Source organism: Podarcis bocagei (assembly GCF_964188305.1).
Source record: "Podarcis bocagei genome assembly, chromosome: 11".
NCBI classification, from domain to species: domain Eukaryota; kingdom Metazoa; phylum Chordata; class Lepidosauria; order Squamata; family Lacertidae; genus Podarcis; species Podarcis bocagei.
The window spans coordinates 59,057,202-59,345,559 of NC_138136.1; the positions used below are offsets into that span (position 1 = coordinate 59,057,202).

The window sequence follows — 288,358 nt, forward strand, 5'->3', positions numbered from 1 at the left end:
TCCTTAGTAGGAGTCTCACATGAGAAAAACTGAGACGAGTTACGGTTCCTAACTTTTAATTCAGCTCCTGCGGTTGTTTCTTTCCATAGCAGCCAGTTGCTCAGACATCTGTAATCATATTCATCACCATGCCAGGAATAGCCATTTTCTTGTGCTGATCTCTGAAGATCAAGCTGCTGGTAAAGGCAGAAGAGCAAGGTGGGCGTTGATTCATTCCTGATCAGTTGGCAACTCTATGTCTGGTAAGCAGGGGCAAATTATATTCCCCTTTAGGAAATCTGGTCGAAAACTTCCAATGAAATCTCAATAACATCCAATGCAAATCACAAGATTGAGGCCCTCCTTGAGATTGTCTAAAGGCGACACATTTTTCATATACTTCTGAATTATTACTCACCCCATTTTTAAATGAAAAATTAGATCAGCTAAGTGCATCACTTTGATAAAAGCTATGCAAATCTTTATATACAGACCCCATCTATAATGGTGACAGCTCCGATAAAGTATTTGATTCCAGCTTCAAAGAGGAGACCCAACTATTTTCTGTAAACGAAAGCTATTCTTTCTTTGTTTCGTTTTTAAATAAAGGCTTCTGCCTTCCCCCCTGCTATTTCTGACAGTTACAAATTACATATATTATTTACTGTGCTTTCCTTCAACTCCCTGAAATAATTAATACTATAAATAAGACAATGGCTAGAAATAAATACTTTTTCCCCTCCAGTGTGGGCTTGGCAGAATTTGAGAAAGTGCACAGTCAGTTATACTGAGCATTTGGCTTTCAAGCAGAGAATAACTTTTAGACTCCTCCAATGGGTTGTGTAGAAAGACTGTCAAGGTGCTCTTAAGCACCATTTCCAGGCAAGATGCCCCACGCAGGGGAGACTGTGAAAATGTGTTGTTCTTCTCCTGCCTATAGGGAGAAATCTGTGACTCAAATGGTAGGCGGTGTATACTTGCAAGATAAAAGAAGATAAAAGAAAGAACTTTGCTGCCAAAAATGTGGTCCAATATTACAGTGAGCACCTTATTTAATGATGTAGGTTCCCCCATTGCCTTACAACAGCTAGAATTTGCAAAGCTCTCTTTGACATCACAGCAGTTGAGCCAATAACCTCAGCCAGAAGCATGATTCTTGGGCAAGCTGAGTCACTCACAGGAGCAACGAGGAGCCAATGGATCTCTGAAAGACACAGAATAACTGTAACTGCTGGTGGTGTTTCAGCACTAAAAGCAAGAAATCACCCGCACCACTGTCCGGTCTTAAAAAACAAAACAAAACAAAATTTGACTGTTCAGTTATCTACCTGCCCTTCCACCTTCCTCACGAAAGCATCATATTGCATTAGTTCCTCTAGCTAATTTGGTCCATAGCTGCCAAGAGTCCCTTATTTGGTGGGACAGTCCCTTATCCCAGCATCATGTCCCGCTGCTGTCCCTTATTGATGATGTCCCTTAAATTTCCCGGGTTTCAAAGGAAGCAGCTCCTCTCCCTCCCTCCCTGCCGGCCAGGGAGGAGGGAGTCTCCAACTGTGTTGCTTGGCTGCGTTGCTCACCCAATAAGGAGTCTAAGAACGACTGTGGGGGTGGAGCTTGCATGCCTTGTGCCAATCAAATCGGCCGCGTTGCCTGGGGACTCGCCTTTGCTCAGTGCTTCCCAGCAGAGAGGTGACGGTGGTTTTCCTTGCTGCATCCCCTTTGCCAGGTTGCTGCGCTATGGGAACCACTGCTTGAGGCTTCGTTTGGCTGCTGGCTGGGCTTTCTGCCTTTGGCTTGGAGGGGTTCAGAAGTCGAGTATACCTGTGCTGGGAAAATCCCTTATTTTGGCTGCTGATCCCTTATTTTTCAAGGCTGCTGGTCCCTTATTTTCAAATCTGTAAGTTGACAGCTATGATTTGGTCACATTGAACACCTGGTTACCCCCCCCCCCACCTTGAAAAACAAAATTCCTTCTGCAGCGACCTGACCTTTTGCTCTGTTGCCTTCATCAGCTTGCTTTGTACACCTGGGTACTGCCTTGAAATGACTCCCAGACATGCTGCTCAGATAGCGAGGTTTCAAAGAGATGGAGAGCCGGCGAGCATAGCTAGGTTTCTTTAGCAGCATCACCATTTTATTGTGGGGAAAGAGATACTATATATTAATGAAGGAAGGTATCAAAAATGGTGGGGTCTGAAACATAATGTTTCAGGGTCCAAAGTCCACTGAAAATCTGGGGATGCCTCGACTGTTTCACTCCCCGAGCTACAACCTTTCTCTTGCACGAGGTGACATGAAAAAAGAAATGTATCTATTTATGCACGGAACAGAGAAAGTGGAGAGAGAAGAGCTTTTCTCCTTATCTCCTAACACAAGTGTCCTGGTCCCGTGGGTGGGGGTTACTGTGCAGGGGTTACTGAGTCCGGTCCTAGGTCGAGGGTATGGAGGCTGTCCGTCAAGGGTGAAGCGGGGTCCAAGGCAAGGAGCCGGGCGTGATCAGGAACTCTGGAAGAGCAGGACAGGGTGCCGGCAGGAACAGGTTACCAACGATGTTGCTCCCACAACCTGAAACTGGGCGGGCTGACCTTTATCTCCTCTGAGGCATAGGGCAGCCCCAGTCCACAGGTGACTCGCCTCTCCTGGCCTGGAGGCGAGCACTCCTCCTGTGAGAACTTAGTTCCCTCCACCTCTCTGCCCTGAGCCTGTGCAGCTCAGGAGAGGCTGGAGTGTTACTGAACCCAGAGGCAACCTCACCTTCCCCTGACAGGGCTGGGAGAGGAGCACCTGCAGGCAACGGGTCCTCAATCACCTCCAGAGCCAGAGCGGATTCAGCTGGTGTCTCCTCCTGAGGATCCGGCACAGGTGAGAGCCCTTCAGGTTCAAGCCCCTGCCCCGGCTCAGCCGGCCCTGGAGGCGGGGACTCCTGTGCAGGCTGGGATTCCTCAGGTTCAGCCTCTGAATCAGATTCCCAGGCCATCACAAGAACCCATGGAGCTGAATGCTGGACTATTCCGGAGAGATAAAAGAAAGTATTTCTTCATGAAGTGCACAGTTAAACTGTGGCGCTTGCTCCCACAGGAGGCAGTGACGGCGAACAACCTGGGTGGTTTTGGAGAAATTCATGGAGAACAAAGACTATCAATGGCTCCTAGCCATGATGGTAATGCTCTGCTTCCATGGTTGGAGGCAATAATACTTATGAATAATGAGCAGTAGTGAACAGCCCAGCAGTAGAAGCTACCATGTGTTCCAGCCCACACATAAGGGACCACTGCACTGGAGAACAGGTCAATCATAACAAACCAAGAAGCTTAGCACAGGAAGGTGCCATTTCCTACAGCAGTGCTGGCTGACGCTGATGGGGGTTGTAGTCAAAAATATCTGGAAGAGACCAGGTTGAGGAAGGCTGCCTTAAAGGTTTGTGGGCAAGCAAGAACATGCTATAAATACAATGCACAGATCCACGCAGGACAGGCTTCCTAGTTGTCTTGGCAGCAAAGTTATCCACCGTCAAGTAGGAGTAGGTGGTTTAACTCATTGAAATGTTTCTGATAAATCTGGAATAAAACAGTGGCCAATAATTTATCCCAACGATTGCATCTCAGGAGAGCCCGTGTGGTGTAGTGGTTAAGAGCAATAGACTTGTAATCTGGGGAACCGGGTTCGCGTTTCCGCTCCTCCACATGCAGCTGCTGGTGACCTTGGGCTAGTCACACTTCTCTGAAGTCTCTCAGCCCCACTCACCTCACAGAGTGTTTGTTGTGGGGGAGGAAGGGAAAGGAGATTGTTAGCCGCTTTGAGACTCCTGAAGGGGAGTGATAAAGCGGGATATCAAATCCAAACTCCTCTTCTTCTTCTCATGTCTTTTGTCCATAGGTGTTGAAGAAATGGCTGCTGTCCAATGTCCTGAAACAGGACTTTGGTTTCTAGCCATGCTGCTATCAGAGGTGCTGAAATTCAATTGGATTCCTCCCTGGCATTCCTCAAACCTCTTGAACCAACTGAAACAAATAACCATTGGTGTCTCTAAGTGTGATAAGCTGGCTATTTTGGTTAGAAAGGTTGCCTTGTTCTCAGAAAACCCTTCAGTATTTCTGTCTGGGTTTTTATAGTTGGGGGAGAAAGCCTCTCTTGCAATTAAAATCTCTTCAGAGTCAGAAGCCTCTGCAGTGGTGGCGGCTGCTGAAAGCAGCAATATTGCTATATATAGCCCAGGAGAACAATCTAATTTTACAGTTTCCACTTCCACCCAAAGGCAACATGTTTCCAGTACTGGAGAAAATAAAGACGGCACAAAGGTGACACTTGGATAAGAGGGGTGGGGGGAGTTGATAATAGAGCTATTACATTCTAAAACCCACCCCAAAATATTTTGGCTTGGTATGGAACGTTTAAAATATATATATACAGTGGTGCCTCGCAAGACGAAATTAATCCGTTCCGCGAGTCTCTTCGTCTTGCGGTTTTTTTCGTCTTGCGAAGCACGGCTATTAACGGCTTAGCGGCTTTAAGAAAAAGGAAACAAACTTGCAAGAACTCGCAAGACGTTTTGTCTTGCGAAGCAAGCCCATAGGGAAATTCGTCTTGCGAAGCAACTCAAAAAACGGAAAACCCTTTCGTCTAGCGAGTTTTTCATCTTGCGAGGCATTCGTCTTGCGGGGCACCACTGTATATACGGTGCCCTGCAAATTGAAGCCTCACAGTAGGTTTCCTACCCCATATTGTCCAGTTCATTTAATCCCATGGTTTAGGTAAGATTATGATGCTGGGTTTCTATGCCTCAGCTAACGTAGGAGGCTGCATTGTATCAAGTCTGTCTGTGGGTCCATCTAGTTCAGTACTGTCAGCACTGACTGGTAGCGTCTCTCCAGAATTTCAGGCAGAGTTCTCTCTCCCAGTCCTAACTGGCGATGCCAAGGGTTGAACCTGGCAGTTTCTTCATGTAAATCAAATGCCCTGCCACTGAGATATAGCTCATCTCTAACATAGTAGAGAAGTAAAATGTACACTGCAAGACTGGCTTACAGTAAGACTGGCTCAGCTGTATTCAGAGTAGGCCCATTGGAATAAATGGACAATAACGTAATTGCAGTGGGCCTAGTCTGGACAGAACTTCATTGAATACAACATATTGACCGCATAATATACTCTGCTGGAAATATGAAATAAATCAACATTTACTGTGTTTTGCAACTGAGGGCACATGCATACTGACAAATGAGCATGGAAAAGTTACAGGGATTTTTTACAACGTGGCAATGTTCAGCTGTAAGATATGGTGGTGTAAATATTTTTCCATCTGGAATAGAGATCATCAGAAAATTTAAGAATTTCTACCCAAGAGCTGAGAAAGACAAAGGAGGAGTCTTAAAATAAGAGAGGTTGCATCAAAAGAAATTTATTAGTCTTGGAATATTTAGTCAATGTACATTATTTTTTATTGAGAGAATGAAAGCATTGAATCTCTCTATCTTTAAGGGCTTTTTAAGACCTTCAGTGATATTTAGCTTTTTTTTCCATTGTGGGTGGGCTCTTGCTGACACTTTGGAAGACAGCTGTCGCCAAAAGAAAGAATCACACAGCTGCTTATTCCCAATGACAATTTGGACAAGTCCTATCAGTGAACCCCAAACTTCAGTTCCCATGTCCACAATCAGCTTTGACAATACTTTTCTTTCCATTAATTAAAATGGACATTTTGTAACACGTGCTCCTATAGACACCAGCCAAGTTAAGCGCAGTGGTAAGCTTCAGTTTCTGACTCCAACATCAGGTGTAGAGAAACACTTAGAAGGCATTCTTCTTTTCATAGTATTTGCATTTGGAGGGATGCTGCTCTCTTTTCCAGACTTCATGGTGGAAATGTCTAGGCACCAAAACACATTCTTGAACTTGTCTTAATGGAAACCCAGACGAGGCAAACTATCTGAGCTGCTAAAATGTTCAGTACACTCTGCTGGGTGCCATCTTGCACAGCTTAACACACAGCCATGTGGTTTCCTCCAGAAGCTGATGGGGCTCATTTTCTCCAGTACTAAATAAGAGAGGGAAAGACAGAAAGAAAACAAACATAAAGTAAGGCATCAATTTGGCTTGGATGTTGTAGGTCGCTTTACTTGTTGCCTTCCCCAAGACTAACTGCACTGGGGGGAAACGTTTATTGGGCTGGTTCTGAAAGACTTCAGAAAGGTGGATGGCAACCTTCGAGTGGGTGTTCACGCACAGGTGTCTAATTTCCAAGGGAAGTCATCATTAAAAATCTAATGGGCTTAAAAAAATAATTTAACAAGGTTTATATATTGGTTAGTACTAACACCCACACCCCTAAAAGCAATTTATTTTAAATAATATAATATATTGATAAGAAAATACCAACAATATCAACAGACTTTAAAAGCAAGCAGACATAATCTAAGTACCAAAATACAGTTAAAACCTACAGCTTTAATCAAGTAATGCACAATGAAATTACATGTCAAACAAACAAGCAAAATGGTTTTAGCAGCTGGTGAAAGTAATACATAGAATCATAGAATCATAGAGTTGGAAGAGACCACAAGGGCCATTGAGTCCAACCCCCTGCCAAGCAGGAAACACCATCAGATCACTCCTGACATATGGTTGTCAAGCCTCTGCTTAAAGACCTCCAAAGAAGGAGACTCCACCACACTCCTTGGCAGCAAATTCCACTGTCAAACAGCTCTTACTGTCAGGAAGTTCTTCCTAATGTTTAGGTGGAATCTTCTTTCTTGTAGTTTGGATCCATTGCTCCGTGTCCGCTTCTCTGGAGCAGCAGAAAACAACCTTTCTCCCTCCTCTATGTGACATCCTTTTATATATTTGAACATGGCTATCATATCACCCCTTAACCTCCTCTTCTCCAGGCTAAGCATGCCCAGCTCCCTTAGCCGTTCCTAATACAGCAAAGACTCCTGCCTAGTGTCAATGAGCAGGGAGTTCCAGAGGTGCTGCTGCACCAAAAGATTCACTGGAAGTGAAAAATAAACATTGTATGGCAAATGAGAAGGCAAATGCCCAACACTTTCAATAATAGGCTAGTTTTTGTGTCATCATGGTTTGGAGGACTTAGCCCTTTCTGCTTGGTTAACCTGTCCTTTGAGTCCTCAGTTATTTTGTAGATCTCTCATATTCTGGTCTTGGGGTTCAAGTCATAGCACACCAAATCATGTCACTTAGCACTGATGTAGCAGATTGAAGAGTCCAAAATGCTTCGTATGATTTATCTCAAAGTGGTTGTTGCAATAAACCTATGGAAGTAGAGCTGTGTTATTAACTCCGCATCACCAACCAGTAAGGCAAAAAAAGAGAGGTAAAGGACCCCTAGATGGTTAAGTTCAGTCAAAGGTGACTATGGGGTTGTGGCGCTCATCTCACTTTCAGGCCGAGGGAGCCGGCGTTTGTCCACAGACAGCTTTCTGGGTCATGTGGCCAGCATGACTAAGCCACTTCTGGTGCAACGGACACTGTGACGGAAGCCAAAGCACATGGAAATGCCATTTACCTTCCCACCACAGTGGTACCTTTTTATCTACTTGCACTTGTGTGCTTTTGAACTGCTGGGTTGGCAGGAGCTGGGACAGAGCAACGGGAGCTCACTCTGTCACAGGGATTTGAACCTCTGACCTTCTGATCGGCAAACCCAAGAGGCTCAGTGGTTTAGACCACAGCGCCATCTGCCTCCCTGCACCAACAAGAATGTCTCTGAGGAACAGTTGCTGGGAACTGGAGAATGGAGAGTGTTCTTGTGGCTTGATGGTTTGTCACTGGAGCATCTGCTTGGCCACTGTGAGAATAGGATGCTGGAATAGCCTTTGGCCTGATCCATCAGGGCTTTTATTATGAGGAGATGAGGCTGAGGGACAGCGACTCAGGCAAACTGGCGAACTCCCAGCAAAGCACACAAATCACTTGGCAGGGCTTTTAATTTGGGTTGTCTTACAATCCTAATGGGTAAAACTGGGTCGAATGAACCATTCAGACACATCCCTCATTTGCAATGCTGCTTAACCCAATAATTCTGGGAAGTAACCGAATCCGAGCATGTAATTTATCAATATCTATCAAAGACGGCAAATCAGTTTTGGGCTCCATTCATTTGGGAATGGCAAAATCAGATTTAGACACCTCTTCTCTGTGAAAAGAACCAGCAGCGATACTAAAATGAAGAGAGTGGTAGACGGAGACTAGAATTTAACATTATTAACAACAGGTTTCCCACTTTTTTTATTGGGAGCGACAGCACAGGACTTGCCCAATAACACTAGCACACAGACCTCTTTATGCAAAGATTCCCAAATGGTATTCAGAGGCACGCACTCGTGCTGTGAGCCAGGTTGAAGTTTGCTATGAAAAAAGAAAAGAAAAACTAGGGCTGAGCTGAATATTTCCCCCCACTCTCAAGGGATCACTCACAAAAGCAATTCAGTTTTACATTGAAAGCTGGGAAGTGGCTTGCCTCTTCGGCACACGTGTTCCAAGCACGAAAAAGAAACCTCTGATCCTTCAATAGTTTCTTCCATTGCATTTGTTGAAAACTTTTGGCTCTCCCTGATGGTGTTGCTATCGTTGAAATGATTTCTATGCCGCCTTTCATTTCAAGAAGAAACACCAAACAAAATAACCGAAACAAACCAGTTATAAAATACAGCTACCTACAATTAAAATACACAATAAAGCAACCGCATTAAGACATCCATAAAGGTAAAGGTAAAGGACCCCTGACAGTTAAGTCCAGTCGTGAACGACTCTGGGGTTGCAGCGCTCATCTCGCTTTACTGGCCGAGATGCATTTGTACATTGCAGATACCATCCCTTTGCCGTGTCCCTTTGTTGTTAGGAGGAGGTTTTCAAAGTACAAAATCGTACTCCAAAATCCCACAAACTCCCTAGTCCAGCCTTTCTCAACCTGTGGGTCCCCAGATGTTGTTGAACTACAACTCCCACCACCCCTAGCTAGCAAGGCCAGAGCTTAGGGATGATGGGAGTTGTAGTCCAACAACATCTGGGGACCCACAGGTTGAGAAATGCTAAATTTGAGACCAACTACCTGCAGTGCAGGAATACTTTGCCCAAAGTGGGGCTTGAACCCACGACCTCGAGATTAAGAGTTTCCCGCTGTACTGATTGAGCTACTCCTCATCAATCAGGACTTGTGTAGATGCTGATTTACACCCCTGTCTGTTTTGCCCTCTTTTCTACAAATCTGTAATAAAGGGATTTCACATTCTAAGTTGGGCACATGGCAGTTCCCCCAACTCTCCACTCTCAGTTTTAACCATTCGAAGCACATGCCTCCCCAGCACAACTTTCGTCTGATACCTGCATACAACAACTATATTTTGCAAAGGCATATGTTAAGATCTTTCGTATCTTTCGTCTGATACATGTATACAACAGCTATACTTTGCAAAGGCATATGTGGAACATTACAAAGAAAAAGTTCATTTCCTGCAAGCACTGCTTCTCAAAGTTGTCGCGTCTGACACTTGTGTCCGTAAAGACCTACGTGGAACACGAAAAAGCTTCTATTTGGACATTATGTATATAAGAACTGAGCTATTTGTATTTCCTGTTCAAAATGTTGGTCTTTAATTGCGTCTACTTAATTTGATAATGTGAAAAGAGGTATGTTTAATAATAATAATTTATTATTTATACCCCGCCCATCTGGCTGGGCCTCCCCAGCCACTCTGGGCGGCTTCCATAGAAACCAAAAATACAGTAAAATATCACACGTTAAAAACTTCCCTGAGCAGAGCTGCCTTAAGATGTCTTCTGAATGTCAAGTAGTTGTTTATCGCTTTGACATCTGCTGGAAGGGCGTTCCACAGGGCGGGCGCCACTACCGAGAAGGCCCTCTGCCTGGTTCCCTGTAGCTTTGCTTCTCGCAATGAGGGAACCGCCAGAAGGCCCTCGGCGCTGGACCTCAGCGTCCGGGCAGAATGATGGGGGTGGAGACGCTCCTTCAGGTATACTGGACCGAGGCCGTTTAGGGCTTTAAAGGTCAGCACCAACACTTTGAATTGTGCACGGAAATGTACTGGGAACCAATGTAGGTCTTTCAAGACCGGTGTTATATGGTCTCGGCAGCCGCCCCCAGTCACCAGTCTAGCTGCCGCATTCTGGAGTAGTTGTATGTTTATATGATGTATAAAGAATTCATATGGTTAAACATAGCCTGTTATGTTGTGGGTGTTATTATTATCCCCAGCACAACATGCAGGCCAGAGTGCCAATCACAAACTTTCAAACTTTGTTGCAGCTGGAGTGCATCTCTCTGCTTTTTAAAAAGGCTGCATTATCTTGCAGACGGGCTTCCAATGAGAAACCGTCAATGGTTGGTCATACTGTGGCACTGAGGCCACGTGGAACTTGATGCTTTCCAGTTAATTAAACTTGATACCCATCAGTAATAATATATATTTACTTCTGGAAAATAAAATAAAAAATAAAAAATAAAGAGCCTCGTAAAATGTGGTGATCTGGAATAATAGCTGGGGCTGCTGGTTTCGCCGGTTGAGATAAGAGGCTTTAATAATGTCAGCGGCTACAGAAGCCCATTGTATTTCAACAGCGTCACACGCCAATTTGCACAGGATTTAAAGCAGCAATTATTTTTGCCCCTAATTAATATAAGTCCTGGAGAAAGCCATGGGAAGCATATCCAGTCCCAAGAATAAACAACTGAAGCCTGGGAACTGGTACAGCAAACTTCTGCTACATCCTCTTTCCTCAAAAGGTGAACACAGTTGACTAGTTGTCATTGCCTTCATCAACCTGCTGCCCTTTGTATGTCTTGGACTACAAACTCTCCCAACATCAAGTCATCTTCAAGCTCAGCCTCACCTACAGCACATTACAATAAACCAATCTGGAAGTTACCAGAGCATGGAGTACAGTGGACAAGTCATTTCTGCCCCAAAGGGTCTCTAAGTGGTGAACTACCCAGGGGTGGAAGAAAGCTCTCCTAGCCACTGAGGCCATCTGAGCCTCCACTGACAAGTGATGATTCCAGGAGCTTAGATGTAAGTGATGCTGAAGATCTGATGCTTTAAAAGCACCACCAACAAAACAGCAGCAGCAACCACCACCACCACCACCACAACAGAAGGAAGTTGAAGATCTCATGTACTAGCAAAGCACAGCCTGAGGAAACTTTCAATTGCACCATAACAGAATGGTTTTGCGGTTGTAAAACTCCTGGCAAAAGGAGGGAGTGAAATGTTATGAATGAATGAGACCGACTGGAAAAATAAAACACGAAGAAGCAAAAATGGATGACCAAGATCAAATCTGTAAAACTCTTGATTTATTAGCCCAACCTGGAAAGAACATTAATGCGCTGCTGGCACAAGAACGCTTGAGAAATGAGTACCCATCACAAAAGAATCTGCTACCTTCCACCCACCAACCCTTGCGGAGGGCAAATGGAGAGGACTGTGGGTAGCCTTTTTCTTTTGACCATTAGGATCTAATCCATGGTCTTTGGTGTGCCAATATCATTTTTAAAAGGGGGAAAACAGGGCAGCACTTCATATCAATAATGTGCATATCCAGTTACTGCAGTTGTGTGTTTACATCACAGTGTCCGGGATACAAGTTGTTTGAGGACAAACAACAGGAAAAAGCTCTCATGCTGTACTTAAGGTCTGCCTGGAAGTCTCTGGTTGGGCATTGCTGGAAATGAGATGCTGGTATAGAGAAGCTTTTGGTCTGATGCAGCAGGGATCTTTAGGTGTTGTTGCTCTGGTCCAAGATTCCTGCCATGGACTGAGATATAGAAGGCTAAGTGACCATGACTGCACATTCAGATGAAAGCTAACTATGCTGTAGTGTGCCACTAGAGAGCATCTTATGGGACCCTGAAGGAAAGGCAGGTTTTTTCCTCCTCTTTGGGGGGTCTCCATCTGGAACTTGAGGAGCAGGAAGCACTCAAATTTGTAAGGCGAGCCAGGTTGGGTGACCCAGCACGAGCTCTGGAGGCACCAAATTCCAGCTCAGAAAGTGAGCCTGAACATGACAGCCCTGGGCTAGGAATCCTAGATGCAGCACTTCTGCGCTAGAATCCCCAGTGGAACCAGGGACTTCAGGGTTTCCAGTTCCTTGCTCATCACATGGGGGTGCCTCTTTAAGGCTCCCCATTACGCAGCTGAGGGACACATGTCGTATGGAACCTGGGGAATGGTAGGCAGGATCAAAAGGTAGAAGAAATGCATTTGGGGACAAGGTGCCTTCAGGACATGCAATCAGCTCCTAGTGACCTGTCCAGGGTCCTGAAAGCTGGGCACCACATGCCCTCCCCTGCAGTTGTGCTCCAGATCAGAGATTCCTTCCAGCCCTGCTGATTCCTCCTCATCTTCTTTGCTATGCCCTCTGCCTCCCCTGGGTGGCTCTGCTTTCTTGTGATTTGACATTCTCATCTGTATAGCCTAGTTGACAGAGACAGAGTGTTCTATTCTGGCTATGCCACATGCTTCTCCTGGACAGGAAGAAATCAGATGCAATGAAAACAGCACGCTTGGATCCTCTGCCACAGACCTGCTGGGATGTGCAGTGAGTTACAATGCAAAATCTGACTCGGGTGCCAAAGAATCAATTGTCCCAAGGTCTTGCTAAGCCAGGAGACCTTCACAAAGAGTTCTGTTGCCACTGTGAATGCTGGCAGACTGGAATTCTGTAGCTTGGCAAGGGGGCTGTGGAGACCACAGGGCCTCTGAAATATAGAATCATAGAGTTGGAAGGGAACCCCAAGGATCATGTACCGTATTTTTCGCTCTATAAGACACACCAGACCATAGTTTTTGGAGGAGGAAAACAAGAAAAAAAATATTCTGAATCCCAGAAGCCAGAACAGCAAGAGGGATCTGGCTTTAGGGATAGCCTCTTGCTGTTCTGGCTTCTGGGATAGCCACTGAAGCCTCTCCCGGGCAGCGGGATGAAGGTTCCCCCAACAGCACACTCCCTTTAAAGAGTGTGCGGAGTGTGTGTGTGACTCTTGGGGGCTTTCTCCCTCCTCAGGGAAAAGCCCCCAAGAGCCGCACACACGCTCCACGGGGCTCTTTAAAGGGAGCACTGAGCAGAGCCTCCCGCCTGCATTCACTCCATAAGACGCACACATATTTCCCCTTACTTTTTAGGAGGGGAAAAGTGCGTCTTATAAAGCGAAAAATACGGTAGTCCAATCCCCTGCAATTTAGGAATATGCAACTGCTCCATACGGGGACTGAACCTGCAACGTTGGCGTTAACAGCACCATGCTCTAACCAACTGAGCTATCCTCTGAAGTGATCTGCTTCCCAAGCTACTGTTTTGCTTTTTAGATGGTTGTGTTTAGATGAGTGAGAGTGTGCATGTTTGTGAGTGTGTGTGAGTGTGTGTCTCAACCAAATCAGCTTGAGTGTCTCAGGTGCTAAAGAACTAAGATTATTCAGGGCAGACAGGGAACTGCATTCTCAAGTTTATACACTGTATGATTGACTTATTGAATTCACTGTTAGAATGGGTGAATAGGTATGGTATCCGGACAGCTTTTTTTTTTAAAAAAAGGAATAAAATAAATTCAGCGAGGAGTGACCTACTGGCAGCTACTACCTACAAAAAGAAAGACTTTTGGGCTCTTCTAATGTTCTTACCTGAGCAAACTTATGGATCTGCTCCACCATCGCAGCAAAGAGAGCATGGACACTTTCATCTATGAGGCTCTGCATGTAGTGAACAGCCTCCTCGTCAGAGAGATCCAGGCGGAACTTATCTTGCACCTGGGAAGGAAAGAAGAGAGCAGGAGAATGAATGTGATTTTGTACATTGTAATTACCATCCCTTTGCCGTGTCCCGTTGTTGTTAGGAGGAGGTTTTCAAAGTACAAAATCCTACTCCCAAATCCCACAACCCCCCTAGGCGTAATCAAAAAAACAATGGGAGGACAACATAGGCTATGAGATAAACCCCACTCAGTGGACCAGAATGTGGTCTAAATCTGTGGTGGCCCGTGTATGCTCTTCGCAATAAGCACCCTCTGCTCACTCAGAAATATATTTACAGTTTTTTATTTTACATATGTACAAGCAGCACATTACAATCATGCATCCGAATTATCCGGTTCAGATTCGGGGAGTGGTCTTCTCCTGCTTCTCCTCCAACAGAAAAGGCAGGGACGTTTCATGGGACGTCTCTGATCCTTTCATTTTAACTCTCTCCTTTCCTGAGCAGACAGCACGAGGACAGGCTCTCCGTCTGTTCCTGAACTTCCTGTGCGGTGCCGGGGCTCTGCCTTCAGCATCGGAGAGCCTTCCCACCTCCTGGCTCTCTCCCTCTTACCCATCCGTCACTCCCTCTGATTGTTCCAGCTCCTCAAAGGCGTTCCCTGGCAGCCCTGTGACAAAACCTCCCTTTAAATCCATATCAGCAAAAAGGGAAGAAGTTGCTCTGAAACTCATTTATAGATGGTACCCAATACCAAGGAAATGAGCGCTAACACACCCAGGAACCTCACCAAAATGCTGGGGAGGATGCACCTCCACAGGCACATGCTTCCACATATGGTGGGAATGCCCTCAAATCCAACTATTTTGGACAACAATCATACAAGAAATATGCAAAATAACTACGCAAGTATCAGAAGTCAGCCCAGAACTGGCCCCACTAAACAACGTCCAAGATAATAATGCCCACTCACATCATAAAGAGCTACTCTCAGCAGCCAGAAACATCATAGCCAGATATTGGAGAGACCTGTCAGGAGTAAGCATGGACCAACAGTATCAAATGGTATTGGAAACAGCCTTACAAGAAAAGCTAACCAATAGGCTGAACCTGACATGGGGACAAATAGAAGAAGACGCCTTCACCCCGGTATCACTCCCCTTTATCACATACACAGCCCAACAAGACAACAAGAAGAATCCGCCAAAAGCATACGAACCAATCTGGCTAACCCAATTCAAAAACACCCACTCACACGTCAAAACAAAGTTCACCACAGCCAATCACAAACAAACAACCACACCCTAGGCCAACCCCAACCACTCTCACAACCAAAGGAACAGAAGCGAATAGTAAAGAGAACCCACACAAGCGACGCTGACACAAAACCCCATACATACACTAAGTAGAACAGAAGCATCGTTACCCGACCCCACCCCCACTCAACATGGCCCCCTCCACCTCTTTCCCCCTTTTCTTCCTAATGTAACACTAATGTGAATTTAAGTTCCTTCTGCAGGGCCTGTAAGACAGAGCTATTCCGCCTGGCTTTCAATTTGAACTTAGACTGATCTTTATTCCCCTTCCTTCCCTCCCCTTTTTATGAAGATTACCTGCTCTGGGATCCCACAGCTAATTCTCCCCTGGTCTCCTCGCTGGCCCAAGTAGGACTAATTTAGCCAGCTAGTCCTGGTGATCAACTAAAGTTTATTGGATGGATTCCCCACCCCCGTCCCCAAATTGATTTTTGAATTCTGAATTTATTGTTATTCACATTTTATACTGTATTTTATGTTGTTTCAAATTTGTTGTTAGCCACCCTGAGCCCGGTTTCTGAACCAGGAAGGGCAGGGTATAAATAAATTTTTTATTATTATTATTATTATTATTATTATTATTATTATTATTATTATGTCTCAACAAATGAAACTGATCTGTAGAAAATGTAACTTGAAAAAAGAGACATTGCACATAGCTCTGTAAACCAAGAAATCTTTAAAAATAAGTGTGTTCTTTTTTAAAAATAAGGATGTGAAATATGCACAGGGATGCACCCCCCCCAAAGTTGCCTCGGAAGCTGCAAGCAATGCAAATACAGCGGCTCAACTGAAGAAGAAGAAGAGTTTGGATTTGATATCCCGCCTTTCACTCCCCTTCAGGAGTCTCAAAGCGGCTAACATTCTCCTTTCCCTTCCTCCCCCACAACAAACACTCTGAGAGGTGAGTGGGGCTGAGAGACTTCAGAGAAGTGTGACTGGCCCAAGGTCACCCAGCAGCTGTGTGTGGAGGAGCGGGGAAGCGAACCCGGTTACCCAGATTACGTGACTACCGCTCTTAACCACTACACCACACTGGCTCTCATGTGTTTGCTGTTTGCTGGAGCAGACTATTGCCTTGTTATATCACAGCTGAAAGAATCACAGAAGCATAGAACCTTAGAGTTGGAAGGGACTCTAAGGATCATTTAGTTCAACCCTCCTGCAATACAAAAATCACAGTTAAAGAATCCCTGAGAGAAGGCCATTCACCCTCTGTTTGAAAACCTTCAAGGAAGGAATGTTCACCACCTTCCAAGGTAGTCCATTCCATCATCTAATGGCTCTTACTGCCAGGACGTTCTTCCTAACATTTAGCTGGAATCAACTTTCTCATAATTTGAATCCATGAAAGGACTGGCTGCCAGTTAGCTACCTAGCTAAATCCAGGGTCCTGGTATTAGTGTAAAGGGAGCCCTGACCATTAGGTCCAGTCGTGGCTGACTCTGGGGTTGCGGCGCTCATCTCGCTTTATTGGCCGAGGTAGCTGGCGTACAGCTTCCGGGTCATGTGGCCAGCATGACTAAGCCGCTTCTGGCAAACCAGAGCAGTGCATGGAAACGCCGTTTAGCTTCCCGCCAGAGCGGTACCTATTTATCTACTTGCACTTTGTGCTTTCGAACAACTAGGTTGGCAGGAGCAGGGACCGAGCAGTGGGAACTCACCCTGTAGTGGGGATTTGAGCTGCCGACCTTCTGATCAGCAAGCCCTAGGCTCTGTGGTTTAACCCACAGCGCCACCCTAAATGGCTTGAGACCACACTATGGTTTCATTCCTTACATACCCAGCCTGTAATAGGTATGAGTTACTCGTGCGTAAACTGGTGCCTATCTCGGTTAATTTGCCTTGTTAAACCTTTCTGACTGCACAGCCCCTTCTCATCGCGGCTGCCTCAGTCACTGGCAGAATCCGTCAGTGGGTGTTTCTTGAACCTCTTCCAGCATAAAAGTTGTTTGACACCCAGTCTCCTCCTCCTCTCACTGCGCGGGAGTCTTCTGCGCAGGGAAGGCGTGGGTAGCGGAGGACCTGGGCTCTCCTCACTGATGTCCAGTGAAGAGTCCGGGAGCCCTCTCTCCAATTCCCCCGTCTGCCCCCCTTTATCCCCGGTGTTGCGCTGATTGGCTTCCCCCTCTACTGAGCTGTTTCTCCCCCTGCTGCTGGGTCCTTCGCCAGCATCATCTGGGAGCCTCCCCTTCGCCTCTCCCTCCGATGTCAGTTCCCTGACACAACCAATTGCTGCGGTCTGCTGAATATTCCATCTTATCAGAAGGTCCGTTCCACACAATGCTACTGAAACTTAGTGTTACTTAACTTTTGCAACTTCCTCCCGACAACCTTATCTGCCATGTCTACTGTCTTTTCAGCACCAACTGAAGACCTTCCTTCAACAAGCCTTTTGAGTGGAGATCTTCATCTGCATTAGAGTTGAAACTGATTTTACATTTGAAAGTGGTTGGTTTTTTTAAATGGTTTTAATTGTTTTTAAATACGAAATTGTGCAAGTGTTTTTATTGAGGATGCTTTCATTGTCAAAACACAACAAGGTATTTTACTGAAAGCAATTCAAAAAATGGAATTAGTGGCAGAAATACAATCTTGACAGACAACAGGCCAGGTGTATGGGCACGTGGTTTTGCACAGGCATAGGCAAACTCGGCCCTCCAGATGTTTTGGGACTACAACTCCCATGATCCCTAGCTAACAGGCCCAGTGGTCAGGGATGATGGGAATTGTAGTCTCAAAACATCTGGAGGGCCGAGTTTGCCTATGCCTGGTTTTGCATCTACACTTAATAGCTGTACAGTTTTGGGTCTTGCTGGGGAGGTTGTGGTGGAGGCTTTACTCCTTGCCCCTAGATATCCTCCCCTCATGTAACGTGGGGACAAGGGACAGGACTTACTCTACAGGGGCTGGGGTCCAGTGGTCGAACATCTGCCTTCATGCAGAAGGTTCCACATCTGGGCATCTCCAGGCAGGGCTGGAAAAGACCCCTGGTCTGATATCTTGGGAGAGCTGCTGCCAGTCAGTGTTGACAATACTGAGTGAGATGGACCAAGATACCGAGGTTCCCAAGGTAAGCAAATGCCATTTTCAGCTGGGATGGGGAAGCAGAGGATGTTTGTTGAGGTTGGGCAGGGTGAAAATGCATACGTTGGAGCTTTTTTAAAAAATAAGAAAGTGCCTTTTAGAACAACCCTACGGCTGTTCAGGGAAGCAGCATGGAAGCAGCACATAAGAGATGACAACAGCAGTTCCACCAAAGCCATCTCTGTATGGTGGGCAAGAATTAGATTAGCGGGGATTACATTTTTCATCTGTGAATTAGTTACTACACTCATTCAGTTTCTTGCCGCTGACAGCTGGGAGGCTTAAAAAGACTGCACTGAAATGTGTCAATGCTGGGCTTACATGGTGCGCAAGCCAAACGCCTGGAGTCCTAAAACTAAAAAAAAAAAGGGGGGGAGATGCAGGAACTTCCAAGTGTTCCTGATTCGCCCTTGCAGGCAATGCCGTGACCACTCCCTGTATGGAGGTGGTGGAGGAAAAAATATATCCATCAAGCGCTTTTCAAGGTTTTTGCATCCGAGGGCCAGAAAAGTGATCAGTAAAGTAACACCGGTCCTGAAAGACCTTCATTGGCTCCCAGTACGTTTCTGAGCACAATTCAAAGTGTTGGTGCTGACCTTTAAAGCCCTAAACGGCCTCGACCCAGTATACCTGGAGGAGCGTCTCCACCCCCATCGTTCTGCCCAGACACTGAGGTCCAGCTCTGAGGGCCTTCTGGTGGTTCCTTCATTGTGAGAAGTGAGGTTACAGGGAACCAGGCAGAGGGCCTTCTCGGTAGTGGCACCCGCCCTGTGGAACGCCCTCCCAGCAGATGTCAAGGCAATAAAAAACTGTTTTACTTTTAAAAGACAACTGAAGGAGGCCCTGTTTAGGGAGGTTTTTAATGTCTGATGCTGTATTGTTTTTAATATTTAGTTGGAAGCTGCCCAGAGTGGCTGAGGAAACCCAGCCAGATGGGCGGGGTATAAATAATAAATTATTATTATTATTATCACCACCAGCCGGCCACCCAGAATCTCATAAAGAACATGGCAGGTGTCTGCAGCAGGATTCCATTTTTTCAAGGAATCTCAGAGCTGGTGGGAAAGTGTGAAAGGGCATCTAATGCAACCTTCTGCCCCCAACGGGTTTGACCTACACAATCCAGGTCAGGAGTCTGTTGAAGGAAGGAGACAGGGCAAAGCTCAGCCATATGGCTGCACCAGGCTCTCTCTATATGCCTGTATTTTGAGTAGGCTTATTCACACATTGCGCCAAACACAGTGAAGAAGCTGTCTTGACAATGTACAAGTGCTTGTGTGGACGAGTGCACAGTTGTTGATTTCCACAGCTAAAATACTGGGGGTACGCTCTAAATAGACTGTCCGGGTGCTCAACGTTACATGTGAACATTGGTGCGAGTGCACAAGTGTTTGCGTGAAAGATCGCACCCCTACTATACAGATGAACGTGTGTAATGAGAGCCCCTTCTCCTCCCTCCACACACACCCATACCCTCCCCAGATCTGCTCCATAGAGTTGTGGGTGTCAGGAGTTCAGACTACACTTGAGTAGGTCCCTGGCAGAGACACATGCCTGACTGGCATGTTTTCTCCCTCCTGGTCGATCGTTCGGGAGCTTCATAAGCTTTCTTCAGCCTGAACATCACAGCGACCAATGCCAACTGACACCGGCACACTTAGGGATCAGCAGAGTTTGTGCACCTTGCGTGACAGACCTCAGCAAATCTGCATTTTGGCTAATCTACTTTATTTACATATAAACACACACGGAGCACTGCAACATGGTTCCCTCTCTCTCTAGCATCAGACAGCAAAGAGAAAAGAACAAAAGACAAGAGTCCCACTTCAAAGAACACAGTAACACAAACATTCTGTCTTCGTCACTTCTCTCTCTGTGGAGTCAAAATATACACCATCATGTGATAGACAAAAATCCCATGACTGCAATCATAGATCAGGAATTCTAACAGTGGGAACCCCTATAGCAGATATGGGGGTGCATCAGGCAGGAATCCTTGAGCTGATGGAACATTCACATAGGATGCAACAAATTATTATTATTATGGCTTTTCACAAAATACGCCCGAGTGACTTACAGGATGTGATAAAAATTCCAAGCACTTGTCAACCATTTAAAATCAGATACACAAGAAACAAATAAATAATAACCAAGGATTCTGGGATTCCCTCTGAAAGCCACAGGGAAATCATAAGGCTTCCACTCTGTATAAAAATGGCACTCTTATTGATTATCCAGTTCTGAAGGAGATGTCTGACCAATATCAATGTTGCACACCCGCCGTATAAGAGTTTCCCTCGTTGCGTCCCTTAAGGCAAGAACCCCAAGCACACATTTGCGTAATCCTCCATTTGTACAGAGGTAAATGGAAGAGCATCTCTGCAACTTAGTATCTGCTGAGGAAAACCTAGCTTCGCTCATCCTGTTCCATGCATAAGCCACGCCACACATGTGTAAATGTTGACTTATTGCTCCACTTATCGTACGTGACATCAGTGGCCGTTTCAATTCAACGCTCTCAGACCGTATTTTACTAGCCAAGTTTCACCACTGCGGGACAAAGAGAAGGTATCCTCACCACTTGCTTTAATTTAAGATTCTGAACGTAAATTATAAAATTGCCAGCTGTTCCCCGGAGAGCCTTAGTTGAGCAGAAAATGGTCTCGATTTATAAAGGTCTTGTCTGTTCCCCTGTCCAAATATAAGACTTCTCTCCAGAGTGCTTTATTTTACTCCGGCTAATAGCGAACAGAGTTGAGCGAGTGCCAACAAGGACTGTAACCCAAAGAGGGCCACTGATCAAGAATTAAGCATCAATATGCCCAGCTGGATGAAGACCAAGGTTAGAAGAAGTATAAAGAAGCTCAGCATCCTTCTGAAGTCTGAGCAGGTTGTGGTAAGCCCTAGAGCACATTCAGGGGTGCACCAGGAGAGAATATTCCACTGTGCAAACAGCAAAATTAAGTGTGTTGGTGCTGACCTTTAAAGCCTTAAATGGCCTTGGCCCTGTATAACGGAAGGAGCATCTCCACCCCCATTGTTCAGGCCTTCTGCTGGTTTCCTCATTGTGAGAAGTCAAGTTACAGGGAGCCAGGCAGAGGGCCTTTTTGGTAGTGGCACCTGCCTTGTGGAACGTCCTCCCATCAGATGTCAAGGAGATGAAGAACTACACAACTTTTAGAAGACATTTGAAGGCAGGCCTGTATAGGGAAGCTTTTAATGTTTGATGTCTTACTGTGTTTTAGTTTCTGGAAGCCGTGCAGAGTGGCCGGGGCAACCCAGCCAGAAGGGCATAATAATAATAATAATAATAATAATAATAATAATAATAATAATAATAATACTGACACAACATTCACTACTTAGCGCTATGTAGGATGCAACCCACTAAAATTATTATTGCATTGGTTCATGGCTTTCTACAAAAATCCCCAAGGGGGTTACATAATTTTATAAACAAATTCCAATCCCTTCTCAGGTATTTAAAATCAGGTACCTAGAAATAAATAAATGATGATAATTAGATATAGATATAGATACAGTGGTACCTCGAGTTACATACGCTTCAGGTTACAGACTCCGCTAACCCAGAAATATTACCTCGGGTTAAGAACTTTGCTTCAGGATGAGAATAGAAATCGTGCTCTGGCGGCGCAGCAGCAGCAGGAGGAGGCCCCATTAGCTAAAGTGGTGCTTCAGGTTAAGAACAGTTTCAGGTTAAGTATGGACCTCTGGAACAAATTAAGTACTTAACCTGAGGTACCACTGTATAGCTATAGATATAGATAGGTGTTCAATACAAGAAGAACAAAAAAGGGGGGAGAATATCCCACCTCTACCCACTAAATGACAGCAAAAGCAGGTCATATATCACACCAGAGTACAATTTAGGGCCAAGAGGAATGCATTATCCTGGTGAAGGGAAGGTGACAGGGCTGGGGCCAGGTGTGCTTCTCTGGGGAGAGCATTCCACAGTCAGAGGACCACTTTGCTGCAAATGCTTTGAACACCTTTGATTCACTGCTTTGCTTTGAAACTGCCCTTGTCCTATCAGAACTTTTTATCTCTCTCTAGTGCCTTGCTCACTTTCAAGAAACACTGTAGAAAAGTTATTTTATTATTATTTTTAAAATAAGACTATTCTTCCCTCTTGTGCTGCTAACATGTCTGCATTCTCTCTTCCTTTTGGCGAATGTGCAATTAAAAAGAGGAAGGGAGGAGGAAGTCTGTGAAGCCCAGAGAGGAAGAAGTCTTGCCAAGGCGACAAATTATTTCTCGGGGTCATTGTACGACCAAGATTAATGAACACATGAGTCCCACTTGTGAAGTGATCCACATGACAGGCAAGATCTCAGAAAAACTCTGCTCAGTGGTACAGGAAGTGAAACTAATTTTGTTTCGAATCTTTGAGCATTTGCAAAATCAGTTTAGCCGAATAATTAAAAAACAACACACACCTCCCGGTTATGTTGCAAGTGGTCAATCCCCCTACCCCAGCTCTATGCTTTGCACGTGGGAAGTTGCCTGCAACTTTTTGAATTCCTATTAAAACCAGCCTTTGTTTGTGCAGCCGTTAAAATTATTAATGCCTCGCAAGCAAACTGTATCTTAGATGCAGAAGATGGGTAAGAAATTGAGATATAATTTTCACATTGCTTCTACAGAGGCCCTTGCAATTATCTTTCCTCCAGCATCTAATTAAATATGGATTTTAGACCATTTGTAAGTCCTGAGACTAAAGTGGGGAGGCGGGAAGGATAAAAACAATCAAACAAACCAGCACAAGAACGTAAGTTATTGTTCCAATATTGGTCCAAGAATAAATGTTAACACATCTTCCATTGGGCCAAATACCATTGTAGAAAATACACAGAAGCATTTTCATTATGCTATCCTTCAGCTGGCGCAGTCTGGTGTTAATTCACAAGCCTTCCTGCACCTAATACAAACTTTGCCCAGATGTTTTATTTTCGGACACCAATTTCCTCTGCATTCAAAGCAGAGGCACACTTCATGCTTAATCCCAAATACGATTAGCTCTCAAAACAAAATGGAGGCAGCCTCCTTGCAGCTCCCGGGAAATCCAAAAGAATCCCAGAGTTCGCTGGATATAGTTCCATTCTGGACATGGGAGGAATAAGTTAACATTGGCGATTTCACCTTTTGCCAAAATAGTCCGGCATCCCTACCCACCACTGAACATATCTCCTGGGAAATTGCTCCTTTTCACATGTTATTATTGGTGCAATATGCGGATGGAGAGGTGTGTGCCCTATTGTGGTGGTGGCCCAAAGGGCCATAATGAATCTGATAGTGTAAACCCCTATAAATCCTTGAATATGCTTCTAATAGACAAGTTATGGTAAAAAGGTAAAGGTAAAGGGACCCCTGACCATTAGGTCCAGTTGTGGCCGACTCTGGGGTTGCAGCGCTCATCTTGCTTTAATGGCCGAGGGAGCTGGCGTACAGCTTCCGGGTCATGTGGCCAGCATGACTAAGCCACTTCTGGCGAACCAGAGCAGCGCACAGAAACGCCGTTTACCTTCCCGCTAGAGCGGTACCTATTTATCTACTTGCACTTTGATGTGCTTTTGAACTGCTAGGTTGGCAGGAGCAGGGACCGAGCAACGGGCGCTCACCCCGTCGTGGGGATTCAAACTGCTGAGCTTCTGATCAGCAAGTCCTAGGCTCTGTGGTTTAACCCACAGCGCCACCCACATCCCTTTTATAAATCACTGAATATGCTTCTAATAGAGAAGTTATGGTAACCTGTTGCATTATGAAACGGATGATTTGGCAAGCCGCCGTCGCCCACTGGGACAGAAGGAAGAGCTAATATGTAAATCACGAAGATACAGCTCATAAGCTAGAACATAAGTAGATACATGGTGCAAATGGCCACATGTAACACAGGTTCCCAACTTGAATACAATGTGAGATCACGGCGAGAATCAAAGTTTAGTTAGCAATGCTTATTGCACATGTGTATTAAACATGAAATGAGGTAATGGTGTACATGATTGGTGAAAATTGAAATCCTTTGTTTGAAAAGTTATAAATAACCCTGCCCAGACCCTTGGGTGGGGTTGCAGTTTTGCGAAAAGATTCGACTGTAACCTACTGCTTTGCAATAAACAACAATGGACTCCTAACTCCTCTGTCTCTGAGTTTTATTGGAGTAAACTCAGAAGATAAGCCATTTTTTGCTTACGACACTATGATATTGTTTGGCATGTGGACTGGACCAGCATTGGGGAATCTGGCCTTGCAGATGGACTCCAGCTCCCATCAGCCCCTGCAGCCAGCACATCCAGTGGTCAGAGTGGTAGCCCCAGGACATCTGAAGGGCTGCAGGGTCCCTGGCCTCATTCGCCTCCAGCTTAAAACTACAAAAGCCATACTTGGTACTTGTAACACATTGACAGGAGGAGATGTACTGTGTTTTCTAAAGCGTTATCCCCCCGCCCCCCAGGGCTTTATGTGGACTTAGAAAGTACAGCAACCATGAAGGTAGTTCTTTAACTGATACGCATCAAAGCTCCCCAGGATGCTTTCCATCAGTGTCAGAATAAACTGCAGATTCTCTTCAGTAACTCGGGAGATCACAGATAACGCAGCTTCCTCTTTTCCGCTACTCCTAGCACAAAGCAAACCTTTTGACCAAAAACTTTGCCGCCTTCTTCTTCTTCTTCTTCTTCTTCTTCTTCTTCTTCTTCTTCCCCACCTCTTGGAAGAATTACAATGGAATTATTGAGATCAAAACTCCTTCTGCCTACCGTTAAAATTCCGGAAATGTAAACAGAACGGGTTTAGGCGAGGAAAAGTGGCCTGAGGTTTGCTCCACAATGAGAAGGCAAGGGGCACTTTAACTACTCCACCTGTTTCCTGGATATTTAAAGTGTTCATTCATGAGCAATAACGATTCTTTAGACTCCAAGCCTGTGTGCAAGGTTTGATCTTCTTCAGCGCTGCACAGCCGCAGCCGCCCAAGGCATGTTATAAATATAAGAACCATAGTACAGTGGTACCTCGGTTTTCAAGCATTTTGGAACCTGAACGCTTCTGTTTTCGAAGGATGAAAACCCGGAAGTAAATGCTTCCATTTTCAAATGTGTCTCGGAAGTCGAACGGCTTCCTCTGTGTCCCCCCCCCCAATTTTCTCCATTGACTTTGCAGACCACCCTTTGCGCCTTGGTTGTCAAATGTTTCAGACGTCAAACGGTCTTCTGGAATGGATTACTTTAGACAACCGAGGTACCACTGTATTATTGTAGATGTCATCTTCTTAAATGTTAGGAAGAACTTTCTGATGGTAAGAGCTGTTCGGCAGTGGAACAGACCACCTTGGCAGGTGATGGGCTCTCCTTCGTAGGAGCTTTTTTAAGCAGAGGTTAGATGGCCATCTGTTGGGGATTCGTTAAATGTGATTCCTGCGCTGAAGGCGGTTGGACAGACTCTACAATTCTGTGATTCCATGATCTTCAGTTGCTCAAGCCCCATATGCTTTCGGGCAATGGAGCTCCAGCCAGTCATCTCAAGGCTAGATACGTATCTTGATGCAAACCTCTCCCCTTTTGCATGATATCTGGCTCCGATGTGAGAAAGCTGGCTTCACCTATGGATATAAGCTCTTGTGCAGAGCCTAGCCATTGGTCCACCTGGAATGCCTGCTCTGAGAATTGTCTACTCCAGGAATGGGGAGGTGGATCTGGCTGGTGGGCTGATCTCTATCTCACCCAGGAGCTGAAGCTGACTTGTGGGTGGGCCACTTGCCTGTCAATCACCTGGCACCATAATGAAATCGGGGGACATTTGGGTACCAGTGGTCTATGTTCACTCCTGACAGGTCCTTCCGGTGTCTAGTTATGTACAAGCAAGCCACACTGCAACCAACTGAAATCAACCAGCCAAGCACTGGACCCCCTAACCCAGTGGTGGCCAAACTCGGCCCTCCAGATGTTTTGAGACTACAACTCCCATCATCCCTAGCTAACAGAACCAATGGTCAGGGATGATGGCAATTGTAGTCCCAAAACATCTGGAGGGCCGAGTTTGGCCACCACTGCCTTAACCTCTCGCAGTGATGCTGGCACAAACCCCTACACTAACATTATGCGACAGAACGAAAGAACAACCTCCATCTCTCCCTCCCTTCTCTTTCCCCCACATCGCAAGATGACCATGGTGAAAGCATCTCTCACTACATGTAAACGAACTGTGAAAAAAGACTCAATAAACTGAAAGTGGAGATGAAAGATTTACTCCCCCCTGTTTATAGCACAAGAAAATCCTTTAAAAACCCACTAATTATTTTTAAAAAATGACACCAGGAGACTTGTTTTTGCCTGTTTGGGTGATCAGCTGACTGTGGCAAACCTTTGGCCCAGTCACATCCTTATTTGCCCTACCTCTGTAAGGACTCCAGGTGACTCCAGGCTTGGCCCAAATGGCCTCGTAGCCCAATCAGGCCCCCAGGTTTCCCACCCCTGGTCTATTTTGCTCTCCAGGTTCCAGACAGGGACTTTTGCCACCACTCTTGTATGGCATCTAGATCAAGGGAAGTAATAGTGCCACTGTATTCTGCTCTAGTCAGACCTCACCTGGAGTACTGTGTCCAGTTCTGGGCACCACAGTTCAAGAAGGACACTGACAAACTGGAACGTGTCTAGAGGAGGGCAACCAAAATGGTCAAAGGCCTGGAAACGATGCCTTATGAGAAACGGCTAAGGGAGCTGGGCATGTTTAGCCTGGAGAAGAGGAGGTTAAGGGGTGATATGATAGCCATGTTCAAATATATAAAAGGATGTCACATAGAGGAGGGAGAAAGGTTGTTTTCTGCTGCTCCAGAGAAGCAGACATGGAGCAATGGATCCAAACTACAAGAAAGAAGATTCCACCTAAACATTAGGAAGAGCTTCCTGACAGTAAGAGCTGTTCAACAGTGGAATTTGCTGCCAAGGAGTGTGGTGGAGTCTCCTTCTTTGGAGGTCTTTAAGCAGAGGCTTGACAACCATATGTCAGGAGTGCTCTGATGGTGTTTCCTGCTTGGCAGGGGGTTGGGCTCGATGGCCCTTGTGGTCCCTACCTTGTTAATCCTTCATTCCTTTGGGGCAGGTTATTGCCTTATGGGCAGCCTAATGTCTGAAGCCAGAAAAGGGGAGATCCTTGCCCTACCTCATTCTTTTCAGCTGGAGATCCTGAGCTCTGTCGCTGGGACCTCTTTGCTTGCAAAACACATGTTCTACTACTGAGATATAACCCTCTACCTTTAACCACCTAACAACAGTAGGAGAAACAATAATAACAGATGCAAGAGATTAGACATGGCAGTATTTGCTCCCAAGTAGCAAAAGCAAAACATGAATTTCCAAGGGTCATTCAACCAAACCAGGGCAAGGATCTCCCCTTTTCTGGCTTCAGACATTAGGCTGCCCATAAGGCAATAACCTGCCCCAAAGGAATGAAGGATTAACAAGCTAGACTGTGTAAGCCCAGACCCTGCTTTTCTGAGGCAGAGGCTAACAATGCCTGAGTCAGCTACTCTGGGCAATTTGGTATCAATGTTTAATGACTACATGTTGCGAACTCAAGAGTTAGGAAGAATGAATGAAAATGAAAGAAAGAAAGAAAGAAAGAGAGAGAGAGAGAGAGAGAGAGAGAGAGAGAGAGAGAGAGAGAGAGAGTCCACACCAAGTCCCAAAGCTTGTCTGGCAAGCTTCTGTTTTCCCACACCCCTTGATATTTCATTCACAAGACTAATTACAAGTCAACCATTCTGAAAGTTATCTGTTGCTACAGTGCTCTGCCTCCAGCAATACTACCAGGCACTGCTGATTCACACTATGATGAATGAACAGCTTAATAGACATCTCATCACTTTGCTCATTGCAAAGGCAGCAGGCCCCAACACTCCATCATGTCGGAAGGAAGTCCAGGGTTGTTTGCACCAGAGCTCAAAGTCACTGGGGAAGGGCCTTAGCTCAGTGGAAGAACATCTGGCCTGCATGCAGAACATCTCCAGTTCAACCGCTGGCAGCTCAAGGTAGGGCTGGGAAGCTGTCCTGGCCTGAAAACCTGGAGAGCTGCTGGCAGTCAGTGTAGACAACACTGTGCTGGGTAGATCAATGTTGTGCCTTGGTAAAAGGCAGATTCCTATGTTACTATCACACAGTATCTTTCTTTTGTAGCGAAGGGTGGCAGCCTTTGATGGTTCAGGGGTCATGTTTCATTCTGAGCTGGGGGGATGCACAATTCAGTGGTGAGTGAGGCCAGAGGAAAAATGGGATGAGTGAGGATCTACATTGGGAGCAAGGGTGGGAGGAGACAAGCAACACCTCCTCTCTCCTCTGAGAGCCAGTGTGGTGTAGGGGGGCCACTAGGGGGTGCATTAGAAGATGGCCGACAATACCATCTCTCCGACCCACACGGGGTAATTAAGAGGCTGTTATGGGAGTAGGCAGCCTCCCTTGTTGCCCCAAGGAAATGGGGAACACTGCCTTGCCTGCTGTGCCCATAAATCACCGCCTAATTCGAAAGAAGGGGATGAGGGCCCTAGGCAGAATGCCCCCATGTGGACCTCGGCTCTCCTGGACGCTGCCTCTGATCGCGCACTAGCTGCAGCAATTTGGAATAATTAATTACAAAACAAGCAAATGCACATATTTCAAGTGAAGAAGGGGAGTGAAGTCTGCTAATTTAAGTGACCTCTGCAAAAGAAGACGACGGGTTGGAGAAGCAGGAATATTTTACGATGAAGATACACCAAAGGCTGGGTATGTTGACAACGGGACTGAATGGGGGGGGACCTTTTTTACTTTCCTTCTATGTGATTTACAAGAACCCCTCCTCATTAGAATCGTCGGTTGAACTGACCCAAGCAGGATGATTAAGGTCTGTGTGGAGATAAACTTTAACCAAAAGTATGCTTTATGGAGATCGAGAAGCAATAAGAGCTTTTGGAATGGCGCAGCAATTAATTCGGAGTCGCCATCTTGCCAAAGGATTTATAGCCGGGAGGAAGAACGGACTTGTTTTCAGACTGCATTCCTGGTAAATCTCCTCAGAGGTTTTGAGAAAGGAGGCAGATTGGTGAAGATTAATGACACTAAGACTGTTTTGATGTATGGAAGTGATGTTATATGGAAAACGTCTGGATATGGCTACTGGATAAAAAAAATAATATCCACGCAGGATTACAAAATGTTCTAACCAGCTTGTGGAGACTATCAGAGGTCACAAAGAGAAAGGAAAAATATATGAAAATAACAACAAGAGATGTGGAAAAACAATAAGAAAGGGCTGGATAGTACTGTGAACATCATAAGGTTAGATTTGTGGACATTAAAACAGCAGAAAGAAGCAAGAAGTTGATTGGATCCCCTTTGGAACTTGAAATACGGGTACCCCCAACAAAAATTTAAAATTCGGCTGTGTAATTTGGAATTTATGTAATTTGGTTTGATTTGATGTGATTGGTCGGTTAATAAAAAATTATTCTTAAAAAAATAAATAAATAGAGCCAGTGTGGTGTAGTGGTTAAGAGCGGTAGACTCGTAATCTGGTGAACTGGGTTCGCTTCCCCGCTCCTCTACATGCAGGGTGACCTTGGGCTAGTCACAGTTCTCTGAAGTCTCTCAGCCTCACTCACCTCACAGAGTGTTTGTTGTGGGGGAGGAAGGGAAAGGAGATTGTGAGCTGCTTTGAGACTCCTTCGGGTAGTGATAAAGCGGGGTATCAAATCCAAACTCTTCTTCTTCTTCTTTGTGGGATGTAACATAAGCAGTCAAATACAACACTTCCTGTTTGCCCAGAGTGGACACGCACTCTAGCCAGGAGGAGACTTCCTGTCAAACGTGGTCTTGAGCTTCCTTCCCCTCTGTGTAACCAGGTAGGTGGGTGTGACTCTGGGAGAACCTATAAAAGGGGCTGGTCACACAGCCATCATTCTTCTTCTTCCATTTACGTCTCTTGGACTGCATGTGGAATGAGTTCCCATATGGGATGAACTGAAACCTTCTTCTGTAAATCTAAGCAAAAGCCTGCCTTCAGGGATCCAACTGTGAACTGAATGTGAGTAAACTTCTTATTATACTTTTAAAAGAAGACTATTGTGTCTTTCTGGGATGCGGGTGGCGCTGTGGGTTAAACCACAGAGCCCAGGACTTGCCGATCAGAAGGACGGCGGTTCGAATCCCCGTGACAGGGTGAGCTCCCGTTGCTCGGTCCCTGCTCCTGCCAACCTTGCAGTTCAAAAGCACATCAAAGTGCAAGTAGATAAATAGGTACGACTCTGGCGGGAAGATAAACGGTGTTTCCGTGTGCTGCTCTGGTTCGCCAGAAGCAGCTTAGTCATGCTGGCCACATGACCCGGAAGCTGTCTGCGAACAAACGCCGGCTCCCTCGGCCTATAGAGCGAGATGAGCCTGCAACCCCAGAGTCAGTCACGACTGGACCTAATGGTCAGGGGTCCCTTTACCTTTACCTTTTTTGTGTCTTTATTCTTTTTAGGAGGGATAAAAGGGGACTTCCCAGGAACCAAACCCAATCTGAACAAAGCCAGCTTGGATTGCTTAAGTAAAGAGATTCAAACGAATCTACCAACTAGCTTCATGCTATATATTGGAGAATGCACTCTGCTGCTGACTCACAAGTGTTGAGTTAGGAAGGATACTATTAAATCAATATATCCTCTCCTAGTATCTGCAACATTCCCACACCCTTTGCCAAGAGGCCACTGTAGTTGGCAGATCCGGCTCCCAATGAGCTTGCAACAGCTGTCAATGCCATGGCAACTGCAGCAGATGGTGCACTCCTTGGAGGCTGGATCTGATGCCCCTATGGATCCTGCCACCTGAGGCAGCCAAATCACCTTGCCTTATGTGTGGGCCGGCCCTGGATATAGGCTGAAACGCAGAGAGACACAACCTCTCCTTATCAGGAGCCAATGGAAGGTAGAGCCAAATTAGTTCTAGTTTTGTCCCCATCCTCCTCCTTGCTTTGTTCTACAAGTGCAACACTGGGATGAAGTGCAGAGGAAGCTGTAGGGTAAAGGGTCCGTTTTCCTGTGCCTCCACAGAGATGGAAGTAAATGTCAGGCAGAGAAACTTCAACTACCTCTTTGCCTTATTCTGGTAATTTCCCACCACCTCTCCTGCTCAGGTCTTCCTAAAAAACGAAAAGGAAAGCAGTTGAGAGATATGAGTCATTTTTTAATTTTATTTTTGCACGGGGGATTTGTCTGTGCAAAATGTTTAGCAAACGCTGAGCACCGCCATATCCTACGAGCAGAAACTTGCGGATCCTTTGGGATAGATTGAACCTTCCTGCTGTCACTTTCCGTCAAGGAAACGGATGCTATCAACAGTTAAAACAGGGCTACTTTTTCTATTCTTTTTTTTTTTTTACAGGCATTGCTGGGCTAGAAGAAAATAGATGGCCTTTATCATCCATCCCCGCTCCTGAACTCTTGATTTTTATTTTTATTTTTTTAAAAAAAACACACAATGCAGGAGCGGCCCCTGCTGTAAGTCCAGGGATATTTCACCAGAGAGAGCCCAGGCAGTCAGAAGCATTGTGTTTCTGAAACCCGCCTGCGATTCTTTTGTCTGGCGAAGAAATCATTGGTCCCAGATGCTCTCTCATTTAAAGGTCATGTTTGCTAAGAAAGACACATGCTGAACTCTGAGGTCGCTTGGCTCAAAGGCTTGGGGAGGGGGGGAGGAGACAAGTTTTGTTTTGTCTCGTTTAGATTGAACAATAGGAAACTTGCATCCATGTGTTACCTAGAGAACAATACTGCCAAGTGCCCCCAAGCACTTTGGTCTCCAACGAACAAAAATATTCTGTAGTTATTATCATCCAAACCATTATCCATCTTGGAAGCTGGGGAGGGAGACACTCAAAGCAGAAACAAAGAGGATATTTGCAAATCGCTGCATCAACTTCCTCACCCAAGGCAGCATTGGCTGAATTTCTTTTAATTTTCTGGTGAAAAAGGAGAAGTGCTGGAAAACTTCTTTTGCAAAAAAAGGAGAAACAACACATTCTTTTCCAGGAGGATGTTTAGGGGAAAAGCTGCCTTCTCCTGAGTCTAACCAGTAGCCCATCTAAGCTTAGATTGTCTGGACTGACTGCCTCCCCAAGGTTTCAGGTAGGGGAAGATGCTGGGGTACCTGAAGATGCTGGGGGCTGAATCCAGGAACTTCTACATGCAATGTTAAATGGGGAACGTTAAAAACCATCCGCTGCACATCTGTTTTTTGCATGTACCAATTTTGAGGAACTAGCTGGTGGTCGCAGGTGGCACTGTGAGTTAAATCACAGAGCCTAGGGCTTGCCAATCAGAAGGTCGGCGGTTCGAATCCCCGTGATGCGGTGAGCTCCCGTTGCTTGGTCCTTGCTCCTACCAACCTAGCAGTTTGAAAGCATGTCAAAGTGCAGGTAGATAAATAGGTACCGTTCCAGCGAACGGCGTTACCGTATACTGCTCTGGTTCACCAGAAGTGGCTTAGTCATGCTGGTCACATGACCCGGAAGCTGTATGCCGGCTCCCTCGGCCAATAAAGTGAGATGAGCGCCGCAACCCCAGAGTCGGCCATGACTGGACCTAATGGTTAGGGGTCCCTTTACCTTTACTAAATGGAAGAGCATCTCTGCAGCTTAGCATCTGCTGAGGAAAGCCCAGCTTCGCTGATCCTATTCTGCTCATAAGCCATGCCACACATGGCATGGATCCTCTCCGAGCATCATTTCTTTGGCTGCCCATAAAAGATCTCAAAGCGATTTCACAGTACGTGGAAATGGATCCGAGGGCAGGTATTTTCTCGATCCAGCCCATGGGTTTCTAAGCACACACCAGTAAAATGCGAGCAAACGTGCCCTGCCAGCCTCACAAGGTTGTTGTTAAGGGCAACACGACAAAATCTTTTAAAATCATGGTGCAATTTAAACACAACTACTTTATAGTAATAATCAAATGGAGGCCTTGCCCTTTTTACACACCTCTCCATTCATAAAGGCTTCCCCTGTGCTGTAACAATCGCAGGAAACAGAGAGCTCTAATTTATTCACAATCTTTACTCTGTTGGTGTTTAAAGCTTAAGGGTAAGATGATTTCGAACGGCTTCGGTACAAAAGCAGTCCTCTCCGACACACTTCTGTCATTCTCCTGCCTTTGTCTCCATAAATAGGCTAATTTATACCCACTGATACTTAAGAGTGATGTAGGGTTTTGTCTACCAAAATATTTCTCTGCGTTGGATCACTATAGCAACTGTATCTTCATTAAAAATAATCAAAGCACATACAGTAAGCTGTTCTTACACACAACATACTCAGGTCCCCCCCTCCCCAAATTGCCATCTTCTAATCATCTTGATATTATCCCTTTCCAAACAATTGCAATAGAAATCTACTGTTTTCTTTTTTAAAAATGTTGATGTTTATGACCCTGTCCTTATATTTTAAAGGGATCTGCTCAGCTCTGGCAGTGCGATAGCAAGAGGGGACCTCCACGTCTGGAGGCTTTGCACCTCTGAATGACAGGGGTTGGAGTCAAAACGATGAAAGGGGCTGCTGTTTATGGGGCAGCAGTCTGCCCACCTGCGAACCCCAGCAGCTGGTATTCAGAGACATATTGCCTCTGACATCCCGGTCAGTAGCCACTGATAGCCCTCTCCTACATGAATCCGCTTTTAAAGCTATCCAAGTTGGTGGACATCACAGTCTCCTGTGGCAAGGAGTTCCGTAGTTTAACAATGTATTGCATGACTAAGCACTTTCTCTTATCTGCCCTCCAACTTCCAGCTTCACTGTATGTCCACAAATTGTAGAGAGGGAGAAAAAACTTTTCTCTCAATCCACTTTCTCCATGACATGAATAATTTTATTTCAGTTATATTTTATTAAATTTTCAAAAAAAAATAATCACATATACATTCCAATACATAACAATATATTTTTGCTTTGCTTTGTCGAATTCCCACCCTATTTTTCGTGGTGTTTTTATTTATTTATTATTCCCTCTTGCTGCATCCTATCTTCTCTCTCTTATAGCATAACAATAAGACAATAATCTCTAATTCCTTATGTTGCTCATAGTTCAAATCCTGCTCGCAAATTCACTGTACTATAATATTTCTTTAAATACAGTGGTACCTCGGGTTATGAACTTAATTCGTTCTGGAGGTCTGTTCTTAACCTGAAACTGTTCTTAACCTGAGGTATCACTTTAGCTAATGGGGTCTCCTGCTGCCGTGCCGCCGCTGCGTGATTTTTGTTCTCATCCTGAAGCAAAGTTCTTAACACAAGGTACTATTTCTGGGTTAGTGGAGTCTGTAACCTGAAGCGTCTGTAACCTGAAGCGTCTGTAACCTGAAGCGTATGTAACCTGAGGTACCACTGTAGTTCGAAACAGGGCCATGCATATTTTATAAACTATAAAATTATAAACCATGCCTTACTCGTCTTTTCTCTAAACGGAAAAGTCCCGAACAATGCAATCTTTCCTCAGAGGCGGGTCGCTACAATCCCTTAATCATTTTGGCATCCCTTTTCTGAACCTTCTCTAATTCTACAATATTTGGAGTGGGTGGGGGTGGAGTTACTGCTTTTGCATGTTACTATGTTATGTATACATAGTATGCATATGAAACATGGACCACTTATAAACACCATCTCCAACTCCTCGAAAGATTCTATCAACGGTGTCTCTGAAAATTTCTACACATCACTTGGAAAGATAGGCAAACTAATGCCAGTGCACTGGAAGAAGCAAAGATCACAAGTGTCAAAGCGACGATTCTTCAACATCAACTTTGTTGGACTGGTCATGTTGTGCGAATGCCTGATTATCATCTTCCAAAGCAACTACTCTATTCCGAACTTAAAAATGGAAAGCGTAATGCTGGTGGTCAACGAAAGAGGTTTAAAGACTCTCTCAAGGCAAATCTAAAATAAATGTAGTATGAACACCAACAATTGGGAAACACTTGCCTGCGAGTGCTACAAATGGAGAACAACCTTTACCAAAGGTGTCATGGGCTTTGAAGACACTCAAACTCAGGACGCAGGGGAGAAACTTGCTAAGAGGAAGGCACACTTGGCAAACCCTCACCGTGATCAACTCCTGCCTGGAAACATATGTCCCCACTGTGGAAGGACATGTGGATCCAGAATTGGCCTCCACAGTCACTTACGGACTCACTGTTAAAACCCTGTTTATGGAAGACAATCTTACTCGGCTATGAGTGATCGCCAAAGAAGAAGAAGAAGAATAATGTTATGTTTGTTTGAGTTTTTATATTGTAAACCGCCTTGTGATTCTTGAATGAAGGGTGGTCTAGAAATTATGCAAACACCTTTTCGGACTATTAAAAGAAAGATTATAGGATGATGAACTTGTGAGCAGGATTTGAGTCATGAGCAACGGAAGTAATTAGATTATGATATTTGTGGCTATGATTTGATAGAACAGCAGCAGGAGGGGAGAAACAACAACTCTGTGGAAAATGGGGAGGAAAGTCGACAAAAATAAGAGAAAAGATGAAATTATGACTGTAGATGTTAAACATGCTGAAGCTTAATAAAATATAATTGGGGGAAAACAGATATCATTCTCATATATATATATATATATATATATATATATATATATATATATATATATATATATATATTTGCTTTCGTAGATTTTCACGGGTACAGGAATGCAGGTTTTGGTGTCTTCGGGTGTCTTCCCGTGTAAGAGTTGGGGTGTCTAGGTGACGTTTCGACGAGGTCTCACTCGTCATCTTCAGGCTGGGTCTCACTCGACGAGGTCTCACTCGTCATCTTCAGGCTGGTGCTTTCGGCTTCTTGTTACTGGAACAGAGCGTTCCAGTAACAAGAAGCCGAAAGCTGTTCCAGTAACAAGAAGCCGAAAGCACCAGCCTGAAGATGACGAGTGAGACCTTGTCGAAACGTCACCTAGACACCCCAACTCTTACACGGGAAGACACCCGAAGACACCAAAACCTGCATATATATATATATATATATATATATATATATATATATATATATATATATATATATATATATATGCATGCTTGAGGTGAGAACTATACGCAGTATTTCAAATGCAGCCACACCATATATTTGTATAAAAGCATTATGAATCTACATCAGTGAAAGTTGTGCGACATCAGAAATATATCACCTGAAATACGGGCCCTGGTCAAACCTGCAGCTGAAGATGGGTGACACCTGGCTTGAGAGCAGTACATGTGAAAAGGATCTAGGAGTCTTGGTTGACCACAAACTTGACATGAGCCAACAGTGTGACACGGCAGCTAAAAAAGCCAATGCAATTCTGGGCTGCATCAATAGGAGTATAGCATCTAGATCAAGGGAAGTAATAGTGCCACTGTATTCTGCTCTGGTCAGACCTCACCTGGAGTACTGTGTCCAGTTCTGGGCACCACAATTCAAGAAGGACACTGACAAACTGGAACGTGTCCAGAGGAGGGCAACCAAAATGGTCAAAGGCCTGGAAACGATGCCTTATGAGGAACGGCTAAGGGAGCTGGGCATGTTTAGCCTGGAGAAGAGGAGGTTAAGGGGTGATATGATAGCCATGTTCAAATATATAAAAGGATGTCACATAGAGGAGGGAGAAAGGTTGTTTTCTGCTGCTCCAGAGAAGCGGACACGGAGCAATGGATCCAAACTACAAGAAAGAAGAGTCCACCTAAACATTAGGAAGAACTTCCTGACAGTAAGAGCTGTTTGACAGTGGAATTTGCTGCCAAGGAGTGTGGTGGAGTCTCCTACTTTGGAGATCTTTAAGCAGAGGCTTGACAACCATATGTCAGGAGTGCTCTGATGGTGTTTCCTGCTTGGCAGGGGGTTGGACTCGATGGCCCTTGTGGTCTCTTCCAACTCTATGATTCTATGATTCTAAGTTTCTGAAGAGTCCTCCAAGCACCTGGAGTCGCAGGATTTTATTTTATCTTATTGTTTAAAATAATGAATTTCAGCCACTCTTTCTTTCCCTTTTCTGTCATCCTGGTGCTTTAGGGAGCACTTGCACCAGGAGATGAGAAAATTGACTTAGAACACCCATCTGCATAAAGCAAATAGCAGTGTTTGTCTTGTAGCCTGGCAAACATCGCGTACTTTACAAGTCTTCGCCCCCAAGCCTTCCATGAAAATGATATTATGGCTGAAAATGGGCTATTGACTTCATTCAGGCACCGACAGGTAATTTAATTTTACAGGTCAAGGCAAAATGGATCCTTATCTTGTTTGAGTTTCTCGACATATATATGGATTTCTTGTTTAAAGCTTTGAGGAGGGGGACGGGGGGACAGGGGGACAGGAAGAAAATCAATCAAGACACCGAAAACATCTGTTTAAATTCTCCTCAACACAATGTATGTGGTGTTATCTTGTTTAAATGAGTTTGAGCAAAGCTGCCCACTTCAGCCAGGAGAAGTTTAAGGCAACTGTCTCTGCTCTCGACTCCACTCACCAGAGCTGAAACGTGGCCTTGTTTACAACGCACCAGAATAGTCTCTTATAACAATGAGGAATTGATGCTTTTGAATTCTGGTGCTGGAGGAGACTCTTGAGAGTCCCATGGACTGCAAGAAGATCAAACCTATCCATTCTGAAGGAAATCAGCCCTGAGTGCTCACTGGAAGGACAGATCGTGAAGCTGAGGCTCCAATACTTTGGCCACCTCATGAGAAGAGAAGACTTCCTGGAAAAGATCCTGATGTTGGGAAAGATTGAGGGCACAAGGAGAAGGGGACGACAGAGGACGAGATGGTTGGACAGTGTTTTCGAGGCTACCAGCATGAGTTTGACCAAACTGTGGGAGGCGGTGGAGGACAGGGGTGCCTGGCATGCTCTGGTCCATGGGGTCACGAAGAGTCGGGCATGACTAAACGACTAAACAACAACAAACAATGAGTTTACTTGGATGGGGGACAAAGACGGGTGTGTGAAGAAACAAAGGCAAAATTCACATTTATTTGCTCCACCCACTTTTGCCACCGGCCCCACCCACAACTGGAATCTGGCCCCCGGAATACTGCCCTGAAGGGAATGTGGCCCTCAGACTGGAAAAAAAGTCCCCCGATCAGTTATATGGCAAGGGGTCAGAAAATACTATCAAACAGGTACTGGAAAAATCTGGCTCTTTATTAGCAAAGAGATCCCAATTTAGATCTAGCCCAAACACATTGCTTCATAGGAATGATGTGCCAAGAATGGAAAATTCTCTTCTGTAACAAAGAACAAAAGAAAAAGAAAAAGAGAGAGAGAGATGATATTGCTGAAAATCAATGCAACTGTAGCATTAGATAAATATAGATTTTTCCTGATAGGGTTGCAGAAAGAAAAGCTTTGCCACAGGGAGCGGAAAAATAATATAAATTCGGTTTCAAATTTCTCCCAGAATACCTGATGATTTTACAAGGCATCATTCTCACTTCAGACTGAGCAGCCCATACCAAGTAAAAGCTATTGAACTGGGGAGAAGTGGAAGTCCTCCTTGCGATCACCGTGTACTGAGATACCAGCCGTCACCTTCAAGACTTGGAAGTTTAAGGAGATTCAGCGTCACTTGGGGACTCCAGCTATTTCACTGATGATTTCAGCACAAGGCTTTTTGCTATTGGTGGGCAAGTGCAACACTTTCACTGGCCATGTTTGGGTCTAAACCACTGAGCCTCTTGGGCTTGCTGATGAGAAGGTCACCGGTTCGAATCTCCGCAATGGGGTGAGGTCCCATTGCTCAGTCCCAGCTGCTGCCAACCTACCAGTTCAAAAGCACGCCAAAAAGTGCAAGTAGATAAATAGGTACCACTCCAGCGGGAAGGTAAATTGCATTTCCGTGCACTGCTCTGGTTTTGCCAGAAGCGGCTTAGTCATGCTGGCCACATGACCCGGAGCTGTACGTTGGCTCCCTCGGGCTGTAAAGCGAGATGAGCGCCACAACCCAGAGTCGTCTGCGACTGGACTTAACTGTTACCTTTACAGTGGTAGCTCAGGTTAAGAACTTAATTCGTTCTGGAGGTCCGTTCTTAACCTGAAACTGTTCTTAACCTGAGGTACCACTTTAGCTAATGGGGCCTCCCCCCGCTGTCGCATGATTTCTGTTCTCATCCTGAAGCAAAGTTCTTAACCCGAGGTACTATTTCTGGGTTAGCGGAGTCTGTAACCTGAAGCGTCTGTAAGCTGAAGGATCTATAACCTGAGGTACCACTGTATCTGACTTTTAGAAGACATCTGAAGGCAGCCATATATCAGGAAATTTTTAATGTCTGAAGTTTTACTATTTTAATGTGCTATAAATCACCCAGGGTGGCTGGGGAAGCCCAGCCAGATGGATGGAGTATAAATAATAAAATAAAATAATTAAAGCACATATGATCAAACTTTGTAAAAGACAGTGCAGCCTGGAGAGCTATGGAAATTAAATAAGAACATCATAACATCAGTAACCTTTCCAGATCTTCAGTCTTATGACATTAAGACAACATATTGTCACAGAAGATCAAGAGCGACTCACTGTTCCAGAGAGAAATTGATTACTAAACTTCAAAGGCACATCAAGGTATCACACAAACTGATTCCACTCTCCCCACCCCCACCCCAGAAGAAAGTGCTTTGGGATTTATTCTATTAGACTTTCCATTAAAGTAGACTTTGAAAAATGGAAAGGAGACACCTCCATTAAAACAAAGGGAACAAAAAAGGCTGTGATGTGAAGGACTGACAAAATAAATAAGATTCCAAATGCAGAAGCATAGATATAATATAATAAGATGGGTCTTTTACAAGATCGGCAAAACTCAGAAGAAGAAGCAGCATTCGAAAGACCTCAGAAATGCTTCTCAGCAAGTGGCACATTGAAATGTAGTCTGAATGGAGAAAGAGAAATTGGGATGGATGGCTCTCTACAGCCAACACGAAAACGTGTACGCCGTTGCCCAAATCAAACATGAAAGCTGTTGCCCACATATTAATAACAAGCCGGTTATGTTCTGCCTTAATTGGCACGAAAACACAAAGGAAGAGACTCTCCATTTGATACAGGAAGAGTGTCAGATTGCTCGCAAGACAGAGTCCAGGCCAAACACAAACACCATCACGTCAAGCAACACTGAACTCCTGACAGAGATGAATGGGATTAAACTAAGTGGTAAGTCAGAACTTGAAGTCTGCAGATGAGGAAAAAACAAAAGAAAAGAAAATAAGCAAGACCCCTGAAATCCAGAACAACTGCCAATTTCGTTCTTTGATGGCCAGCTTTCTACCAATTATATATCCTTGACGACTGCATCTCGGTGCAGTGACGAGGGTTAGGAAACGTAAAACCCCCCACCAGAGAAATCAGAACGGTTTCAGAAGTGGCTATTCCCCCTCCTCCGTCAAATTAAAAAGAGACCAGGCTGGAATAAGATGGGTTTCTGAATCATCAGAAGACAGAGATGAGATTGCTCTTGTTTGGCAAGCTGCCCTCCTGCTTCTTTTATAGACTTCCTTCGGATAATGTCTAGGATCACTTCCAACATTACATTTCTCACTTCACAACGGTCCCTGGGCCAGTTCATACTGCTAGAGTGTTCTGTGTGCCTGAGTTCAAGCACACGGCCGCACAAGGGATTATCACAATCATCATCAACAACAATGAAATTTCTACCCAGCTCTTCCTCTCAAAGGAGCCCAGGGGAACAAACAACAATACAATTAAAAAAATGCAATGCAATTAAAATAATCTGAAACATCTTTAAAAGACATAAAAACAAATTAAAAGAACATCTAAACTAGGGTTTACTGTTTGAAATATGGCAACCCTAATCTAAACACTTTCAAAAACACTATGAGCATCACAAAACATTTGAACACAGCCAGATACTCTCACAACCAACTAATCCAAGGTTGTCAGGAATAGCGTCATTCAACCTGAGAGCTGCATTTTCTCCTGGGTGATTTTCCTGGGGTGGAACAGCAATGATTGGCAGAGCCAGAGGCAAAAAAAGAAGGTGGGACAATGGATGTGTCTCTTACCTTTGTACTGCGGGTGACACTGCAGTCACATAAAAGCCAGAGGTTTCGACAGAACCCCTTCACATCTCTCCAAGCAGGCAAGCAAGAGGCAACTCCATGGCTTGAGGTGATATTCCAACATGAGGAGGCATGTGGAGCAGGGTTGGCAGGGGCCTCAACTTGGGAAGTTTCAAAGCTCAGACAGAGAAGCCTGGCCTTAAAGACCAGAGCGTTCTCCACTTCTGAACCAGCAGAAGCAAAGAAAACTTGATTGGCACCCTAAGCCCTTTTAAAATGTGTTGTTGTGTTGCTGTTGTCTTTATTTTGATTATGCGTTTTGTGGTTTTATATTCTGATTTTATGGAATGATGTATGGAAGTGAGAGATGTATGGAAGTGAGAGCTGGACCATAAAGAAGGCTGATCACCGAAGAATTGATGCTTTTGAATTCTGGTGCTGGAGGAGACTCTTGAGAGTCCCATGGACTGCAAGAAGATCAAACCGATCCATTCTGAAGGAAATCAGCCCTGAGTGCTCACTGGAAGGACAGATCCTGAAGCTGAGGCTCCAGTACTTTGGCCATCTCATGAGAAGAGAAGACTCCCTGGAAAAGACCCTGATGTTGGGAAAGATGGAGAGCACAAGGAGAAGGGGACGACAGAGGAGATGGTTGGACAGTGTTCTCGAAGCTACAAACATGAGTTTGACCAAACTGCAGGAGGCAGTGAAAGACAGGAGTGCCTGGCGTGCTCTGGTCCATGGGGTCATGAAGAGTCGGACACGAATAAACAACAACAACAACAACATAGTACAGGTGGGCTCTTGCTATGCGTGTAATATCAATTCACGTACATAGAAAGTGGAAAAGCTGGTCATAACCATTGTCAAATGCTCTGGTCCATGGGGTCTCGAAGAGTCGGACACGACTAAACGACTAAACAACAACAACATTCTGATTTTATCTCGAAAACCGCCCTGAGACCTGCGGCTATAGGGCGGAATATAAATTCAATCAACAAATACAACAACCACAATTTCATGGGAACAGTGCATGTGTGCTTTGACACACAATGGCAGGGGGCTGAGAAATGGAGGGAAGAATAAATGAAATGAGTTTGGGAGCCAAGCCCCTCTCTATGGGCAGAGCACATCTCGTAGCACACACACACACACTTTGTATTCAATTCTTACCTTCTTTACAGTCTTGTCTGGCTCAAGAGCTATGTCCGGGATGTTGGCATCGACCATGAGGGAGAACAGGTTCAAAATGAGGTTGGAATACCTGTGGAGTAGAAGAAGGCAGACATGGTAAGAAAATAATAACCCAGAGGGGAAGCCAATTTAGCCACAACCGGAGAGTATTGTGGAATAGGCTTATAGGGACTCGATGCATGAAGTGGATTCTTAATTGGCAGCCTGCCAGCCAAAATTTTAGATACAGTTGGATGCGCAATGTGGACAAAATGAGACATCCGAAGGTCAAATTAATCGCACTCAAAAAAGAACCTACAGCAAGTAGAAAACGAGCAACCTTAGCTTTTTGTTGGCATTAGCTGAAGCATTGGCTAATTAAAGTAAATTTCCTAGGGAGGATGAGAGACTATGTTACCTTCGCAAGATGGGTGGGAAACTTCTTTTTTCTTCGTCTTGTCAGATGCAGTTCCCAACACTTGCATTGCACCACTGGTTGGCAGTGCGAAATCCACGCTGCCTTGTCCAAGGAGCAGACTCGGACATGGGTGGCGCTGTGGTCTAAACCACTGAGCCTCTTGGGCTTGCCGATCAGAAGGATGGCAGTTTGGATCTGCGCAACGGGGTGAGCTCCCATTGCTCTGTCCCAGCTCCTGCCAACCTAGAAGTTTGAAAGTACGCCAGTGCAAGTAGATAAATAGGTACCACTGTGGTGGGAAGGTAAATGGCGTTTCCGTGTGCTCTGGTTTCCATCAAGGTGTTCTGTTGCACCAGAAGTGGTTTAGTTCTGCTGCCCACATGACCCAGAAAGCTGTCTGTGGACAAACACTGGCTCCCTCAGCCTGAAAGCGAGATGAGTGCCACAAGCCCATAGTCACCTTTGACTGGACGTAACCATCCAGGGGTCCTTTACCTTTATATTTCTGACTATGCCTTTGGGGATGGTTTTTGGGGATGGTTTAAAGAACTTTTCTTTAAAAGGGCGTTTCAGGGGCTGGACCGAAATATTTCTGGCACTTCCACTGTGCGGACCTCAGAGCGTGTCTCCTGTCCAAAGTTAGCACCCGACCAAAGTTCTGTGAATTATGTGAACCAACCGTTTTACACCTATAACTTTGGAGATCCAAAAGCCATTTGTAACCATTAAAAAGGAAGAGCCTGACAGCTGCCTTGAGCTTTACAACTGAAGTCTGTATGCTTGAAACAGCTGCTGGCGTTTCAAGGGAATGCGCTTAACATTTTACTTTCCTAAAAGTAAAATAGAGTGTGGGGGCTTTTTTTATATATTAAATTTAATTTAAAAATTAAATTAATAATAGTTAGTACCAAGATTTGAAAGAGCTTCCACTGTGAGTGATTATTTGAACTGACCTATTTAACAGGAGAGGAGAAATCCAAATAAGGGGAAATGTTTTGTTTTGCTGTTTTTAATAATAATAATAATAATAATAATAATAATAATAATAATAATAATAATAATATTTTATACCCCACCCATCTGGCTGGGTTTCCCCAGCCACTCTGGGCGGCTTCCAACACAAAATTAAAATACAATAATCTGCCAAACATTAAAAGCTTCCCTAAACAGGGCTGCCTTCAGATGTCGTCTAAAAGTCTGGTAGTTGTTCTCTGTGACATCTGGTGGGAGGGCGTTCCACAGGGCGGGTGCCATTACCGAGAAGGCCCTCTGCCTGGTTCCCTGTAACTTGGCTTCTCGCAGTGAGGGAACCGCCAGAAGGCCCTCGGCACTGGGCCTCAGTGTCCGGGCAGAACGATGGGGGTGGAGACGCTCCTTCAGGTATACTGGACCGAGGCCGTTTAGGGCTTTAAAGGTCAGCACCAACACTTTGAATTGTGCTCGGAAACGTACTGGGAGCCAATGTAGGTCTTTCAATCTGAGCACAGGCTCACCTGTGCAGAACTACAGCTTCCATCATCATTGTCCGTAGCTGGGGTTGATAAGCTGTCTGGGATTGATGGAGAGGGATGATGGGAATTGTAGTCCAAAACTACTTGAAGGGCACCAGGAAGAGGAAGCTGGTTTAGATGAACTCAGGGTCTGATCTTCCAAGGTTGCTGTCATGTTCTTGAGCTTTTCAAGTGTCTCCTTGCCCAACGGGTCATTAAGGTAAGGCAATGAAGTCCTCAACAGATCAACTGCAGTTAAGCTGCATTTATCTTCCTTCTTCCTGCGCCACAGAAGACACAAAGCCTTAGAAAATTGAGACTTTTCGCCAGCCTTTGCTAAACACTACCAATGCTGAACTGAAACGCAATTAATTAGCTAGTGAAGAACAGAAAGCATCACCGTTGAACAATGACATTTCCCTGTGACAGGAGCAAGGGGGTGGGTGGGAATCTCCCTTGAAGACAGAAGATGAAGACAGGGAAAAAAAGCAGGAAAATAATTCTTTTAACAAATTATTCCCTTTCTTTTCTATTTCAGGGTGTTTTCATTTGAATTGTGTTCTCTCTCCCCACACCAGCTTTCAGCATCTTTTTAATACATTTATACAGCCATTCAGAGTTACTTGAGAGACTCCCCAGACTGCAGTTTGGTTTTCAGAACAGATATCTCCCTGATTCTTCCTAGGTGCTTTATATATATTTAACGGAAAAAGATTGTGGGTTTATTCCCCCCCGTCTCCCGCTACCTTCTTGAGCAAGCTTCTTCGTATCTCACCCCACCCTGGAACGAATTCCTTGGGCACAAATTCCAAGTGTCTTTCTCTCCAACTATTATCTTTAATATTCCTCACTTTTGTGCGTTTTGTTCCACATACATCATAAAAAAAGATCCAATCAAGGTGTCGAGCCATTTAAATTCATTCCCGTTCAGGCTTTCTGAAGACAAAAGGCTGCGCCAGCAAGGTTTTATTATTGCACATTATTAGGAGCGTTTAGAAAGGCAATCAAGTTGTAACCACTAGATCCTCAACGCTCTTCACCTTTTAATCTTATTGTCTATTAGTGCTTCTTTGCACAACTCCGGACATCCAGCTATCCATAAATTAAGAGAGAAGGCAATTCCTCAGCACCTGGGGCCAATTCGTAAGTAATGCCCCTTTAACCTTGCTCTGATCATCTCGTGTCTATAATGTCCTCTCCGTGGGCCCAACCTTGTGGCACATCACTCCTCTTTAGTTGGCGCACAACAATTCTGCTCAAGTCATCTTTCTCTCCGGATGCTATCGCCGCCATCATCTCTTCCCTGAAGACTGAACGGTAGCTCTCAGTCACTGTCGGCATCTATTTCCAGTTTGTCGTCTTCACCTTTAAAACTCTTCACACCTGTTCCCTCTTCGTTTACGTCGTTCCTTAGACCTGTTGCTCTTCCCTATGAGTTCACCTCCCAGTGGAGCCCATCTGGCTCCCTTCCTGACACTTCTGGGTATATAGGAACACACCCACAAAGCTCCTTTATACAGTTAAGATTCATAGAACCGTAAAAGTTGGAAGGCACCCTGAGGGTTATCCAATGCAACGCCTTACAATGAAGGTGTCAAATTGCATTTCTTAGTAGAAGTAGCAGTAATAATACTAATACTAATACTAATACTAATACTAATACTAATACTAATACTAATAATAATAATAATAGAAGGCCGATCGCCGAAGAATTGATACTTTTGAATTATGCTGCTGGAGGAGACTCTTGAGAGTCCCATGGACTGCAAGAAGATCAAACCTATCCATCCTTAAGGAAATCAGCCCTGAGTGCTCACTGGGAGGACAGATCCTGAAGCTGAGGCTCCAATACTTTGGCCATCTCATGAGAAGAGAAGTCTCCCTGGAAAAGACTCTGATGTTGGGAAAGATGGAGGGCACAAGGAGAAGGGGACGACAGAGGACGAGATGCCTGGACAGTGTTCTCGAAGCTACCAGCATGAGCTTGACCAAACTGCGGGAGGCAGTGGAAGACAGGAGTGCCTGGCATGCTCTGGTCCATGGGGTCACGAAGAGTTGGACACGACTAAATGACTCAACAACAACAACAACTATTTATTGTTTCTACCCCACTCATCTGTTAAACATTAAAAGCTTCCCTTAAAATGCTTGGGATGGGGGTGTATGTTTTTAAAAACATTGGAAATGAAATCTGGCAGGTGTTGCCAGAGATAAAAGAAAATTCCAGACCTGTGCAAGTTTTACTTAGTCTCTCTTTCTCAGACACACAGAAGCATTTTGTCTACCAAGTTTCCTATTAGGATATGTGTAACTGATGCTCTGAATCACACCTGCACAGGTTAATCCTGTTGCAATGATTCTTGGGAGAGATGGGAGTAACCGAGCTCTCCGATTAATAACTTTGTTTTCTCATTCTGCTGAATTGCTTCTAATGCATTATCAATGACAGCTTATGAAAGGCATTTCTTTCTCCCTCCCATCTCTACTTTTCAAGAAGATGGAACACTACTTCCCCAGACATCCTTTCACATTATTCCCTCACGTCCGTCTCCCAAGGATCGCCACTAAAAGGCTGCGTTCAGGTATCACTTTCGTCTATCTTCCCGACACTGCCTTACCTGCTTAATTCCTAGTTTTACGTGACCTTTAATATGACAGAAAAGCCACTTGTGGAAGTTTAGTGTAAAGCTTAGAGGACTGCTTGCAGTGATTTCCATGGATCATTCTTTCCAAAAAAAGAGAAAGAAAATAAAACCTGCAACCCTGTTAATTTAAAAATAAAAATAAAAATCATGGGAGTTTTGCACCGTAGTAATTTCGTGGGATGAAATTTGGGTCCATCTCCATATCCCCCTGCAATTCAAAATTTAGCATGACCCAATATCGATCCAAAGGCCACATTTGCATAACACAACAGGTAATGAAGTGTAAAAGGAAAATTCAAAATTAGGATGTTAGAATTATAACCAGGATTTTTGCTTTTCACATTTTTTTGCTGTATATTTGTGGTCTGCCGCTTTGTTTTTTTTATGGAATAGAGCAGACATGTCCAACCAGTCGACCGCAATCTACAGGTCTATCCCTAGGGTGCTTCAGGTCGATCACTGGATTAAGAAAACTGATCACCTGTGTGCTCCTGATTAATCACTCTGCGTCCCTGGCGCTATGTTCCATTTATGCTGCCGTTGCCATAAATGTTCCCCCCAAAAAAGCTCAGCAACTTTTGGCAATAACAATGGGTAGATCACTGCCAGTTTTATTATACTAGGAGTATACCGTAGTCTCTAGAGAGTTGGATGTGCCTGGAATAGAGGAACGTTTTTTATTTGTTTTTGTTTTTTTAAATAAAAACGATAAAGAAATAAAGAAAGAGCAGGGGCAGAAGAAGAGTGTCATGGTGAAAATGAAAAGATTGTGTTTGTGATTGTGCCAGCCAGACAGCCTCTCTGCTCAAAAGTGAAGGAAGAGCCAGCTGGCCAGCCCAGCAGCAGAAAAGCTTAAAAGCTTACCTGCGCAGGTGAAGGAAAGCTGTGTAGCACTGCTTGCGGAACTCCTGGTACTGCTCGCTTTGTGTCCCCCCCATGCCTTCCACCATCTCTTTGTTCAGTTTCATGGGTGGGGGAAGAGGTTTTGGGTCGCGGCCCAGGATGTAGCCAAAATCAATGTGGAAAAGTTTGCCTGCATTTGGAGAGAAGTCGGATCATCATTAATTATTAGGGCATATTTATTTATTATCAGAGCCCTGCGCCAATCATTTGGGGGTTCCTTTTTTCAGTCAGCAGGAGGGACGCGGGTGGCGCTGTGGGTTAAACCACCAGAGCCTAGGACTTGCCAATCAGAAGGTCGGCGGTTCGAATCCCTGCGACAGGGTGAGCTCCTGTTGCTCGGTCCCTGCTCCTGCCAACCTAGCAGTTTGAAAGCATGTCAAAGTGAAGGATAAATAGGTACCACTCCGGTGGGAAGGTAAATGACATTTCTGTGCGCTGCTCTGGTTCACCATTAAAGCGAGATGAGCGTCGCAACCCCAGAGTCAGCTATGACTGGACCTAATGGTCAGGGGTCCCTTTACCTTTACCTTCCCACGTGGGAATAAACACCTTACCCATTCCAGTTATGCTTGAATAAATATGGAATAAATAAATGTTACAACGTATACAGCTACTGGTCTAAGGAAAATAAAGTAAAACAATGAAAGGGGAATGATTTCTCCTCTCTGCCTTTCAGCTGTCTGGACAGAATAACCAGCCTTGAACTCGCTCTCCTCCAGAGCATGCCTTATAAAGAAGTCTGTTGCCAAGGCAACCCTGTTGCCGGGCAAAACTTGTTGCCAGGGGCAAAACTTTTCAAGGATCATTTCAGCCCTTTAATTAAAAGAAGTCAGCTCCCCAAAGCCTTTTGGAACAAGGAAGTTTTCCACCTGCTGGCAGGAAAGCAAAAAGGAGGGAGCTAGTTTTGTTTATCCAGGGACAGAGTACCAAAGTCTAGGAGCCACCACCAAGGAGGCCCTCTCCCGCATCCCCACCAAGTGTGCCTGTGAGGAGGGGGGGGGAGACCGAGGGAAGCACACCCCCAGATCTCAAAACCTGGGCAGGTTTGCACAAGGGAATATGCTCTCTGTGTATATGCGTGTGTGTGTGTGTGTGTGTGTGTGTGTGTGTGTGTGTGTGTTATACAAAACTTAATTTTGGGGTTGTGGATTCGAGAGCCATGTTGGACAAAATATTATTTCATGCCACACTTCTAAGGAATACGTCAGACAGAAAAATACAAGAGAAGATGAAGAAATCAGAAAAGAATATTCTACAGCACTGACAAAATGGGATTTATATTTTGTACATACAGTGGTACCTCGGGTTAAGAACTTAATTCGTTGCGGAGGTCCGTTCTTAACCTGAAACTGTTCTTAACCTGAGGTACCACTTTAGCTAATGGGGCCTCCCGCTGTGCGGTTTCTGTTCTCATCCTGAAGCAAAGTTCTTAACCCAAGGTACTATTTCTGGGTTAGCGGCGTCTGTAACCTGAAGCCTCTGTAACCTGAGGTACCACGGTACTGGTACACCACGGTACAGCGGCGTCTGTAACCTGAAGCCTCTGTAACCTGAGGTACCGCTAGTAAATAACTTTGCGATTGTTACTATACGGCCTATTACGTTTACGTGTTTTGTCAATTGGATTTCGGTAATATAGGCATTCTGGTGGTTTTGGACAAAATATTCCTGATTACAGGGGGAAAGACTAGATGACCCTGTCACTCCCTTGCAATTCTATGATTCTACGATATGTGTGTGTTTCTCTGTGTTTTGCGTAAGTGTGTGCACATGTGTATATGTATGTGTATGTATATTTATGTATGTATTTATTTGTGCATTGATAGATAGATAGAGTGGCCAGCCCTACAACAGACAGAACACACAAAACACAGACAAAAGCAACAAAAAAATAATGAAATAAGATGCTGCTGCTGGGGTGGGGGCTACAGAATGAAAACTGAGGATTTCTTCATTTATATTGTCAGTTGGTTGACTATGAATCATTTATGAGAGCATTCCACCTTGGCTCAAAGCAATGAGAGCTCATTATTCTACCTGAAGTTGTGATTATTTTGCATTTTTCATGGGGGGTGGAGAGCACACTATGCCCTTCAATCTCCCTGCTCCCCCTTATGAGGCATACTGCTTTTCAAATAATGATAATAAACCAGCTGACTTTCAAAAGAGGAAAGGCCACGCCAGTTAAATGCAACACCCCAAAACAAATGAAAACGGAGGAGCGGTAAACATTTCCAGCAGCATGAAGAACAAACGCGCGCGCGCACACACACACACACACACACATTGGGCACCACTGGCGCCAACTCCAGGGAGCCATGGATGCTTTGGCACCCACAATAATATATTTGTGGGGGCTGAGCCCCTCAGCCAAGTTGCAGCCCTTTGTTGTGGGCACCCACAATCTTTCACGCGAGATGGCACCTATGGTGGGCACTGGGGACGAGTTTATGGAACCAAAGGGGTGGCAGCCCAAGGTTTTTTTTAATTATTATTATACTGGATTAGGCAAAACAGATGGAATAAAGTTCTGCCAACAGCTACTGGGGCAAGATTGCCAAGATGAACCAAGTTACGCAACGGGCAGGATATTCCTGGTTGGGTGGCCAACTCCCAAGAGACTGTGATCTACAGTTAAAAACTGGCAGTGATCTACCCCCCCCTTGAGCTTTTTTTAGGGAGAAGGAAGGCCTGTTTTTTAGGGGTTCAGGTCAAAGTTGTTGAGCTTCTTTGAGGGGGAGCCAATGATCTGCCAGTGATCTACCACAGACGTCCAATGATCTACCTTTAGATCACGATCTACCTGTTGGACGTGCCTGCCCTAGACTACAAAGTGCTTTGAGAGAACTAATGGAGGCAGGTCCACCTTCTCCATGCCCTGCTTGAGGGTTCCAGAGAGCATATGATTTGTTGCTTGAGGGGAGAAAGCTCTTAGACTGGTGAAGCAAAGGAGGAACATATTCAGGACCTTGGATAGCTCTAAAGGAACTTGCTAAGGCAATTACTACGGAGATGCTATCTCTGCAGGGAGCTAGAGCGAACTGTAACCTTAAGTAAGCTGTCAAGGCCTGTATTGTGTGGGGTCCACCTCCCTGGAGGAGCTGGCTGAAGGGCTGTTGACTTATTTTGTGCTTACAGGTTTCAGCAAAGGCTGTGGAGACTGCAGGGAACTCCTCTGGGCATCACAATTAAAGAAGGACACTGACAAACTGGAACGTGTCCAGAGGAGGGCAACCAAAATGGTCAAAGGCCTGGAAACGATGCCTTATGAGGAACGGCTAAGGGAGCTGGGCATGTTTAGCCTGGAGAAGATGAGGTTAAGGGGTGATATGATAGCCATGTTCAAATATATAAAAGGATGTCACATAGAGGAGGGAGAAAGGTTGTTTTCTGCTGCTCCAGAGAAGCGGACACGGAGCAATGGAGCCAAACTACAAGAAAGAAGATTCCACCTAAACATTAGGAAGAACTTGCTGACAGTAGGAGCTGTTCGACAGTGGAATTTGCTGCCAAGGAGTGTGGTGGGGTCTCCTTCTTTGGAGGTCTTTAAGCAGAGGCTTCACAACCATATGTCAGGAGTGCTCTGATGGTGTTTCCTGCTTGGCAGGGGGTTGGACTCGATGGCCCTTGTGGTCTCTTCCAACTCTATGATTCTATGATTCTATGATCTACTGCGTCCAAGGACAGCAGCAGGCATGTGACCTTGTGGTTGGCCACAAAGGACTGAAATGAGGTACTGAAGGTTCTCCCCCAAACCGAGGAAGTAGCTTGGGCCTGATGGGTCTTTAGATCAGGCACCCCCAACCTTCAGCCTTCCAGATGTTTTGGGCTACAATTCCCATCATCCCTGACCACTGGTCCTGTTAGCTAGGGATCGTGGGAGTTGTAGGCCAAAACATCTGGAGGGCCACAGGTTGGGGGTGCCTGCTTTAGATTGTGGGCTATGGCAAGAATAGCCTGCTGGATCAGGTTGATTGTCCATCTAGTCCAGCATCCAGTTCTCACAGTGGCCCACAAACAGAACACAAGAACATGAACACATTGTGGCTTGCAACAATCAGTGTTCAGAAGCACTGCTGCTTTCAACCATGGAGGCAGATCACAGCCATCATGGCTGGCAGCCATCAACATGCCTTGGTCCAGTATATCTGAAGAAGCGTCTCCACCCCCATCGTTCTACCCGGACACTGAGGTCCAGCGCCGAGGGCCTTCTGGCGGTTCCCTCACTGCGAGAAGCCAAGTTACAGGGAACCAGGCAGAGGGCCTTCTCAGTAGTGGCACCCGCCCTGTGGAACGCCCTCCCACCAGATGTCAAAGAGAACAACAACTACCAGACTTTTAAAAGACATCTGAAGGCACCCCTGTTTAGGGAAGCTTTTAATGTTTGATGTATTACTGTATTTTAATTTTGTGTTGGAAGCCGCCCAGAGTGGCTGGGGAAGCCCAGCCAGATGGGAGCAGTATAAATAATAAATTAATTACTATAACATTCCTCTTAATGAGCATATTTACCAGGAAGTAAATTATAGGGGACTCACTGAGCCTTAGTTCTAAGTAAAGATGCTTACACCAGGCTCCTACGTAAAGGGTAGGGTTGAGAAAGAAGACAGTATGCAGTGGACGGAAAAATCTTGCAAATATTAATTCTATGTATGGATTGCTCTCCCAGCGGCCGTACTGTACATGCCAGAGGTTTTCTTTTGCCTCTGCTCTTCCGGGCTGCTCTGCGATTTTCCTTCCTAGCTTTTTCCCTTCAGCACTGTGTCTGAAGGGAAAACACACACAGGCTGGGGGTGGGTGTGTGAAAGAAAAACTGTTGTGTCTGAATTCTCAACTGGAAGGTCCACGCCTGCTTGGCTGGGAGGCAATTGTTGCTTGCTGCAAGCAACCAGTCTGAGGTTGAGGACAGCGGCATTGGCCTTGATAACGAACTGCGATATCCAAGTTCATGGTTGGGGAGAAACAGCAGGAGAGGGCTGTTGCCATCGTACCACCTAGACAACCACAGCTGGAAGCAGCATGCTGGACCAGACAGACCTTGAGTGGATCTAGAAAGTCTCTTCAGATGAAGCAGACTTGGTACGATGCCCTGATTGGAAACAAAAGCCTTGGATGGATGGTGATGAATTTACAGATGAAGGAGAACTCATCATTCCTGGTGAGAGGTCAAGTTTCTATCCTTGACCAAAGTGATGCCCCTCTAGCTTGGCTGCTGTAGCCATGGTGTTTACATACTGTTAAGCTATTACACAAGAGCACTCTCCCCTCCAGCAGTTTCTGGCAACTGGTATTCAGAACCCTTATTGCTTTCAACTGTGGAGGCAGAGCAGTCATCCTGGCTAGTAGCTAGTCTTATCCATCATCAAGTTGTCTGATCCTCTTCTAAAGTCATCCAACTTGGTGACCACCAAGTTCCATAGTTTAACTATGCAATGCACAAGCACTTTTAAGAGTAAGGTTTATACAGTGGTGCCTCGCAAGACGAAAAGAATCCGTTCCGCGAGTCTCTTCGTCTTGCGGTTTTTTCGTCTTGCGAAGCAAGCCCATTAGCGGCTTAGCGGATCAGCTGATAAGCGGCTTAGCGGGCTTAGCGGATCAGCTGATAAGCGGTTTAGCGGATCAGCTGATAAGCGGCTTAGCGGATCAGCTGTTAAGCGGCTTAGCGGATCAGCTGATAAGCGGCTTAGCGGATCAGCTGATAAGCTGCTTAGCGGATCAGCTGTTAAGCGGCTTAGCGGCTTAGGATCAGCTGATAAGCGGCTTAGCGGCTTGGGAAAAAGGGGGGGGGGAAACCCTGCAGGAACTCGCAAGACATTTTCGTCTTGCGAAGCAAGCCCATAGGAAATTCGTTTTGCGAAGCACCTCCAAAACGGAAAACCCTTTCGTCTAGCAGGTTTTCCGTCTTGCGAGGCATTCGTCTTGCGGGGCACCACTGTATACTGCTTAATAATGCCATCTAAGCAGCTTAAATAAAATTAAACATTGAGAAGAAAATACCAATTAAATTAATGGATTTAAAGGAGAAGTTGACAAAAGAAAATTATCAAAATCTGATAAGGTTCCATAATCCGAGCAGAGTATTTTCTGTTGAAAGCTCTCAGCAGTGGGGGAAACCTCAGCTAGGAGGGCTAGAGTCCACGCTGCTCAAACATCAATGATGTAACAGGCATGGTTCAATAGGTGCTGATTACTTGCATTGCTGATTACTTGCATTGCTCTTGAAAGTCCCATGGACTGCAAGAAGATCAAACCTATCCATTCTTAAGGAAATCAGCCCTGAGTGCTCACTGGAAGGACAGATTGTGAAGCTGAGGCTCCAAGACTTTGGCCACCTCATGAGAAGAACTAAACAACAACAACTTGCATTGCTACATTCCACACTGCTGGCAAATGGCGTGGATCCCTATTACCTACTTTATAGGACCCATTTAAGGATGGGTGTGATTTTTAAAAAGGCACAATCCCACACACAGACAGATATGTTTAAGCCACACTAATCTCAAATTTTCCTGGGTTACCTCCACTCAAGAGCAGTAAAACATATTACCCACTTAAAATAACACATACATCTGAAAAAAATATTCGAAAATCAGCAGGCTTTGATCTATGTTGCAGAGTTACACTAGTTATTTAATTAAGAACATTTAGAGGGATTCTTCTCTCTACTCATTTATTTCAAGACTGTCATAATGATGAGTCTAGAGATACATGTATTAAAAAAAAAAAAAAGACAGCAGAATAAGTCTTGTGGCTGCAATTACATTTCTCATCCAGTTCTGTACACAGGGAATAAGAGGTGTTAATTAATCTTAGCTTCATTTGCATATGTAGCTAGTTCAGTAGATCTGTGTAGCACACTTCAAAAGCCGTCAGATCAACAAGAAGGATTGGTGGAGGAGTGCAAAAATTAAGGAACTGGAAAAAGAAATATTAAGATTTCTCTCTCTGTCTGTCTTTCTCTCTCACACACACACCATCTGTGTACCTTGCAATTGCATTAAATGCTTGTTAGGCCATCATCAAACAGAATAGAACACGTTATACCTTCTGTTCCATAAATAAAAATAAAGATTTGCACCATGCCCAATCCTGCACCTTAGGTTACAATATCTGCACTGTTCCTTATGTTGCACAAATGCTTTTGTCTTGTTTTTGTTTATTTAACAGAACTTATATACCACTTGACTGCAAGAAAATTTCTAAGCAGCGTAACCCCCCCAAAAAAAATAAATAAAAACCTGCTTGCCCCAAGCCTTTCTCCTCCCTGCTCAATCATAAAGCCATTTTAAAAGAAGGGGGAGATTATCACAACAGTTTCCAAACCACTCTGTGAAGCACCCCCCCACACTGTTAAACCTCACTGCAGGAATGTTTAACAGAGGGGAGGAGATGTTTCACAGTGCCTCCCCCTCCCCCAGTTAAACCAGCTTGTCTGGGCTGCCTGCCACCCACACAGTTTGCTTAACTGCCTGCTGTTCCTCAACTGCAGCGTGACGACAGCTTTCCCCTTTTATGTATATAGGAAGAAATGTTAAAAATCACTGACAATAAACAGATATTTGAAACTATTCAAATGGTGATTAGAACTAACGTTGGCTAAAAATAAATGAAACAAGTGTAACTTCTGGGTGTCTTGATAGAATCATAGAATTGGAAGATACACTAAGGATCATCTAGTCCAACACCCTGCAATGCAGGAATCTCAATTAAAGCAACCATGGCAGGATAAAAAGGTAAAGGGACCCATGACCATTAGGTCCAGTCGTGACTGACTCTGGGGTTGCGGCGCTCATCTCGCTTTATTGGCCGAGGGAGCCGGCGTACAGCTTCCGGGTCATGTGGCCAGCAGGACTAAGCCACTTTTGGCGAACCAGAGCAGCGCACGGAAACACCGTTTACCTTCCTACTGGAGCGGTACCTATTTATCTACTTGCGCTTTGATGTGCTTTCGAACTGCTAGGTTGGCAGGAGCAGGGACCGAGCAACGGGAGCACATCCTGTCGCGGGGATTCGAACCGCCGACCTGATTGGCAAGTCCTAGGCTCTGGTGGTTTAACCCACAGCGCCACCCGCGGGCATTCCTAAAATAATATATTTTAAGGAGCTCCAGAAAAGAAGGTGCCACCCTACAATAGGCTCCTATCTGCCATAAGGAAAGAGGGAAGAAGCTAAGTTGTAGACTGGAATTGTGCCCCCTAATCTGCAGGCCCCGGAATGGCTTTTTTCCCTTGTACTCCAACTTTTTCTTGGAAGTCAAACAGCTTAGTTCCCAAATGTTTTGGCTCCCAAACAACGCAAACCTGGAAGCGACTGTTCCGCTTTGCGAACTATTTTTGGAAGCTGAATGTCCAACAGGGCTTCTGTGGCTTCCGATTGGCTGCAGGAGCTTCCTGCAGCCAATCCGAAGCCGTGCTTTGGTTTTCGAATGTTTCGGAAGTCGAACGGACTTCCGGAACGGATTCCATTCGACTTCCAAGGTACGACCGTACTGTAGATCCAGACATTTGCATTTCATTGCTTTGTCGCAGTTGTGTCTGTTGCATGTGCGTATATTTGCATTTTATGTAAACTACTTCCAAGAACTAGCAAATGGTATAAACATGAGTCTAATCGCCGCAAGTCATCCTGCATGTCTGTCCACACACGCAGTCCAGGAGAATTGGTCTTCTGTTTGGAAATATTCATGAGCAGCACAACAGCACGACACATCCGTACTGAGTTAAGGACTGCAAATAATCAGCATTTCATATCGCGGGGCTCCCGCCGCCATTCATATACCCCAAGATGAGAGCCTTGCTGACCCCTCTCACTCTCAGCCGTCTCCCCGGATGAATATTTGCAGGGAAAGGGGTTAAGAAGGCCACCAGAAATGCCGCCAAGCTATTTGTCTCTGTCAGTTTAATCAACTGTTTCCTCCCAAAGAACGAGCATTTCTTATTTCAAATTTGTCAGAGTCAACAGTCATGACAACGCCTGAAAAACAGCTTAAAATAAAGAGGGAGAGGGGGCAAGCAATGGGAACTCAAGGCTTTGTCTTTTTTTTTTTTTTGCAATGAAAAATTTGGTTTAGAAGCAACAACAATATAGTGGTACCTCAGGTTACAGACACTTCAGGTTACAGACGCTTCAGGTTACAGACTCCGCTAACCCAGAAATAGTACCTCGGGTTAAGAACTTTGCTTCAGGATGAGAACAGAAATCGCGCGGCAGCGGAGGGATGTCCCATTAGCTAAAGTGATACCTCAGGTTAAGAACAGTTTCAGGTTAAGAACGGACCTCCAGAACGAATTAAGTTCTTAACCAGAGGTACCACTGTACTGTAATAAACTTGGCTGAGTGAATTTAATGGCAAGCAATGGGACCTAAAGGCTTCATCTTCTTTTTTGGCAATGGAAAATTTGGTTTAGAAGTAAAGCAACAACAATAAGGTTGGAGTCTTGTGAGCAGGAATTGAGATACAGTGGCGCCTCCTGCTGCCGCCACGCAATTTCTGTTCTCATCCTGAAGCAAAGTTCTTAACCCGAGGTACTATTTCTGGGTTAGCAGAGTCTGTAAGCTGAAGCGTCTGTAACCCGAGGTACCACTGTAGTAATCTTGGTTGAGTGAATTTAATCCAAAGACTTATGGCAGCATTTTTAGCTCATACAACAAAAGCTCAGGAACATCTACACTGACCGGTTGAGACTCTGCAGTCCGACCTGGAGATGCTAGGAGCTGAACCCAAGACCTTCTGCAACCAAGGCTGATGCTCTGCCATTGAGCTACAGCTGGCAAATTTCTTAACAAATACCATTGTAAGAATCTAAGGCGAGCCTGCTGGATCAGGCCAATGGTCCTCCAAGTCTAGCATCTTGTTCACCTGGTGGTCAACTAGGTGCCTGAGGGAAACGTGCAAGCAATATCTGAGCACAGAAGCCCTCTCCCATCCTGAAAAAGGTATTTAAATATACCTTCCTGAAGAAACCAGAGGCCTTTCTCCTGGGCATGGTCGGCCAATTGGTGCCAAAGAAGGATAGAACCTTTTTTATGTACGCTACAACAGCAGCAAGAATACTTATCGCAAAGTACTGGAAGACACAAGACCTACCCACTTTGGAAGAATGGCAGATGAAGCTGATTGACTGTATGGGACTGGCAGAAAAGAGTCGGCAGAAGAAGACTGGAAAAAAAAATTAAGGACTATCTACAAAAATATTGTAAAATTACGGAATGTTGAATGATGCTGGATTGAAATTAGGTGGTTTCAAGCTGTAACTATGATAAAATGACTTTCTTTTTGTAAGCAAGAATTTAAAGCTACAATAATTTAAGATGTTGAGATAAGGATTTGCTGTATAAACAATTTAAACTGGGTATACAAGAAGGGGAGGTATAAGGAGGTCGGGGAAATAAGTCACAAGAAAATAAGTTGTGAAATTTATGTGTTTTTAATATTTTTATGTTTGTTTTTTGTTTTTGTTGGTAAAAAATTGGAAACTTTAATAAATATCTTATTAAAACAAAACAAAACACAGAAGCACTCCCCCATCCTGTAGCTTCCTGCAACTGGCATTCAGAAACATTTCTGCCTCTGTCTGTGGAGCCAGAGCACAGCCATCACATCTATGAATTTCTCTGGTACGCAGGCTGAGACCCTCCCTGCCCGGGGACTGTCTTGCCAGAGTGGTGCAGGCTCTGGTTATCTCCCGCTTGGATTACTGCAACATGCTCTACGTGGGGCTACCTTTGAAGGTGGCCCGGAAACTACAATTAATCCAGAATGCAGCAGCTAGACTGGTGACTGGGAGTGGCCACCAAGACCACATAACACCAGTCTTGAAAGACCTGCATTGGCTCCCAGTACGTTTCCGAGCACAATTCAAAGTGTTGGTGCTGACCTTTAAAGCCCTTAACGGCCTCAGCCCAGTATACCTGAAGAAGCGTCTCCAGCCCCATCGTTCTGCCTGGACACTGAGGTCCAGCTCCAAGGACCTTCTGGAGGTTCCCTTAGTGCGAGATGTGAAGTTACAGGGAACCAGGCAGAGGGCTCTCTCGGTAGTGGCCTGTGGAACGCCCTCCCATCAGATGTCAAGAAAACAAACAACTATCTGACTTTTAGAAGACATCTGAAGGCAGCCCTGTTTAGATAATTTTTTAATGTTTGATGTTTTATCGTGTTTTTAATATTCTATCCTATTTCCATTGCAGGTGCTGGGGATTGAAATTTGGGCATTGTGCATGCACAGTATATTCTCTATCAACTCTTTTGCCGTAAACTCCTATGCCATGCTAACTCTCTGAACCACATTGTCAGGGGTTCAGGGACAGAGGCACAGGTGAGGGGAGAGACGGAGAGCGATGGGGAAGAAACCCAGGACAGTGAGGAAGAGGATGACAATGACTTGAGGTCTTCCATGAGTCTCTCAAGTGAATCGGAGGATTCCCAGAAGGGGGCGCCCCTGGTCAAGCCAAGGGCGGTCACAGGGGGGACTTGCCAGGAGCAGGGAAGCAGCAGGGAAACCCCGAGTGGGAGTGGGAGATTGGGGTCGGCTTCCCAGGAGGAACCGAGTGAGAAGGGTGGAGTTCCCAGTGTGACACACGGAGCAGAGCAGGAAGGAGACAGGGGAAGGAGATCGGGGCAGGACGTCCTGCCGGAAGGGGCGGAGAGTAGTACAGGGAGTAGTGTAGCTGTCAAAAGGAAGGTCAGGGGTAGCGAACGCGCGCCAAATTCAAATGTGGAGGCGCGTGGAAATGCAGAGAGCCCGGAGGAGGAGCCTGGCCCCAAAGCACGAAGGAGGGGGGAGCAGGCATCGGAGGGATCCGCGTCAGGGGAAAGCAGGAGGGAAGGAACCCAGGGGGGCAGGAAGACCCTGCGGAAAAGAAAGGACAGGAAGAGGTGGTCTAGCACAAGCCTCTTAAGCTGGTGTAGAGGCGGGACCGACTCAGAGGGGACTTCAAATGTCTAGGCTAAAAGACGCGGGGCTGCGCGCCTCGGTTGTGGAACCAATAATGAACTGCAATAAACATCCTTGTATATAAGAAGAGCTTGGCGTTGGTCTTTTGTGAGCTGAGACCTGAGGCAGCCCCTGACACACATATATACATACTTTGGTGGTACTGATCCCCACCTTGATGGTGTAATTAAATAAACAAACAAACAAACCTGACTTATAGATAGATAAATAAATAAATGCAGAGATCTAACATATAAGAGGTCCCTGCTTTGTAGCATTTTCAGGAGAACAGACACGTAACACACACAGAGGTTCATGTCTACGTCAGTTCAGTTGTGAAAGTGGCTCTGCAAATAGTAGTATCAGGCATCCTATTTCTACATAATAGCCATCATCTCCCTTTTAAGATGTGCAAAGCATTTCACGTGCATCGTCTCAGCACCCCTTTCAACAACCCTGCAAAGTAGGTGAACGTTCTCCCCTTGTTGCAGACAGAAGGACTGAGGCCCACAGACAAAACACTGGGTTGGCTGTGGGGTCTGAAGCTAGATCTCTTGGACTTCCACAGAAGGCTAATTTAAGCTAAGGACTCCCCAGCTCAAACTTTTAGAGAAATCACTGCACCAGGGAGAGAAGAAAATGCATCTCTAGATTGTTGCAGTGAAAAGAATGCTCGACTTGGACTGGGCAGACCCTAGAGTTCAATTAACTACTCAACTCTGAATCTCACTGGGTGACCTTGGGGCAGTCATGAACTCTCAGGCTAATCCACTCCTCAGAGTTGTTGTGATACAAACTACCCCGAATTCCTTGAATGAACATGAAGATACAAGACGGGAAATATCTAAAATAAAAATAAAAATCACCAATGATTTTTTGCTGTTGTTGAGAAGTCAAGGCTTGGAATAATATCTGAGCGGCTCTACAGCGGCTTGGGGAGCAGTTATAGGACTTTGAGTTGACTTTTAGTTACCATATTTTTTGCTCCATAAGACACACTTTTTCCCTCCTAAAAAGTAAGGGGAAGTGTGTGTGCATCATATGGAGCGAATGCAGGTGGGAAGCAGGCGGGGGAAAGTCCCCAAGAGCCGCACACACGCTACACATGCTCTTTAAAGGGCTCTTGCTGGCTTTTGCGGGAGGTGGGGGAAGGGACAGAGGACAGCCCCTCAGTCTCTTCCCCCACCTCGTAGAAGAATAAGAATAAGAATAAGAATATCTTTATTGTCATTGCCCCCTTTGGGGACAATGAAATTACTTGACTGCTCCATAAAAACACTAATTAAACAATACAATATAATACAGCAAGGGAGATTAGATGACTTTCAAAGTCCGGGCTTCCCATTCAGGGCCGAGATCGCTCTGGAGAAGAAGCTGTTCTTAAGACGACTCGTCCTTGTCTTCATCGACCTGTATCTCCGTCCCGATGGCAAGAGCTCGAAGAGACAGTGACCAGGATGCGATGGATCTTTTACTATGTCCAGTGCCTTCCTATGGCACCTTGTGGCATAAATCTGCTCTAGGGTGGAGAGTGGGCAGCCAACAATGCTCTCTGCTGCCTTAACAACCCTGCACAACCCCATCCTGTTCTGGGCAGTACAGCTTCCGTACCACACACATAAGCCATAAGTGAGCACGTTCTCAATGGCACAGTGATAGAAGGCAAGCAGCAGTTTCTGCGGAAGATGGTTTTTCCTTAGTATTCTCAAAAAGTACAGTCTCTGCTGCGCCTTCTTCACAAGCCCCCTTGTGTTGACACTCCAGAAAAGCCCGCAAGAGCGCTCTTGGGGGCTCTTCCCCCGAGGAGGGAGAAGGGCAGCCTGTCAGGGAAAAGCCTGCAAGGCTCTGCTCAGTGCTCCCTTCAAAGTATATATTTTTTCTTGCATCCCCCTCTAAAAACTAGGTGTGTCTTATGGTCAGGTACGTCTTATGGAGCAAAAAATACGGTAACCAACATCGCGGATCCAGTACACACATTTACTCAGAAGTAAGTCCCACAGTGTTCAGTGGGATTGCACTGGATCACAGCCTGATATCATGAAGGGTATGGCTGCAGCACAATGTTTTGTTCTATGCCACAAAAAAAGAGATGTAAGCTTTCTGCAAGCAGGAGCTTTCAAGATTTGCCTGACAGAATCTATATGCCAGTGCTGTAAAAAAAACCAGAGGCTTTACAGAGCCACTGCGCTCCCTGACTTTCTGTTTACTGCTACAGGCCAACACAACTGCTCCTCAGTAATCAGTAAAAAAAGAGAATTTTCTTCAGATTTATCATGTTCATGCACTGCCCCCTACTGTACTCTTTGGGGCTTCCCACTGCAAAAACCAAAACACAAAACAGGATGGGATGTATATGGATGTGTGTGTAGTAATTTGCTATGCATATATACAGTGATCATCGTAGGAACATGGAGAACTGCTTTGTATCAGTCCGGTACAGTGTTTCTCAAAGTTGGGTCTCCAACTGTTTTTGGACTACAACTCCCATCATCCCTGACCCATGCTCCTGCTAGCTAGGGATGATGGGAGTTGTAGTCCAACAACAGCTGGAGACCCCAGTCTAAGAAACACTGATCTAGTACCATGTACTGTGGCAGGGAGTAGCTCGCAGCTTTCACCTGTGGTTCCTAGAAGCTGTCGCCATCCTTCGACTGGACAGTTAAGCCAGGTGAGGGTAGCCAATGGGACTTGAATACTTCATGACTTGCGGACTTCCCCTGCATGCAAAGACACAGACTCTGGCAGATTGAGCAGACCAATAGTGGGTCCAATGGTCAAGAAGGTGGTTTCTGCACATGCTGTAGAGGGAAGTGAGGAGCAGATGGGGTTTGTCCACCTGGGAAAGCAGTCCATCTAGGAGAAGGAAAACTCTGATCCTAAACTTCCTCTGCCTTGTAGGACATCTTCAGGAGAAGAAAACACCAAGGAGTAAACCCTACACAAATCTAGAGTGGAGTCCTTAAGTAAAAAAGGTAAAGGTAAAGGACTCCTGGATGGTTAAGTCCAGTCAAAGGCAACTATGGGGATGTGGCGTTCATCTCACTTTCAGGTCGAGGGAGCAGGTGTTTGTCCACAGACAGCTTTCCGAGTCATGTGGCCAGCATGACTAAACCACTTCTGGCACAATGGAATGCCATGACGGAAGCCAGAGCGCATGGAAATTTTCCCACCACAATGGTACCTATTTATCTACTTGTGCTGGTATGCTTTTGAACTGCTAGGTTGCCAGGAGCTGGGACACAGCAACGGGAGCTCATCGTGGGGATTCAAACCACCAACCTTCTGATTGGCAAGCCCAAGCGGCTCAGTGGTTTAGACCACAGTACCACCTGCGTCCCAGTCCCTAAGACGGTTGGTTGGTACCTTGTATGTCTCCTTCCAGCAACTCCTGCAGCCAAGCTGGTGACAAACCAGCTCAGCTTTCCTTTGGGTCGTATCAGCCAGGATGGGGGTTTTGTCGTCTGGGCAGCCCAGGATCTCCATGCACACCGTCCAGGCTTGTGTCCCGGGGCGGTCACTAAATGGCCTCGGCCCAGTATACTTGAAGGAGTGCCACCACCCCCATCATTCTGCCCAGACGCTGAGGTCCAGTGCTGAGGGCCATCTGGCGGTTCCCTCACTGCGAGAAGTGAAGCTACAGGAAACCAGGCAGAGGGCCTTCTCGGTGGTGGCACCCACCCTGTGGAATGCCCTCCCATCAGATGTCAAAGAGATAAACAACTACCTGACATTTAGAAAACATCTGAAGGCAGCCCTGTTCAGGGAAGTTTTTAATGTGTGACAGTTTGATGTATTTTTAATCTTTGTTGGAAGCCACACAGAGTGGCTGGGGAAACCCAACCAGATGGGAGGGTACAAGTAATAAATTATTATTATTATTATTATTATTATTATTATTATTATTATTATTATTATTACAGTGAGGTCTGACTTCACCCCGGCAGGTGCATTCTATTGCCTTTCGAGACAGATGCCAACAACAGCAGACCAGCTTATCTGAAACACTGCTCTCCATCCTTCAGACAGACAAAGAAGAGTCCGGTATACTTCAGCCAGGAAAAAAGGGGGTGTGAGAAATAGGGATAGTAAGGGATAGACCTGGGGAGAAATAGACCAGGGGAGAGCTGGAGAGCTGCATCTGGCCTCTGGGACTGAGCTTCCCAATCTCTGGTCAACACTTACCAGCCAGAGGTCTCTTAAGCCCTACTTGGAGAAGCTGGGAGTTGAACCTGCCTTGCATGCAGAGCAGATTTTCTACCACTGAGCTACGACCCTTCTCCACCCGCCAGGGGTTGAACCAGAAATCAACTGTGCATGTCTTCTGCCCCTGAGCTAAGGCAGAGTCCCACACAAGTTATTTCTGGGCTTAGGGCCCTCGTATATACGGGACCACCTCTCCTGGTATGCCCCGCAAAGGACTTTAAGGTCCATGAATAACTATAGTTTAGAGGTCCCGGGTCCTAAGGAAGTCAGATTATCCTCCACCAGGGCCAGGGCCTTCTCAGTGATGGCTCTGACCTGGTGGATGCTCTGTCCCATGAGACCAGGGCCCTGCAGGATTTAACTTCCTTCCGCAGGGCCTGTAAGACAGAGCTATTCCGCCTGGCTTTCAATTTGAACTTAGCCTGATCTTTTATTCCCCTTCCTTCCCTCCCTCTCCCCTTTTTATGAACATTACCTGCTCTGGGATCCCACAGCTAATTCTCCCTGGCCTCCTCGCTGGCCCAAATAGGAATAACTTAGCCAGCTAGCCCTGGTGATCAACTAATCTTTATTGGATGGATTTCCCCCCCTAAAATGATTTTTGAATTCTGAATTTATTGTTATTCACATTCTATACTGTATTTTGGGCTGTTTTTTGTTGCATCAATTAAGTGTTTTAAATTTGTTGTTAGCCGTTTTGAGCCCGGTTTTCTGAATTGGGAAGGGCGGGGTACAATTATTATTATTATTATTATTATTATTATTATTATTATTATTATTATTATTATTATTATTATTATTATTATTATTATTACTACTACTACTACTACTACTACTACTACTACTACTACTATTTCTCCTGCAGGTTGGGAGGGGAGCTGCCCATCACTAATTTGAAAGTCAGGTGAAATGCCCAATGTTCTCCTGTCCCACAGGGATGTAAATTCAGTCACCCCCCCCCCCCAGCTACTGTCTTTAAATTTAAAAGCAGAAGAGCAGCACAACCCCAGGCTTCGGAACTTTTTTGGGAGAAAGTTGCTGCCATTGAGAATGCTTATCTGTGCACCCTTGGGATGGGATCTACTTTGGCACACAAATAGCGTACTGGCCAAAATGGTTACGCTCTGCCTCAATGCTTGGAGGCAGAAATGCTTCCGAAGGCCAGCTGCTGGAGGTCACAGGAGAGAGGACTGCTATTGTGCTAAGGTCCTACGCTTGATGGTTTTCCTTAAAAACTGGGTACATCAAGCTGCCCAACTGATGGGCAAATATGACCTCTCAGTGACCGAGATCAAAGAACTTCCCTTATATTCCCAGAAAAATATCTTTAAATGAACCATAAGGGCAGTGGCAACTAAAAATGATCTAAACTCTGTGTACATGGGCCCCATTATATTTTAAACTTAGAGAGGCTTACGAACACACAACTTATTTTAATGAACTGACTTTTGTACAACATCAGAAAGCTTTTACAGAGTTACGATTAAATACAATAATCTCTGCCTATAGAGATGGGAGACACAGAGGCAGACCAACAAGCAAACGTGTTTGCATTAGGGAATGTCCTGAAGTAGAGGACCTTATGCATTATATCTTGCGCTGCCCCTTATATAATGAAGCAAGAGAAAGATTTTTAGCACCCATAATGATAAGGTCCCCTGGCCAGAACCCCTCTGACATGATTTTATATCTCCTCGCAGACACAGATAAGTATGTGACCTGGCGTGTAGCACTCTTTGCAACTGCCGCTAGGAAAATTAGAGCAAATTACATAGCCAAGGTAGCCACCAAATGTAAAGGAGATGAATTTATCTGACCCTATCTACATCAAGCTATATTCTATCTTTATCACCAAACTCCAAATATAATTGCCCATTGTATTAATTAACATTATTTTTTAATATATTAGTGGCCATGTGATAATTTTAGCTTATAAATTTTATTGTTTAATGTCTTAACTTGTATATTAAGGTACTTTTATAGCTCTGTTTAGAGTAGGTAATGTCTTGATAATATAAATGTTTTAAGTTTTTTGTATCAATCCAGTATATTTTCTTTTAATTGTTGAGTGATTCTGTGTACATTGAGGCAGCCTTGGGCTATGTGCAATAAAACTGACTGACTGACTAGATGGGTTTGACCCAGAAGGTTCTTCTTATCTATCAGTTTGGGCCACAACTCTAGCAGCAGAATTTTAAATGTTAGGATTCTGAAGGAAGCGCTCCATTTCTAGGACAGAGAATTCAGCTGCATTAAGGTCTGATTAATACCATAATTGAAGATCCGGCGGAAAGGAAAGAATCTCTTTGTTGAGTACGAATGTGATTATGGCCAATATCAATCTAATTAACTAGTACTAATAAATGTTTTTAAATACACACTGTATTTGGAATGCAGTTGAGTGTATAATAGCTACTAAATCTGTCGAAGGCCTTTACAAAATAATAATAAAAAACCCACCACAAAGGCATATAATTAACAGATCTTGAAATTGCTTTTGTGATAGCTTGTATATATAAAAGGGTCTGCCAAATACCAATTAGCTACATTATTTTATAAGGAACAAATTAGGAGTTTTGGAAATGATACCAGCTTTACTTTATTTTGTGAGGTTTAGTTTTCTTACTTCTTTTTCATCTTAGCAGTTTAAGTGGGTTTGTCAGTGTTGTCCTTGTAAGCATTTGACAATGGTTATGACCAGCTTTTCCACTTTCTATGTACGTGAATTGATATTACACGCACAGCAAGATCCCACCTGTACTATGTTGTTGTTGTTTAGTCGTTTAGTCGTGTCCGACTCTTCATGACCCCATGGACCAGAGCACGCCAGGCACTCCTGTCTTCCACTGCCTCCCGCAGTTTGGTCAAACTCATGCTGGTAGCTTCGAGAACACTGTCCAACCATCTCGTCCTCTGTCGTCCCCTTCTCCTTGTGCCCTCCATCTTTCCCAACATCAGGGTCATTTCCAGGGAGTCTTCTCTTCTCATGAGGTGGCCAAAGTACTGGAGCCTCAGCTTCAGGATCTGTCCTTCCAGTGAGCACTCGGGGCTGATTTCCTTCAGAATGGATAGGTTTGATCTTCTTGCAGTCCATGGGCCTCTCAAGAGTCTCCTCCAGCAGCATAATTCAAAAGCATCAATTCTTTGGCGATCAGCCTTCTTTATGGTCCAGCACTCACTTCCATACATCACTACTTGGAAAACCATAGCTTTTACTATATGGACCTTTGTTGGCAAGGTGATGTCTCTACTTTTTAAGATGCTGTCTACACAGCATAGTATAGTACAGATACCTGTACTATACAGTATATTTAATGCAGTATTTTACCACTTTAAAAGTCCTGAGGTTTAACAATCAACCCCTCTTCCCAGGGGTTGCGGGAGGGCAACAGGGGCTTCCTAGCAACTCTCAGCACCCTTAAACTACAGTTCCCAGGATTCTTTGAGGGAAACCATATTTGTGTAAAGTGGTTTGATACTGCTCTTGATATGAGGTGCAGGTGGGGCCATATTGTAGCATATCTTCGGCTCTTAAGAGTTCTGTTTTTAAGGGAACAGGAGTCTTACAGACGAGATCTCAAGAGTGGGAAGGGAACTATACTTCCCCCCTTTTCTGAAATCTTCCTCCTTCTGTGCTGTAACAGTGTCAAAGGGCTTTGCTTTTTTCATGAAGCACCAGGAGATGTTGTCGAATGCTTTTTCTGCATCAATTAACATTAATGCTACCTGTTTGTCGCTTTTAAATTCTAAATATTCCAATATATTGACAGAATTTCTTTGCCTGGCCAGTTCTGAACCTGAGAGGTTTTATACAGTGAACTTAAGAATATATGAAGAGTCCGCTGGATCAGGCCCATTTGGTCCACTATCCTGGTTTTACCATGGCCAACAAGGAAACCTGCAAGCAGGAGCTGAGCACAAGGGAACTTGTGGTTTCCAGGAACTGGTATTCAGAAGCATTGTTGCGATTGTGGCTAGTAGCTACCCATAGCCATCGCCTCCTCCATGAATCAGGTCCAATCCTTTTTTAAAGCCATCACTGCCTTCTGAGGATGTGAGTTCCATACTTTAAACTACACACTGTGTGAAGAAGTACCTTCTGCCACCTGCCCTGAATCTCGCAACATTCAGCTTCACTGGACATTCATGTGTTCCGGAGTTAAGAGGTAAAGGTAAAGGGACCCCTGACCATTAGGTCCAGCCGTGGCCGACTCTGGGGTTGCGGCGCTCATCTCACTTTCAGGCCGAGGGAGCCAGCATACAGCTTCTGGGTCATGTGGCTAGCATGACTAAGCCACCTCTGGCGAACCAGAGCAGCACAAGCGTTTACCTTCCCGCTGGAGTGGTACCTATTTATCTACTTGCACTTTGATGTGCTTTCAAACTGCTAGGTTGGCAGGAACAGGGACCGAGCAACGGGAGATCACTCTGTTGCGGGGATCCAAACTGCTGACCTGATCAGCAAGTCCTAGGCTCTGTGGTTTAAAACAGAGCCCCTCGTGTCCCTGGAGTTAAGAGAATGGAATACAAAACCTTTCTCTACACGGTGCATAATTTTAGGGTGGTGGGTAACAGAGGTGACAAGAGCATGAGGAACAGAAGACTGCTTGTTTCTGCTTTCATGGTATGCTTCAACCCTTAAAACTCAGCTCCAGCATATGGCAAGGTGTGAGGGGATCAGCAAGGTAAATTCTGCATTTCCTTTCTCTGGTTACTTCCTCCCACCCTGCCTCTCTCTGCCTCTGCCTCTGCCTCTCTGGCTCTCGCATTTTTATTAAAATGATTTTCATAGTTCACAAAGACACATATACACCTCTGTTTTCAATTCACAGAGTCCTTTCTACAGGTCAGTCACATTCAGTGTGAGACACTGTGAGGTTGGGAGGGAGAGTGGAAGAGAAAGAAGGCGGGGTTGTGATTTCTCCATTCTTTTGCTTAGTGTACATGCAGAGTTTTTGTGTCAGCGTTGTGCAGATAGGTTCTTTATTGAGCTGTTCGTTTCCGCTGGCGGTGCGAGAGGTTGGAGAGGGGAGCCATGCCGGGAGTAAAGATACCCTCCTTTGTTTGTCTCCGTGTTAGTTTCAAATTTGTTGGTTAGGTTTTTTTAGTAGGGCTGCTTCTCATACAGTTTGGTACCAGTGGTCCGTGTTTATTCCTGACAGGTCTTTCCAGTGTCTACTTATGACACTCCTCGCTGCTGATAGCAGGTGGCTTATGAGTTCTTCATAGTGTGAATGTGCATTGTTGTGCATCCCACTTACCTTTTTTTAAAAAGTAGATCTGGGGGGATGAAATCCCTAAAAAGAATGTTACTTTTTTCTGTATGCCACAACAGCTGCGACAATATTACTAGCGAAGAATTGGAAGAAACAAGATTTACCAACTATTGAAGAATGGCAGATGAAGATGATGGACTATATGGAACTTGCCAAACTGACTGGGAGACTCTGAGACCAGAGAGAAGAGATGGTGGAAGAAGATTGGAAGAAGTTTAAAGAATATTTGAAAAAATATGTTTATATTTAAATCTTAGAATAGCTTTGGAAGTGGATATAGGCTGTAGGGTTAGAAGATAGTGTATTTTAAAATAGTATTATTTGTAAGTGATAAAATGTGAAGATTTTTATGGTAAAAGTAAGTGTGATAAAAAAAATGGTTACAAATTATTATATATGTAAACTGAGGTAAAATGAAAATCAGATGGGGGGGACTTGGGGAAGCTCACCTAACAATGTTTAGATAAAATAAGGATAAGACAAGAACTTGTTTGTATTGTTTAGTTGTGTTATAAAATTAATTTTTTTTTGGGGGGGGGACAAAAAAGTAGATCTGACTCCTTCAACATTTCACGAGTCAAGAATGTTTCAAAAGCATTCTAGTTACGGAAAAGCACTATGGAAATAGTTCTCAAATTTCCTTTTTCCCTGAGCCAAATATGCAACAGGTAAAATATAATTCAGTTTTATAGACGATTAGATTGTTAAGCCTGCAGGCCCGGTTAATTTGATCTGTACACCACTCTTAGCTGTTCTTCTCATGGCAGATGCAATGACACTGAAAATTATTACAATTATGCCGGGGAAGGAACTTACCGAGTCTCACACCCCCTTCCTTTAAGTGGAAAGCAGAAAATGATTTTGCAGCAAGATGCAAGCCTCACAAAGGCAATAATAATAATAACAGTAAAAACAGCAATAACAAATAACAACAAATGACAATAACAATAATAATAAGTAGTAGTAGAAGAAGAAGTAGTTACCTGTTTTCGTTAGCAACAGATTGTCCAAATGCCTGTCTCCAACACCAAGGATGTATGTAATTACACAATATCCAGCTGGAAATCAAAAAAAGCAAATAATTGTCAACTGGCACAATTTCTCTCTCTCTCTCAAAAATCCCAAAGAAAGACCTACACTGAGACAGGATCACTGGGAATATTATGGAGCGAGACTCTGAAAGCTGACCAAAATTTCTGTCACAGGAAGGACGAGAGGCTTCAGGAACAGCTGTGTACACATGAGGTTACCCCACAAATTAGGCACATATGGCCATGTAGGTTTAGGGATAGACCAAAGGAAGGGTCTTCTCTGCAGTTAAGTCACAGAATTCGCTTCCGGAAGATGCAGTGATGGTTACCACACTGGGTGGTTTTCAAAGGGTTTTTAAAACAAACTTCTGCAGAGGATAAGAATATCAAAGGTTTCTAGCCATGATGGATACTGACTGTCTCTAGCATCATAAGCAATATGCCTCTGGATAACATTTGCTGGGGAGAAAAATGTGGAGAGGGCTGTCACATCCAGTTCCTGCTTCTGGCCTTCCCATAGGTATCTGTTTGGCCACTGAGGGACTTATTCATTTATTTGTTTATCTATTTATAATATTTGTGTTCCGAAGATCACAGGGGACAACATAAAAAACCTGCAAAACGAGAACGCAGACCACACAATATTACACAAAACACATAATATAATCAATTTGTTTCATTCAATGAAATCTGTATACCACCTTTTGCCCATAGAGCTCAGGGAGGTTTACAGCATAAAAATACAAGCTAAAAAAAATACAAAATATGCTTTAAAAGCAAGAACAGAAACAAACCAATAACCTCCTCAACGCCACACATTTAAAAGAGCATTGGATGTTCATCTGCCAAAGGCCTGTTTGAAGAGGAACGTTTTCGTCCGGCCCTTAAAGGTGCATAGTGAAGGCGCTAGGCGAGCCTCTCTGGGGAGAGCATTCCACAGACGGGGAGCCACTGCAGAAAAGGCCCTGGTCTCGCGTTGCTACCCTCTGGACCTCTTGAGGAGGAGGCACATGAAGAAGGGCTTCAGATGTTGATATCAGGGTTCGGGTAGGTTCATATGGAGAGAGGCATTGATCTTTGCCCTTGCTAATACAGTGGTGCCCCACAAGACGAACGCCTCGCGAGACGAAAAACTCGCAAAATGAAAGGTTTTTTCGTTTTCGAGTTGCCTCGCAAGACGAATTTCCCTATGGGCTTGCTTCGCAAAACGAAGCTTGCCCCGCAAGCTCCGGGGACAGCGGGAAGCGCAGCGCGTCTTCCCCGCTAACCCCGGACCTCTTTTGAAGCAAGGGGTGGTGGGGAGAAGCGATCTTCTCCCCGTTGCCAGCCCCGCAAGCTCCGGGGACAGAGGGGAAGGCGCCCCTTGCTTCAAAAGAGGGGACAGAGTGGCGCTTCCCCTCTGTCCCCGGACGGTCTCCATAGGAACGCATTGATTGATTTTCAATGCATTCCTATGGGAAACTGTGCATCGCAAGACGAAAAACTCACAAGAAGAAAAAACTTGCGGAACGAATTAATTTCATCTTGCGAGGCACCAATGTAAATAACACCAATGATCTTTAGTTAGTTCTCTGACTTTGCTAGGAATACAGGAAACTGCCTTGCACCCAGTTTGTTTGTTTGTTTTTGCTTTTTAAAATGCTTTATTGAAATTAGAAAAAAGTAACATATAACAAAATTATCCATAGAAAAAAGTGTTTGTTACATTGTATCATGTTCTTAGGATTCCAATGACTTCCCGTCAATCCCTCATGCTTCTAAACATTGTTCTGCCTATTACACTATTTATTTCAGTTTTCTTTTGTTAGATTTCCTAAATATTATGTTTTCTAAAACTCATCCAATATATCACAGAAGTTATTCAAGAGCTGCCACAGACTTCATGCTATTACAATAATCCTTGAGATACTTTTTAAACATGCCCCAATTCCTAATAAAAGTTTGTTCAGCGCGATCTCTCAGATTTTCTGTTAATTTTGCCCACTCAGTATATTCCAACAATTAATTTTGCCAATCCAGCTTTGTCGGTAATTTCTCACCCTTCCAGTTCAAAGCTATCAATATTCTTGCAGCCACCGTGGCATACAAGAATATTTCCCTTGCATTTTTTGCATAGCTGTCAACGTTTTCCTTTTTTTAAGGGAAATTCCCTTATTCCAAATAGGATTCCTTGCAAGAAAAGGGAAAAGTTGACAGCTATGATTTTTTGGTATGTCATGGCCTAGAATGCCCCAGAGGAAAGCCTCTGGCGCGCATATATATATATATATATATATATATATATATATATATATATGCAGGTTTTGGTGTCTTCGGGGGTCTTCCCGTGTAAGAGTTGGGGTGTCTAGGCGACGTTTCGACGAGGTCTCACTCGTCATCTTCAGGCTGGTGCTTTCGGCTTCTTGTTACTGGAACAGAGCAGGATCTCAGTGTTTGAGTTCCTATAAATACTGTTGAGGGGGTGTGGTGTATAGCCTCCAACGTTCTGGGCAGAGAGGAAGTTCCCAGGTTAGTGTGCCTTTTCTTCTTTTGTTCATTAATTACTTGAGGGATATCTTGAGAGATTTCTTGAGTGATAATCTGAGTACCATTTAGGAGGGTCATTAGGTGTGGATTAGTTGCTAAAGCTTTCGTGTCTTGACCTCTTGAGCTTGTGAAGAGTTTTTCTGAGAAGATGGCTGTACTGCACTTAGTTGTGCTTAGTTGTGCAGTACAGCCATCTTCTCAGAAAAACTCTTCACAAGCTCAAGAGGTCAAGACACGAAAGCTTTAGCAACTAATCCACACCTAATGACCCTCCTAAATGGTACTCAGATTATCACTCAAGAAATCTCTCAAGATATCCCTCAAGTAATTAATGAACAAAAGAAGAAAAGGCACACTAACCTGGGAACTTCCTCTCTGCCCAGAACGTTGGAGGCTATACACCACACCCCCTCAACAGTATTTATAGGAACTCAAACACTGAGATCCTGCTCTGTTCCAGTAACAAGAAGCCGAAAGCACCAGCCTGAAGATGACGAGTGAGACCTCGTCGAAACGTCGCCTAGACACCCCAACTCTTACACGGGAAGACACCCGAAGACACCAAACCTGCATTCCTGTACCCGTGAAAATCTACGAAAGCATATATATATATATATATATATATATATATATATATATATTTCTTTTAAGTTCATTGTAGATTACATCCCAAAATACCTTAATTTTCTTGCATGTCCACCACATGTATAACATTGAGCCTTCCCCTTCTGCACATCTCCAACACTTACCTGGAATGTTCTTAGACATTTTAGATAATTTTAGTGGTGTCAAATACCAACGGTATTGCATCTTCGTAACATTTTCCCTCAGAGTGTAACCTGCGGTGAACTTCATGCTGACATCCTCCATTGGGATGTTACAACTGAAATCCTGAGCCCATTTGACCATAACAGATTTTACCTTGCACCAAGTTTGAATGTGCTCTGTCAAACTCAGTGTTGCCTACACTGACTGACAGCAGCTCTCCAGAGTTTCAGAGTTACAGGCAGGAGTCTCTCCCAGCCCAGGGACTGCTTGCAAGGCAGACACTCTGCCACTGATCCGCAGCCATTGCCCTGCTTTAATACAATCTGTGCCCTCCTAATCTCCTGCCATCACTTACCACAGCTTTTGACGTAAGTGTCCATAACCTCTGCACTTATTCCGTGGGGTCCCGTTTCGCTTGGTGCGTGTTTTCGGAAGAAGTTCTGAAAAAGAACATTGCTCTAATGTTTATTTCTTCTCCCACGTAAAGCTCTGAAAGGGTCTCTGGGGGCTGGCTGAGCTCGTAAGTAGTTGGTGGCCTTGGATAAAATCCATTACTGCATGTTACTGGTGAACACAGCCCCCCTCTCCTCACCCCGAAGTATCAATCTTGATATTTAAAAGGCGTCCAAGGCTCAGTGCAGAAATAGCCTATATTTCTTTTAAAAACGGCAGATAACATTAAGCAAAGAACAATCAAGCAAATTAAACCCCCCCCTTAGTGCTAACATCGCAGCGCTCAGTTGATATCTGATGGAATTTTCTTAACCTCCGCAACGGAAAGATTTAAAATCACTTTGCATTACACACACACACACACACACACACACACACAAACTCAAGGGCCTCTCGTTCTTTAAAATAATCCCATCCTGTTGAATTTCAAATGCAGAGTTATTGCATAATTACGGAGAGTGCTAAATGCTTCAAAAGTAGATATATTCCTTTTGTGCCTGGGTAGCAAAATTTAAATAGCATTAGCAATTCAAAGCAATTGTGAATGAAGATAGAGGAAACGAATTGCAAAGTGGGCATTAATGTACTTTGTTTAGGAAGGGGGCTACAACTAGAATCCCAAGAGCGAATTGGCCTAGAAATATGAACAAGGCCCCCTGGAGAAGAAAATTCAGCTTTAAAAAGTAGGAGGTCAGAGAAGCAAAATCCCCTTTGCCCCAACACTAACATGTTGCTGGTCTTCAGCATATTAGCCACCACAACAAACAGATTTTTAGAACATGCAACTTTCAGAAAGGTTTTGACGAAGTCCCACACTGAAAGCTCCTGAGTAAGCTTAGCATTCCTGTTCCAGGTGGATGTGGTTATCAATGGCTATTAGCCATTATAATTAAAGCGATGAAAAATCTAGACAGCATCTTAAAAAGCAGAGACATCACCTTGCAAACAAGGGTCCATATAGTTAAAGCTATGGTTTTCCCAGTAGTGATGTATGGAAGTGAGAGCTGGACCACAAAGAAGGCTGATCGCTGAAGAATTGATGCTTTTGTATTATGGTGCTGGAGGAGACAACTGAGAGTCCCATGGACTGCAAAAAGATCAAACCTATCCATTCTGAAGAAAATCAGCTCTGAGTGCTCACTGGAAGGACAGATCCTGAAGCTGAGGCTCCAAGACTTTGGCCACCTTATGAGAAGAGAAGACTCCCTGGAAAAGACCCTGATGTTGGGAAAGATGGAGGGCACAAGGAGAAGGGGACGACAGAGGAAGAGAGTGGAAACCAGCCTTAAGGAGTACACATGGAGAAACATTAGAACCAAGCAAAAGCATTTGTTTGGGTCATTCCATTTGTGGTCAGTTGTGGGTGGTGGGCAGCAGAAGAAATATTAATCAAGAAGGGTCACACACACACACACACACACACTCTACTCAGTTTTTATTTCCTTCCTTGGAATTCCAGTATCCTAACAGCCTTATATGATGCAGAATTCCTTTTACACACTGCTTTATCCTTGAATCTCCACAAGTGATCAGGGGCAAACGAAGGCATTGTGACACCCGGGGTGGGGCGTCGCTACGTAGTGTGCATGTGTGGCATCACTACGCATGACGCATTCGCCATACGTAGCGACGCTGCACATGCGCTGTACATAGTGGTTTGCCCGTGGGGCCGCTCCAGCACTGTACGGGCAGTGCTGGGATCCCTCCGTTGCTTCTACAGCCGCGAATGGAGGATCCTCTACATGCGGCTGTAGCGACAACGGAGGGATCCCACTGCCGTCCCTATGGTGCTTGAGCGCCGCCGGCAGCAAACCGCTATGTACAGCACATGTGCGGCGTCATTATGTACAGTGAATGCACGTGACACATGCGCTGTACATAGCGGTTTGTCGCCAGCACCAGGATCCTCTGCCCGTGGTTGCAGCCGCAAACAGAGTATCCTCCAGATGCGGCTGTGGCGGCGCGATGGCTGCTCGCGCCCCCGCGAGCTCCCGCAGGGTGCCTTCCTGTCACCCCCCCCCCGACATGGCACCTGGGGCGAACCGCCCCCCCCCCAATTGTGATACCACTGCATGTGATGCAATCTCAAGGGAAGAAGGCCACTGCCAACTTCAAGTGGGAAAAAAGGAAAGAACAAGCAGATGCTGAATCCAGTACAGGCAACCCAAGTCAAAACACAAACCTGTATACTTTCTTCGGTTGCAAGAACCTCAGCCACAGGGACTGACTGAATGAACTGCATGAAACCTGGAAAATAGCAGGGAGGGTGATAGAGAGAATGAGACTCAGGGTCAGAAAATCTTAGGCATAGGTGCTAAGAAGCCAACCTCAAATTCCTGTGGGCTTTTAAAAGCAGTGGGGTGGAATTAACTAAGTCTTAATCAGGCCGGAGAACTGTTCTTTAGAGTTTGCATTTTATCAAATTTGTATCTTTGCTGTACCCCACTTTTAAGGGTACCAAAGCGGTTGAAAGGTTCATTAAAAAACACACAAAATAAACATTTAGCACTGAGAGTTCTCTATATACTCACTGCTCCTGGTATGATGAGTATGTTTTGGGAGGTAGGCTTACCATGTTTTGTACTAGTGGCCAAGACCTTGTAAGGGGTCAGCTTCAAATCCAGATTCTCCTTGCGTAAGAGCTACAAGTAAAACAGAAGAGACAAGCATAAGGCAGGGGAGAGAGAGAGAGAGAGAGAGTGCTAAGAAATTATTGCTGCATTGGAAGACAGCATACAGGTATCTTCTATCATATGTGGTGGCAATGTAATAAAAGCTTTCCGGGAGATGATAGATAATGAACTAAAAAAAAAAGTTTAAAATAACTTTTGTAAAAAAACAAACCAGAAGCCTTTTTATTAGGAATTGTAGGTACCGACATCCCAAAGGAGCAAAAAAAGACTTTTTTATGTATGCAACAACAGCCGAACAGATCTTACTGGCCCAGAGATGGAAAGAAGACAAAGTCCCTACCAGAGAAGAATGTCAAACTAAGCTGTTGGACTACGCCAAAATGGCAAAACTGACCAGAAAGCTCAGGAACCAAGAAGACAAATACTTCAAGAAAGAATAAATTATATAATTATAATTTATATAATTTATTGATATAAATAAAGTATAATTTATTTAGGAGACCACTGTGAGCAGATGAAAACATTAGGAGGATTTTAACCTCACTTGTAATGTATCAAACTCTATGGAGAATATGGATAGATATAAAATATAGATTTGATATAAGATGCAGTTGAAAACACTGACATTAGGACCCATGGAGGGGATGGGGTGGAGGTCTCAAGATTCAGAGAAATCTCTGTATATGAAAATGTATTTGGTCTATAGTTGAAAAATCAAATCAAATGGCTTGTAGAATGGCTCAGGTGACACGTAATGAAAGAAACTGGCTTTGGTTCACGGAAATCTCCTGCCACTGTTGATGTCTTGAAAAGGGGTTTGGACAAATCTATGGAGGACCGCAAGGCTTTCAAAAGTTACAAGCCATGATGGAAGTTTGCCTCTGTATATCAGGTGCTGAGAATGGCAAGTGGGGTAAACGATATTGTGGTCCTATCCTGCTTGTGGTCTTCCCATGTCTCTGGCTGTTCTGAAAACAGGGTCGGGGACTATCTAGGCCTTTGCTCTGTGCCAGCAAGGCTTCTAGGTATAAAAACACCTCCAACGTCACAGCTTCACCATTCCTGATTTAAAGGCTCACCTGTTCTGACCTTCCTGTATGGATGGGCTCCCTTCAACCATCACATTTCTAACCTTTATCCATGCGTGTGAATCATATAAAACCACAGAGTTCCTGAATTGCTGGAATCTTTTCTGCGCAACATGGGGCTTGAACGCACAGCCCTGAGATTAAGAGTCCCATGCTTTGACCAACTCAGCTATCCAGTGTTTCCCATTACATCCCTCCAAATATCTCCGTAAGACGCTTAGATCACTTTTAAAAATAAATTTTATTACGGTTTATAGAGAAAAATACTAAAATTTCCCTTTTTTTAAAAAAAAAAAACCAAACCAAGACTTTTATCTAGATACAATAAAAGCACAAAAGTGGGGGGCAGGGGGCAGAAAGAAAGAAAGAAAGAAAGAAAGGAAGGAAGGAAGGAAGGAAGGAAGGAAGGAGAAAAGAGAAAAACAGAAAAATAAAAGCACCCAGATCATTTTTTAAAAGTTGTATAAAGAATGAAATTCTGGCTGCCGTGTTTACAAAGACCTATTCACAATCTCCATCCCACTCTGCTTAGCCATTGTCACCTTGTCCATGAGCGAAATGATCTGAAGTATCAGTTGATCCTGACGCAAATCATCCCCGTGTTTAAATATAACAGGATACTTGTCCCCGTCTTCCGTCTTGAAAAACAGCTGGGCTGGCATTAGGGCGCTCTGGTTAGAGAAACAGAAAACGCAGCAAATTAAACCGTGACTGTAAAAGGACGGCAGGGTTGGAGAGGGAAAGAGATACGGAGCTGAGGTTTCTTCAGCCTCTCTAGCTCAGAGGGAGAGCTTTTGCTCTGCAGGCAGAAGGTCCTAGGTTCAATCCCTGGTATCTCCAGGTAGCGCTGGGGATATTCCCTGTCCGAAACCCTGGAAAGTATCTTGCAGTCAATGCAGAAAATACTGAACTAAATGGATTCTGTATAAAACAGGTTCCTCTGTTCCTAAGGCAGATCATGGAAATGTCATTTGCATGAAATGTATTAAGGGAACGCTATACATTCTTCTCTCCCACCAGCCTCACAAATCTGACTGTGGAGAAAACCTATATGGACTGCCAATTTCCCCCCCAAATTATTATTTTTTATTAAGATTTTACAACAAGTTCTAGCATAATCAAATGTTCCATTTTAACATTTTCAATTGAACCCCCCCCCCCCCGGCGACTTCCCCCAACTTCCCTCTCTGGTTTATAACATATTCAATAGAAAAATATAAATATATGGTTAAAACGTGAAGAATAGATCAATAAGGTACCATTTTAATTTTAGTACAGTATATGGACTGCCAGTGTTTTAAGACCATGTAAAATGACATTTGTTTGGCACCTACTTCATACAATATACGCAGGTCGTTAAAATTTTGTTTTGTTTTCTCTTTGGAACACCCTTACATTTACAGAGCAAAACATCCTCTTGAATTATATGTCCAGCACATGGAACCTTACAAAAGGACAATAGGAGTGGATTCTCCGTGCGCCCTTACCACAGCAAAAAGACTGATACTGTTGAATTGGAAAAATAAAAATGAGGCTCCCTTCTACGATTGGATTGAAGACTTATATAAACTCGCAACATATGAACAACTTGCATATAAACGCAGACTTGCCATGGACAAATTCAATGATATTTGGAATCCATTCCTACAAATACTGTAATAGCTTAAGATCTGGTGAAGTACAATAACAACCTTGTAAAAAATACAGTTTTGGGTTCCCCTCTCTCTTCATTTCCCCTTCTACACGGGTTCTGTTTCTCCTTTTCATTTTCTCTTTCTATTTATGCCTCACCACGTTTAGTGCACATATAATTATGTGCTTTTTGAACTTTCAACTTTTTTTTATTTAAAAAACCCCTATTTTATTTTCTCAGGTTTTAATCAACACATTGTGGCTGGCTTTTTTTTCTGAGCTGCTTTGGAACTGCAGTTGTTACACTATGTATTGCTTTGTGCTGTGTTCTCTGTTATATTAATTAAATCTTAAAGAGAGAGAGGGAGAAGATACAGATAAGCAAATGATAAAAAAGGATGGAGAGGATGGAGGACTTCTGTATTGCACGATCAGGAGTGCAGGTCACAATCCATACTAGCTGTAACCACTCCTCAGTCTAGTGAGAAACATTCTACAGTGGTGCCCCGCAAGACGAATGCCTCGCAAGACGGAAAACTCGCTAGACGAAAGAGTTTTCCGTTTTGGAGGTGCTTCGCAAAACGAATTTCCTATGGGCTTGCTTCGCAAGACGAAAATGTCTTGCGAGTTCCTGCGGGGTTTTTTTCCTCCCCCCCCCTTTTTCTAAGCCGCTAAGCCACTTATCAGCTGATCCGATAAGCTGATAAGCCGCTAAAAGCCGCTAATAGCGCTAATAGCGCTAATCCATCAATGGGCTTGCTTCGCAAGACGAAAAAGCTGCTAGACGAAGAGAATCACAGAACGGATTATTTTCATCTTGCGAGGCACCACTGTAAACCCATTAAGCGGTGGAAGGCTGTGCTGACTCAGCCCCAATCCAGACATCCACTGGAGATGCCCTTAAGGTACTCCTGAACCACATCTCCCATCACTCCCAGGCAGCGTGGCCAATAGTCCAAGGTGCTGGGAGTTATAGTTCAGCAATATTAGAAGGGCACCAGGTTCCCTATCTCTGCCATAAAGCAAAGGATCCACTCCTGTTAAGATGATGACTGAGCATGCTATGGCCTGAAGGCATACAAGGCCACCTGTTTGATGAAGCTAAGCAGATCTAGATCTGGTCAGTGTCTGTTGCTGTTGCTGTTGGTTTTTTCCTATCTTTATTTTAGACATTGTGATTTACATGGAAATTGTTCAGTCTGGTTTTGCATTTCTTAATGTTTTAATGTACCATATAGAACTACAGTGGTACCTCAGGTTAAGTACCTAATTCGTTCCAGAGGTCCGTACTTAACCTGAAACTGTTCTTAACCTGAAGCACCACTTTAGCTAATGGGGCCTTCTGCTGCTGCTGCACCGCCAGAGCACGATTTCTGTTCTCATCCTGAAGTAAAGTTCTTAACCTGAAGCACTATTTCTAGGTTAGCGGAGTCTGTAATCTGAAGCATATGTAACCTGAAGCGTATGTAACCCGAGGTACCACTGTACTTTCGTTATGTTGCAGTTATGTGTTTTTGTCACGTTGTAAGATGCCTTGAGCACTGTGGAAAGGCAACATACAAATAAATAAAAAATTGTATATATGTATGCATGTATTTATGGGTTCCATCTTTGGTTCCAGGCAAGGTGGGATACAAACGCGAGGAAAATAATTAATATTTGCACAGGAGAAAACGAACGAACTCAGAAGTCCATCAGCTTCTGTGTGCATCCAATATACCCCCAATCATCTGAACAGTACTTGAAAGAGCGAGATAAAACAAGTGGCACTGAACTGAAACCTAAAAAAAATGCTAAGGGGAAGGATAGCTTTAAAGCAATTAGCTGCCCTCCCTAATTAACTTAGTGAAAATGGCAACTCTGTTTAAAATGCCCTTTCCGAAAAGACCTGATTTGTTTAGCTGGCAATTTGTCCCTCGTGAAAAGGATGGGAATGAAACCAATTAGCCTCTGCAAAATAAATATAGTTATCTTTTTTTTTTTTTTTACATTATCCAGCGTCCTTATTCTCTGTCGCTGAGTCTCAAACAAAAATATATATATGCCTGCTTGCCCACATCTTTGCACAACATATCCAGGGTGAGGTAAGGGTACCACACAGAGGGTACCATTTTGAACAGTCATGGCTTCCCACAATGAATTATGGGAGCTGCAGTTTGTTAACGGCACAAGGAGTTGATAGGCAATCCCTATTCCCTTGACAGAGCTACGGTGAAGAGAAACTGAATGTCAGACCACTCTGGGAACTGTAGCTTTGTGAGGGGAACTGGTATCTCCTAACAACTACAGATCCCATAATCCCTTTATCTCCTACTTCCTCATTCATCAACAGCGCCACCAACTTTACGGTTGCCGCTTAGGGCCATTTGTCTCCAAGCCCTTTGCTCTCCTACTTTTAAGGCTCACCAGGTTCTGGGAGATGGTAGGTCTGGAATGCTTTCTAGTGATAATGTGTCAGCCAGTTGCTCCAGCTCTGCCTCCTCCTCTCCCATTATTTCCCAACTTTTCTGCTCATCTTCCTCTGAGCTGTGACCTCTCTCAAACCCCTATTGGGATTCGGAACTGTCTTCTTCTCTGGAAGGGTCAGGATGAGGAGGTGGTCTCCACCATTCTTCCTTGGCCCAGTCCCTGAGGGTTCATTTCTGAAGCAGTTCCTTTAAGAAGAGGGCACATCCCGCACCCCAACAGGCCTCAAATATGCCGGCTCCCACCTCCGAGCCCCACTTCTTCAATCTTCCTAAATGTGCCTTCTTAAATCTTCTTAAATGAGCCTAACCCCAGCCCTTCTTGCAAAAAAGAAAGATTCTCTCCAAGTGTACAAACTCACAGAATCACAGAACTGTAGATCTGAGAGGTTCATTCAGCTGAACCCCTTACAACGCAGGAAGAACAGCTAAAGGATTCCTGGCAGATTGCTATCCCACCTCTGTTTAAAAAACCTCCTATGAAGGAGAATGCACCATCTTCCAAGGGAGTTTGTTCTAGTGTGCAAGCATAAGCTAGCAAGCTTTACCAGAGCATGCTAAAACAACACCAACAACCAAATCCTGGTTGACATGCTTGCATCCCGCTCACGGAACATGGACAACAGACAAGACGGTAGGTGATTTACCTTGAACAGCGTCGCTTTCTCCGGGATTATCCCTCGGATTTTCACCTGAGGTTCCAGGGGCAGGGGAATAGGCTCAAAATCTGATAGGGTCATCTTCTCGTTGTCTGCCAGGAGTGCCTGCAACCTCTCGTTCTAAAAGCAGAGCAGGGCAGGGGCAAGGAAGAGACAACATGACTTACTGAACCACGTGCTAATGCCAACCACTCCAAAACCGAAGACATTCACTAGGAGCTGTTAGAATTCCTGCCCCATGATTGCAGTCATGGGATTGTTGTCTATCACATGATGGTGTATGTTTTGACTCCACAAAGTGGGAAGTGACGGAGACAGGATGTTTGTGTTAGCGTGTTCTGTGAAGTGGGACTATTGTCCTTTGTTCTTTTTCTCTTTTCTGTCTGATGCTAGAGAGAGAGGGAGCCATGTTGTAGTGCTCCGTGTGTTTTTATATGTAAATAAAGTAGATTAGTCAAAATGCTGAGTTGCTGAGGTCTGTTACGCAAGCTGTGAAGACTCTGTGGATCCCTAAGTGTTCCGGTGTCTGTTGGCATCGGGGGCTGTGATGTTCGGGCTGAAGAAAGCTCCTGAAGCTCCTGAATGATTGACCAGGAGGGAGGGAACATGCCAGTCGGGCATGTGTCTCTGCCAGGGTCCTACTCGAGTGTAGGACGAGCTCCTGACAGGAGCTGCAGCATGTAGGCTAACTCGTGAATGGAGGAAGGGAGCCAACTGCAAAGTAGCTTGTTCATCAATGGGCAAACTCACAAAGACAGAAAGAGAGAGAAATTGATGAAAGTAGGTTCAAATGTGCCTGCTAACGGTTTGTCCATCACATGTTGTTGTTGTTGTTGTTTATTTGACAAAGTAATCATCATAAATAAATAAGAATAAAAATGTGCACCCCATTACCGAGACCATTCCATTGTAACTATCCAAATTTGAACAACTCTTGTTATGGTTTGACCCCTTTCCGTTTTAACAGTACAAATTCTACAAACACCCACAATATCTCCACAGAACCATTTCTCCTGCATATTCCCTGTCTTACCTTAATGGCACATGTTAATTTATCATTAATAGCTATATACCACACTTCTCTATCTATTATTTTATATTCTGCTTGCCCCTTCCACTTCCTAGCTGTCATAATTCGTGCAGCTGTCAATTGATTGATTGACTGACGTGGCCTTTCATTAAACGTTCTCCGCAAAGCAGCTGGAAATCGACACATACATGCACACAAACACACGCACCCAAAAATTCAGCACTGGTTGCAAAATCGTAGCTTCTTGGAGAAGAAAGATTAAGCAGGTTTCTAGTCCTTATCGCTACAAATACATGTGGGCAATGACTATTATTTCCCATAAAGATTTTTTGTTAGCATTTCTGTCGTTCTTACTGTTTACTGGTGGAGAAGGCAGGCTATGCTAAAAATCAGAATTCAGATAGGTTGCTCCAAGGCTGGGGAAGGTGCAAAGTTCAACACCCTGGGTATTTGGTGCAGTCATGTGTCCAGCACAAATGCAGAAATTAACAGCAGCGGAAACGGAATAAACAACCATATGAATGTAGCCTATGGGACTGAGTTCCAAACTGCACATTCTGTCACAAGAAACTCTCATTAAAAGAGGAATACATTAGCAATGAGAAACACAAGTATGGACAAAATGGCTTTTTTGGGGAGGGGGGAAGGAATATAGATATATGCATATAAGTAAAAAAAAGATAAAGCACCCCTGACAGTTAAGTCCAGTTACAGACGACTCTGGGGTTGCGGCGCTCATCTCGCTTTATAGGCTGAGGGAGCCGGTGTTTGTCTGCAGTTTTTTTGGGTCATGCGGCCAGCATGACTAAGCCGCTTCTGGCTAAACCAGAGCAGCACACAGAAATGCCATTTACCTTCCTGCTGGAGCGGTACCTATTTATCTACTTGAACATTTTTGGCATGCTTTCGAACTGCTAGGTTGGCAAGAGCTGGGACGAAGCAATATGACAAAGCAATATCTATCTATCTATCTATCTATCTATCTATCTATCTATCTATCTATCTAATCTATCTATCCACATGTATATCTGTATGTATCCCTATACAATTCTGCCATTTTACCTTTTTTTTACGATTGCCACTTTCACGCTGCACTGCTTTCATGAGATGAACAAGCCGATCTACAAACGTCTGCTGGGCTGCCAGCAAAGACCGCATCACCCTGACAGACTTATCACCCTGCGTTAAATTAGAAGGCGGAAGAAAAGAAGGAGAAGGAGAAAAGAATTAGTTCTCTCTGCTGTAATTATTTTGCCTTGAGTGGAGCTCTCGGCAATCACGGCTCTCGGAGCGAGCGGATAATAAACACCGACGTTTGCTCAAAAAAAAAAAAGAGGGAAAAAAAGGAAGTTTCTCCCGGGCAACCCCCCCCCCCAGCCCTCCATAAAATGCAATCAAAGTTCTCTGTAGCAGGTAGTTGGTTCTCTGACCTTTCAGGGCTTTTCTGTTTTGTTTTTTTTGTACAACTGCACCAACAACAATCATTCTGGAGGTGAGGACTTATGTGACATGAGTCAATTTATACAGCAGGGAGGGAGGAGAGACCCCCAGAGCCTCGATGAATGACAACTCCAAAGAAGCACAAGGCTCTTTTCAGGGATGATGACAACGATGGTGATGATGATGGTACCACCTTTCAACCGAAGACCAGAGGGTGGTTCAGAACACAAAAATACAAAATGAGAACTGTACTTTCAGTTTACTTTTAAAGAGTGCCATTCACGGAATTTCTAATTGCCCGAATAGCTTCCCAGGAGGACTCCCTGGTCCTGAATGGGGTAACTGCCCCTGAAGGACCAGGTGCGCAGCCTGGGAGTCATTTTGGACTCACAGCTGTCCATGGAGGCACAGGTCAAATCTGTGTCCAGGGCAGCTGTTTACCAGCTCCATCTGGTACGCAGGCTGAGACCCTCCCTGCCCGCAGACTGTCTTGCCAGAATGATGCATGCTCGCTTGGACTACTGCAATGCGCTCTATGTCAGGCTACCTTTGAAGGTGGCCCGGAAACTACAATTAATCCAGAATGTGGCAGCTGGACTGGTGACTGGGAGTGGCCACCAAGACCACATAACACTGGTCCTGAAAGACCTACATTGGCTCCCAGCACGTTTCTGGACAGAATTCAAAGTGTTGGTGCTGACCTTTAAAGCCCTAAATGGCCTCAGCCCAGTATACTTGAAGGAGCGTCTCCACCCCCATTGTTCAGCCCGGACACTGAGGGCCTTCTGGCAGTTCCCTCACTGCGAGAAGCGAAGTTCCAGGGAACCCAGCAGAGGGCCTTCTTGGTAGTGGCACCCACCCTGTGGAACGCAATCTCTTCCGATGTCAAAGAAAAAACAACAACTATCGGACTTTTAGAAGACGTCTGAAGGCAGCCCTGTTTAGGGAAGCTTTTAATATTTGATGCATTACTGTATTTTAATATTTTTCTGGAAGCCGCCCAGAGTGGCTGGGAAAACCCAGCTGGAAGGGTGGGGCATAAATAATAAATAATAATTATCTTCTCTAGGACATTTAAAGCACCAATCCAGCCTAGGGTGTCTGTTATTTCTGAGTGTCCCAATGTAAAGTCTTACAGCATCATGTTGTTGTTTTTCCTCAGAAAGCTATTATCAGTCTTTTTCCATGGTTTAGGCTCCAAGAACATAAAACACAAATTGCTCGCACAGCATCACCCCTACGGATTTTTGCCCCAGGCGAAGAGCAGTGCTTTTCTTAACCTGTGCAACAGCCTGCTATTCTTAAAATATTGTGCAGCTGAATAAATAATATAGAGAAGCATTTAATGTTTCCAAGGAAAGCATGGAACAAAACGACTTATTGTCCAAAATGGGGAATTTGCCTTGGATGACCCCTGTGGTTGAAAGCAAGTGTGATGTTTATCACAATGCACTTTGTTTGCTGAAGTATTAAGAATCAGAAAATGAAAAAGAGGAGGGGAAGAGAGAATTTAACCCAGGGTTGTGGCAGGAATTTTACAGAAACAGATGGGCATAAGTAAACCAAAATATTTATTTCTATACTTTACTAACAGTGCTTCCAACTGTTAGCTTAGAAGCTTTTCCCTTTCCTTATTTGCAGTTAACATAATAGAGAGTGTCAAATGTTTGGTCTAATGAGTAAAAGAGAGAGAGGAGAACTTCTTTCTATTCACATTCTCTAGGAATAATTTTATATACTTCTATGGTGTCCAGGGCCGGTTTAAGGTTTGATGAGGCTCTAAGCTACTGAAGGTAATGGGGCCCTTTATATGTCCACCTGTCCTTCGTCAACAACAAATTGTCTCTTGTTTTTTGTGTGTTGAATATATGCTATATGGTAATTTATGGACCTAATAGTGATATTTTAGGGAGCAGACTAGCAGGCGGAGCCCATTACTTACATCATAGGAGCCTACACAACACAAAACACTGTTGCTGTATGTAGGTTTTATTTTATTTGTTTTTTATCTTATATTTTGGAAATATACACCCAGTATTTTTTTCCTTTAAATTTTTTGGGGCCCCTAAGAGAGTGGGGCCCTAAGCTATAACTTGTTTAGCTCATACGTAAATCCAGCACCGATCGTGCCCTCACTTACCCACCCTTTCTCTGCATGAAAAAAAGGCCCAAATGTTGTAATGTTGACCCATATGGGCGTTAATCCACTCCCCTGATCTTTGGGGTTGCCTGTTTTATTGTGAGGTGTGCATGCATCCTTTATAATCATGCTCCAATACCCACTAGCCTCCGCACGGCACAAAACAGTCAATTTCACCTTTAGTAGAGCTTGGCTGAACCTCCTCATGACGTTCAGGTACATCTCGTGAGTTCTGGGGTCTCTCTGCTGGGTGTCCTGGTCTTCACACTCCACAATCACGTACCTTGCATGGAAGATGAGAATGAGTCAGAGCTTAGACTAAAAGGAACACCTTTTTGCCCTGGGCTTTTAATGCCCGAGATATAGATATCTATGGGCCCATCTACACGGTATATCTGAAGCAGTTGTGGCTTGTCACGAAGAATCCTGGGCACTGTTGCAAAGGGTGCAGAGAGTTGTTTAGAAGCCCCTGTTCCCAGAACAGGCTCCAATAAGTTTTGGAAGTGCAAAGAAAAAGAGGGCATGTTTTTTTCATATGTGGTGGAACTGTAAAATAATCAAAAAATATTGGGAAATGATTTATATCGAAATGAAAAGAATGTTTAAGATAACCTTTGTTAAAAGACCAGAAGCTTTCTTATTTTACTAGGCATTACAGGTCAAGACCTGCCAAAAGAGACGAAGAAACTTTTCATGAATGCCACAACAGCGGCTAGAATATTGCTAGCCCCAAAATGGAAAAATGATGAGATACCCACGAAAGAAGAATGGCAAGAAAAACTGATGGGATATGCTGAAATGGCGAAGCTAACTGAAGAGACAATAGAGACTTTAAAAAAGGCTGGGAACCATTTATGTTTTATCTACAGAAACGTTGTTAAGAAATGGACTCCCTAGCAGGGTTTGAGTAAACACTTACAATTTACAAAACAAAAATAGAAACTACAAACATGGTGTTAGAATGATAAGAACATAATAATTTTTAATTTAGAGAATACAATGTTAAGGCATAACAAAACGGCAGGAGAAGTCAATATGTAAAGTTGAGGGAAGTCGCGGGGTGGGGGGGAATTTGTTTTTTTTCTTTGTATTTGATATATTACTGTGATGAAGATAAAAATGTAAAATTCAATAAAAAAGAGAGAGAGGGAGATGGAGAGAGAGAGAGATGGGGGGGAGAGAGAGTGATGGAGAGAGAGAGAGATGGAGAGAAAGAAAGAGAGAGAGAGAGAGAGAGAGAGAGAGAGAGAGAGAGAGAGAGAGATGGAGATACAAAGACTGTCTCAAGGCAAATCTAAAAAATGTAGTATAAACACTGACAACTGGGGAACACTGGCATGCGAGCGCTCCAGCCTTCACGAAAGGTGTCATGGGCTTTGAAGACACTCACAGGACGAAAGGGAGAAATGAGCTAAGAGGAACGCACACTTGGCAAACCCTCACCATGATCAACTCCCACTCAGAAACCTAACCTATGTCTTCACTGTGGAAGGATGTGTGGATCCAGAATTGGCCTCGACAGTCACTTACGGACTCACTTTTAAAACCGCGTTTATGGAAGACAATCTTACTCGGCTACGAGTGATCGCCAAAGAAGATACTGTTTTAGATGGGGCCTCCGTGTATCCTCACTCTCCAGACTGAGCTCCTCTCTCTCCAGAGCCTTTCAAAATAAGGCTTTTTGTATCTCTAGCTCCTTTCGCCCTTCCCTGTATCCCAGCCACAGATTACAAATCAAACTCCAGGTTTTCATCAAGGGTTAGTACATCCAAACACCCCTTTGATTATTTCCAACTCCTGCTGAGGCTGGTCGGGCAAAACACACCATTGATCAGCAGACGCGAGGATTTATAGCTAAGTCTGCCAGAACTGTAGCTGTTGACATTCAGATTTTGGCACTGAGAAATGGAGGAGTCTGGATAGAGGAAAGTGTTTATTTGTGGGGTGGGGGAAGTATAATAATAAACTGGCCAATTCTGTCACCGGTAAAGGAAGCAGAAAGTGTTTTGGGTAGGGAGCCATGAATATGTGGGGTGGAAAGCCCCTGACTGATATCTCCACACAAGAACTAACGCTTAAAAAAAAAATAAAAAATACAGCATTAGGTACATTGTGGAATGACACCTTCATTTGACTACTGTGCATTCAATGGACCACAACTGGGATTGTTTCTGTTATATTTACCCTTTGTGGTGACAGCCCTGTACTCTGACTTGTTGGTGTTTTATTATTATTATTTTTTTTATATTTACTGCTGCAACCCAGTCAGATGGGTGGGGTACAAGTAATTTTTAAAATCATCAACATTACTGGTCTTATCCCCCCGCCCCACTCTAATTCATTTGTAACTGAAAATCAATAAAACACATTTTTTTTAAGAAAAGTGGTCAGAAATCTTTCCTGGGGGCAGATTGAGCACCCAGACCAAGTCTGAGGGAGAAACAGCAGGTCTATAACACCTTCCTGACCTCCCCTAAAGGTCTGTGTTTAGGGAATTCAGAAGTGGCAAAACTATTGTCAGGGAACTGCCATCAGCTCAGAGGTGAGAGGTGGAAGGGCAGCTGGGTTACAGGGAGCCTCCAAAGATCGTGAGAAGCAGCACTTCCTCTACAGAGTAGGGAAGCCACGCCTCTAGTGGGGAAGAGATGCAGGGCTCGGAGGATGCAAGGGCACCGTGCATGAGCAAAGCCGGGGGGCAGGTCCCCCTTTAGCCACGCCCTTTCTGCACAGTCGCTTTACGCGCAGAGAGGGGAGGCGTAGGACTGGGGTCAAGAGACTACTCTGCTGGGGAAAGTTTAAGGACCGCCCACTCTCAGATTCTGCTAGTGACTGAGCAAGACATGGAATTGAGATGCTCTGCACTGTGAATGTTTTTGCACCGATAATAAAGCCGTTGAAAAGACCTGTGTGAGTCTTGCCTGTTCGCTCTTGAGCAACCACGCCGGCAGGCATAACAACTATGGTATAAGAAACATGATCCAAACACTCAGTTTTCCTGAGGTCGAGGGGTCTAGGTTTGGTCAATGTCTGGGCTGGGTGGGGGATAAGGGTGAGGAATACTAAGCAGGGGAGAAAACGGACAAGCTTTTGCTCTCCATCGTCCTGCTGGTAACGCACTGCGTCCCACTTGCCAGGAAGCTAGAGCAGCAACTGTTTCTGGTGCATGAGGCATCAACCCCCTTTTCTGGACTTACCAATACAAGTAGTTTGCCAGCGTGGAATTCTTGCAGGCTCGCGAGATCAAGAACGTGCAAAGGTCTTGCTGAAAGTAGAGGGAAACGTCGCTTAAAGGTTGTGAAATGGAGAAGGACCTTTACGTGTTTGAAACGCACAAACAGCTCTTTGGGATATTTATGTGATGGATATGTGCCACTCTGCTTTCTCCTAGGTAGAGAAAGCTGGAGGGGGAAAGTCACACACACACACACACACACACACACACACACACACACACACACACAGGTCAGGTTCAAACATAACACCGGTCGCAGTTTGGCACTAAAGAAAGCAATGTTGTGTTCAGAAACTCCCTGGATAAGAGATACCTAATGCCTTATACACTATACTGCAAACTGGATGAAACACCTAGGAAAAATATTTAGAGAGAAAGTTAGCATTGGTAGCTCAACAATAAGGATAGGATTAAATATCTGCTGTTTGGTTCGGACAGGTTGCGATGTCTAATATTCACAGTGAAGGTTGCTCAACTTAGGTTTCCCTCGTTATTTAAGATTCTGGTTTTTAATTGCATAGGTCAACAGAATTTCCCCTCCCTCTCCACACCTGCCCTCTAAATCTGTTCTAGGGCTTTCCCCAACCTTTGGGGGCAGATTTGGGGAGCTGGGCACCCACGTGGGGAGAGGAGAAGGCAGGAAACTTCTGTCACAGTAATGGAAATCCTTGCAACTACTTTGTTGGAGATTGCCCTCTGAAGCCCAAGACCTCTGCAAAGTAGGCCACAGTATAATTCAGGTGGGGTTGAGGCCAATGTAGCTCACAAGAAACTGATCTGAGAGATCATGGTTGAACTCAGAATTGAAAACCGGAACCTCCCCAGCTCCAACAGAGCCCATTCTCTTAAAACTTAAGGGTTCCTGTCAGTATTTTACTCACCTCAAGGTTTTCGCTGTCAGCAGGCTCCTTTGATTTTGCTGCAGAAGGTGGGGAGGAGATGAGAGGCAATGGGCTCGTGATGATCTGAGAGCTGACAGGAGAATGGAAATACATGGATTTTAAGGCCTCTTTCTCATGGGAGGCTGTCTTAACCCAAGGCAGACCCTTGAGTCCATGCAGTCTAGTATATTTTATTCTTCTTCTTATTTTGGGGGGGACAACCTCAGGTCCCAAGGGGCTACATGAGGATCCCCAGCCCCCTCTATCAGGCTCCTGGGAATCTTCTCAGGCTGAACATGCTCCTCCTCAGTCACACCTGCTCTCCCCAGGAAGACAGGATGCAAAACTATGCAGTCTAGAAAGTTGAGTAGGCAAGACTCCCCACTCCCCTACGGACCTCCAGTCAGGTTAAGTCTCTCGCCTACCTGTCTATTTCTCCAGGATTCGCCCCAGACGTCGCCATGCTTTCCGTCATGGATCCCTGACTGTCTTTCTTTGTAGGTTCCAACCCATTCTTGATGTCGTCGAAGTTTTCATACTTCAAGGCCTGGACCAGCTGGAGCAGATACATCAGGAGATCCTGAATAAGGAAGAGGACAACAGCGGTCTGTTAAGCTGCCGGGATCCCAGGATTTTTGGAAGCTAACCTATCTTGCTTATTTACTTGCTTCTTTCTCCGTGTGTTTAGGTAAAAAGTGCTTGTGCAGTTGGGTTTCCCAATGGCGCCTTCGGTTGGCCACTGTGAGAACAGCATGCTGGACGAGATGGGACATTGGTGTGATCCAGCAGGGCTCTAAATGCTGTTGGACTATAACTCCCATCATCCCTGACCGCTGTCCATGCTGATGGGAGCTGGTGCGAATAACAATTTGCATCATTTGGAGGGGACCTTTTAAGCCACCCTTCCATTAGGCAACTACACCAACTACAATCAATGGAATCAAAACCATCAAACCCCATTGCACTCAGACATAGGGCTAGGACATTTTAAAACCAGCACTGGGCACACGGCCCAATGGTTGGACACATGGCCCAACTGTCCTAACCCAACAGCTCACATTTTAATGTCTAAATGCCACTCTGAAGAAAAGCATGTCTTTAGAGCTCGTTCCACAGAGGGCAGCAATGTAGCTCACCCTGGAACTAAATTCCATAAATATTGAAAATTAGGAAAGGGGTGGGTGAAAGGGGATGGATGCAGTGCCAGAGATGAAAAAAGGAAGCAAAAGGGTGGGGAGGAAAGAGAGGAGGAAGGGAGAAAACACATACAGTCGTACCTTGGAAGTCAAACGGAATCCATTCTGGAAGTCCGTTCGACTTCCAAAATGTTCAAAAACCAAAGCACGGCTTCTGATTGGCTGCAGAAAGCTCCTGCAGCCAATCGGAAGCAGTGGAAGCCCAGTTGGAGTTTGACTTCCAAAAATAGCCCACAAACCAGAACACTCACTTCTGGGTTTGTGGCGTTCGGGAGCCAAAACGTTTGAGAACTAAGCTGTTTGAAAACCAAGGTGCGACTGTAATGGGATAGCTCAGTCGGTAGAGCATGAGACTCTGACTGTCAGGGTTGTGGGTTTGAGCCCCACGTTGGGTGAAAGGTACCTGCCTTGTAGGGGGTTGCACAGCCACCCATCAGATGCCAAGGAGATAAATAACTGCACAACTTTCAGCAGACATCTGAAGGCCGTGCTGTATAGGGAAGTTTTTAATGTCTGGTGTTTTATTATGTTTTTACAGTGGTGCCCCGCAAGTCGAATGCCTCGCAAGACGGAAAACCCGCTAGACGAAAGGGTTTTCCGTTTTGGAGGTGCTTCGCAAAACGAATTTCCTATGGGCTTGCTTCGCAAGACGAAAATGTCTTGCGAGTTCCTGCGGGGTTTTTTTTCCTTTTCTCCCCCTTTTTCCCAAGCCACTAAGTCGCTTATCAGCTGATCCGCTAAGCCGCTTAACAGCTGATCCGCTAAGCCGCTAAGCCGCTAAGAGCGCTAATCCGCTAAACCGCTAATGGGCTTGCTTCGCAAGACGAAAAAACCGCAAGACGAAGAGACTCGCGGAAAGGATTCTTTTCGTCTTGCGAGGCACCACTGTATAACTGTTGGTAAGCTGCCCGGAGTCAGATGGACAAAGTACAAACAAACAAACAAAATGATCCTTGTGGTCCTTTCCAACTATACAATTCTATGATTCAGGTGTGGTACGCTGGTTTGACATCAACTGATAGGAAGTGCCTACAGAGGGTGGTGAATACAGCACAAGATATTATGGGCTGTCCCGTGAATCCAGAGTGTGAGGGAAATTCTCAGAGATGATTCACACCCTGGCCGGCACTTTCTTGAACTCCTGCCCTCAGGCAGAAGATATAGAAGCATGATTAGTCGCACCAACAGGGTAAAGAACAGCTTCTATCCGTGGGCTGTTAGGCTGCTGAATGAAAAGATAACTACAGGGCAACTGACTTTCAGGGCGTCAGTAAACGCGGGGAATTAAGACTAAGAGAGCTGAGTGGGGCGTGCTCGTGTAATCTCACTGTATACAAGTTGTACAAGTGACAATAAAGTATTTCAATTTCAAAAAGTATTTCAATTTCAAAAAGTATTTCAATTTCAATTTCATTTACAATTTCAACTTTGATTCTACATGCCAACCTATGGAAAAAGTCAGTCACATGTGTCTGGTTGAATCTAACCGGAACGCAGGACAAGCAACAGTGGGGCATTCCCACACCTCGTCGTCTGCCTGCTGCAACCTAGCGACGGCGTAACGCCTGACTGTGGTGTTGGTGAAGTGCGAGGACAAGAGCTCCAGGGAGTCCTCCACGTCCATCGGCTTCCACTTCCCCAGAAGCTCCAGGGCCTGCTTCGCTTCCTGCGGGAGGTACCAGTTGACGCACTTCAAGAACTTTGTCAGCGCCTGGAAGACAAAAGCTGCAATCACACAGGGTCTCCTTCCTCCTACTGAACTAGAAGAAGAAGAAGAAGAGTTTGGATTTGATATCCCGCTTTATCACTACCCGAAGGAGTCTCAAAGCGGCTAACATTCTCCTTTCCCTTCCTCCCCCACAACAAACACTCTGTGAGGTGAGGGAGGCTGAGAGACTTCAAAGAAGTGTGACTAGCCCAAGGTCACCCAGCAGCTGTGTGTGGAGGAGCGGAGACGCGAACCCGGTTCCCCAGATTACGAGACTACCGCTCTTAACCACTACACCACACTGGCTCTCCTAGGCATTTCTAACTTCATCCCTGCCTTTAAAACAACAGCGGCAACACAGCAATGGCAACCATAAAGGCCCATGAACAGGATCCGAACCACAGCAGGATCAAAGGCTTTTTTATTGGCTTAGCTGCAATCCCATGCAACTGCCCAAGAGTCGTTGTCGTTTTGTTTCTTTTCTTGTCTAGCTGCCCTTCTTTTTCCTCACTATGCTTTGAGGAGATTTCACCCCTCCCATATCCAAGAATCTGCTGATGTTCTCTGCTGATTCTTCAGAGAGGAGGGGCGGTTTCTGCTCTCTACTTATTCCGCTCCAGCCTCACATCAAGGTGTTGGGGAGAGAGAGAGACTGAGTGTTAGAGAGAGATCGTGTGTATAGATAAGGTTGCTGCTAAGAGCAGCTGCAGACACTCAGTGCAGTTCAGCTTCTCCATTTAGCTCTGTATATAGTTTGTATGATAGTTGTAGATAGAATAAAGAAGATATTCTACAGAGCAGCTCTCCGAGTCGTTTATACTCTGCTGTACTCTGCTATACTCTGCTGTGCGACGACTGCCTTCTTGTGGAAGTGAATCCGGTGCTCACAACTCTAAGCTGTGAGTCCACAGCACTTTGACCTGTTCCTGCGCAGAAGGTGATCTCTGGAAGTGCTACCCAGCTCGCCTAGCCCAGTCGGGGCTGAGTGGATGAGTCCAGTTGGTGACACTGGCTCAAGGGCGATGCTGACATGCTTCAACCTTCAATCCCGAGGTGGAAAGCCTACAGACTGCAGGGGCCGTGGTAGGATATTCAGCCTTTCACATGGTTGCAGGATAGCAAAACGTGCAGAACAACAGAATATTTCAAAATATTTCAAACTGCACACATCCACAGAGGGAGGAAGGAAGGATTTTTAAAAACACCCACCCACATGTTTCCATGTTTTGATGCCTGCAGCATTAAAACACACAGTGGTACCTCTAGTTACAGACTCAATCCATTCTGGGGTGCCGTTCACACCCTGAAAAGTCCATAACTAGAGTACCGCTTCTGCGTTCACATGCGGCGCCATACAGAGCTTCTGCACACGCATTTGCAAGCCAAAAAGACGCAACATGAACCCAACGCAACACGAGTTATGACTGTAATTATAAGAATATAAATTTAATTCGGGCACTCGCCTTTTCCTGATGAGTGAGATAATATCGGAATTTCCACACAAGGTCCTGCTCTTCATAAGTCAGCTGCTTCGTCGGAGGATAGCTCACGATGATCTAAATAAAAAGGTACTTATGGGTTTCTTTTATTTGGACCAAAGGGGTGGGGTGTTGTGCATCTTAAGCACACAAACACCAAACCTCTAAAACAATACCTATTATTAACATGGAGGAGGTCAGAAGTGCCTCCTCATCTTCTGCCTCATTCGTATTTATTTATATACTGCTAATTCCTAAATAAAATATCAACACAGTACACAAACCCATATAATAAAGAAAAATGAAAAGTTAAAACCAGAAGCCAGTTTTTACTATTGTGGAAAGGTGTATTCTTAGCTTGCCCATATAAGCCAGACAAAAAAAGAAAAGTTGAGAACTGCATTTTCAGTTTACAGTGGTAACTTGGTTCTCAAACGCCTTGGTACTCAAACAACTTGGAACCCAAACACTGCAAACCCGGAAGGAAGCGTTCCAGTTTGCGAACGCTTTTCGGAAGCCAAACGTGCTCTGTTTTGAGTGTCAAGCTTCTGATTTGAGTGCCACACTTCCGTTTTGAGTGTTATGCTGAGGTCTGTCTGTTTTTGCTATTTATTTTGCATTTTTGTGGCTCTTTTTGGTTTTTTTGTGTGTGACTGTGTAGAACCCAGTTGAGCTACGAATTATTTGATTCTGTGACTGCAGGACATTGTTTATTGCTTTCATTTTATGGATCCATGGTCTTGTTAGATAGTAAAATCCATGCTAAATTGCTGTTTTAGGGGTTGTTTTTAAAAGTCTGGAATGGATTAATCCATTTTGCATTACTTTCTATGGGAAAAGGCGCCTTGGTTTTGGAATGCTTTGGTTTTGGAACAGACTTCCGGAACGGATTAAGTTTGAGAACCAAGGTACCACTGTTAAAGAACTGGGAACCTTCTGTTCTTCAGCCAAACAAAACCTGCATTGGCAGCTACTTCCTTCGGCTACTGGTTCTCTTTGCACCAATTAGCCCCACTTCTTACGAACACTTGATCTGGACATGCAGCAGGAGACTGTCTTGAGCATCCTGCCCCAACCCCAACTGCTTTCAGGCTGCTCCTTAGTCCTATCACCAGGGGCTTATCTGAGGTGGTCCCTTGAAGCTGATACTTCAGTTCAATTGTATTCTGCATCCAAATAAACTGAAGTCGCAGCTCCAACATCTCCGATATCCAGGCTACCGAGACACCAGAGAAAAGCTGGTGCTGGATCTGCAATCAGCTGGCAAAATGTGGCTGAAGAACAACGTGGTTTGATGCAATGATTGCAAACCATAGTTTGGGCTAACGTTGAAGTCAGAACGAACAAACCATCGCCATGCCCTCTGGAGGCTAACCTGAAGGAGTGCTGAGAGGCTGGGAAATGCAAACAGCTAAGGTGCTCTAAACTATAGCTTGCCTGCACTGTTTGGAAGTCTTAACCAAGGTTTAGGTTTGCAAACTGTGGTCAGCACTAGCCATAAATCAGTGTGTGGTGCCTTAATCTGGTCAGTTTGAGAGGCTGAGGCTGAAAATCAGGGTACAGGTAGCACACACAATGTCTTGAGTTTGCATTTCAGGAGCTGCCGGTCAACAATACCCAACATCCGTTCAAAGGTGTGGGAGAACAGCAACATACGTTGAGCTGATCTCGGGTAGCAGCGTTGGGCTTGAGATCGTGGTCAGAAGGTCCGCTTCTTAAACTCCGAGCAAGCTTGTGGTGTTTCCTCTCCACTAGGTTTTCCTTCAGTAAACAAAAGTTAGTTGAGAGAGAAGGAATAAGTGGAAGTTTAAGGAAAAGGAGGGAACATTTTATCATATGTGGTGGGATTGTAAGGTAATTAAAAAATTTTGGGAAATGATATACAATGAATTGAAGAAAATGTTCCATTTAACATTTGTTTAAAAACCCGAGGCATTTTTGTTGGAGATCGTAGGGAAAGACCTGCCAAAAAAGTTGAAAAACATTTTCATGTATGCGACAACGGCCGCGAGAGTTCTGGTAGCACAAGGATGGAAGACTGAAGAAACCCCAACTAAAGAATCATGGCAAGAAAAATTGATGGACTATGCAGAACTGGCAAAATTGACATATAAGCTACGGGACAAGGATAACTGTGACTTTAAGGATGAATGGGAACCTTTCACAAAGTATCTGAAGATGCAACAAAGCGAACTGGACTCCTTGGCAGGTTTTGAATGAACATTCACAATTTTTTTTACTGATAATAATCAGCTAAACAGTTTGAGGATCTATACAATTTTGTAACATGCAGAAAATAGCATTATTGGAGAAACCAAAGACTGGAACTGAGGGAAGTCGGGGGGTGGGTTCTGTGGGGGGGGAGGGGGAGGGAGGAAAAATGGGGAGGAGAAATAAGGATATGTTTTTGGATAATTTGTTTTGCTATAACTTTGAATAAAAAAAATTTAAAAAAGAGAGAAGGAAAATAACCTTGCATTCACACAACAATTTATTCCGCTTCCTCAATGTTCCCCTAGTGTTAACTTCTGCATTATATCTGAGTGTTTGCATGACTTAAAAGCCACCTTTAGAAGCTATCTGAAGACAACCCTGTACTGGAAAGTTTTTTGATGATTTATGTTCTACTGTGTTTTTAATATTTTGTTGGGAGCCATCCAGAGTGGCTGGAGCAATCCAGTCAGATGGGTGCCATATAAATAGGAAGATTATGATTACTTATGGGAAACTGAGGCATCCTCATTTGTACATTAAGGTGCATGAATACACACTCCCCATTTCAGCATACCCTTGCCGTTCCACGGACTACATTGTGCAGAAAAGGACTCACCATAGACATCTGTGGATCTGGAACCTTGACGATCTCAGAGCTCGTTAAAATGGGCGACGACTCATCACCGTCCTAAGTCACAAAGAGAAAGGAACATTACCGGTAAATCTCTCAGCTGATAAAGATCAACACAGCTTGTCAAAGGGACTTAATGTGTCCCAGAGACAAGATTTGGAAACTCAGCTCTTAAGCCGCGGTACCTTGAAGAAAGCCACATGGATGGAAGTGAGGGGGAACATGGAAATCTGACCTTGTGGGGAAAGAGACAACACAACAAAGCAATGGAACGGAAACACATTTTGAAATACGCAATGGCTAGGATTTGTTTTCGAATAATCTAGCAGGTTCATCAGTATAAACCCAGGGTGAAGGCTATTTTAAGAGATTTCCCTTCCCTTCTGTTTTGAACAGCAAATCCCCAGCTCATGCACATCTTGTTGCGCATTCATGAGAATGCCATCAGAGCAAAAACCACACGTTCCCTCTCCATTTTCATGACACAGAGAGCAGGACTATAGCAGAGCATACAGTCTGTATTCTGGTCTTCCTCCGAAGGAGGTCCATAGGGGAGCACCATACAGAAGGTGATCCCAGTCCATTCCCAGTTACATCAGCCCTGTAAGATAGGCTAGTTTGAGACAGCGAGAGAGACTGGGTCATCCAAGGCCCGCCCGATTTGCTTCGCTGCTTGACAGGAGATTCAAACTCAAGTGTTCATTTTGGCCCTGCTAGGACCACAAAACCATCAGTTTCAGCAGCAGTTCAGGAGTCACAATAAACCAAAAACAGAAGGACGCGGGTGGCGCTGTGGGTTGAACCACAGAGCCTAGGGCTTGCCAATCAGAAGGTCGGCGGTCCGACCCCTGGACGGTTAGTCCAGTCAAAGGCGACTATGGGTGCAGTGCTGATCTTGCCTTTCAGGCCGAGGGAGCCAGCGTTTGTCCACAGACAACTTTCCAGGTCATGTGGCCAGTAGGACTAAACCACTTCTGGCACAACAGAAACACCATGATGGAAACCAGAGCGCATGGAAATGCCGTTTACCTTCCCACCACAGTGGTACCTATTTATCTACCTACACTGGCATGCTTTCGAACTGCTAGGTTGACAGGAGCTGGGGCAGAGCAATGGGAGCTCACCCCGTTGCAGGGATTCGAACTGCCGACCTTCTGATTGGCAAGCCCAAGAGGCTCAGTAGTTTAGACCACAGTGCATACTTCTGTTGTCTCCTGTGAGAGACGAATGCCAACCATACCTGAGACCTTTGGCTGATGAGATTAAAGGAAACATCATGTAATCGTCATAATAAGATGCTATAAATTACTCAAAGAAGAAAACAGCAATGGTTCTTTAGCCAATGTGAGAATGATAACATTACTGAACTGTTTGGAATACAAATCCTGGACTGTGTAAAAGCAACCAGAATGAAGAAATATTAAGAAGAGCAGGGTCTCAGATACATTCTGCACCCCCAGATAGTTTAGGGGCATCAATCGTCTGCATCTTATGCAGCTTTGCCTACATGAGTAGTGAAAATAAATGAAAACTGCATCCCTTTAGTCCAGTTCCCAATCAATATAAGGTTTATACAATCATTTTTCTTCTTGTCTGCTTGCTTACTGCTTATTTATTCCTTATCCAACTCTTCTTCACACACTCCCACCCAGCTGAAAACAACAGGATTCTGGAAAGCAGTTACTGACTGGGCAACAATCAACATTCCTACCAAAATACTCTTGAAGCTACCAGCATGAGTTTGATCAAACTGCGGGAGGCAGTGAAGGACAGAAGTGCCTGGCGTGCTCTGGTCCATGGGGTCACGAAGAGTCGGACATGACTAAATGACTAAACAACAACCAAAATACTAGGATACTAGATTTTGTTAAGGGCTGGAGGAAGTTAGGAAGAGGCCAGATCTTCAGTTAGGGTGGGAAACAGCAAGCACTTGATTTAAGTGCTTGTTGATATATCTGCCAGAAAAAACTATCAGTGCAACCACACACAGAAACAAATGCCATTTCTAAGTTATGTCATTTTCAAAGGCGCTATATCATTATATTACAGTGCTTTAAGTTGCTTTTCCCACTCTTTAAATTTCAGATTATGATTATGAAGGTAATGAACATGCCTTACAATTTTGCGTCTGTGGTTATAGTTATGCCCCATGCCCTGCCACTCTAGGTTTGCAAATGAGCAAAGTCAAACCTTTAATAGAAACCCAAATTAACGTACATCAATTGATTAATGAAATAATTAATTACTTTAAAAAATGTATAAGAGCAAAACCATGTAACATGCCCTTTGAACATAGCCCATGCATTTTTGTAAAGTGCATCCTCTCCAACACTCTAGTCATTTGAAATAAAAGAGTCCTGCAAAACTTACCGTATTTTTCGCCCTATAGGACGCACCGGCCCATAGGGCGCACCTAGCTTGGGGGGGGGGATAAAGGGAAAAAAATTACCCCCCCCAGGCCCGAGCTTCCCCCGACCCCCAACCCCAGCTCCCAGAACAGGAAGATGCAGCTTGGGCAGCTTGAGATGCAGCTTGGGCATCACTCTGGGAGCTTGCGGGGCTGGGGGAGGGGGAAGCCCTCCGCCAGCCTTCTAACCAAGTCGGGGGACAGCGGGAAAGGCGCGCTGCGCCTCCCCGTTGTCCCCCGAGTTTGCAGGGCTGGCGACGGGGAGGAGCAGGCTTCTCCCCCCCCCCCCGCCAGCCTTCTAACCAAGTCGGGGGACAGCGGGAAAGGCGCGCTGCGCCTCCCCATTGTCCCCCGAGTTTGCAGGGCTGGCGACGGGGAGGAGCAGGCTTCCCCCCCCCCCGCCAGCCTTCTAACCAAGTCGGGGGATAGCGGGATGGCGGCGTTCCGCCTCCCCACTGTCCCCCGAGCTTGTGGGGCTGGCGGTGGGGCTCTCCTGAAGCTTGGAGAGCGAGAGGGGTCGGTGCCTGCATTCGCCCCATAGGACGCACACACATTTCCCCTTCATTTTTGGAGGGGGGAAAGTGTGTCCTATAGGGCGAAAAATATGGTATCTACACAAGTTTTAAAGTTGTGATGGTGGTATTGGAAGACACAAGATCTACCCACCTTGGAAGAATGGCAGATGAAGGTGATAGACTATATGGGATTGGTAGAAATGACTGGCAGAATCCGAGACCAGGGAAAAGAGACGGCGGAAGAAGATTGGAAGAAATTTAAGAACTATGTTAAGAAACATTGCAAAATTAATGAGTGCTAGAATGATGTGGTTTTAGAAATTAAATGGAGTACAGCTGTAAAGATTAAGTTAAAAGAAAAGAAAGGTTGACAATTAGATAAAATTAAGGGTGAGGATTTGCTGAACTAAATATTTGAAATGGGAATGCAGAAAGGGGAGGTATGAGGAGGTCGGTGAAGTAAGTTTTAAGAAAATAAGGTTCTGAAATTATACTTGTTCTTTTTTTGTTTGTGTTTGTGTGCATTGTTGTGTTTGATATAATTTGTGAAACTTTAATAAATATCTTTTTTTAAAAAATAAAGTTGTGATGGTGGGGGTGTTTATTAGAAGGGGTTTTTTGGGGGGGTGGATTGAGGGCAGGAAACAAAGGAGGGAAGCTGGGCCGGTGAATCTGAAGATTCTTAAAATTACTTGCACTTATCAAAATTCTATAAACCTGAAGTGCATTACATGAATGACTGGAACACGCAATCACAAGACAGCTTCTGTGTTTGATTTGCATGCTCACATAAGTGTCTACCACCTGGCAGCTGTGTCTGCTAGACTGTCCTGGAAGGGCGGGGGAATAAGTATTCCACCGCCACCCCCAACACGAGGGGAAACATGCAAATTTGTTTGCCTGGCGCTTGAGATGCAAAAATAAACAAAAACCTAAAAGCTCGTGAAAGATGCGTACCTTCTCGTAATAAACTATCCCGTATTCTTTGTCATCGCATTTTGCGCAGCGGAATTCAATCATCAGATACATAAAGTTGGAACTGCGCTTCTCACTCTGAAAGCAAAGAGAGAGGGGGGAGAAAGAGATTTAATGCCAGGATAAACTACACTGAGAAAGAAACACCCGTTGTTTATGGAATGGGGAAAGAATGAATGATCTCCTGCGCAGGCAGCTTATAGATCAGATCTCAATGCTGTTGCTGCAGAACCTTGGTTTGTGGTAACCCAAAACTGGGACAGCTAAACTGACTGAAACTTCGAAAGTTGCTACAAGGAAGGGGTTTTTTTGGTGAGGGGAGAAGCACAATCATGGCAGGCTGTAGATATTATAAAGCATGGAGGTTTGGAGTCTCTGCTTCTCTGTAGACCCACCAATCCCATGTTTTGCGAACTTTGTTCTCCAGTTGTTGCTGGACTGCAACACCCATCATCCCTGACCACTGGTCCTGCTAGCTACAGGTGATGGGCTAGACTTGGACGACAAGTCTGAGAAACACTGCACTAATCTGTTGGTTATTGGGGACCCACTATCAGGTCACAGCTGGATCTAAGTTGGGTTGCAGGAGAAGCACTACAATGCAAATATATGGTAAGAAAGGGGAAGAGGTGGGTCTCCAAATTCATGTGTTGATTAAAGATGGGCCCCTGGTGAGAAAAGACTGGGGACTACTGCCCTAATGTGTCTCCTCTTTTCCAGGCTAAACATACCCATCTCCTTCAACCGTTCCTCATCAGGCTCAGTTTCCAGACCCTTGATCATCTTGGTTGCCCTGCTCTGCACACGTTCCAGCTTGTCAATATCCTTCTTAAACTGTGGCACTCAGAACTGGACACAGTATTCCAAGTATGGTCTGCCTTGGGCAGAATAGAGTGGTACTATCACTTCCTTTGATCTGGACACTAGACTCCTGTTGATGCAGCCTACAATCGCATTAGCTTTTTTTGCTGCTGCATCACATTGTCGACTCATGTTAAGCTTGTGGTCCACCAAGACCCCTAGATTCTTTTCACATGTACTGCTAGTAAGCCAGGTGTCCCCCATCCTACATTTGTGCACAGAAACTGATCCATTTCCAGCCTTTGAAGTGAAAAACCTCAGAGTCCAGAGGGCTGAGTCTTTAATTTAACACCCTAATCATCAGAGTTGCAGTTTTTGGCTCTATAATCAACCCCCAGCCCTTGTTTTTCCCCTCTCTTCCGTTTTACTTTTAAACTTTTTTTAGTGCTTCCTCTAGTGCTGCATCCTGTTGTTTTAAAATTGCTTTATCTCGTTATCTTATTGCTCTAACTCCCCCATATTGCGAGGTTGCAAGAAGCAGGGCTGGGCTGGGCTAAGCACCTTGCCAGGCACTGCCAAACGAAAGGTCGTGTCAAACTTTATTAGATACAAGCTATAAATTAAGGAAGAGAAACACCCTAAACATTTGCATGGAGTGCGGGTGGAGACTGGGTGCACCCTCTGAATTACAGACATCCTGGTGCGCCGAGGTTTTTGCATCAGCAAGGCTCGAAAGCTCATTAGAATCTCAGTGCCCCCTATGACCTACCTCATTGATCATCTCGATCTCCCGAAAGGTCAGTCTGTCCAGCCAGTCGACTTTGACCATGTGGCCTTGTCGGTGAGATTTGGTGAGCTGCCATGGGTGGAAAGAGAAAGAGAGAGGTGTCATTCTGAATTCTGATCACAGAATCGTAGAGTTGGAAGGGATTTCCAAAGGTCATTCAGTCCAACTCCCTGCAACGCAGGAATTGGTTGTTTTGAAGACAACCGAAAATTGCTTTAAACTAAATATACATGGCATGTATTTCAAGCCTCGGCAAAACAGTTCAGCTGCCTTTATAACAGCCAACATGTTCCCAAAATTCAGAGCATGTTAATCAAAGGAGCTGGGGGGGAGATTTAGTTAACCTATTCAGAAAGGTCACAATCCACCTTAAAAAACAGTGTTCAGTCCCAAGGGCTTTGATGGGAGAGGTGCTCAGTGGAATTCTGAGCATGTTTCCCCAAGAATTAATTACCGCACAGAAAGTGTGCTTAGCATTGCAACTTTGCATACTCGATCTCTTTCTGGAATCCATGAGACTGGAGGTGGGGGAAGCATTCCCAAATTGTTCGTTACAGAGCACCAAGGCTGCATTGAGATGGCAGTTCGTTCCATTACTCTGCCATTTCTCTGTTGATTTCCGCATGTCAGTTGAGCTTTCACACAACGCACCAGCCAACTTCTGCAAATATGGCAGAATGCAAAAGAAGTTGAGCACTTCCAGGAAACAACTTGCTTGCAAACTTGCAAACAGAAATGAGTGCTAAACTTGTGGAACATATTCCCAGGAGTAGTTTCCCTGCGGTGTGAAATCTCAAATACAATGCTGAAACCAACAGCTGGGGGGAATGAAAGAAACTGTTGTGTGGATGCAGCTAACATTGGTGATGTCAGGAGTCATAGGGATAGTATTCAATTAAAACATTGCATAGATTAAATCATTGCATAGTCCATGAATAATCATAGCTTAGAGGTCCCGGGCCCTAAGGAAGTCAGATTATCCTCCGCCAAGGCCAGGGCCTTCTCAGTGATGGCTCCAACCTGGTGGAATGCTCTGTCCCATGAGACCAGGGCCCTGCAGGATTTAACTTCCTTCCGCAGGGCCTGTAAGACAGAGCTATTCTGCCTAGCCTTTAATTTGAATTCAGCCTGATCTTTTATTTCCCTTTTCTTCCCCTCCCTCCCCTTTTTATGAAGATCACCCGCTCTGAGACCCCACAGCTAATTCTCCCCTGGTCTCCTCGCTGGCCCAAATAGGACTAACTTAGCCAGCTAGCCCTGGTGATCATCTAATGTTTATTGGATGGATTTCCCCCCTAAATTGATTTTTGAATTCTGAATTTATTGTTATTTCCGTTTTATACTGTATTTTATGCTGTTTTTGTTGCATTAATTAAGTGTTTTAAATTTGTTATGAGCCGCCCTGAGCCCGGTTTTCTGAACCAGGAAGGGCGGGGTAGAAATAAAAATATATTATTATTATTATAGATTAGCACAAATGCAAGAGGATTTTTCTCCCTCCTGCCCCTGTGCATGCTCCATGCCTTTTCCAGATCTGCAGGAACTCCCAGCACAGATTTAGGGGGCGCATGGGGAGCGGATGGTGGAAAACATTGTGTTGTGCATGGATAAATCTTTGTGTTAATTTATCCATGCACAACACATTCACATGAGCACTATGTTGGATAAAGCCCAATATTACTTGCAGTGAACTGGTCTCTGGACATAAATTAAAATGGCAGGGAAAGTGAGCCTCAACCATCTCAGTTGAGCCACATTCATGGGTCTTCCCCAGCAGCTGGACACAATATCCCTTTGCGAGATTCAGAAAGGTAAACCCACGCTGTGTCTACAATCTCTGAATCCGAGGCTTCCTTTAACTCTCGCAAAGAGTGGGCTTTGACACAGTTCTTGCCCTTATTGACGTTTTAAAGGCAGCTAAGTTAGCTTCATAGGTGAATCATGTGTTGCGTCGGCGCAATACCTGGTGGGTGGAAGATGCGTGAAGGACCGAATTTAAGTTTGATTAGGCCCTAAGCTACTGAAGGTAGCTGTCTTTTGTCAACAAAAAATTGTCGCTGTTTTTTGTGTGTTGAATATATGCTATATGGTATTTTATGAACCTAATAGGTATCTAACTAGTGACATTTTAGGGAGCAGGCTAGCAGGCGGGGCCCATTACTTACGTCATAGGAACCTACACAACACAAAATACCGTTGCTCTACGTAGGTTTTATTTTATTTGTTTTTTATCTTATATTTTGGAAATGTACATCCAGGTGTTTTTATTCCTTTAAATTTTGGGGGGCCCCCCAAGAGAGTGGAGCCCTCAGCTATAGCTTGTTTAACTTATATGTCTGCTCAGTCCACAAAGAGGGTTTGGATTGCAACCTACCTAAAGATTTTCCTTTTGCAGAAGATTGGAAAACATTTATTGAATACACGGGGGGAAACTGTATGCAGCTGAAAACGCTGGCAGCATTAAGATAAATTCAACCGAGTAAATAATTTTTGATGGATGCAAAAGTGGGAAATTGATTTGAACGGTTATGCAGGGATGTAAAAGATGTAAAATGACCCATGGAAAGAGAAGAACGGAAGTCACTGGGTATTTTAAATTTTGCTAAATGTTTATTTGAAATTGTAAAACAGAAAATGTAATTAAAAATATTAAAGAGTAAAGGTTTTCCTTCTGCAAAACAAAAACAAAACAAAAAACATGCAATAACCCAGACACCAAGTCTAAAACAAAAGCGTGAGATCGACCCTGTATGAAGATTTGCAGATCTATAATTTGTGGAAGTAAATTCTGTGCTGCAAATATAACCTTCACCTCAACCGTCCTCATTGCTAAGAACAATGGCTGAACCTTTAATATTTATCATTTATGTTTTCAAGAGCTTTGTTAATGTAGAACAATACTCAAAATTTACCGAATTAGGGGGAAATGGTATATAATGAGATGGTTCAATTTGCACAATGCAGCTCATCTGCAAGAATCAGCTAGGGCCAGAGAGTGCACTTGCTCAATCAAGAGTAATACACACTTCCAAAGGCCCCAGAGAATTGGGCAAAACAGCCTCAACGAACCCCCACTGTGCCTGCGTCTCAGAAGGGGACCCTCTCTTGGTAGCGTCGGCCCCAAAGGCGGTCTACAGAGGATTTCAACAAAACGTGCGAGACAGAAACACACATGCTCCACTCCCCACCCCTGGTGAACTCGGCCCCAGCGGCCACGTATTATGCTTGACAACCACTGGATTTTGCAGTCCCAGACACACAGCCGAAACACATTAGCATAATATCGCTCGAAACAAGACGCACTCGGGGATAGGAGGCTCGAAGCAAACACCAATCCATACGGGACAAGAAACCACGCATGCCACTCCTGGTGTGAGTTTTTAGTCCGTATTATTATAAAAGGCAACAAGCCCAATGGCAGGGAAGCAACGACAAGGGAGGTACCACTTCGTTTAACTCTCCTATGGTGGTTTTTTTTGGGGGGGGGGGAGGTCACAACTGACCCACCAAAGCGTAGGCCAAAAGTGCACTGCTGCCCCCTGTGCCACATGCATTGAGTTGAGGCATTGGGTTGACCGTTCTCCGTGGTTTCAGGCACCACTCCCATTTCCCATGTCATGAAAATTAGATTCGGGCCAATCAGACCTCAGCTAAACTGAATTTGGGAAGGTGGAGTATTGGACATCAAAGGCGGACTGGGTCTGAATGACCCCAATGTGGGGAATATTGTCCTTTAACATAACAATCACTATTTCATGTCAATACCGTAGTTAGGATGTTGGGACTGCTGTATTTCTCATCCTGATGCTTTGCTGCATTTTACTTAACATCCCCTAGTCATCTGAGTTAGAGGAGAAGATGCATAAGTAATGGGGTCTGAGAGACCCAACAGAAATTAGGCCAATTGCATATCAACGGCATCCCAGGTTGTAGCGTTAAACCTTTCTGACCACAATCATCCATACAATATATCTTTTTCTTTTCACATATACAGTCATACCTCGGGATAAATATGCTTCAGGATAAGTATTTTCAGGTTGCGTGCTACTTTCGGGTTTTGCGCATGCACAGATGGTCAAAATGACGTCACGCGCATGCACAGAAGTGGTGAAACGCAACCCGCGCACATGCAGCCGCGTCTTACGTTCTATTCAGGATGCAAACAGGACTCTGGAATGGATCCTGTTCGCATCCCGAGGTACCACTGTACATAGAAAATTGGAATCATTGTTCAACGTACTATGCATTCAGACCAGAGGTTTTCAACCTTTCTGGGTCCATGGCTCCCTTGACCAACTATATTCTTTTTGTGCCACCCCTGTGGGGCTCAGGAGTCCAGTTATGACCCCCCCTTGCCTGCAAAGCTGGCATTCTCTCACCCTTTTCCCAACACCCTCCCTTGTGGAGTGTGCCTTCACCCTCTGTCCTTGGGAGTGCTTTGGGCATCTACTGCCGCCGCCCCTGGTCTCTGAGCTGCCCCCCCTGCCCCAAAGACAGGTGCCCCCTCACACTGCCCCACAGGAGCCTGGGAAGCACCTTCTGGCCAGCCCCAGAGGCACAACTCGCCTGGGGACCTTATAGCCAGGACTGCTGCAACAAACAGCTGTGTGAGCCTTTTGGAGACAGAGACACAAGAGGGTATCAGAGGAGGGAGGGAAGGAAAGAGGGACAGAGGCCAGTGTTGCCCGCGGCAACCCTGACCATCCTTAAAGGCACTTCAGGGTGCTGCGGCACACTGGTTGAAAACCACTGCTTTAAACAACGCCACATCATGTCAGTTCTGTGACAACGAAGAGCATGGCATTTTCATATGGAACCTATGGAACTCCTTGCCCGTGGATAAGAACCAGTGAAGGCGGTGAATGTCCTGTGTGAGTGTCTGGAGGTGGTTGGAGGATGGATGGTGGCTAACAGATTGAGGTTGAATCCTGACAAGACAGAAGTACTGTTTTGGGGGGACAGGGGGCGGGTGGGTGTGGGGGATTCCCTGGTCCTGAATGGGGTAAGTGTGCCCCTGAAGGACCAGGTGCACAGCCTGGAAATCATTTTGGACTCACAGTTGTCCATGGAGGCGCAGGTCAATTCTGTGTCCGGGGCGGCTGTCTACCAGCTCCACCTGGTACGCAGGCTGAGACCCTATCTGCCTGTGGACTGTCTTGCCAGAGTGGTGCATGTTCTAGTTATCTCTCGCTTGGACTACTGCAATGTGCTCTACGTGGGGCTACCTTTGAAGGTGACTCGGAAACTGCAATTACCGGTAATCCAGAATGCGGCAGCAAGACTGGTGACTGGGAGCGGACGTCAGGACCACATAACACAGGTCCTGAGAGATCTGCATTGGCTCCCAGCATGTTTCTGAGCACAATTCAAAGTGTTGGTGCTGACCTTTAAAGCCCTAAATGGCCTTGGTCCAGTATACCTGAAGGAGCGTCTCCACCCCCATCGTTCAGCCTGAGAGCCAGTGCCGAGGGCCTTCTGGCGGTTCCCTCATTGCAAGAAATGCGGTTACAGGGAACAAAGGGACTTCTCGGTAATGGTGCCCGCCCTGTGGAAAGCCCTCTCATCAAATGGCAAGGAAATAAGGAGCTATGTTATTTTTAAAAGACATCTGAAGGCAGCCCTGTTTAGGGACGTTTTTAATGTTTAATGCTGCATTAGTTTTAACACTTGATTGGGAGCCGCCCAGAGTAGCTGGGGAAACTCAGCCTGGGTGGGGTATAAATAAATTATTATTATTATTATTATTATTATTATTATTATTATTATTATTATTATTATTATTATTATCTCATACATTTCAGATGCTTTTGAAGGATGCAAGCTTTCCTCTGCACACAGCTGTATGCTTTTCTGAAAAACAGCCTAAACACTTTCCACAGCAATTCACACTGTTCTTATCACTTACATTAGGTTCCTTATGACTCAACCGTATATAAATTGGCAAATAAATACATTTCGGAAAGAAAATGAAACGCCCTGAGGTTAAATCCAGGCCTGTCTGATCCGTACCAGCAATTCATAAAGTTCATTTAGAAGCATAGGCGGGTTAATACACACTAAGGCAGCTTCAGAGCAGTGTTTTGCAGCATAATATATGCAGCACGGAGAAAGCTTTCCAGTGATTAAGACGTTAGTCACCCGGAAGTTGCAACATGCATTTTTTTTTCCAAAGACAGACGCCAGCAAACCGTGGCTTCTTGGTGTTGCTACTTACTTCCTCCAAATGTTCCTTGCCAGAGGCCTACATTAAAGAGACCCATTCATTAGTTGTCAGCTGTGAAGGGGCAGCCATCTCTAGACCATTAACCGGAATCTAATATTCTGCTTTCTCAGAAATTTTGCATCACAGCCTAATTGGCAAAAGGGAATTCCATCTCAGCGTAACTCTATTGCAGTATTAACAGAGATATGAAGGGAGTCGAAAGCGTGAGAAAATAGGATGTTGCTGTACATTCACAACCATCCATTTAAAGAATTACTGTATTTTCTTGTGTATAAGACTAGGGTTTTTTTTATTAAAAAATAATGTTTAAAAATTGGGGGTTGTCTTATACACGGTCATATCCTCCCCCTATTTTCTTAATTCGGAGACCCCCAAAATAGGCGGTGTCTTATACACGGGAGCGTCTTATACATGGACAATATGTGGTCATTTATGGTCGTATATAGTATATAGTCATGGTTCCCCCAAAGAATTATGGGAAGTGTAGTTTGTTAAGGGTGCTGAGAGTTATTAGAAAACCCCCATTCCTGTCCCACAGCTGAAATTCCCAGAGTGGTTTAACAATCAATCTTTCTTCTCCAGGAACTCTGATGGCTAAATCGCTCTGGAAACTGCATATCTGTGCGGGGAACAGAGATGGGTGTCCAAACATGTCTCACCACCCAAACTACAGCTCCCAGAATTCTTTGGAGAAAGCCACATATGTTCAATATGGTATCATAGTGTTTTAATACTGCAGAACCTCGAGGAACCAAAATGCTTTTCCTGTGCAGCATGAGCAGGAGCAGTGAACGATGTCCTAGTCAACAGTTTTTGCTCGTCTTCACTTACCCCAAGCTATTCCCCTGCTCACAGCTGTGAAGAATATCCCTCCGTTATGAATGGTCCATGTCACCATTAAGAAAAAGAGGTAGGGACTGGCCAATATATATGTGGAGTGACTTTTGAAGGTCTCAGAATTCTTAACCTTGCTCAAGGTTGTCTTCTGAACTAGCCAGATGTTTAACTGAGAATCAACCACAGTCTGTCCATCATTTGAAGAATAAGCCTTTAGAGCTGTCTGTCTTGCCCCTAAGTGGCAACTAAACATTCTGTTTTGCTGACTGCAACCTTGGTCTAAGGAGCCATTTGGTGCCTAGCTTATATATCTGAGTTTCTAACACTGAATAGAATCATAGATTCATAGGAAATAGATGATGATGATGAGGTCCCAAGAGGTCCCAACCAAAGAGGTCCCAACTTAAGTTGACAGAATATGCGCAACTTGCAGACTTAGCATACAAAATAAGAGAACAAGAAGAACATACGCTTAGAGAAGATTGGAAAACGTTTGTTGAATGTATGGGGGAAAACTGTGAACAGCTGAAAACACTGGCAGCATTAAGATAAATTCAACAGTGTAAATAAGTTATGATGGATGCAATAATGGAATGCTGAATGGTATAGTTTCTGTAAAATATGAAGGGATTTATGATATGTAAAATAAAATGTGGAAAGAGAAGGGAATTCGTGATATCTTAAGGATGTAAAAATGAGTACTTTAAATTATAAAACAGAAAATATAATTAAGAAGTTGTATACAAAAGAAAAGAAAATAGATGATGATGATAAATGGAGGGCATTGTTGTTGTGGCCTATGTCAAACCAGCTGCTCATCTAGCTCAGTTCAGAAACAAACCCTGTCTGAGTTTGGTAGCATCTGAGAGTAACTAGACTGCTGTCTCCCTCTCCTGTTCATAAGCCAACTGACACAGCTGCACATAGACTTCACATCCTCTTAAAAAGGGACTGTGGCGACATCTTAAGGAGAATCCCAAAATCACACGTGCTTCTGTGGCTAGGAGTCATCTACTGGGCGGGGCAGAGAAAACGTCTCCAGGCACCAAACCAGTTCTGGTCCAATTGCTTATTCTTTTAAAAAGTCTGAATGTCAACCGAAGGTCACATATGTCTCCTTTTGACAATATCGTTCTCTCCAGATGTCCAGATGCCCTTTCATTGCAAAATGGTTCGCTTTCAAAGCAAAAACTTCTACTCTGCTTTAGGGAAGGGACCTTCCTTCGCAGGAATGCCCCAGCTGGTGAAACTATAAATCTTATACTCTGCTAAGAATGTCACCCAAGGCAGACATAAAGTGCAGTGGTTCTCAGTTTGGTGCTCCAAAGGCACCCATCACCTAACAGGAATGGGGAATCTGAGGCCCTCCAGAGGACCGATGGCGAGGATAATGGGAGTCACAGTTTGCCAAAATCTGGACTAAGAATCACATAGCTTTGCATTTGTGTTGCGTGATTTATGCTGGCATGGAAAGGAGAGTGAAGGATCTCCACAAGTCAAGTCAATTTGTAAGAGTCCTGATTCACTCTACTCCCGTAGAAGAGATTGTCCAAATGCTTTGAAGTCCACCTCTGCAAGAAGACAAAGGGACTAGCCACTTACTTTTTTAAAAATCGACTTTTGCTAGACACCCTAACCAGCTTAAAATACTTTTACTAGATTTTACAGTTCCTCCAAGACTAATTGTTATATTTGTTATACAGTTCCTCCAATACTATCTGCCAGCACAGAGTGGTAACAGGGATTGGCTGGCCGATGCCGCACACATTTCCTTTTGAGTTCAACCTCGGCAATGTCGCAGTGACCTACCGACTAGAAATGTGTGGATTATAATGCTCTCTTTTGTATTAGAATCCCAAGGTAAACTAGCTTTATAAGAGGTATGTGCAACTTTAATGCAAGTTAGTTTATTGCCATGGTAAATCTCCAAAAGATCAAACTGACATATTTATAGCCCCGTTCCAGATATTCACTTCAATTTGCACAAAGCCATGGAGAGTTGCCTTGAAACCATGAAATCTGACATCCATATTTTGTAAAAAGGAAAAAGGAAGGGGGAAAAAAGATTTAACAAGGTCTATTGAACTTGGTGCCAAAAGTGAACGATATGAAACTGTCACAAAAGCAGGAATCGACACCTCCCAGAGTGCAAGGGGAAAACACTCCACCAGATCTAGGACCTCAGACCCAACGTGCGGGATGGAAGGTGTTAGTACAGCTCAGAACTTCCTTTCCAGACTGGAAGGGGAATAAGGAGACTTCCTATAGTTCAAACTTTCTAATATAGGGTGTAAAGTGAGTGGCTAGAGAGTTACTACAGCTCAGAGCTTCCTGCCCAGGGTAGAACGTAAGAGTCAAGGGAATTGCTACAGCTTAGAACTTCCTTTCCAGACTGGAAGGTGAATAAGGAGAGTTACTACAGCTGATCGCCATAGAATTGATGCTTTTGAATTCTGGTGCTGGAGGAGACTCTTGAGAGTCCCATGGACTGCAAGAAGATCAAACCTCTCCATTCTTAAGGAAATCAGCCCTGAGTGCTCACTGGAAAGATGGATCCTGAAGCTGAGGCTCCAAGACTTTGGCCACCTCAGGAGAAGAGAAGACTCCCTGGAAAAGACCCTGATGTTGGGAAAGATGGAGGGCACAAGGAGAAGGGGACAACAGAGGACAAGATGGTGGGCAGTGTTCTCGAAGCTACCAGCATGAGTTTGACCAAACTGTGGTACGCAGTGGAAGACAGGAGTACCTGGCGTGCTCTGGTCCAGGGGGTCACGAAGAGTCGGACACGACTAAACGACTAAACAACAACACTACAACTCAGAGCTTCCTGCCCAGGGTAGAACGTAAGAGGTAAGGGAATTGCTACAGCTCAGAGCTTCCTTTCCAGACTGGAAGGAGAATAAGGAGAGTTCAAACTTTCTTATCTAGGGTGGAAAGTGAGTGGCTAGAGAATTTCTACAGCTCAGATTTTCCTGCCCAGGTTAGAATGTAAGAGACAAGGGAGCTCATAACTTCTGATTCGGGGTGGAAGGTGAAAAATGAGAGTTACTTCAGTTCAAAGCTTCTTATCTAGGGTGGAAAGGGAATGACTGGTGTTACTACAGCTCAGAGCTTCCTGACCAACAAACACACACACTCTCCAGGCAGAGCTACAATACAACATATGGTCTGGGTGGTTGCTAACCCCAGATCTCTCTTGTGTAACATTAAATGACGGAGGGAGGCATTAAACACTTCATATGGAAGCTAGGCTCCCCCAACCTCACCTGCTTTTATAAAAATGGAAAAAGAAACTATTTTTTAAAGGAAAGAAGGGGAGCGTAAAAGAAACACGGCAACTGAAACATGATAGGAAAGATGTAGCGCTGTATCACATTATAATGGGACTTAATGATAATCACTGTACATATTTAACCAGAATGACAAAGAGACTCTCCAGGAAAGTTTGAGACAATTACTGGTAATTGAAAGATGAAAGTATTAAGACACCAATCAAGGACAAAAGAATCCTATCATCTTGTTTATTAAGGGCATGAATTTGTTTTTCTTAGATATCCTATTAGAAACAAAGGCCATTTTTGCCTGTGCTGTCCTTCCCCCAATCGGGCGTACAGAGTGCATTACACTAAAATACTTTCAGACACGGAGGGTGCGCACTTCAGAATAGCAGGACACTGAGGACTAGTGCCACAAAAGCAAAAGCCAAGAACTTCCCCTCACCTTGGCAAGTCGACTCATTTGATCCTCCGAAAGAGTGCTGCTGGTCCTCCCAGGGGTCTTGGTGGGCTCCGAACCATCTGCCTCCACGTTGGGCCAGACCTTCAGATCGTGCATTCCCTGGCGGAACATCCTGTGAGAAAAGTGCAGATTTAGGACAACGCCCACACGAGCACAGACAGTGAGCACAGGGACGCGGGTGGCACTGTGGTCTAAACCACAGAGCCTAGGACTTGCTGATCAGAAGGTCGGTGGTTCGAATCCCCACGACGGGGTGAGCTCCCGTACCTCTGTCCCAGCTCCTGCTAGCCTAGCAGTTTGAAAGCACATCACAGTGCAAGCAGATAAATAGGTACCGCTCTGGTGGGAAGGTAAATGGCGTTTCCGTGCGCTGCTCTGGTTCACCAGAAGTGGCTTAGTCATGCTGGCCACATGACCCGGAAGCTGTATGCCGGCTCCCTCGGCCTATAGAGTGAGATGAGCGCCGCAACCCCAGAGTCGGTCACGACTGGACCTAATGGTCAGGGGTCCCTTTACCTTACCACACGAGCACAGACAGAACACCCACAAGCAGAAAGATCACCAAAGGATTGGTAAGGCAGCAGTAGCCCATCACTATTTCCTCACTATTCATCATATTTACATTCAATCTTTCATACAAGGAGCTGAAGCAGGGTTGTCCGCACTCCTAATTCAAAGCCCACAACAACCGTGCAAAGCAGGCTAGGCTGAGAGGCAGTGACTGGCCCAACTACTTCTTACAGATTGTGCCAATTACCTAAAATACCTATGCCCCGCGGAGGACCTTAAAGTCCACAAATGACAACATTTTGGAGGTCCCAGGTCGAAAGGTGGTTAGATTGGTCTCAACTAGGGCCAGGGCCTTTTCAGTACTGGCCCTGACTTGGTGGAACGCTCTGTCACAAGAGACTAGGACCCTGTGGGACTTGACATCTTTCCGCAGGGCCTGCAAGACAGAGCTGTTCTTCCTGGCCTTTCGTTTGGACTCAGTCTGACCCTTATGTTTCCCTCCCCTTATGGTCTTGATTTATCGGCTATTTTACAAGGAAGCTTACATTACACTTATACCGAAAACAGAGACTGAAAAGACACAGCTCAAGAACTACCGCCCTATATCGCTGCTTAATGTGGATTATAAAATTTTTGCAGATATCTTGGCTAAAAGATTAAAAAAGGTGTTAGCAGAAGAAATTCATACAGACCAAGCGGGCTTTCTCCCGGGCAGACATCTGTCTAACAATACGAGGAATATAATTAATATTCTAGAAAAATTACAAGTGAATATCAATACTAAAGCAGTTTTGGGAAATTCTGGAACAAGATGGAGAAAGAATAAAATTGCAGAGTTTTGAAAAATTGAAAAACAAAGTGCGAGATTGGCTCCATTATTATCAAATAATGGAGGCATACAAATTGGACAAAAAAGTTGGGTTCCAGGTGGAAAAATCAAAATTGGAAACAGAATTGTTAGATCCAAAAACTAAGAATTTGTCAAGAATGTATAACTTGCTGTTTAAATGGAACACTCAGGAAGAAACGGTGAAATCAGCTATGATTAAATGGGCACAAGATGTTGGACATAACATAATGATGGCTGACTGGGAACGGTTATGGACCACAGGCATGAAATTTACGGCATGTAATGCCTTAAGAGAAAATTTAATGAAAATGATTTATAGGTGGTACATGACACCAGTTAAGCTTCAAAAAATCTACCATTTGCCCGATAATAAATGTTGGAAATGTAATGAAACTGAAGGTACATTCTTTCACCTTTGGTGAACGTGCCCAAGGATTAAGGCATTCTGGGAGATGATTTATAATGAAATGAAAAAAGTATTTAAATATACCTTCCTTAAGAAACCAGAGGCCTTTCTCCTGGGCATGGTCGGCCAATTGGTGCTAAAGAAGGATAGAACTTCGTTCGGGAGTCAATTTGTTCAGGAGTCAAGGCATAAGTTTTAAATGTTTGATGTGTTTCAGTGTTTAAATCTGCAAGGCACAGAACACATGAAAGCCGAGCCACATACCCATACTTTCCGAAGAGCGAGACAGTTGTTCCCCCGACAGGGATGGCTTTGCCAGGTCCGTAGACATCCCAAATTGTCAAGGCCACTTGGGCATTGCGCGGCAGGTCTGGATACTTGACCGGCAGTTTTAACCACTCGTTCCAGCTGAGGAGAGATTGTGGGTATTAGTTTGGACTTACAAAACCATACTATTGTGGAGCTGGTTCATCTAGTCCAACTCCCTGCAATGAAGGAATCACAGCTAAAGCATCCATGGCAGATTAAAGTGATTCCAACTCGGTTTAGAGACCTCCAATGTGGGAAAGCCGACCACCTTTCACCAGTGCCGGACTTATGTATAAGCTAAATAAGCTATAGCTTAGGGCTTTACTCTCTTGCCCCCCCCCAAAAAAAAAATTAAAGGAGAAAAAACCCTGGATGTACATTTCCAAAATATAAGATAGAAAACAAATGTTATAAAACCTACATACAGCAACAATGTTTTGTGTTGTGTAGGCTCCTATGGTGTAAGTATTGGGCCCCGCCTGCTAGCCTGCTCCCTAAAATATCACTGGTTTGCTCATTTCTATATATAGGGTGCCTACATTCTGCATGGACTGGTTGAACGGCAACATATGCATATGGATTTAGATACCTACTAAGTCCACAAATTACAGTGTGACGCGGCAGCTAAAAAAGCCAATGCAATTCTGGGCTGCATCAATAGGAGTATAGCATCTAGATCAAGGGAAGTAATAGTGCCACTGTATTCTGCTCTGGTCAGACCTCACCTGGAGTACTGTGTCCAGTTCTGGGCACCACAGTTCAAGAAGGACACTGACAAACTGGAACGTGTCCAGAGGAGGGCAACCAAAATGGTCAAAGGCCTGGAAACGATGCCTTATGAGGAACGGCTAAGGGAGCTGGGCATGTTTAGCCTGGAGAAGAGGAGGTTAAGGGGTGATATGATAGCCATGTTCAAATATATAAAAGGATGTCACATAGAGGAGGGAGAAAGGTTGTTTTCTGCTGCTCCAGAGAAGCGGACACAGAGCAATGGATCCAAACTACAAGAAAGAAGATTCCACCTAAACATTAGGAAGAACTTACTGACAGTAAGAGCTGCTCGACAGTGGAATTTGCTGCCAAGGAGTGTGGTGGAGTCTCCTACTTTGGAGGTCTTTAAGCAGAGGCTTGACAACCATATGTCAGGAGTGCTCTGATGGTGTTTCCTGCTTGGCAGGGGGTTGGACTTGATGGCCCTTGTGGTCTCTTCCAACTCTATGATTCTATGATTCTATGATTCTATGATTCTACCATATAGAATATAGCAACAGTGACAATTTGTTGTTGACAAAGGAGGTATAAAGGGCCCCATTTCCTTCAGTAGTTTAGAGCCTCATCAAACCTAAATCCAGCCCTGTTCAAGGTGGTCTGTTGTTGTTTTTTGTTTTTAAATCAGTAAAAGCAATCAGTGCTATAACCCCATAGTGTTGTTTCTCCCATAACAGCCCCCTAGATTGATTCAAAAGCACTTTTCCAGGTCATAGATTTTTTTAGGCTCCCCAAAATCTCCTTCGAGAGTAGACTTTGCTTTTGTGTCATGAATACACCAGATAAAATATATCATTTTTTATTTTTTTGAATGCCCTGCCTTTGACATTCTTCAGAGAGAGATCTACTGGCGACTCCCTTGAAGCTCAAAGTATCTACTTGCAAAGAATCTGTAATCCAGTATCTGCTGAGGGATGATATTCCTGAAATTACTGAGATTGTTTCAGGATATTTAGCCGAGATTTTTAAAGTCAAATCTAAAGCTACTTAGATTTACTTAACGGTGGCTACTAAGTCTTTTGTATGTTTTATGTGTTTAATACGTCTGGAGGTAGTAGGTAGTAGGTAGCCATGTTGGTCTGCCGTAGTCGAAACAAAATAAAATAAATAAAATAAAATAAATCCTTCCAGTAGCACCTTAGAGACCAACTAAGTTAGTTATTGGTATGAGCTTTTGTGTGCATACTTAGTTGGTCTCTAAGGTGCTACTGGAAGGATATTTTTTTTATGTTATTTTATGTTATTTTGTTTGAATTACTAATGTTCCATGGAAGACTTTTCTCTTTCTCATCTATGCCAATTTATGCCAATAAAGGCTGAATGATCGAGGGGCAGGGTCTGTCCAACTGTCAAACAGCTCTTACTGTCAGAGGGTCACCAACTTGGATGACTTTGAAAGAGGATCAGACTACAGTGGTGCCTCGCAAGACGAAAAGAATCCGTTCTGTGATTCTCTTCGTCTAGCGGTTTTTTTGTCTTGCGAAGCAAGCCCATTGACGGATTAGAGGATTAGCGCTATTAGCGGCTATTAGCGGCTTATCAGCTTATCGGATCAGCTGATAAGTGGCTTAGCGGCTTAGAAAAAGGGGGAGAAAAGGGGGGAAAACCCGCAGGAACTCGCAAGACATTTTCGTCTTGCGAAGCAAGCCCATAGGAGATTCGTTTTGCGAAGAACCTCCAAAACGGAAAACTCTTTCGTCTAGCGAGTTTTCCGTCTTGCGAGGCATTCGTCTTGCGGGGCACCACTGTAATTCAAAGGAGAGGGCTATCATCACTGGCTACTAGCAACAATGGCTATGCTGTCTCCATGGTCAGAGCCAATAAGGCTTCTGAATGGTCACAGGAGGGGAGAGGGCTCCTTTGCTCAAATCGTGCTTGCGGGTTTCTTACAGGCATCTGTTCGGCCACTGTGAGAACAGGAAGTTGGACTAAATGGGCCACTGAACCAGCAAGCTTCCTTATGTTCCTTATGTTCATTATGACAGTGGAGATCATGGCTAATAGTCATTGCTTACCCCAGGGTCAGTTAAGTCTCACAAAGAGGTACGGCAGCCAGCTATCCAAAATGAAAGGCGAAAGGCACTTACTTCCACCTGGTGCTAAAAGCTTTGTAGGACGTCCGAACTGGAAGGGCCAGAGGTTTGCCCTCTGCAAAGACCTGGCAGGTAACGTACAAGTCGGAACAGGTCTCCTGGTACAAGCCCGAGAACCTCAGCATAGGATTTTCCAAAACCGCTTTGTAGCTCTTCTGCTCTCTTTTCCCCTCCAAGCTTCCTCTAAGGAAATAATGAAAAAAGAAAAAGATCATAGCAGCAAGATTTTCATACAGCCAGAGGTAAATGTAGTGAGGGGGGGATATTTGATCCCCTGATAAATTTGCCCGTTTGCCCTCTGACAAAGAAATGACCAGTCCATAATTTTAATGGTAGGTTTATTGTAGCTGTGAGAGACAGAATAACAATGTATTGTATTGTATCGTCTCGAAGGGACGATGGACGGGACCATGTATCGTCAAATCTTGGGTGAGCACCTCCTTCCCTCAGCCAGGGCACTGAAAATGGGTTGAGGATGGGTATTCTAGCATGATAATGACCCAAAACACAAGGCCAAGGCAACAAAGGAGTGGCTCAAGAAGCAGCACGTTAAGGTCCTGGAGTGGCCTAGCCAGTCTCCAGACCTTAACCGCATTGAAAATCTGGAGGGAGCTGAAGGTTTGAGTAGCTACACATCAGCCTCGAAATCTCACTGACTTGGAGAGGATCTGCAAAGAGGAGTGGGGCAAAATACCTCCTGAGATGTGTGCAAACCTGGTGGCCACCTACAAGAAACGTCTGACCTCTGTAATTGCCAACAAGGGTTTTGCCACCAAGCACTAAGTCATCTTGCCAACAAAGGTCCGTATAGTTAAAGCTATGGTTTTCCCAGTAGTGATGTATGGAAGCGAGAGCTGGACCATAAAGAAGGCTGATCGCCGAAGAATTGGTGCTTTTGAATTATGGTGCTGGAGAAGACTCTTGAGAGTCCCATGGACTGCAAGAAGATCAAACCGATCCATTCTGAAGGAAATCAGCCCTGAGTGCTCACTGGAAGGACAGATCGTGAAGCTGAGGCTCCAATACTTTGGCCACCTCATGAGAAGAGAAGACTCCCTGGAAAAGACCCTGATGTTGGGAAAGATGGAGGGCACAAGGAGAAGGGGACGACAGAGGACGAGATGGTTGGACAGTGTTCTTGAAGCTACCAGCATGAGTTTGACCAAACTGCGGGAGGCAGTGGAAGACAGGAGTGCCTGGCGTGCTCTGGTCCATGGAGTCACAAAGAGTCGGACACGATTAAACGATTAACAACAACAACTAAGTCATCTTTTGCAAAGTGATGAAATACTTATTTCACTCATTATAATGCACATCAATCTCTGACTTTCATCTTCTGGGTTTCTGGGGGTTTTTCCCCATTGTTCTTCTGTCTCTCACAGCTACAAGAAACCTACCATTAAAATTATGGACTGGTCATTTCTTCGTCAGAGGGCGAACGGACAAATTTAGCAGGGGATCAAATACTCCCACACCCTCACTGTAAGTCCATCTACTGGAGAATTGTTCCTTGCCTAAAGTAGGCTTATGCAGGAGGCAAGGTAGTAAAGCCTATTTCTAAGACCATTCCACTTCAGACCGTAGGTTATGGCTCCAGTGTCTGAACAGGGTGTGCGAGAGAACTTCCTGCATGTAGAAAAGTAGGAATAAAGGGGAAGGGTTATGGCTAGCTTGACCTTCTTGATAAGCTAATTTCTATGGGCAAGGCATTATGCTTTTAAATGGGAAAGCATTCAGACTCAAAAGGAAAGGGAGAAGTCACTCTGCATAGCTCACACAGACAGCAGCAAGTTCTCCAGGGTGTCAGGCAGGGGACGTTCCCAACTCTACTTAGAGGTGCAACTGGCACCCTCAGCTTGCAAGGTTGCTTGCTGCCCTGCTAATACCTCTTGCTGCAATTCAAGCCTTGTTTTAAAGTACATTTGGAGCCCTTGAGCAAATGTCGAATTAATCGCACCGACAAATTATTTATTTTAATAATAATAATAACAAAACAAACAAGGGAAAAAAGATGCCTTGCAGAAGCTTCGCCTCAAAAATGTCCCGTTCACTATATCAGCAAGCTGTGTTATACTGAGCCCATCCAGAACTGCATTGCCCACATGGACTGGCAGCAGCACGTCTCCTAGGTTTCAGGCAAGGGACGTTCCTAACGCTCGCTGGAGGTGCGATTGGGAATTGAACCCAAGACCTCCTGCTTGCAAGGCAGGCGCTGCCCTACTGATGCCTCTTGCTACAGTTCAAGCCTCTCGGCGCTGTGGGTTAAACCACTGAGCCTTGGGCTTGCCGATCAGAAGGTCGGCGGTTCGAATCCCTGCGACGAGGTGAGCTCCTGTTGTTCGGTCCCAGCTCCTGCCAACCCAGCAGTTCGAAAGCACACCGGTGCAAGTAGATAAATAGGTACCGCTCCGGAGGGAAGGTAAATGGTGTTTCCATGCGCAGCTCTGGTTTGCCAGAAGCAGCTTAGTCATGCTGGCCACATGACCTGGAAGCTGTACGCCGGCTCCCTCAACCAATAAAGCGAGATGAGCACCACAACCCCAGAGTCGGTCACGACTGGACCTAATGGTCAGGGGTACCCTTTCCTTTATCTTTACATTTGGAGCAAATACCAAATTAACTGCAATGATTAATTGAATGTAATGACAATAATAAAAACAGACTAGCAAAAAAAAAAAAAAAAAAGATGCATTGCAGAACATTAGCAATCTTCACTTCAAAAACGTCCCATTCCCTACATCAGAAAGGAGCTGAGTCGGATTATTGGTCTGTCCAGTTCAACATTGCCCACACGGACTGGCAGTAGCACCTCTCCTGTGTTCCAGGCAGGTGACATTCCCAGCACTTCCTGTAGGCGCCACTGGGGATTGAACCTGATGCTTTCTGCATAATAATAACAATGATAATTTATTATTTATACCCCGCCCATCTGGCTGGGTTTCCCCAGCCACACAGGGTGGCTTCCAACAAAATATTAAAACGCAATAATTCACCAGATATTAAAAGCTTCCCATAGCAGGGGCTCTGACACTGAGATGATGACCCCTTGCCCCTATGGCAGGCAGAGGCAACGTCGGCCCTCCAGCTGTTTTGGGACTACAACTACCATGATCCCTAGCTAACAGGACCAGTGGTCAGGGATGATGGGAATTGTAGTCCCAAAACGTCTGGAGGGCCGGGGTTGCCTATGCCTGCCCTATGGGGCTGCACCCCCCACCAACACCCATATATCTTGCCCACCCCCCAAAAGCATGCCTCTAGGCATGCAGATAAATGTGCATTGATTGATTGATTGATTGATTGATGCATGCATGCATTCCTCCCTCCCACTCACATCTTGAGCTGCACATTGATGTCCAGGTCGCAGCTGTAAACATAATAGAACTTCTCTGCCTCCCCCATGGCGGCTGCTCCGGGATCCCTCCCTCCTCGCTCGCCCTTCTGCTCCTTTCCAAGCAGCTGGTGGCTCCACGGGAGCCCCGCCCACAGCCCGCCCCCCGCGCTCCTCCAATCAGACGCCGCCCGGCCTCCGAGCGGCCGTCTGATTGGAGCAGGAGCCTCCTCCGCCGGCGTTCCAAAAGGGCACAGCGAAGCCTGCCCGGAAGTTTCCTGCTCCCTTCGCGGCCGGCTTTACTGCCCGGAATAAAGATGGCGGCGCCGCGTACGGAAAACGACGAGGAGAATGATAATGATGGCCGCGCCCAACGAAGGAATGGGGCGGGGCAAAGATGGCGGCGCCATATGGGGGAAGCTTTTCCGTGCTGCTCAAAAAGGGGGAATGTTGAAGGTAAGGGACTTCGGTGGGAGGGGCTTAGCTTTCATCGGAGCCCATGAAGTCGAATAGGCTTGAAAGCTATCGTTGCTGTTCTTTTTACTATATTGTGTTAAATTATGCCGCACACCCATTCCACCCCAGTAAATGTGTTTATATGTGTTGGAAGCCGCCCAGAGTGGCCGGGTATAAATGATAAAATTAGTAGTAGTATTAAAATAAATAATGTAAGTAAAATGTTTAAACATAATTAAATAATTATATATATATATATATATATATATATATATACACACACACACATATATATATACATATATAATGCTAGTTTTTATGTGCACGGGGAAACTGAATATTTAGCAAGTTAAATATTCACAATACACTCCTGTGCTGTGCAAGCTCCAAAGCTCCACTGTGGCATAGAAAAGTTAGATCTCAAATTAAAAAAATCTAATTGTGTGTTTAACGTCTTGGCATTTGTGGCAACTAGGCTTGCCCGCTCTTGTTCACCTGCTGCTTCTCCCCCTCCCCCCCTTTTTATATATAATGGAGTGAAAATATCTATCCTCAGTGCTTTTTTTCGGAAAAAAAAATGTTTAGGGGTACTCTCATTTTGACTCAAGAAAATCACTATTTTATAGTTCGGATCGGGAAAAATAAATACAGTAAATGGACAAAAGTACAAAGATTCACAAAATGTTTAGGGGTATGTATACCCCTCCGTTCCCCCAGAAAAAAAACCCCACTCTCTATCCTTATCAGAGCAACGACAAACCTAAACAGCATCTTAAAAAGCAGAGACATCACCTTGCCAACAAAGGTCCGTATAGTTAAAGCTATGGTTTTCCCAGTATGTATGGAAGTGAGAGCTGGACCATAAAGAAGGCTGACCACCGAAGAATTGATGCTTTTGAATTATGGTGCTGGAGGCATAGGCGCCGACTCCATGGGGCTTGAGGGGGCTCGAGCCCCCTCAAAAAACATAATAGAACTTCTCTGCCTCCCCCATGGCGGCTGCTCCGGGATCCCTCCCTCCTCGCTCGCCCTTCTGCTCCTTCCCAAGCAGCTGGTGGCTCCTCGGGAGCCCCGCCCACAGCCCGCCCCCCGCGCTCCTCCAATCAGAAGCCGCCCGGCCTCGGAGCGGCCGTCTGATTGGAGCAGGGGCCTCCTCCGCCGGCGTTCCAAAGGGCACGGCGAAGCCTACCCGGAAGTTTCCTGCTCCAATCGCGGCTGAGCTGTTGTGCCCGGAACAAAGATGGCGCCGCAGCGTACGGAAAACGACGAGGAGTATGATAATAGCCGCGCCCAAGGGAGGAACGGGGCGGGGCAAAGATGGCGCCGCCCTATGGGGGAAGCTTTTCGGTGCTGCTCAAAAGGGGGGAACTTTGAAGGTGAGGGACTTGGGTGAGAGGGGCTTAGCTTTCGTCGGAGCCCATGAAAGCTGTGTTAAATTATGCCGCACACCCATTCCATCCCAGTAAATGTGTTTATATGTTTATATGTGGCGGGGAATAAATGAGAAAATTATTATTATTAGTAGTAGTATTAAAATAAATAATGTAAGTAAAATGTTTAAACATAATTAAATTTTATATATATATATATATATATATGTATATATATATGTGTGTGTGTGTGTGTGTGTACATATATATATATATATGCAGGTTTTGGTGTCTTCGGGTGTCTTCCCGTGTAAGAGTTGGGGTGTCTAGGCGACGTTTCGACGAGGTCTCACTCGTCATCTTCAGGCTGGTGCTTTCGGCTTCTTGTTACTAGAACAGAGCAGGATCTCAGTGTTTGAGTTCCTATAAATACTGTTGAGGGGGTGTGGTGTATAGCCTCCAACGTTCTGGGCAGAGAGGAAGTTCCCAGGTTAATGTGCCTTTTCTTCTTTTGTTCATTAATTACTTGAGGGATATCTTGAGTGATTACTTGAGTGATATTCTGAGTACCACTTAGGAGGGTCATTAGGTGTGGATTAGTTGCTAAAGCTTTCGTGTCTTGACCTCTTGAGCTTGTGAATAGTTTTTCTGAGAAGATGGCTGTACTGCACTTAGTTGTGCTCTGGCTTGGCTTCGTGTATAGGGGCGAGCTGTGGTTTTGTGCCCTGTGCCAGCCAGATCTGTGTAGGGATTGCAGGGGGGTGCAGCATCCGGAGGTGCCACTATGGTTTGGCTACTGGATGGTGTCTGTAATTTATCTGTGGAGAGGGTCTGGGTTTGGGTCTGGTGTGGTTGATTGGAGATGGCGTTCTGTGTGCCTCTGGTTCTGGTGTCGGTTTTTGTGGGGAGGGCTAATTTCCAGATGTCTGGCAGGCGGGACGTGTCGTCACGCTTGTTCATGTTGTGAGGGTGTTTCTCTATCTCGATGGCTTCCATGATTATTCTCTTGTGGTGATGTTCCATGTTAAAGAGCAATTTGGAATCTGCAAAATTAATTTCGTGTCCTGTTTCTTTCATGTGTTGGTAAAGAGAGGAAGTTTTTTCTTCTTTTTTGACGGCATTCTTGTGTTCTGCGATACGTGCATTTATTCGTCTGTTTGTTTGTCCAATGTACGTGGCTGGGCAGACTTTGCAGGGTATTTCATAGACCCCTTGGTTTTCTAACTGGATTTTATCTTTTGGGTTTCTGAGGATATTGGCTATTTTTTGGTTGGTGCAAAAGGCTGTTTTGATATTGTGTTTATGGAGGATTTTGCTAATTTTATCTGTAGTGCCCTTGATATAAGGAAGGAGGGCCATGCCATTGTTTTCTTCTGTGTCTTGGTTTTTGGGGGGTGTTTCTTTTTGGATTAGCTTCGTAACCCTGTTTTGCTGGTATCCGTTGGCGATTAACACATTTGAGAGATTCTGTAACTCAGTTGTCAAGTGGTCTTTGTCAGCCAGGCGTTTGGTTCTGGAGATGAGAGTCTTGGCTACGGAGTTTATTTGTGCAGGGTGGTGGTGTGATTGTGCATGTAAGTAGCGGTTGGTGTGTGTGTTTTTCCGGTAGATAGTGTGTCCTAGGGAGCCATCAGGTTTTTTGTAGATTAGGACGTCAAGGAAGGGAAGTTGGTTGTTGGCTTCTATTTCCATAGTGAATTGTATTTTGGGGTGTAGGCTGTTGAGATGTGTGAGGAAGCTATCTAGTTTTTCCTTCCCGTGTGGCCAAATTACAAAGGTGTCGTCAACATATCTGAGCCAAAGTTTGGGTTTGTGTTCTGACTTGTCTAAAGCATTGGTTTCAAAGTGTTCCATGTACAGATTTGCGATGACCGGTGAGAGGGGTGATCCCATAGGTGCTCCTTCTATCTGTTTGTATCTTTGTCCATTGTGGATGAAGTACGTGTTGGTTAGGCAGTGGTTGGTCAGGTCCAGGATGTATTCGGGGGGATTGTATTTGTTTTGAATGGCTGTCAAGGCTTCATTAATGGGCACTTGTGTGAAGAGAGATACAACATCGAAGCTCACAAGTAGGTCATCGGGATGTAGGTTTTGCTTCTTTATTGTTTCTATGAACTGGAAGGAGTTTGTAACGTGTGAAGCGATAGATTCTGCATAGGGCTGAAGTTGCTTAGCGAGAAATTTAGCGAGATTTTGTAGAGGTGAGCCTATGGAGCTGACTATTGGTCTGAGTGGTGTTCCTTCTTTGTGTATCTTGGGGAGACCGTAGAGTTTGGGGCATCTGGATGATTTTTCTCTGGGGATGATTCTTAGCTGGATTTCTTCACTGATAGGAGAGGCTTTTATTTTGGATTTGGTGGTTTTTTCCAGATAGGTGGTGGGATCTGTTTTTATAGGTTGGTAGGTAGGGTCTTGGAGTAGATTTGATAGTTTTGCTTGGTAGTCCGATGTGTTCATCACAACAGTGGCATTACCTTTGTCTGCTGGGAGAATGATTATGTTGTTGTCTTTCCTCAGGTTGGTGAGTGCTTTCTGTTCTTCTTTGTGTAAATTGCTTCTGGGTGGTTTGCTGGAGCAGAGGATGTTGGTGACTTCAAGTCTGATTTTATTGGCTTCATCTGGGTTGATTTTGGTTAGGCTAGCTTCGACTCCGCATATGATGTTTTCCGTGGGGATGCGTCTCGGGGCGACTGCAAAGTTGAAACCTTTGGAGAGTACTTTGGTTTCAGTTGAGGTGAGGATCCTGTCTGATATGTTATGTACTGTTTGTTTCATGGGTTGTTGTGGAGGGTGGCTGGGCTTCTGGCGTTTCTCTAGTTTGTGGAGTTTGTTGGTGTGTATGTCTGTCTTATGTGAGGACTCTGTTTCAGCTCTCCAAACGGCTAGTTGTTTGCATTTGTCCCAGAGTGCAGGGTGGATTTTGTTACAGAGTTTGAGGTGAAGAGTGAGCAGATCTTTGTTGGTTTGGTTTAGTAGGTATCTTTTCTTATGTAGTTCGTTTCTGATTAGGGATAGTTCAGTTCGTTTCAGGATCCTTTCGGTAGCTGGGGTTTTAGAGTGGAATTTAAGTTGGAAGCATGTGGGAATTAAGTTGTTGTCTCGGCAGTTGCGTAGGAACAAGAGATCACATAAGATGGTGGCTCTTCGGATTTCTAGTTTCTCGTAGGTTCTTGTCAGCTGGAAGGTTTCCTCCCCGTAGAGGTGAGATATTTGCTTTCGTAGATTTTCACGGGTACAGGAATGCAGGTTTTGGTGTCTTCGGGTGTCTTCCCGTGTAAGAGTTGGGGTGTCTAGGCGACGTTTCGACGAGGTCTCACTCGTCATCTTCAGGCTGGTGCTTTCGGCTTCTTGTTACTAGAACAGAGCAGGATCTCAGTGTTTGAGTTCCTATAAATACTGTTGAGGGGGTGTGGTGTATAGCCTCCAACGTTCTGGGCAGAGAGGAAGTTCCCAGGTTAATGTGCCTTTTCTTCTTTTGTTCATTAATTACTTGAGGGATATCTTGAGTGATTACTTGAGTGATATTCTGAGTACCACTTAGGAGGGTCATTAGTTTTTCTGAGAAGATGGCTGTACTGCACTTAGTTGTGCTCTGGCTTGGCTTCGTGTATAGGGGCGAGCTGTGGTTTTGTGCCCTGTGCCAGCCAGATCTGTGTAGGGATTGCAGGGGGGTGCAGCATCCGGAGGTGCCACTATGGTTTGGCTACTGGATGGTGTCTGTAATTTATCTGTGGAGAGGGTCTGGGTTTGGGTCTGGTGTGGTTGATTGGAGATGGCGTTCTGTGTGCCTCTGGTTCTGGTGTCGGTTTTTGTGGGGAGGGCTAATTTCCAGATGTCTGGCAGGCGGGACGTGTCGTCACGCTTGTTCATGTTGTGAGGGTGTTTCTCTATCTCGATGGCTTCCATGATTATTCTCTTGTGGTGATGTTCCATGTTAAAGAGCAATTTGGAATCTGCAAAATTAATTTCGTGTCCTGTTTCTTTCATGTGTTGGTAAAGAGAGGAAGTTTTTTCTTCTTTTTTGACGGCATTCTTGTGTTCTGCGATACGTGCATTTATTCGTCTGTTTGTTTGTCCAATGTACGTGGCTGGGCAGACTTTGCAGGGTATTTCATAGACCCCTTGGTTTTCTAACTGGATTTTATCTTTTGGGTTTCTGAGGATATTGGCTATTTTTTGGTTGGTGCAAAAGGCTGTTTTGATATTGTGTTTATGGAGGATTTTGCTAATTTTATCTGTAGTGCCCTTGATATAAGGAAGGAGGGCCATGCCATTGTTTTCTTCTGTGTCTTGGTTTTTGGGGGGTGTTTCTTTTTGGATTAGCTTCGTAACCCTGTTTTGCTGGTATCCGTTGGCGATTAACACATTTGAGAGATTCTGTAACTCAGTTGTCAAGTGGTCTTTGTCAGCCAGGCGTTTGGTTCTGGAGATGAGAGTCTTGGCTACGGAGTTTATTTGTGCAGGGTGGTGGTGTGATTGTGCATGTAAGTAGCGGTTGGTGTGTGTTTTTTTCCGGTAGATAGTGTGTCCTAGGGAGCCATCAGGTTTTTTGTAGATTAGGACGTCAAGGAAGGGAAGTTGGTTGTTGGCTTCTATTTCCATAGTGAATTGTATTTTGGGGTGTAGGCTGTTGAGATGTGTGAGGAAGCTATCTAGTTTTTCCTTCCCGTGTGGCCAAATTACAAAGGTGTCGTCAACATATCTGAGCCAAAGTTTGGGTTTGTGTTCTGACTTGTCTAAAGCATTGGTTTCAAAGTGTTCCATGTACAGATTTGCGATGACCGGTGAGAGGGGTGATCCCATAGGTGCTCCTTCTATCTGTTTGTATCTTTGTCCATTGTGGATGAAGTACGTGTTGGTTAGGCAGTGGTTGGTCAGGTCCAGGATGTATTCGGGGGGATTGTATTTGTTTTGAATGGCTGTCAAGGCTTCATTAATGGGCACTTGTGTGAAGAGAGATACAACATCGAAGCTCACAAGTAGGTCATCGGGATGTAGGTTTTGCTTCTTTATTGTTTCTATGAACTGGAAGGAGTTTGTAACGTGTGAAGCGATAGATTCTGCATAGGGCTGAAGTTGCTTAGCGAGAAATTTAGCGAGATTTTGTAGAGGTGAGCCTATGGAGCTGACTATTGGTCTGAGTGGTGTTCCTTCTTTGTGTATCTTGGGGAGACCGTAGAGTTTGGGGCATCTGGATGATTTTTCTCTGGGGATGATTCTTAGCTGGATTTCTTCACTGATAGGAGAGGCTTTTATTTTGGATTTGGTGGTTTTTTCCAGATAGGTGGTGGGATCTGTTTTTATAGGTTGGTAGGTAGGGTCTTGGAGTAGATTTGATAGTTTTGCTTGGTAGTCCGATGTGTTCATCACAACAGTGGCATTACCTTTGTCTGCTGGGAGAATGATTATGTTGTTGTCTTTCCTCAGGTTGGTGAGTGCTTTCTGTTCTTCTTTGTGTAAATTGCTTCTGGGTGGTTTGCTGGAGCAGAGGATGTTGGTGACTTCAAGTCTGATTTTATTGGCTTCATCTGGGTTGATTTTGGTTAGGCTAGCTTCGACTCCGCATATGATGTTTTCCGTGGGGATGCGTCTCGGGGCGACTGCAAAGTTGAAACCTTTGGAGAGTACTTTGGTTTCAGTTGAGGTGAGGATCCTGTCTGATATGTTATGTACTGTTTGTTTCATGGGTTGTTGTGGAGGGTGGCTGGGCTTCTGGCGTTTCTCTAGTTTGTGGAGTTTGTTGGTGTGTATGTCTGTCTTATGTGAGGACTCTGTTTCAGCTCTCCAAACGGCTAGTTGTTTGCATTTGTCCCAGAGTGCAGGGTGGATTTTGTTACAGAGTTTGAGGTGAAGAGTGAGCAGATCTTTGTTGGTTTGGTTTAGTAGGTATCTTTTCTTATGTAGTTCGTTTCTGATTAGGGATAGTTCAGTTCGTTTCAGGATCCTTTCGGTAGCTGGGGTTTTAGAGTGGAATTTAAGTTGGAAGCATGTGGGAATTAAGTTGTTGTCTCGGCAGTTGCGTAGGAACAAGAGATCACATAAGATGGTGGCTCTTCGGATTTCTAGTTTCTCGTAGGTTCTTGTCAGCTGGAAGGTTTCCTCCCCGTAGAGGTGAGATATTTGCTTTCGTAGATTTTCACGGGTACAGGAATGCAGGTTTTGGTGTCTTCGGGTGTCTTCCCGTGTAAGAGTTGGGGTGTCTAGGCGACGTTTCGACGAGGTCTCACTCGTCATCTTCACAGGGCACAAAACCACAGCTCGCCCCTATACACGAAGCCAAGCCAGAGCACAACTAAGTGCAGTACAGCCATCTTCTCAGAAAAACTATTCACAAGCTCAAGAGGTCAAGACACGAAAGCTTTAGCAACTAATCCACACCTAATGACCCTCCTAAGTGGTACTCAGAATATCACTCAAGTAATCACTCAAGATATCCCTCAAGTAATTAATGAACAAAAGAAGAAAAGGCACATTAACCTGGGAACTTCCTCTCTGCCCAGAACGTTGGAGGCTATACACCACACCCCCTCAACAGTATTTATAGGAACTCAAACACTGAGATCCTGCTCTGTTCTAGTAACAAGAAGCCGAAAGCACCAGCCTGAAGATGACGAGTGAGACCTCGTCGAAACGTCGCCTAGACACCCCAACTCTTACACGGGAAGACACCCGAAGACACCAAAACCTGCATTCCTGTACCCGTGAAAATCTACGAAAGCAAATATATATATATATATATACACACACATATATAATGCTAGTCTTTACTTCCACGGGAAAACTAAATATTTAGCAAATTAAATATTCACAGTACACTCCTGTGCTTTGCAAGCTCCAAAACTCCACTGTGGCTTAGAAAAGTTAAGATCTCAAATTTTAAAAAATCGTAATTGCATGTTTAATGTCTTGGCATTTCTGTCAAGGCTTGCTAGCTCTTGTTCACGTGCTACTTCTCCCCCTCCCCCCCTTTTTATATATAATGGAGTGAAAATATCTATCCTCAGTGCTTTTTTTCTAAAAAAAAATGTTTAGGGGTACTCTCGTTTTGACTCAAGAAAATCACCATTTTATAGTTCGGATCTGGGAAAATAAATACAGTAAATGGACAAAGTACAAAGATTCACAAAACGTTTAGGGGTATGTGTACCCCTGCGTTCCCCCAGAAAAAAAACCCACTCTCTATCCTTATCAGAACAACGACAAACCTAAACAGCATCAGCAGAGACATCACCTTGCCAACAAAGGTCCGTATAGTTAAAGCTATGGTTTTCCCAGTATGTATGGAAGTGAGAGCTGGACCATAAAGAAGGCTGACCACCGAAGAATTGATGCTTTTGAATTATGGTGCTGGAGGAGACTCTTTGCAGAGTGGCAAAGAGTGGCTTTGTCCATGGAGTTTTCTTGGCAGGGATACTGGAGTGGCTTGCCTGTTCCTGCTCCAGGTTTTGAATTATGCTTTTGAATTATGGTGTTGGAGGAGACTCTTGAGAGTCCCATGGACTGCAAGAAGTTCAAACCGATCCATTCTTAAGGAAATCAGCCCTGAGTGCTCACTGGAAGGACAGATCCTGAAGCTGAGGCACCAATACTTTGGCCACCTCATGAGAAGAGAAGACTCCCTGGAAAAGACCCTGATGTTGGGAAAGATGGAGGGCACAAGGAGAAGGGGACGACAGAGGTTGAGATGGTTGGACAGTGTTCTCGAAGCTACCAACATGAGTTTGACCAAACTGCGGGAGGCAGTGGAAGTCAGGAGTGCCTGGCGTGCTCTGGTCCATGGGGTCACGAAGAGTCCGACACGACTAAATGACTAAACAACAACAACAATCATCCAGAGATTTTCCCAGTATGTATGGGTCACGAAGAGTCGGACATGACTAAACAACAACATCCTTATCAGAATATTGGGAGGGGAGCGGGACACACAAACAATATATTGTTATTGTTTTCCTCACAGAAATACAGACGGAGAAGCAAGACAGATGGCCAGTTTGTGAGTTCAGCCTACTCACTAAAAGAGGGGAGGACATTCCTGAGATCTTTTAGACTGATGGGAGTTGTAGTTTGAAACATCTCTAGGGCACTAGGCTGGGGACAGATGTCTTTGTGGATGCCTCCAAACAACAAAACAGCAGCAATGCAATACAAATGTGGTGTCCAAAAGTCTACAAAATCTCCCCAGTTGCTCATATAAAAGTATAGAATTGTAGAGTTGGAAGGGATCCTTCCAGAGGTTCTCAACCTGTGGGTCCCCAGATGTTGTTGGACTACAGCTCCCATCATCCCTGAGCTCTGGCCTTGCTAGCTAGGGGTGCTGGGAGTTGTAGTTCAACAACAACTGGTGACCCACAGGTTGAGAAAGGCTGATTTTAGTCCAGCCCCCTGCAGTGCAGGAATATGCAGCTGTCCCATGCGGGGATCAAACCTGCAACCTTGTCCTTCTCAGCACCACCCTCTAACCAAATGAACTATCCTGTTGTGTTCTAACTCTTAGCTATGGCTGCTAATTAAAAAAAGTTTTGCAATAAATTGACTAAGGATTCCCCGATCAGTCCACAAGTAGTAACATTGAAATGGTGAACCCATTATTTTTTTAAAGCACCATCATATAATATCACCAGCCTAGAATGCAAAATTACACAGATACCACTAGATGGGGGTAAAACATAAGAGTTGGGACCTTCCTCCACCAGAAGGGTCCTCTGCTAAGAAGGCAAGTCATTCATAGATAGATAGATAGACGTTTTTCAAACTTCACATCAAATGGGGGAAGAAGAAGAAGGCAGGAAGGAAGAAAAACAACCCTAACTAAATCTCTTCCCTGCCTTCTTTTGACTCCGAAAGAAAAATGGGCATTTCAAAAATGTTCCTGATTAGATTGGAACAAAAAGATGATGCATCCGTTCAGGATGAATCACAAGGCGTGAAGCTTTCTGTCACCCTGATATAGACCTGAAATGCTTAGCTTGGATTTATAGTGCCGTCTCAGAGCCACAAGACTCTGTTTACTCATATGGGAAAACTGGGCTCCGTTTCCAGCCTCTCCTTCGGCGTGATCTGTTACTTTATCACCTTGATGGATCCGGAAGATACAATAACTCTCCCTTCTAATACGCGAGGCTACAATAGATTCTTTATCAACTGTTTCTGGTTTTAATCTCATCTCTTGGGGATAAAGCCCCCCCCACCCCACACTACCGATCTCTCACTTTGAAATGCAGACACATTAGTGCAGCTCCTTGTGGCAGAATAATCCATTTTTTGGATGGCGAACATGAGGATAGGTCCTCTGCTACCAAAATCAGAGGTGGACCGTTTTGCTGCCCGAGGAGTTAAAAGTAGATTGCATTCAATGGGTGGCTCCACAGCTCTGTGGCCAGACACAAGCCTTAGAAGGACAAAGTCCCAAATTCAATGTTTATTTCATTTCATTTATTTATTTATTCCTATGTAACCACTTAAGAGAAAACCTCAAAGTGTTTTACAGAGGAGGGGGTAAAAACATGCAAACATTAAAAACTAGTTAACATAAACCTTACAGAATCAGTAATGTCCAAATGTAATAAAATCACATGTGGTGAAATTACATGTGAAAAATCAAAGATTGCAGGGTGGCAAAAGCCGGCAACTGATGACCACCAACTTGGAGGTCTTTAAAAGACGATGGCTATCCTCTGCCTCCATAGTTGGAAGCTGTGGTTCTTGCAAATACCAGTTGCTGAGAAAGCACATTGCTCTTGCACTTGGGTCCTATTTGTGGGTTTCCAGTCTGGGCATCTTGTTGGCCACTGTGAGAACAGGATGTGGGACTAGTGAGGCCATTGGTCTGACCCAGAAGGCTCTTTAGTTCTCAAAGAGCTATTTCTGAGACTTTGCACTGACACCAAGCAGTCAGAGATAGAAGGATCGATGTTCTGATATCATAATATGGCAACTTTTTAATAGGGTGCAACCCTGTTGCCTAGGTCAAGATGAACCTACTAGACCAACAGTTAAATGTTGCTTGACACTGAAAATGGAGCAAGAAGCCAAATCAGGAATCCAAGGGTACTCAGATCACTTTCAGCACCAGGGAGAGCTCCCAAGGTCCTGCTGAGGCAGCAGTAATAGCTGTTGTCCTTGCTTTTTCAGATCCATCTGAACTATTATGTATGTTAACTGGATCTGTAGCTTAGCTCCTCCCTGGCTTGTTGAAGGCACCCCACCTTATCATAACATCTTGGGGAAACAGGGGTCCTGTGGCAGACGCCTCTTCTGAATCAGTGGAGGGAGGGCTCTGTCCTCTACCCAGGAAAGTCCATGTTGAATGTCCTGCTAGTTCTTCCCCCAAGGATGGAACCAAAGCCTCATTCTCTTCTGTATCCTCTATTTCTAGGTACTCTTTCCCCAGGCCAGGTCATAGGTTGGACACCGGCGAAGGGGGACTTCACACATCTATCTAAGGCTGGGCCACCAGGCTGGCAAGACTGGTCCACATGGCCTGGTCACCATCCTGTGACCCTCTCTTGCTCTGCTTGCAAGCTTCCCAGAGGCATCGAATTACCAGGGCTGGCTTAGGAATTTGTGCAACTTCAGACAATACGGAAAATGCTTCAACAAACACACATGGCTTTGAAGGAGGCAGGTTTGGTGGTATCTGCCTGCTGTAATGGAGGTGGAGTGGCAGGGGCGGGCAAGGGCAAAGGTAGCGGGACCTGCCACCTGAGGTGACTGCCTCACCTTGCCTCATGGGCAGGCCAGCCCTAAAATTTGACACTGTCAGAAACGTGATGCTAGACTCGATGGACCAGCAAGGCTGGAGGCAGTATGACTATGAATGACAGAAGTGCAGGAACCTACTGCTGCTGGGTAAATCTATGGTGTGATTGCATTTGATATTGCATAGAGTTCTGGCTTCCTGATATGAAGAGGGTATTTTAGAGCTGGAAAAGTGGCCGCCCAAGTGATTGTAGGGCTGGAAAAGCTCCCCTGTGAGAAAAGGTTACAAGACGAAACAGTAGGAGCTGTTTGACAGTGGAATGGACTCCCTTGGAAGGTAGTCATGGATCCCAACTTGGATAGCTTTAAAAGCGGTTTAGACAAATTCATGGAGGATAAGGTCATTGCTGGTTGCTATCAATCATGGCTCTGTGTACCATCTACAAAATAATAATAATAATAATAATAATAATAATAATAATAATAATAATAATAATAATAATTTATTTATGCCCCACCCATCTAGCTGGGTTTCCCCAGCCACTCTGGGTGGCTTCCAACAGAACACTAAAATACAATAGCCTATTAAACATTAAAAGCTTCCCTAAACAGGGCTGCCTTCAGATGTCTTCTAAAAGTCTGGTAGTTGTTTTTCTCTTTGACATTTGGTGGGAGGGCGTTCCACAGGGCGGGTGCCACTACCGAGAAGGCCCTCTGCCTAGTTCCCTGTAACTTGGCTTCTCGCAGGGAGGGAACCACCAGAAGGCCCTCGGTGCTGGACCTCAGTGGCCGGGCAGAACAATGGGGGTGGAGATGCTCCTTCAGGTATACTGGACCGAGGCTGTTTAGGGCTTTAAAGGTCAGCGCCAACACTTTGAATTGGGCTTGGAAACGTACTGGGAGCCAGTGTAGGTCTTCCAAGACCGGTGTTATATGGTCTCGGCAGCCACTCCCAGTCACCAGTCTAGCTGCCACATTCTGGATTAGTTGTAGCTTCTGGGTCACCTCTGAAGGTAGCCCCACATAAAGCGCATTGCAGTAGTCCAAGTGAGAGATAACTGGAGCATGCACCACCCTGGTGAGACAGTCTGTGGGCAGATAAGGTCTCAGCCTGCATACCAGAAGTTTGAATGTCAGTTGCTGGAAACCAGAGGAGGGGAGAGTGCTGTTGAATTCTGGTCCTGTTTGCAGGTTTCCCACTAGCATCTAGTTGGAAGTAGAGATGGGACTAAATGAGCCTTTGATCCGATCCACTAGGCCTCCTCTGATGTCCTTATATTCGAATGCATTCCTTTCTTTCCCAAAAGTCTCCCCACCCACATGGATAGGTCCTCCTGCAAAGGGTTTCCAATGGCACAATTTATTTGTTCCCTTCCTCCCTCTCCCCCTCCCCTCCTTTTTTGTGTTTGCGCTAATGTTCTGAACATCGACGCCGCATAGCCGATGATTATTTGCCAGACAGAGTGACTTAACGCAGATCTGCAAGCTGTTCCCATTTGTTAAATGTCAGAAAAACACATGCAAGTCAGTGGCTTTAGCACTTAGCTGCCAGCTGGTTCTTCTGAAAGGAGGGGACGGGTGACACTCTATCAAACAGCAGGCTTTCAAAAGAAGAGGAGACCTCTTCCAGAACTGCGGTTCAGATGTTCTTTTAACAACATAAGCAAAACAAGGCGCTCGGCTCCCCTCCCTCATTGCACACACAAACACATCAAGTCTCTCACCCACTATTTTCTCTTGAGATCTGATCTTCTGTTGCTGTGGGGTTTCTTAGCACCCAAAGTCTTGCACAGCAGGGGGGAGAGTGTGTTTGACATCATTGCACATATACTTAAGAACATAAACCGAGCCTGCTGGATCAAGCCAATAGCCCATTCAGGCCCAGCATCTTTTTCTCACAGTGACCAACAGGATGCCTGTACACATGCCCTCCAGCATTTCTCCAATGAAAAGAGGGGTGTCCTATCCCTCCTCCTCCTCCTCCTCCTCCTCCTCCTCCTCCTCCTCCTTCTTCATATCCCAACCTGACTGGGTTGCTCTACACTCTGGACTACTTCCAACAGGAGATTCTGGGATCAAATTAGAAACTCAGAGAGCTTCTGAGAGCCAGTGTGGTGTAGTGGTTAAGAGCGGTAGTCTCGTAATCTGGTGAACCGGGTTCGCGTCCCCGCTCCTCCACATGCAGCTACTGGGTGGCCTTGGGCTAGTCACACTTCTCTGAAGTCCCTCACTCACCTGACAGAGTGTTTGTTGTGGGGGAGGAAGGGAAAGGAAAATGTTAGCCACTTTGAGACTCCTTTGGGTAGTGATAAAGCGGGGTATAAAATCCAAACTCCTCCTCCTCCTCCTCCTCCTCCTCTTCTTCTTCTTCTTCTTCTGTAAATCTGGGACTGCAGAGACTCCAAGTGTCCATATTTTCCAGGGACAGTTTTATCTATGTTGGAAGCTGCCCAGAGTATTGTTGTTGTTGTTGTTGTTGTTGTTGAATAGGACATCCCTATTTTCATCAGAAAAATGTTGGGACGGTATGGGACTGTCCCTGGAAAATGCGGACACTTGGAGGGTCTGCTGTACGAGGCCTGCAAGCTAGACATGAGTGCAACAGTACTCTCCCTGCCCCACACCTCCATGCTTTCCAGCCAGTGGCATTCAGAAGCATTGCTGCAATTTAATGTTGAGGCAGAGCATGGCCATCATGGGAAACCAGTTCAAGGGAGAAAGTTGAGACGCAGATGCAGAGGAAGACATATGAGGAACATAATATATAGACAAATTCTCTATTTGTGGGGGTGATATTTTCAGCAATATGGCTTCAAGATCCCCTACAAAAACTAATCTCACTTCATTAAAGTGACGAGGGGAGGCAGAAGCGGCCCCTTCTCCGTGCTCCCCCAATATTTTTAAACTCCCGACAATCCTCATAAGTCAAGGGAGCATCTGCAAGTGGGTAAATGTTAAATAAGTGTTCACAGTTAATTTTTAATCAGCCAACAACAGCAATGTGTTAATTGAATACCATTACACAAATGTAACACGATGCGTCAGCTATGTTCTTAAAGCGGGGAGACGTTACCCTTTTGTTTATCATTCCCGGCTCCTTGGAGAAATAAATGAATGTGTTGTTTATCTGATCTGTGTCGACTCGGAAAGCTGGGCCAATTTCAATCCTGAAGTTCTCGCTCTGCTTCAGAGAGGTGATGATGCAGCTGCCGGGAATAGACCAGCTTGATTGGTTTAAAACAAACTGAACTTTCTCTCTTAGGGGAGCTGTGAGCATGAAGCCTTCTGCTCTGGCAAAATACTCAGGAGTTTGGCACCAGTGACCAAGTGTTTGAGTCATGCTTCAAAGGTAACCTGAACGGATTTCTCTGGGCCTAATTTTTAAACATGGCTTCTGATTCCCTTGCCTGTTTTGAAAAATTAGTTGGTAATTTGTGTGTGCGTGTGTGTGCTACTTATTTAATTACTTAGTTCATCATGGAATTGGAGAGTTGAATGGGACTCTGAGAATCATCTAGACCAGGGGTCTGCAACCTTTAAGACAAAAAGAGCCACTTGGACCCGTTTCCGAAAAAACAACAACAACTGGGAGCCGCAAAAACATTGCAACATTTAAAACAAATATAACACTACATATATTGTTTCTGGCCTTAATGCTATATATACAGGATCGTGCAGTCAGCTGTCAATCTTAAGAAAAAAGGACAAATTAATAGCTAATTAAAATATTTAATTTACAACCAGGTAACCAGGTTAATGGGACTTTTGCTCCTGAACCTCAGTGCTCAGTGTCTGCACATCAGGGCTGTAAGACGTCACCTTCATTTTCACACAGGCTTGCAAGCTGTCATCTGTGAGGCGTGATCGGTGCTTGTTTTTAATATAGTTCATGTTGGAGAAGACCTGCTCACATACATATGTGGAAGAGACCACAAGGGCCATTGAGTCCAACCCCCTGCCAAGCAGGAAACACCATCAGAGCACTCCTGACATATGATTGTCAAGCCTCTGCTTAAAGACCTCCAAAGAAGGAGACTCCACCACACTCCTTGGCAGCAATTCACCAAACTTTCACCTGCTTAAGTTTAAAAAGGGGCTTCAAGCAACTAAAAAGGGGCTTCAGGCAACTAACTCCACATGGAATTCCATGCAACCGCGACTGCATAATCAATGCCACAAAATGCCAAAGAAAATTAACCAGGGCCCCAGTGAACCATAAATCATAATCAGTGCCTGATGTAAATAATAATTAATAATGAGGGCCCAATGTCATCCTCGTCATTATAAAAATAATCCCTCTCTTCGTGCCGCCCAGCCTCCCAAGAAAAAACCCCCACTTCAATCGGTCACAAAGCACAAATTCCACGCGACCGTGACTTGCTATGCCCAATAATCAATGCCCCAAAATGCCATAGAAAATTAATCAGGGCCCCAGTGTACCATAAATCATAATCAGTGCCTGATGTAAATAATTAATAATGAGGCATTCGTCATTATAAAAATACCATATTTTTCGTCCCATAGGACGCACCTAGTTTTTTTAGGGGAAAATAAAGGGGAAAAAAATTCCCTTTATTTCCCCCCCAAAAGCAGGTCGGGGAAACCGAACCAGATCGAGGAACAGCGGGATGGCGGCGCTGCGCCTCCCTGCTGTCCCCCGAGCTTGTGGGGCTGGCCGATGCCTGCGGGGCGGCAGGCTGCTATCCGCAGAGTGGGGACCTCCGGCAAGGCTCCCCACGCTGCGGATGTCTGCCTGGCGAGGGGGGCGCTCTGATTTAGGGCACCCCGCCCACCGGGCAGCAGGCTGCTATCCGCAGCGTGGGAAGCCTTCCCGGGACCTCCGGCAAGGCTCCCCACGCTGCGGATGTCTGCCTGGCGAGGGGGGCACTCTGCTTTACGGCGCCCCGCCCGCCGGGCGGCAGGCTGCTATCCGCAGCGTGGGGAGCCTTGCCAGGAAGTCCGGCAAGGCTTCCCACGCTGCGGATGTCTGCCTGGCGAGGGGGGCGCTCTGCTTTACGGTGCCCCGCCCGCCGGGCGGCAGGCTGCTATCCGCAGCGTGGGGAGCCTTGCCGGGACCTCCGGCAAGGCTCCCCACGCTGCGGATGTCTGCCTGGCGAGGGGGGCGCTCTGATTTAGGGCGCCCCGCCCACCGGGCAGCAGGCTGCTATCCGCAGCGTGGGAAGCCTTACCGGGACCTCCGGCAAGGCTCCCCACGCTGCGGATGTCTGCCTGGCGAGGGGGGCGCTCTGATTTAGGGCGCCCCGCCCACCGGGCAGCAGGCTGCTATCCGCAGCGTGGGAAGCCTTACCGGGACCTCCGGCAAGGCTCCCCACGCTGCGGATGTCTGCCTGGCGAGGGGGGCGCTCTGATTTAGGGCGCCCCGCACACCGGGCGGATGTCTGCCTGGCGAGGGGGGCGCTCTGCTTTACGGCTGGTCACCTCCGCCCCTCGCCTCCTCCCCTCGCCACCGCCCTGGAGCCGCAGCAAAGGCTTTAAAGAGCCGCATGTGGCTCTGGAGCCGCAGGTTGCCGACCCCCGATCTAGACCAACCATCTGCAATGCAGGAATCACAGCTAAAGAACAGTGTTAGAAACTCCCATTGTTCTAGGGATATTTTGCAACAGGGAATTTCATAAGCGCGAGCAGTTTCTGAGCTGCTGCTCATAAGATTTCAGATCAAAACTGCAGGGTGGAAGGAAAGGCAGACCTTTTTCAGCCTCCACACTTCCAGCTACTCTCTGAAGACTGGAGAAGAGACCCTCTTAAGAATATTAGGGGGGTGGGCAGGGGAATGACTAGACCATGTGAAAAATGAACATAATATTTTAGCTGCAGTTCCTTCATCTACAGCTTTGTATTCTTCTTATAAAAAAGTGGACCTAGACATTCTGTTGTTGTGCCCATAACCAAAGTTAAAGGTGCTATTTAGCTTCTAGCTTTCATAACTCACTTTCTAACACTGCTAAATAATCCTGGAGAGATGGCAATGCAACTTCTGTTTAAAAACCTCCAAGAAAAGAGAGAAAAGTTCTTCCTAAGGTTGCAACAGAATCTCCTTTCTAGTGTTATAAGAATTTTAAGGTCTTAGATATGTAATAAATGTTCATAAATGTACCAAGCAAACACGTACATAAATAGATAAACCACATGTCTGAAACCCCACAGAAAAAAGTCCTCAACAAATTGACCTCAAATATTTCTCTGCAAGGTCAAAGTAGGAGACCTCCCCATTGTCTCTTTCCTTACAAATCCTGTCTTAAGGGCACATTTAAGATATGAATAGGGTGTGAGCCTGTGACCTGGCTCAGGAACTAATTATTTATCATTACAAAAGACTGGCCAGGCTCCCCAGGCAATCCAATCAAGTGACCAATAAACAGGTAACCTGCCAGACAGGAAATAAACAACACACTCAGATTTCTGTTGTAGACCACCTTTTCTGTGATGTAGGTATGATGTATCTGGGGGGTGGTCTTGGGCTATACCCCTTCTGTGATGTATGTATGATGCTTCTGGGGGTGGTCTTGGACTCAAGGGTGGGCAATTTTAAATGTCTATATAAGGGCAGGCACGCTTTTGTTAGGGGTTCCTCCTCCTTTCTCCTGTCTGTGAGGGGGCACCCTGTTGCAATAGTTGAATAAAGATCAAGCTTACTAGCTGCTTTGCTTCTCAATATTCTCTGGTTGGCCTCTGTTATTTTCTCCTACCGATGGAGAACCTACAAAAGACTCTACAAGGGCTCTTGTGTACCCCATAAGGGAATAAGGGCAGATTTTGTTTATTACACTAGTCATTTGAATCCAGTGGTTCAGGTCCTATCCTCTGGAGCAGCAGAAAATAAGTTTGCTCCATCTTCCATGTGCATCTCCATCCTGGCCTAAGAAGATTGTCAGTTCTTGGCAGACATTCCTTTCCTCTTGACTTCTTTCACCTTCTCTGCTTCTCTACTTGCACTGGATATTTGTTTTCCTCAGCAAGAGTGGGTGTCGGGCCATTGTCAGGTTAGGATTGGGGGGAACAAAAAAAGGTTATGCAAATAACAAAAGACAAAATTCCCCAGAGCAGAGGTGAGCTTCCATCTTTGCTCTGCATCAGAAGCAGACTCCCAGGCCTCACCATAACTTGAGAAACCTCTCCCGGACAGGAGCTTCCCTCCCCGCACCCTTCCAATATTGGTCGCTTGACAAAAAGCCCTGTCTCTCCTCGGCTCCACTCCAGGAGATGAAGCTCTGTTTGATAATGAGACCTCTTCTCTCTGTGTCCCTCATTCTCTGACAGTGCTATTAACAGCTACAAAACACACCTCGGCAGCTCAGATTTAAAAATAACCCAGTGTTTTCGCCCACCTTTCATGCTTGAAAAGGAATTTGTAAATTGTCAGGTTGACTTAATTTTTTCCTCTAGACTCACACCTATTTGCTGTAATAAGAATTTCCCCCTCGAGTTTCACTCAGCCTGCAGAACGCGGTGGGAGAATTGGGATTAGGGCTGGTATTTGTCTACCTTTATTATTATTATTTTTCTTATAAAAAAAGCTGGTACTCTTTCAGCAACTCAGCTATCCGTTCTGGCTGCCAAAACAGCATTTTAATATTTTGCCTTGAGGGTCAAGTGCTTTATTTTAAGTTAGCCTCCGCCAATGTTTTTCTCCCTGCGCTATCCTGTTTACTTCAAAAGCTAGATTCCTTGCCACTCTGCTTATTATTTTCCAGGTAAACAAACACACAAATCTTGATTAATATTTATTTTTTCGTTGCTAAAAGGGAGTGTGCATTTGGGCACAGGGGCGGGACAAATCACCACTCACTGGAACGCTCAACACTGAGAATCCTTGAGAGGTTCCTTCGATTGTTTTTAGATGCTTTTAATTTTGCCATATTCTTTATTGTTGCTACTTTGCTCTTCTTTAGGATGAAGAGAGAGGCAGGCAAAAATGTCACCACCCAATTTGGCCTGACATTTCCTGAGATCAAGGAGGAGCTTTTCATCTATGTTTGGATACCATTTGACGCCATCTTGAATCAAGATGGCAGACTGAACCTTTCCAGTTTTGGTTACAAGCAGTGCAGGAGTTGACAGTATCTATCACTTTCCCTCTCCTGTGTCTCGGTGTTCCATTCATAGAAGTACACAGGGAGACTCTGCCTGTCATTGGCTCTGGCGCCACCTACTGTTAGCCTCCTGCCTTACACCTCACCAGGCCCACCAGGCCCACTGTTCAATATTGTGTAAACACAGGTCTCACTATCTGAACACTATGCATTCTCAGGAAACTATAAGTTAGGTAAGCATTTGCATAAAGAGTTGAAGATTTCCATTGAGTCCTATGGGGAAAGTTCTAATTCATTCCCGACCACAGAACTTTGAACACAATGATGGGGAAATCCAGAAAAACCTTCTGAAACCTTGCAAAAGACAAACAAGGAAAGGAAAAAACGTGTCTCTTTTTTGTCCAATCATTCCCCTTCCTCCCCACTCCTTGCATGGTTTCTGGTGAAACTGCTGCCACGGACCAACAAAGCACACAAAGTAAGCCTTGTTTAATACTGCTTATTTGTACCACACACAGGTCTGGCTGTTTGCATAGAGATTCATAGAATTGTAGAGTTGGAAGGGACACTTAGGTCTGGCTGTTTGCATCATCTAGTCCAACCCTCTGCAATTCCTTCTTGGAGCTCCCTCTGGTGATAAAGAACTACACAACTTTTAGAAGACATCTGAAGGCAGCCCTGTATTGTGCAGTTTTTAGTGTTTGACATTATATTATGTTTTTATATTTTGCTGGAAGCCTCCCAAAGTGGGTGGGGTATAAGTAAGATGATGATGATGATGATTAAGGAATCTCAGCTAAAGCATCTAAGACTGATGGCCTTCCAACCTCTGCTTAAAAACCTCCAAAGAAGGAAAGTCCACAACCTCCTAACAAAGCCCATTCAACTGTTGAACAATGGGTGGTCTAGACCAGTGAGCCTCTTGGGCCTGCTGCTCAGAAGGTCAGCAGTTCAAATCTGCGTGACGGGGTGAACTCCTGTTGCTCTGTCCCAGCTCCTGCCAACCTAACAGTTTGAGAGCATACCAGTGCAAGGAGGTAAATAGGTACCTCTGTGGTGGGAAGGTAAATGGCATTTCCGTGCACTCTGGCTTCTGTCAAGGTGCCCATTGCACCAGAAGTGCTTTAGTCATGTTGGCCACATGACCCGGAAAGTTGTCTGCAGACAAACGCCGGCTCCGTCAGGCTGAAAGCTAGATGAGTACTGCACCCCATAGTCGCCTTTGACTAGACTTAACCATCCAGGGGTGCTAGACCTTTTACTGTCAGAAAGTTATTCCTGATGTTTAGTCAGAATCTCCTTTCTTGTAACTTGAAGCTACTAGTTCATGTCCTACCCTCCAAAGCAGGAGATCTGTGGCATGTATAGGGAGGTTTTGGGTACTCATTTGTCATGTTGGATAAGTAAAAAGGTTAAGGGACCCCTGACTGTTAGGTTCAGTTGTGAATGACTCTGGGGTTGCAGCGCTCATCTCGCTTCATTGGCCGAGGGAGCTGGCGTACAGCTTCTGGGTTTTGTGGCCAGCATGACTAAACCGCTTCTGGCAAACTAGAGCAGTGCACAGAAACGCCGTTTACCTTCCCGCCAGAGCGGTACCTATTTATCTATTTGCACTTTGAGGTGCTTTTGAACTGCTAGGTTGGCAGGAGCAGGGACCGAGCAATGGGAGCTCACCCCGTTGTGGGGATTCGAACTGCCGACCTTCTGATCGGCAAGTCCTAGGCTCTGTGGTTTAACCCACAGCGCCACCTGCATCCCTGTTGGATAAGTAGTTTTACATATAATGAACATTTGTAGTACAGGACCTGTGTGCATTTCACAAAGTATGGTTCTGCCTGGTGCTACCATTGCGATCCAGCTCTCCAACACACACTTGCTGTGAATGCTGGTGCTGGCTGCACCCACCCTGTCAATCATCTCATAGCGACAAGAGGCTCTGCTTTTCCAGCCTGGCTCTGCAGAGATTGTCAACCTTGACAAATGCCTGACAAATGGCAATTGCAATCCAGGGTCTTGATTTAGAGAATGGAGAAGGTTTCCAAAAAGAGCTCTCCCTCGGGGGGTTGCTGGCCAATTCTATTCTCTTTTTGTTCAGGCCCGTAGTTTTCCAGCCACAGATGAATGGCAGCTCACTATCCAATAACTCATGATCAAAAGCCAAAGCTTTCTGACTCAGCACAATGAGAATTTCTTTCGGGGTGTGTGTGTGTGAAAATGGAGCATAACCTTTCGCCCCCTTCACCTAATAAAGAAAGAAAGCTATTTCCAATATCTCCAAATCAAACAGGGTTGGGTACATTTTTTTACATTAATTGCCTGGCTGAGACGGACAGAAAACAAATATATGCACCATTCAGTGAGAGAGATGGAACCCTACCTGAGTGGAAGATGTATTAACCTAGATGGAGGGATCCTGCATTGCATTTCACTATGACGCTGTCTTGAGCTATGGAATTTGCTCCTCTGGGAAGCAGTGGTGGGCACCAACTTGAATGGCTTTAAAAGAGGATTAGACAGATTCATGGAGATGAAGGCTATCAATGGCTTCTAGCCATTCTCTGCCTCCACGGTCAGAGGCAGCAATGCTGGAACCCACAAGTGAAAGGAGTGTTCTTGTGTTTTCACGTTTCCCAAAGCCATGCAGTTGGCCACTGTGAGAACAGGATTCTAGACGAGGTGGGCCATTGGCCTGATCCAGAAGACTCTTCTTGTGTCCCTTGGGTAGCTCTTTAAAATGGGACGCGGGTGGCGCTGTGGGTTAAACCACAGAGCCTAGGACTTGCCGATCAGAAGGTTGGCAGTTCGAATCCCCACGATGGGGTGAGCTCCCGTTGCTCGGCCCCTGCTCCTGCCCACCTAGCAGATCAAGGTTCTGGAGACCAAGCCTTATGAGGAACGGTTGAATTTGCTGGGTATGTTTAGCCTGGACTTGTAATCTGGTGAACCGGGTTCACTCCCCTGCTCCTCCACATGCAGCTGCTGGGTGACCTTGGGCCAGTCACACTTCTCTGAAGTCTCTCAGCCCCACTCACCGCACAGAGTGTTTGTTGTGGGGGAGGAAGGGAAAGGAGAATGTTAGCTGCTTTGAGACTCCTTAGGGTAGTGATAAAGCGGGTATCAAATCCAAACTCTTATCTTCAAATATCTCAAGGGCTGTCCCAGGGAAGATAGAGCAAGCTTGTTTTCTCCTGCTCTAGAGTAGGACTCAAACCAATGGCTTCAAGTTACAAGAACTAACTTGGACTTTGGACTAAACATATGGGGAAACCTTTCTGGCAACAAGAGCTGTTTGACAGTGGAACAGTCTCCCTCATGAGGTTGTGGACTCTCCTTCACTGGAGGTTTTTAAGCAGAGGTTGGGTGGCCATCTGTCTTGGATGCTGAGATTCCTGCATTGCAGGGGGTTCAACTAAACAACACTTGGTGTCCCTTCCAACTCTACAATTCTATGATTCCATAGGTAAGAGCTGGGGAAACATTTTCAGCCTGAAGACCACATTCCATTCTGAGCAACAATCAAATCCACGCTTCCAGGTGTCATAAGAAAGCTGCAGAGATAGTGCAGGATAGTGCGCACCCCGGAAATGATCTCTTTCAGCTTCTGCCTTCTGGAAGAAGGTACAGGGTTATAAAGACTAGGACTAGCCACCTGAGAAACAGTTTCTATTCAAATGTGATTTTGGCTTTAAACGCAGTGTAAGGAGTCTCTATGGGAGTATATTGTATTTAATTATGGGGTATCAGAGCTTTTAGGGGGCTAACCAGGCTGGGATAGCTGGGATAGCAGGCTTGTTGGTTTCTGAATTTCTGATGTAGATTTTTCAGTTTCGTTGTTCTATATGGGACAATGACAATAAAGATTATTAAAATAAAAAAGTTCCTTCCAGGAGCACCTTAAAGACCAACTAAGTTAGTTCTTGGTATGAGCTTTCGTGTGCATGCACACTTCTTCAGATACACTGAAACAGAAGTTGCCAGATCCTTCTATATAGTGAGAAGGTGGGGAGGGGTATTACTCAGAAGGGTGGTGGGAATGGGAGATTGGCAGATAGCTGAGATGAGCCTGTTGACGACTCTTAACGACTGCAATAGGTCTTACAGGAAAAGGCAAGGGGTGAGAAGGTGAAAAATGGCTTAGTCATGTATAATGAGATAAGAATCCAATGTCTTTGTTCAGACCAGGTCTCTCCATGGTTTTAAGTTTATTTTAAGTTTAATAAAGATTATTGTATCGTATCGATGGATGCTGTTCCATCGCCAGTGTGGGAGTCGGATTCAGCTACCCATCCGATCAGCTTCTCTAAAAGGTTGACCATTTTACCTTTTCCGCAGGCAACAAAATGTATTGGGTGAGTGAGCCCTGAGCAAGACACATGACCGTTGTAACTGTGTCGGATGTTGAGGGCAGGGCTTGGGTCCCCCGAGAGGGGCTGAGTTTGGACAGCTGGAGATCTTGCCAAACCTAAGACACAGCCGTGTCATCTGTACTTCTGCAAATGTACCAACACAGCCTCTGTGGTCAACATATGCATTTCTGGGTCTTAATGGCGTTCTCGAGGAGTGCTTAATAGGACCTATTTTACAAGCTTGCTGAACTGCACCACTTAAATGCTATTACGTTGATGGATCCTGCTGACAATGGTTTAGGGAAAGACGAGGCGTCAGACAAAACAGAATGAATGTTTTATTGCAGCGGGGGTAAGGGGGAGCACGGGGGATTTAATATCATTGTTCCTTGGAACTTCCCCTTCTCCTAACACAGCACAGGAACCTTTTCACCTCTCAGTGAGTGTGCTCTTCCACTTTTAAAGATGTGACACATTTGCACAAAAATCACCTGTTTTGTCATGGAAATGGAATGCATAAATGAATCCAAAGTAAGGCACTGACAGCTCTCCAACATCAGCGTTTTCAGAATGCAGGCAATTGTGGTCCTTAAAAAAAGAAATGAGTAGCTGTATAGGCAATATCCCTATTTACTCCAGGGTAGCTCTTTAAAATGGGACGCGAGTGGCGCTGTGGGTTAAACCACAGAGCCTAGGACTTGCCGATCAGAAGGTCGGCAGTTCAAATCCCCGTGACGGGGTGAGCTCCCGTTTCTCGGTCCCTGCTCCTGCCAACCAAGCAGTTCGAAAGCATGTCAAAGTGCAAGTAGATAAATAGGTACCACTCCGGCGGGAAGGTAAATGGTGTTTCCATGCGCTGCTCTGGTTCGCCAGAAGCGGGTTAGTCATGCTGGCCACATGACCCGGAGGCTGTACGTCGGCTCCCTCGGCCAGTAAAGCAAGATGAGCGCCACAACCCCAGAGTTGTCCGTGACTGGACCTAACGGTCAGGGGTCCCTTTACCTAGTTCTTTAAAATCTGCTTCTCCATCATCACCATCATTGTCATAATTCAACTTTTCTTCCTCCAAGGCCTTCCTCTCTTCCCAATTCCTCACAACACCCCTGTGGAGGAGGCTAGGCTGAGAGAACAGCATCAGCAGGTTTCGAACCAGTATTTTCTTTTATTCTAGTGGAAACAGAAAGTACAGGCTTCTGGACCCCAGCATTGTGCCACGCAGCTTGCTCAATATCAGACATCAAAGCAGACTCCCAGGTCTGCTGGCCCAAGTCATTTGGACACCTGAAGCGACCCACAAAATGGTGCCTACTGCTTGCCGGACTAGGGAAGGAGAAGTGGGTGAAGATCTACATTGGGAACAGGACGGAAGCTGATTAAGCTTCAGCTTCAGGGGCCCTGATCCCAGAGGGGCCTTAGAAGTGACTTAAGAAGAAGAAGAAGAAGAAGAAGAAGAAGAAGAAGAAGAAGAAGAAGAGGAGGAGGAGGAGGAGTTTGGATTTGATATCCCACCTTTCACTCCCCTTCAGGAGTCTCAAAGCGGCTAACATTCTCCTTTCCCTTCCTCCCCCACAACAAACACTCTGTGAGGTGAGTGGGGCTGAGAGACTTCAAAGAAGTGTGACTGGCCCAAGGTCACCCAGCAGCTGCATGTGGAGGAGCGGAGACGCGAACCCGGTTACCCAGATTACGTGACTACCGCTCTTAACCACTACACCACACTGGCTCGACTCAGTGGGTCGACTCAAAATTACACGACTCAAATTGATCCATTTTGTATGTATTTCAATAATCCCAAGAATTTGAGAATCAGTAGCACAGATGTTCTAAACAACCCAACTGAACAAAATAACAGTGGTTACCCAGAACTTGTTGCTGGTTGCAAAGGGATCCCTGTAACGGTTCGAGTTTAAGCACCCCCAAAACTGATTGGAAACAAACGGGGAATCAAATCAACCTTACCCACTGGTTGCAGTGGGAATCAAAGGCTGTGGTGGTGGTTGGGGGGCATGTGACCCCTTCTGAATCATACTGGGCAGGTGCAGGAAACCCCATAGGGCAGCCCCTTCCATTTCCTCTCTAGGGATGAGAGAAGGCCAAGAGGCTGCTGTAGAGGCGGCATTAGTTGGGCAGCTGAGAAGGTAGCAGATCCAAGCCTCTGAGCAATGTGCCGCTACTATTGCATTCCTTGGAGGCTGGATCTGCTGCTCCTGTGGATCCTGCCAGACCTTCCTCATGGGTGGACCAGACCTCGCTTTAAAGCACCAAGTGTTTCAGTGAGCCAGCATGGTGTAGTGGTTAAGAGCGGTGGACTTGTAATCTGGTGAACCGGGTTCGCTTCCCCGCTCCTCCACATGCAGCTGCTGGGTGACCTTGGGCTAGTCACACTTCTTTGAAGTCTCTCAGGCTCACTCACCTCACAGAGTGTTTGTTGTGGGGGAGGAAGGGAAAGGAGATTGTGAGCCGCTTTGATACTCCTTAGGTTAGTGATAAAGCAGGATATCAAATCCAAATTCTTCTTCTTCTTCTTCTTCTTCTTCTTCTTCTTCTTCTTCTTCTTCTTCTTCTTCTTCTTCTTCTTCTTCTTCTTCCTCCTCTTCCTCTTCCTCTCCCTCTTCCTCTTCTGTGTGGAGGCCATGTAATATTTTACAAGGAATTGATAGCTGCCTCTTATAGGAAGAAGAGGAGCCCTGCGGCAGATTTTCAAAGAGAGTGAGAGGTCAATTGGCTTGAACCACAGTTGTGGCATCACTGTTGAAATATACCACTTGGGCTACATTTACATGACAGTTTATTCCATTTTGCTGACATGTCCCTAATTGTTAATATCTGAGCTTTCATGTTACATAAAACCCACTTCCAGACATGTGGTGGAATAAAGTGGGAGTCTAGTGCTCATTTTTGTGTTAATTGCTTCCAGGGGAAAAAAAAATCTCCTTAACCTGGAGAGCAGTGGTGAACTTGGGGCTGGTATACTGCCATGCAGTTATTTCCTGTCCTTTTCATGGGCAAAGCACAGAAACATGCATGTTCAGAAAGTGTGAGGCCATTGCAATGTCCTCAAATGACATCCGTTGTTGTATCACACCACACCCACTGGTGCGAATGAAATTTAGCACAAATGTCAGCATATCAGTCAAAGAAAACCACAGTTCCATAGGACAGCAGGTACCGCGGTGCAAAAAGACCATTAGAAAACAGGGCAGAAAATGCTAACATATAATCAGGAAAGCTAATGCAATATGCCCCATATCTGAATGCAATATAACTAAATATAAAACTAGCACTACATTTCTAACTGCGGTACTCTGAGAAACTAGATACTTCCCCTGGTTTCACAGTGCAGTCTCACAACTAACTATTGATGCTTGCTCTAGTTTTGTAGCTGCTAGTATCATGAACCTTATTTTATGTAGGTCGGTGAAATTTCCCCAAATATCCAGTGATGGGAATTGAAGCTTAAAAAACGACCCTTTGTTTTCCCTTTGTGTTTTGTTTGTTAGATTTTACATTATTGCATTGTTTATTCCCCTCCTGCCGCAACAGTGATAGTCTTGGGCGAGAGAAGTAGAGGGAATAGCTTGGCCTTTGAAGGAAGGCAGTTGTTGCAGGTAATTGTTGAAATATCAAGGGTATTGCGTCCTCCATTACTTAAACTTTCATTTGTGGCTTCCATGGTTTTGAAGAATGTTTATGACTGACAATCCTTTCTTTACGGCTCTATCCTTCAAGCTCCGTCTGATACCATGGAGAATGACTGCATGAGTGCTTGATAAAATGTCAAGATGCCATTATTTCCAGGAGAGTGTTTGGGAGCAATGAGGTCCCCTTCAATTTATCTCAACCAGCTGACTTTAAGGCTCTGGGATTTCACTTCCTGGGCCACTGGCACAGACACATAGAAAAGAAGACTTTCCGGCGCCCGCTGCACCTGCTGCTATTGTGGTGCAGGTGGATAATAACCAACAGCATTTGCTTCGGATTTCAGGTAACATTATTTGGGTTTTAATTAATCGCCCATGTGAACAAGAGTTTGTGCATGATAATAACCACATTTTAACACACTTGAAATGCCAATGGTGAAGAAGAAGAAGAAGAAGAAGAGGAAGAAGAAGAAGAAGAAGAAGAAGAAATAATCAGGCAAGGCAGGTGATGAGAACTGAGTGTGCAGAAGAGTGGAAGAGATAGATTTGCATGGCGCCCCAGCAAATCTCCAAGTGCAATCTCAAGATTTTTGCCAATCTTGTTTCCCCCCCACTGAGTTGGTATCACGTTTGGGGAGTGCACAGAGAATAAATAATTTGTTTTCGGGGTGGGAAGCCACCATGAATTATTTCCCAGGGCAATTAAAGCAGCGGAGTCTGGTCCATTTGGGTAAATTACAGTCTGACCCTAATTGGTTAGACTTGAGCATGGTGGTGATAATGCCAAGGTTGCAGGTTTGATCCATGTATGGCACAGCTGCATTTTCCTGCATTGTGGGGATTGGACTAGATGGGCATCAGGGTCCCTTCCAACTCCACAATTCGATGATGATGATGATTGATGATGATGATTTTATTATTTGTTCCCCACCCATCTGACTGGGTTGTCCCAGCCACTCTGGGCAGCTTCCAACAAATATTAAAGCATAAAGAAACACCAAACATTAAAAGCTTCAAGATACAGGGCTGCCTTCAGATGTCTTCTAAAAGTTGCATCTTTATTTATTTGACATCTGACAGGATGATGTTTCACAGGGTGTGTGCCACTGCCAAGAAGACCCTCTGCCTGGTCTCCTGTAACTTCACTTTTCACCGTGAGGGAACCTACAGAACGCTCTCGGAACTGGACAATAGGGGGTAGAGATGCTCTTTCAGGTATACAGTGCATTCCCTCATCCCAATATATTGACTCAGATAGATTGTGGATCGGGCCGTACATCACCTTCTCCCAAAGGAACACAGAGGTTCCGAACATTATTTGGAATCTGATCCTCCTCAGCCTTTTACTCCATAAATACAACACTGTCTGAAGCTCTAGATGTGTATCCAGCCTCCCACCTCAAAATGCTTTCAAAACCAAGTAACTTAACAACTAAAAAATCTCTTATATGAGCAAAGGTTGGGGGTGGTGTGGGGGGAGAGGGAAGGAAGGGGAATGGAGGATGAAAAAGCACTTACCTGGTCAACATTATTTCATAAGATGCCAGGATATAAATCAAGAATGGGTCGACCTTCAGAGAAATTTCAGACTTATTTACAGTAGGATGCACTGATCACTTTATCTACCCATAGCTCTGTTTCCCGCCCCCCTTCCCTTGGCGACTCATAAGTAATGTGGTCCACACAACCCCCGTGTAAATAGACCCAATATTTCAAGGAAGGTCATGGTATATACTCCTTTCCTCTCTTATGAATATATGATGGTGTACTGCAGGTCTGCTACAGCATCTGTCTTCATGAGCAAGGAGCTTGGTTGTGTGACTCCTAATGCCGGTAGGCATGGCTAGTGGGCTCCAGAAGAGAATGAAGTATGGGCCAGGAACGTGTCTCAAGAGCCTTGTACCCTGGAGAGCAAGATAGAGGAAGCTCTGCTGCAAAATCGGGAGAAACTGAACCAAAACAAAATGGCAACTTCAGAGCAGAAGGAAGGAAACTGCAGGCCAAATGCCATCCTCTGAGCCACAGCTGCTACCAACCCTCTAAAAGGTGTTTTTGCCTGGCTTAAATATGTAATTGTTCTCTGATAATGACTCTTGCTTGCCTGGATGGAGGACAGTGACAGAGGGTATGCTACCGCCACCCAGGATGGGCTTCTGGGTGGCAAGGCACGCAGGGAGCCTGCTGTGCCCCCGGATCAGAACTGACCCAGGAGTGGAGTAGCAGCTAGGCACAAGAAAGCTGCCTCAGCAGCTTCCTCATGCACCACAGCCCAGGAGAGTGGACAGCAACATTGCCGCTGATTCCCCTCTCTCCACCCCTGCCCCAGGTCAGGCTTGACGCAGGGGTGAAACTGCAGCTGGTGGCATTGGGCCATCGTGCATGGAAGCTGTCTCTGGAGCTGCCTTGTGCTACCAGAGCCAGGCTTCAATGAGAGAGTCTGGCGTGGGGGACCTGGTCGTGCCCCTAAAAAATATGTGCTGGCCACGGTCCCCCCAGCCCCTCATGCTACGCCATGGATAGAGGAAGGAAAGGGGTGTGCATAACAACAACAACAACAACAACAACAACAACAACAACAACAACAACAACAATTTATTATTTCTACCCCGCCTATTTGGCTGGGTTTCCCCAGCCACCCTGGGCGGCTTCCAACAGAAGGTTAAAAATACAATAAAACATCAAACATTAAAAACTTCCCTAAACAGGGCTGCCTTCAGATGTCTTCTAAAAGTCTGGTAGTTGTTGTTCTCTTTGACATCTGCTGGGAGGGCGTTCCACAGGGCGGGCACCACTACAGAGAAGGGCCTCTGCCTGGTTCCCTGTAACCTCACTTCTTGCAGTGAGGGAACCACCAGAAGGCCCTTGGAGCTGGACCTCAGTGTCTGGGCTGAACAATGGGGGTAGAGATGCTCCTTCAGATATACTGAGCTAAGGCCATTTAGGGCTTTAAAGGCCAGCACCAACACTTTGAATTGTGCCCGGAAACGTACTTGGAAACGTACTAGTCTACTGTACAAAGGCAAGTTGGTGTTTGTTGTTTGACCCAGTTTTTCCTCTGTCCCTGTTCTTCACAGGCATGTGGTCCCCTAGATGTAGCCCTTGGGCTGAGAAAGGTTCCCAAGCCCTGCTTGGAAGAAATTGTTTTTTTTAAAGAACTGGAAAGACTTTCCCGTGCGGTAGAGAATGACTTGTTCACGCATGCTTTTCCATGAGTCATTGGTGCTCTTTATTGTTGTTTTCCAACCTTTCTTCAAAGGAGATTGGAAATCGCCAGTGGTCCACTTGTCAACTCGGACCTGCTAGGGTGTGAGGAAATCTGCAGTCAAAATGGCAATTATATTTGCTTAATAAGCATATGAAGGAGTTAAGGCTCCCAGAGTCCCTGCATTCCCACAGATGACAGCTCTCTCCTTTCCGTTCAAGCCAGCGATATAAGCAAACACACCTGGTTGGGCTTTGTTTAGAGCCCAGACTCCATTTTGGAAACTAATTTGGTTTAATTTTGTAACAAATAAGTATTTTTGCCTGCATACTACTTTGATATGTTTGCTGCCTGCATTGAATGTGAGTAAACCTTTTCATTTTTTACTAAAATGTGTGGTTTATTCTTGGCATCGGGGACAAACACGGGAAAGGTCAGCAGACGGCAAATAAACAGGGACAGGAGGTGTAATTGCCTAAGTTGCAAAAGTTTTTTTCCCCTACTCTGCTTAAAAGGGCTTCATAGCCTGATTACTCTCTCACACACATTCAACAGGAGTTTTAAATTTTAGTTTATAAATTTAATCCTCAATCCATCTCCATCCTTGAGGAGTAAACCCCAGTAGATTAAATTGCCTTCCTTTTCACAGATTGTATCATGCTACACAGTATTTGACCCTGCCCTCACTCCAGTCCGGGGATATACGTAGTTTGCATGGAGTGTGCTCCACATACAGAGCTCAGAACAACACACATAATTTTTGCTCCTCTTCCAGAAAAATGAATGGAGAAGCCATGATGGGCAATGGAGTCAAACACAGACTCTGGACCACATACAGCAAGAACATATGACCAGTTCAAAACGCTGGCCCACAGCCATGATGTCAGGCTACGGGGAATCAGCTTCCTCCCCCCGAGGCAGCAGATAAGAATATCAAAGAAAGGAGTGTCTTACCAGTTAGAAACTTTAATAATCACAGCGAGAGAACAAAGAACCCATCTCTTAGAAATGGCTGTGCTCCCAACACCTCCTTCTGTCCCTATTAATCTACGTCACTCCTACGTCTTGTAATCTGATCTTGTACCCTCTGTGCTTTCTGTGCCTTCTGTTGTGACACTTTCTGAGCTCTTCTTGACTTTGGGCTGAGCAAAGGAATGCTGTCCAGAGACTGTGAATCTGTTAACCCTCTCTCTTCCAGTGTTTCTTCTCCTAGCTGTTTCCCATCCAATATTTCCCAACTTCTGTCTTCTGAACTATGTCCCTCTGCAAACCACTATTCCAAATCTATACTGTCCTGCTCCTGGGAAGATTCAGGAGCAGGAGCAGGGGGAGGAGGAAGCTCCCACCATCCCTCCTCAGTGCAGCCCTCCTCAGCACAGTCCTGGATGTTGGGATGCGTCCGGGGAACGGGGGCAACACCCAGGCCCCCAGCTGGCTCCAGCCCTCCGGCCGGCAGCCGGGCAAACTTCGGTTCCCTTGGAACAGCATCAATCAGCGACTCATAGCTTCAGAAGCCTTCAGAAACTTGAGCACACTCTAATCAGCAGAGTGAATAACTCTTCACAATGGAAGTGGCGGACAGAGGCATATGTAAGCATATTTACAAGCATTTTATTCAGCAGCAGGACAAAGGAAAACATGTCTCCTTTCCTTCATGTCCAAGCAGACAGCAGGATAGGCAAAAGCTGTATACAACGGAAGTTCCCATCAGACTGTGCTGGAAGTAAACAGACATGTGACATACAACAACTCCACATGCCTGTTCTAAAGGTGGAACGGAACTATATCCTAACATCGGACACATGAACTTCAAGGGCATGTACAGAAGCAGACTGCATCTGTTCCCCCATTTCTGAAGCCCCGCTTCTGGAGCTTCACCTGTGTCAGGAGCTGGCAGGCTGCCGGCTTAGATAAACAGCATGCAGTGGTGGTAATTACAAGAAGAGTTATTGTATACAGTCATTAGCCTCAGAGCCGCTCCCACTAGCGACTATCCATCACAATTCAGTTGAAGCACCTGAGCTATCATTGCGTCTCCAATAGGAAACACTAAAACGTCTGCTCCTCCTCCTTTTTGATTGACGCCTCTCTTTGACCTTTGTTCTTCTATGAGCTCTTGGACTTTCAGGGTCAGCTCCCACCCCTTCCTCTGCCGAAGATTCTCCCCTCCCCTGAGATGTGACTAATGGCTGCTCTACAGAGGGTTGGCCTCCGTCCAGCCTGCTCTTACTGTACTGATAAGGTACTGTCTCTCCTCCTTTGGGAAAGGGGGGCTCTAGCCCACTGCTTTTGGCTGGCTGAGAGAAAGGCACGTCTCTCTCTTCCCCTTCTGAATAACTGCCCCCTCCCCGACTGGTCCTCTGGTCTGTGGGAAGCTATGTCTATGACAACCCCTGAGTCTGAAATGGGTTGGAGTGGATGGGTGGATGGGGACAATTCTTTCAAAATGGCAACTCTCCAAAAATGCCGTTGCGACCCCAGAGCTGCTCAGAATGTATTGGAAATGCCACACTTAGCCAAATGATTAAAGCCTACATCATGCAAATCCACCCAGACTTTGATGACTGTTGATAGAAGACAGTTAGCTGTAGGCAGTATCAATCCCTGCCTGTATCTGCTTGAGGACTGTGCCTGCAAGGCCAGAGAGATGCAAATACCCTTGTCGTATGCTATCCATCAATCCGAGAAGCATGTACTTTGTAGCCACCCCCGGCAACAGAGAATCAATATGTATGAATTTTTGTCACTCAGCTGGTATTTATCTTTGAGGGAGAGAAGACAAACACCAGGGCCGTAACTCCAACGCTCAGCATCCGAGCCTGGGTCAGAGTTGCGAGATGGCGTTAGCATCGCTAAGGGAAAGCAGGTTGACAGCTGGCAAGGAGAGGGGTCAGGTGCTGTTGACTAGCTGGAGGTAAAGGGGGAGAGGAGGGGGGAAGATCAAAGGTGAGCCGGGCGCCTGGAGGGATGGAGCCGGTGACCTGGAGGTGAGGAAGTGGGAGGGAAACCCTCTTCAAAGCAAAGATTCGTGTCCAGGACTGGCACACATGACCTCTGGAGTGTCAGCAAGTTTTTTTCTTCCCCTTCCCTGAAAAAAATGGCAACAACCTAAAGGCAAGCACTTCGGGAAGAAAATGGCTGAGTTCGTGGAAAGGATGATAGGATAGTTTGGTGGAAGAGTTTCCAGGTGCAAATCCCAATGATGGTCAAAGCATGGAGGTAAATTCTCCAGGACTGGGGACAGGGAGCAAGGATACATCAACTGTTCTGAAATCTGCCCCCTCCCCCTGGTTTCTCAGACATTTTCGTCTCCTGCAAAATAGACTTTCATTTTTCTGCCTTGTTCTCAGGGCACTGAATAATAAAATTCTGCTTGGTGTTTGAGCTTATCTTATTTTTGCAAAGTAGCAAATTTTGCAAATTTTTGCAAAGTGGCAAAGAGTGGCTTTGTCCATGGAGTTTTCTTGGCAAGGATACTGGAGTGGCTTGCCGGTTCCTGCTCCAGGTTTTGAATTATGCTTTTGAATTATGGTGCTGCAGGAGACTCTTGAGAGTCCCATGGACTGCAAGAAGATCAAATCTAACCATTCTGAAGGAAATCAGCCCTGAGTGCTCCCTGGAAGGAGAGATCCTGAAGCTGAGGCTCCAGTACTTTGGCCACCTCATGAGAAGAGAAGACTCCCTGGAAAAGACCCTGATGTTGGGAAAGATGGAGGGCACAAGGAGAAGGGGATGACAGAGGATGAGATGGTTGGACAGTGTTCTCGAAGCTATGAACATGAGTTTGACCAAACTGCTGGAGGCAGTGGAGGACAGAAGTGCCTGGCGTGCTCTGGTCCATGGGGTCACAAAGAGTCAGACACGACTAAATGACTAAACAACAACAACAAAAGAGTGGCTGATGTGCTTTCCTTCCCTAGTAAACATATTTTCTAGCATTTTTCTACCATTCTCCTATACTTTGCCTCCCTAGTCAGAGGCAGTGAATACCAGTTGCAGGAAACCACAGGAGCTCAGATTGTGCTCAGAGCATCCGGTTGGTCTCTTGTGAGAACAGGGTGCTGGACTACAGTAGATGGGCCACTGGTCTGATGCAGCAGGCTCTTCTTTTGTTCTTATGCAGCCTCCCTGGGTGCTTTCAGATCTGGAAAAGCCCCATAGGAGCAGCTCCTTCATGAAGTCTCCCCCTGGGCTTTAACTGAAGCTGGAGCACCCAGGAGGGCTGCAGGATACAGACGGTTGGTGAGATGGTTTGTAGAATGAGAGAAAAGACACAAGCACCCCAGGGCCAAAAGTAAGGTAAGCAAGACATAAATGTTTCATGCCACCCATGAGAACTAAAAAAAAAAAGAGTCTCCCTTTGAGTAGTTCTGTGAGGGACATAGCAGTATCCTAAACCACAGAGCCTAGGACTTGCTGATCAGAAGGTCAGTGGTTCGAATCCCCGCAACGGGGTGAGCTCCCATTGCTCGGTCCCTGCTCCTGCCCACCTAGCAGTTCGAAAGCACGTCAAAGTGCAAGTAGATAAATAGGTACCCCTCCGGAGGGAAGGTAAACGGCATTTCTGTGCTCTGCTCTGGTTCGCCAGAAGCGTCATGCTGGCCACATGACCCGGAAGCTGTACGCCGGCTCCCTCGGCCAATAAAGCGAGATGAGCGCCACAACCCCAGAGTCGGCCACGACTGGACCTAATGGTCAGGGGTCCCTTTACTTTCACCTAACAATACTCAGCACCCACAGTGACAGCTCCCACAGTTTTGGGGGGAAGCCATGGCTGTTCAAAGTGGAATGATACTGCTTTAAATGTACTCCCCACCCATGTGAACCACTTTAGGATACAATAATTGGGAAAAAATGGAGTAAGAATATAAGTTTTGTTTTTTTAACTATCTATCTAGAGCTGCAAACAAGGTGCTGGCCTGAATGGACCATTACTCTGAACTAGCCAGGTTCTCTGCATTCTTTATTGCGCAGAGCTGATTCCTCAGCACACCTAAGTTTTCTGCTGCCCGCTTCCGACTCACAGAGTGGAACGGCTGCCCTCTTCAAGTATTTTAGAAGGCGTAATGATTTTTGCTCCCCTTTCCCCAGTAGAGAGTACATTCATCCAGGCAGATATGATTTAAATATAAAGGAGAAGTTTACTAGAATAGAATTTAAGAATATTAAGAAGGGATTTGGTTCTGAGAGAAATATTAGCAGCGGAGACATGGATAAGGATTTTGAAGGAATTTAATTAAAATTTAATCTTCTTTCTAATTAAATTTCCTTTTAATTAAACTTAGAATTAAATTTGCTTTGTTTAATTGGAGGAATTTAAAAAGTATTACCTTGGAGTGTCAATCAATTATTTTAAATATATATTTAAAAGTTGACTTTGGTTCACCCGGTTTAGAAGATGAGATCCCACATTGATTTTTTTTTAAAGGAGGGAAAAGGAAGAAAATTAAAAAATGTATATTTCTCCATTTTGTAATTACTCTTCCTTCCGTTTACCTTCCCAGCTCAGTGAACAAAAATGTGTTTTGCCCTCGTTTATTGACCGAATTCTGCAAGGTGTTTAAAATTATGTGTGGTATAGAGAGGGAGAAGTTGCTCCCTCTTTCACAATACTAGAACTAGGGGTCACCCAGTATAGCTGAAGGTTGGAAGACTCAGGACAGTCAAAAGAAAGCCCTTCTTCACACAGCTCATAGTCTATGGAACTCACACCCACAAGACGTGCTGATGGACACTACCAATTTTTGTTGTTTAGTCGTTTAGTCGTGTCCGACTCTTCGTGACCCCATGGACCAGAGCACGCCAGGCACTCCTGTCTTCCACTGCCTCCCGCAGTTTGGTCAGACTCAAGCTGGTAGCTTCGAGAACACTATCCAACCATCTCTTCATCTGTCATCCCCTTCTCCTTGTGCCTTCCGTGTTTCCCAACATCAGGGTCTCTTCCAGGGAGTCTTCTCTTCTCATGAGGTGGCCAAAGTATTGGAGCCTCAGCTTCAGGATCTGTTCTTCCAGTGAGCACTCAGGGCTGATTTTCTTCAGAATGGATAGGTTCAATCTTCTTGCAGTCCATGGGACTCTCAAGAGTCTCCTCCAGCACCATAATTCAAAAGCATCAATTCTTCGGCGACCAGCCTTCTTTATGGTCCAGCTTTCACTTCCATACATCACTACTGGGAAAACCATAGCTTTTACTATATGGACCTTTGTTGGCAAGGTGATGTCTCTACCAATTTAGATGGCTTTAAAAGAGGGATTAGACAAATTCATGGAGGATAAAGCTACCAGTGCCTGCTAGGTATGATGGCTATGTTGTACTTCTACCATCAGAGGTTGAGTGTCTCTGCTGGGGGAGAATGCTGTTGGCATGATCCTGTAGGCTCTTCTTATGTTCTTATGTCAAAGGTTACCTTGGCTTGCTGGACTCTATACAGACTAGCTGCCTGTAGCAGCTGGGTGGGCTGCTTCTCCTTTAACTCATCCTTGCACACTCATTTTGGCCCTCTCTCCCACTGTGCGACTGAATTCTCCCCCACCCTTTGGTTTGAGAACTCCCAATACATCTATTGGCAAGGCAACAGAAATCCCAGGCTTACAGATTCCACTTGTCCTCCATTCTTTCCTTCTACCTAAATCCAGGAGAGTTAATTTTTTATTTCTGCTGTCTAGACTTCTGCATCTCCAATCTCCTCCTCCTCCTTTAATCTGCCTTCTTTCCTACACGACAGACTCACAGATGAAGGAGATTAAAGCACTCCTTCCCCTTTAACAAACACCTAATGGAATCTTGCTTTCCTCAGTCTCTTGCCGCTGCCTTCAGTACTCCCATCTCTTCACTCTGGTTCATATCCTCTTGCTTGCAATCTAGGACTGTCTAAGGCAGTGATGGCCAAACTTGGCCCTCCAGCTGTTTTGGGACTACAACTCCCATCATCCCTAGCTAACAGTACCAGTGGTCAGGGATGAGGGGAACTGTAGTCCCAAAACAACTGGAGGGCCAGGTTTGGCCACCAATGGTCTAAGGTTTGTAGATACTGTATGGCAGATCTTCAGCCTTTGGTCCCCAGGTGTTGTTGTACTCTCATCATCCCTAACCATTTGCTGTGCTGGACGAGGATGATGGGAGTTGTAGTCCAACAGCATCTGGGGACCAAAAGTTGAACAACACTGCTTTAGGGCAGGCCACAAGCCCAAGTCTGGCTCTCGGGATGCCTGGCTGCCATTCCCTGCTCCCTAGTATCTGCCACCTGAGGCAGCTGCCTTAGTCTGCCTGATGGTAGAACTGGCCCTGTCTGACTCACATGGGTCTGTGTTTGCACAGGGGGCAGGAACCACAGCTACTTCCTAAATCAGGGGTCGGCAACCTAAGGCCTATGGGCCACAAGCGGCCCACAGGGGTCGTTTAAGTGGCCCCCGAGCCGCCCCCAAACAGAGCCGCCCACTCGGCAAGTCCCTGCGCGCTGCTCTAAACTGGCGTGGCGTAGTGTGGGCTCGCTTCCATGGCACCAGAAATCATGTCTGCACAGACGCAGATGCTGGAAATCACATCTGCGCAGACACAGATGCCAGAAATTGCCTCTGCACAGACTCAGATCCCGGAAACCACCGGCGCAAGTGCCCACAAGCGGCCCACAGGGGTCGTTTAAGTGGCCCCCGAGCCGCCCCCAAACAGAGCCGCCCACTCGGCAAGTCCCTGCGCGCTGCTCTAAACTGGCGTGGCGTAGTGTGGGCTCGCTTCCATGGCACCAGAAATCATGTCTGCACAGACGCAGATGCTGGAAATCACATCTGCGCAGACACAGATGCCAGAAATTGCCTCTGCACAGACTCAGATCCCGGAAACCACCGGCGCAAGTGCCCACGTGCCTGCGCTATCCAGCCCACGGAGGGATTTCTGCTGGTGTGAACCAGCCCAGGTGAAGTAAACCTTGCCAGCCCCTGTCCTAAATGATCAAAAATATTCTTTTGGAGCCAGATCTGCTCACCTACTTCCTGTACCTGGGTCTTGCCCAAGCCTGCACTTTGTATATAAAAAGTTACTAATGGCACGAATGGCATCTCCTCAGGTTTGTCCTGAACTGTGCCTACAGAAAGAAAGTGGTCTTTTTAATAATAATAATAATAATAATAATAATAATAATAATAATATGACTTGGGTAATAGGACTTAGGGCTGAATAAAGTCCTCTGTATTTTGTTATATTAACTGTCAGCTGAAGGAGGCAGAAGATGCAGGCGATTTCTTCCCCTTTAATCGGTGAAATCAGCCTCCCCTGCGATCTAACCTCGGTCATTGCTTATTAGAGATTTCAGGCACCAGGATGGCCTCTTTGCACTTGAATATATTTTCATAAGAAAAGCTCCGGCCCCACGTGCAAGGATTAAATGAGGGCGGCGTAGATCTTCTATGCAAATTTTTGACACCTCCGCATTCATAATTTATGGGGAGTTGTTACAAAGGTAAATAGATTTTTATTTACCGTGGTTCCCCCCAACTCCCCACCAGCTGGGAGCCCTCTCATTTGTTTTCCATCCCATCTTAGGCGGGAAGCTAAATAAATAATTAGACTCTCTCTCTCTCTCTCTTTGTGGCACGCAACATCTTTTCTTACCCGTGTGCGGTATAAGTCACACGTCTCAGGGTGGAGACATGTGTAACATTTAAAGCAGGCATCCCCCCAAACTCGGCCCTCTAGCTGTTTTGGAACTACAATTCCCACCATCCCTGACCACTGGTCCTGTTAACTAGGGATGATGGGAGTTGTAGTCCCAAAACAGCTGGAGGGCCGAGTTTGGGGATGCCTGATTGAAACAGTCACTTGTGGGGAGGTGGAACTGCCTAACTTACCTGGATGGGACCAGGATAAGACATTCTGGCAGCAAGGTCTCAGCTTTGAGAGTGAATCAATCCCGCATTCTGATTGGTGTGTCTTCTCAGCTCAAACTTGTCTCTGCTCCTGAGACCCTTTCAGGTATTATTATTATTATTATTATTATTATTATTATTATTATTATTATTATTATTATTATTATTATTTGAATTTATATACCGCCCTATACAGTTTGGAGGTCTCAAGGAGGTTCACAGAAAAGATCACAACATATAATCAGAATAAAAACAACAACCCAATAACCACAGCTGTCAACATTTCCCTTTTTTAAAGGGAAATTCCCTTATTCCGAATAGGATTCCACGCAAGAAAAAGGAAAAGTTGACAGCTATGCCAATAACACACACCCACCCCAGAAAAGAGACACATTTTAAAAGGGTATAGGATGTCAGTCAGGGAACTGACATCAGAGCAACAGGAGAAGGAGAGGCTCTCCGATTCTGCAGGGGAAGGTACCAGCACAAGGGGGAGACGTAGCTTGATAGAGGGGGAAGGAAATCAGAGTAACACCAAGGATCCAGGAGAGAAGTGGCAGAGGAGGTGGAAGGGCTCCGGGATTCTTCCTTGGAAGTCAGCGAGGAGAGCACTGGTCCTCCACTACCCACGCCCTCCCTGCGCAGAAGACTTCCGCGCAATGAGAGGCGGAGACGATTGGGTGTCAAACAGCTTTTATGCTGGCAAAGGTTTAAGAAACGCCCACAGACAGATTCTGCTAGCGACTGAGGCAGCCACGCTGAGATGGGCTGTGCAGTCAAAACGGTTTAAACTATGCAACCAAGCTTCCAAACGGGAAGGTTTCCGCACGAGTAACTCCCAACCACTACAGAGCAGAATTGGTATAATATGCTCAAACCATCTTGCTCTGGTGAGCAAACTGGCTGCTGAATTCTGCACTGCGGGTAAGCTGCAGTGATGCTGGTCCCCAGAAGCTAGATCATAAAAAAAAAACATAAGAATACCCAATGCTTTTCTTCTAGAAAAAAGTGCCAGTACTGCATACCCTTTAGCACCCCCAAGAAAGAAGAAAAGCAATGAGAATACCTCTGGTGGATCAGGTCCCCAGTGACCCACCTAGTCCAGTGTCCTCTTCTCATGGTGGCCAGGCAGAGCCTGAGTGAAGCTCACAAGCTGTCCTGGCCCTTGGTGCAGGAGGAAGAACACAAACTTGGATTTCTACTAATTTTCAAGGCAATCTGTTTTTTTTTATATAATGCAGTTTTACATTTTAAATGGAATTTCACAAGTCCAAGAGGGCAGTTATTTGATTTCCCCCCTCCCAAGTGCATTAATATACAGCTAGATTACATTTTTACAAAAAAACAAACCCAATCTCTCAAAAGGTTTAAATAAGGAATGTTCCTACAAATGACCAGTGATCATCTCTGAGGAGCCCTGGTCTAATCATTAATTAGATCAGCGGACCAAGCACCACTCCAATATTCTTCACTGTACAATGGTCACAAATACTGGATAAAAAGCAAACATTAGCATGGTTCCAGCACAGTTGGAGTGTTTCCTCATTTTCTTGGGTCACACCTTTCCAAGAGTGGTTTCAACGCATTAACACAGCTGATAATGTAGGCATAAAGGGGGTCTCAATCCCAGGGAAGTTCTGTTGGTGTTAGGACCAATCTCTGGATGATTGTTGTTGTTTAGTCATTTAGTCGTGTCCGACTCTTTGTGACCCCATGGACCAGAGCACGCCAGGCACTCCTGTCTTCCACTGCCTCCCGCAGTTTGGTCAAACTCATGCTGGTAGCTTCGAGAACACTGTCCAACCATCTCATCCTCTGTCGTCCCCTTCTCCTTGTGCCCTCCATCTTTCCCAACATCAGGGTCTTTTCCAGGGAGTCCTCTCTTCTCATGAGGTGGCCAAAGTATTGGAGCCTCAGCTTCACGATCTTAGCTATGATGGACCATGTAAATTAGCAGGTCTCTTAAACCTTTTAGGAATTTATCTGATTCGATCAAAAGGAGCAGCTGATTGAAGAAAATGAATGTCTTAAACAAGAACTAGCCAAAGCTAAGACAGCTCTTGCTGAAGCTCACTTGGAAGAAGACACCGTGCTTCATAAAATTTTCAAAGCAAATTAAAGCAGCCCTGCAGTGGCTTGAATGCACCAGGCCCAAGCACCAATTCATTAACCATGTAGTATGGACTTCCAGATGCTTAACAATTATAAGATAAATGTAGCACCCAGATCTCTCAGGCTCCTTCCTTTTGTGGAGAAACTGCTTTCTTAAAGGGTCAACGCTCTGTCCTGAAGATGGGCACTCTTTCACAGCCTTCTGCCTGGTGCACTCCTTTACTCCATGACTGAAGAGGTACTTGGGGGGGGGGTATTTGGTTCCCGGGGCTCAGGGGAAGGCAGCTTTGAGGGTCCTTACTCTGGGTCTAGAGACGTGGGTGCCGCTGTGGTCTAAACCACAGAGCCTAGGGCTTGCCAATCAGAAGGTCGTGGTTCGAATCCCTGCGACGGGGTGAGCTTCCGTTGCTCGGTCCCTGCTCCTGCCAACCTAGCAATTCAAAAGCACATCAAAGTGCAAGTAGATAAATAGGTACCACTCCAGCGGGAAGGTAAATGGTGTTTCCGTGCATTGCTCTGGCTTGCCAGAAGCGGCTTAGTCATGCTGGCCACATGACCCGGAAGCTGTACGCTGGCTCCCTCGGCCAGTAAAGCAAGATGAGCGCCGCAAACCCAGAGTCGTCCATGACTGGACTTAATGGTCAGGGCTCCCTTTACCTTTACCTTTACTCTGGGTCTACAGGCCCCATTGCTCTGGGAGGTTTGGGGTCCTGCCTGTGTCAGCCTCATTCTCAGTGACCTCTTGATTTCCAGAGGCGGGTGCAGACCCCCTGAATCTGATCTGACTCCTTATAGCAGGTGACGTGGCAGCCTCCAACTCTCTATCTCGATCACTGCTGGACCCTGGAGTCACACCAACAGGGCTTCTGTTAATTGCCAAAGCAAATTCAATCAGGCCTGCACTAATTTGGACATGCCAGGCCCAAACACCAATCCATTAGTGTAATGGCCCTCAAAAGCTTAACTTCAAAATTTTATGTAGGGGGTGTATCAAGCCGTGGGTCCTCCTCCATCACCAGGAAGCAGACAGCTCTGCAAGACACGGCCAGCTGCCATTTTCTTTTGGGTGGTGCAACAAGTCTCCCTCCTCCCACCAATATGCTGAGACTCCAACTTTCCTCTATCGAATGTTGGAGACCCTGATTTCCCAAACCTCCTTTGAGAGGTCTTCACACAGTTCCTCAGCACAAGTGAAGCTCAGAAAAACCAACCACCACAGAACTTGTCCCAACAAGCAACTAAGGAAGCCTTTTCTTCTTCTTCTTCTTCCTCTAATATCTCTCATCGTTTTGCTATGGAAGGAGAAGAAAAATAACTTGCAACTTCAGCACCTAATTCCATAAAATTATCTGTCAAAAGTTGATATTTAATTCCCTAAGCTTGCATTTCTTTTGTAAGATCTTGGAACATTAGGCTACATTTACCATTAAATACTTGCTTTTTTCTTTTCTTGTATATGTCAGAAATTTATCTCTATTACCCAGAAAGTGGAAGGGGAAAAAAAAAATCTTTAAACTACTCCAACAGAGGCTAGTTCAAACCCAAGGCTTCCTGCTGTCTTCACAGAATATTCTCCACAGAATGGGGCAACCCAGACTCCTGATGCTGCATTTATGTGCACGAATAACTTTATGCAGGCTAAGGAACTTTATTCTTTTTTGCTGAGTTCCAGTGGAACTTGAAGTTGAAATACTTCTCTTCTGCCTAAGTCTGCTTCAAAATGGAGGCGGGAGGGTTAGATACAGAAAGTTTCCCATCCAGTTGGCATAACTGCCTACGCCAGCGAACATTTTTCAACCAGCAAAAAGCATACATTGTGGACTGCCTTCTTGGGGCAATAGTGGGTGGAGCAACAAGGGAGATGTTTGCTCCTGAACAGTAGACCACTTTCTGAACATACTAACACACCTGTCTCATAGGAACACAGAAAGCTGTCTTACGCAAAGCCAAACCGTTGGTCCACCAATCTCAGGACTGCTTACATTGACTGGCAGTAGCTGTCAGGGATTTCAGACAGGAACATTTTGAAGATGTTGAGGGTTGAACATGGGACCTTCTGCAAGTGCTGTGTTACAGAGCTATGTATCTTCATCATCCGTCCATCCATCTACTGGCAGATGAAAGTGGGGGCAGGGGGAGCAGTCTGCCCCAGGTGCCATCCCGGGGGGGGGTTGACATCGTGGCTGCCCCCACCCCCCAGGATGTTCGGCACTCACCCCGCCTGGATGCTTGGTGTGCACTGTACACCCCCAGGACGCTCGCTGCGCATGCCCTGGGACACGCACCACTCACCGTGCAGCCCCTCAATGCACGCCACGCCCCCCTCAGGTGGTGCACCACACCTCCTGGGATGCGCACCAGCCACACCCCCGGATGTACGCCGCTCCTGGTGCCAGATCAGGTAGCTTTGCCACTGCATCCATCCATTCTTTTTAAAAAATGTTTAAAAATTTTCGAAACACAAACAGTGAAACCCCCCCAGGAGGCTGATACATTGGGTATACATAATCCATAATAACATATTTAAATCAACCATATGTACAATTTTATATACGTTAATGCTCCTCCATCCACAAGGTTTATTATTTAACTTTTATCATTTTAATTGCCCCAAATTGTTCAAACCCACCCAAATAATTCAGTAACTTCTCAAACCAATCCTCCTCTTTCTCACTGACCTTAAACCCTTTCATTCTGTGTATCTTCACAGTTAGATATTCTAAAATCATAACATTATTCAGTTTTTTCCTCCATTGATTCACCCTTAACTCTTCTGCATTTTTCTAATTACTCACTATAACCTGTCTGGCTGCAGTTACTATCAATTTTACCCATTTACATTCCTCTTTTGTTTTTAACTCTGTGCTACTCAGACTAATAAGAACCATTAATTTAGATATTCCCACCTTCCTTCCCACAACTCCCAATATTTCTATACCAATCTATTTCCAAAATTCATTAACTAACGGACAATCCCACCACATATGACTGTACGTTCCCACCACTCCACATTTCTTCCGGCAATTCCTCCATCCATTCAATCAAAATCCCAGGATACAATCTCAGCAAGTCCAAAACACTTGAGGACTGATGGAGGGCCAGTGAAAGGAATTCCAAGAGGACTAAGGGCCACGTTCAGCCACATGGCCTAAGCTCACGCCACCCCGCCAGATTATGAGTTCCCAACTTTGCCCCTTTCTCATTGTAGGAACAGACAGTTTCATACAAATTTATTCAAAAGTCAGTTTCATACAAATTTATTCAAAAGTTCGTTCCCCAAAAGTTCATTGGTCAGATCTAGCAGGGGTCCTCTTCGGTTAACTGCATTGACTTCACCAGTTTACTCCCAAACCCAATTTAAGGTGCTAGAAGGGACTCCGGAAGAAAAATTGCCTTTGGGGGTTCAGTATGAAGGCTTGCACCAGATTTGCAGCTTGCCAGACTTCTTTCAGTAGCACATGTTAGAGCATCCCATTAGCACATACCCTTATAAAGGAAAAAATACCTCCCCCTGGCTGTATATTCTCTAGCCAGCCACTTTCTGCCACCAGAACACATAATCACTTCTTCAACCACCCACAGTCTTTGAAAACACTTACTCAACCCTAGTTTTTGCTATATGTGCAGAGTCCTCCTTGCACCTTATGTGGAGATGGGTTTTTCCCCACCCTGTCATCATCAGGCCCCGCCTAAACTGGTTGTCAACAGTTTTGTGGTCAGACCACACTCTTGTGTGGTGACACTGGCCTTGCTGATAATGGGTATTGTGGAATTTCTCCCTAAGAAGTTACCTTTAAAGTCAAGGTCTGCAACATAATGTGGGGGAAAAACATGGCTGCCCAGGAAAAGGTGGCCCCTGGAAGCAGTTAGGGAAGTCCCTCCAAGGTCATCTTTATAGCCTGTTCCATCATTATGAGGGAGAAGATCACTCTCAAGGGACCTTTCAGATCTGGAGCTGGAGTGGAATTAAACTGAGGAGAATGGTATGATGTAGCCAGTGAATTGCCCTGCGGTCAAACGGAAGGCCTATTACTATTTTTTAACTAGATCCACAGTCAAAACCTTGGGCCCACACCTGCCCTTGGAATATACGAATATTGTAAGCACCTCTCTCTGTTCTTTTGGCATTGCTTCACCTCAGAGGAGACTTCTGAAGGGGCGGGGAAGGCGAGAGATTGATTTAAATGGAAATACATTCAAATAAATGGATTTTTGGTTTGAAGGTTGTTCCTGAGCAGACTTTCCTGTGTGGGTAAAAGGCCCATTTGAAAGTATGATGCCTGATCTGCAGGGGCAATGCTGTATCTTAATTTCTTCTCATTTCAGAGGGTATTTTTATATAAAGTTTATTGAAATGTTATGCAAAGCAGGGGCTGCTAGCTGTAAGACAAGACAGGGAGGGAATTGCAAAGATTTGATGGTTTTTTCGGAGCTATGTGATGGCGAGGCTTATGATTTCTTCATGTTTGCGGCCAATATTTCATTTCCCAACTGGAACCGCACAAGCGGAGCTGCTTCATATCAAACTTAAGCCCGCAACCACAGCCGCCTTCTTCAGAGAGGAAATAATAACTTCACTCAAGATAAAGTTGGATGCAACAGTTCACCAAAGGTCTTATCAGGAACGTCCTGGTTTCCCTTGCACATGCACACCCTAGCAAACTGAATGTTGGTTCAGCCGGGGCATACCATGGTTTGCTGGTGCCCGGGGCAGGACAAATGCCATGTTCCCCCTGTGGATTGGGCAGCGGTCAATCCCTTCACCATCTAATCAAGGGAGTCTCTCCTTGCAAACTAGCCCCGACCTGGGAGCAGAGAAACGTGAAGACCGGAGCGCCACTGTGTCGCCTCGCCCTCTGGTCCTTCAAGCAAGGAACTCTGGGAAATGCACGTGGCTCTGGCGGTACTTTCCCACCTTCTTCTTCCTTCTTCCCTTCTTAGTGGGCTACCTCTTCCTCTGTCTCAGCCATCCCAGGGAATGAGAGAGGTGTTCATGGTGAGTTCTGGCACTTCTTTTTCTAGAAAAATAGCACTGGATGTACAGTGGTACCTCCGGTTACGAACTTAATTCATTCTGGAGGTCCGTTCTTAACCTGAAACTGTTCTTAACCTGAGGTACCACTTTAGCTAGTGTGGCCTCCCACTGCCACTGGGCCGCCAGAACACGATTTCTGTTCTCATCCTGAGGTAAAGTTCTTAACCTGAGGTACTACTTCTGGGTTAGCGGAATCTGTAACCCGAAGTGTTTGTAACTCAAGGTGTTTGTAACCTGAGGTACCACTGTATTTATTTATTTACCAATCAATGTACATCTTTCTCTTCATCAGCTTCATTGTTCTCAAGGTAAGGGTGACATTGGAATAAATTATACAGCACTAAAAGTGAAAATTTCAAAGAAAAGCCATGTTTCAATAAATGCAAATTAGGTGGCTTCTCATCAAAATGCAAGGGGGAAGAAATCAAATTCCTCCCTCATGTTCATGTATTTTTAAACCATAATCCAGTAGTGTGGGGATGGGCAGCAGGACAACAAAAATGGATGTCGCAAGCCCTTATGGTCACCAAAAATCTCAAGGGAAGGCTGGAAGAATGAACACCCACCATGTATTCCACAATGGCCTGAGGACCTAGCTGCCCTCACTGTGCTTTAACAAAACTCTTATGAATACCAACTTTCTGTGGGTATGTGATGGTCTGGGAATCCGATTCAGAGGGTGAACCGGAGGAATCCCAGCCTGCACAGGAGTCCCCGCCTCCAGGGCCGGCTGAACTGGGGCAGGGCCTTGATTCTGAGGCGCCTGCACCTGTGCCGGATCCTCAGGAGCAGGCACCAGGTGAATCTACTCTGGCTCCAGAGGTGGTTGAGGACTCAGTGCCTACAGGTGAGTCTCCCCCTGGGCCCAGTAACCCTTCAGCCTCTCCTGAACTGCAGAGGCTCAGGGCAGAGAGGCGAAGGGAACTGGTTTCTCCCAGGAGGAGTGCTCGCCTTAAGGCCAGGAGAGGCGGGTCTCCTGGGGGCCGGGACCGCCCCTGGCCTCAGAGAAGATAAAGGCCAGTCAGCCTGGTCCCAGGTTGCGGGAGCAACGTTGTTGTTGAGTACCTGTTCCTGCCCGGACCCAGACCTGACCCTTCAGTGTTCCTGTCCCCGCCCGGCTTCCTGCTTCGGACCTCGCCCCGCTCCGTGTGAACTGTTTCCAGGCTAGTGACCCAGGACCGGACTTTGACGACGCCAACTGTAACCTTCCCCCCGGGACCAGCACAGGGTGCCTGTCAGGACATTTGGGTGGCTTGTAGTGATGTTGTGGTTAGACTGTTGGACTAGGACCTGGGAGACCAAGGTTCATATCCGCACAGGGTTGTTGTGGGTGGCGGGGGGCAGAGAGAACCATGTATGCCACCTTGAGCAGCTTAGAGAAGAAGATCATATATAAATGTAATAAATAAATAAAGATAGCTGCGTTGACAGTTATTGTAAATTAGGTGAGCTGATGGGTCCTCCCTCCCTCCCTCCCTTCCTATTCTGTGGTGTAGTGGTTAAGAGAAGTGGACTCGTAATCTGGTGAACCGGGTTCTCTTCCCTGCTCCTCCACATGCAGCTGCTGGGTGACCTTGGGCCAGTCACACTTCTCTGAAGTCTCTCAGCCTCACTCACCTCACAGAGTATTTGTTGTGGGGGAGGAAGGGAAAGGAGATTGTTATCCGCTTTGTTATCCTGCAAGACAGAGCTGTTCCACCAGGCCTTTGGCCAGGGCACAGCCTGACTCCCTCCCTCAGCAATCTTTGTGGCGCTCTGGCCCAATGGTTGCCAGTGGCTTGAATTAATTAATTTTATAATGAATGATTTTAGAATGTTGTTTATGCTGTACTTTTGTACTGTTTTATTGTTGTTAGCCGCCCTGAGCCCGGCTTCGGCTGGGGAGGGCGGGATATAAATAAAATTTATTATTTTATTATTATTATTTGAGACTCCTTAGAGTAGTGATAAAGCAGGATATAAAATCCAAACTCCTCCTCCTCCTCCTCCTCTTCATCTTTGCCTTCTTCTCTCCCCCTCCACCTCTCCTTCCTTCCTTCCTTCCTTTCCTTGTTAAATTCTTATTTTTAAAAACCAATTAAAAAGGCAAACAAAACCAAATTTCTCAATCCAACTAGAATCTAGGTTTCTCCACCTTTCCTTTCCTTTCCTTTTGGTATTGTTTTTTTGTTATAGGACACAGGGAAGATCTGCATCCACAGACACGGCTGGTTTTAGCATGCAAGAGGCGCCAAGCAGAGTGAGCATGTAGGCAAGTCAAAGACAATTGCATCCGGCAAAGGCCGACAGCTTGGGCTTCCCATTAATAGCCTCAGCATGTCACTGAGTAAGACCCGGAGGCAACGCTGCTGCCAACATGACTTGCCTGAGGAGCTTGCCAGAGACCAGATGATGCTCTGTGTGTATGTGTGTGTGAGAGAGAATAAATATATAGATACATCCCCCACAATATTTCTTTTCTCATTTGGCAGCCAATATCTTCTTCTTCTTTTTTAAAAAAAGAAAGCATACAGAAGGGGGAAAGAAGTCAAGAACACTGCTGTTGATTCGAGGCTTAATTCCTACCAGCAAGCAACCCCAGAATATTATTTTTTTTAAAAAATAAAAATAAAATACCAGAGGATTTAGGGAGGAATGATAAAGATGAGTGGTTCAGAGAATCCACCAAGTTCCTTTTTCTTCTTCTTTCCTGCTGAGTAACCTCAGTCCATACCCCACACACTTAAAATTCTGGAGCCGTGCTTGGAGGGGAGGAAATGAGCAGTGCCTAAATCATGCTCGGACACATTCCCCGTGTGCCTGAGGGCTTCTCACACTCCCAATTTAAGATTGTATGTTCCTAGGGGGCAGAGATGCGCAAGGCACTTTTGAGGAACGGGCTGCTGGTTCATATAGTGTATTAACACCCGTTTGCACTGCAAAGTTTTGGTTTCTATACATTAACAAACAAGACAGATTTATGTGTGTTTTAATTGCTGGTCTTGCCTATCTCATAGTAAGTATCATATGCTTTAATGTTGAGTGTTAACAAAACAAAGTATTTACTTCTTTTTACGGAATTCTGTAGAGCCATGGAACTTTGGAGTGTCAGGCATAGCCCTATTGGCTTTAGCCCAAACGTAGCAGAGTTTTCCTGCACAGCAAAGAAGCTAGTTGCGGCAGTAATGACTAGTCAGCTAGACTCAGAATAACTATTTACAGGATTTATTAAAAGGAAAAATAAAACCAGCAGAGTTTCTGCATACAAATAAAAGCAAAATAAATCCTCTCTTTCTCTCTCTCTCTCATAACCATACACAGCACTTCTAACTCCTAACACACCTCACATCAAACTGTGCTAGCAATCCTAGATAACAGAGTTGAGTGCTGCTCGTTAACCAATCAGAGTGAGTGGTTTCTAGGTCAAGCAGACCTGGGCTTTCTGCCAAGAGTAAATTGACACCAGCTTGAGTTAATTGGTGAAGCTAGAATCTGCAAGTTTCCCACGAGAACCAATTAACAGAAACTGAACACCCCCTCACAGATTCTGCTGAACAATTAACACCAAATACACCTATGTAGGAGATTATTTTTCCAGCAAACCTAAACCCTTGCACATTTGCTTGTTCTTTATCTTTGCCAATGGTTTAGTTAATACATCTGCTACATTTTCTTCACTTGATACATAAGTACAGGTGATTACATTGTCTTGTACACAGCAACGTACATTTTGGTATTTTACAGAGATATGTTTGGAACGCGATTTGAAACCCTCTGTTTTACTTAAGGTTATACAAGCTTGATTATCAATGTAAACTTGTACTGGTTCTCCACAATTTACATTTAAATCTGCCAACAAATGCTTGAAATAAATCACCTCGTTGCACAATTCACTCAATGCGGCGTACTCTGATTCCGTTGATGACACACTTACAACGTCTTGCTTGCGTGACCGCCAGCTGATTAAAGCTCCACCGACCATTATGACTAGTCCTGTGACAGATTTTCTATCCGGCAAATTTCCCCAGTCACTATCACAGTAGCAACTCAACATTTCATCCTCGGAAGAATTTAATTGTAACATATAGCCAATTGTCTGTTTGAGATATCTCAGAACTTGTTTTACCCCTTTCCAGGCATTTAGTGTGGGTTTTGAGACCAATCTACTTAATATGCCTACTGCGTAGCTAATATCAGGTCTGGACCACTGTGCTAGATACAATAAACTTCCAATTACAGAGTGATATACATCAGGATGTTCAAATTCAGGACTCTCATCTGTATGAAGTGTTTTTATGAAACCTGGATCCATAGGCACCGCTGCCCCTTTGCAATCCTGCATCCTGTATGTAGTCAGTAGTTGTTTAACTTTGTTCTGCTGACTAATTAGGCAGCTGCCATCTTGGGCCCAGCACACTTCCAACCCTAGATATGTCCTAACCGGGCCTAAGTCTTTCACTTTGAACTTACTGGACAATTGCTTGGCAAACCTTTTAGTTTGTTTATCTGTTTTGCAGGCATACAATACATCATCTACATAAATCAGACAAAACTCTTGATCACTGCCTGTACCACGTACATAAACACAATTGTCAGCTGTACTCTGCTTGAAACCAAATGACACTAAGGCCTCATGGAAGCATTTGTTCCAAGATCTTGCAGCCTGTCTGAGACCATATAGAGCTTTGTTTAATTTCAACACTCTATTGGAACCTGTCTCATAACCAGGCGGTTCGGCTAGATACAGGTCTTCTGATATTGATGCATGTAAATATGCAGTCTGGATATCAAAATGGTTTAACAGGAGTTTTCTCTTTGCTCCAAGCGTTAGAATCAGCCTTACACTGTCCCCCTTAGCAGTAGGGGAAAAAGTCTCGTCATAATCTTTTCCAGGCCTCTGAGAGTATCCTTGAGCCACTAAACGAGCTTTGTATTTGTACTCTCCTGTCACCAGAGGTTTAAGTTTGTACACCCACCTGCAGCCTACAATCTTTGCCCCCTCAGGCGCTGCTACTGGTGTAAAAACCTTGTGCTCATTCAGAGAGGACATCTCTTCCTCCATTGCCTGTTTCCAGCGCTCTGCCTCCTCTTTTGGTAACTTTAACACCTCCTGAAAACTCTTGGGTTCTGCACTTACACTAAACACATTTGCAGTATCTGGGGAAAAACGCACCGGAGGCACTCCTTTGTTTTGTCTTTTCGATCTTCTGGGAGAAAATTTTTCTTCTGACCCACTTTCCTCCTCAGAACTACGACCTCTCTTTTGTTGCTTAGCAACTGGTCTTTGGCTAACTCCACTTTCTTGAGAGCTCTTATCTGAACTTTCCTCCCCCTCAGACTCTGATTCTCTGTGTTTACCTTCAGAGTCATGAAGCTCCTGGGAAGGTTCAAACCAAACCTCAGTATTGGCATGTAGTCTCTCCCAGCCACTATGTTCACAAAAACTGGCATTCCTGGAGATCACAATGCCATTTGTCCCTTCAGCAAAGCGGAAACCTTTTCCCAGCTCCTGGTAACCCACAAACACTAGCTGTTTGGTCTTAGGATCTCCCTTCTTTCTCATTTGTTTCGGAATTAATACCCAGGCTTTTGATCCAAACACATGCAAATGGTCAATTTTGGGTTTTTTCTGAAACAATTTAAAGTACGGGGTTGTACCTATTGTTTGATGAAAGAGCCTATTTTGGAGATAACACGCGGTGAGCATGCTCTCCCCCCAATAAGACATGGGCAAATCAGCATCATCAAGCATGGCAAACATCATATCTTGTAAAGATCTGTTTTTTCGTTCTGCAACGCCATTCTCCTCTGGGGAAAAAAACGTTCGTTTTTCTATGCCCAATGCCACGCTTTTGTAACCAATCTTTAAAGGCATTTGACATAAATTCGCCACCTCTGTCCGTCTGAATCCTTCTGAGTTTAATGGACAGAAATCTTTCCACAGATGCCACCCAGCCTTTAAACTTAGTGAACACGTCACCCTTATTTTTCATGGGAAAAACCCAGGAGTAACGTGTGGCGTCATCCACAATTGTTAGTGAAAAGCGCGCTCCACCCCTGCTTACAGCAAATGGACCAATTACGTCCATGTGAACCAGCTGTAGCGGTGACTCATTAACTCTGTCACTTCTGGGGTAAGAGACTCTGTGGGTTTTAACCTTTTTACAGACATTACAATCAAGGTACTTGTTACAACTCTTTAAATTACCCCCATCAGCCAATTCAGACATTTTTAGTACACTTTTCCAGCAAGCATGCCCCATTTTCCTATGCAATAAGTGCACACAGTTGTCATGTATAGCTTTGTTATTCACTGCAGGCTGAGATTTACTGACTACTGCTGCAACTTGAGATCCTGCTTTAAGCCAAAACAAGCCTCCCTCTGACTTAGCAGTGCCTAAAATCTCACCAGCCTTCTTAATAATGCAACTGTCTCCTTCAAAATACACTTTAAACCCAGCTTTTAGCAAACAATCTACAGACATCAGATTGCTCCTTAATGAAGGCACACAAAGTACATTTTGCAGGCATTCACGAAGACAAGGAACAAAAACTGCACCCCCCGAAATCACTTCGGAAGTACTTCCGTCTGCTAGAGCCACCTGGCTGTGCTGTGCTGAGTTCTTGGAAACAAACAATTCATCTGAATTCACGATGTGGCGAGATGCTCCCGAATCGACCACCCAGACCGCTTGTTTCTCATCAGCAATCTTGACCTCGCCGGTCACCAGCTGAGCCGACTGTTTTTGTTTGAAGAATTTCTTTTTACACTGCTGCTGCTGCTGCTGCTGCTGCTGATCTCGTCTCTGCTCCTGCACCGGCAACTGAGACTTGACCAACTCCGGACATTGTCGTTTTAGATGCGCTGAAGACCCACATCGGAAACAACGCCTAACAGCAAACGCTGACTCCTCACCGGTACGCTGCTTTTGCGTCACCTCTGGCACGGCATGAGAACTCCTTCCAAACCGCCCGCCAGTAGAAGCCTCTGCAGCCAATGACCTTTCTTGCCTCTTCTGCCATTCTTCAATCAAACGCCCAGTAACGTAACTGACTGATAAATCACGCTCCTGTATGCCTTCTAGAGACAAAACTAAATTATCCCAGCTTTCCGGGAGAGAACTCAAAATAATAGCCACCTTCTCCTGCTGGTCTAGTGCACAGTCTCTTTCCTGTAGCGCAGAAAACTTTAACTGTAAACTGTGTAGGTGTTCCTGCATTGTAACCCCAGGCTGTAACATTGCCTTGTACAATGCCTTGCGAATGAACAGCTTGGAAACCGCTGTCTCACGCACATGGAGTTCTTTAAGTGCTTGCCACACACCTCTAGCTGTCTTGATTCCCCTCACATACGGCAACTGGGAATCTTCCAGCCCCAAGACAATTGTGGCCCTTGCTCTTTGGTCTTTATCGAGGTCTTCATCATCAGGCTTCGTAGGAAACTTACTCACCACTTGCCAGAGACGATCCCTCTGCAGCACTGCCTGCATGCGTTCCGACCACAGCAAGTAATTGGAGTCATTCAGACGCTCAAAAGCCATCTGAACTGGTTGTGAGGCCATCTTGAGAGCGATGTCCCTGGAACCCGGAACCAGCTACTCACGACCACCGAGAGAGAAAACAGGAACCACAGCACCCAGCACTCACACGCTGCAGCTGTTGTCCTTGTGTCCGCTGCGTCACCAGCTCACCACGGTTAGGAACCAGCCAGTGAACAACAACTTCTGGAACTACTGGAACCAACGCCGTTGATGCTGACACCACCGCAACTTAGGCTGGCAGCACAATGCCCATAACCTCATGGAACTTTGGAGTGTCAGGCATAGCCCTATTGGCTTTAGCCCAAACGTAGCAGAGTTTTCCTGCACAGCGAAGAAGCTAGTTGCGGCAGTAATGACTAGTCAGCTAGACTCAGAATAACTATTTACAGGATTTATTAAAAGGAAAAATAAAACCAGCAGAGTTTCTGCATACAAATAAAAGCAAAATAAATCCTCTCTTTCTCTCTCTCTCTCATAACCATACACAGCACTTCTAACTCCTAACACACCTCACATCAAACTGTGCTAGCAATCCTAGATAACAGAGTTGAGTGCTGCTCGTTAACCAATCAGAGTGAGTAGTTTCTAGGTCAAGCAGACCTGGGCTTTCTGCCAAGAGTAAATTGACACCAGCTTGAGTTAATTGGTGAAGCTAGAATCTGCAAGTTTCCCACGAGAACCAATTAACAGAAACTGAACAATATCCATGGTGATGTTGTTGTTTAGTCGTTTAGTCGTGTCTGACTCTTCGTGACCCCATGGACCAGAGCACGCCAGGCACTCTTGTCTTCCACTGCCTCCCGCAGTTTGTTCAGGCTCATATTTGTAGCTTCGAGAACACTGTCCAACCAACTCATCCTCTGTCGTCCCCTTCTCCTTGTGCCCTCCGTCTTTCTCAACATCAGGGTCTTTTCCAGGGAGTCTTCTCTTCTCATGAGGTGGCCAAAGTATTGGAGCCTCAACTTCACGATCTGTCCTTCTAGTGAGCACTCAGGGCTGATTTCCTTAAGAATGGATACGTTTGATATTCTTGCAGTCCATGGGACTCTCAAGAGTCTCCTCCAGCACCATAATTCAAAAGCATCAATTCTTTGGCGATCAGCCTTCTTGATGGTCCAGCTCTCACTTCCATACATCACTACTGGGAAAACCATGGCTTTAACTATACAGACCTTTGTTGGCAAGGTGATGTCTCTGCTTTTTAAGATGCTGTCTAGGTTTGCCATCGCCTTTCTCCCAAGGAGCAGACGTCTTTTAATTTCATGACTGCTGTCACCATCTGCAGTGATCATGGAGCCCAAGAAAGTAAAATCTCTCACTGCCTCCATTTCTTCCCCTTCTTTTTGCCAGGAGGTGATGGGACCAGTGGCCATGATCTTCGTTTTTTTGATGTTGAGCTTCAGACCATTTTTTGCGCTCTCCTCTTTCACCCTCATTAAAAGGTTCTTTAATTCCTCCTCACTTTCTGCCATCAAGGTTGTGTCATCTGCATATCTGAGGTTGTTGATATTTCTTCCGGTGATCTTAATTCCGGCTTGGGATTCATCCCAGTCCAGCCTTTCGCATGATGAATTCTGCATATAAGTTAAATAACCAGGGAGACAATATACAGCCTTGCTGTACTCCTTTCCCAATTTTGAACCAATCAGTTGTTCCATATCCAGTTCTAACTGTAGCTTCTTGTCCCACATAGAGATTTCTCAGGAGACAGATGAGGTGATCAGGCACTCCCATTTCTTTAAGAATTTGCCATAGTTTGCTGTGGTCGACACAGTCAAAGGCTTTTGCATAGTCAATGAAGCAGAAGTAGATGTCTTTCTGGAACTCTCTAGCTTTCTCCATAATCCAGCGCATGTTTGCAATTTGGTCTTTGGTTCCTCTGCCCCTTCAAAATCCAGCTTGCACTTCTGGGAGTTCTCGGTCCACATACTGCTTAAGCCTGCCTTGTAGAATTTTAAGCATAACCTTGCTAGCGTGTGAAATGAGTGCAATTGTGCGGTAGTTGGAGCATTCTTTGGCACTGCCCTTCTTTGGGATTGGGATGTAGACTGATCTTCTCCAATCTTCTGGCCACTGCTGAGTTTTCCAAATTTGCTGGCATATTGAGTGTAGCACCTTGACAGCATCATCGTTTATAATTTTAAATAGTTCAGCTGGAATATCATCACTTCCACTGGCCTTGTTATTTGCAGTGCTTTCTAAGGCCCATTTGACTTCACTCTCCAGGATGTCTGGCTCAATATGGTGACATAAGAATGCATAATACTCTAGTTATAAGGGCTGCTAGCAGATACTTGCTCCAATAGTATTTTAATTTTACAGTTCCGTATCTCCAGCATGGTTTCCTAATTGGAGCTTTGTAAGACAGAACCCATATTTCTCTGAAATTCCAGAGGAGAATTTCGAACACATCCCCTGGGGAAAGCTGAACCCCTAAAATGTTGAAAGAACAAGTTTGGTTTATTTCTCTGACCTTTCTTCAAGGGTTAAAATTGTACAGTGGTGCATGACACTTGCAAAATCTCCCTCAGAAGCAAAATGGTGAATATGCACTATTTTTTTGTATTTTTTTTTTAAAAGTGCAAATAAATCATGTGGCAAATCTCTCCTATCCCAACTTTTGTATGTCCAGATTTCTGAGCAGAATTTAACCAGAATGGAACCAACCAGATGCCAAAATCTTGGAGATACCCTCTCCTGACTGGTTTAACAACCAGTCCCCCTTCCCAGAGAATTATGGTTATGTGAGGAGGGATTAAGTCTCTGTAACAGAAATTCCTCCTTTGTTTTAGACATACAGGTTCCCCTTACTTTCTAAGTTTGTTCAACTCAGCTTGCAGAATAGAGGGTTTGCGTAGGGTTAAAAGAAACAGAGTGAGGAGCCTCCAGATTCCCAGACTGCCCCTGCTCTGTGTACTTCTCTCTGTGTCTCATTATTGTTTAGGCTGATACTTCTTAGGTTACAACCTGTTTACAACTTCTTCCTCACGCTTCTCTCTCAGACCTCAAAATCAAAGTTCATCTTTAAGGATGCTCTGAGAGAACAAGGCCTGGCTCCTTGTGTCTTTACTAGATGTATTAGTCTAAATAACTTGCTTTCTTTTATTTCCTACAAGCGCCTCTCTGCATGTAATTGCGACTGGTAGAGTCATAGAATCAGAGAATCATAGGAGGGACGCGGGTGGCTCTGTGGTCTACACCACTGAGCATCTTGGGCTTGCCGATCGGAAGGTTGGCGGTTTGAATCCCCACAACCGAGTGAGCTCCCGTTGCTCTGTCCCAGCTCCTGCCAACCTAGCAGTTTGAAAGCACACCAGTGCAAGTAGATAAGTAGGTACTGCTATGGCATGAAGGTAAATTGTGTTTTTGTGCACTCTGGTTTCTCTCACAGTGTTACCTTGCACCAGCACCAGAAGTGGTTTAGTCCTGCTGGCCACATGACCCAGAAAGTTGTCTATGGACAAATGCCAGCTCCCTCAGCCTGAAAGCAAGATGAGCGCCACAACCCCATAGTCCCCTTTGACTGGACTTAACCATCCAGGGGTCATTTACCTTTTTTTACCTAGAATCATAGGATTGCAGAGTTGGAAGGGAATCTCAACTAAAGCATCCACCACAGATGGCCATCCAACCTCTGCTTATAAATATCCAAGGAAAGACAGTCCATTCTCTAACCAAAGTCTCCTACCAAGTCTGCTCTCTAACCAAGATTCACAAGCCAGATGCTGCTTGCTCTGCATATTAAAGAGCTGATATAGTAGCCATCTTCAAATGGCTGTCACATTGAAGGGCTGTCACATTGAAGATGGAGCAAGCTTGTTTTCTCCTGCTCCAGGCGTAGGACCCGGACCAATGGCTTCCAGTTGCAAGAAAGGACATTCCAACTAAACATCAGGATGAAATTTCTGACAGTAAGAGATGTTGACTCCAGAAGAAGAAGAAGAGGAGGAGGAGGAGGAGGAGGAATTTGGATTTGAGTCTCAAAGCGGCTACCATTCTCCTTTCCCTTCCTCCCCCGCAACAAACACTCTGTGAGGTGAGTGGGGCTGAGAGATTTCAAAGAAGTGTGACTAGCCCAAGGTCACCCAGCAGCTGCATGTGGAGGAGCGGGGACGCGAACCCAGTTCACCAGATTACGAGTCTACCGCTCTTAACCACTACACCACTCTGGAAGGAGATGGTGGAGTCTCCTGCCTTGGAGTTCAGTTCCTGGCATCTCCAGGTAAGGCAGCAGAAAATCAAACTCTGAGATCCCAGGGAGTCTCTGCAGTCAGTGTAGTCCAGTGAATGGTGATACATTACCTGGGGAGGGGACACTAAGAGACAAGGGGGCAGAAGCAGGGCAGCAGAGGTGCAGATGACTACCAGACTTTGGAAAAGCTGTTGCCACTGGACCAAGTTAATCCATTTTGTTGGATTCATTAAACTGAATAGTTTCAACTGGATTTTGGATAAACGTGCAATTAATGGTTGCTCCTTTGAATTTTATTCTGTTATTATCTTCCTTAGTGGATTGTGCAAAGTGCAATTCTGACTAATTATTATTATTATTATTATTATTATTATTATTATTATTATTATTATTATTATTATTATCATTATTTTTCAACAAATTTTAACATATTCAAAAATTCAAATTGCATTTTACAATTTCAATACCCCCCCGACTTCCCCCAACTACCCTTTCTGGTTTATAACATATTTGTTTGTTCCGCTTGTAATTTTATATACCTTATATACTAAAATTAAAATTGTATTCTTAATCTATTCTTAACATTTTTACCTCATATCTGTGTTTTCTATTTATATTTGTTCATTGTAAGTGTATTACTCGAATCCTGCAAGTGAGTTCATTTCAATGCATTGTTTTTTGTATATACATCATAAAAGGTTCCCAGTCTTTTTAAAAGACATTATTGTCCTTATCTTTGAGTCTCTCAGTTAACTTCTCCATTTCCACGTATTCCACCAACTTTTCTTGCCAATGTTCTTTTGTTGGCATTTCGTCGCTTTTCCATCTTTGAGCTATTCTGACTAATGATTTTTATAGGGATGGGTAGGTGGCACTGGGGACGAGTTCATGGCACCAAGGGAGCTGGGGCTCAAAAAGTTTGGGAAGCACCAGTCTAGAAGAAGAAGAAGAGTTTGGATGTGATATCCCGCTTTATCGCTCCCTTTAAGGAGTCTCAAAGCAGCTAACATTCTCCTTTCCCTTCCTCCCCCACAACAAACACTCTGTGAGGTGAGTGGGGCTGAGAGACTTCAGAGAAGTGTGATTAGCCCAAGGTCACCCAGCAGCTGCATGTGGAGGAGCGGGGACGTGAACCCGGTTCCCCAGATTACGAGACTACCGCTCTTAACCACTACACCACACGGGCTCTCACACTGTCTAGATATTTTCATTGCACCCATCTATTCCATGCCCTTGACGGGCTTTTGTTGCCTGGCCCATTTTGCAACTCGCCCTGGTCTCACTGAGCTCAATTGCCGAAGCGTAGTTACAGATCCACAATGCTCTGTGCGAGATGAAAAGGATCCCAGTTCCCTTTCAGCTCTTCTTTAGATCCTACCCTCGGCATCCCTTTACTTTCGTTAAACTTTTTTTTTTTAAGAGCGAAGAGAAAAAGGTGAGTGTATCAGCTCAGTATTTGTCTCCAGCAGCAGTGGCCTCAAGATTGCCACTAATTTCCCCGCATAGAAGTTCTCTCTTTGAAATAATACCATACAACACAGCTCTTTTCTTCTTTTCCTTTTCTCTCTCCCCGGCTTCACCCCCTCCCTTCCGTCTCCCATGCACGAAAGTCTGGCACTAGGCCTTCTCCATACATCCCCCCCCCCAAGAAAAGCCCTCCACCAACCACTAAGTGCCGTTGCGTTTGAACGCCACAAGGTAAATGCTGAAAATGACAGCTTAAATGGAATCATTAAAGGAGATGTGGGCATTATTCTGGATGTTTTTGAAGGCTTCTTTTGCAAGGCAATGGCACCTTTATTTTCTCTCCCGGTGCCTGCTCTTTCATAAAAGGCTCTGACAACCTATTATTTCTTACTTTCTCTGTTTCCGTGCGTGAACTCGGGGGTGATATCCAGATCCCGTGTAACCTGTTGGCAGGGGAAAGGAGGGAGAAAGTAGAGAGCAAATTGTCCTGGGAGGGGGGAAGGCGGCAGTAATGATCCAAAGCAGCAGATCTATATTGATGTGCGTAGGCACTGGGACTCCAATTCGCTGCCGCATGTTAAGGAGATTGTAAACAGGTTGTTAAATCTCAGCTTCAAAGGAGTGCAGTGCAGCACCGCCTAGGAGCAGCCAGGAATTATTTATTTGGATTTAAAGGAAGGGAACTGCCTTCAGCTGAATTGGAGCATTCGTTGGTCCACCTAGCAGCTGAAGCTGGTAGTGGGCCTCTGGGGTTTCAGAGGGGATATTCCCAGCCCTTGATGGAGATTCCAGGGATCAAACCTGGGACTGTCTGTATACCACTGTTCTGCCACTGAGCTGCAGCCATCCCCATTCTGTACTGGTTGCATGTAAGGGTTTGCTCACCCTTATGACTTACCACACAACAATCCCGTTTAAAGTGGGAAAAACCACATTTATGGAAGCCACTCCAGCTTCTGATTCTGTTCCTAGATGTCCTGTTTTGGCTCCTTCCCTCTGGCTGCAACCAGGGTCAGATCTACTACAGTATGAAACTTCAGGGCCCCTATTCCCAGAGGGGCCCCAGAAGCATAACTGTCAACTTTTCCCTTTTCTTGTGAGGAATCCTATTCGGAATAAGGGAATTTCCCTTAAAAAAAGGGAAACGCTGACAGCTATGCCCAGAAGCAGAGCTATAGCTAGGTGACCTTGCCCCCTGGCAGAACCGTCCAGATTGTGCCCCTTGTTGTTGTTTAGTCATGTCCGACTCTTCGTGACCCCATGGACCAGAGCACGCCAGACACTCCTGTCTTCCACTGCCTCCCACAGTTTGGTCAAATTCATGCTGGTAGCTTTGAGAACACTATCCAACCATCTCTGTCGTCCCCTTCTCCTTGTGTCTTCCATCTTTCCCAACATCAGAGTCTTTTCCAGGGAGTTTTCTCTTCTCATGAGGTGGCCAAAGTACTGGAGCCTCAGCTTCACGATCTGTCCTTCCAGTGAGCCCTCAGGGCTGATTTCCTTCAGAATGGAGAGGTTTGATCTTCTTGCAGTCCATGGGACTCTCAAGAGTCTCCTCCAGCACCAGAATTCAAAAGCATCAATTCTTCGGCGATCAGCCTTCTTTGTGGTCCAGCTCTCACTTCCATACATCACTACTGGGAAAACCATAGCTTTAACTATACGGACCTTTCTCATCTTTCCGCCTCTCCTCCAACCCCATTCAATTCACCTGGAATTCTTTTACCTGGAGAGGCCATTCAGTGACCCTCCTCCATTTCACCAATCCTGTCTCAATGTTAGGGACTGGCCGCCTCCTAAACCTTCCCAAGAAGAGGAGGACAATAGATTTACAACAGTGGTTTTCAGAAGGTCATGACTCTGAGACAGGAGAAAGACAGAACTGGGAGATAATGGAAGGGGAGGAGGGGAAAGCAACAGAGCCAGAAAAGCTGGATGACAGATTATCTCACTAGAAAGCATTCCCGACACCCCTTCTCCTAGAACCAGGAGGGCTTTGAAAGTGGAAGAGCAGAAAGCGAGCAGAAAAAGACCTTACGCAGCCATCGTAGAAGGGACAACACTGCAGATGACATAGAGTAAAAGGGGGGAGGAGATTGCTTGCAACAACACCATTTAATAACACCAATTAATATAGGGACTACATTCCTTTGTCCCTCTCTGTAAATCCTGAAGCAATTACGTGGTAAGGACTCTTCTTGTTACCTGCTTTTTTTGGCGCCACCAGCGAAGGGAAAGGATTCATCGAACCTTGACACTCAACCACCCAAACACTCTCTCTCCCACATCCAGCCATCTCCTACCAGGATTCAAACTCCCTTTAGAATTCCTGTCCATTTGTTTCCATATATATATATATATATATATAGCCATCTTCTCAGAAAAAACTCTTCACAGCCATCTTCTCAGAAAAAACTCTTCACAAGCTCAAGAGGTCAAGACACGAAAGCTTTAGCAACTAATCCACACCTAATGACCCTCCTAAGTGGTACTCAGAATATCACTCAAGAAATCACTCAAGATATCCCTCAAGTAATTAATGAACAAAAGAAGAAAAGGCACACTAACCTGGAAACTTCCTCTCTGCCCAGAACGTTGGAGGCTATACACCACACCCCCTCAACAGTATTTATAGGAACTCAAACACTGAGATCCTGCTCTGTTCCAGTAACAAGAAGCCGAAAGCACCAGCCTGAAGATGACGAGTGAGACCTCGTCGAAACGTCGCCTAGACACCCCAACTCTTACACGGGAAGACACCCGAAGACACCAAAACCTGCATTCCTGTACCCGTGAAAATCTACGAAAGCAAATATATATATATATATATATATATATATATATATATATATATATATATATATATATATATATATAATTTTCACATAACAAATTATTCAAACAAATCATCTTCATTATTTCCCCCCTTCCCCCAACCTCCCCAACAAACCCTCCCCCCCTACAACTTCCCTCAGCTCCTTTCTCTGATTTCTTAACCAATTTTTACTAATGCATATTATAAAATTGTATACATCTTTATATTATCTATCTACTATGTTGACCCTCAATAAATTTGTGTATGTTTATTCAAAACCTGCCAAGGAGTCCAGTTCATTATGTTGTCTTTTTAAGTAATTTGTAAAAGGTTCCCATTCCTCTTTGAAGTCACAGTTGTCCTTGTCTCGCAGTTTGTATGTCAATTTAGCCAGTTCTACATAGTCCATGTGATGGCCTGGGAATCTGATTCAGAGGCTGAACCGGAGGAATCCCAGCCTGCACAGGGGACCCTGCCTCCAGGGCCGGCTGAACTGGGGCAGGGCCTTGATTTTGAAGCGCCTGCACCTGTGCCGGATCCTCAGGAGCAGGCACCAGGTGAATCCACTCTGGCTTCGGAGGTGGTTGAGGACACAGTGCCTACAGGTGTGCCTATCCCAGCCCTGTCAGGGGAAGGTGAGTCTCCCCCTGGGTCCAGTAACCCTCCGGCTTCTCCTGAGCTGCAGAGGCTCAGGGCAGAGAGGCGGAGGGAACTGGTTTCTCCCAGGAGGAGTGCTCGCCTTAAGGCCAGGAGAGGCGGGTCTCCTGGGGGCCGGGACTGCCCATGGCCTCAGAGAAGATAAAGGCCAGTCAGCCCGGTCCCAGGTTGCGGGAGCAATGTTGTTGAAGAGCTGTTTCGGCCAGCACCCAGTCCTGTTCCTCGAGAGTTCCTGTCCTTGCCCGGCTCCTCGCTCTGGACCCCACTTCGCCCGTGGAGGACTGTCTGCTGACCCTCGACTCAGGTCCTGGACCTCGCCCCATGGTAACCTCCCCCCGGGACCAGCACAGTCCATCAATTTCTCTTGCCACTGTTCTTTTTTTCAGGGTTTCCTCTCTCTTCCATCCTTGTGCGATCAAGACTCTTGCCACTGTTGTAGCATACATAAATAAATTCTTTCTTTTCCTTGGCAGGTATTTTCCTACAATCCCTAGCAAAATGGATAGAATTCCTGTCCATTTGTTTCCAACATGCCAAGCACCCCTTCTCTCCCTTCCAAGCTCATTGGGTGACCTTGGTCTAGTCCCTGCCTCTCATCCTAACCTGCCACACAGGGCTTGTTTATTTATTTCTGCCAAAAACGCTCTCAGAGTGGCTTATAATCAATTAAAACAAGCCAGTCCCTATCTACAGGCTTAAAAATGACACATGGGACATGCAGGTTGAGTGGGGAGAAGATGGAAAAAATAAACAGAGGGACCAGTTCTTAAACAGTTCTTCTTATGACAATCAACTGGTGTTCGAAGTGCCTGATGGAGCTGATCTTTCTTTCTTTTCTTTCTTTATATAATTGTTATTAAATTTTCTGTTTTACAATTTAAAGTACTCATTTTTACATCCTTAAGATATCACGACTTCCCTTCTCTTTCCACATTTTATTTTACATATCATAAATCCCTGCATATTTTACAGAAACTATACCATTCAGCATTTCATTATTACATCTATCATAACTTATTTACACTGCTGAATTTATCTTAATGCTGCTAGTGTTTTCAGCTGTACACAGTTATTTCCCATACATTCAATAAATGTTTTCCAATCGTCTCTAAACGTATGATGTTCTTGTTCTCTTATCCTGCATGCTATGTCTGCAAGCTGCGCATATTCTGTCAACTTAACTTGCCATTCTTCTTCGGGTGGGACCTAGCTCATTTTCCATTTTTGGGCTAACAGAACATAGGCAGCAGTAGTAGCATACATAAATAACCTTTTATTTATTTAATGCCCTTCTATAGGGTTGCCCTATTTCAAAAAGTGAAAAGCCAGACACAAAAGGGTTTTTTTGGGGGGTGGGGGGGAGGGACAAAGTTGTTGAGCTTTTTAAAATTTTGCCAACAGTTTAAAGAGAGAGAGAGAGAGAGAGAGAGAGCTTTTGTGATATTTGTAATGAAATTCCTCAAAATCTACACTACCAACATGAGCTGCCATACGTCCAGATTTTCCCAGATATTCAGTGATTTCCCAGATATTCAGTGTGGGGGATTCCCTGGTCTTGAATGGGGTAACTGTGCCCCTGAAGGACCAGGTGCACAGTCTGGGAGTTATTTTGGACTCACAGCTGTCCATGGAGGCGCAGGTTAACTCTGTGTCCAGGGCAGCTGTCTACCAGCTCCACCTGGTACACAGGCTAAGACCCTACCTGCCCGCGAACTGTCTCGCCAGAGTGGTGCATGCTCTAGTTATCTCACACTTGGACTACTGCAACACGCTCTACGTGGGGCTACCTTTGAAGGTGACCCGGAAACTACAATTAATCCAGAATGCGGCAGCTAGACTGGTGACTGGGAGTGGCCCCCGGGACCATATAACACCGGTTCTGAGAGATCTGCATTGGCTCCCAGTACGTTTCCGAGCACAATTCAAAGTGTTGGTGCTGACCTTTAAAGCCCTAAACGGCCTCAGTCCTGTATACCAGAAGGAGCGTCTCCACCCCCATCGTTCTGCCCGGACACTGAGATCCAGCGCCAAGGGCCTTCTGGCGGTTCCCTCATTGCGAGAAGTGAGGCTACAGGGAACCAGACAGAGGGCCTTCTCGGTAGTGGCACCCGCCCTGTGGAACGCCCTCCCATCAGATGTGAAAGAGAAGAACAACTACCAGACATTCAGAAGACATCTTAAGTTTTTAATATGTAACGCTGTACTGTTTTTAACACTGATTGGGAGCCGCCCAGAGTGGCTGGGGAAACTCAGCCAGATGGACGGAGTATAAATAAATTATTATTATTATTATTATTATTATTATTATTATTATTATTTTATATAAAATCCAAACTCTTCTTCTTCTACTATGGCTACTGACCGTGATGACTATATGCTCCTGCCACGATGAGGGACGTGATGTCTCTAAATACCAGTTGGGAGTGAAGGACAGCTAATTATTAGCTCAATTAACTTCATGGGGTGTCTCACTGTGGAAATAACATGCTGGACTACATTGGTCTGCTCTAGCACGGTTGTTCTATGTTCTTATTGCTAGCCAATTGTTTAGGTGCTGGCAACTATGACGCCAAACAACTTTTTCCAGCATCCAACTCGGTGGACCTAAACAATCCACAGTTGGTGCAGCATTTGGGAGGCTGCAAATGCTGATCTTTTGGCCAAGCAGGGCAGAACAGGCACAGGATTGTTGGGGGGGGGGTGTTAAATGGGGAGAATAAAGTATGCCACCTTGAGCTCCTTGGAGAAAAAGGTGGGATATAAACGCTAGCCTGGATGGCTCTGTTGGTTAGACCATGGTGCTAATTGTTAGAATGCCTGTTCCATGATTGCAGTCATGGGATTGTTGTCTATCACATGACAGTGTATGTTTTGACTCCACAGAGTGGGAAGTGAGGGAGACAGGATGTTTGTGTTACTGTGTTCCGTGAAGCGGGACTATTGTCTTTTGTCCTTTTTCTCTTTGCTGTCTGATGCTGGAGAGAGAGGGAGCCATGTTGCAGTGCTCTGTGTGCATTTATATGGAAATAAAGTAGATTAGCCAAAATGCTGAGTTGCTGAGGTCTGTCACCCATGCTGTGCAAACTCTGCAGATCCCTAAGTGTGCTGGTGTCGGTTGGCATCAGTTGCTGTGATGTTCGGGCTGAAGAAAGCTTATGCAGCTCCCAAACAATCGACCAGGAGGGAGAGAACATGCCAGTCAGGCATGTGTCTCTGCCAGGGTCCTACTTGAGTGTAGGATGAACTTCTCAGAAGGCCAAGGTTGCAGGTTTGATCCCCATATGAGTCAGCTGCATATTCCTGTTTTGCAGGCGGTTGGATTAGATCATCCTCAGGGTGCCTTCCAATGTATGATCTATGAAGCATCCCTGTCTGGAAATTCTTTGTTTTCTCTACCTGTTTGTTTCCCCCCAGGGAATCTCAGCCCTGGGAAGGATGCACTCTGCTGAGATCTGAGCACTGAGGCTGGGGGAGGCGATGGGGCAATCTGTAACTAAGCACTCCATTATGCATGGAGCAAGCGCCGCAATGCAATTACGGCTTCCTAGCAGGCCCCTTGCAGTATTTGTTTGGGGAGCAGGCAGACAGACAGCGCTGGACAGCCTTTTTCTGCTTACTTGGCTTCTGCTTATTAGGTTCTTGTCTTACAAGCGCAGCGACTGAAGCAATTAAGGACGCCCATTTAAAGCAGGAGCTCATAAATATTGCACAAAGGTGCCATTGACATGCCTAAACTTTGAAAGGAGAACATGCAACTGTTGGGGTGGGGATTTTGAAGTTGTAGAGAGGTTTTGTTTTTGTTTTTTAACGGGGGTGGAAGCACTAAGAAACAAGCGAAGATTCCCAGATGTCACACTCCTGGTTTCTGCTGTGTGTATAAATATCCATAATCGAAAAGGGAGAGCACGGATCAGCCTCGCTTCTGTTCCTCGCTTGATATGCCCGCACCCCCCCCGCTCCCGCCGTCACCGCATCCCACTTCAACACAAAACCACGCAACGATAAACCATCTGGATTGCTAAACGACACCGCTGTGTTCTAATTCCTCTGGAATGATAAGGCCACCAGAACGCTCCCTTCGTGTTTATTAGGATTTATCGGCGGCAAACAGCGAGAAGACTTAATTAATTCTGGTTACCGGCCCAAGTTGGCGCATCCAAAAGTTGTCAAAAGCGCTCAGTCTGGCTTCCGCCGGCTTTGCTCATCAGATCCGAATGCCGAGCCGGTGGCAGGGTGCAGATGTTCCTAAGGAGCAATGCCACCTGGGCCCTTGCCTCTTAAAAGCGCCGCTTCCTGCAGATGTGATGGGCTTATTCATTTCTTTGTTGCACTTTGCTGAGAAGTCGCCAGCTAAGCGATGAAGAAGCAAATGGACAGAAGCTGCAACCCAATTGTGGTGTAGTGGTTAAGAGCGGTGGACTTGTAATCTAGGGAACCGGGTTCGCGTCTCCACTCCTCCACATGCAGCTGCTGGGTGACCTTGGGCCAGCCACACTTCTTTGAAGTCTCTCAGCCCCACTCACCTCACAGAGTGTTTGTTGTGGAGGAAGGGAAAGGAGAATGTTAGCCGCTTTGAGACTCCTTCGGGTAGTGATAAAGAGGGATATCAAATCCAAACTCTTCTTCTTCAATTTGGCAACGTAGAGAGTTCCTGTTCAGGATGCCAGCTAACCAGCCACGCCCTCTTTCGGTATACCCCATTCCGACTCCCACCCCTTCCTCATGTTTCTTTTACCTATCTCTCAACAGTGAATTAACATTTCACACCCATTGGGCATGCCCAGTCCTCACTGGGATATTTTGAGGTCTCACCCTTTAAAGCAAGCATCCCCAAACTCGGCCCTCCAGATGTTTTGGGACTACAACTCCCATCATCCCTAGCTAACAGGACCAGGGATGTTGGGAGTTGTAGTCCCAAAACATTTGGAGGGCCGAGTTTGGGGATGCCTAATTTAAAGGGTGGCTGCACTCGTGGACGCTTTGAGAAAAAAGTCATTGACCTCCATCATAAGCTAGATGCTATTTACTTATTTTGCCTGGCATCTGTCTGTCTCAGGAGGCAATGGAGTGTACTGGGCCCGGGGGTAACCCTTGAAACATGGTCCAGGACCGGTCCAGAATCCAAAGGTTCCACTAGGAGTCAGTCTGACAGGGCCAAGGCAGGACACGGGGCAGGAAACCAGGCAAGGACAGGTACAGGATCTCAGGCAGGATCTGGCATACAGCAATATTGCTCGTACAACTTGGGGCGTTGTCAGACAGCCTTTTATCTTTGTCGGGGTAACGGCCGGTCCTGATCCCCCAGCGACTCACCTCCCTGTCTCTCCCAGAGGCGAGCACTCCTCCTGTGAGTACTCAGATCTCTCCTTCTCTCAAACCTGAGTCTCTGCAGCTCAGGAGACGTTGGTGGGTTACTAGACCCAGAGGCCGCCTCAGCCTCCCCTGACCAAACCGGTAGTGGAGCAGCTGTAAGTGATGGCCAAGCTAAAGGCAGCAAGGTAATCCCCACATCTGGAACCAGGGCTGGCTCAGGCCCCTGACTTGGCCCAGCTGGTGTTTGTTGCAGGGGAACCTGTGCAGACTGGGACTCTTCTGGATCAAGCTTCAGACTTGGTTCAGATGATGCCTGAGGAAAAAGATCCGGTGCAGACTGAGACTCCTCTGGTTCTGAGTCCAAGCCTGAGTCCCAGGCCATCACAGTAGTGTGCCTCCAGTGGTGAGGTCAAACCACTGTGTTATGGAGGTCCTGGGCTGCCCAAACTACAAGACCCCCATCCTTCCCTTGCTGATATGATCCAAAGGAAAGCTGAGCAATACGTTTGGCACCAGCGGGGCTGCAGGAGTTGCCGGAAGGAGGTACACAAAGCACAATTCAACCACCTTAGGGACTCCACACCAGATTTGTGGTGGGTTTACTCCTTAGCCTTTTCTTCTCCTGAAGATATCCTGCAAGGCAACAGAGGATCAGAGTTTTCCTCCTCTGTGGTGGGCTACCTTCCCAGGTTGGCGAGCCCCATCTGCCCCTTGCTTACTTATATGATACTACCATATAAGACCCAATGTATGACATATACCAGGCTTCCTCAACCTTGGCCCTCCAGGTGTTTTAAGACTACAATTCCCAGCATCCCTGACCACTGGTCCTGCTAGCTAGGGATCATGGGAGTTGTAGGCCAAAAACATCTGGAGGGCCGAGATTGAGGAAGCCTCACTGCAGTAAATCACTGCAGTTCATCAAAGACAAATCCCTTGTAAGTTTCAAAGACCTCAGAAGCTTGCTTCACCACAACTCAGAACAGGGTGATTTCAGTGTGGCTGCCTCTGTTTAGTGGAACAATATTCTTATCACAGTTTCCCACCAACCGTACTTTATGGAAACAATTGAAGACATTTTTGTTCCAGCAAGTTTTCCCGGCAGGATGAAAAGTTCCCTGAATTAGGTGTTCACTCAGTATTGTTTTGAAACCTGCCTTTAGCCATTTTTGTACTGTTTTTTAGCACATGCTTGCAAATTGCCTTGATGCACGTGCAGAAGACCATTCATAAATAAATCAATAGTGTCACTTGATGGCTTGCTGCTCTGTGATTTATCTCTTGATGGCACAGGGCTGTAGGTGTGAACTGTTTTCTTTGGGGGGTGGGGAGTAAATGAAAGCATTTGCAGTGATGTGAATGGCACATCAAATCTCTGGCTGTGGCGCCCGGACCCTGGTGGCCATTTCACACCCCCACAGCTTCCCCCCGAAGTTGGCAGCAACAGTTTTAAGAGAAAGCAGGCAGAAGTTTGGCAGGAAAAAGCATTGACATCATGGCAAAGCTGCTTCTTCTATTGGTTATTAGAAGGAGTGCTCCGAGTGGAGAGTGGGGTATAGAGAAGGCAATCTCATTTGCAAAGAAGAGAACAATGAAGCAATAAAGGAAACTAATTTTGAGAACTTCTCAAGGGTGCACAGGATGGGTGATGAGTTGTAGACTGAAATTAAAGTGGGTTGATAAGAAGATTAAGCTGAAACCTTTGAGATTTGACACAGGAGTGGAATTTTGTGCAGGATAGGGAGGGATGAGGTGAACAGCTGTGGCCCAGAGAGAAATGCTAGAGAGTTTTGTCCTTTGCTACTGTCCTTTTATTTCATACACAAACACACTATGGTCAAGTAGAGCAATTACCGATAGTAGTAAACACAGTGAATTTATCTTCTTTGGCCTCACTAAGATACTGCTTTAAACGGTCATGGCTTCCCCCAAAGAACCCCGGGAACTCTAGTTTGTTAAGGGTGCTGAAAGTTGTTTGTCTGCACTACTCCCTCATAGAGCTATAATAACCAGAGTGGATCAGCAGTTAAACCCTCTTCCAAAGGAACTTTTGAAATTTTAGCTCTGTGAGGAGAGCAGGGGACTTTTTAACAACCCTGATTCATTTTTGGGCAGGTGAGAAGACATTGCATTGATACAAGCATTAGGCCACACTTTCTGGTACATTTCCTTATCACAGAGAAACGAAACAAAACAAAACCCACCCATTTTTGGGAAGCAGGGTTGTCGAGCAAGGCCTTTCAGTCAACTGCACTTGTGCAGCTTGAATTTGGTGGTGTGTGGTTGAATCCCAGCCCCAAACAGCAACATCCCAAAAGCACATTGACTCAACACTCCCACCCCACTTTCGCAAAAATATACGAAGAACTTGTGGGATGTAATCCATTGGAGCAAACAAATACAGCATTCCTTGTTTCCCTAGAGTGGACGCAGGCAGGGGCATGTTACTCCAGCCAGTATAACTTCCTGTTCCACTCGTCTGGAGCGTCCTCCCCCTGCATGTGACCAGGCAGGTGGGCATGACCCTTGCTGACTTCATAAATGAGCCGAGTCATGCAGCCATCTTCCTTTTGATGCCACACTGCTCTCCTGCAGCCATTTTCTTCTCTTGATGCTATTCACTGAATGTATTTGCTGTCTGCTGGCTCTCAGCTAGCAGTACATGGGCTCAAACCCCCTATGGGATAAACTCACACTATGTTCTGTAACGACTAGCCAAAGCCTGCCTTCAGGGATCATATTGTGAACTGAATGTGAGTCAACTTCTTGTTACTTTTAAGGGAAGACTCTTGTGTCTTTATTCTTTTAGGAGAGATAAAAGGGGACACCAGAAATAATCCATCTGGGCAAGGCCACATTGGATTGCTTAACTAAAAAGATTCAAACGAATCTGGAAAGTAGCTTCCTGCTGAATTGTTGTTTTTTTTTATAAAATTTTTATTGGTTTTACAAAATTTTTAAAGACAAACAAACACTTAAAAAGACAAACATACACGTATAATATCATAACATATTTTCCTAAACCTCTTTTCTAGGACTTCCCCATACCCCCCCCCTTTCTGCATCCCAATGTCCAAGATTTTTAGCAACTCCCAATTGTTACTTTCAATCTCTGTCATCCTAGTCCTTTCTATGTTCTAATCTTATATCGCTGTATCCCTTTGTTTCTAGAAACCACAACTCTGGTTTCTCTTCAGATCGTATAAATCTTTCGCCTTTTAGCTTCCTGCTGAATTGAGGGGAATCTGTTCTGCTAGATGATTCAATAGCGTGGGTGAAGGAAGGATAATATTTAATCAATACATCCTCTCCTTCTATCACATTCCCACAGAACTGACAAATGTACGTGTGCATGAACAAATATCTAGAGTTTTCCCAGGATTCTTACTGAAGTATTGAAAACACCAGTTGAATTTAGGTTGGCATGAGCCAGTGTGGTGCAGTGGTTAAGAGCGGTAGTCTCGTAATCTGGTGAACCTGGTTCGCGTCTCCGCTTCTCCACATGCAGCTGCTGGGTGACCTTGGGCCAGTCACACTTCTTTGAAGTCTCTCAGCCCCACTCATCTCACAGAGTGTTTGTTGTGGGGGAGGAAGGGAAAGGAGAATGTTAGCCGCTTTGAGACTCCTTAGGGTAGTGATAAAGCGGGATATCAAATCCAAACTCCTCCTCTTCTTGATTGGAATGACTGCAGACCCCAGCTGGTTTAAGGTGACCAGGACAGGGGACCTTTATGCATGATTCCTAGACAGGCAGCCAAAGCAACAGTTTTACCAACCCCTGTTGGGCCCTCATATCTGATTGTTGGGCCATGTATAGCTTGGGACTTCACAAGTTATGCTGAGTTGACAGATCACAGGATGCCTGGCCTTCAAACCACGCAATGCAGAATTGCACAAAGATAAGCAACATCCCTTCATCTCTGGATTTTAAGTCCATCGATTGTTCCTATTCATATTTATATGAGGCGAAGGCATAATCCTTTCCTCGCAGCATCCTATTAGGCTCAGGAAATCAAAAGCGTACTGGATACTGGTTTGCATACCTCTGGCAAATTAAGGGATTACGTCAATTGCCCAAGTCCAGTCTACCTAACAGCACAACATAGCAACGGGGCAAAAGGTCTGCAGGGATGTGATAAGATGGAGGAGGTCGGATGACAAATGAGAAGCACGGTGAAAGGAAATCATTACCGGGGAGATGTAGACAAACTGGGAAGGAGTTCAGAGGAGTGTGGCAAAAAATGATTAGGGAGCTGGAGGTACAGATTTGTAAAAGAAAGTGTGTGTGTGTGTGTGTGTGTGTGCGCATGTAAAAACAATAGCTGCAGTAAATTTGCACAGTGGGGCGAAGAAACGGCCACAGGGAATGTGCCAGCTATAAAAGATCTAAAGTACCAAAAGGAAGGGAAGGATTTCAAGGAAGCCCAGCATGGAATAGCCAGGAGAAGTCAGAATCTATTTTTTTTAAAAGGGAAAGAAGAAACAGCAGGATAAAAGTAGGAAACATTCCTCCAACATAAACCGAGAATGTGCAGTCATGAGAGGAGACTGATGACAGGGTCTGTCTGTACAACCAGCAAAACTGAGCTGAACAGACGTTCCAGGGTTCCACTATTTCAGTCTGCAGGTCTCTCTCTCTCTCTCTCTCTCTCTCTCTCTCTCTCCCTCCCTCCTCCCCGGTTGTCTGAAGACCAAAATGATCAAGGGGACAAAGGAACTCCCCTTCCGAGAGAAGGTTGCAAGATTTGAAACTTTTTTTTAGTTTAAAGAAAAGGCAAATGAGAGGGGGCATGACAGAGGTCTACAAAATTATGCAGCGTTTAGAGGAAGTAAATAAAGAAATGCTTTCCTCCCTCTGTCATAACACTAGATCTCATGGGCATCCAACAAAGCTGAATGTTGGAAGATTCAGAAGAGACAACAGAAAATGCTTCTTCACACAGTTCATAGTTAAACTGTGGCATCCTCTCCCCTGAGAAGTAGTGGTGGCCGCCAACTTAAAACATCGCCACCCGACCCCACCCCCACCCATCTTCCCTCCCTCCACCCCCATTTTTTCCCCCTCTTCTCCCCCTAATGTCTCAACAAATGAAACGGATTTGTAAAAATGTTACATGGAAAAAATATGAGGCATTACACTTACTTCTGTAAACAAGAAAATCCTTAATAATAAAAAAGAAGCAAAAAAAAAAAGATTTGACAAATGTTTGCATCTCATTTTTATATGAAATGAAGTGCTCCATTGGGTCACACCAAAACCCATCTAGTCCCTAGAAAAGTGGCTCCCCCCCTTCTGCCAGCAAGTGAAGACTTTCTTGTTCCAAAACGCTTTGGGCAACTGATTGCTTTCAGGGAAATTAGGTAAAGGTAAAGGGACCCCTGACCAGTAGTTCCAGTCGTGGCCAACTCAGGGGTTGCAGTGCTCATCTCACTTTCAGGCCGAGAGAGTCGGCGTACAGCTTCTGGGTCATGTGGCCAGCATCACTAAGCTGTTTCTGGCAAACCAGAGCAGAGCACGGAAACACCTTTTACCTTCCTGCCAGAGCAGTACCTATTTATCTACTTTGAACTGCTAGGTTGGCAGGAGCAGGGACCAAACAACGGGAGCTCACCCCATTGTGGGGATTCGAACCACCGACCTTCTGATCGGCAAGCCCAAGAGGCTCTGTGGTTTAGACCACAGCGCCTCCCGTGTCCCTTCAGGGAAATTACGGGGCTTTTTGGGGGAGGGGGGTAATTATTGGCATGGGTTTTAATAGATTTTATATATGTATATAATTTTAATTCCATCAGTTGAAGAAGTAAACAAAGAAGTAAATAAAGTAAATCAATCAAGTAAAGGGCATTTCTGTGCGCTCTGGCCTCCATCACAGTGTTCCATTGCGCCAGAAGTGGTTTAGTCATGCTAGCCACATGACCCAGAAAGCTCTCTGTGGACAAACATCAGGTCCCTCAGCCTGAAAGCAGAGATGAGCGCCGCAACCCCATAGTCGAGTTCTACTGGACTTAACCATCCAGAGGTCCTTTACCTTTTAATTTCATCAATGTTCAATTGTTTTTTAATTACTGTTTTTCCTATGTTCTTAACGGTTCTTATTTTTATCTGCAAGCAGCCTTGAGTTCCATCAGGGGAAAAGGTGGGGTATGAGAAGATAACTCTGAACCCAAACCTCCACTGCCTTGTGGGATATCTTCGGGAGAAAATAAGGCTAAGGAGTAAACCCTACACAAATCCAGAGTGGAGTCCTGTCAGCGGCTCCTGGCTGGTTGCCCAGGAAGTATAAAGACAAGGGAAAGTTTCTTACAGTTCTTTTTTATTTCAAACTTTACAGAGAGAAGCTATAGATCCCAGCCTCTTGGATAATGGCATTGTCCCGAGTGAATCTCCACCCCCCCCTTCTCTCCCACTTCCTCAATCATCATCATCTCCTCTACGGGTGCTGCTAAATTCCTTCTGTCTTTGAGCTCTTTGCTCTCCTACTTTTAAGGCTCACCGGGTTCTGGGAGATGGAGGGTCTAGAATGCTTTCTAGTGACAACGTGTTAGCCAGGTGTTGCTCTGGCTCTGCCTGCTCCTCCTCTCCCATTTTTTCCCTAACTTTCCCCTATTGGGATTTTTATCCATCCATGCTGCTCCAGCAGAAGCACTACGCTTTGTCTACACCATGTGGGTATCTGAGTGAGCGTGAGACAGGAAGTCTCAGTACTGTTGGACGTTAGTTTCACTTCTGTTTGTGATGCTGTTCTGTACTGGTGCTCAAAGAGCACAGATGTTCTGATGGAGTCTTTGTTTTATACACTGTAAATAAAGTAGTTTTAGAGCTACTGATTGAGTCTTTCTTCTGCAATGATATGCCAGAAGACGAGTGCGCTCCTCTCAGGTGAGAGGGGTCGCTTATCACCGGTCTCTCTGGACTGAGGGAGATTTACGGCCAGGGAGGATGACTGGAGAGACGCCCTGGTGTCTTGGGAAGTTGGCGGCCTTCCCGGGCCTGTTTGCAACATCCCCCTCATCTGCCTCTGAGCTGTGACCTCCATCAAACCACTGTTGTAACTCTATACTGTCTTCCTCTTCCTCCTCCCTGGAAGAGTCAGGATGGGGAGGCGGTCTCTACCACTCCTCCTCCTCTGCCCAGCCCCTGACAAGTCCCTGTTGTTGTTTAGTCGTTTAGTCATGTCCGACTCTTCATGACCCCATGAACCAGAGCACACCAGGCACTCCTGTCTTTCACTGCCTCCTGCAGTTTGGTCAAACTCATACTGGTAGCTTCGAGAACACTGTCCAATCATCTTGTTCTCTGTTGTCCCCTTCTCCTTGTGCCCTCCATCTTTCCCAACAACAGGGTTTTTTCCAGGGAGTCTTCTCATGAGGTGGCCAAAGTATTGGAGCCTCAGCTTCACGATCTGTCCCTAGGGTGGTTGAATGGCACATTGAACATCTTCCAGCAACTCCTGCAGCCAAGCTGGTGCCAAACATATTGCTCAGCTTTCCTTTGGACCACATCAGCAAGGCTATGATGGTCTTGTTGTTTGGGCAACCCAGGACCTCCATGCATATTGTCCAGACATGCACCCCTGGGAGGTCATTTCAGTGAGGCTAACGCAGTGGTTTAACTTCACCCCTGGAGGCACACTCCATTGTCTCTAGAGATGGTTGGATGCCAAAAAGTAATAATAATGGTAGTCCAGGATTGTGTTTTCCAACATGGCTGACCAGATACTTATGGGAAGTCTGCATGAAGGAAATAAGGAGAAAGGGTCTCTCCAAATTCACACTTTCCCAAATGACACGAGAACCAATAGATGGCTATCCTTCAAAACCAACCCTTATCTGAATTTTGTGATGCAGTTCTCCAGCCCAACAATATTTATGAAAAGGCACACGAGAAGGGAAAGGGAGCAATGAATAGAGTTGTGAATACAACATACAAAGAAGCAGTATAATTGGATAAACTACTTGCAAAAAATTATACCTTAATCAATAAAATGTGCTTTTTTTGGGGGGGGGGTTCACACTACAATGCTGGTGAATTTTCATGGGGATTTTCTTTTAAAAGAATTTGCAGATTTCTGCAGAAATGTGGAAAACTGAATCTAAGATTGGAAAAAGGAGAAACCAAAAGAACCCTAATCGATGAGATCCTTTCATCCTTAGTAATAGCCACTTAGAACTAGTCATGGCTACTGCATTGGAAGGCCACATGAAGGATGAGGGAGCAACAGCACTCTCCCTGCATGAAACTGATATTCATAGGCTAACTACCTCTTACACATGCAGACATAAAGGGCCATCATTGCCAATAGCCAATAGCCTTGTTGTTGTTTAGTCGTTTAGTCGTGTCCGACTCTTTGTGACCCCATGGACCAGAGCACGCCAGGCACTCCTGTCTTCCACTGCCTCCCGCAGTTTGGTCAGACTCATGTTTGTAGCTTCGAGAACACTGCCCAACCATCTCGTCCTCTGTCGTCCCCTTCTTCTTGTGCCCTCCATCTTTCCCAACATCAGGGTCTTTTCCAGGGAGTCTTCTCATGAGGTGGCCAAAGTATTGGAGCCTCAGTTTCACAATTTGTCCTTCCAGTGAGCACTCAGGGCTGATTTCCTTAAGAACGGATAGGTATGATCTTCTTGCAGTCCATGGGACTCTCAAGAGTCTCCTCCAGCACCATAATTCAAAAGCATCTATTCTTCGGCGATCAGCCTTCTTTATGGTCCAGCTCTCACTTCCATACATCAATATGGAATAAGGCCAATAGCCTTATCCTCCTGGAATTTCTCTAGCGCATTTTTAACATCATAAGAACATAAGAAGACCCTATTGGATCAGGGCAAAGGCCCATCTAGTTCAATATCCTGTTCCCATTGTAGCAACACAGATGCCTATGGAATGCCTGAATGCAGAATCTGTAGGTAACAGCACCCTCCCCACTTGGTACTGAGAGACAGGCTGTCTCTGATGCTGTAGATAGTATTCAGCTACTGACATGGTTAGTCTCATGTCTAAGCCTCCTTTAAAGTCTGCGACCATCACATCAATGTTGTTCTTGATTTCCTTCTCTCTACTATTCTCACTATTCTGTGCCTCAGACTTAATCCCAAAAGATAGCAACCTCTCAGATAGAACAAAATTAGAGGATCTCGTTTCAGAAAGTAATGCTCTGAGCTTTGATTTCAGTTGTTCTCTGTATCTTGCCAGAAGGAACCAGAAACCTAGAATGATTTTTTCACAGAGAACAGCAGTTCAAAACCCCACTAAAGTCCACGGCAGGTTTTTTTTTGGCTGAGTTCAGTGAACCTTGAATCCAGCCCTCGAGACCACCTCAATGCCAGGCAGTCTGACCTGCACTGTGCATCTGAGCTCCTTCTTCGAACAAATTGCTGTTTGATCTTGGACTGACTGAAAGATGTCCTCATCTAGCAGTATAGGATGAAGGAATGTTGTACGGGGAGTGGAATAGGGAATTGTAAGACCCACAACATTCAGAGGTCATTATGGAAGAGCCCGATCCAACAGAAAAAAATGCATAGGATAAATAAATAAAATATTTGGAAGGAGGAGAAAGAGGAAATGAATGATACTATAAAATAAAATTTAAAAAAAATCTTCAGGGGAATTTCACATATTATGTTTCAAGTATCACATAGTATCAAGCCAGTGTGGTGTAGTGGTTAAGAGCGGTAGTCTCGTAATCTGGGGAAACCGGGTTCGCGTCTCCGCTCCTCCACATGCAGCTGCTGGGTGACCTTGGGCTAGTCACACTTCTTTGAAGTCTCTCAGCCCCACTCACCTCACAGAGTGTTTGTTGTGGGGGAGGAAGGGAAAGGAGAATGTTAGCCGCTTTGAGACTCCTTAAAGGGAGTGAAAGGCGGGATATCAAATCCAAACTCCTCCTCCTCCTCCTATCTCACAAAATTCATTTCACAGAAAAAAACAACAACCTCTTACTTTCCTTAACTAGAGATTGCCAGCAGAATAGGCCTTGATGGATCTGTGCTCATCTCCTTCCTGCACCCCTAGAAGTATAGGTGCCAACCATGCAGAGGCCATGGGAGCCCAGGCACCCACAAATTTTCAGTCTTCTTCTTTGACGATCACTCGTAGCCAAGTAAGATTGTCTTCCATAAACACAGTTTTAACACGTAAGTGACTGTGGAGGCCAATTCTGGATCCACACATCCTTCCACAGTGAGGACACAGGTTTCCAGGCAGGAGTTGATCATGGTGAGGGTTTGCCCAATGTGCCTTCCTCTTAGCACGTTTCTCACTTTCATCCTGAGTTCAAGCATCTTCAAAGCCCATGACACCTTTCGTAAAGGCTATTCTCCAACTGGAGCGCTTGCAGGCTAGTGTTTCCCGGTTGACGGTGTTTATACCACAAATTTTCAGTGAAGGGGTGTGGACCCCAAGGTTCTATGCTGTGGTGCATGTTTGCATCACGTCAACATGCAGCGAGGCGTCCACATATCACCTCAACACGCGTCCGTGACCTGAGTGACATCAGCATGCCCTGGGCACCCTCTATAAGAAGAGCCTGCTTCACTGGGCCAATGACCCACCTAGTCCAGCATCTTGTTCTCACCGTGACCCCAAAAAGCCCATGGGAACCCCACAAGGGGAATAGCACACTGTCTACCTGTGATTTCCACTAACTGGTAATGAGAGGCATACAACCTCTGACAGTAGAGGTGAAACATGGTCATTGTGGCTTGTAAGAGAATTTGCCCAATCCTCTTTTACAGCCAACACAGTTGGTGGCCATTACTGCCCCCTGTGGGAGCAGACCCCTCACTTTATCTACACACGGTGTGAATAAGTACTTCTCCTCCCCCCTAACTACTTCCTAGAAATACAAATCCATTCATAAGGATTTCCATGAAGTGTGGTGTGAGCCAGAGCTGCAATAGAGCATGGTACATGAAATTGGACGTGGGTGGTGCTGTGGTCTAAACCACAGAACCTAGGGCTTGCCAATCAGAAGGTCGGCAGTTTGAATCCCTGCAACAGGGTGATCTCCCATTGCTCGGTCCCAGCTCATGCCCACCTAGCCGTTCGAAAGCACGCCAAAGTGCAAGTAGATAAATAGGTACCACTCCAGCAGGAAGGTAAACAGCGTTTCTGTGCTTCTCTGGTTTCGCCAAAAGCGGCTTAGTCATGCTGGCCACATGACCTGGAAGCTGTCTGCGGACAAACGCCAGCTCCCTCGGCCTATAGAGCGAGGTGAGTGCGCAACCCCAGAGTTGTCCGTGACTGGACCTTATGGTCAGTGGTACCTTTACCTTTACCTGAAATTGATAAGCTACCTCCACCTTCTCCCAAAGGAATGCTGGATCCAAAGTACAGTATAATGTACATTTAAGTGAACAAGATCACAGATGAACCTGTGGCATGGAGGAACATAGGAAGCTGTCTTCTACTGAGTCAGACCACTGAGCTAAGTAGCTGAATATTGTCTACACTGATGGGCAGTAGATCTTTCAGGCTGGGGTCTCTCTCAGCCCTACCTGGAGATGCTGGGAATAAAATCTGCAACCTACCACTGAGCTATGGCCCTTCTTCTAGATGTAAACCTAAGTCTAGGGTTGGGGAACTGCCCCCCTCTCTGTGGACGGTGGCATCAGGCAAGTCAACTTTAAAGGGAAAATCAGAAAGGCACTCCAAGCACATTCCAAGCATTCTTCTTTCCATCCTTTGCAGTTCTGGTTCTAATTTAAGAAATCAATCCCTATCTGCAGGAATCACATTCGAACAGAGCACATTCTTCTTAGTATTTATCAGCTGTTTAGCCTTCATGGTGTGGGTCAAACATAACTAGAGGACTTCTTCCTTCCCAACGTACCTGTCACAATTCCCCAAGGTGAAGATAGACGTTGCGTATTAACAGGATTCGCAGTGGGTCCTTCACCCACAGTGTGATCTCTGCTACACAACTTGCATTGCAGGCATGCCAACCAGGAAATCAAGTGCTGGTTCAGCTTCACTCTCTGTTCAATTCTCATGCTTTGGCAGGTTTCCCATATATATATTAACCCAAATTATTAGATTACACAAACCACAGAAATAGATGTAGATCACGAGTTGGGAACGTCAGGCTCAGGGCCCAGATGTGACCTGCTAGGGACCTCTGCTAAGCCCTTGGCACTTTGCTCAGGTCACATCTGGGCTGCACCCTAACTTGTTCATAAGATACTTGGAACAGAGGTTAGATGGATGCAACCCTATTGTATCCTGTTGCTCTGTTCATGCAGCAGACTTGCTTTTCTTTTTTGCGATTGAAGTTCCTCTGTCTCTTCTTCCCTTAGCAGACACTCAAAATCTGCTCCAGAAGGTTGGGAGTTTCAGTTGCTGGAAGTCACAGAAGGGGAGAGTGCTCTCATACTCAGGTTCTGCTTGCAGGTTTCTCATAGGCACCTGATTGGCCACTGTGAATGGGCTGGATGATGGTGTCAGGTGTGCATGCAGGAGCCAGGCCCTCTGACCAATAGGACTGGGGCCTTCCTAAGTTTGCTCTGAAGAGGCAAGGTGCAGCCGCACAGGTGAGGCTGATTGGTAACTCACAGCACCTGGTGGCAAGACCCGGGAAGGGATATAAGGTCAGCATTTTCCCTTTGGCTCTTTGCCACAGCAACACGGTTCCTGCCTTGCTGTGTTTGACTCCTTGCTTCTTGATCCTCGGACCCCTGACTTCATGACTCCTTGCTTCCTGACCCTCAGACCCTTGGCTTCTTGACTCCCGGCTTTCTGACCCTTGGACTCTTGGCTTTCTTACTCCTGGCTTCTGGACTCCCATTCCTGCTCCCACCCCGCCATCTTGCCCCCAGTCCCGACGTCCCCAGCCGGGATTTTTTGCCTGGTGCCAATGTAGCAAAGGTGGCAGATGAGCTTCCCTGAGAAGGGCATTCCACAAATGGGGAGCCACCCCAGTAAAGGTCCATTCTTGGGTTGCCACCTTCTGAACCTCTCACAGAGGAAGCACAGCAAAAGGGCGTCAGGTGATGGTCGCAGGGTCTGGATCAGTTCATATGGGGAGAGGCGGTCCTTGAGGTATTGTGGCCCCTGTGGCTTTCAAGACTTTATAGGTCAAAAACAGCACTTTGAATGGGGCCCGGAAACTAATTGGTAGCTGGTGCAGTTGGGCCAGGACACTGGTTGAGGAAGAGCGAGGAGGCAGGAGCACACTGCCCCTGTCAGTGCAAACTTGGTGGGGTGCAAAAATTGTCAGGGAGGAAGATGGCTGCCGAATAGTTGAAGCAGGGTTTTGAACTCTAAGGTCAACTCTAAGGCAAGTTTCTGCTCTATAACCAACCCTAGGACACGCCCCACGCCCCTGCGGACGGTGTGCCACACCCCCGGGACACGTGCCACTCCCCTGGCATGCACGCCGGCCACGCCCCACCAGTTCTGCGATCCCCCAGTGCTGGAACATGAAGCTCCGCCACTGAGCTTGGATTGGCCTGATATACTCAAACCATCTTTCCCCAGTGAGCAACCTGGCCAGTGAATTCTGCACCATAAAAGTTTCTGAACCATCTTCGGAGGCAGCCCCATGTATAACACATTGCAGTTATCTAACCAGAGCATAGACAGCAGAAGTTAAGACTATCCATGTCCATATAGGGGAGCAGGTGGGCAGCCAGCCAAAGCTGATGGAAAGCTCTCCATGCTACTGAGACCACCTGAGCCTCAAGTGACAGCAATAGGTACAGAAGTAACCACAAATAGCACACCTGATGCTTGAGAGGGGGTGTAATCCCATCAAGAGCAAGCCTTGAGATCTCTTACCTTGGAGAAAGGAAGAAGAAGAGGAAGAGGAGGAAGAGGAAGAGGAAGAGGAAGACGAAGAGGAAGAAGAAGGAGGAGGAGGAGAAGAAGGAGAAGGAGAAGGAGAAGGAGAAGGAGAAGGAGAAGGAGAGGAAGGAGAGTTTGGATTTGATATCCTGCTTTATCACTACCTGAAGGTGTCTCAAAGCAGCTAACATTCTCCCTTCCCTTCCTCCCCCACAACAAACACTATGTCAGGTGAGTGAGGGACTTCAAAGAAGTGTGACTAGCCCAAGGTAACCCAGCAGCTGCATGTGGAGGAACGGGGAATTGAACCCGGTTCACCAGATTACGAGTCCACCACTCTTAACCACTACACCACACGGGCTCTAATCACACTGGAAATAATCAACCTCGATTTTCCGTCCTCCTTAAAAGAAGTGCAATTATAACAGCTCACATTATGCAAAGGTACATTTAGGGCTTTGTGTTTGCTCCCAAGTAAACTGTGGGACCCCTTTCCTTTCGAAGCTACCAACGGGACCAGACACACAGGCAAAAGTTAGTTAGAACAGCACTATTAATTTATGCCTCAGCAACAAAGGCCCCCAAGACGGGAAGAGGCGTATATTAATTTATTTCCAGCATGTAACATTGCTAAGCTAACGCATTTAGCCGTGAACACTTACCTCACCTCCTGCTGCGAAGGCAAATGAAGCACTTTTCAGAGGAAGGGGGATTTGCATCATAAAGCCACTAGATGGCAGCTTATGCTTAGGGATGCAGCATTCTGCAGACACCTTTGAAGAAAGAAAGAAAGAAAGAAAGAAAGAAAGAAAGAAAGAAAGAAAGAAAGAAAGAAAGAAAGAAAGAAAATAAATCTCTCCCCTCCCCACACCCATTTCCTCCCTGTATCTCTCACACCTTATGGGGCAAATGCCCAGTGATGCCCCAGAATACATATTCAACAAGGGACCACAGAAAATCCCGACTCTGGGATGAGCCTACCGGGCTGAAGGTCCAAATTCACAGGCAGATTTCTGCAGCTGGGACAGCTCAGTAGGTAGAGGGTGAGATGCTTAATTCAGGGTTATGGGTTTGAGCCCCATGCCAGGCAAAAATATTCCTGCATTGGTTCCCTCCTACTCTACGATTTATTGCTTATGCAAGAAGGACACTGACAAGCTAGAACGTGTCCAGAGGAGGGCAACCAAAATGGTCAAAGGCCTGGAAACGATGCCTTATGAGGAACGGCTAAGGGAGCTGGGCATGTTTAGCCTGGAGAAGAGGAGGTTAAGGGGTGATATGATAGCCATGTTCAAATATATAAAAGGATGTCACATAGAGGAGGGAGAAAGGTTGTTTTCTGCTGCTCCAGAGAAGCGGACACAGAGCAATGGATCCAAACTACAAGAAAGAAGATTCCACCTAAACATTAGGAAGAACTTCCTGACAGTAAGAGCTGTTCGACAGTGGAATTTGCTGCCAAGGAGTGTGGTGGAGTCTCCTACTTTGGAGGTCTTTAAGCAGAGGCTTGACAACCATATGTCAGGAGTGCTCTGATGGTGTTTCCTGCTTGGCAGGGGGTTGGACTCGATGGCCCTTGTGGTCTCTTCCAACTCTATGATTCTATGATTCTATGATTCATTGGTGACATTCACACATGACATTCCCCTGGAGTGCATTTAAAGCAATTTATGCATACACCAAACAAACGAAATGTGTGACACAATGTGTGAAGATGGCCCTTCTTCCACCTGAACTGTAAATTGTTGAGGTGTATGCCAGCAAACAGGAGGCTGAAGGAGAAGAAGCTGTCCTAGAATCATAGAATTGTAGAACTGGAAGGGACCTTAAGGGTCATCTAGTCCAACCTCCCTGCAATGCAAGATTCTCAACTAAAGAATCCATGGCAGATTATTATTTCCATTTATTAGACTTATTGGTTGCTTGTCACCCGAAGGTCTCCAAGCGATTTACAGGGGAAAAGAAGAAGAAGAAAAGATATACAATACATAATTTATGCCCCCAGCCAGATACGCAGCGTATAAATGATAAAATAATTTTTAAAAATCATTGTTAAGGGGGAAAGAGGGGGAATCACGCAATTACTATTTCATATAACATAACATCCATGGAAAGCAATGATTTATGCATTTAAAAGATGTAAATCCCACAAAGATTAGGGGCAGGACCTACAAGCTTCACCCCCTTCTGGGTAAACTTCTGGGAACCACATGTCAGGGGTGGGTGGGGCTGATCGCAAATGTGGGTGGAGCAACATATGCAAATCTTATGTTTCTGCAATAGGGTGGAATCTACAAACACTTGCAAAACATCAGAATGCAAGGACACATTCCAGACAGGCAAAAATATTTGAGGAGGGTGTCAGGCAGGTTTGGGTGAAGGCGAGGGGGGCTTGAGAGGGGGCTTGGCCTGAGAAGAGGCCTGGGGGCTACATCTGGCGTGCAGGCTTGAGTCTCCTCATTCCTGGTGCAAGCAAGGGACACCACACGCCCAACTCTAAAATCATAAAATCAACAGTATTAAACGAAACAGTGCTCAGTAGCTATCGCAGACGAAGAATAAAAGGTCAGCCATACCTTTGGTAAACAGCTTCAGAAGTTGGTGAAATTTGTCGGGACTTTACAGAAGAGACAAACAACACAGAAGAGTCCAACCCCCTGAAATGCAGGAATATGCAGCTGTCCCATACGGGGATTGAACCTGCAACCTTGGCACTATCAGCACCGTGCTCTAACCACCTGAGCTGTCCAGGCTCAGACATACCCTCCAGCATTTCTCTGATGAAAATAGGGATGTCCGAGTCAGTTGTTGTTGTTGTTGTTGTTTTACTATTTATACCCCACCCCTCTGACTGGTTTGCCCCAGCCACTCTGGGCAGCTTACAGCATATATAAAAGCATAATAAAACATTAAACATTTAAAAGAACCTTTTCTATATAAGGCTGCCTTCAGATGGCTTGGGGGTTGCCCTCCAACATCTCTCTGATGAAAACAGGAACATCCTATAGACTAGAAAAAAGGCTGGTCACCGAAGAATTGATGCTTTTGAATTATGGTGCTGGAAGAGACTCTTGAGAGTCCCATGGACTGCAAGAAGATCAAACCTATCCATTCTTAAGGAAATCAGCCCTGAGTGCTCACTGGAAGGACGGATCCTGAAGCTAAGGCTCCAATACTTTGGCCACCTCATGAAAAGAGAAGACTCGCTAGAAAAGACCCTGGTGTTGGGAAAGATGGAGGGCACAAGGAAAAGGGGGTGACAGAGGACGAGATGGTTGGACAGTGTTCTCGAAGCTACCAACATGAGTTTGACCAAACTGCGGGAGGCATTGGAAGACAGGAGTGCCTGGCGTGCTCTGGTGCATGGGGTCACGAAGAGTCGGACACAACTAAACAACAACAAGAAGAAGGAAAAGCGGGACATTCTGGGATTAAATCAGAAACTGGGATGGCTTCTGTAAATCAGGGACATCCCTGGAAAATAGGGATGCTTGGAGGGTCTGGTCTGATAGGGTAGCTTCTTATGTTCCTAGCAGCAGACAACTGCCACCAGGTTTGATCCAGTTGCTCAGCTTTCCTCCCTTTCCTGCTCAGCTGTGCTGCCTAGTAGGTAGAGGCCAAAGGGCAACACCAGGGAAGGAGAGCAGAAAACGTCCCCTGAACAAGGCTTGCACTGTAGGGGAGCCACGTGGTTCCTGTTCCTGATAGAGGACCTGGATGTGACTTTACTTTTTATTGTGAGAATCTTTTCGCAAGCCACTTCATTGGGGCTTGGGGTTATAAAGTGGGATATAAAAGTTCTAAGCAAATTAATAATAGTAGTGGGATTGGCTCTGGTATCTCACATGACTCCCAGGATCTGGTCCATGGTGGTCGCATCCTGGCTTCAACTGCCTGCTGTTTCTGCCAGGAGGCAAGAAGTCCAGTAGTGATAGGGAGTGGTAGACCACCTCCATACCTGTGAGGCTCCTGGTTCAAGCCTAGGGATGGGGAATAAATTTGATTCAGTTTGCACTGAAAGATGAATTTATCTTATTTCCACATTCCAAAACAGAGTGTGAACCAAAACGCTGTCTTTTTTTCAAAATTCTCCAGATTTTATTGTCCAGTGCTCCAGCCAACTCATGTGTACAAAAAGTGCATCTAGTAGACTAAAGTCTGCATTAAAAAAAGACATATGTAACATACAGAAATGCATATAATTTACTGGCACTGTTATATGGGCCATATAACACTCAATCTTTTAGCACCCAAACTTTGGAACTCCCTGCTTCTTGCTTTCACTGCACTCTTTTCAGCACCAGTTTTGTTTAGACAAGTCCACCCAGATGTTTAGAACACTGGTGTGAGTCTTGATTTGCTTTTAGTCTATTGCAATTTTCACTTCTTGAAAGTTATTATTAATCTGTCTTATTGATCCTTTTGCTTCAGCTTTCTTTTTGGTAAACCACAATGAGGCTTTCACAATGAAACAGGGCACAAATTCTTTTGCAAAAAATGTTTTCATTAGGCAAAATTGCATGCCGGAATGTGCAAATTAGGAGCCATCAGCACTAAAATAATAGAATCATAGAGTTGGAAGGGAGGGTCATCTAATCCAACCCCCTGCAATGCAGGAATCTCAACTAAAGCATCCATGACAGATGGCCGTCCAACCTATGCTTAAAAACATCTGCTGATGAATGCTGGAAAGAAAGAAAAATCTCCATCTGATGTGGAAATGTGGAGAATTGAACCAGAAAAATGAAAAAAAGAGAGAAACCAAAACTGACCAATTTCTCCATCCCTATTCAAGACTTATGGTCTTATTCAAGAGCATGAGTAGGCAAACCAAGGGCCGGGGGCCGGATTCTGCCCAATCGCCTTCTAAATCTGGCCCGCGAACGGTCCGGGAATCAGTGTGTTTTTACAGGAGTAGAATGTGCCCTTTTACTTAAAATGCATCTCTGGGTTATTTGTGGGGCATAGGAATTCGTTCTCCTTCTTTTTCCCTTCAAAATATAGTCCGGCCCCCCACAAGGTCTGAGGGACAGCGGACCGGCCCTCTGCTGAAAAAGTTTGCTGACCCCTGTTCAAGAGAGTGACATCTCTCTGCTTTCATTTCCATGCAAGAGAATTTAACCTTGCCAAAAGTGTGCCTTTCCCTTCCTGCCCACCTTCTCTTTCCCTTGATTTGCATCATCATCACCTGCACACACCATGAACTAATCCATCGGGTTTCTTTGCCCTTTCTCCCACCCACCCACCCACTCACCCACAGTCTCTCCTCCCCCTCCCCATCATCTCAGCCTGCTTTGTGCAATTATCTGCTGATGGTCTCCATGCAGAAGTGTTCATGTGGCATCTGCTTCACCGAATACACCACTGTCCTCCCTCCTTTGGAGCATCTAGGGCACTCTTCCCTCCCTACTGAGACAGCTGACGTTCTTCCCCTGAGGGCATCCATCCCTGACTGCTGCATAGGAGCTTCTCCTGTGGAGAGGGAAGAGAAACATCTGCAGCAACATTTGAGGCACTGATACAGCTATCGGCCCTGGTTGGCATTAGTCAGTTATGACAGGAAGCCTCCTGGCAAGAGGAGATGGTAGATATTTGAACATCACCCTAAGAACACAAGAACCTGCCATGGTCTATCTAGCTTGGTATCGTCTACCATACCAACATTTCTCCAATGAAAATAGGGACATTCTATTCCACATTAGGGACGCGGGTGGCATTGTGGGTTAAACCACAGAGCCTGGGACTTGCTGATCAGAAAGTCGGCGATTCGAATCTCTGTGATGGGTGAGCTCCCATTGCTTGGTCCCTGCTCCTGCCAACCTAGCAGTTTGAAAGCACGTCAAAGTGCAAGTAGATAAATAGGTACAGCTCCGACGGGTAGGTAAACGGTGTTTCTGTGCATTGCTCTGGTTCACCAGAAGTGGGTTAGTCATGCTGGCCACATGACCCAGAAGCTGTACGCCGGCTCCCTCAGCCAATAATGCGAGATGAGTGCCGCAACCCCAGAGTCGGCCACGACTGGACGTAATGGTCAGGGGTCCTTTTACCTTTATTCCACATTAACAACAACAATCATAATAACCCATCTGACTGGGTTGCCCCACCCACTCTGGTTGGCTTCTAACATATAAAAACATAATAAAACTTTAAACCTTCCCTATGCAGGGCTGCCTTCAGTTGGCTTGGACGTCGGAAAACTCCATAGCCGCCAACATTTTTCTGATGAAAACAGGGATGTCCAACCATACTCGCCAACATTTCTTTGGAAAAAAATAGGGACGTCCTAAGGAAAAGCAGGACATTCCAGGATCAAATCAGAAGCCAAGACAGCTTCTGTAAATCCGGGAATGTCCCTGGAATACAGGGACACTTGGAGGGTTTGGTCTACATGGCTAGCAGCTGCTCTTCAGTTTTTCGGCCAGAGGTGCTTTACAATTCCTATTGGGAGATGCCAGAGTTTGAACCCAGAGCCTTTGGGATGCAAGGAATTTAGGAGTATGCGGCCAATGAAAGCAGCACACGCACTCTTTTCCAGATCACTCCCTCCAAACCCAAGGAACCCAGGAAGTTGCCTTACTTTGAATATTGTCTACAGTGGTTCTCCAGGGTTGGGGGCAAGAGTCTCTCCCAGCCCTACCAGGGGATTGAACTTGAGACCTTCTGCATGCAACTTAGAAGATCTACCACTGATCTATGGCCCCTATACAGGAACAGAGGAAGCTGCCTTATCCTGAGTCAGACAGTTGGTCTAACTACTTCTGCATTGTCTACACCAGTAGTTCCCAAACTGGCAGGGGTGCCAAATTGAATAAATATTGGGTGACCCCCAGATAAGCCCCCAACTGGCATAAGATTCAACTGCCAATGCGTCAGGGAAGGGAAACATGGCGACATTATGGGGAAGGGCCCTATCTCAGAGATAAAGCATCTGTTTGCAAGTAGAAGGTCCCAAGTTCATTCATTGGTATCTCCATATAGGACTAGGAGAGAACCCTGCCTGAATCCAGGCAGAGCCACTGCCAGTCAGACAATACTGAGCTAGATGGACCAATGTTCTTAATATAAGGCAGCTTTCTCTGTTCCTATGTACCAGTTCATCTTTCATCTCATGTAGCAGAAAGTTTGGGCTAACCCAGCTTCTTCCTGCTTCTGTATTTTATCACCCACCATGCAAATGAGTTAGGTCTCCTGTTTACCAATGGTTGCTTTAGACCAGAGTTTCCCAAACTGGGGTCTCCAGCTGTTGTGGGACTACAACTCCCATCATCCATAGCTAGTAGGATCAGTGGTCAGGGATGATGGGAATTGTAGTCCAAAAACAGCCGGACACCCAAGTTTGGGAAACCCTGCTTTAAACTTGTATTTTATTAAAGTACCACTTAATGCCAAAATAAGGGGCCTACAAGTATATAAAGAAAAACCCAACAGCGCAAACCCAATCTATAGGTACGTAATTGAAATACAGAACAGAACGATCCCATGGAAGCGTGAAGATTTGGGAGAAGAAATCTGTACACATGATTAAAAAGTGAATTTTAAATGAAGCCACCTTTTGATTTATCGAGCGCCATCTGGAGCTACTTCTGGCCATAGGAAGGAAGCCAGAGACATCAAGGAAGACCGGGAGCTGGAGGGGAGCCAGCTTCAGTTGCTGAAAAGGGAACAGAGAGGAAACCGCTTTATGTGAGGATATAACAAGAGCTCTGTTGGATCAGGTCAATGACTGACCCAGTCCAGTTCTCACAGTGGCCAACCAGATGTTCCAGTGGGTAACCTGGAAGCAGGACATGGGAACAAGAGCATTCTCTTCTCCTGTGGTTCGTAGTAACTGGTATCCAGAAGTATAATGTCCGCAATGGGGCATGGATAACACAGCCATCAGGGTCAGTAAAAAAGGTAAAAGGTAAAGGACCCCTGGATGGTTAAGTCCAGTCAAAGGCAACTATGGGGTTGTGGTGCTCATCTTGTTTTCAGGCCGAGGGAGCCGGTGTTTGTCCACAGAGAGCTTTCCAGCTCATGTGGCAAGCATGACTAAACTGCTTCTGGAGCAACAAAACACTGTGACGGAAACCAGAGCACACGGAAATGCCGTTTACCTTCCCGCCGGAGTGGTACCTATTTATCTACTTGCACTACCGTGCTTTCGAACTGATAGGTTGGCAGGTGCTGGGACAGAGCAACGGGAGATCACCCCGTCACAGAGATTCGAATCGCCGACTTTCTGATTAGCAAGCCCAAGAGGCTCAGTGGATTAGACCACAGTGCCACCCGCGTCACAGGCCTGTAGCCTGTGACAGCTAGGGTTGTCAGCCGTCCCTAGAAAAACAGGTTTGCCCTGTGTTTGGACAAAAGTGTCCCCTGCCCTGTTTGGATTTCAAGTGGGGCATCTTTTCCCCATACAGTGGTACCTCGGGTGACAGACGCTTCAGGTTACATATGCTTTAAGTTACAGACTCCACTAACCAAGAAATATTACCTTGGGTTAAGAACTTTGCTTCAGGATGGGAACAAATTGCGTGGCGGCAGCGGGAGGCCCCATTAGTTAAAGTGGTGCTTCAGGTTAAGAATAGTTTCAGAACAGACCTCCAGAACTAATTAAGTTCTTAACCCGAGGTACCACTGTATTCGAGATTGGCTGGCCCCAAATGATGGTTGTGTTGCTGTTGGTGCAGCTGACGAGGAGACTGGCCCAGTGCGAGCGAGTGATAGAGAGAAGGGGGAAGGAGCGACCTCTCTCTCCCTTTTACCCCTGCTTCACTCCCTCTTGCTTGTGCTCCTCCTCAGCCACTTCCCACCAGCCTAGTGTGGTGTTCGTCCACCCTTGGCCACCCTGATCTGACCTCTCCTCCTCCCTCCCTCCTCTGCGCTTGAGTCTCTCCTGACACCAGCATGGGTGAGAGGCTGGAGATACAGCTCAGTTTGCCTCTAGGAGCTGGCCATCTGTCTACGTGAGTATTGGGGAACAGCAGGGCCAGGGTGGTGAGGGGGGCAGGAGGCTGAACCCCCTCCACAAAGTGGGTGGGAATATTTGGTGTCATGAGACTGTGTGTTCTCCTTAATCCCCAAGCCCTGCCCTGCCCTGTATTTTCCCAACCAAAGGTGGCAACCCTAATGACAGCCTTATCTTCCAAGAACTTAGAAAGCCATCTAAGGTTGGCAGCCTTCACTGCTTCTTCTGAGAGAGAAATCAATAGTTTAACTAAAAGAATAGTCAGTCTCCAAAGGCCTGCTGCAATAAAGCAGTCTTTGCTTGCTGGCAGAAGGACAATAACAAGAGAGCCAGTTCAGCTTCTCTAGTGAGGAAATTCCAAAGTCTGGGTGCAGCCACCAAAAAGGCCCTTCCCCATGTGTGGCTGTGAGAGTCGTTGGTGGGACCAAGAGACAAGCTTCCCCTGTAGATCTCAGAGTCTATGCAGGTTCATAGAAAATACGGTCCTTCGGATTGGCTGGTCCTAAACCGTATACTGTGTACAGTAAACAAAGAATACTGTGGATTACTGTGAACTACGATGGTCACCCTACTTTTAAAAGCACACAGCAAAGCTGGGAAAGAGGGATAAAAGGGTAAACAAACTGACCAATTTCCAGAGGAGGAGCTGTGTTCATCTTTTGCCTCACAACCAGCACAATTTTTAAGACCTACACTTTCGTGGCGTTTCACCAAATGCATGCAATGTTATCCTGAGCTGCAGTATGCATATATACATGGCTGGGAAATGAAATGCAGAACAGTTTAGGCAGTGATAATTATGTGGCGATTGAGAGGGCTAAAGGCCCTGAAGGCCGGGGTTTATCCTTGCCCTGAGCGTGGAGCCAAGAGCCGCTATTGGTCAGTTGTTCCCGTGCCCAGGGCAACACCCCCAAATTCCTGCCGCCATTGGCCAATTTGGGAGCAGGAGGACAATCTGACCTGCAATAGGCCAGTTCATAGTAGAGGCCCGAGGCCTGCCCACAAAGCCACCCACCCAAGAAGGGGCAAACGGACTTAACAAAACAGTTCTCAACGACACATACATCCTGGCATTGGTGAGCCAACTAATGCATCTAATGTGATAAGCATCCACTTCAATAATCACACAAATGCTTGCACTGGGTTGCAAAAAGTGAAGCCAGAGGGAAATGGAATGCAGAACATTACAGACCATGATAATTATACATTTAACAGCGGCAATTCACAAAACGGTTCTCAGCAACACAGACATCCTGACATTGGTAAGCCTAGTGCATCTAACACAGAACTTTAAAATTGTAGACTTGTAAGGGACCCTGAGAGTCATCTAGTCCAACCCATTTCACGGCAGGCATCTTTAGCCCAACATGGGCTTCTGCCAGTGGCGTAGCGTGGGTTGTCAGCACCCGGGGCAAGGCAAGTAATTTGCGTCCCCTAACCAGTGGATTTGCGCCCCCTAACCCGTGGATTTGCGCCCCCTAACCCTAACCCCCAGATGTTGTGCCCGGTGCAGCTGGGCCCCCCTGCACCCCCCACACTACGCCACTGGCTTCTGCTATTAATAATAATAATCACAGTCAAATCCGACATTCTCAAAGTGCTAAAATTCAGTGCATTTCATGTTGCAGTCCTGGAAGGAACTAAGAATAGCTTGGGAAGCAGAAGGCTCAGAGCTCCTTTATGAGAATGATGGAGTAGATGAATAATAATAAATAAACACAAGAATCCATGGCACCATTGCTGAAGACTGAATTAATGCCAGAATGTGGCTGCTGTGTTTTAACACGACACACTGTGTACATAAGAGGGTTCTCTGTGTGGGTACCATAGATGGAGCATGCTGGCAAAGATCTCATGGAGTAATCTGTCCCGTTGAGAGTCCGCCAAGGCTGCAAACAGTGGGACTGTTGTGGCATCCAGTCAGTCTGGATCAGCGGTGGACTCGTAATCTGGTGAACTGGGTTCACTTCCCTGCTCCTCCACCTGCAGCTGCTGGGTGACCTTGGGCTAGTCAAACTTCTCTGAAGTCTCTCAGCCTCACTCACCTTGTGGGGGAGGAAGGCAAAGGAGAATGTTGGCCGCTTTGAGACTCCTTAGGGTAGTGATAAAGCGGGATATCAAATCCAAACTCTTCCACTGTGCCAACCTGCACAGAGTATCTTGTGCAGCAGTGTGTCTGTGTGGAAGGAATCTCAGCCATGCAGTAAAACTCTCGTACAACAGCTTCTCCTATTCTACGAAGCTTTATTGTACAGCAGCAAAACAACAACAACAACCAGGAGATAGCGAAGGCATGGTGCTTCTCCTGTCGCAGCCAAAACAGAAAGTAAAAACGTTCACATAACAAAGTACAAACCCCGTATGCGAACACAACCCAGTGACAGGACGTCATTTCCTTTGAGCTGTTAACCCTGTAAGCTCTGGATATCCTCACATAATCTGCCCGCCCTACGCAGTGGTATTAAGCGGTCCTGGCTTTATGTTTTGCTGATGTTGCTGCCGTGTTGGGGTAGGGGGTGAGTGACATTCATAAGAACGTAAGTACATAAAAGAAGAGCCTGGTGGATCAGGCCCATGGGCTACCTAACCCATTGACCTGTTCTCACAGTGGCTGACCAGATGCCTATGGAAACCCACAAGCAGAATTTGAGCACGAAGCACCCTCCCCTTCTTGCAGTTCTGGCAAGTGGTATCCAAAAGCATTGCTGCCTCTGAGAGCCAGTGTGGTGTAGTGGTTAAAAGCAGTAGACTCGTAATCTGGTGAACTGGATTCGATTCCCTGCTCCTCCACATGCAGCTGCTGGGTGACTTGGGCTAGTCACACTTCTGTGAAGTCTCTCAGCCCCACTCACCTCACAGAGTGTTTGTTGTGGGGGAGGAAGGGAAAGGAGAATGTTAGCCGCTTTGAGACTCCTCAAGGGGAGTGATAAAGCGGGATATCAAATCCAAACAACAACTCCTCCTCCTCCTCCTCCTCCTCCTCCTCCTCCTCCTCCTCTTCTTCTTCTTCTTCTTCTTCTTCTTCTTCTTCTTCTTCTTCTTCTTCAGGCAGAGCATAATCATCCTGGCTATGGTAGCCCTCTCTTCCACCATGAGTCTGCCAAATCCTCTTTCAAAGCCATCTCAGGTGGTGACTATCACCCTCTCAGAGTGGCCTTTGCTTTTTCCTCATCAAAGATTTAAAGAAGCATAATAAACATGTGTGTGTGTGTGTGTGTGTGTGTGAGAGAGAGAGAGAGAGAGAGAGAGAGAGAGAGAGAGAACATGGAGGGGAGACGGAGAAATAGAAGCTGGTGGTAACACTGCATGCCTGACTAATGGGCTTTAATAGGCAAAGCAAACAGTTAAATAAAAGATGCAAGCCGCTCGCTGAAACTTAAGGAATGCATATTCAACGTGTTGCATTATTAAATACAGCGGCAAGCATATGGGTACCTGCAATTAATGTATATAAATAGCTGATAAAATTGCTCAGTATTAGAAAGCTAGCGGCAAAAATGACCTCATATGTCAAGCAGACAAGCAGGCAGTTACCATTTTCTTTGTACACCTTATGATAAATTAGTTTTATGGTCTGCAAGGGGCCTTTATCACATTACAGCACCAAGTGTTTGATAAAAGGGGGGGAAATATGCCTCAGCTAAAAATCGAAGCGAAATTTGGAGTCCCTGCGGACCTTGGGTTTTTTTTTAATTTTTAAAAAGCATTATCTTTATTTCTATGTAAAGAATTTTAAGCAACTTCCTTTGGGGGAAAGACTCGTTACTATCAAAAGAAATGCACATCTCTGTCCTGTTGGCAAACATTCCAGCTGCTCCATCTCTACCTCTATTTTCTTTGCCTCCTCTTGGTCCTTTTAATCCCTTCTCTCTTTGCTCTGGTCAAGGAAGTAGGATATGGTCTTAAGGCATGTGAGGACACCACTAAAGCAAAGCAGGTCTGCGCTTGGTCACTGTTTTCGATAGGTACATGCCTGGGGAACCATGTGGAGAGTGCCTTAGGTTCAATGGGGGAAGCTGGATCGAAATGTAATAAAATAAAATAAATAAAATTGATGCAAATAAATTAGCGTCCCCAAATATGTGCCAGAGCATTCTCTGGCCCCGTGAGAAGACAATTGGGATGGTGAGGGACATGAAGAAACACTGGGGGGTTACGAATCTTAGTCCCAGTGCCTGAAAGCAACCCTCCAGGTTTAGGTCTTCCTGACCGATTCTCCCAGGTGACTATTTTAGACTTGATGGTAGTTTTCTAAAACTTCTGGATCCTGAGAGGATCTCTTTAAGAGGGGCTGCATCACTGTCTCTTTCAAGGCAGTGAGCATAACCCCCTCCTTCCACAGTGAGACACTGACCACACCTTAGACCCTCCTATTACATTTCATCAGACATGATGAACAGCGACCAAGAGCACATGTTGTTTGTATTCAGCACTTCAAGAGATCCTTGACCATCACACACCTTCAAAGACATCTATGTCCAATTCCTTGGCATCTCCACCTGCCCTGTTTATCACAACTACACAGATATATAATTGTGACTCTCCCTTCTGGGTCATGACGATATTGAATGACCGAGGAACCTCAAGATAGTGCATCAGAACTTATCGTTTGCAGGATGAGTCAATATTCCCACACCTGACAATAAGAGTGGAGCAGTCAGTCTTTGGCATCTTGCACAGTACTTCAAAGGGCTGGCATATTGCTCTGCAAAGTCAAAGGTCACTGATCCATGTTGCCCAATGGAAAAGAGTTGAGCTTCACCAGGCATTATAACCCATAGTGTTGTGTGTTGTCAATGGATCGAGACCAGGGTAGGAGAGGCACCCCAGATCTGGAAAGGACATATGCAGCCCTCTCTACTTGACATTTTTGACTCTTCCCAGGCCACACCCCCAGTGGTCATGCTCCACACATGCATGGTTTTACTTGGCCAAAATGTGTCCAAGGACCATGAAAATGTCTCATCATTTTCTAGATTGAAGGTGAGAGGGGTATGTACAGAAATTAGTCAAAAGGCAAAAATTGCCTTTTTTGCTCTGCCCAATTTTGCTTTTGGCCTGGCCCACCCCCAGCATGTGGTCCCCAGATGGTTCACCAAAAGGTTTATGAAAAAAGTTCTCCTGCCCTGAAATAATATACATGAGGCTCCATGTGACCATACACAGAAGAGGCTCCTCACCACTTCTGAGTCCTGACTGCAGACTTGCAGCATTGCTCAGCCACGGAATCCAGCAAGCTCTGTCAGGCGAGATCCTCCATACCTGTGGAGCATCTTCTAAGAACACCTCTCTGCACATCTGACATTTGTTTGTTTGTTTGCTTGTTTGCTTGTTTGTTCGTTTTATGGAGCTTTAAGTGCTCTTCAACAACTGTTCTCAAGGCCAATAAAACAGCTAAAACCAATTAAAATCCAAATCCCAGCAACACAACAAATATGAAAACATCAGTCACAAGAAAACCCAGCAGAATCCACAGGACTTAAACTCCCCAAAGCACAGCAGAACAACAGTGTCTGTACCTGTTTACCAAATGACATGAATGAGGAGGCCAATCAAACTGTCTACAGATGGTTCTTCCAGAGTATTTGGGCTAGCAAACCAGAAGGCTTTTCTCCTCGTTGATACCAACCAGATAGCCAGCTGTTCCTTCTGGGAAGGTTTCATTAGACCTCCTCCCCCCCTCCTCCTCCTTCTCCTCCTCCTCCTCCTCCTCCTCCTCCTCCTCCTCCTCCTCCTCCTCCTTTTTCTTCTTTATACCCCACTACTTTGGGTGGCTTCCAACAAAAGATTAAAGATTAAAAATACATTAGAACATCAGTCATTAAAAACCTCCCTAAACAGGGCTGCCTTCAGACGTCTTCTAAACCTCAGGTATCTGATACCTCTTACAGAAAACCTAAGAAGAACCTACTGGATCAGGCCAATGGCCCAACTAGTCCAACGTCTCACCTCACATTGGCCAAGCAGATGCTTATGGGAAGCCTTCAAACAGGATCCAGACCCACGAGCACTCTCTCCTCCTGCTGTTCCCAGCAACTGATATTCAGAAGGGTTGCTGCCCCTGGCTATGATAAGGCTTACCCTCCAGGAATTTGTTCAATCCCCCTTTCCAAAGGAACTGAGTAGGAACAGCAAACCATCTCTTGCACACTGTGGGTTTTTGTTGAAATATTTACTGAGACCTCTTGTGGTGGGCACCATAGGAGGTATTCATAGACCCACTGACAGCACATTGGCAACCCCTTCTGTAGAACATCACCACCCGCAGTGTCTCTGCTGCAAGAGAGCTTGGGAAAGCAGTGTCAGGGCACATCACACACCCCAAGCCCATTAAAGTTTTCAATCATCATCATCATCTCAGTAGCAAACTCAGTAACAGGTTATTTATTTTTTCCCTGTTGATTCATTGCTGGGTGCCAATTGCAGTGAAAGTAAAGTTCTTTGGGACTGTGAATTTAGTTGCAAACTTGGACATTCTTGATGCCCTTTCTCTGAGTTATCACAGAATGAACCTCTCTCTCTCTCTCTCTCTCTCTCTCTCTCTCTCTCTCTCTCTCTGTGTGTGTGTGTGTGCGTGCTCTTCTATTAGCAACGCTTAATAGCTTCTTTTTCTTGTTAAACTTTAGGCTCTCTCACACACTTCTGTTAATATCTCCAAAAGGTATTGAGGGTTTGCTAACAGCCAATTTATTTTAGTTTAATCAATTAATTAATTTGTCTGTTGAAAGGCAGATGATTAATCAGCTAAAAATCTTTAATTGTTAAAAAGTTCCAGCAATGAACTGTATCGTGGTCTCCTCCTCTTCACCATCTTCTCTGACCTTGTTGGAGAGATTTTACAACTTCACCACAGAAATGACAAATTACGAGAGGACAAAAAGGGCTTCAAAAGAGTCTGGGAACCATTTACAGTTTATTTGCAGAAACAACAGAGAATGGACTGGATTCACTGGCAGGATTTGAATAAACTTTTACAATTTCATTTGAGTAACAGATATTTCAGAGAAATGATAAGGGATTTTATTTTTGTGTAGGAAAAGCACGATACAATAAATAAAGCTAAATAACTCAGCAGAGGGGGAGTTGAGGGAAGTCCAGAGGAGGGGAGGGAGAATAATTGCAAATAACATGATGAATGAGATTTGTATCATTATTTGTTATAAAATTCAATAAATATTCCAAAAATAAAATAAAAATAGATCCCACCCTCCAGAGCAGCAGAAAACAGGCTTGTTCCATCTTCCAGAGACACACAGATATCATGCACAGCCCGCCTTCTCAATTGATACATGCAGGTCACCTGAGAAAGGGGAGCGATCAACTCTTCCCAGATCATCAAATGATGTACAGTGGTGCCTCGCAAGACAAAAAGAATCTGTTCTGTGATTCTCTTCGTCTAGCGGTTTTTTCGTCTTGCGAAGCAAGCCCATTGATGAATTAGCGGATTAGCGCTATTAGCGGCTTTTAGCGGCTTTTATCGGCTTATCTGCTGATCGGATCAGCTGATAAGCGGCTTAGCGGCTTGGAAAAAGGGGGGGGAGGAAAAAAACCCCGCAGGAACTCGCAAGACATTTTCGTCTTGCGAAGCAAGCCCATAGGAGATTCGTTTTGCGAAGCACCTCCAAAACGGAAAACTCTTTCGTCTAGCGAGTTTTCCGTCTTGCGAGGCATTCGTCTTGCGGGGCACCACTGTATCTGATGAGTGATGGGGCGGGCAGCAATTACCTTCGCCACTAGGGTGCTGGGCAGGGCAGAGAGATTTAAACTTCGCCACAACCTCCAGTGCTGTGCCGACTTTTTCCTTTTTGCGTGTCGAGGTCCCCAAGCCACCCCAAATTAACTCACACTTCACACAGAAATTTTTGTTTAAGGTTTTTGGCATAATTTTGGCCACACCTTTATTTAAATACACAAATGCGAGTGGTTGCTTAGACACTGGTTATGACTATCTGTCCCCACGCCCAGGGACAGAACTGACTTCCGGATTCCAGTGGAAGCCAGTCAGGGAAAACAATATTGGGGATCAATGAAGCTGGGCAACAGACCCTCACCTCTCCCCGCATGCTCCCAGGGGCTTGTGCGGCCCAAACCTGCTGCCAGGGATTTGGACGAAGGCATGGCAAGCCCCCAGATTCCTTTAACAGAATTCCCTTTCCGCACCACCATTGGAGGGGTAGGCACTTACCCCTCCACCAACCAATTTTTTAACCAATGCCTAACCGCAAACATTACAAGTTGTGACGATTTGCTACGCAGTAGGCAAAAACCAAATGGCACCAGCCAATCAGCCAAATGGACAAAATTCCTACCAGGCCCCTGCCCCAAAAGCAGACGACCCCATGACAGGCATAGCGAGGTCAAGCGAAATAACCCTCATTTCAGGGAGGGTGGGCGGGTGATCCAGTGCAAGCGGCAAAAGAGAAAGTCCAAAGCTGTGTGACCTGTATTTAAAACCTTTGTGTCCCACCCCCAAATTGGCAACTTAAAAATCCCCCCAGAAACTCAACTGCCGAATGACTGCCTGTGGCCATCCAAACAGATCTGCCCAGCAACAGTGGGGTGGCCTGCTAGACCCCACCGCAACACGTGCTCTCTATTAGGGAGAACATGCTTTGCCACTGTAGCCAAAAATTTTAAGGTCTTGGTTGGGAGATAGGGATGAAGAAAAATTGATGGGTGGCCAGATGAGGCTCCCAGGCTAAGGTTTAACCACCCCTGGTGTATTTTTTCACCCACAGTGTATTCAGGAAAAAAAGTGGATTAAATGTAAAGTTGTTGGAAGCCACTTCAGTACAGTGGAGCCTGAGTTCATTTTAAAACGAGACTTTCTTTGGAGGTATACAAAATTAATAAAGCACCAATATTGACTGAAATGAGCAGCGAATCACAAGCTGTGTCATATTATTCTTTAGCTAATTAAAGTGGAGGAAGATTCTGAAGAACCAAAAAAAATCTTGAGAGATGTGCATCAAGGTAGCTGTTCCCGCTGTTGCTGAATAATTTCTGATTAATATCTTATCTCTTTGGTGGACATAGATTTTTGTTGTTGTTGTTGTTATCTCCTGCAATGAGGCAGCTAGATATTTTTTACTGTTAAAGCCCCGCTATCTCACCATCGAGTTCTTTCGTCCAGCTTATACCCCCAAGATGTCTGCCCTTCTGTACTTTGGAAAGGACAGAGAAACAAGGATTACAATTTGGTTTCAGGGCAGGGATTTGAAGGCCACAAGGATAAGAAATCTGCATTTCAAAAGAAGGAGAGATGCAGGCCAGTGGATATTCTTTCTAAGCAAACTCCATGGGAATCAATGAGAGCTGCAGAGAAGAAGCTGAGCGGGTTGCATCTTAAAAAAATAATCTGTATTTCTCTATATTGTTGTGAGGGGTGGGGTTTTTGGGGAGGGGAAGGGGAGTTAGGCTGTATGTTTTTCCCCATTCTTGGAACCAGCAGGGATTCACACTGCTGAAATAGCCAGGCAAGTTTCTTGGTGGCCCAAGTATGAGTCGTTAAGGTAACAAAGGAAGTGGCTCTGTGCCATAATTGCCTGTTAGTTGGGGGGGGGGGGGAGTTGAACTGTGAGTGTGAAAGAGAAGGCAGTAGCAACAAGCTGTAGGTTGGGCAGCTGAGAGACAGAGCCATGCCTGATTTCTGCTTCAATCCAAGGTTGTGGCAATGTGAGAAGCAAGTCCTTTAGTAAAGGTAAAGGGACCCCTGACCATTAGGTCCAGTCGTGACCGACTCTGGGGTTGTGGCGCTCATCTCGCTTTATTGGCCGAGGGAGCCGGCATACAGCTTCCGGGTCATGTGGTCAGCATGACTAAGCTGCTTCTGGCGAACCAGAGCAGCACACGGAAACGCCGTTTACCTTCCCGCTGGAGCAGTACCTATTTATCTACTTGCACTTTTACGTGTTTTCGAACTGCTAGGTTGGCAGGAGCAGGGACCGAGCAATGGGAGCTCACCCCGTAGCAGGGATTCGAACTACCGACCTTCTGATCGGCAAGTCCTAGGCTCTGTGGTTTAACCCACAGCGTCCTTTAGGAATATGCAAAAATGGCGAAACTTACCAGAAAAAAAAAGAAATCAAGATAACAATTTTTTATAAAAGAATGGAAATGGTTTATCAAATATTTACAAATAAACTGTAAACAAATAAGAACACTGGCAGGGTTATTGTTTATAAGAGTATATATTTAAAGTAGATGAATAAATGAGTAAATTAAGTTAATCTAGAATATGCTGAAAATATATTTAAAAATAAATTTAAGGGATCGCAGAAAGAGGGGGAAGGAAGTCGAGTTTCAAAATGATAAAATGATTGTAAAATTATCGAAATGTATAAAATTGAAAATCATACATTTTTTAAGAAAGAGAAGCAAGAGATTTTGGGGGTGTTAATGCTGTGGTTCCCCTCCACTGGAGGATCAGGTTACATATATGTGTAAATAAATCAGAAAGACACCACAGTCTCCACTGTCCCCCATTCCAAGGAAACAGAACCCTGGGGAGGCTCCTGGAACTGCTGTAACCTCACACTGCTCAGAGATTTGGGTGGCTCGTAACAATATAATAAAAATGGAATGCTGTCACCATGCAGTCCTCATTGGAAGATTTGTGCTGCATCACAATCCCGGGACATGCAAAAAGGCAAAAAGCAGGTGCTCTTGCACTGAGCTACGGACACATTACCACATGAGAGAAAAACATCATTCATGTTCAGAATGCAGTTGTCTGTTTCAAATTCAGATACTACCTTGACCTCCCCCCACCGTTTAAATTTGGGGGACAGAGCAGGTCCCAGAACACATTACAGTGGACCCTCTGGATACGAATGCAATTCGTTCCAGGGGTCTGTACGTACCCCAAAAAATCCGCAAGTAGAGTTGCCGCTTCTGTGCATGCGCACGATGTGATAGAGTGCTTCTGCTCATGCACACACGATGAAACCCAGAAGAATACACTTCTGGGTTGGCCGTGTTCACAACCCGAAAGTTACATTACCTGAAGGTAACGTAATCCGAGGGTCCACTGTATTAGCAGGCTATATGAAGTGAGGCCTGTGAACGATTGTGGTTTATTCATTTATTTAAATGTACTCCCCACCCTATCCTGAAGGCTCTGATTGGGTAATGAAAATGAGCCATGCTGGCTGAAGATGATGGGACATGGAGTCCAGTAGCATTCAGAAGGCCATCAGTTCTTCAGCCCTGGTCAGTGAGGCTCTGCTTAAAGCATTTGCATTGCCACCTCAGGCTCAAGTTGCTATTGCTAAAGATGAGCCAGTTTTGCAAATGGTTAGCAGACTGTGCACATATCATTAAACCCATGCCTCTGCGTATTCTTTTGGAAAGTTGCACACTCCACCAGTGATCATCACTTGGCATGAGGAAAATGTGCTCTGAGGGGCATAACAGCCTATTTTGGATGGTGATCAGAGCAACTGTCTTTCCGAGGCCTGGGCATGCCAAAGTTTTAATGGGAAAATTACTTATGCTCAATATGAATCAATCATTCACTCCAGATTGCACTACTGGAGAGTAAGGATTGAAGTTCTGAATGGGTAACCAACAAGGGCAATCAGCCATAGTTCAGGTCATTGTTTGAAGATCCTGTAGGGTTGCCATATTCTAACAAGTGAAAATCCAGACACAAAAGCTGTTGAGCTTTTTTTGAGGGGGGGAGGCAAAAGTTGATGAGCATTTTTTTAAGCAAAACCTCAAACAAGACAGAAGTTTTAAAGCTTTTAAAAAATGAAATTCTCCCCCCAAAATCAGCACTTCCGATATGGGCTGCCATATGCCTGGGATTCCCCACACATTTTAACCGACGGATGAATATATATTCCAATATATGTTTACCATTATGTATTCATATAAGAAGAGTCCTGCTGGATCAGACTTAAGGTATATCTGTTCCAACACCCTGTTTCCTACCAGGACTGGCCCTACCATAAGGCAGAGTGACTCATCTGCCTCAAGCCATTCCTTCTGAGTTTTCCAGGATTCTCATCTGTTGGAAGACAGAGCTGTGTCTGTTGGACACTCCACTTTGTGTTCCCTAAGCTAGCTCACTTTCCTCAAGTGTGATGTGGGATGCCATCTGTCAGGGGTTCAGGAGCAGAGGCGAGGGCAAGGGAGGAAACAGAGAGCGAGGGGGAGGAGGCCGAAGAAAAGATGAGTGATGACGACGACCCGAGATTTCCGAGTCTTTCCAGTGAATCAGAAGATTCACAGAAAGGAGCGCCAGTAGCCAGAGCAAGGGGGGAGCCTAGGGGGACACCCCAGGAAGAAGGGTCCAGAGGGGGCTCAGAGGGCAGCAGTTGGAAATCGGGGCCAGCGTCACCAACAGAGCGCAGTGGAGAGGAAGGGCGCCAGGTATCGAGCTCTGGCAGCTCGCAGCAGGGGGGAGGGCATGAGTCAGGAGTGGCCACACCTCCATCGGGGAGTGAAGAAATGGTTAAGCGGAAAGTGGAAGGTTGGGCGCGCGCGCCAAGTTCAAATGCACAGGAAGGTGGCGCAGTAAGCAGCCCGGAAAGGGAGCCAGGTCCTAAAGCCCGACGCAAGGAGACAGAAGGGTCCGGGGGGTCAGCGTCAGAAGAGTCCAGGAAGGAAGAGACCGCGGGGGGCAGAGGGACCCAGAGAAGAACGGTCAGGCGGAAAAGGTGGAGTAAGGCTAGGGTATTAAGCTGGTGTACAGGGGGCGGAGACTCAGACGGAGCTTCGCCGGTCTAACCCATAAGACGTAGAGCTGCACGCGGCAGCTTGAGAATGGAAACTGTAACTCAATAAAGACTTTTATAAAGTGAACGCTGGCTAGCGTGATCCTCTGTGAGCTAGGATCTGGAAGCAGCTCTGACACCATCCATCATCAGTTTGGAAATAAGATTTCCGTGTGACTTCAGCTGGCTTCTCTAAATGGAACTGTGGGCAGGGGCACACCATCTTAGGAGTGTGGAAAGCTGGACACAGAGGAATGCTGGGAGGAACCAGCTGGGGAACCAACAAGGGAAGAAGGCGCAGAGCCTGGGGAATGGTGGTGGAACATCAATGAGTGGTCAGAGGGAGAAGACTGGGGGAAAGAGGTGTTGGAAGCTGAAGAGGGCACGGGGCTTAGTGAGCTGAGAGAGTTTGTGGCAGAGATCAGTCCAGATTCAGAGGCTGAAGCAGGAGTGGGATGAGGGTGGCCAAGAGGCAGACATGAGTCAGGCTGGTGAAGAGTCATGGTCTCCCCCTCCTGATGCGACAAGCTCCCATCCCACCTTGTCTTCCAGAACCAGAAGAGGCATGAAAAGGGTGGAGGTGAGGTGGACTGCATGCAGGCACAGTCTCTGATTGCTTGGGGAAAGCCTTGATGAGGAGGTGGGGACTTTCAGTCTTGGCAACTGATTTTCATGGAGGGAGACCACTCGGGATGAATGTCTCTGCTCATTAGGCCTGACACTCAACTAAGTCTGTGGAGATCATGATTTTGCTAGGAAAGACCAGTTTACTGACCGGTACACTCCTGTGACAGAAGCTGCCTATACAAAGCCAGAGCATTGGTCTATCCAGCTCAGTGTTGTTTAGATCACTTAAAACCCACCACTTTTGGGTAGTACAATGTAAGACCCTCTAGGAATCTTAGTAGAGTACCCAAGCAGAAAAAGAGAACACTTTTCCAGAAGCCACTCAAACCTGTGGTCTGGCTAGCTCCTGCAGCATTTAATAGTACAGTCCTGGATCAGGTTTTTCCATGTGGTCAGCTGTTTGTACAGACTTGCTAGGACTGGATTCCTTTCCTTGAGAAATAGGGTAAAGCTCTCTGTGGTTACTAACCACAACAGCGATGTTCTACCTCCATTTTTCTGAGGCAGTAGTCCTCTGAATGCCTTTTGTTGGGAATCACAGGTAGGGAGAGCATAGCTGCCAACTTTCCCATTTTTTTTTAAGGGAAATTCCCTTATTCCAAATAGGATTCCTCGCGAGAAAAGGGGAAAGTTGACAGCTATGAGGGAGGGGGATCTTGTGTTCAGGTACTGCTTGCAGGCTTTCCATAGACTTCTGGTTGTCCTCTGGGAGAACAGGATGTTGGACTTTTGCTCTGACTGTGACCTGTGGCTTCTGTGTGCAATATTCAGGTTCTCAGAAGTACGGAGACTCACTTCTCTCATAACACTAGAGCTCACAGCCATCCAGCGGAGCTGAACACTGGGAGATTCAGGACACATAAAAGAAAGTGCTTCTTCATGCAGCACACAGCTGAACTATAGAGCTATATGACCACCTACTTCGAGGCTTTAAAAGATGATTAGAGGAATTCATGGAGGAGAAGGTTTACAATGGCTACTAGTGATTATGGCTGCACTCTGCCTCCAGGGTTGGAGACAGCAATGCTTCTGGAATATCAGTTGCAGGAGACCACAGAATCTGCTTTCAGGCTTCCAATGGGCATCTCATTGGCCACAGGATGGTGGCCAGAAGGGCCTTTCATCTGATCCAGCAAGGACCTTCTGATGTTCTTACGCAGATTTGTCTCAGGCAGCCTTCACGTCAAAAAGAAACATGAAATGCACCTAGCCACAAACTTTATTTGCCTTCCCAAGGCAAAGGCAGCTTTTTGAAAAGTTCTAATCGCACACATCTGTGGCAGAATCAATATACAGTATTAGCCATTTGTCCTTGAAACTTTGTAGTTTCTACTTTAGACGACTGGTTAATATTGCCTCCATGTGGGCTGAATTCCCAAGACAATGCTTGGAATTTGTGCTTATTACGCAGGCTGCAATCAACTCGCCCTCACCTTCTGCTCTTCCCATCTGCTTCCTCTAGCCACTGCCGTTTCCTTTCATACTTAATGGAGTGTGGTAGTGCAGAATGAGAGCTGGCTTTGGTTGCGGAAGGCTGAGGGTTAAATCCTTGCTTGTCCACAAAGCTTGCTTGGGCTCTCAGCCTAACCTACTGGACAGGGCTACCTGAGACACTTCAGGGCTGCCATATTCAATGGATTCAAGACATGTGCTTCATCACCCAATGCAGAATTAACTTGTGGAACTGCATGCTTTCCTGTTCTCTTTTTTTCTGTGCACCCTTCTCTAGTGCCTTCAAATGTCCGAATATCCTTCGGTTTGTTGAGAAGCAGAGAATAAACAACAGCTTTCCAACCAATCAGGAACCCCAGTCATGCCAGCTCACTGAATGTGCACCTGCAACATGCGCAAGGTCTCAAATCCCCTCTGTCATATGCGCAGAGGACTTATGAGCAAATAGAAGAAAGTACTGGAACTAAAACAAATGTAAGTGTGTGTGTGTGTGGGGGGGAATTCAGTTGATCAGATTCTGAATCTTAACCTCAAAATAAAAAAGATAGACCAGTGGACTTCAAAATTCCAGTTGTGAAATTTGTTGTGCCAGCCTTCATGCCACGTTTACAGACATCTTTGTAACACAGAGTTGGTCTGCCAATGGGCCTGGTACCTGAAGCCAGCTCCCCATAGAGCACATCCTTGGAGATCCTGCCATCTTCCATTTTATGGACAGAAGCAAGCCAGCATAGAAGTCATTGAGACAGGAGTGCAAAGATGCTAGGGATGTTTGTTTGGGAGAGCACATCTTTGTCTGAGGCTCTGTCCTGCCATGTGATGCCCAAAACCTTCCTGACACAGCACATGTGGAAGGTGTCGAGGCGTTGCTCCTGGAGGTTGTAAGAGGCCCACTAGGCACTTGTCTACTTCAGCCACTGCGGAGGAGGTGGGATTGCAGGTGTCACAGCCCTCACACGATTGGGGGAATCCCCGGTCGTGTCACCCCCAGGCCAGCCAATCGACTGGCTCTGGGGGCGTGGCCTGCCCTATTTAACACAGGTATGGCCAGGGATCTCCCTCTTTTCCTGCCTATCAACTGTTCCTGTTTCCCACCCTCCCGCCCTTTAAGGTTTTCGTTCCTTGACCTTGCTATGGACCTTGGTTGGTTGCCGTTGAGGGGCCTGGTAGGAATTTTTCCACTTGGCAAATTGACACCAGCCACTTGGTTTTCGCCTACCTCGTAGCAAATCGTCACAACTTTCTTGGTATTGGCAGTTAGGCATTGGTATTGGTATTGGTATGTAGATTGAAGAGGGGAGGAAGCGCCATCACCTGCCCCGCATATTGAAGGGTAGTCGGATAAAGGATTCTGGGGGGATGTGGCCCTGTCCGAAGCCTAGGGAGGTGAGGGCCTAAGGCACCCCCCCCCCGAGCAGCGGCCCAGGGGGAGTTCCTGGTTGATGTGCATCAGCAGGACTCCCCCTACTGGTGGTTAACCCTTCCTGGACTTCAAGCAGATGGTCGGTTAGGACCAATGCCTAAGCCAATACCACTCATCACCTGTAACCAATAAAGTTGTGGCCTTGTTTAGCTCATTAACCTTAATAATTGTGTCATGTGTCTTTATTTCCACTGGGGGTGGGGCAGGAACTCACCACACAAATAGTTTTGTTACTCTGGGACTGCCCCCAACACAAAAGCTTCATCAATCCTTTGGTGGGCCAAGGCTGCAAAGCTGTATCAAGCTCAGGGGGTCACAAATCGAGTGGGTTCTCATTCCGACCAACTCCTCCTCACCACAGCAATTTCTTAACGGGGGAACATGTCTTGTATCTTGACGTGACAAACGGCATCACGCCTGATACCTGGAGCGATGTGTACCCTCTGCCATTTCTAGCCAGAGTATCTGTCTTCTCCCGTGTAACCTAATCAACGAAAGCCACTGGATGGACTAATAGCAGCTTCCCCATCTGAAAACATGTGTATTATCTCTTTACATTTTCCGAAGAGAGGGAGCATTCCATCATTCCAGCGCTCTCCATTGTTATGTTCTATTGTTTAATGTAATAGAATGACATGACACTAGAGCTCCAGATATATCAGAATTATGGACACCGCCAAATGACAGTGATAAAGTGTTTCGAGACGTGTGCGATCCAGATAGCGCTATGAGTTTCTGCAATTGATTAAAGACATTCCTCCCCCCCTCCCCTGTGCCACCTCATTATTACACATCAAAGAAAGGGGGAAGAAAAACACAATGACAACTGAGTTGGGGAGGAAGGGAATGGCATTGCTTCCTCTGTATAACTGAACATTGCAGGAAAGCTCCTGTAGCTTTTCAGAAAGCAGATGACTAGGTCCTCATGAGCAAAACATGGAGGTACTCATGCTTGTGAGCTTTAGGTAATTGCTAATAAGTCCAGGAACTGACGTTGCTCGATACTGTCAAAACCAGTGGTTCCCAAACTTCTTAAGCTTGGTTCCATAGATTAATCCCCAGTGCCCCCTACCATATCAAAAGCATTATTCAGAGTACAGTGGTACCTCGGGTTAAGAACGTAATTCGTTCTGGAGGTCCATTCTTAACCTGAAACTGTTCTTAACCTGAGGTACCACTTTAGCTAATGGGGCTTCCCGCTGCCACCACACCACCACGGTGCGATTTCTGTTCTCATCGTGAAGCAAAGTTCTTAACCCGGGGTACTATTTCTGGGTTAGCAGAGTCTGTAACCTGAAGCGTCTGTAACCTGAAGCATCTGTTACCAGAGGTACCACTGTACCACTAAGGACCATAACACACACACTCGTACGTACGTACGTATGTACGTACGTAACAATTCATTGCACATTCATTCAAAATCCAGTTAAAACTATTTACTTTAATGAATTCAACAAAACCCAGGGACGCCAGCTTTTCAAAGTCTGATAGTTATTTGCACCTCTGCTACCACCTTGCCTCTTAGCACCCCCCTAAGTAATCCTATTGCCACCCAATTTGGGAACCACTGGCCTACACTCACTGTGGAGGCTGTCTGGGATTTCAGACTTGGATTCTCCCCTGCCAGGCCTGGAGAAATGTCATGGACACTTATCAGCATTTTAATGCAGATTGCTCCCGAAACATAGTTTTGTAAGCAGTTTGATTTATTCCTTATTGCATTTACAGACCCCCCTTTCCAACAAGGACCTCACGGTGACACACAGAGTCCTCCCTTTTTTTGAGAGTCAGTGTGGTGTAGTGGTTAAGAGTGGTAGTCTCGTAATCTGGTGAACCAGGTTTGTGTCTCCGCTCCTCCACATGCAGCTGCTGGGTGACCTTGGGATAGTCACAGTTCTCTGAAGTCTCTCAGCCTCACTCACCTCACACAGTGTTTGTTGTGGGGGAGGAAGGGAAAGGAGAATGTTAGCCGCTTTGAGACTCCTTCGGGTAGTGATAAAGCGGGATATCAAATCCAAACTCTTATTATTATTATTATTATTATTATTATTATTATTATTATTATTATTATTTTGTTCTCACAGGTGGGTTAGGTTGAGAGTGTGTGACTGACGAAAGGTCACCCAGTCTACTTCTATTCATTCCTGTGCACAGATATGAAACTCCTAGACCCTAGGCAAACACTCCAACCACTATGGCACACTGCTACATATTTGCAAGCATCCCCCCCCCCTAATATAACACCATTTTGCATGCTATCTTCACTAAGATAGTCATTTTTATGCACTGTTTCCCCCTTATATATGCGTTTCTGTAGAATTGTTGCTGGTTTTTTTGTTAGGACAAATGTGTGCATTGCAGGGGGTTGGACTAGATGACCCTTAGGGTGCCTTCCAACTCCACAGTTCTATGACCCTATGATTATTTGCTTCTGTAGGTCAGGGAAGAGAGAGAACAACGGGGGGGGGGGGGCTTCACTCAATTTAGGAGGTAGAATGAAGCATCAGAAGGTCCTTATCAAAGCCTCAAAGACAAAAGATTATCTATGTGCCTGGATAGATCATAGATAATATGGACTGTTCCAAGAAAATCAGACAAAAAAATCAGCCAGGAAGTGACACAGTGTTCATATCTAGACACTGACAACAACCAAGTTCTAATATTGTACTCTGACTCGCCCTCTGAGCTGCATCATAAAGGAATGAAAATCAAGAGGGCTCTCGTTCCTAGGTCAACAGGAAGCAAGGGGTTGTATTCAAAGCAAGGGGGTGAGATAGCCAGTGTGGTGTACTGGTTAGAGTGTTAAACTAGGGCCTGGGAGACCAGGGTTTGAATCCCCTCTTGGCCATGAGACTAGGTGACTTTGGGGTCAGTTGTGACCTGCATCATAAGGTTGTGTGGATTAAATGAGGAGGGATAGAATCATGTATGCCTTACCTGACTCCGGTTAAGTTAGCCAAAATGTATGGATCCTGCAATAAATGCTGGAAATGTAAAGTAAGGGAAGGTACCTTCTACCATATGTGGTGGGAATGCCCAAAGGTTACAGTGTTCTGGGAGAGTATATATGACGAAATGAAAAAAATGTTAAGATACACCTTTAACAAAAGACCAGAGGCGTTCTTGCTAGGCTTGGTAGGAAAGGAAATTAAGAAGAAAGACTATAAATTGTTTCAGTACGCAACAACGGCAGCAAGGGTCCTAATAGCAAAAAATTGGAAGCAGGAGAGTATTCCAACAACGGAAGAATGGAGAAGCAAATTGTTGGAATATGTGGAGATGGACAGGATGACATGTAAAATCAGATATACAAAAGATCAGAGGTTTGTTGAAAATTGGGAAAGTCTTACGAAATATCTGGAAAGCTTAATTGATGAACAAATAACACTAGTAGGTTTCCAAGAAGCTCTGTAAGAGGTAAAGGGTAAAGCCAAAAAGAAAATGGATGGAGGAGAGTGACTCATGGCTTTACAATAATAGAAATGCGGATTTATTGTTTAATGTGATTTTGGACGATTCGTGGAATGACTGAAGGAAGTCAACTTCTTTTCTTTAAGTGTACAGATATGAGTTTCGATTAAGTTTGTTATGTATTTTGATTTTTGAAAATTAATAAAAAATTATGCAGAAAAAAAAAAAAAAAAGAATCATGTATGCCTTGAGCTCCATGGCTGGGGAAGTGAGATATAAATGAAATCAATCAATCAATAAAAAACAAAGCATGCTGCTCCTGACTGAGGTTCTACCTAGTTCAGCATCATGTTTCAATGGTGGCCAGCCAGCCAGAGGCACTTCAGAAACCCATAGGCACGATTTCCTGTTAATAGCCCTCTCAAGCTAATAAGCAGGGCTTGCTGTTAATGCACCTTCCACGTGGAAAAGCAGGACTTGCTGCTAATAGCTGTCTTATGCTGTTGCTTCCTCAGATGAGTGGTATAATGCCATTGAACATGGAGGTTTTATTTCTTTGTTGATAGACCATCCATAAGAAAGGGTTTTGTCTTCCACCCACCATTTCTCCCTTGCAAACCTCTTCCCTACTCATCTGCATTCACGTTAACGGCTGCTAAAGTGCAGTGGGGTTATTGTTACATGCTATATGCCCTATCTTCAAGTTTGAGCAACTCTCTTTCAAGAATGTTTCAGAGAAGAAGGCTCGGAGAGGCAGACACGTTCCGTCTGCAGAGGCCAAGGCTAAAGGGAGACATGATGGATGTCTGCGGATGTATGAGGGGATGTCCTGAATAGGAAAGGGACCAATTATCCTCATTAGTCAATGAAGACAGAGAAAGGCACCAGCTGAAAGATGGACTTTGAGCGTCAAATGCTGCAGGGAAAACTTCACAACTTTTGCAACACTTCTGGAGATAAGCTGGGATGGGGGTGGGCGGTTCTAAATGCCAATGTGTAACAGCCCCCCAATTTTGACTTGGCAACTTGTGTTGACCTCCCCCCCCCAGTAGGAATTTGCTTCATTGAACTCAATGAGTCATTAGCAATAGACATGGGATTGAGCTATAAGGCTGGAGAGAGACAGGGGTTTTTAAGTGAGTTGGTCATTGTTTGAGGGATGCATCATTTCCTACCATGCAGGTAAAGCCCTATCTACTCATGGTAGTACCAGCGCATGATGAACAGCTGTTGAAGAGAAGGTCTCAGCAGTGGAAGATCTACTCTTCATTCAGAAGGAGCCAGATAGGGATGGGCGAGTGAAGATAAAGCTGAGCTCAATGGATCAATGGTCTGACTCAAAATACGGCACCTTCTTTTGCAGCCACTTTGGGAAAAGACCTGGTTAACAAATGCAATAGAGTATTAGGGTACAATAACCAGTCAGGTTCCCTCCAGATGTTGTTGGTCTACAATTCCTGGGAAAGAGGAGAAATGATGTTGTTGTTGTTTAGTCGTTTAGTCATGTCTGACTCTTCATGATCCTGTGGACCAGAGCACGCCAGGCACTCCTGTCTTTCACGGCCTCCCGCAGTTTGGTCAAACTCATGCTGGTCGCTTCGAGAACACTGTCTAACCATCTTGTCCTCTGTCGTCCCCTTCTTCTTGTGCCCTCAATCTTTCCCAACATCAGGGTCTTTTCCAGGGAGTCTTCTCTTCTCATGAGGTGGCCAAAGTATTGGAGCCTCAGTTTCAGGATCTGTCCTTCCAGTGAGCACTCAGGGCTGATTTCCTTCAGAATGGATAGGTTTGATATTCTTGCAGTCCATGGGACTCTCAAGAGTCTCCTCCAGCACCAGAATTCAAAAGCATCAATTCTTCGGCGATCAGCCTTCTTGATGGCCCAGGTCTCACTTCCATACATCACTACTGGGAAAACCATGGCTTTAACTATACGGACCTTTGTTGGTAAGGTGATGAGAAATGATAGCCATCTTCAAATATCTACATGGAAGAGGGAGCAAGCTTGTTTTCTCCTGCTCTGGAGGGTAGGACTCAAACCAACGTCTTCAAGTTGCAAGAAAGGAGATTCCGACTAAATATGCAGAAAAAACTTTCTGACAGTAAGAGCCGTTTGACAGTGGGATGGACTCCCATGAGAGGTGGTGGTCTCTCCTTCCCTGGAGGACTTTAAGCAAAGGTTAGATGGCTATCTGTCTTGGATGCTTTAGCTGAGATTCCTTCATAAATGACTCTTGGTGTCCCTTCCAATTATACAGTTCTATGGTTCTATGAATTCTCATCATCCCTATCATGGGCAATGGTCAAGGCTGACAGGAGTTGCAGTCCCACAACATCTGAAGGGCAGCGTATTGGCTACCCCTGAGCTGTTGAATTCTCTCCTCAAATACATAAATACACAAACAAAACCCATGCAAATAGAAAACTAATACATAATGAAAAAGCTTGTTGCTCATGTCTTTTTCTTCTTCTTTCCCATGTACGTCACTGCGTGCTAGTTTTCTACTTGAGTGTATTATTCAATGAAGTGCACTGAGGCACAACGCTCCAGCAACCACAGTTTGAAGTGATGCAACCCCCTCCACCATTTCCCTACTTTCTCAGTTGCCTCTATAGAGAAACTGCTTTCCGTGCATAACGGAGACTATGAAGGCGAAGAAGAAGAAGAAGAAGAAGAAGAAGAAGAAGAAGAAGAAAAAGAAGAAGAAGAAGAAGAAGAAGAAGAGTAGTAGTAGTAGTAGTAGTAGTAGTAGTTTGGATTTGATATCCTGCTTTATCACTACCCGAAGGAGTCTCAAAGTGGCTAACATTCTCCTTTCCCTTCCTCCCCCACAGCAAACACTCTGTGAGGTGAGTGAGGCTGAGAGACTTCAGAGAAGTGTGACTGGCCCAAGGTCACCCAGCAGCTGCATGTGGAGGAGCGGAGATGCGAACCCGGTTCGCCAGATTACGAATCTACCGCTCTCAACCACTACACCACACTGGCTTAGAACAAGAGGTTAGATTTACCAGAAGGCCGCTGTTCATTCTGGGTAACCTTCTGGAGCTCACATGCAAGTGGTGGGTGGGACTAGGGGCAAATGGAGAAAGGAATGTAAATTTGACCTCTGTACAATAGATTAGCTTCTATAAATGTTTGTACACCTCTCTCCACCAATCATCCAGGCAGGGAAGAAGTGTTATCAGAGTTGAAGGACACATTCGAGCCAGAGAAACTCACTCCAAGAGGCAATGAATCAGAACTGGTGGGGGTGTGGCCATGATTGAAAAGACTGGAGGGCCGCACTCAGCCCCCATCCCTGTTTGAAATAAAGAATAAATGGATTAATAGCTCCCAGGTGCATCAAATAATGTCAGGCTAAAGTAGATTCCTGGACAGTCATAACCTATGCAGGTGCTGCTAATAAATTTCAATCAATATGGCCCTAGTTCAACCTGTGTCTTGCTTTTTAATTACCAACATCCATGTGCAAATAGGTTTGGGTTGATAGTTTCTGTACTAAAGCCCACTTTCCTCCAGGAAAATGCCCATGAATATCATTTAGCTACCTGTATATTCGTCTGCTGTTTATCTCAGGAAAAAAACTGACCAATAGCTTTTGCCATGTTGGTCTGATCTTGCCCACCTCTGCTCGGTGCCGTAGCCAGGCCTGTGAGATTCCAGGTGTACCACAAACATACTGCAGTCGTGCCACAACTTGGAAAGCCATGAGGCAGTGTGAGGTAAACGTGAGCTGTAAAGTCATTGGTGGAATTTCCTGCTTTAAAAAACAACCAAAAAAACCAGGTGCTCTCCAAAGGCTCTGCATTAAAAAAAAAAAAGGCAATTAAAACTTTGCCGAGCAAAAGTTTTCTCAAAGGCGACATTGGAAGGAGCTCGGCACGCTCAGCCTTGATCTGCACGTCGGAGGGTCACCTGACTCAAATGGGCAGCCTTTGAGAAAGGAGGGCCCCTATTTCCGTTCAACAAAAGGGCTCATCTCCTGGCCTCTCTGTGGAAGCAAAAGAGACCAAATGAAAATATAATTGGATAGTTTAAATCCAATTTGAGCAGGGTCAGCAGCAGACGTAGATATATGGAAATCTTTTTCCCCTACCTCTTTGTCGCCTGCTATGGCTATCCAGCATGGGACCAGCAAGGCCGGGTTTCTCCAATGCCCCACAAGCCCTTGCGTCTGTTAATTAAGGGGGCATGTTAGACAAGGTCAGAGAATCATAAAGTTTGGGGCAAAGGGGGATCCATAATTTTCTCCCCCATTCTTTAAGCAGGACTAATTGAGTCCTCACTTCCTTCAACAGATACAATCTAATTTTTTTATATCGTGTTAATATTGGGTTTTCTTACTATTCTTCGCAAGTGTCGTTATATTTCATTTCCAGATTCAGCATGCTCCGATCGATTTAACTCCACTGTTTGCCATTCCATTTGTTTGCTTGCTTCTTCGTTAGTAACATGAGATCTTCCTTGAACATGGTGTTGGAATGAAATGTGGCATTCAGGATGCAATTTGAGCATTCAGAGGTAGAGGAACAAACAAAGAGCTCTGTTGGAGTCACAGCATTCTCTTCTCACAGCAGCCAACCAGATTCCCAAAGGAAGTCAGCAAGCAGAACCTGAGTGCAACTCTATGCTCCTGCAGTCCTCAGTGACTAGAATTCAGAAGCATAAAACCTCCAAAGTTAAAGTAGTACACAGGACGCCTGGATGGTTAAGTCCAGTCAAAGGCGAGTATGGGGTTGCAGCGCTCATCTCACTTTCAGGCCGAGGGAGCCGGAGTTTGTCCACAGACAGCTTTCTGGGTCATGTGGCCAGCAGGACTAAACTGCTTCTACAGCACGGAGGACTGTGATGAGTGCCAGAGTGCACAGAAACACTATTTACCTTCCTGCCACAGCGGTACCTATTTATCTACTTGCACTGGCATGCTTTCGAACTGCTAGGTTGGCAGGAGCTGGGACAGAGCAATGGGAGCTCAACCCGATACAGGGAATCAAACTGTCAACCTTCTGATCAGCAAGCCCAAGAGGCTCAGTGGTTTACACCACAGCAGCACCTGTGTCCCTGGTAGCACACAGTCATTGTATAGAATCATAGAGTAGAAAGGGACCCTGAGGGTCATCTAGTCCAACTCTCTTCAATGCAGGAATCTCAATAAAAGCATCCATGAAAGGTGGCCATCCAGCCTCTGCCTAAAAACCTCCAAGGAAGGAGAGACCACCACTTGTGAGGGAGTCCGTTCCACTTCACAGCTCTTCCTGGTGTTTAGTTGGAATCTCCTTTCTAGTAGTCTTTGATGGCCTAATCCATGAAATTGTCTAATCCTCTTCTAAATCCAGATTGGTGGCCATGATAACACCCTGCAGGAGCAGATTCTTGAGTTCTTCCTTTCATCTGATCTGAATTTTCCAACATTCAGCTTCATTAGATGGCTTCACTCAGTTCTAGGGAGAAAAGCTTCCATAAACCTTACCCGAACCATAAAAAACACCAACTTCAGCCATAAGAACAGCTTTCCTCAACCTGGTCTCTTTCAGAATCTTTGAACTACAGCTTTCCATCACTTGGTGGCGGTTGGGGCAGACCAACGATCCACCTGATCCTGTTTCCTACAATAACCAGCTAGGTCCTTCCTAAAAGTGGACAAGCAGAGCATGAAGGCAACAGCCCTGTTTCCTGCTCACCCACCACCAGAAGGAAAGGGCTACTAGCCAGGATGACTATGCTCTGCCTTCACAGTCGAAGGCAGCAATGCTTCTGAATACCAGTTGCTGGAAGCCGCAGGAGGTGGTACTTGTGCTGGAATCCTGCTTGTGGTTTTCCCACAGGCATCTGATTGGCCACCATGATAGAAGGATGCTATCATGAGAGCCAGTGTGGTGTAGTGGTTAAGAGCGGTAGTCTCGTAATCTGGGGAACCGGGTTCGCGTCTCCGCTCCTCCACATGCAGCTGCTGGGTGACCTTGGGCCAGTCACACTTCTTTGAAGTCTCTCAGCCCCACTCACCTCACAGAGTGTTTGTTGTGGGGGAGGAAGGGAAAGGAGAATGTTAGCCGCTTTGAGACTCCTGAAAGGGAGTGAAAGGCGGGATATCAAATCCAAACTCTTCTTCTCTTCTTCTTCATGCTGGACCAGATAGGCATTGACCTGATCCAGCCAGGTTGTTCTTATGTTCCTATGTTAATCACAATTCAGAAGTGCAATTCCTGTGACTCTAGAGGTATCATTTATTAACCATGGGTATTAACCACTGGTATGCTCTACATTAATTTGCTGGATTTCATTTTTAGACCATTGAAGCTAGCAGGACATGCCAGTCCTTAGGCACTCATTTTCCAGAGGGGAACGAAGATGTAAAATGCAGGAGCCCAATCTTGAAAATTCACACTGCGATCACAATGAAACTTGATGTTTGTACATTTGCAAACCACAACACCACCTTAATGCAGGGGAGGGCGGTACAGAGAGAACTTGCAAAGTATTGTAATGTCAATACTGGATGAAAAGTCACAGACCTTCTCCCCTGCATAGCTTGGGCAATTTTGCATCTACGCTGTTGAAAGAGATGGGTGAATCTGGCAATTTCAGTTTTTTGCAGTTTCTCATTTTCCCAATCTTCAGTTCTTTACCTTCCCACATTAGTTTGCATTTTGAAAAAGGGAAATACTTCCTCATGGAAATTTATCAGAATTTCACATCCATTTCTCCTAATATACAACTGAGGACAATAGCAGCAGCAAAAAAACAACAACAAAAAAAACAAAAAAACCAGGAAGCCAAAAAAGGTAATTCATGAGCAGTATTTGGAGACAACCCTCCTACAATTTCAGGCCAGAAGCTCCTTTGAAAGAGTATTTGCCCTAGCCTTATACAAAACATACTCTACTGCAATAACTTTATCTCATTTCACTTTTTCGCCTTTAATTTGTATACCGCCTTCCTATACTGCCATACACAAGGCAGTTTACAAGCCGTAGAAACAACAAGACATAGAACGAAGATCACACATTATATAACAATCTGATCCTATAACAATCCAAACTTCATCGAGTTTATAAAGTAAGGAACATAAGGAGACAGACATGTATGGGCATCCTTAGCATATTTTTAATTGCACATTTAATCGAGCCACGAACTTTATATCTGCCTCTTTTCTGTTAAAAATTGGAAAGTTGAATGATTTTCTGTACCATTAGTGATGGTGGTTTTGCTGAGTTCCCAGAGACCTCAGAAAACAAACCGTTTTAAACCCATGGAATGAAGAGTCATTTATTCTTCCTCACACAGGTTTCTCCCCCCCCCCCTTTAATCCGCTTTGTGTCGTTAATGCTGAAGAGTGATTAAACCCCCGTCCTACAGGCAGTGACCCAGTCTGCCGATGCTTTTTAATTTTTCATCTCTCTTTCTCTCTCTCTCTCTCCCCTCCCCTCGCTGGTCGACAATACCCCCAGGTTACATATTGCATCAAAGGATATATTATTTGTTCTTGCTATGTTCTGGATGCTGCCCCTAGGCTAAGAAATTTTCAGAATGCAGCTACGCAGTGCCAGCCATTTTCCTTTAGTCAAATGTTTTTTTAACTTGAAAATGTCAACACAAAAAGAAGTCATAAGATCAACTCATAAATATTCAGAGGCACACACACACACACACACACACACACACACAAACCCCACCAGAAATTTACTAACTGCTCTCTCCTTAATCCTGATACCTGTCTCATACATCTAATATTTAGACATTATTTTGAGACATACATTTTTGGGAGGGGAAAGCCAAAAGAAGAACTATCCTGCTATCATCATCATCATCATCATCATCATCATCATTAAATATTGCTCTTCCCCCAAAAGGAGCCCAGGGAAGTAAAAACTCTAATGATAAAACAATAATCACATCCAAAAACATTCCAATACATATGTGAAGACTGGGAACGATCTCAACTTCAAAGCTTTGTTGAAAGGCACCACAAAGGTGGTGCCTGTCTAATATTAAAGGCTTGATTACAATATTGCGTGGAGAGAACCTCATTATGGGATGCCCCCTGCAAGTGGCAGATTTAGTATATAAGGTCCCTGGTCTGTAGGACTTTCAGGTATCCTGGTCCCAAAGTCTACGGTGTGTTATATGCCAGAACCTTAGCCAGTGCAATTATTTCATCAGCGATTTCATCAGCGGCATAACAAGGTGGTGATATCCTGGCCAGGAGGTTTGTAAGCAGAGGTTATATGGCCATCTGTCATGGATGCTTTAGCTGAGATTCCTGCATTGCAGGGGATTGGCCTTCTGTGTCCCTTCCTTTTCTTCTATGAGTCTATGAAAGCCATCTAGGCTGGTGGCCATCAAAGCCACAGGTGGGAGCGACTCCCATAGTTTAACTATGTGCTACCTTCTGGTTGGAAAAAAACCCCAACAACAAATCAATCTGGTGACCCTCTGGCCTGATAGGGTAGAGAGAAAGGAGACCAAGGTGGAATCTAGACACATATAAAAAATGCTGTGAAAATGCTAAAAATAAAATAAAATAAAATAAAATTGAAAAATACATTGAATTTGGCAAAGCTCACTGTCACCTAACCCTAATTCTTACCCTAACCCATGGGTAGGCAAACTACAGCCCAGGGGCCAGATCCTTTCTCCCCCTTCAAAATATAGTCCGGCCCTCCACAAGGTCTGAGGGACAGTGGACCGGCCCCCTGCTGAAAAAGTTTGCTGACCCCTGCCTTAACCCTAATTCTAACCCTAACCAATCCTAACCCTAGCCCTAACTCTAGCCCTAATTCTAACCTCAGCCCCAACCCTAACCCTAACCCTAACCCTAACCCTAACCCTAAAATATTTTATTAATAGCTGCAGTCAAAGCCAGGCAGAACCCACTTAATTCTAGTTTATCCCCACCTGCCTCCTCCCTGCTGATTCTTACAGTGGTAATACTGAGAGTAAGGAAGAGGGTACTATCAGGCAGTGGTACCCACTGGAGTGGATGTCAGTAAGAAGGCAGGCAGGTGGGGACTGGCTGAGGTTGGTTAGACGATGCTGAGTTTGCCCTAATGGGCCAGCTTCCACTGTTTGTATCTTGCTCAGATCTGCGATGCCCCTTTCCAAGTTCAGAGCTCATTGTGATGCTGTTATATAATGTCGAAGTTCTGAATTGTGAAAGGGGAGGGGGCGCTAAAGTTTCCAACCAGCATGTTTACTTTTCAGTAATTAATATCCCTTACCCCGCCACCACTGGAAGAAATATATATAACAAAGAAACCATCTCACCAGCTGGTTTATTTAATAGAAATATTCCAACACAGAAGCCCTTTATTAAACAGATTGGAAGCCATCAGCTTCATTATTATAATCAAGCAAATACAGTATCTTGATTTTCAATAAAAGTGCCAGAAAAGGAACAATCTGCCATACGCCACCCGGGTTGCTGTCTGTTGTGATACCATATTACAAAGAAAATAGAAATTTGAACAGAATGCCTTGTAGCTTTGCTGGGAATTAATAGAATTAGTAGCACCTACCATGAGGCAGGAAAGGGGTAAAAAAATTCAATTGAATTATCAATTAAAAAGCCATTGCAATAAAGGTAATCGGCTTCTTGGAAATGAGCTGAAATCGCACACCATTTCCCAAATTCTCATATTAGTCTTCATCGCAAGTGCAGAATAAAAATTTGGGAGAGTAACAAGTATGTAACGACTCAACATTTTTCTTCTTCGAGACAAATCACGCCACCGTAAGTGCTGCTCTTCACTTTCATAAACTGGCAGCCTAATGAAGAAAACACCATTTATTTATTACGGCTCAAGTATTCATCGAGGTTCGTTCCTGTCTGAAATATTGAGGCATGGATCATTTTTTTCTCTCCTCAGCAATTCTGCTCAATGGTTTCATTCTACTGGGAGAAATATTGAGTTGAATTTGGGTTTTTAAAAAAGTTAAGCTGGCCATCAACATAGTCAGGGGCAACATGTCCCATTTAACCCCTGCACCGCCAGCCCTGCCACCTCTGCCATTTTTGGGTGAGACTTTGCCTGAAATTGTTGTTGGTGCTGTCTCTGCTTCTTGGCCACCAGCAGAGGCAGTGAGGCAACCAGGACACTCATAGGTGTGCTGCCTTGGGAGTTTCCGCCACCTGAAGTGGTGGCCTCACCATGTCAAATGGCTGGGCCAGCTCTGAGTATAGCAGCAAATGCCTTCAAGTTTCATCTAGCTATATTGGCAAAAGCTCTTAGTAGGTTTCTTCCTTTATGCGCTGGGATGGAAACTTTCATTGCTTTGATTAGTAGATTAAAAAACAGGGTCATGGCCTCTCTGGTCACTGCTATGGACACATGGCCTGTCTGTCTGTCTCCAAGCCAGTGGTTGTCTGCAAGGGATTCCCACACAGTGGGGTTGATGTTGCAGGCCTTCGTGTCATGTTTGGACATCTTTGGAAAACACAGTTGACCTGCCAATGGGCCTGGTGCCTGAAGCCAGCTCTCCATAGAGCATGTCCTTGGGGATCCTGCCATCTTCCATTCTGTGGGCATGTCCAAGCCAGTGTAGACATCGCTGAGGCAGGAGTGTCCTCCACACACATTTTATATGCATGGTGGGGGAAATGGAACTACACCTGCAAGTCTCATTGTCTTTTTCTGCACACCCTCCTCCAGTGCCTTCAGATGTCCGAATATTCCTTGGTTCATTGAAAAGGAGAAAATAAATAAGCATATACAACTTTCCAACCAATCAGGAACCCCAGTCATGCCAACTCAATGAATGTGCATCTGCAATATGCACAAGAGAGCAGACAAGGACTCATCTCTGCTATATGCATGAAGGACTTATGAGCAAATAGAAGAAAGCACCAGAATGGGAACAAATGTAAGGAAAATAAATTTCAATTGTTCAGATTCTGAGAGCCCAATGTAGAGGGACTGGACAACTGCCCTGAAACTGAGGCAGCATCTGGTTCCTCTCTGTCAGAGTCTACACAGAAATTGAGATCCTCAGCACCCAGCCCTGTCCTTGTCTTCTTCTGACTCCCTGTGTTCCCTTAGGTCTCCTGCTTCTACCACCTCCCAGCTTGCCTCCCCCTGTCCCCACCACAACTGCCCTGGCTTTAAGTCTTCTTCCTCTGTGTAGTTCTTGGTCTGGTGTCTCCCACCACTCTTTGTCATCCAGCTAGTCCCTGACATATAAGGTTCTGCACCACTTCAGAAAGAAGCTATTATCCCATTTGTCCCATTTGTTGTGTTGGCCCAGTGCATTCTGGGAGGAAATGGTTGTCTACCGGGGGAGACAGCCACACCCCCCAAATGCCCTTGAATACCACAATGCTGAGCATCCTGGGATAATCAAATGCAGTCTGCTAGGAGATGGCTGCCCATAGCAACTCTGCTGCAAATAAGTAATGGACATGATTGATGCTTCAATAATGAGAATGAATGGAATAAAACAAAAGCAAAATACATTCACACTGTGGAAAAGCTCATGCCACAACAACTAGGGATGGGTGAAGCTGTCATTTCCATTTTCTGTCAGAGTCCCTCCTTCTTTCCTTCTTATATTCAGTTATCCATATTTTGACTTCAGTTTAACTTTTTTTAAAAAAGAAGAAGTAAGCCTTCGTGAAAACTTACCAGCATTTTAACAACAACAGCAAAAATCCCTGACATATTTTTGCAAAGCAAACTTTCCATTGATAATTTTTTATTATTATTTCTTTCCTTAAAATGCACATTTTAGTGCAACCTTGTAGTGTTTAAGGAGCCATAAGAGCTTTTGCAGATTTTGGTGAAAGTAACAAATGCAGCCCCCCCTGTTGAATTTGTTACGGTAAACTTGGACGCTTACAATATTCTCTCTCTTTTTGTGTGTGTCTGTGTAAATTCTCTCATGCAATGAAAAATGATTTTTGTTTGAGACTGACTTTTGTTGCTTTTTAACAACTTTGTTCTTAAAAGCATTGGCATTGCTAGAAGCTGCGCTGGATTACCTTCCGTCTTTGTGCTTCCCAGTTCCTAGTTACTGGGATAACAAGCTTCCGCCAAACTCTTGAGGGAATGAAATTGGGGGGCCCTTGCACTCTTCTCCTGTCGGTCTTCCTGCTCTGACTTCTCTGCCATAATGAAATGTTGCTGCCCAATAATTCATTAAGAATTTAGGGATGCCACAGAGCTCTCATCCCTGGACTCCCATGCCAAAACAGCCTCAGGGCTTGCCGCACACCTGCATTCGATTTCAATACATTTGTGCCCAAAATGGAACATGCTTCCTGCCCCTGCTTTCTCGCTCTTTCTCTTTCCAAAAAAAGAGGAACACTACCTGGTTTGCAAGTAGTGCCTACCAGCTTCCTTAAGCACATTAGGGCTGCAGGGGAAAAATTAGTCCTGCTATTTTCTTCCCCGTGACTCCTTTGACCTTGAGACTTCTAATGGCATCTCAGACAAAATGAACATAATCTAATGGACAGCGGGGAAGAGGGAACGGCTGGGTACATCTGTCGTATTACTGGGCTGTCTGAACAGTCAATGAAGCAGGTACAAACCATAAGAGGCCTGTTCGGTTTAGCTCCGGGGTCTGCAGAGAAGGAGCACAATCATTTATCTTTATTTACTGAACTCTGCTTTCTGTTTCAAAAAAAAGGATGGGGGGAATAGGGGAGGTGGAGAGGGGAAAAAAATCCTGACAGGTTGACAAAAGCCCAGCTTGCTGGTGCCCACTGCCATGAGATAAATGCTCGCCATCAGCTGCAGAGACAAGGATAGCTTCATATGCCCTTTCCCCTCGTTCCAGTAGGCACCTATTACGGAGAAAATAGAAGCCAGGTAAAACACCTGGATGCTGTTTACTGGACCCATTCTAGTTCATCTGCTCAGCTGAGATGCTTTCCTTTCCACTCCATGCAGAGAATTCCAAACACATTTTGGCGCGTCCGCAAAGGCACGCTTCTATTTAATTTCCCCTTCCCTGGGAAACACACAAGCTGAAATCAGAAAGCAAAACTAACAAAAAAGGAAGCCATCATGGGCCAGACCAAGACTTCAAGGGCAGCCAGAGAAAGGGACTTTCAGCAGCTCCCCCCCTTTTTAAAAAATAAATAAATGCCAGAATTATCTTCCCTCGGAGATTCAGCAAGAAATCTCACTGTTCGCAAGGAAGCAGAAGAAGATCTCAGTGAGATGGGGTTTTTGGTGGTCAACAAATGGTGGTGGAATAGGACAAAGTGTGGCTTCATCTGCTGAACTCGGTGTTTTGTATTCTGTAGGCAGCTGTGAAAAGAGGGGTCCGGGGCTAGAAATCAGGAGCCAGGAAATAAACTGGCAAGGATATCAGAGTTGGGAGGATAAGGTTGTCCATGCAAGAATCAGTGCCAAGGACAGGGGTGGGGAACATTTTTCAGACCAAGGTTACCTTCTGGGCAACCTTCTGGGGGCCACATGGCAGTGGTGTGTGGGGCCAGAAGCAAAAGTGTGTGAAGCAATGAATAAAAGTGTTTACCTTTGTACAGTAGGACATTTGTTGTTGTTGTTGTTGTTTGTTTGTTATATTATTTATTTATATCCCACCCATCTGGCTGGGTTTCCCTATCTGGGCAGCTCCCAACAGAATATTAAAAACATGATAAAACATCAAACATTAAAAACTTCCCTAAACAGGGCTGCCTTCAGATGTCTTCTAAATGTCAGACAGTTGTTTATTTCCTTGACATCTGATGGGAGGGCGTTCCACAGGGCAGGTGCCACTACCGAGAAGGCCCTCTGCCTGGTTCCCTGTAACTTTGCTTCCCGCAGGGAGGGAACCACCAGAAGACCCTCAGAGGTGGATCTCAGTGTCTGGGTTGAACGATAGGGATGGAGAGACTCCTTTTATATACAGTCCTCTGTATCCTCCATCCAGGAAAGCAAAGTTCATTGTGGTTAGGCAAAACATCTGAGGAATATGTGGAGCAGGGCTGGGGAGAGGTGTGGCCTGGGGACAGTCCCAAGGGCCACATGGAAAAGCTTGGAGGGCCTGAAGGAGTGAAGCAGAGGCCAGGCTCAATGAGCAAATCAAAAGACACCAGAGTGAAGAAGAAGGTTGTCGCATAGTCAAAGGCCGCTAACCCAATAGCTGGGCAGTCTAGAGCCTGTGAGGATATTTCACTGTCCAAGAGGGCATCCCAGACTGAAATCCTGCTGTCTCACCACCACACAGGACAGCCACGCACAGCACTAAAGATCTCGCATCCAAATCATGGTGGCTTTTGGTGGTGATTAATGTATCCACCCTGAGCCCTTGGGATAGGGCAGGCTATGTGAACAGGATCAAATAATACATTGGTTTCAATGACTCCTATTGATATGTTAATGGATGATTTCAATTGTTTTGGTAGACTTGCTTAACTGAGAGCCATTGTGATGCAGTGTTTAGATTTGTAGAGCTCAGAGTGTAGACTTCAAATCCCCAATCAGCCATGAAGGCTTACTGGCCAGTCACTGACTCTCAGCCTAACCTACCTCATAGGACTGTTGTAGGGATTAAATGAGGAAAGGCACGACCATGTAAACCACCTTGAGCCCCATGGAGGGGAAAAAGTGGGAGATAAATGAAATCAATAAATAAAGCATGTCTTACACCTTACTCTGGCATCTGTGGGTGAAGGGTGCATTAGAGAAATCCTTACCTATTATTGCAATTATTTCATCCACTACTTTTCTCAAAAATAAAATAAATCTTAAAGTGGTTTATAAAGGGAGGAAAAACTAAGTTAAATAATACAGCATATATAACAATAAAACAGACAGAACAGCAAAATCCATAAAATAGGATTACACAGAGGTTGTAGGGAGAGGGGACATTCCCAGCAGATGAACCATAATCCCCATATTCTGAGCTTTCGTTTTTTAAAGAAGAGCAAGTTTCCATCATTTCTAGAACCTTATATACGAGATGAAACTTACATTCACTCTCCCTTTTTCTTCTTTGCAAGAATTTAGCCTACGACCCACTTTCAATGTTCTTATTCCCCGCTACTTTGAAAAAATCCTGTGGACACTCTCTCATTCAATATACTTCCACTCACAGTTTCAACAACTACTAAGAGCCAACATTTCCCTGACACTTAGCATCCAGACATAGACCCACAAATGTCCTCTCCCATAACAATTAATGGTCCTAACGATCCACTGAGCACACATAGAGAAAGACAATTCTGTTACCATTCTATGTACTGGACCAGAATCAAGTTGGGTTTAGTTTTTCCTGGTGTACCCCTCCTCCTTCCCTCTCTCCCATTTCAATAGCAGGGAGGGGGGAACAGAAGCAGAGAAGCCCATGGCAAGTTGGAGACAGATTTGAATAGTCTGTGACCCGTGGTGTCTCTTGGTTTGTAACACCTGGCTGAACCAACTGTGCCACATTTCATGGAGCTCAGTTTGAGTAATGCAGCTGGTTAGGTGGAGGCCCATTTCCACTTGGCGCTGCAGCAACCCAGGGAGAAGGAGCGAGGCAATTTTCTCCGAACATGTTAGACCACTCTGTGAACACAAAACAGCCACAAACCTCTGACTAAGGGCAATTGATTTAACTGAACGGGATTGGTCCTCCGCTCCTTGTTTTAATTCCATGTTTTAATTCCATGTGTGATTTTCTCACTTGTATTTAAAACCATGGAGATGGAACACTTGCCCAACCACTGTCTGCTGGAGGTCTTTGTGCAGAGGCTACTTAAGGAAAGCCCTACTGCTGGGTCAAGTCACGGCCACTGCTAGTCCATGCACTCCCAGTGGCCAACCAGATGCCCTTGGGAAGACCATAAACAGGAACTGAGTGTAACAGATAGTCCAAGTCAGAAAGGCTGCCTAGATGTCATGGACTGGCTGGAGCAGAGGAGTGATGGGAGACATTGACTGGGAAACCCCTCCCCCCCAAGGAAACCTCCAGGGGAAGAAGGCTCAGAGCCAGGGGAGTGGTGGTGGGATGGCGATTGTTAGAATTCCTGATCCATGATTGCAGTCATGGGATTGTTGTCTATCACATGACCGTGTGTGTTTTGACTCCACAGAGTGGGAAGTGACGGAGACATCCTGTCTCCATCACTTCCCACTCAGTGGAGTCAAAACATATACCATCATGTGAAAGACAACAATCCTATGACTGCAATCATGGAGCAGGAATTCTAACAGGAAGGCGCTCTTCTTTTTTTCCATGTGAAGGAACAAGAAGAACATGGTTCTTCTACCACCCAAAGAGGTCCACTGAAGCCCATGTAGATTCTGCTGCTTCATTCCATGGTGTGTGTGCTCCTTGACCAATGCAAAGACTAGCTTGTACATAGATCCCACCATTGGACAAAGCTTGTCTTCATTCACTTTCTTAATCCTCTGACCCCATCACCCCCATGGTGGATTCACAGATTCCTTCCTTAACAAAATTCCCTGTCCAAATAGTTGTATGTGGTGGAATTTGACCTAAAATCTCACAGTAAATTCTTGCCCTTGGTCTCCACTAAAGAAGCAGGTTTCTCTATGGTGAGAGGACTCATCCCCTTCTCCTGCCATTTAAGGATCCGTGCACAAGATCCCCCCACCCTCTAATTAATTCAGACCCCAACAGCGTGAAGATGGAAAGGAAAGGACCCTATTAAGAGCTGATATTAAGTTAATAGCAGGTGACAGTGACTTCATCAAAAATGAAGCCTGCGCAACACATCAAGGAGATGGGAAATTCAGTTCTGGTACATTACTCAGATACCTTTCCTAGGGTCACAAAGATTATTTGTAATTTTTTTAAAAAAGAAAAGAAAAGAGAATAGTAAGGGGAGAAGAAAGAGGAGAGAGAGAGAGAGAGAGAGAGAGAGAGTCTGTCAAAGTCAGTGGGTGAGTTAAATGCTTTCTATTTTATTTATTTATTTATTATTATTATTTCACCTTTCCTTGACAAGCTCAAAGTCACCTACAGAGTGAATTGAAAGAATTGCTTAACAATTGCTTAACAATTTGCAGAAACATAGCACTATACATTATAGCAACTATTAATATCAAGCAGGTACCTGCATTGTACAGTTTTCGATGCCGAAAACATCTTTGTTTGGGCAAAAATAAAATAAAAAATACCTATGCAGAGTGGCAATTTTATTATGCATGTATGTTTTTAAAAGCGTTGACTTCATCAGTATTTGAATAAGTTTTTTTAATCATCTCTACTTATGTGCAATATCTGCTGAAAATAATTTATATTTTTTGGGGGGACCCACTTTAAGTGTCTGTGTATGTGTTAAATAATAATAATTACGTGGTATGGGCAAAAAGAAGAAGACAATTTCAGCTGTGAGTTGAGAAAAGGTTAAGCTCTAGTTCCTGGGAGACCAGGGTTCAGTTCCCCACCAATTATGAAGCTCTTCAGGTGACCTTGGGGCAGTCAGTCTCTCAGACTAGCCTACCTCTCAGGGTTGTTGTCAGGGGTTCAGGAGCAGAGGCACAGGAAAGGGAGGAAACAGAGAGCGAGGGGGAGGAATCCGAAGGAAATATGAGCGATGACAGCGGCCCGAGATCTCCGAGTCTTTCCAGTGAATCGGAAGATTCACAGAAAGGGGCGCCAGTGGTCAGAGCAAGGGGGGCGCCTAGGGGGACACCCCAGGAAGAAGGGACCAGAGGGGACTCAGAGAGCAGCAGTTGGAAATCGGGACCAGCTTCCCCACCAGAGCACAGTAGGGGGGAGGGGTCCCAGGTATCGGGATCTGGCGGCTCGCCGCAAGGGGGAGGGCATGAGTCAGGAGTGGCCACACCTCCATCGGGGAGCGAGGAAACGGTCAAGAGGAAGGTTGAAGGCTGGGCGCGCGCGCCAAGTTCAAATGCACAGGAAGGCGGCACAGTAAGCAGCCCGGATAGGGAGCCAGGTCCTAAAGCCCGCCGCAAGGAGGGAGAAGAGTCCGGGGGGTCCACGTCAGAAGAGTCCAGGAAGGAAGAGACCACGGGGGGTAGAGGGACCCAGAGGAGGAAGGAAAGACGGAAGAGGTGGAGTAAGGCTAGAGTATTAAGTTGGTGTACAGGAGGCGGAGACTCAGACGGAGCTTCGCCGGTCTAGCTTCTAAGACGTAGAGCTGCACGCTGCGGCTTGAAAATGGAACTTGTAACTCAATAAAGACTTTTGTACAGTAATACCGGCTAGCGTGGTCCTCTGTGAGCTGGGACCTGGAAGCAGCTCTGACAGTTGTGGTGAGGATAAAATGGAGAGGGGAAGCCTCCTCAAGAGGGTATTGCCACCTTGATCTCCTTGGCGGGGGGAAAAGGGGGGTCAAAAATGTGATAATAATCCAGGCAGGTGTGTGTGTCAGGTGAAGTTTGTTTGTTGCACTGTATTTATTTTCTGGTTGTCAGCTGGTAGTATCAGAAGCCCTATCAAACATTTGAATCTGAGAATAAATGATTCGTTTTCTTTTGGAACCTGCGAAGTAGACAGTCAAAAGTTGGAATAATTTCTCCTGATATGCTAGTTGTCTAAGTGCAGGGACAAGTGTGGCACCATCATAAACTTGAACGAATTTGTGACCCAGATTTCCTCTTAAAGGTAAAGGGACCCCTGACCATTAGGTCCAGTCATGGCCGACTCTGGGGTTCGGGTGCTCATCTCGCTTTATTGGCCGAGGGAGCCGGTGTACGGCTTCCGGGTCATGTGGCCAGCATGACTAAGCTGCTTCTGGCGAACTAGAGCTGCGCACGGAAACGCTGTTTACCTTCCTGCCAGAGCAGTACCTATTTATCTACTTGCACTTTGATATGCTTTCGAACTGCTAGGTTGGCAGGAGCAGGAACCGAGCAATGGGAGCTCACCCTGTTGTGGGGATTCGATTCAGCAAGTTCTAGGCTCTGTGGTTTAACCCACAGCGCCACCCGTGTCCGCAAGATTTCCTCTTAAGCGGTCTCAAATATATAAAATAGGATGAAAATGGGGCAAATACTGGATTTGGCAGTGCACTGAAAGGCAAGGGGAGATACGGAATAAGAATGAGCCCCCAGTCCCATAATCTAGTCCTCATTTCTCAGCCGGCTGCAGGAACTGACTGTGTGTGCATTCCAACAGAATCCCAAATGGTTCCTCGATGCCCAAAAGGAATGGGTCTGGACTGAGATACTGTCTTACTGAATCATGATTACAACCTCTCGTAAATCTGACCGCGCACCTGCTTTGCTCCGAAGCTGCTCCCATGGAGGTCGTCAGCTTGAATAGATATGAACACTGGCTCTCCTGTTCAGCTTATCTGTCTGTCTGCAGGCCGGCCTCTGCACTCAACCATAGGTGTAATTTTTGCTAACCAGATTCTATGACCAGATGAAAACTGCCTTTTGCTGAGTTAGACCACCGGTTTGCTGAGTGCAGAATGATCTCCTCTTGACTGGCAGTAGCTCTGCAAAGCCTTGGGCAAAGCCCTTCTTCAGCTACACTTCCTGAAACTTATTAACAGTGGATTCCAGGATTTCAAGGTGGGGGTATCTAGGGATGGATGAATCTGTCCATTTCAGTTTCTTTCAAAAAAATTTCTCTCTTTTTCTAATCTTAAACCCAGTTCACCAACATTTCCACATCAGTTTGCAATTATTATTCCCCTCCCCCCTCAAAATAATAATAATAAAAAATAGTCCTCGTGAATCCTTCCCACATTTTGCTGGGGATGTCTCCTAACACATCCTCCAAGTGTCCTATTTTCCAGAGACGGCCCTGGAATTATGAAAGCCACCCAGGCTTCTGATTTGTTCTTGAAATGTCCCAGTTCCCCATGCCAGCACCGCCACTGCTGAATTTGGGAAGGGGGATGAGCTGGTGTTTGTCTCAAGCAATGACAACAGTGGTGACGATGGCTGCAAGGGAGCTTCACGTTGCCTCTCCCTGGCCACCAATACTGGCCTTCTCCTCTGGACAGCTGGTAGCTAGAGAGTGGGCAAGGAGGAAGGGAGGCTGAGATCCAGCCCCGTTTGACATGCCAGCTTTGAGGGGCAGGTAGAGGGCAAGGCTGGGAAGGAATGAGAGAGATGAGAAGAGCAAAAGGAGTCTTGGATACTTAAAAAAATGCTTTGTTCATCCACGTCTAATCTTGCCCCTCTCTAAAATTTATCTGTTGGTGTGTGTGCTTTTCTTTTTGTAGACCTACCAAGGATAAAATAAAATAAAAGGGGTTTCCTCAGGGTGATGGAGGGCATGTGTGCTGTGTCCTGTTGGTGGTAACACTCACTCTTCCTCTGGTGGGAGAGCCAGTGTGGTGTAGTGGTTAAGAGCGGTAGTCTCGTAATCTGGTGAACCGGGTTCGTGCCTTCGCTTCTCCACATGCAGCTGCTGGGTGACCTTGGGCCAGTCACACTTCTTTGAAGTCTCTCAGCCCCACTCACCTCACAGAGTGTTTGTTGTGGGGGAGGAAGGGAAAGGAGATTGTTAGCCGCTTTGAGACTCCTTAAAGGTAGTGAAAGGCGGGATATCAAATCCAAACTCTTCTTCCTCTTCTTCTTCTTCTTCTTCTTCTTCTTCTTCTTCTTCTTCTTCTTCTTCTTCTTCTTCTGTGAAGGACCAAAATAGAGGAGGGGTCAATGAGGGTCAGTTGGGGGGAGTGAGAACTCCTTGGGGAGCATCGGCAGAAACACAGATGCTGAAAGGGCAGCATACTCTCCCACATTCCTCACATGAAAAAATGTCCCTACAGTGGTACCGCGGGTTAAGTACTTAGAATCATAGAATCATAGAATCATAGAGTTGGAAGAGACCACAAGGGCCATCAAGTCCAACCCCCTGCCAAGCAGGAAACACCATCAGAGCACTCCTGACATATGGTTGTCAAGCCTCTGCTTAAAGACCTCCAAAGGAGGAGACTCCACCACACTCCTTGGCAGCAAATTCCACTGGCGAACAGCTCTTACTGTCAGGAAGTTCTTCCTAAGGTTTAGGTGGAATCTTCTTTCTTGTAGTTTGGCTCCATTGCTCCGTGTCCGCTTCTCTGGAGCAGCAGAAAACAACCTTTCTCCCTCCTCTATGTGATATCCTTTTATATATTTGAACATGGCTATCATATCACCCCTTAACCTCCTCTTCTCCAGGCTAAACATGCCCAGCTCCCTTAGCCGTTCCTCATAAGGCATCGTTTCCAGGCCTTTGACCATTTTGGTTGCCCTCCTCTGGACACGTTCCAGTTTGTCAGTGTCCTTCTTGAATTGTGGTGCCCAGAACTGGACACAGTACTCCAGGTGAGGTCTGACCAGAGCAGAATACAGTGGCACTATTACTTCCCTTGATCTAGATGCTATACTCCTATTGATGAGGCCCAGAATTGCATTGGCTTTTTTAGCTGCCGCGTCACACTGTTGGCTCATGTCAAGTTTGTGGTCAACCAAGACTCCTAGATCCTTTTCACATGTACTGCTCTCAAGCCAGGTGTCACCCATCTTGTATTTGTGCCTCTCATTTTTTTTGCCCAAGTGCAATACTTTACATTTCTCCCTGTTAAAATTCATCTTGTTTGTTTTGGCCCAGTTTTCTAATCTGTCAAGGTCGTTTTGAAGTGTGATCCTGTCCTCTGGGGTGTTAGCCACCCCTCCCAGTTTGGTGTCATCTGCAAATTTGATCAGGATGCCCTTGAGTCCATCATCCAAGTCGTTGATAAAGATGTTGAATAAGACTGGGCCCAAGACAGAACCCTGTGGCACCCCACTAGTCACTCTTCTCCAGGATGAAGAGGAACCATTGATGAGCACCCTTTGGGTTCGGTCAGTCAGCCAGTTACAAATCCACTGAGTGGTAGCATAGTCAAGACCGCATTTTACCAGCTTCTTTACAAGAATATCATGGGGCACCTTGTCAAATGCCTTACTGAAATCAAGGTAGGCTATATCCACTGAGTTCCCTTCATCTACCAAGCTTGTAATTCTGTCAAAAAACGATATCAGGTTAGTCTGACATGACTTATTTTTCAGAAATCCATGCTGACTATTGGTGATCACAGCATTCCTTTCTAGGTGCTCACAGACTGTTTTCTTAATGATCTGCTCCAGAATCTTCCCTGGTATTGATGTCAGACTGACTGGGCGGTAATTATTTGGGTCCTCTCGTTTCCCCTTTTTGAAAATAGGGACAACATTTGCCCTCCTCCAGTCTGCCGGAACTTCGCCTGTTCTCCAGGAATTCTCAAAGATGACTGCCAGTGGTTCTGAGATCACATCTGCCAGTTCTTTTAATACTCTTGGATGCAGTTCATCTGGCCCTGGAGACTTGAATACATCTAAACTAGGCAAGTATTCTTGTACTATCTCCTTAGTTATTCTGGGCTGTGATTCCTTTGCTGAATCATTTGCTCCAAATTCTTCAGGTCGGGCATTGTTTTCTCTATCGGAGAAGACTGAGGCAAAGAAGGCATTGAGGAGTTCAGCCCTTTCTGTGTCCCCTGTTTGCATTTCACCATCTTCTCCTCTGAATGACCCCACTGTTTCTTTGTTCTTCCTTTTGCTACGAACATACCCATAAAAGCCTTTTTTGTTGCTTTTAACCTCTCTAGCAAGCCTGAGTTCATTCTGTGCTTTAGCTTTTCTGACTTTGTGTCTACACGTGCTGGCTATTTGTTTGAATTCCTCTTTGGTGGTTTCCCCCCTTTTCCATTTTTTGTACACATCCTTTTTTAATCTTAACTCAGTTAAAAGTTCTTTAGATAGCCACCCTGGCTTCTTTAGGCACCTTCCATGTTTCCGTCTCATTGGTATTGCCTGAAGTTGTGCTTTTACTATCTCCCTCTTAACAAACTCCCAGCCATCATGAACTCCCTTTCCTTTTCGTATTACTGTCCATGGGATCTCACCCAGCACTTCTCTAAGTTTTATGAAGTCGGCTTTCTTAAAGTCAAGAAATTGAGTCCTAGTATGCTTGGCTGCTCCTTTCCGCTGTATAGTAAACTTCAAAAGAGCATGATCACTCTCGCCTAATGATCCTTCCACTTCTACCCCACTAACCAGCTCATCAACATTGGTTAGGACCAGATCTAAAATGGCTGTTCCTCTTGTTGCTTCTCCCACTTTCTGGACAATGAAGTTGTCTGCAAGGCCAGTGAGGAATCTGTTTGACCTTATGCTCTTGGCTGAGTTTGACATCCAACAAATATCCGGGTAATTGAAGTCCCCCATTACTACTATCTCCCTTCCTTTTGCATGCTTGGCCATCTGTTCCAGGAAGGCATCATCTATGTCCTCCGTTTGGCTTGGGGATCTATAGTAAACTCCCACAATGAGGTCTCTGTTATTCTTCTCTCCCTTAATTTTGACCCAAATGCTCTCACTTTGGCTTTCAGGTTCTAAATCTTGGATCTCTTCACAGGTATACACATCCCTGACATATAACGCCACTCCTCCTCCTTTCTTGTCTGGTCTGTTTCTCCGAAATAGATTGTATTCCCCCATTATTACATTCCAATCGTGGGACTTATCCCACCAGGTTTCAGTGATGCCTATTATGTCATATTTAGTTTGCTGTACCAAGAGCTCAAGCTCATCTTGTTTAGTTCCCATGCTTTGCGCATTAGTGTACAGACATTGAAGTCCATTAATCATTCCCCCATGTCTCTTATTTAAGGATTTTTTCCTCCCACCACTAGGTCTGCGTGCTGTTTGCTCCATTTGGTCTATGACATTTGGATGATCATCTTCATCAATTGATAGACTCCTACCTTCAGGAGCACTGTCTCCCTCCCCCACATTAGTCAGTTTAAAGCCCTCCTGATGAGGTTTCTGAGATTTTTGGCAAAAACATTTCTCCCAACCGTTGTGAGGTGCAGCCCATCGCTTGCCAGAAGTCCATCTTCAAGAAACTGCAGTCCATGATCTAAGAATCCAAACCGTTCCTGTTTACACCATTTGCGAAGCCAGCTGTTCACTTCCACTATTTTTCCCTCTCTCCCTGGGCCATGTCGTTCAACTGGGAGGACAGATGAGATGACAATTTGTGCGTTTAATTGCTTCAATTTCCTGCCCAGAGCCTCGTAGTCTCTTTTGATCTTCTGGAGGCTATTGCTTGCAGTGTCATTGGTTCCCACATGAACCAAGAGGAAGGGGTATTTGTCAGTGGGTTTTATGATTCCTTGCAGTCGTTCAGTTACATCTTGGATCTTAGCCCCGGGGAGACAGCAGACTTCCCGAGACATCTTGTCAGGCCCACAGATCACTGCTTTTGTTCCCCTCAGTAGGGAATCCCCTATCACCACTACACGCCTCCTCTTAGGTTTGGTCGGGGTTCTTCCATGAGCTGTCCGTTCCAAGGTCGCCTGCACATTCCCTGAGGACTGACTTTGCTGCTCGTCTTAATATACCTGATCGACTGAAATGAGGGAGAGATCCTCAAATGGAGTCTGCTCTTCGTCATCCATGCTAGGGGAGAGGACCTCAAAGCGATTGTGTATTTCTAAACTATCAGAACGAACCCTGGGCCTCCTACTTCTTTGAGTCACGTTTCTCCATATATCTGGCTCCTGTGTTGATGAACTAGCCTCCTTCTCAGGGGAGTCCCCTGTCTCCTCCTTGGTGGAGATGGTGTGCTCTGTTGCTTCCAAGAAGAGCTCCAGCTCTCTAATTCTTTGGAGCGTAGCTACACGTTCCTCCAGTTGCTGGACTTTGTCTTTTAAGAGGGCAATCAACATGCAATTGCTGCAGGTAAAGCTGCCTGCAACCTTTGGCAAGATGGCAAACATTGCGCAGGAACCGCAGGCGACTGCAGCTGTTCCCTCCCCCTCCATCTTGAGAACGTCGTTGGGGTGGCTACAGCGGTCCTCCATCATAAAAAGCGTGAAGACAGGACAAATAACTCCCCCCACAAAAAAACCTAGGTCTCCCCCAACAAACGTTTGAGACTAGTGCCCCTAAATCTAAAAGATGGATCAAACTGCGCCGCTGCCCTGCTACCTCTGATAAGCTCCTCCCACAGCTAATCACCTTCCTCAACAGAAACCCTGCCCCCTCTGACCTCCGCACAGGGAGAACAGCTAATCAGCCACAAAGAAACACACACACCCAAGAAAACCCTTTTTGCTCCTTCTTCAACTGCTGCCCTGCTACCTCTGACAAGCTCCTCCCACAGCCAATCACCCTCCCCAACAGAAACCCTGCCCCCTCTGACCTCCGCACAGGGAGAACAGCTAATCAGCCACAAAGAAACACACACACCCAAGAAAACCCTTTTTGCTCCTTCTTCAACTGCTGCCCTGCTACCTCTGATAAGCTCCTCCCACAGCTAATCACCTTAATTCGTTCCGGAGGTCCGTTCTTAACCTGAAACTGTTCTTAACCTGAAGCACCACTTTAGCTAATGGGACCTTCCACTGCTGTTGATCTGCCACCGCCCAATTTCTGTTCTCATCCTGAAGCAAAGTTCTTAACCCGAGGTACTATTTGTGGGTTAGTGGAGTCTGTAACCTGAAGCATATGTAACCTGAAGCGTATGTAACCTGAAGTGTCTGTAACCTGAAGCGTCTGTAACCCGAGGTACCACTGTATTTCAATTTCAGACATGTTGGAGGGTATTTACTAATAAACATATTCCTATATTCATGTTTTGTCTAAATGAGACATTTTGGCAAACCATTCCCAATAACGTCATGGATTTTGTGACCTGATGGTTGAAAAAGGAGACAAAGACAAGGGCTCAGTTGAACCAGAGTCACTTTATTTAAGAATAATCCCAGGAAGATAAAACCTGCAGAGGGAAAGAACTCTTGGTGCAGGAACTGGCTGCAACATAGAACTGTTTCTGCAGCCAGTAGAGTGGCCAATCTCCTGCCTGCAGGAAATAGAGGCATGGCCATCCAGTTTATAGCCTACTTCCCGGGCCACACCATGAAGCTCAGCCAGTAGACTGCTACACCCCCCCCACACACACCCAGGAGCCTGTACCTCCAGACAGATGAGGCAGGTTTGCCTAAAAAGGTGGCTCCCATCCCACCCCAGATTCCAGAAAGAACGTCTCAAGGCAGCCCTGAAAGATGCCTAAGTAGGGTCCCCTAGCAGGACCATAGTTACTCCTCTTCCTGCACCTAACCACCAAAAGTGACTGAATCAAAGACCAAACTAATCTATTTAAAGACCCGGACCAATAGATTCAAGTGACAAGAAAGGAGATTCTGGCTAAACATTAGGAAGAACCTTCTGATGGTAAGAGCTGTTTGACCATGAAATGGACTCCTTCAGAAGGTGGTAGGCTCTCCTTCCTTAGAAGTTTTTAAGCAAAGGCTGGATGTCCATCTGCCAGGGATGCTTCGGATGAGATTCCTGCATTGCAGGGGGTTCGACTAGATGACTCTTGGGGTCCCTGCTACCTCTAAAATTCTATGGCACGCTGTCCTGGCCAGTCCTTAGGAGGTGATGATTCAAGCTCACAACCTCACAAATGGAATTCTGCATGGCACAAATCTCTGAGTCATGTTCCCACATGGCTTATATTCTCTCTTAATCACAAGGATGCCCATTTCGATATCTGACTCCAGTTTCTCCCCTTTGGGGGGTGAGTGGGTTGCTGCCCAAATAATCCCTGCTCTGCAAGCTCTTTTTCACCCCCTTCTTTGGTGGATGTGGTCGAATTGGAGCGGCAAAGAGGCCAAGTTCAGCCTGGGACAACAGAGTATAGATTTACCACTGTGTTAACTGTTAACTGTTTGCATAACTTTTGGGGCATGCTTCCTTCCCACTGTATTGTATAGGAAAGCATAGGACAGTTCTGAGTAATACAGTAATTATATGGTTATTAAAAACAGCAATCATGCTAGAAATATCCAGTGCTGTTGTTAAAAAAAATAAAATCCCATCACGGGGAAATATATGGACATTTTTAAAATTGAACTTCCCAATTGTCTGCATATGCAAGGAGCAGAGGAGGGGGGAAGAGATGCATAAAGAACCCTGAAGATCCCACGGAGACCCTTAAGACTAGTTTAAATGGTCTCCTCAATCAGAATAGAAGGTAACCATACCAGGTCCTATGGAGGTTGCTAGGAGCTAAGGAATGGTTGTTAATAAAGAACCATCTTTATAGCGTGCATTAAAAACAAAACAAAACAGAAAATATCGAAGCCAAGTGTCTTCCGGTTCCCCTGCCCCTTCCAAGGTTTCAGATCCAGTTTTAATTTGTTATCAAAGTAATCTCCTTCCCCAGCTGGAGCCGAGCTGCGGTTTTGTTGTCTAGCAAGCTGCCAGCTTGTTTGCTTTGAATAGAGCTCGTCGAGGCTCACCTGTTCTGCAGCCGGCAATGGTTGCAGGTGCCAAAAGTGGGACGGGGGAGAGGGGGCTGTTGGGTTTGTTTGTTTTATTTTGCTTCAGATGAGGAGCGGCTGAAAGGAATATGCAGACGCGGCGCTTCTCTGCCGCTTTTCGGAGCGACGTGAGCTTCAGAGGCGACAAAGATTGTAAAAAGAGGGGAGAAAACAACCCGAGTCTATTAACAATGTGGCAGTCTTCTCCAAGGCCCCTTCTGAGCCATAGAATAGCATGAACATGGCAGCTTTGGAGCTATCCTGAGTCCTGAAAAAGGCCGGCTTGGCATGCAAGGCAAACAGCAATCACTGTTAAGCGCATCTCCACCGACACACAAAACTGTCATTTAAGGACGATTAGGCTCATCTTGGGGACAGAGCAGAGATGTGCAGAACTGGGCTGCAAAAAATTTACAAAGGTTCCTCAAAATGTACACACAGAGACAGAAATTTATCACTCCCTCTACTTCCTTCACTTTCCCTCCCCTTCATGTGTCAAATTTTAGATTGCACATTCCTGGAACTGCAGATCAAAGGTACAGTATATCTCCCACCTGCCGCCTGTATGGCTCAGCCCACCTACAGATTTGCCCACTCACTCACTGAGAACTAAGTCTTTCTCTGGATCTTAAAACCCCATCACACTGGTTCTCTCCACTTCCCACTTGCACACAGGGGTCTCATGTGTTGAATCTGAAGAGGGGGTTTGATGTCCTCTGCATCTCAACCCATGGCCACCCTCCACCCCTGACATTTGGGTATTGATACAGTGGTACCTCAGGTTACAGACGCTTCAGGTTACAGACTGCGCTAGCCCAGAAATAGTACCTCAGGTTAAGAACTTTGCTTCAGGATGAGAACAGAAATCATGCGGCGGTGGCGGGAGGCCCCATTAACTAAAGTGGTACCTCAGGTTAAGAAAAGTTTCAGTTTAAGAACGAACCTCCAGAAGAAGAAGAAGAAGAAGAAGAAGAAGAAGAAGAAGAAGAGGAGTAGTAGTAGTAGTAGTAGTTTGGATTTGATATCCCGCCTTTCACTCCTCTTCAGGAGTCTCAAAGCGGCTAACATTCTCCTTTCCCTTCCTCCCCCACAACAAACACTCTGTGAGGTGAGTGGGGCTGAGAGACTTCACAGAAGTGTGACTGGCCCAAGGTCACCCAGCAGCTGCATGTGGAGGAGCGGAGACGCGAACCCGGTTCACCAGATTACAAGACTACCGCTCTTAACCACTACACCAACACTGGCTCTCCAGAACGAATTAAGTTCTTAACCCGAGGTACCACTGTATCTAAAAGCCCATAAGCAGCTCCACATAGAAGGGACATACAATTGTGTCATGCTCCTACATGCAAACATCTGATCATGCGCAGGTATGCCACACAATTCCTGGATGTCGGAGTCAGAGCGAGGAGAAGAGGGACACCCCTGCTTCAGCATTTGAGTGTCCTGCTCCTGTGTCCTAATGAGCCAGTGTGGTATAGTGGTTAAGAGTGGTAGACTCGTAATCTGGTGAACCGGGTTCGATTCCCCGCTCCTCCACATGCAGCTGCTGGGTGACCTTGGGCTAGTCACACTCCTCTGAAGTCTTTCAGCCTCACTCACCTCACAGAGCATTTGTTGTGGGGGAGGAAGGGAAAGGAGAATGTTAGCCACTTTGAGACTCCTTCGAGTAGTGATAAAGCGGGATATCAAATCCAAACTCCCCTTCTTCTAGCAGGGCACTCTGACGTCACACCAAGGAACATGACCTCAAGGAATGGGGAAGGGGGATGTCTGGGTGCTGACTATCATTGGGGAAATTGTATTTTTGCCTTCACATCGACCAGTATGTACCCAAAACGTCTCTCCAAAAAGAACACCAGCAGATTAAAGTATAAAGATGCAGTATCAAAACCACAGAGTTAAGGATAAGCAAGAATAAGAAGCAGAAATAATAATAATAATAATAATAATAATAATAATAATAATAATAATAATAATAATAATAATAAATTAAGCCTCATGCAAATGAATGGCTGCTAATCACTCCTTCATGGGAAAAATAACACTAGGGTAGTTCAGGCTACCTATGTGTGTGATTCTACATGAAAGAAGAGACTCAGAGAAGGAAGCACCAACCCTGTTCAACCTTCTTGTATCTCTGGCGCCATCTGTGTACGCCAGGAATGCCCAATTTGGTGCCCTCCAGATGTGGCTGGATCACAGCTTCCATCTTGCTAGACCACTGGCCACACTGGGAGCTGGAGTTCCACAGCACCTGTAAGACCTCATGGTGGCTACTCCTGCCTATAGGGAAATCTCAGTGTTAGAGCACCTGCTTTCAAAAAATAAGTTCCTGCTATCTATCTCTGGTGCCTCCAGGCCTGGCTACAAAAGACCCCTGTCTGAAACCCCTTTCTGAAACCCTCCAGAGCTACTGCCAGTCTGTGTAGGAAACTGTGTAGGGCTAGATGAATCCGTTGTCTGACTAAGTCAAGCATCCTCTGATCCTATCTGGGTGCCTGGGAGCAAGTCTCACTGACTTTGCTTCTCTGCCAGGAAATGTTTTCTCCCACTTCTCTGAGTCCCAAAGCACTTTTCAAAAATAAATAAATAAATGGACATTTTTTAAAAGCCTCAGCCTGGCATTTAAGGCAATCTATTTCGAAAAGCACACTTTGTTAATTTCACGAGAAAGGTTCACTTCATTTAGTAAATATCACTTTGTTTGCTTGTCTTATTGTTCTCGCTGCTGCCTCCTGAATGTCATAAAAAGCTTTAGCAGAACTGAAAACAACGCATTACAGGGTTCCAGTAAATGCTAATGATAGCAGGTGGTAGGGATACCAGATCGGTATAATTGGAGAGCCAATCTGAATTGCCGGTAGCAAATTGCAGGATTTTCATCCTTTTCTTTTTAAGACGGAAGAAGGAAAATATTTTATCTCAAGGACAATGGAGTACAAGGAACTCAAAACTGTTGTCTCAGAGATGGGTACAGAACTTTTGGCTCATGGTCAGAGATGGTGGCAGTTGTGGCCAAAACATCTGGAGAGCATTGGGCTGGCAAAGATGGAAACAGAAAAAAGGCATTTATGAGCTGAAATTTCTCTTTTGTCTTCGCCACCTTTTTTTGCATGCTGTGTTGGGGGTGGTGCTTCAGTGATTGGGGAGAGGTGCTTTGTGGGTAGAGGATGGCTGAAACTGCTGCAAATTTACACTGGCTGCAATGACAATCCCAAGAGATTTTGATTGGCTTTGTGCAAGTGGCAGTTATTATTCCACAAGCAATCTCTCTCTTCTTTTCAAAGAAGCAGGGCGTCAATTTACTGTCCTGATGATTTTTTGCTTCTCTTTGTTTCTCCTTTTTAAGTATTCTTTGGCTGAGGAAGCACATCGCAAAATCTGGAGAAGCAAACGAGTCAATGGCTGCACAAAATTGTGTTTGAATTTTCACATAGATATTTGAAAGCAATAATAATTAGAAACTGTTGTGGAAGTTTGGATAACTGAACTTCTGATAGGGAAAACTGAGAGAAGCCAAGACTGGCAGATTTCTCCACCTTTATCTGGACAAAGATAAGGAGAAACTATACACCTGTATCTTGCAACCCCTCTCATGCAACCGTGCACTGGAGGTGATGCCAATGACTTAGTGATGCATATTTGGGCTACATAATTAGTTACAGAATGTACACCAAAAGTCCCTCCAGATGGTGATTTTTGTTTCATTGATGCAATAATAGTGCATTAGTGCTGAGTTGATACTGGATAATCCACACATCATTCTGCTTTATTGGGTGTTCTGTGATGCTTCCCTAATATAATCACATTATATATGAAGTCTGGAGAGGCACTCTTGTGCTATAGGGCAATGAAAGCAGGACACACTTCTCTTCTCCAGAATAATTTGTGATAGGCAAAGTTACAGAATTTTAGCAGGAAGCTGCAGGTCATTCACCGGCTGGAAACGAAGCAGTGTGTCTGCCCCAAAACCTTTACAGTTGCAAACAGTATTGGAAGTGGAATCATGCATAATTGCCTCCAGCGGCGTAGCGTGAGTTGTCAGCACCCGGGGCAACGCAAGTAATTTGCGCCCCCTAACCCGGGGCAAGGCACGTAATTTGCGCCCCCCCAACCCCTAACCTGCGAGTTGCCGCTGGCGCTGCCACCCAAACGACGCCGCTTGCCCGGAGGAGGAGGGGGGCAGAGAGGCGAGGAAAATGCAACGGCCCAGCAGCTGCAGCAGCAGCGCCGGAGGCGGGGCTGTGAGAAGGGGCTGCCTGGCGCGTCCTCCGCGGCGAGCGCTGAGAGCCACTGCCTGCCGGGCGCCTTCAGCCCGGACGCGCGCACAGCTCGTCGGTTCCGCGAGACATGCGGCTCTGCTACAGCCTGCGCCCGAGGCTCTTCGGCGACTCCGGAGGCAGCGAGCGCGCCCCCCCAGATGTTGCGCCCGGTGCGGCCTGCCTCCCTGGCACCCCCCACGCTACGCCACTGATTGCCTCAAGACCATCATGAGCTCAAATAATCAGGAATGCACAATTAAAAGGATGTCTGGAGGGGCCATAAGTGAAAAGGATGGTGCCGACCTTGTACTCAAAATGCCCTGTGTTTAAGCCAGAAGTCCTGGCAACCGTCCCAGAATGTCAAACTTTTGCACTAAGAACTCTTGGCAACTAACCCAGAGGTCACACAATGCAAATTCACAAGCAACAGACTAAAGACAGACAAAAAAGAGAGGACTTATTTATCAAGGCATCAATCATCTACAGTGTTTGCTGCAACAGGTAGATGTTCCTGAAACAGGATGTAGCAAATTCATGAAGGACAGACCTGCCAAAGGCTAATGGCTATGTTGATTACTCAGAAGCACTTACTGGAGCAGGAATGAGTAACACACACAAGGAATACAGCTCCCATCTAGCAAGCATGGGCAATGAGCAGGAAGGATGGAAGTTGTAGTTCAGCAGTATCATCATCATTGAAGTTATTACTCGCCCTTTACCAGCAGGAGGTTCCAGGGCAGGTTACAACTATTTAAAATTTGGAATTTAAGACAGTTAAAACAGATTGCAGTCATAGGAATAGTGTGGGCTCTGAAAACACACATTTCCTTCATGAGTGTAAAAATCACCTTATGGATGAGATAAGCCAACAGGTACAAAGTTAGCCAAGCCAGTTACTATGGTAATGACCCAGTGCTGCCTATATAAGTGATTAAGACATATCAGCTCATTTGTGAAATTAGTGAGTCTGACTGGAAGTGTTCATCGGTGTGAGTCTGAATCTGTGTCCTGAATTTCTGGAGCAACAGGATTTCTTTGTACTTTTATGTATCTCCATCTGCAAAGCCTACAAGCTGTGTGTATGCATCTATCTCTTGAACTGTATTGCTGAAGCCTTATCTTTTGCAACAGCAAACTATTTTGGACTGTATGCTGTCTCTGTGAGGTGACTAGAACAGGGGGCAACTTCTGGTATGTGGACATCTCACCTCAGATTCCCAACAGTAGGCAACCACAGCCAGTAATCTGGTAGCTGCATTTTGGACCATTGGAAGTTTCTGAACTGTCTTCAAGGACAGTCCCACATAAAGTGCATTGAAATAATCCCATCTGGAAGTTACCAGAGCATGGAGAAGTGTGTCCAAGTCATCTTGGAGGAACCCAATGTCTGGAATGCCACAACATCCACACCCCTGTCCTAGTGGGCAATTTACAGGAAAGATCTGTGCTTTTGTGTCCTGCCTGTAGGCTTCTCAGAAACACTGGATTACTCACTGTTAGAAATAAGAGGCAGAACTATATGGAGATCTGGGTTTTATACAGCATTTAATAACCAACAGCAATACCGTTGTTTCTTATGTTTTAAAAGGGAAAGGAAAGAAAGAGTGGGATTTGCCATTTGTTTCCTGGTCAGTTTTCTTCCTTAGGCAGCATGGCTAAATCTGCAACCCTAACCTCACTTACCTGAGAGTAAGACCCATTGATTTCAATAGAATTTACTCCTGGCTAGGATTGTGCTGTAAGGCATTGCATAGAGGTTGCTTCCAAGAGCTCCCAAATGATTAAAAATAATAATAGCAAGGTTTAGACCAGTCTGCGTTGGGCTGCCTGTATGTCAGGATATATCCATCGTTAAGGAGAAACACGGAAGACTTGCCAAAGCATTAACCCCAGTGTGTTTCATCAGGAGCAGAGAAATTACTCTTCCATTCCCGAAAGCCAAAACACGCCATGAACATTCCTGATTGTAGCAAATTAAGCTTTTAATGGTGCCTTCGGGGTGGGCTCGTGAACTTGTAACCCTCCTGTTTACTTATCCATCTTCCTGCAACTTTCTGCTTTTAATTGCTCTCGTCCGTGCTGGCTTGTTTACTAGCCTGACGCGTCTGCCTTGGTTTTGCTGGAAGGCGTAATTTCCCCTCCTGATCTTGATGACTCCTTCTCATTGTTGGTTATTAAATGTTCCACCTCCCTGCCCCGCTCGAATGTTGGGCTGCACATCTGGTGGGGGGATTAGGAAAATTAGAATGTGGACCCAATGCATGGAATTTTAGATTGGAATGTGGGTTCAAATTCTAGCCATAATCTAGGATCCTGGTGGAGACATAAAAATATGGGGATATTATTTATTTCATAAAAATTTATATACCACTTGACTGTAAAAAAACAACCACCACCAAACAAACCTCAAAGTGATTTTTAGAAAAAGTTTCAGGGTAAGGTTAGCCAGGTAATGGAGGGAATCATAGCTGAGTAGTAGAGTTTATGATTTGCCTGATACTCACCATGTGACAAGCTGATAAAGGATGCTTGGCATGGGCCACTATTATGCAGGTACCATCAGTGTTACATTTTAGGCACCTGCTAAAATGGATTATCACTTCCAGGTTTCCCTGATGTGTGGATCTGGAGTCCCTCCAGACATCCTTTGAATTGTGCATCAATGATTATATGTGCTCACATATTGGTATCAGATTGGTTATATACCCAATTTCATAGGGACGCAGGTGGCACTGTGGTCTAAACCACTGAGCCTCTTGGGCTTGCTGATCGGAAGGTTGGTGGTTCGAATCCCCATGACAGGGTGAGCTCCCATTGCTCTGTCCCAGCTCCTGCCAAACTAGCAGTTCGAAAGCATGCCAGTGCAAGTAAATAAATAGGAACCACTGTGTCGGGAAGGTAAACGACGTTTCTGTGCGCTTTGGCACACATCACGGTCCTCCGTGCGCCAGTAGCGATTTAGTCATGCTGGCCACATGACCTGGAAAACTGTCTGTGGACAAACGCCGGCTCCCTTGGCCTGAAAGCGAGATGAGCGCTGCAACCCCATAGTCACCTTTGACTGGACTTAACCGTCCAGGGAGTCCTATACCCAATTCCACTTTCAATACTTTTTGTGCCTAGAAAGGTTTCAGACATACTGCTCTGTCTCCAATCTTTGCATGACCCATAACTTCCTTTTGAAATCCAGAAACGTTTTATACCACAAATGTTCTGGGAGGAGAGGGTTGACTTGGTAACCTTAACACAGTGATGGGGAATTTTTGCCTGCAGAGAAATTTGAGCATACCAGGCTCCCCCATTTTGAGTGCTGAAGCATTTTGGCCAAGCCACATGCACCTGCCCTGTAGGACATCAATTGCAGGGTAGGTCAAGATGTGGTTTGGCATCACCAATCAGCTAATTGGTGGCACATACAAAGCTGTGGATGAAAGCCAACATGGGGCTTTTTGCAGGCCCCCCATATATCAGCTGGCCGTTGAAATCTGCATTGTGCCATGCTTATGCCTGCATGGTTTGCTTGCAAACTGAAAAGGCAAAAGCAAATGGACATTTAACATCATTGTAATGTCAGACCATTGACAGAGGGGCATCCTGCCCACCTCTGACACTTGGCCCACAGGAGTGGGGGAGATTAGGATCTGGCCTGACAGCCACCCCTGCTCTAGCATAACAATGTCACAGCCCACAATATCAGATGCCTTGCCAAATCCATAGAACTGACCATAGCATACACACACTCGTCAAAGCCGACTGGTGAGGTCAATTCGAAATTAATGAGGTTGAAGAGGGTTCTGCATTGTTCCTTAAAGCCAGGATGCATCCCTCTACCTCTCTCTGCCAAAGCTACCAACCTGCTGAATGCATTGATAGTCTCACCGGTTGAATCCGTTCCCGGGAAAAAGCTTCCAAGAATCATCATGAAAGTGTTCTCTTTTTTATATAACATTGGCTTCAGCCTTTCAGCAAGAAGCCAAGTTTGAAACACAATGCGTCAGCCAGGATGGAGGGAAAGGTTGGGGAAGAGCAGAACTGTTCTTTAGAGAGGGGACGTATCTGCTCAACAATCATATTTCACGGCTGCTGAAGGGCCAAAGCAGAGGAAGAGACTCCTGGTGACATTCCAATTTTATGACCAAAAAAGAGAGAGAAAGAAATTGTTTTATTTCTACACCTGCTGCCTTTGACGCTCTCCATTCCATCCTTCCGCTTACCCAAGTCCAGGCTTGGGCTTAATGCTCAGAGCTAGCAGTGCCCATAAGAGCCTGCTCAAATCAAAATTTCTATTCCATTAAACGTCTGAGAAATATGTTGCATTGCATATAGTTGGTTGGGGAAATCTGTTTTTATCCATTCTGCCCAATCATCCATAGTAACCGCAGCTGCCATAGGTGGCACAGAGGCAAAAACCTATTTGCTCATTCCAAGTTTTGCAAAATGGAGTGTTTGCCTGCAGAAACCTCTAAGCCGGGATACTGTATTCGCTTCTGCCACCGCAACCAGCCTGGCGGTATTGATTATTGGTAGGGAAATTAAGAAAACAATGAGTGCAGCAGAAGAAACACTGATGCTCTGCGAACCTGCTAGGCTTTTGGTTGCACCGTGAATGACTTGGCAATCCAAACACAAACCTTTGGCTCTGAGCAACAGATAACATTGTTCCCTTTGCCTGGCTGTTTTGAGGTTTTAGCATGTGTTCATTGCGATCCACAGAGCAGAGTGCCGATTTTTTAATTCCCCCCACAATCTCTTGCCCTGTTCCCTCAGTGTTGTTTAAAGCAAGTGTCACAACTGCAGGATCCTGCTTGCAGGTTTCCCACATGCATCTGGTTGGACACCCTAAGAACAGGATGCTGGTCTAGATGGGACAATGGCCTGATCCAGGAGTCTCGTCTTCGGTTCAGGAGTCCCAAATCTCTTTTTTGATCTATGGCTACTATTAAAATGAGGCTGCATTTTAAATTGTAATTTAACTCATAATTTAAATTAGGTTTTTTTACCCCTAATATGTTTTTATTGTAATTTTACTGCTGTTAGCTGCCCTGAGCCCAGTTCTGGCCAGGGAGGGCAGGGTATTATTATTAATAATAATAATAATAAATTTTATTTATATCCCGCCCTCCCCAGCCAAAGCCGGGCTCAGGGCGGCTAACAACAATCAAATAATCAGACAGTAAAATAGTTACACAATCTAAAAACATTTCATTATAAAAATTAATTAAATCAAATTGAAGGCAACCAATTAAGCAAAATTCTGTGCAGGTTGCCAGAGGAGGGAGTCAGGCTGCGCCCTGACCAAAGGCCTGGTGGAACAGCTCTGTCTTGCAGGCCCTGCGGAAAGATGTCAGGTCCCGCAGGGCCCTAGTCTCTTGTGACATATTATTATTATATTATTATTATATATTATTATTATTATTATTATTATTATTATTATTATTATTATTATTATTATTCCGCTCTTAACCACTACACCACACTGGCTCTCAAGAGTCAACCTCTGTACCCTCCTTCTCCCTTCCATGTTTCACTCTGAGACTTCTAAGCAATTGGGAGGGATTTGGAAGCTTGTAGAATCAGCTCTGTCCCTTTCCCTGTCTGCATTGATTGCTGGTCAGGATTCTTGTGAATAAGCAGCTGGTCTAGCCACTTTTCATCCCCACACATTCGTTGGTGTGTGTTTGTGTATGCAAAGCACCTGCCCTCTCTGTCTCCATTGAAGACAGCCCCTGCAACCAATTCCATTCCAATACCACCAGATTTTTGCCTGTCATCAGTGAATTTTTTTTTCTGATCTCGGCTTGTAGGAGAAAAGAAAACTCAGAGCCAGGCTATGGTGTCCTCCTTCCTTGGCGATCTTCACATGCGTGACATTATCAAAGAGACACACATCTTAAACTAGGTCATTTATTTCTTAAATTAACCTACAGCCCTCGCACCCACCCCACCACCCCACATTGTTCCCAGTTCCCATTTTCCATAGAGCAGTCAAGGATTTATTTAAAATCGTGCTATCCCTAAAATAATCATTATTTCCTATATTATGGTTCGAATTATATCCCGTGCACTTTCACTTATAGGCATGTCTGTCAAAGGGATCATTTTTCAGGCTTGGCGGTTCCCAGGGCTCCGTCATTTTCTTACTTACAGAGGTCCAAAATGGAAACTATTTTTCTTTTCATTATGAGCTGCCACTTTTTCATCTTGGCACTGAGATGATAGACTTTCATTCATCTCCTATATTACCTTCCCTGAAGCCTCTGACACAGACTGACACAATGCAAAATGCAGGAGATTTTGGAGCATACGTTGGCAGTTTCTGGGGGGAAAGGCGCCTGCTTGTCTTGCTTTGTTATTTTAAATATATATTGAAAATGCCGAGCCGTGCATTGGACTCGGATGGAGGGGGGCGTGGAGGATGTTAGCAGGGGCCCTTTTCTGTTTGCGGTGATCATTACGTTCCCATATCCAGAATCGCTGTGACCTGATTTCATGTAGGAAGCAACCTGCAGCTGCCTTCACCTTTTCTAAGGGCAACCATGAAAAGTTTGCTGCAAATCAAGGCTGACATAAAAGGAATAAAAAAAGAGGGTGGTGTGTGTGGGTGTGCGGGAGCTTCTGTTATTGTCCTTTAACAAGCACACGGCAATTACGTGGCCCCATGCAAGGGAGAGATGGGCTAAAAGGGTTTCACCAACCACAATGCTGTCAGCTGCTAGGAGATGGAAGTCTCAAACAGAGGCCCTTCAGGACCTTGGACAGCTACTCCACCTAGAAGTCAATGCCAAGCTGAACAATGGAACAATGAAATATTTGTCAAAGGCGATGCTTTGTGGGTCTCAGTCCCCTGCCCTTGCCCCCTGCCTGTCATCACCCCACCACATTTGGAGTTGGCATCAGGAGCATTTGTCACCTGTGGAACATAACATTGTGTTTGCACTCACTGTGAGGACATGCATTATTCAACTTCTGGACACCCTGAGCTGATGAGAGACCATGGCCTGGATTTTCCACAATGTGTCATTTAATTCCCAGAAACCAGAGTTGGACAGCACATCTACATGCTGTGAGTTTTAATTTGAGACTTCAGTGGTATACCTGTGACACTAGGCAGCGTCCTAATGGTGCACTAGCACATGGCTGCGATTTCATTATTGGGATTGAGATGAGTCACTTGCATTGCACAGAGTGTTTTGTACCTTCCCCCATTTAGTTTCAAAACACACCTGTGGAATAGGCTAGGCTGTCAGATAGTAAGTTCCATAAGGCCAGCTTATTAAGAAAGCAATTTCCTCTATTACTTTCTCCTTATTAGTATGTTCTGTAACACACACACACACACACACACACACTCCAAATAAAGCATATTTCAACCATGTCTGAATGTGCACAGGTGAGCCCAAGGTGACTGGCAGCTGGATGTATGACGTGACCCAACAGCAAAGCTTTGCTTTTGAAGTAATGTGAGATGATAGTTCAATCTGTGGGGCTACATTCACAAGAGATAGTCCATACATGGGAGCTGTTACCTGGTGCTGTAAACACCAAGTGATGAATACTATGGAAGATGCATGTTTTCATGGCTGAACATGAAGTTTTTGTGAAAAACATCCCAGGCTGAAAGCCAGTCACTACATGGTAAGATATTTCTCCAACAGCAGAGCCGAGAAAAGGACCTGTGTGAGATGTAGATAGCAATTCCTGGCCACATTGAGGTAGCTGGACCATTAGTTTTGACTCGAGATATAGAAGATAGCTTCCTTCAAGTGACACAGAATTGAGTAGCATGAATGTGTTGGTGAGTCCTTGCCAAGTCCTTGCACAGGGCCCACATCTGCAGGGAAAGAGCTCCTTGATCTTGCTCGGTTTAATTCCTTTGTTGGCATTTATTTAATTCTGATTAAACATGAGAGCCTCAATGCTTCACTACTTGTTATATTAAGACATGGTCTTGGCATCTGCAGCCTGCATTCACATGTGCTTTAAAAGGCAATTAGAGTCAAATAAAAAAATGATATACTTGATTCTAATGAGCCTGTTCTTTCTTAGAAAGAAGGGGGGGGGGACTCAACCAACTGTTTGGAATGATTTTCTATCAAATTTTGTTGGAGTTCTGCCACTGGGTTTTAATTGGCACCAATTTGAGGCCAATCACATGCCCATTGACATAAACCCAATCTGCTAAATTCCATGATGGGACTATTTCCTCCCATTATGATTCTATTAATTCATTATCAGGGCATGAGTATCATTCGAGAGGTTACTCAGTCTTCAAATCTTATGCCTTAAACACCTGGGACTCTTGCTTAGTGATAACTGAGCCCAGGATGTTTGGAAAGCTGCCATCAAATACCTTAGTTACTTGGAAGTAAATCCCAGTGAAATCAATGGGACTTGCTGCCGAGTTGACAGAGCTCCTGCCATGGCTGCAAGCTTCTCGGCAAACTACAGAGCAAAAACTCATAAAATGAGGGAGAATGAAGACGGATGCAGTATTTAAACAGCAGTCATGGAAATTTGCTCACCCACAATGTGAGCTCAAACTTGCACTTATATGACAGGAAGCATGAGAAGAGACGTGGGGATCAAAAGCCTATTAGTTCAGGGTGTTATTTTACACAGTAGTCAACCAGTTGCTAGAGATGAATAACCACTCTGTGCTGGGGCTGAATAATAAGGTGAATTGGGGTGATGTTACCCTTCCCTGAGTTGAAGCGTGATGGGAAACTCAACTTCATGATTAAGAATAAAAACATTTCCTTAGATCTGAAAGCTAAAGTATTCAGTCTGCATATGACATGTGATGTGTTATGGAGTGGAGAACTGGAGCATGACATAGAGAAATATGAACAGCTTAAGAACAACCCAACATGTTGTGGGGCATGCAATGTTAGGGTTATCATTAAAATATAGAGAAACTAATAATTGGGTATGGCAAAGATAAATGATTATGGGGTTAAAATGGACATATGCAGGATATGTGGCAAGAGATGACTCAGGCCAATGGAACATAGCAGCATTAGTGTGGAGACCATAGAATTTCAAAAGATCTAGTGCATGACCACCTTTATGATGGGAGGGTGATCTAAAACTAACAGCAGGGCTTATGTGTATGCAAACAATTGAAAACAATGGCGAGAACTTGAAGATGCATACAGTGGTACATTGTGTGGTGTTTGCCCATTCTTTTGGAAATGTCTCTACAGGGGGAGACAAAGGGTTAATAGGTAGACCAATAGAAAACCCAGAGGCGGAGCCTACCTGTTTTTAAAAGGCTTAGCCAGAGGTTTAGACAGTTGGGAAAGCAGTTGGAAGACAGATGGAAATAGACAGACAGTTAGTGCAAGTGGCTCTTGTGTGAGGGGAGGCAGAAGTGTTAAAGACAGGATAAAATAAGACTAAGAGGGTAAAGGGTAACAGCATTTCGAATCCATTTAAAGTTTATTTGTGTTTGCAATAAACTACAATCTTCAGTAAGAGCTGTTCGACAGTGGAATTTGCTGCCAAGGAGTGTGGTGGAGTCTCCTTCTTTGGAGGTCTTTAAGCAGAGGCTTGACAACCATATGTCAGGAGTGCTCTGATGGTGTTTCCTGCTTGGCAGGGGGTTGGACTCAATGGCCCTTGTGGTCTATTCCAACACTATGATTCTATGATTCATTGTTAACTTCAGAACCTGGCTGAGTCTTGCAGGCCCTGCAGAAAGATGTCAAATCCCACAGGGCCCTGGTCTCTTGTGACAGAGCGTTCCACCAAGTCGGGGCCAGTGCTGAAAAGGCAACGAAGGCAACTGTCTGATGAAAATAGCCAGGGCGTTCCATAATGTAGGTGCTGCCAGACTGAAGATCAATTTCATACAAGTCCAGAGCAGGTATTATGTTACACCTGTAATGACGACAGCTCTGAATTACATCTTTTCTTCATTGTGTGGTCAATAAAGTAAAAAATAAATGCCATCGATCAGTTAGAACTTTATTTGTAGAAAGAATATAGCTTTTTTCTGAAGTGTTCCATACTAATAATGAGCCCATTTGACTGATCTCCAGCGGACCTAGCTTGCTCCAACACACAGAACTGATCAAAAGCACTGAATCAGGGATTTAACCAATTGGTCGTCTCATACACATGCATCAATTTGGGACACTGATGAATTTGGATTAGACTTCTAAATGACTGATGGCATTTTTTAAACTTCATTAGCAGCTGGATACAAAATTTATTTTTTATGATGCAAGGAAGATATACAATTAAGTAGCTGACATGTACGAGGCCAAAACAGTGGGGTACATGAAGATATGAAATAGCTTTAGAGTAAGTCAGAACGCTGGTCCATCTTGCCACAGAAACAGGAAATTTCTGAATGAAACCAAGAGCCTATCCAGTCTCGTTTCCCGTTCTCATAGTGTCCAACCAGAAGCCTAAGGGAAAGCCACTTCTGCCTTAAGGAGGAGGTGGGGTTGCGGGCTCCACGTGCGCAGGGGGTGGGAGGCTGGCCCTGCGTGATTGGCTATCCCCAGCCGTGTCACCACCTGGCTGGATCTAGGGGTGTGGCCTGCCTTATTTGAAGCAGGACACGGCCGGGGATCTCCCTCTTTGCTGCCTACCAGCTGTTCCTGTTTCCCACCCTCCCGCCCTTTAAGGTTTTCATTCTTGGACCTTGCTATGGACTTTGGTTGGTCGCCATTGAGGGGCCTGGTAGGAATTTTTCCACTTGGCAAATTGGCACCAGCCACTTGGTTTTTGCCTACCTCGTAGCAAATTATCACAACTTGCTCGTTATTGGCGGTTAGGCATTGGAATACTCCTGTAGATGGAAAGAGGGGAGGTAGCGCCATCACCTGCCCCACATATTGAAGGGTAGTCCGCTAAAGGATTCCAGGGGGTGTAGCCCTGTCTGAAAACTATGGAGGTGAGGGTCTAAGGCATGCCCCCTATCGGTGATCCTGGGGGAGTTCCTAGTTGATGTGCATCAGCAGGACTCCCTCTAACGGTGGTTAACCCTTCCCAGACTTCCAGGAGACGGGCTGAAGTCGGATATAGTCAGAGCCAATGCCTAAGCCAATACCGCTCATCACCTGTAACCAATAAAGTTGTGGCCTTTTTTAGCCCATTAACCTTAAATAATTGTGTCATGTGTCATTATTTCTACCGGGGGGGGGGGGGTTGGGAACTCGCCACGCAAGCCAACAAACTCTGAGCATAGTAGCACATTCCTCATTTATGATTTCCATTAACTTGCGTTCAGAGGCATAGTGCTTTCAACAGTGAAGGTAGCACATAGCCATAATGGCTAGCTGTCAATGATAGCTTTATTCTCCATGAATTTACCTAATCCTATTTCAATGTCATTTCAGTTGGTGGTCCTCACTACCTCTCGCAGGTGCAAATTCCATAGTTAAGGTCCCATGTGATCATTTGTCTGTCCTGAATCTTCTAACATTCAGATGCATTGAATGGTCCCAGAGCTTAGAAATATGAGAGATTAAGTTCCCACCTATGTTGGTTGGGCTGAAGAAGAGGCAAGATCACAAGCCTAATAATAATAATAATAATAATAATAATAATAATAATAATAATAATAATAATAATAATAATATCCCGCCCATCTGGCTGGGTTTCCCCAGCCACTCTGGGCAGCTTCCAACAGAATATTAAAATACAATAATCTATTAAACATTGAAAGCTTCCCTAAACAGGGCTGCTTTCAGATGTCTTCTAGAAGTCTGGTAGTTGTTTTTCTCTTTGATATCTGGTGGGAGGGCATTCCACAGGGCAGGTGCCACTACCAAGAAGGCCCTCTGCACAGCACTGCTCACTGATTCCTTCCCTGTCCTGATAGCTTGACAATGCATATTGCGAAGTACTGCTTTTCGCCTATTATGAATCTCCCAACATTTAGTTCCCATTTAGAAGGTGCTGGGTTCAAATAGTCTAAGAGCACTGCCTCTTCTGACCATCAGCAACTCCCCAAGTCAATGTCTTTCCCAATTAGCCAGTGTTCCATCTATGTGGGCCCGACATAGTTTATTCAGAATTAAACTTGTTAAGATTTGCACTCAGAAGTGTTTTGTATTTGTTTAGAAACACAGTTATTCAGAGCGATGCAATTGCCCACATACTGCTAGTGCACCTAAGTAGTCTATTTAATACAAGGACAATGAGGCAAGAGTGTCCCCTGCCTCCAGGTTATTCTTGCTTGCAAAACATCTTCCTATCAGGCGCTTGAAACATTCCTATAATACACCAGGGGGCTGTAGTGTAGTGGCTGCTTCAGAATCACCCCTCAGCAGACAACTTTAGTCCCAAAGCAACAGGACGAGATGACACACTTGAAAATAGGAGCTTGAAGGGCACTGCCTTATAATAACAACGCAAATACAGCAAATAAGACTAGATATACAAAAATAGATTTCCCAAACCCTGTGCTAATTAACTATGCATGCACATCAATTCAGTTTACCTTATAGAAGGTGATAAGGGCCCAGAAATATTACTTAGAAATATTCTCATTCTCTCTCTCTCTCTCTCTGTGTGTGTGTGTGTAACTCTATACCTACAGAGGTAATCAGCATCCAGCAATTCTGGGTCTGAGCAGTCTCACAGGACCCAGCACCAACTCCTTCCTGAGCCCACCATTAAAATTTCCTTTAATGTCTCAGAATACCCCTGATGTACCATCACCAGGGATAGGGGAGAAATTCAATTTGGTTGGCATTTTAATGAGGAGCTTCCCAACTCACACTTCTTGAACCAGCCATGCAAAAGAGAATACGACTAGCCTTCAAAAACTGAGTTCACAGAATCTTACAGTGCAGTTTTCCAACTGATGTGTACACATTATCAGGTGAAAGTGTGCGCTAAAAATGCATATATCCATGCAATTAACATGCAAAAATGCTTTATATTAGGGATCATTGCTTGCAAGGAAATGTGCATATTAATCAAAACTGTACAAAAATGTATTTATAAGGGAAAAATTCACACAAAACTGTTGATGAATTTTCGTGCGAATTTTTAAAGAAGAATAATAAATTGCAAATTGCCATGGAAATGTGGGGGATGAATTTAACATTGAGGTAAATGTGAAGCTGATGGATTTGTCCATCCTTAAGCACCACCATGCATCATGGTGGAAAATTAAAATGGAAGTCTATTGTTGGTGCAAAATTCAGTAATGTGCATGTATGTATGCGAGTCTACCCTAATGACATTGTGATGGATAATGCAGTGAGGACAAAATCTGGGCTTCTTTTTCTGCTGAAGGGTTTGTTATTCAGACTGGAACATCATGCAGAATACAGAACACGCACACCACCCCCCTCCGTTATATGGCAAAGTAGAATAAAAGATGTTTTCTAGGGGCCATTGAGGGCCTGCCTTCTGAAATCGCCATTGAAATGAAAGCTGACAGAAAGTCAGTGAAGTAAAGTGCAGGGACGCTCCTCTGACTGCAGCCGAGGCTGGTTGCCGCCACGTCTCCACTTGTAAATAAACCTGTGAAGATCGCCAAAATAGAAACGAGCAACAAAAAGGATCCTGTCATCATGGATAAAAATCACAGCCGCCCGCCAGGGAGCAAGTTTCAATCTCTGCAACTTTCTGGTTAGTTAGCGTCCAAAACAAACAGCCGATGTTATCCGTGAAAATGACCAAACAGAGAACGGATTGGATGAGGACAATAAAAGTTTGACACCGACAGATTCTGGGCAGGATTATAAGGCTGCGAGATGGATCCTGGCGTTTGCAAGATCAGTAGCTCTATGATTTTTAAGGAGCTCACTCAAGGCACGTCAGTTGACACCCCCTTTCCCCCAGCCACACAGGTTGTAATCTTCAGACCACGCTACACTTGGCATGAAGTGTAGGGGAAGTGTGGGGCAGTGGTTAGAGTGTTGGACTAGGACCTAGGGGGATCTAGGTTCAAATCCCCCACACAACCATGGGGCTCACTGGGTGGCATTTACTCTCAGCATGACCTACCTCACAGGGTTGTAGTGAGGACAAAATGGGGAGGAAGAGAATCTTCAGCTCCTTGGAGAAAAAGGCAGGATATAAATCCAATTAATTAAGTAAATAAATCTATATATTGGAACATAAGAAGTTCCCTACTGGATCAGTGCAAAGGCCTCAATGTATTCCATAGAACTGTCATGACTGGTAGTCAGGTACATGCTAAATGTTCATAATAGACTCAAAGGTTTGGATCAGGCCCCTGGGGCTGCCGAAGTAGCACTGACCTTGTCTCCTGTGTTGTGTTCCCAATCAAAATGTCCCCCACACCCCACACAAACGGCTGTTTGTCCTACAAGATGAAATATGCAGGTAATGTGCACGCCAGTGTATGTGTAGATCTCTTTCAGCTCATATGAGCCACACCCACACATTCTAAACAGTCACAATGATACCACTTTAAACAATCATGGCTCCCCCCAAGAATGCTGGGAGTTGCAGTTTGTTAAGGGTGCTGAAAGTTGTTAGGACACCCCTATTCCCTTCAGTGAGCTACAATTTAATACTGGGCTGCAGTTTAATCATCAATCCCTTTTCCCAGGGAACTTTGGGAATTGTAACCGTAGAAGGGGAATAGGGATCTCCTAACAGCTTTCAACAGTGCAAGCAATACACTTGTATGCATGCATTATTATATATCGTGTGTGTGTGTGAGAGAGAAAGCACATTAGTGAAAGTGATCCTATGTATATTTACTCAGACTTAAGACTCACTGAGTACTTTGGGGCTTCTTTCCTAGGAACTGAACCATGACCTTAATATGTTTGTGTGTGTGTGTGTGTGTGTGTGTGTGTGTGTGTGTGAAGTTAAATAGTTCTGTGTGGTTTGTGCAAGGGCAAATAGCAGTATACAAGCCAAACATTCTAGGCTATCAAGATGATAATTGCTTATGGACTTGCTAGAGCATGGCATCACTTCAGATGAGTCCACCTGAGAAATTCAACTCCAGAAAGCCCAAAGAGTGACTGAAATAAATTAGGGGATCTGAAAGATTCAGAATTGCATCAAGCCTAGATGAGCAAGAGGAAGCGAATCAGATAAATACATTAATACACACCCGGTGATGGGCACAGCAGATGACATTTTATGCTCCTTTAAACTGACTGATGAAGATCAGACAAATTAGAAATTGCTGCCGACAAGCTCAAGAAATGTCTTCCGGTGTGCACTGAAAGGGAATTTTAAGGAGGGAGAAGATTCTGGTTGTGAGGCCCTCCTAGAGAGAAACACAGCAAGATAGACAGCTGTGCTAATCCAAAAAGGAGTTCCACATTCTCGTAGTTGATCCCTCAAGTTGGTGGCTTGAACCACGTGCGCACATGCATATACAGGTTCTAAGGCCTAACCTGGTGCCCTTCAGAAGTTTCAGAAAACTCCCACCATCCCTTGCCACTGATGGAAGTCGGAGTCCAACAACATCTGGAAGACCTTCAGCTGGGGAAGGCTGCTCTAAAATGTGGTTGAGAAAAATGGAAGATGACAAGACTTGGACAGGGTGGTGGTGGGAGTAGTATCCATTATTGGGGGGATGTAATGGTGGAAGGGATTTTGTGGTGCACATGGAAGTGCTGGGTCAAAGTGAACTAACGTCCCTAAGTGGATATTGGCTGAAGTACTCTTTCCATTCTTAAGGAAATCAGCCCTGAGTGCTCACTGGAAGGACAGATCCTGAAGCTGAGGCTCCAATACTTTGGCCACCTCATGAGAAGAGAAGACTCCCTGGAAAAGACCCTGATGTTGGGAAAGATTGAGGGCACAAGGAGAAGGGGACGACAGAGGATGAGATGGTGGGACAGTGTTCTCGAAGCTACAAACATGAGTCTGACCAAACTGTGGGAGACAGTGGAAGACAGAGGTGCCTGGTGTGCTCTGGTCCATGGGGTCATGAAGAGTCGGACACGAGTAAACGACTAAACAACAACAACTCTATACTGGGAGAAATAGAAGGCTAGTGCAAAGATCTGGAAGACAACCATAGATATGGTGGAAGAAAGTGGCAGGTGATTGATGCCCACCTTTTATTACACAGCTAAGCAAACTAATTTTCCAGGCAACCTGGAAAATTAATTTAGACACTATGATCAGCTGCAAGATTGGGGCTGGTGTCTTTACAACTCCCAAATGTTGTCAGCATTTATATGGTTCTGAAGTAAGCAGCGCTGATTCCAGTGTCTTGGGCTTTGGCTAGTCATGATGGATGCTATGTTCAGAAGCAGTAATGCTTCTGAATACCAGGTGCTAGAAGCCAAAGGAGGGAAGAACACTTTTTTTGCTCAGGTCCTGTTTACAGACATCTGACTGACCACTTTGAGAACATGATCCTGGACTTGAGGAGTCAGTAACCTGACCCAGAAGTCTCACTGCTAAAACAGTGGTACCCAAGCTGCACAAAACTTGGGCGACTGCAGTCCTATTGACTCATCTCCCACCATCTGGTTCCAAATGTATGAGGAGGCAGGAATTAATTTGGACCATGTTTTGCAGCAACTTACCAAATCCTTTATTTGTTCATGCCATGGTACCCATGAGACACTGGGTTCATCCAGTGGTTGGCATAGTAGTCATGAAACCCTGAGGTGGTCCTATTTAGCTTTGATTCCTGCATTACAGGGGGTTGGAGTAGATGACCCCTGGGGTTGTCTCTACAGTTCTATGATTAATAATAATAATAATAATAATAATAATAATAATAATAATAATAATTTATTATTTGTACCCCGTTCATCCGGCTGCGTTTCCCCAGCCACTCTGGGCGGCTTCCATAGAAACCAAAAATACACTAAAATATCACACATTAAAAACTTCCCTGAACAGGGCTGCCTTAAGATGTCTTCTAAATGTCAGGTTGTTGTTTATCGCTTTGACATCTGATGGGAGGGTGTTCCACAGGGCGGGCGCCACTACCGAGAAGGCCCTCTGCCTGGTTCCCTGTAGCTTTGGTTCTCGCAATGAGGGAACCACCAGAAGGCCCTCGGCGCTGGACCTCAGCATCTGGGCTGAATGATGGGGGTGGAGACGCTCCTTCAGATATACTGGGCCGAGGCCGTTTAGGGCTTTAAAGGTCAACACCAGCACTTTGAATTGTGCTCGGAAACGTACTGGGAGCCAATGTAGGTCTTTCAAGTCCGGTGTTATGTTGTCTCGGCGGCCGCCCCCAGTCACCAGTCTAGCTGCCGCATTCTGGATTAGTTGTAGTTTCCGAGTCACCTTCAAAGGTAGCCCCACGTAGAGCGCATTGCAGTAGTCCAAGCGGGAGATAGAGCATGCACCACTCTGGCGAGACAGTCCGTGGGCAGGTAGGGTCTCAGCCTGCGTACCAGGTGGAGTTGGTAGACAGCTGCCCTGGATACAGAATTGACCTGTGCCTCCATAGACAGCTGTGAGTTCAAAATGACTCCCAGGCTGCGCACCTGGTCCTTCAAGGGCACAGTTACCCTATTCAGGACCAGGGAGTCTTCCACACCAGCCCGCCCCCTGTCCCCCCAAAACGGTACTTCTGTCTTGTCAGGATTCAACTTCAATCCATTAGCCGCCATCCATCCTCCAACCGCCTCCAGGCACTCACACAGGACCTTCACTGCCTTCACTGGTTCTGATTTGAAAGAGAGGTAGAGCTGGGTATCATCTGCATATTGATGGACACCCAGTCCAAACCCCCTGATGATCTCTCCCAGCGGCTTCATATAGATGTTAAAAAGCATGGGGGAGAGGACGGAACCCTGAGGCACCCCACAAGTGAGAGCCCAGGGGTCTGAACACTCATCCCCCCCACCACTTTCTGAACACGGCCAAGGAGGAAGGAGCGAAACCACTGTATAACAGTGCCCCCAGCTCCCAGCCCCTCTAGACAGTCCAGAAGGATGTTATGGTTGATTGTATCAAAGGCCACTGAGAGATCCAGCAGAACTAGGAAACAACTCTCACCTTTGTCCCTAGCTCGCTGGAGATCATCAACCAGCGCAACCAAGGCAGTTTCTTTTTTTTTTTTTTAATAAATTTTTATTGGTTTTACAGCATTTTTTAAGAAGAACAAACAAACACAAAACAAAACAAACATACAAAATACTTTCAAAGATATTTTCATAAACCTCTTTTCTTGGACTTCCCCATACCCCCCCTCTCTGCATCCCAGTGTCCATATTTGAACTAGCAACTCCCAGTTGTTACTTTCTAATCTCTGTCATCTTAGTCCTCCTTTATCATCTAACCTTGTATCCCTGTACCCTGTTACTTCTAGCAACCACAACATTTTAACATTCGTTGAGTTTGTAGTAGTCCTTAAGATAGCTCTTAAATTTTTTCCATTCTTCTTCCACCATCTCTTTACGTTGGTCACGGATTCTGCCTGTCATCTCAGCCAGTGTCATATAGTCCATCACTTTCATCTGCCATTCTTCCAGAGTAGGTAAATCTTGTGTCTTCCAATACTTTGCGATGAGTATTCTTGCTGCTGTTGTGGCATACATAAAGAAATTTCTATCTTTCTTTGTCACCAATTGGCCGACAATGCCCAAGAGAAAGGCCTCTGGTTTTTTGGAAAATGTACATTTAAGTACCTTTTTCATTTCATTATAAATCATTTCCCAGAAGGCCTTTATCTTCGGGCATGTCCACCAAAGGTGGTAAAAAGTACCTTCAGTCTCTTTACATTTCCAACATTTATTATCGGGCAAATGATAGATTTTTGCCAGCTTGACTGGGGTCATGTACCACCTGTATACCATTTTCATAATGTTTTCCTTTAAGGCATTACATGCCGTAAATTTGATACCGGTGTTCCATAACCATTCCCAGTCATCTGACATAATGTTGTGTCCAACATCCTGCGCCCACTTAATCATAGCAGATTTAACTGTTTCATCCTGTGTGTTCCATTTCAACAGCAAGTTATACATTCTAGATAAATTCTTAGTATTGGGTTCTAACAATTCGGTCTCTAGTTTTGATTTCTCCACTTGGAAACCGATTTTCCTATCCTGTTTAAAAATTTCCATTATTTGGCGATATTGAAACCAATTTTCTACTTTGTGCTTCAATTTCTCCTGACTTTGTAGTTTAACCTTGTCTCCATCCTGTTCTAAAATTTCCCAATACTTCGGCCATCCGACCTCCATATTGAGTTTCTTCACTGCTTTAGCCTCCACTGGTGACACCCATCTAGGGGTTTTATTTTCCAATAAGTCTTTGTATCTTATCCAGACATTAAATAATGCTTTTCTAACAATGTGATTTTTAAAGGTACTGTTAACCTTGTCATACCAAAGATATGCATGCCAACCAAAAGCATTATTGAAGCCTTCCAGATCCAAGATGTCTGTATTCTCGAGGAGCATCCATTCTTTCAGCCAGCAAAACGCTGCTGCCTCATAGTACAATTTTAGGTCCGGCAGGGCAAAACCCCCTCTTTCTTTAGCGTCAGTCAGTATTTTAAATTTAATTCGGGGCTTTTTGCCCTGCCAGACAAATTTCGAAATATCTTTGTGCCACCTCTTAAAACATTCCATCTTATCAAGAATCTGCAAGGTCTGAAACAAGAATAACATTCTAGGCAATACATTCATTTTAATTACTGCAATTCGGCCTAACATTGACAGTTTCAGATTTGACCATATTTCTAGATCTTTTTTAATCTCTGACCAACATTTTTCATAATTGTCCTTATACAAATTAACATTCTTAGGTGTTAAATAAACCCCTAGGTATTTGACTTTCTTAACCACTGTCAAACCTGTTTCCTCCTGAAACTTCTCCTTTTCCATATCTGTTAGGTTTTTCCCCAAGACTTTAGTTTTTTGCTTATTCAACTTAAATCCAGCCACCTGGCCAAATTGTTGAATTATTTCTAAAACCCTTTTCGTACTAGTGTTTGGCTCTTGCAAAGTCAATACTAGGTCATCTGCATACGCTCTTAACTTGTAGTGTTTAGCTCCGACCTGCACACCTTTGACCTGCTGGTCATTTCTTATCATATTCAGCAACACCTCCAGAACCGAAATGAAAAGTAATGGGGAAATTGGGCACCCCTGCCGAGTTCCTTTTTCTATCTTAAGTTCCTCAGTCACAACATTATTTACAATCAGCTTAGCTTTTTGTTCGGAATATATTGCAGCCATACCATTCTCAAAACCCTGGCCTACCCCCATCCCATGAAGATTCTTCCTCATAAAACTCCAAGAGATATTATCAAAGGCTTTCTCCGCGTCCACAAAGATCAATACTGCTTTAGTGTTTATATTCACCTCCAGCTTTTCCAAAATGTCTATTACATTCCTTACATTGTCCGCTAGGTGTCTTTTAGGGAGAAAGCCTGCTTGGTCTTTATGAATCTTCTCCATCAAAACTCTTTTAAATCTTTTTGCCAAAATGTCTGCAAAAATTTTGTAATCCACATTAAGGAGTGATATCGGGCGGTAGTTCTTGAGTTGGGTCTTTTCAGTCTCTGACTTTGGTATGAGTGAGATATATGCCTCTTTCCACGATTCAGGTGCCCTTTTTCCTTCAAGGATCTCATTACAAACTTCTCTTAATGGTTGAATCAACCATTCCTTCAACGATTTGTAGTATCTAGAAGTCAGTCCATCTGGTCCCGGAGATTTGCCCAGTTGCATATTCTGAATGGCAGCCTCTACCTCTTGTTCTGAGATTCTCTGGTTCAAGTCCATCTTACTTTGCTGAGAGATATTTTGTAATCCATATCTTCCAAGGAATTTGTCTATATCTTCTTCATTTTGCGGGCCTTGGGTGTAAAGTTTTTTGAAGTAACTTAGAAAGCAATTTCTAATTTCATTAGGTTTAGATATACTCTTTCCATCAACCTCTAGGCTTGTAACTGTATTTAGTTTCTGCCTTTTCTTCAATTGCCATGCCAAAAGTTTACCGCATTTATTTGCTGATTCAAAAGTCTTTTGTTTCATTTGCTTTATCTTCCATTCAATCTCTTGGTTCATCAATTCCATATATTGAGTTTGATATAACTTAATCTCTCTTAAAATGTCCTGAGACTTTGGTTTTGTTCTTAGTTTCCTCTCTCCTTCCTTTATCATTTCCAAGATCTTCTCTTTTTTCTCATTTTGTTTTTTCCTCTTTATTGAATTTTGTTGAATCAAAAATCCTCTCATAACAGCTTTACTTGCGTCCCAGATCACTCTTTTCTCCACGTCAGTCCTCAAATTTATTTCAAAATAGTCTTTTAAGGTCTTTTGGGCCTTCGTGAGAATCTCCTTATCTCGAAAGAGGGTGTCATTCATTCTCCATCTAAATTGACCGGTTATTGTGAGTTTCATCTCCATCTTCACGGCGTTATGGTCGGAGCAAGTTTTTGGGCAGATTTCCACTTTCTTAATCTTTGGAGCCAATCCACTAGTAACCCAGATTTGGTCAATTCTGGTCCAGGTCATCATTGCTTGGGAGAAGAAGGTTCCCTCTCTCTCCAGAGGGTTCCTTGTTCTCCAAATGTCTATCAAGTCCATGTTTTCTGTCATTTCGAAAAAAGTCTTGGGGAGTCTCCCTTCTTTAGTGACTGTTAGTCTTTGTGCCTTGTCCATATTAGTGGAGACCACGCCATTCATGTCTCCCATGATTATCATATTATAATCCAGATAGTCCGTCAAAGTTTCATGAAGTCCCTTAAAGAAGTCAGATTTGCCTTCATTTGGTGCATAAATTCCAACAACTAAAAGTTTTTCTCCTTGTACTTGTATCTCCACAGCCAGATATCTCCCTTGTTCATCTTTAAATATCATTTTTGGAGCCCATTTCTCCTTCACATATATTACCACTCCCCTCTTCTTAACTTTGTCTGATGAGACAAATTC

The 288,358-nt window shown here is 45.3% G+C and overlaps 1 protein-coding gene across 2 annotated transcripts; it reads right to left on the minus strand.

Moving 5' to 3' along the window:
* Positions 1–5,361: 5,361 nt before the first annotated feature.
* PIK3C3 (phosphatidylinositol 3-kinase catalytic subunit type 3) lies at positions 5,362–123,098 on the minus strand. Of its 2 annotated transcripts, XM_081212736.1 has the most exons (26): positions 122,959–123,098; positions 119,619–119,807; positions 116,719–116,862; positions 114,671–114,800; positions 110,105–110,131; positions 103,873–103,959; positions 102,285–102,380; positions 98,391–98,462; positions 97,217–97,321; positions 95,546–95,638; positions 93,900–94,085; positions 91,604–91,758; positions 91,179–91,269; positions 90,260–90,327; positions 87,243–87,348; positions 84,548–84,664; positions 82,444–82,575; positions 78,242–78,370; positions 76,551–76,620; positions 76,161–76,225; positions 73,881–73,965; positions 70,184–70,258; positions 47,750–47,918; positions 42,333–42,423; positions 13,632–13,757; positions 5,362–6,013 (listed from the first exon to the last, which is right to left on the minus strand). In XM_081212736.1, the coding sequence occupies exons 1-26, from the start codon at positions 123,024–123,026 to the stop codon at positions 5,999–6,001; spliced, it is 2,691 nt and encodes an 896-aa protein (XP_081068862.1). In that variant the 5' UTR covers positions 123,027–123,098; the 3' UTR covers positions 5,362–5,998. The 2 variants fall into 2 exon arrangements, with proteins under 2 accessions (XP_081068862.1, XP_081068863.1); XM_081212737.1 differs by lacking the exon at positions 110,105–110,131.
* Positions 123,099–288,358: the final 165,260 nt, after the last annotated feature.

Excerpts from the sequence above, each read along its gene's own strand:
- PIK3C3 (XM_081212736.1), bottom strand. The coding sequence starts at position 123,026 with ATGGGGGAGGCAGAGAAGTTCTATTATGTTTACAGCTGCGACCTGGAC. Across the intron at positions 102,381-103,872 it reads AGATCGAGATGATCAATGAG|AGTGAGAAGCGCAGTTCCAA; the intron begins GTAGGTCATAGG and ends CTTTGCTTTCAG. Across the intron at positions 94,086-95,545 it reads ATCTCACTCATCAGGAAAAG|GCGCTGACAAAGTTCTTGAA; the intron begins GCGAGTGCCCGA and ends TTTGTCTTCCAG.